Here is a 288,358-nt window from a genome sequence, read left to right as displayed (position 1 = left end):
GAAACACATCACTACAAGCTCTTCTTCCCTTGAGGGTTTGCACTGAGAAGACTGCTGTGATTTTGGTGGGCTTTCTTTTGTATGTGATTTGTTTCTTTTCTCTAACTACTTGTAGGATTTTGTTCTTCTGTTGGGTTTCTGGGATTTTAATTATATTCTTATTTGTAGATTTTTTTTTTTGATCAAGACTAGTTGGAGTCCTATATCACTCACTTATCTGTATGTCAAATTCTTTTCCCCTGCTTGGAAAGTTTTCTGCCATCACTTCTGTAAACAGTTTTTTAATGTCATCTGCACTCTCTCCTGTTTCTTCATCGACTCTAATCAGTCTTATGTTATTTTTCTTTGCATCATCTAGCAACTGCTGGATTGATTTCTCGTGATCCCTTACAATTTTAAAGAACTTTTTTTCCTGGTCACTAACTGCAATCTTGTCTTCTACGTCTGAAATTCTGTCTTCACATTGGCTCATTCTGCTGTATAGACTTTCAATGGAGCTTTTAATCTCCTGGAAATCTCTTTGCATGTTTTATGGATTCAATTTGTTTCCTATGTTGGTATTCCATCATGTTCCTCAGCTCCTCTATTTTTTTATCTGTATCCTCTCTAGATTTTTTAATCATGTCTTGCACTATGGGCACAATCTTTGCTGTTATGTGAGAAATTACTTCTGATTTCATTTTTTTCCAGATCCTCTTTTGTTGCTAGTTCAGGGAGTCCAGGTGGTTGACCATCAGAGTGTTACATCTCATTTCCCTTTGGGGTTGCTGTAGGTGATCTGGAAGTCTGGTTCTGTGGCTTGTTTACCTGTCTTCTCATTTTGACATGTGTATGTGTGGGGGGCGTAGGGTCCGTGTGTGTTCCTGGCACCTGCAATGCTCACCTCCTGTGTGCTGGGAGCCACAGCACGCCTACCCAGAAGCCTCTTCTTGCCTCCAAGCCATGGCACACTGATCTGGCAGTCTGCTTTGGGCTCTTAGCCATGGCATGCCTACCTGGAAGCTTCATCTACACTGGGAGCCACAACACGACTACCCAGAAGCCTTCTCCTGCCTGGGAGTCATGGTGAGCCAATCGGGAGGTCTCCTATGGGCTTGGAGCAGTGGCATACCTACCTGGATGCTTCCTCTACACTGGGAGCCACAGCATGCCTACCTGGAAGCGTCCTCCTGGCTGGGAGCCATGGCATGCTGATCTTAATGCAGTGTTTTCTAATGTTCATTTTGTGGAATATTTTATAGGATTTTAAGAGTTATTGTGAGAAAAAAAGCATTCTGTTGACAAATTAATCTGTTTTTTAAAGGGTTAAACTCGGGCTGGGGATTTAGCTCAGTGGTTCCACTGCCTGTTTTGAAAGTGCAAGGTCCCAAGTTGGATCCCCAGTACCAAAAAAAAAAAAAAAAAAAAAACAGTAAAGGATTAAACTAAAGTAAACAGGATGGAGAACTTCTCAGAATGTTTCATAAATTAATATACTAAAGGGGCTGAGGATTTAGCTCAGTGGTTTTACCACCTGCTGCACAAGCACAAGGACCCGAGTTCAATCCCTGGTACAAAAAAAAAAAATTAATATAGTACGTAACATTTCAAACAAGTTGTGGAATTTAATTAAGGAATGCTAGTCTTCCTACTTGTTTCCCCCACAAAAATTAAGGGCTTCAAAGCTGTATATTGGGGAAATCTTGTTTGAGACATTCTATGTTAATATATATATGAATCATTCTTGGTATTTACAGGAAGATTTAGCTAATGGACTTTTGTAGTGTTTTTGTTTTACTTCAACTTACCTGTAATGCTACTTCATTTCCCAGAAATTTCCCTTCCTATATGGTCCTGGGATAATATTGGCAGCAGCATTATTTAGCACAAAATTTAGAAAATGAAAGTGAAAGAGAAGTGTGTTAGCCACTTTCCCATCACTGGGACAAAATACCTAACACTGGAACTTAAAAGAGGACAAGTTTAACCTGGCATCTGATTTCAGTCCATGGTCAGCTGTCTCCAAGGGATAAACAGGATGGCAGAGGGGCATGGCAGAGGAAAAGGTGCTCAACCTATGGCAGCCAAGAAGCAGCAATCAAAGAGGGGAGACAGGGACAAAAATATATTCTTCCAGGTCATGCCCAAAGTATCCGACTTCCAACTAGGTTCCACCTCCTAACAGTATATTCAGCTACTTAACTCATCAATGGATGAACCACTGATGAATATGGCACCCCTATGATCTAATAATCTTTCTAGTACCTGAGACTTTTGTCAACTTCTCCAGCAGGTCACTCACAACATTGAAGTTGGAGTTGGTGAGAGACAGGAATGCCTCTGGTTTTCATGTGGATTTCAGTATATCCCTGTGGGTTTCAGTTTGCATGTGCTCATCCACATGTAGATTTCTTTCCAAACTGGTAGATTGGCTCTCTTGTAGTAACTTTGAGCTTAAAACTTGATGCAGAATATCAGCCTTCTTAGACTGCTCCATTAAGACCCACAATTGAATGAAGTCTAATCCTATAATAAACCTCTTAGTTTAGATCAGAGCAGAGCAGTTCTGGTGCTGAATGGATATAGAAGTTAATTAGTCACAGTAGTTCCAGAGGATCAGAACCTCAGGAAAGTGGGGGTGGGACATCTCTCAAATGGTTCAGGGCTATCTGAAATTGAGTCCTTGATCTGATTATATTTATATTCAAAACTAACCTTTACAACTGGTTAAGTCATCCATGGCACACTTGGCAAATGATTACTTAAGTTATCACCTGTTTCCTCTAGTAATCAAGCACCTGTAGAAAGAAGGTAAATCATTGGATAATCACATATTCTTTGCCATGAAATATTTTTACTCTGAGTAAAGAGTATAATAAGCTTGACTGATTGCTTCCATGTTCATTCACTAGCGAACTTGACACTTTTTAGAAAGAAAACAATGATCTCAGAGACTTAAATTCCTAACTCAGGTGCAGACTAGTCACCAGAAATCTATGATTTTTGTAAAAGTAATCCTTGTCTTGTGTTGTCACAGCTTTCTGAAAACTGGATCCAGAATCTAATTCGGGGCAAAACTGAATCACAATTCAACTGTAGACGTCCAGGAATGATAGCATGACTGGTGACCAGAGTGGGCTTTTTTATGTCATACACAACCTCTCCAAAGAAAAAAATCATGATTTTTACTGATATATTTAGTGAGACACCATTTGTAAAATTCCTATGTGATTTATTTTTCTTTTTGAGATAGGATATTGCGTAGGTTGGCCTTGATGTCCTGGGCTCAAGTGATCTTCCTGCCTGAACCTCTAGGGTAGCTGGAACCATGTCTGGCTCCTATGTATTTTTTAACCTTTATATTTAAAAACAAGATTTGGAGGGCATTTTAGCTGCAATAAAGCTTGAAAACATTTACATCTTTAAATCACTAGAAGGACAAATTCTGAGGTCAAAGAGAAAATGTATGCCACCAACAGACATTAAGCAGAAGGACAAACAGCTCAGTTTGCTAAATTGATATAGCCAACACAGGGTAGCCACAGACACAAAACTCAAAAACATAAGTGACAAACCAAATCAGTTTAACAAGTGAGCTTTGATGATAAAGTTCAATCTAAGGCCTATGTAGAAGACATTTAATGGTTCTAAGTGGTATTAAAAAATAAGCAAGATAAGGGGGTACTGAATTATAATGGAAAAGAGATGGGAAATATTGGAGCCAGACTGGCCTTATTTTGGGTCTTGGCTCCAACATTCATTAGCTGTGTAATCTTGACAAGGCACTTAGTTCTTTCATTGTAGAAATGGTAATAAACTTACCTTGCATGGCTTTTCATTGAAGATAAATGAGGTAAAATTTAAGTGCACACAAGATAGATGCCATAAACTTTTCTGTTCTAAAACTCTTGCTCACTTTTCTTCCAAGGTATTATTTTGGACAATTAGGGGAGAAGTTTACATTTTTAGGCCAATCAAGTAAATCAGTGCTTCTTGAAACTTAATATGCATTTGATTTACCTGGGATCTCATTAAAAAGTAGGTTTATTAGCGGAAGGGCCTGAGTTCGATCCCCAGTACCAAAAAAAAAAAAAAAAAAAGTAGGTTTGGCTTTAGGATATCTGAGGTGGGATCTGGAATATGGCATTTCTAATCCACCCCCAGGTGATGCTGAGGTTCCATTCCACAGACATCCCTTTAGTAGTAAGAAGCCAAATCATGGTAACTGTTCTTGTCACCCAGATGCACTATGATTGGTTAAGGACCCGATGCTACAGAAATGTACTGGCTTTGAGGTCCATGGATTGGCTTGGAGGTTAATTTAGATCTCCTCAATTGTTTATTATCCTATGTTTGGGTGAAATGATGAGTGTCTTGACTAAGCGTGCCAGAAATTCACCCAAAATCTGGACAGGCTTTCATGTGTAAACCCAATCTTTCATTTTACAAAAATGAAATAAAGAGACTTAAATGTATGATATTCTCTTCTCTTATCCGCTCTTTCATCTGACCTAAAAGAGGAAATTTTTGTTTGTTTTTGTAAAGACTCATATATGTTTCAAGGGTAGAGTTCCTTTGCTTGCTTGTTTTTTGATGGTTTTGTTTTGCTCTTTGACAGAGCTGGTGATGCAATTAAAGTCTTTAGAAAGCACAAAAGCCCACTTTAGTTGAGACTTTTTTCAGCCATTTTGTATTGTAACCTTTTTAGTTTTTTTTCATGTCCTGAGTTGCAGAACATTGGTAATACCAACTAATTTCATGGTTCATGATTGAACATAAGGTTTTTATTTAATTGTGGACATTTAAAAGATATTTTAAAAAGCAACCACTGTGCAAATTCTTAACATTCAGCCAGAAATGAGGCATTGTTATTTATAATACTGAAGAAAAGATTTACAATCACCCAGTCATTACGTTTTTAAAAAATCCATTACACTGGAGGACGGGTCTTAATCTATGCAATGTAGGAAGAAAAAGATTACCATGAATTGAATCTTAGAGGGCAGAGATTACTGGGAGGAAACCTCTAACTTTGCTGTGAAATAATCATCTTAGAAGTACTAGAGGTGTACAAATTCTATAAATATGAACAGATTGATGATTTCATGAATCTTCCTGATTTTATTTATAATCTTTTGAGCTTTCATCTTGTAGCTAAATTCTAGCTAGCTTCATTTTATTTCTAGAAGAAAAGAATTAAACCAAAAAATGGTATTATAGAAAGATGGCAAAGGACAACTTTCCAAAAGTATTCAGGAAAAGAAAGATATTAATCAGTAAACTTCCTAGCTCTGGGCTTTTGGCTGGCCAACAAGCATACACATATTCTAAGCACATGGGTTTTCTGCCATGTACTTGACATCAAACATACAGGTGGAAGTAGAAATGCTACATCACTCACCTTTTTCTAAAAAGTAGATGTAAAGCTTCTTATAGGTAATAAACTTGGTAGACCAAATAATTTTTAGTACTGTTTTGGAGATTATAATGTCCACTTAACTTTCCTATTGAAGGCCTTAAAGGATTCTGGCTTTAAATAGAGAAGCATTGTTAAAGATTTTGGCATTAAAAAGGAGGCTTCAAATAGCCTGCCACCAAAAAGATGTTTGGACTTTTGTAATTAAAAAGTTAAGGCTGACAAAAGTGGAGATTTAATCTTTTTATTAATAACATATTACAGATTAGATGATTCCAGTTTTGAATTTCTAATGCAGTTTTTCATTCTGTACTGTACTGTACAAGAGCAGCAAGGCATGCAGTCCATGCAGTACCTAGCCTTTCTGTCAGGGAAAGGGTGAACTGTATGTCTAGTATCTGGCTCCAGTCCTATTTCTATCAGTAATTGGTTATATAACCATGAGGATGTCATTCTATCTCCCTGGCCCCTATCTTCCTTCTGTGTGAAACAATAACATTGAAAATTTAAAAAGTTGTTGTTATTGAGCTCTTATATGCTAAATTTTAAAGTGTCACTTAATCCTTACAACCACTCTGGAAAGGAGCTTCAACTACAATCCTCCCTTGCAGATAATAAAACTAAGCATATTGAAGTTAAATAGGTGGACCAAAACCACATATAACTTGCCAGTGGCAAAGTAGTAAGAAACCAGTAGCCAGAAGTGAAAGCAATTCGAGAACTCTGTCTTAGACTTCAACTTTGTGGCTTTCCTACTATACTCTCATGACAGCTATGCGATTGGCTAATATAAGCATCTCTACAATGATACCCTTATTTTTATTTTTTCCTTAAGGCAAATGTCTACCCAAACTATTAAGCAAGATGGTTTTTATCTTATTTTTTAATATTTCTAGGGATAACATTTTAAAAATAAATTAGAGAATGTTTTTTATAAAGTCACAACTATGATAAAAATATTTCTTTCTGTTATTTAAGTATATTCATTGGATAAAATTCTAACACATTTCTTTAAGTGTGCCTATTTATAATTGTGATAATGCCTTAAATGTGTGAAAATGAGTTATTCTACATCCTGTTGTTCCTAGGATAAGTTTTATCAATTTTTGCCTTCACTTCCTAAAAAATCTTTCTTTTCTCATTGCTTTATTGCTTCCCCATCCCTTTTTCTTATTTCCCCTAATTCTTCTTCATCTGTTCAAAGCACACACAATCATTTATTCAACACACATTTAAGTGCTACTATTTGTCAGGCACTGTCTTAGATGCTAGAGATAGCAAAGTGCTAACTCCCCACCAAATTTATAGGCTAGTATATTGGTCAAGTTTTTATTCCTGGAAAAACATATTTTAAACCTGCAACTTAAAGAGTGAGGGGTTTACTTTGGCCTACAGTTACAGAGGTTTCAGTCCATGGTTGGCTGGCTCCAAGGAAGAAACATCATGGTAGAAAGGCCTGGTGAACAAAAGATACTCAACTAATGACATCCAGAAAGCACAGAGCAGAAGAATACCAGAGAGAAAGGGGCCAAGGAAAAGACATAGTTTCCAAACATCACACCCCCATGACACTTCTTTCAACTAGGTCCACCTCCAAATAGCTCAGTAAGCTGTGAACTCATCAATCCCTTTGATGATGGTAGTGCCCTCACAATTCAATCATCTCTCAAGGAATGCCTTAATCCCATCAAGTTGACAATCAAGATTGACTAGTACAACTACTAATCAAGATGCATAAGTGACTACACTATATTCAGTGTGATAGTTTTGTATGTTACACAAGTAACAAAATAAAGTACAGTGAAACCTTAGATTGCAAGTAACTTGCTCTGCAACTGTTCCACAAGATGAGCAATTATTTCTACTACATTTTAACTTTACAATCAAGTGAAGTCTTGCAATAAGAGTATTACATGATGCCAAATGTCACATGGTCACAACTGAGCCAATGGTTCCCCTTCTCTGCTATTTCTCTCTCTGATTGTGGGTGATTATCTCCCAACAACAAGAGGTTATAGAGATCTTATTGGGAGAGGAGGTGAAGAAAAAGGCAGAGGAATCCCTCCCCTCAAATGAGATTAGTGATATGTGTAAAATGTGGGAAACAGTGCAAAATTTTGCCCAGCCCAACCTACAGTGAAGTCTTCTACCAATGATTTCAATTGTCCAACTCAATGGGATGTCACTGGGAAAGAGTTGTGAGATGATTGATAGAAGTCAGCTTTCTAAGACTAATTAGGTCAGGAGAGGATAGACAGTTAACCTGGAGAGGAAGTCAGAAAATATCTAGCAGAGTATAACTGAATATTACACGTGACCAATTTGCTCTTCAATTTTCTCCAATGTGGCTTTATCCTCTCACTCCAGGGTCTCAGCTCTTACCAAGGTGAACAACACACTCAAGTTACTGGATGTAAAGAATGCACCTCTACTTTTGTCTTATACTCTCAAGAGTAATTGGCATAGCTACCATCCTTGTTGAAACAGTTTCTTCCTTTGGCTGTTGAGAGAAACCTGTCTCAGATTGTTCCTCTCTCTGTGTTTAACATCTAAATGCTCAAGGCTTCATATAAAACCACTTTTGTCTGGATCCAGAATTTGCGAGGCCTGAAGCTTTTAGAAGGTAGAGTGCATTCTTAAGTGAAAGAACACAAAATTATAACTAAAAAATACAAAAGTAAATATTTATTCAGAGAGGAAAAGAAACTACACTAAAATTTGAAAAGTTTATAAAATCATAAACATGACAGGCCATTCAGCAGCCAGGGCCACTGGGCCTGCTTGACATTCAGCAGTGGGGCTGCTCACAAGAGGGATAGCAAGATCCAGACAGTTGCAGAGAGCAGAAAGACCATTGTTTTGATCTTGGGAAATTGTTTGGAGTTGTGAGCAGCAGAAAGAGGGCCTCTCTGAGGCTTGTAGCTGAGAATTGAAGCCTCCTGGGAGAGTGAAGATAGCCACTGTAATAAAGATGCAGTGGATTACAGCAGTTGGTGGGTGGTTGGGATCAGTACTTCCTACTGGAACCCAGACTTGTGCGGAGGAGCAGCTCAAACCTGCAGCAGAACTGTGCAGAGTTCAAACTTACAGGAGGTCGGGGAGCTCAAGTTTGGTCCTGAAACCAGAAACCAGCCTGAACCTTAATGGACAGCAGCTGGCTCACTGAGACTATGTGACTCAGATCTGCATGCTGCTTCCTACATTGTCTACTGGCAACAGCAAATACAAGCCTTGAAGAGGACTTTTTTCTTTCTCACATCTTTTCTTCTCCTTTCTTCATTTATCTGTTTTATTGTTCCTATTTTTTCCATGTGCTATTTTTTCTTGATTGTTCTTATTTCTCTAAGAGCATGAATACAGTTTCTAGTTCTCCTGTTGCCACTAGTTTGTTCTTTCTTGCTTTTGTTCCTTCTTTTTCTGTTTTCCTCCTGTCTTCACCTGTTTCACAAAGTTTACATGATCTTCTTGTGCCCTTTGACCCTACTTCTAACCTTCCCCTCTCCTTCTATTTCTCTATGCCCCTCAACTCCTTCTAAATCTTCTTCCCAGAAAGTTAAATTCACTATACTGAAGGGCTTATTTATTCCAAACATATTTCTAGTTGGTCCTAGACTTTGGTGTATAACCACAAGTCTAGTTCATGTGGTTGACAGTAGCAGATAGTTACCACAATTGTCATTTTATAAGCTGTGTTTGATGCTATTGTTGTTGCTCATTGTATTACTTTGGCCAAGGTGACATGATTGTTCTAGTCAGTTGTACTTCCTAGTATACTGAGACTGAGATTGCTTAATCATCGTTACAGACTCAAAACCCAAAGACCAGCTATACTTGGAAGACACCTCTGAGAAGTAGTCATTCCCTAAGGATACTAAATACTGGCAATAAAGATACTCACAATAAACAATATACAAGCACCAAGCCATGAATTAAACAAAAACCATTAACAATGACAAAGAAATAGAAATGAGAAGACACCTAAACAAGAAACAAACACAGGCTTTCAGATCACCAAAGGAAAATCTATGGGGTAATGAGATGGAACAATCCAAAAGCCAACAACCTGGAGTTGCTGAACTGGTAACAAGGGAGGTTACAAAACAGATGAAAGAGACTTGGGAAAAAATAAAATCAGAAATAATTTCTCAGATAACAACAGAGATGGTGACCATAATGAACAATATGATTAATAACTCTAGAGCACATACAGATTAAAAAAAATAGGGGACTATAGGAAAATGATGGAAACTGATATAGGAAATGATTAGAAAACATAAAATACATCCAAGCAGATATCCAAGAAATTAAAAATTCCACTGAAAGTTTGCATAGCAGAATAAACGAATGTGAGGACAGAATTTCAAATATAGAAGACAGGATGGCTGTTAGAGAACATAAATAGAAAGATTTCTTTAAAATAGCAAGAAACCATGATAAATCAATCCAAAAGGTACTAGATGATGCAAAAAAGAATAACTTAAGATTTATTGGAGTCAATGAAGGAGTAGGAGATAGCAGAAAATATATAAATAAATTTTTCTCAGAATTAATCAGAAAACTTCCCAAACAGAGGAAAAGAATTTGACATAAAGATAAGTGAGGCATATTGAACTACAACTAGCCATGATAAAAAATTTAAACCTAGGCATATAATAGTCAAAGTTCCAGAAATCAAACACAAGAACAAAATATTAAAAGCAGTTAGAGAAAAGAAACAAATCACATACAAAGGAAAGTCCATTAGAATCACAGCAGATTTCTCAACACAAACCTTCAAGTCAAGGAGAGACTGGAGTGAAATATTTCAAGCCTAAAACAAACAATCTTCAACCCAGATTGATGTATCCTGCAAAACCATCTTTCAAAATTGATGGATAAATAAGACACTTTCACGACAAAAAACACCTAAGGAAATTCATGAATACTGAGTCAGCATTCCAAAAAATTCTAAACAATATCCTAGGACAAGACAATGAGGGTTACAACTCCCTGAAGACCAACAGAATGAATCTTTCAGGCAAGACAAGAAATTAAATGAAAAAGGGTAAAAAAAAAAAAAAAAAAATCCAAGAACAGGAAAACATCAGGACAAGGATAAGTCAATTCATATCAATTAAAACCTCAATGTTAATGGTCTCAATTCACCAATCAAAAGAAATAGACTCCCAAAATGGATCAAGAAGCAAGGTTCAACAATATGCTGCATATAAGAAACATGCTGAATTAAAAAAGAAATTCATAGACTGAAAGTCAAAGGATAGAAAACAATACTCTATGTGACAGGAGCCCGAAAAAAAGCAAGGGTAGCTACACTATGTGCCAACAAAGTGGATTTCAAATCAAGACTGATTGAGAGACAAAGGTCATTACATCCTTGTAAAGGGAATAATCCAAGAGAAAGAGATGAAAATCATAAATATATATACATTAAATGGTAGTGCACCCAACTGTATAAAACAAATATTAACAGATATGAAAAATCAAATAAGCACTAATACAGTAGTAATGGTGGACATCAATACCGCACTCTCACAAATAGATGGATCAACTAGACAAAAAGGCAACAAAGAAATAGTAGGACCCAACCAAACTCCTGAACAAACGGACTTAACAGATGTTTACAGAGTGTTCCACCATACAAAATCAGAATACACATTCTTCTCAGCTGCACATGAATCATCCTCCAAAGTAGACCACATGCTTGCTTATAAAACACAATGAAGTAAATGCAAAGGAATTGAAGATACCCCTTGTATATTATCAGGTCAATTTTGATGAAATTGTAGAGCAATTGTAAAAGAAATCATAAGAACTTCATAAACACATGGAAAGTGAATAACACACATCTCAATAAAAATAGGTCACAGAGGAAATTAAAGAAGAAATTAGGCAGTTTCTACAATTACATGGCAATGCCAATACCACATTCCAGAATTTATGGGACACATGGAAAGGAGTCATGAGGGAAATTTATAGCAGTGAGCACTGATAGGAAAATAGAGCATGTTCAAATAAAAAATTTAATGGTAAACTTTAAGCTTCTAGAAAAAGAAGAGCAAGACAAACCCAAAACTCATAGAAGGGAGGAAATTATAAAGATCAGAGCAGAAATCAGTGCGATGGAAACTAAGAGAATGATTCAAAAAATCAATGAAGAGTTGATTCATCAAAAGAATAAACAAAATTGACAAACCTTTAGCCAACCTTATCAAAAAAAAAAAAGAAAATCTCAAATCCATGCAATTAGGAATAAAAAAAGGTAAAATTACAACAGACCCAGCAGAAATCCAGAGGATCATTAATACCTACTTTGAGAACCTATATGCCAATAAGATGGAAAACACAGAAGAAATTGACTGATTTCTAGATACATATGAATTACCAAAGTTGAATGAAGAAGACCTAAAAATTCTAAACAACCCAAAATCAATCAATGAAATTGAAAATGTAATTAAAAGTGTACCAACAAAGAAAAGCCCAGGTCTTGATGTCTTCACGGATGAATTCTACAAAACATTTAGAGAAGAGATATTGCCACTACTGCTTAAACTCTCCAATGAAATTGAAAGGGAAGCAAATTCATTTCTGGAACCAAGTATCACCTTGATCCCCAAAGCAGAGAAAGACCCAACCAAAAAAGAGAAGTATAGGCCAATCTCACTAATAAACATGGATACAAAAGTCCTCAATAAGATACTGGTAAACAGAATACAGAAGATCATTAAGAAGATTATATACCCTGCCCAAGTAGGATTCATCCTAGAGATGCAGGGATGGTTCAACATATTCAAATCAATAAATGTCAGGCATTATATTAACAGAGCCAAGGACAATACTATATAGTCACCTCAATAGATGCAGAAAAAGCATTTGACAAAATCCAACACCCACTCATGATAAAAACCCTACAGAAAACTGGAATACATGCTCTTTATCTCAAGCTGATAAAAGCTATCTATAAAAAACCAACAGCCAATACAATACTAAATGGTCAAAAACTGAAATCCTTCACGCTAAAATCAGGAATCAGACAAGGATGTCCACTATCATCGCTTCTGTTCAATATAATTCAGGAAAAAATTAGTCAAAGCTATTAGACAAGAGAAAGAAATAAAAGGAATATAGATAGGAAATGAAGAAGTTAAATTGTCATTAGTTGCAGATGACATGATACTCCATATAGAAGACCCCCAAAACTCCACCGTAAGTCTTCTAGACTTAATAACCATATTCAATAGAATAGCTGAATAAAAGTCAACACTCAAAATCAGTAACCTTCCTGTACACTAACAACAGATTCATTGAGATAGGACCTAGAGTGACATTTTCTTTCACAGTAGCATCCCCCACCCCTAAAAAAGAAATACCTTGAAATCAATCTAATGAAGAAGTGAAAGACCTCTATTCTGAAAACTACAGCTCTCAAAAAAATGAGTTTGAAGAGGATAACAATAGGCACAGTCAACTACCAATTGAGAATTTTACTTAGATGTTGAATATTGGCCTCACATTTAATATTTCAAAAAATGAAGCCTTTGATGAACACCATCTCCTCAGCCAAACTCTACACCTCCAATAGTCCCTGCCGAAAGTGGCTCCTTCTTCAGCCTTCCTCTTCTCTGAATATGATACCACATTCACTTAATTGCTTACAGGCCCAAATGTAGGAATTTTCTTCCATTCCTTCCCTTTCCTTTTCCTTTCCAATAGCAAGTCTTTCATGTGATCTTTAGTATACATTAAATTATTACTCTTCTTTACATCTCCAGCCCACTACTTTGGACCAGGCTGCCATCTTATCTTAGTTCTTAGTCTTCCACTCTTGGTACTCTCTGGTCTTTTGTTCACACAGTAGATATCAATTGAACTGTGGCTCTTTTCTGCATAGGACTCTTCTCTAGGCTTCTCCTTCCTTCAAATATTAAAGCCTAAACTATTTACTGTGACTTTCAAGGTCCTGCTCATTCACCTGATCTTATTCCACTCTTCAATTTACTCAGAAACAGCACATCGAGTTTTTCATGTTCCTTAAACATATCAGGTCCTTTCTTCCTTTGGGATTTTGTGTTCATCTTTGAGCTCTAATGATTTTTGGTACTTCATTTTTATTTTTTTAAATCTCAAAGCAAAGGTCACCTCTACAAAAGGCCTTCTCTTAGCCACTATCTAAAGTGGTTTCACTTGTGGTACACTGTTTCATCACCTTGCCTATTTCCCTCACAACACTCAAATTATAATTATTTGATTAATTATTTCACATTTATTGACTTTACTCCATACAAATGTACATTCTATGAGACTAGATTCTTGTACTGAATTGGTCACTCTTGAATCCTTAGGGCCCATTTTAGTGCTTATTTTGGGCACTTAATATTTATGGCTTAATTGCATGTCTGGACCTTATTTTTTTCCCTGTAACATTCCTCAGTTCAGAGAAAGGTAAAAATTAATAAATCAGCATTTAAATTAAAATTAAGAGCTATTTTCTTTTTATGACTAAATTTGTACTCTTATGTTCTCATTTCCCTTCAGGGTGTTCCTCTAATTATTCATTCCTGTGACTGCACCTCTTACCATGTCTTCACCATCTACATCTTATCCTAATTTTCACCTTCACCTAGATTTGAGTTTTCAATTTACACAGAATGAATAAGCCTTTCCTTCAGGTAAATCTGGTATTTCTTTTGTATGAATAGCATCAACATTTCTCCTAGACATTCAGAGCATCATTATCAACTCTTCTGTCTCCTTCCCAAACAAAGTGGCCAATAAACCTCTTGCTCTGCCTTCCAGAAGACTTTCACTTTTCCAGTCCTTTCCACTCCCTGGGCTTTCTCTGAAATTCAGGACCTCTCTAGCCAGGTCCTTCAACTTCATGGCTTTCTAACAGCCTTTCCACATCCATTATTTCCTCTGATCAAAGTCTTCCAATTTCTATCTGGGTCACATTTTCAAACACAGATCTAAATACTCCGTGCTTAGAAATCTTTGAAGCTCCCATTAGCTTCAGAGTAGAAACCAAACTTCTTAGCCAGTCCTTCAAAGCTCCCTAAAATGGTGTCTAAATCCATCTTTCCAATCTTCCTGTATATGATAAATTACCGTACCCCGTACTCAGCCATACTGGATACACTTCAAGGTTTCTAGTTTCTTGAATTAGCTCAAGCTTCATGACACAATTATCTTTCCAATTATAATATTATTTTAAAAGAACTATTTAAATACTATCTTTCTCTAAAGTCACCCCTACTTGGCTTTCATTGTTTTCTATCTTATTTTTGTATTAGTACATGTGTACAGTACATAACACACCTTAATTCCTTTTTTCATCCCCTTTCCCTCCCTTCCCTACTACTCCCTCCATCTGTTGATCCCAGGTTCTTATCACATTCTTTCTTATATCCTGTATGGATTTTTTTGTTTGTTTGCTCTTTTGTTTTTTTAAAATGACAGCAGAATACAAGTTCTTGTAGCATTCTAACAATTAAAGAAATGAACACAATTCTCCTCTTCCCCAGTCTCATTAATTTCCTAGGGACAGCCAGTGGCAAATGCTACTTCCACAACTTTCTCCGTTTGTATCTGTCTTAAGAACATTGCATAAATGATAACAGATACATGACCTTACAACTTGTCTTTTCACTTTAGAAATATTTATTAGGGATCTTTCTTTGACAATGTGTAGGTTTGCTTCCTCATTTTCAATGGCTCGACTATAGATATCACAGAGACTACTAATTGGAGACTATTGGAAGACAATTAGAATCCTTGAGTCTTAGCAAGACATATGAATGTTAAGAATAAAGGCTACAATTCCAGCCACCTTGTAGCTTTATATGACCATGTTGTAGCCAAAAGGATTCAGCAAAGGTGGGTTATGTGACATCTCGGTACTCCTTGAGAGAATAGATATGCCTTCTCCTTGCCCTTTCTTCTTTCCTGGTTGTGTGAATATAAAACTACAGAAGACATCCAAGTCTATGGTAATTATTGAAATAGAGGACATAAAAGAGCAACAGTGAAAGAGGAGCTGGGCCGCTGATTTTGTAGAACAACACCCCCACCTTAGACTTTTGTAGAACATCACTCCCACCTAATTCCATGTTTATATTGATAAAAAAACTTTCATCTTCTTTAAATCACTATTATTTTAGATTTCTTCACTTTTGCAGTTGAACCTAATCCATGGGACCCAGCCCCTTTCTGTTCCTCATTTGCTTCCTGGACATGAAGTAAACACTTCGCTGTGCCACACAACCCCTCCACCATCTGCTGCTTTGCCAAGGGCTCAAAAGCAATGGGACCACTCAAACATAGCCTGGAAGCTTTAGAACCAGGAACCAAAACAAATCTTTTCTCTTTATTATTATTTCAGGAATTTGTTGAAATGACTAACGTATTATTATAAGTGATTATGACTTTTGTATTTCATTAGTTATCTACAACTTTTTCTCTCTGTAAACTCTAGAGTCCTTGAAGGCTTCCCAGTGGTCTTATTCAAGTTTAAATTTTTAAATTTCTGTCTGTTATATATATCGCACAAGTACCTAGTACAATGTCTGGAACTTAGTCCAAGCTCAATTAGTATTTGTTATTCTAATTAAACTTGTTTAGTGCCAATCAGGGAATTTGCTCCTTCTTCAAATCATGTGAGCAGGGATGGAGGATTTGAAAAAGTATAATTCCTGAAGTGCAATAAATAAATGAATTTCCTTTATCTTGAATTGCACCTATAATTCTGGCATGAGCAAGCTGTTGAGTATGACAATATATGACTTTCATCTTTGCAACAATGCTGATGTTGAAAATTACAATGATTATCTTAGCGAAATCTAAAGAATTTTGCTTGGTTTGGTTTTTAAATCTCTGTGTACTACAACTTACTTACTCCAATAAATCTATTTCTTGTGAGTTTCTATGTCTTGATAACCTCTTCTGTAAAGTAATAGCATGCAGTAATTGTGTGGAAGTGGAGGTTTGGACCAGATCAGTGGTTCTTAGGTTTTTGTAGGTCAAAAGTAGGGAGATCATATAATTTATCAAGTAAACTGGTATACTTCTGAAAGTAAAATGGGGAATTATAGTAATTAAGCCATATAAACAGGCATAAATGGGCCAGGGATTTAGCTCAGTGGTTCCACCACCTGCCTCGCAAGCGCAATGTCCTGAGTTCAATCCCCAGTACCAAAAAAACCCAAAAACAAACAGGCATAAATGTGACAGTCCCACGCAAAATATAATACCTGCTCTGCTTGTCATAGACTTCCTTGAGAATATGAAAAAGCCCTGGGTTCTCTTATCAAATAACCATACACACACATATGCATGTAATCTAAGTTTGGCATATGATTTGAGGTGTCCACCACCCACTTTCATCTATCTGTGAATTTTTAGAGAATCTACTCTCCTTGACTAAGAGCTCCTGAACAAAACTGCCCTAAGTTCCTTCTTTATGAAGGTCCTATAATTCTATCAATTTAGAATGGCGATCAAGAGTTACAGGCTCAGCTACTTCTGGACAATTTTCTAAGCACTCAACTCTGGTTCACACATAGTACCTTGCATCCTTTTACACACAACCCTGTAGGTGTGACCTCCCTCTCCACCTACCCATGAGAAGGGACAGATGTGAGCAGTAACCTTACTTTAGTTACACAACAGCTAAATGCAAGGCCACTTGCTCCTGGCAACTCTGTGTACCTACACACTGGAGCTAGAGCTGCCTGGAGTCCCCTCACCAGGTGTTCCCCAGATCCACCAGTCCTGATTGCTACAAACCCCAAATCAGAGCTCTCTTGGCAACTCCAGACCAGTGGGACTCACAACACAGTAACTGTGAATGGTTCTTCCCTTTGCAGGTAGGATGTGATGATCAATCACAGTACTGGTTGCAAGGGAAATGCAAATGTAAATACAAATAGAAATGCAAATGTCTATCTTTCCATTGCATTTTTGGTGAACGTGACTTTCCATTTCAATAAAATAGGTAAGAAATACTGGAAGTTTGAAAAGTATTTAGAAAATGGAAATCAGGATGACAAAGGAAGGAATAATTAAATTCATAAAGGGAAAAAATAGAAAGCAGAGTATACCTGAATGAAATTCAATAAATAATGTGGAATGGAGATGGTTATCATTTTAAAAGGTTTGAGCCCACTTTTCTATTGCCAAGGAAACTATTACATTATCAAATTGCAAAATAAGGGGAAAAAAATCATCAGAGCACCAAAAGCCTAAACAAGAATGATTTGTGTACAGATACAAATTTAATAAACAAGATGAAAAGCTGCTTTGTTTAAAGATTCACTGGTAAGAAAAAGAGTTTTTTAGAAAAACTAATATTGCTTTCTATATTTTCATACCATATTAGAGAAAATACTCACATATCATTTAAGCTATGTATTAAATCCTGCTGAATTCATATAAGATTTAGTTGGTCCTTTTTCTCAAAGATGTAGGGGTTTCATAAATAGTGGTATAAAATATTTATTTAAAGGTCTCAGTATAATAAATCTTTTATTAAGATATTTCTTTCCTCTAGAAGTTTGAATTTTAATTAAAACACATTGCTAGATTGAACAACTTTTCTTTTTTCTTTTCTCTTTTTTACTGATGATAGGAGGCCCTTTATCAAAGAGATTGTACTAAGGATTCAAGATAAACATTGCATAAAAGTATTGACTGGATAATTTCATAAGGAATACGGTAAAATGCAAATGGGAGGTTAAAGGGTAATGGTCATTTACCTAGTTTTTACTGAAAGCTAAATAGAAGCCAAATATATGTATTCATGCAAAATTCACATCAAGCTTTGAAGAAACACAAATGTTTCCCCAGCTATTATCTAAAACTCTTAGTTTTTTCACTCTTTGCTTTTTATTCATTCCAACCTTGATCCTCAACTATAGCATGCACACACACACACACACACACACACACTCACACACTCACACTTCCAAGAAGAGGTAATAGAGGGTAAATTTACTAACAATGAAAATCTTGTAATTTCCTATTTTTGGATCATTGCCAGGGGCTACCCAATGTCTTTATCCTTTTTTATGGCAGCCTTCCCATTGCAAGTCCAAAACTGTCTTATGTAGCCTCTTTACTCTCATGCCCAAGAGATTTTAGCATTTGATTGCAAAGAAGAAAACTCTAAGAAGAGGCAATTTTCCCTTGGGATGACTCATAATCCCTAGTGATGGGAATATTGCATTAGCCATACCTGAATGGCCAGGCAAGATGTAGAGGATTAAAACAATACCTTGAGGACAGAAATTTCTCAGACAAAGAAGTAAAAACAGCAAATAAATATTTGAAAAAATGTTCAACATCACTGGTCATTCGAGAGATGCAGATGAAAACAACACTGAGATTCCACCTCACCCCACAAAGAATGGATGCTATCAAGAAATCAACCAATAACAAATGCTGGCAGGGGTGTGGAGAGAAAGAAACCCTCCATTGCTGGTGGGAGTGCAGACTGGTGCAACAACTGTGGAAATCCATATGGAGATACCTAAAAGAACTAGGACTAGAGGTTCCATTTGACCCAGATATTCCCCTACTGGGTATCTTCCCCAAAGAATTAAAAGAATCATACCACAGTGATATATGTGCACCTATGTTTGTAGCGGCACAGTTAGTAATAGCTAAGGTTTGGAAACAGCCCAAGCGCCTAATCAACTGGAAACTGGATAAAAAGATGTGTTTTTTTTTTTTATAAAATGGAGTACTACTCAGCCAGAAAGAACAAGAAACTAGAGTCATTTATAGCTAAATGGATGCATATTGAGGCCATACTCTTAAGTGAAATAAATAGGACACACATGCATAAATACCGAATAGTATCTCTAGTGTGAGAAACTGAAAGTGTAAATAAGGATGAAAATGATTAAAATGAATAATTGATAATTTGACATAGGAAAAGGTCCAAAGGTCAAGGGTTGGCGGGAGGGGAAGGGGAAAGGGAAGAAAGGAAAGAAAAAATTATGTGAAAGAAAAATAAAATCAAAACAAAGTCTATGTAAATAGGGAAGGGTGGTGGGGGTGAAGGGCGCACAGGTAATGGGGAAAAAAATAAAAGCTAAGATACATCATGTTCAGGTACAAGCACCCAATGATAAATGTAAATGTATTGTATACCTAAAATGTACCAATTAATATATAAATAAAAAAACAATACCTTGAGGAATGCTGTTGTTTCTTTGACTAGACTAGGAAAATCCAGTTGAGATCAGAAAAAAATTGTCAGTGCCACCTGCACCTGCTTTCCCTATGCTTCGAGGACTCCCTTTGTTCCAGCCCGTTTCTCACCTAGACACTGGGAAACTTCTTACCCTGGCATCATTTGGTTATTAGAATCATTTCTATAAAGCACCCTCCTGATCTCATCTTGTTTCACAAAAAGGTCAGCATAGGAAAATCCTCTGATCTGACATTGAATACATTCTTTCTCTTTTGAAATGTTGCTGAATTGTTTCATTGAAGCCCACCAAGGACTGTTATATATATCTGAAGACCAATTGGAAAGTCTCCCCACTTCTGAAACCCTTACCCTAATAGAATGCATGAGAGACATCATCTCAGCTCTTTTTATTTGATGAACTTAGACTCCTTTCTTTGATGCTTGCTAAAATAAAAGGGAAGGTAAATTATTTTCTTGCTGCAAATTTATGAATAAACAGACTTTGTAATTTTGTCTCAGACTTTGTTTTGCCTTTGACATCTCCAGTTCTCCAACTTTCATTAATGTCTGTTTTCATTTTGGCTTTGTGCAGATTCCACCATGGAATGGCCTTCTGTGCCTTACCTTGAGCATATATGAGGAGAGTCATTGTACTTCTTTTGAGGATTGGCTGATGGATATCAGAATCACTCTGGCTCAGTGTTGAAATAGTGTTACAGCCATAAGAATTCAGGGCCCACATTTATTGATGAGGCTGCAACTGAGGAGACCTGGGCCTGGGAGGTCATTTTCTTTCTGTCCTTTATTGGCATTTTCATGATGGTTCTTTCCTGTGCAAGAAAGGGATACTTTTTAAAAAATCTATGTATCTTCTGGATCTGGTTTTCTGATCTTTCTGATCCTGTAAGCTTTGTTGTGTGCTTTGATTAAATCTCTCTGCCTACATTAGCTTGAGTTGGATTGTTTCACTTGCCAAAAACCTTCCCATAGATACAAAGTCTCTCTGCAATGAAAAAGTACTTAATGTTCACTTCTGTGACCTCACTGAGCAAACTGCTTCCTGAAAGTGCTGACCTCATTCCTTAGGGAGATAGATAAGCATTTATTCATATGATAGGATTTCAAGAGGCTGAAGGCAGAGCACTGTCAAGGTGAGAGTGGAGCACAGCAGGGCATCCAGGGCATCCAGGAGCTTCAGAGACTTCCCTTAAATCCTGTCCTGCTTCCAAGAAATGCAATCAGAGGAAGCAGAATGACATGGAGGAGCCTAAAAGCTCATTATTGCATTAAGTGACTTTCCCATATGTGAGTTATTTATTTCTCAGAAATAACTCTATCTGAATGCTGTATTGATCTTCTTGCCAGGCTGGCCCAAATCCCAGGGAGAGGATTTATCACTGAGGATAGCTTTAGGTCATTGACTTCATAATGATATACATGTTTAGAGGCTCTAGAATTTTGAAAATGTTCATATAGAATTAGTGGTTTCTGAATCACTACAGCAGTGAGCTATTCTACTTTAGCTTTTGGAAAGAGAAATGTAGTTAATTAACGCCTTTCCTTAAGGTTGAGAACAAGAATGTTTTAACACCCGAGGCTGTATTCAACTTCAGATTAAAATGTATTACACTCAGTGATACATAAAATTGCTCTAAAAATGTGCACAACCAAATCCTGTTTATGACTGCTTTGTGATCTGTGAAATAGATAGAATGTAGAAGAAAAAGGCAACAAAGATAAATGACCCAATTTTATTATTCTGCATTTGTTACCAATTTAATTACTTTTCTTCAGGTATGCACTTGTAATACCAGTCGGTTGATATCCATTTTCTTTATCCTGTTTTTGGAGAAAATCTTGATTTTTGATAGGAAGAAGCTGAAGGAAATAATATTGAAAAGCTTAATGTTAGTGAAATTGTACCATCTAGTCTTCAAAGGATTATTTTTTAAGACAGACTTAGTGAGATAAGAATTTCTCATCTCCCTTCTGTTTGAATTTTAGGTTGTTGGATTTTGTCATAAAACTGTTGAAAGGCATACTCTACAAGCCAGCTCCTTTAATTTCTTGATATTGAATAATCAAATTGTGCTTTTATCTTTTTAATGAAAACTTGATGTTAAAAACATTGAAAGAAGAGAGCTGGAAAACAGGAAGTACCAGGCCTCTTTTTGGAAACAATAATTGTATCTTTCCTCACTGTTCTCTTTTCCCCATAAAGATTTTTAAGTCACTTAATAAATGCAATGCCATGCATTAAACAGCATAGGAATTAAGCAGGGTTTATTTTTTAAAAATTCCTTTCTTGGTACAATTTAGGTATATAATACATTTACATTTCTCATTGGGTGCTTGTACCTGTACATGATGTATCTTGGTTCTTATTTTTTCCCCATTACCTGTGCTCCCTTCACACCCTACACACTTCCCTATTTACATAGATTTTGTTTCCATTGCTTTTCTTTTCTCATAATTTTTCCTTTCCCTTCTTTCCTTTTGCTTCCCCTCCCACCACCCCTACACCTTTGGACATTTTCCTATTTCAAATTATCAATTATTCATTTTAATCATTTTAACACTTATTTACACTTTCAGTTTCTCAAGCTAGAGAAACTATTCGGTATTTAAACATGTGTGTCCTATTTATTTCACTTAAGAGTATGGCCTCAATATGCATCCATTTAGCTATAAACGTCTCTAGTTTCTCATTCTTTATGGCTGAATAGTACTCCATTTTATAAAAAAACCCCACATCTTCTTTATCCAGTTTCCAGTTGATGGGCACTTGGGCTGTTTCCAAGTTGCCGCTATAAACATGGGTGCACATATACCTCTGTGATATGATTCTTTTAATGCTTTTGGGAAGATAATCAGCAGGGGAATAGCTGGGTCAAATGGGACCTCTAGTCCTAGTTCTTTGAGGTATCTCCATACTGATTTTCACAGTGGTTGCACCAGTCTGCACTCCCACCAATAATGGAGAAGGGTTCCTTTTCCCCCACAATACAGGCAACATTTGTTAGTGGTTGATTTTTTTTTTTTTTTTTTTTGCGGGAGGTACCTGGGATCAAACTCCGGTCCTTGTGCCTGCGCAGCAGGTGGCGAAACCACTGAACTAAATCCCCAGTCCATTGGTTGATTTTTTGACAGCAGCCGTTCTTGCTGGGGTGAGGTGGAGTCTCAGTGTTGTTTTCATCTGCATCTCTCGAATGACCAGTGATGGTGAACATTTTTTCATATATTTATTTACTGCTTTCACTTTGCTGAGAAAGGTGTATTCATTTCAAATGCCCGTTTTTTGAATAGGGTCTTTGAATTTGGGGGTCTGACTTTTTCATTTCTTTATATATTCTAGATAGTAGACCTTTGTCTGAGATACAGCTGCTAAAATTTTTTTCCCACATTGTAGGTTGTCTATTAACTCTGTTGGTGTTTTCTCTTGCAGTGAAGAAGATTTTTAATAAGATGAGATCCTAGGTGTCGATTCTTTCTGCTAGTTCCCATGCTACTTAGGTTTTGTCCTTAAAGTTTTTTCCTATGCCAATGTCTTCAAGAATTCTACCTAACTTATCTTTCAGCAAGTTTAGTGTTTCTGTCTTAATATTTAGATCTTTAATCTGCTTTTATCTTAGTTTAGTGCATGGTGATAGATAATGGGTCTAGTTTTAATCTTTGGCAGGTTGGAATCCAGTTTTTCTAACACCATTTATTGAATAGGCTATCTTTTCTCCAATGAGGGTGGTTGGCTCCTTTGTCAAAGATGAGGTGGCTGAGGATGTCTGGCTTTGTGTCTGCATCTTCTAATCTAATTGACTGATCCTTGGGTCTGTTTCTTTGCTAATACCATGCTGTTTTTATCACAGTAGCTTTGTAGTACAGTTTCAAGTTGGGGATTGTGATACTCCCTGACATGTCCCTGTTGCCTAACATTGCTTTTGCTATTCTTGGTTTCTTCTGGTTCCAAATGAATTTTTGGATTGTTTTCTCTAGTTCTGTGAAGTATATTTTTGGAATTTCAATTGCCATTGTATTAAATCTATATAGTAGTTTTGGAGGTATGGCTATTTTCACTATATTGATCCTTCCTATCTAGGAACAAGGGATGCCTTTCCATTTTGTTATATCCTCTTTGATCTCTTTTTTTCAGAGTGCTGTAGTTCTCAGTGTAGAGATCTTTTGCTTCCGTTGTTAGATTGATTCCTAGATATTTCATTTTTTTTGGATGCTATTGTAAAAGGAACTGTTTCACTATTTTCTCTCTCAGTGCATCTGTTATTTGTGTAGAAGAAAACTATTATTTTTTGAGTGTTGACCTTGTATCCAGCTACTCTACTGAATCTGTCAATTAGGTCTAGAAGTCTTTGGCCTAGTGTTTTGGGGTGTTGTATGTAAAGTATCATATCATCAGCAAATAATGACAGTTTAACTTCTTCCTTTCCTATCTTTATTCATTTTGTTTCTTTCTCTTTTCTAATTGCTATGGCTAATGTTTCCAGAACTATATTGAACAAGAGTGGTGATAGTGGTCATCCTTGTCTTCTTCCTGATTTTGGCATGAAAGTTTTCAATTGTTGACCATTTAGTATGATGTTTGCTATTGGTTTTTCACAAACAGCCTTAATCAGGTTGAGATAAATACCTTCTATTCCAATTTTCTGTAGCATTTTTATCATGAATGCGTGTTGGATTTTGTCTAATGCTTTTTCTGCATCTATTGAGATGATCATATGTTTTTTGTCCTTGATTCTGTTGATATAGTGTATTATATTTATTGATTTATGAATGTTGAACCATCCTTGCATCCCTGGGATAAATCTGACTTGGTCAGAGTGTATTATCTTTTTGATGACCCTCTGTATTCTGTTTGCCACTATCTTGTTGAGGATTTTTGCCTCTACATTCATTTGGGAGATTAGTCTGTAATTGTCTTTTAGGGTTGGGTCTTTCCCTGGTTTTGGAATCAAAGTAACACTTGCTTCCAGGAATGAATTTGGAAGCCTTGATTCCCTTTCAATTTTCTTGATGAATTTAAAGAGTAATGATGATAGTTCTTCTCTAAATGTCTTGTAGAATTCAGCAGTGAAGCCATCAGGAACTGGGCTTTTCTTCATTGGTAAATTTTTTATTACATTTTCAATTTCACTCATTGTAGTTGGGATGTTTAGATTTTCTATATCATCTTCATTTAACTTTGGCAATTTGTATGTATCTAGAAATCTGTCCATTTCTTCTGTGTTTTCCATTTTATTAGAGTACAGATTCTTGCACCAGGTATTGATGATCCTCTGGATTTTCACTGGGTCTGTTTTGACTTCACTTTTTTGTTCTTAATTGATCTGAGCCTTTTCTGTCCTTTTTTTGATAAGGTTGGCTAAAGGTTTATTGATTTTATTTATTTTTTTGAAAAAACAACTCCTTGATTCATTAATTTTCTGTATTGTTCTCTTTTTCTCCATTTCATTGATTTCTGTTCTAATCTTTATAATTTCCTTTCTTGTACAAGCTTTGGGTTTGTTATGTTCTTCCTTTTCTAGGAACTTGAGGTTCTGCATTAGGTTATTTATTTGAGTTCTCTCTGTTTTCCTAATATGGGCATTCACTGCTATGAATTTCCCTTGTAGAACTGTTTCATTGTGTCCCATAGATTCCTGTATGTTATACTGGCATTATCATTTACTTGTAGAAACTAATTTCTTCTTTAATTTCCTCTGTGACCCACTGGTTGTTCAGTAGGGTATTAAATGTCCATGTGTTTTGGGGAGTTTTGCAGTTTCTTATGCTATTGACCTCCAATTTTATTGCACTATGGTCGGATAATATACAGGGGGTAACTTCAATTCTTTTACATTTACTTAGACATGTCCTATGAGCTAGCATGTGGTCTCTTCTGCAGAATGACCCACGTGCAGCCAAAAAGAATGTGTATTCTGATTTTGTGGGGTGGAACACTCTGTAAACATCTATTAAGTCCATTTGTTCAATAGCTTGGTTCAGTTCTAGAATTTCCTTGTTAATTTTTTGTCTAGACGATCTGTCTGTTTGTGATAGTTGGGTATTGAGTTCACCTACTACAATTGTGTTAGTGCTTTTTTGGCTTTTCATGTCCATCAATATTTGTTTTGTATAGTTGTTGGCATTCGTATTTGGTGCATATATATTTAGGTTTGTCATCTCTTCCTCTTGGATTGTTCCCTTCACAAGGGTATAGTGACCATCTTTGTCTCTCTTAATTAGTTTTGGTTTGAAATCTACTTTGTCTCCAAATAAGATTGCTATGCCTGCTTTTTTCTGGGTTCCTGTTACATGGAGAACTGTTTTCCATCCTTTTACTTTCAGTCTATGAGTTTCTTTTTGAGTTAGGAGTGTTTCTTTTTTCTTTTTCTTTTTCTTTTTTTTTCCATACTGGGGATCAAACTCTGGTCCTTGAACTTGCACAGCAGGCAGCAAAAACCACTGAGCTAAATCCCCAGCCCAGGTGTGTTTCCTTATACAGCATATTGCTGGATTTTGCTTCTTAATCCATTCTGTCAGTCTGTTTGTTTTGATTGGTGAATTGAGGCCATTAACATTGAAAGTTATGATTGATAGATAGTGAGTCATTCTTTTCATGATGTTTTGCTGTTATTGGCTCTTTTATTTCTTATTTGTCCCCCCTTTCACTTTAGTTTCTTGCCTTGCCTGGTGGCTTCCCTCTGTTGGGCCTCATGGAATTGTGACTTTCATCGTCTTTTTCTAGGATATTGTTTAGAATTGTTTGGAGTGCTGGTTTGGTATTCATGAAATTTCTCAGGTGTTCTTTGTCATGGAAGTATCTAATTTCCCCATTGATTTGAAATATAATTTTGCGGGATACAACAGTCTAGGTTGGAAGTTATTTTCTGTTAGGGCTTGAAATGCTTCACTCCAGGCTCTCCTTAACTTGAGGGTTTGTGTTGAGAAGTCTGCTGTGATTCTGATGGGCTTTCCTTTATAGGTGATTAGTTTCTTTTCTCTAACTGCTGGTAGGATTTTGTTCTTCTGTTGAGTTTCTGGGATATTGACTATTACATGTCTAGGTGTAGATTATTTTTGATCATGGCTGGTTGGAGTTCTATATGCCTCACTTATCTGTATGTCCAATTCTCCACCTCTGTCTGGGAAGTTTTCTACTATTACTTCTGTGAACAATTTTTTTATGTCAATTGTACTTTCTCCTGTTTTATTATGGACTCCTATCAGTCTTATGTTATTCTTCTTTGTATCATCTAGCAGCTGCTGGATTGTTTTTTTGAGGTTCCTTACTATTTTAAAGAGACCTCTGTTTTCATGGTTCTTAACCACAATCCTGTCTTCTATATCTGATATTCTATGTTCAGATTCCTTTAATCTTCTCTGCATGCTTTCAGTGGAGTTTTTAATCTCCTGAATATTTGTTTGAATCTGTTTCATGGATTCCACTTCTTTCTTATGTAGGGCAATCATGGTTTCTGTTTCTTTCTTATGCTGGGCATTCATGACTTCCAGCATGTTTCTGAGCTCATCTATTTGTTTTTACCTGTTTCTGTTCTAGAGCCTCTAATCATGTCTATCACTCTGCTCACCATCTCTGTAGTTATCTGGGAAATTATTTCTGTTTTGATTTTTTTCTAGAACTTCATTCATTTGTTTTGTTATTTCCTGTGCTATCAGTTCAGGGTGTCCAGGTGGTTGATTATCAGATGTTTCCACCTTATTTCCCCCAGAATTTGCCTTTTGTGGGGTGGAAGTCTGAGTTTGTGCCTTACTTAAGTGTCTTCTCATTTTTGTTTTTTGTACTGTCCTTGGTTTAGTTCCAGCATTGATACTTTGAAGTTGCTAATTGTAAATATCTTTGTTGATGTAGTTAGAACACTTATTACTTATTACTTATTACTTCTCAGAGATGTCTTCCAGATATAGCTGGTCTTTAGGTTTTGAGTCTCTAATGGCTCTGAGGCTGTCTCATTTTCAGTATACCAGGAAGGACAACTGGTTAGATCAATCACAACACCTTAGCCCAAGTGATACAATCAGCAGCACAATAGCATCAAGTACCCCTTAGAAAATGACAATTTGTGGTAGTTATTAATCTATCACCTTTAACTGTGTGAATTAGATGAAAATCAAGGACCAACCCAACATATGTTTATAGTGAATAAATTCTTCAATATAGCAACTTTACTTTTCGGAATGGGGAGTTAGAAGTATTTCAGGAGGTAGGAATAGGTAAGTAGATGGATAGGGGAAGGTTAGCAGTGAGGCCAGGGGGCACAGGCAAGAGAAGGAAAGAGGATAAAAGAAAGATAAAGAATATAAATTAGAGGCAGAACAGGAACACAAAGGGTGATGAAGGACAATGTGCAACAGCAATGGAGTAGGGCAGTGAGAGAGAGGGAAAGAAAAGAGAAAATAAGGAAAAAAGAGAAAAATAAAAAACTTTAAAAGAGTAGAAAAAGAAGAAAAAAATAAAAATAAGAGCAAAAATAGTGATAATTTTGAAAATAACACATAAAAGATAAAAATGAAGGGCCTCCTTCAGGGTAGGTCTCTGCTGTCACGATAGACATCATGGGCAGCAGTGTGTAGTTATAAGTCAATGAGTCTCAGTAAGCCAGACACAGACCCATGAGAGTCTGGCACATTTCTAGCTGCAAGTCTCAAGTTGAGCTCCCTGTCCTCCTGCTAGGTTGAACTCGGCAAGGTTCTACTGCAGGTTTCAGCTGCCTTTCCCCTGAAGATAGTCCAGGTTCAGATTGGAGGTGATCATGCCTCCAACTTACCAAGCACAGTGGTCTGTTGTGCCTTTATTGCAGAGATTCTCTTCACTTTTCCAGTGGGCTTCAGTTTTCATCAGAGAGGCCCCCTGTCTCTTGTTCACTTCTGCAGCTCAGGACATTGGCCTTTATGTTCCCCTGTGCCTCTGTAGTGTGGATCCAAGTAACTGTATAGACAAGAGGCCAGGGGTCGGGGGACTGTTACAAGCACCCACACAGCCAAGCTGGAGGCTGGAGGACATGCCCGGGGGTCCTCATTGGCTTAATCTCCAGCTTGGTCTCCTGGCAGGATCAGGATTCATACATGAACGGGGTTGTCTGAATCTAAACTCCTTAGCAATGCAGCACAGCCTCTATGAGATAGTTCAGCCCCTTCATCAGCCTCTCATCTGGGGAGGTCTCCCAGTCATAGCTTCTTTCAGTTCTGGGACAACCTAAGCAGGGTTTATTGTTAACTTTGTGTGAAATCATGGACAATGATTTTAATTTAATGTATTTTTCAAGGATAGTGGCTAGATTGTATTTATCTCTGTATTTCAGGCACCTGACTAGCATAGTCTCTGGTCTACAGTTTGTACTCAGCAAATATTTAGATAAATGAATAAATGAAATGAGGATTTCAGAGGATATGTGGTGTAGGAAAGTGTTTCACCCCCTTTTAGTAATTCATTCAGTGATGTGGTTTGATGGAATACTTTAAACTAGGGTCCTCATAGATAGTGTTGAATCAATAGGACTCCCAGTCTTTTGGGGTCTTATTTGGTAAAAGATGCTGAAAACAGATGATGAGCAATGGAAGAGATAGACAGTTTTGTGTTTTTCATTAAAATGGTGCTGTACTGATCAGGTTTTGTCTGAAATGTTGGAAGGATGTACTATCTCTGGGGGTATCGGTTCTGTTTGCTTGGGTATCCAGGTAATCAGAAAGCTGATTCATTTTACTTTGAGAAATTTTTAAACAAGGTTACCAAGAAAAACAGGGCAATGAAATGAAAAAAGAAAAGTACTATGAACCATAGATTAAGTTGGAAGAGATGCTGATTAACTCGCACTCAGTTCCTGCTCTGTGAAGCTAGAGCATATTTTCTTGATTGCAGTCTCTTGAAAGAGTGTGAGTGCTCTTCTTATACAGATTTTACTAATTAATAATAAGGCATGTTACCAAGACCCCTTGTTTAGATTTGTTTATTTTAATTGACTAGTAAGGACCATGTAGGTCAGAGAACAAAAGTAGACCTTGACAAAGAAAAAGAAAACAGCATCTGGCATCATTGTTTATGATGAACAGAACTGTTCTAATTTAATTGTGAACATCTGAAAACTGTCTATCAAGCATAACATATTGATTTGATGTAAAGTACATAATAATTATTAAATGAAACAGTGTGATTTATTATTAGCATTATCTTTTAAAACCTTTCTTTGTGTTTTCTCTAATTTGAAAGCAAATTTTCTTTTGATTTGTTTTGCCTGATTTTTATTTCTTTTCAATATGTCAAAGTTTTTAAATTTGAATCTCTAATTTATCATTTTTTCCCTTTGCCCCATCTTCATACCATGTTATTTCCTTAATTCCCTAGTCCTTCAAAGATCCATAATCTTCTACCTAGTTTAGGATTAAAAGTCATTTGGAAAACTTAAATTCCTCACATATAAGCAGATCCCAAAAACTCCATATTGTATATCCAAATTACTTTTGCCCTGGCCACTTCTTTCCTTTCACATTTCCATAGTACCACAGTGTTCATTTCCACTTGCCTTGACTACTACAAAATGCTAATCAGTTTGTAGCAACTTCTTTCTCAATTCCATTTTGCATAGTAAAGCTGTATTAATCAGTGTAAACCAAAGATGTGTTTTTCTGCTTTAAACTATGTATGTTACTTTTCTATAACACAAATTCCATAGATCAGTATCCAGATTTCTACATTCTAGTTTTATCTCTGTTCTTAGACTTATTTCTAGAAGTTCCTGAAATGAAACTTTCTATGTTCCACCAAACTGGATTTCTCATTGCTATGGAATGGCTCTGGCCAGTGCTGCAACCACTACTTATTAATGATGACAGTATCACTATATAAAGAAAGAATGAATAGCCTGCCCCTATCCCATCATTAATGGTGAACAGGTCCCAGGGAGAAGCCATTGTGGACCAGAGCAGTGTGGCTGCAGGCAGGTCCAGTCAGGGCCCATCCCAATCCCAGCTGCTTAGGCCCACAGGCCCCAGCCAAAGACTCACCTGAAAAAGAGCTGCACAGCTACACAAGCAACAGCCAGAGGCCTTCCCCAACACCATCCATAAGTTCATGCAGACCATAGCCAGAAGCCTGCCCAGACTCAGTGACTGGGGTGCACAGCCCCCAGTCAAAGGTCCTTCTAGACAGCAGCTACATAGGATGGCAGTACCTAGCTAGAGACACTCCTAGACACCATCCCAATTGTGCACAAGCCCAAGTCAAAACCCTGTCCAACAACAGGACAGCACAGGGATCCAGAAGGCCACCACTCTGAACACAGGAATTGGTGCAATGGTGAGCAGCAGAGAAAAGGCCGCTTGGTGGCTTGCTGAAAATTGAAGATCACTGGGTGAGCAAAAAGTCACCTCAACAAAGGTGCATATTACAGGTTTCATCCATTGAAATAAGAAGACACATAAGCAAGTTTCAAAACCAGACTTCTAGATCACCTAAGGCAACCTCAAAGGGCAACAAATGGAACAATCTGATACTCAACCACCTGGACTCTCTGAACTGGCAATGAAAGGAGATCTGGAAAAAATGAAACCAGAAATAATTTCTCAGATAACAACAGAGATAGTTGTGTCCATAGTGCAGGACATGATTAATAAATCCAGAGCAGACATAGATAAAAAAATAGAGGAGCTGAGGAACATGATGGAATCCCAACATAGGAATCAAATGGAATCCATAAAACAGATTCAAACAGATATCCAAGAGATTAAAAACTCCATTGAAAGTTTATGCACCAGAATGAGCAAGTGGGAGAACAGAATTTCAAACATAGAAGACAGGGTTGTAATTAGTGACCAGGAAAAGAAAAATTTCTTAAAAATAGCAAGGAACCATGATAAATGAATCCAGCAGCTGCTAGATGATGTAAAGAAGAATAGCATAAGGCTGATAGGAGTCAATGAAGAAACAGGTAAGAGTGCAAATGACATTAAAAATGGTTCACAGAAGTAATGACAGAAAAGTTACCAAGCAGTGGGAAAGAACTTGACATACAGATAAGTTAGGCATATAGAGACTCCAACTGGCTATGATAAAAAAAATCTATACCTAGGCATATAATAGTTAGGACTCCAGAAATGCAAAAGAAGAACAAAATTCTACAAGCAGTTAGAGAAAAGAAACATATCACATAAAAAGGAAAGTCCATCAGAATCACAGCAGACTTCTCAACACAAACTTTCAAAGAAAGAAGAGTGTGGAGTGACATATTTCAAGCCCTAAAGGAAAACAACCTCCTACCCAGATTAATGTACCCCGTGAAACTATCTTTCCAAATCAATGGAGAAATAAGATAATTTAATGACAAAGAGTACTTGAGAAACTTCATGAATACCAAATCAGCACTCCAAAAACTTTTAAACAATATCCTGGGAAAAGACAATGAGGATCACAACTCCAGGAAGCCCAGCAAAATGAGTCCATCAGGCATGAAAAGAAATTAAATGCAAAGGGGGAGAATCCAACAAAAAGAAAAAGTCATGACAAGGATAAATTAATAATATCAGTCATAACAATCAATGTTAATGGTCTCAATTCACAATCAAAAGAAATAGACTGGCAGAATGGGTCAAGAAGCAAGATCCAAAAATATGCTGCATACAAGAAACACACTTAATTCAAAAGGAAACTCATAGACTGAAAGTTAAAGTGTAGAAAACAATACTCCATGTGACAGGAACCTGAAAAAAAATAGAAGTTACTGTCCTATTTGCAGATAAAATGGATTTCAAACCAACACTGATTAGGAAGGACAAAGAAGGACACTACATCCTTGGAAAGGGAACAATCCAAGAGGAAGCGATGACAATCATAAATATATATGTGCCAAACACTAGTGCACCCAACTATATAAAACAAATATTAACAGACACAAAAAATTAAATAAGCACGAACACAATAGTAGTTAGGGACCTCAGTACCCCACTGTCACAAACTGCTTATCAACTAGACAAAAAATAAACAATGGAATACTAGAATTCAAACAAACTCTTGAACAAATGGAATCAACATGTTTATAGAGTGTTCCACCCTACAAAATCAGAATGCACATTCTTTTCAGCTGCTCATGGGTCATTTTCTAAAATAGACCACATGCTTGTTCATAGAACATGTTTAAGTAAGGGCAAAGTAATTGAAGTTATCCTCTGTATATTATAAGACCGTAGTGTGATGAAATTGGGGGTCAATACCAAAAGAAACCACAAGAATTTCATAAACACATGGAAATTGAACAACACACTTCTGAATAACCAATGAGTCACAGAGGAAATTAAAGAAGAAATTAGACAGTTTCTATAATTAAATGACAGTGCCAGTACAACATACTGGAATCTATGGGATACAATGAAAGCAGTTCTATGAGGGAAATACATAGCAGTGAATCTCATATTAAGAAAATAGAGTGAGTTCAAATAAACAAACTGATGCTGAACCTCAAGCTTCTAGAAAAAGAAGGGTGGGACAAATCCAAAACTCATACAAGGGAGGAAAGTGTAAAAATCAGAGCAGAAATCCATGCAAAGAAGACTAAGAGAAGGATACAAAAAGTCAATCAAGAGAAGAGTTGGTTCTTCAAAAGAATAAACAAAATTGACAAACCCTTAGCCAACCTATCAAAAAGGAAAGAAAAGGTCAAATCACCCTGCTCCAGACAGGCAGGTCTCCCCATGCCCTAATGAGGTCCTGAGTCATGCGGAACATGCTGAATCAGCTCGTGACCTGTCAACAATCCACTTGACACCCACCTGATCCTCTGTACAGCCACCTGGCTCCACACTACAAAGACACAGAGGACACCAGACCACCAGACCATGGTACTGAGACCTGCTGCTCCTGGCCCAGAGGTAGGGGCTTCTGAGCTGCCATCCCACTGCTCCTGGTCCAGAGGAAGGGGCTTCCTGGCCACCATCCCTCCTGCTTCTCCCAGCCCACAGGAAAGGGCTTTTGGGCCACCATCCCTACTGCAGCTCCTGGCCCCCGTCGCACCTCTACCAGCTCAGAGGAGATAATCTGTGCAGGAGCTAACAGCCCCCCACCCTTTTCAAAATGAGAAAACACATAAATAAGTATCAAAGCCAGACTTCCAGATCACCTACAGCAACCCCAAAGGGAAATGAGATGGAACACTCTGGTACTCAACCACCTGGACCCACTGAACTGGCAACAAAAGGGGATCTGGATAAAATGAAATCAGAAATAATTTCTCAGATAACAGGAGAAATTGTGCCCCTAGTGCAAGACATGATTAATAAATCTAGAGAGGAGCTCAGGAACATGATGGAATCCCAACATAGGAAACAAATGGAATCCATAAAACAGATGCAAATAGATTTCCAGGACATGAAAAACTCCATTGAAAGTCTACACAGCAGAATGAGACAATGTGAGGACAGAATTTCAGATATAGAAGATAAGATTGCAATTAATGACCAGGAAAAGAAAAATTGCTTCAAAATTACAAGGGAACATGAGAAATCAATCCAGTAGCTGCTAGATGATGCAAAGAAGAATAACATAAGACTGATTGGAGTCAATGAAGAAACAGGAGAGAGTGCAGAGATGACATAAAAATATCTCTTCACAGAAATAATGGCAGAAAACATCCCAAGCAGGGGAAAAGAGATTGACATACAGATAAGTGAGGCATATAGGACTCCAAATAGCCTTGATCAAAAAAAATTTACACATAGGCATATAATTGTTATGACTCCAGAAACTCAACAGAAGAACAAAGCTCTACAAGGAGTTAGAGAAAAGAAACAAATCACATACAAAGGAAAGCCTATCAGAATGACAGCAGACTTCTCAACACAAACCATCAAGGTAAGAAGAGCTTGGAGAGATGTATTCCAAGCCCTAAAAGAAAACAGCCTAAAATCCAGATTGATGTACCCTGCAAAACTATCTTTCAAAATTGATGGAGAAAAAAGATACTTTCGTGACAAAGAGCACCTTAGGAACTTCGTGAATACAAAACCAGCACTCCAAAGAATTTTGCACAATGTCCTAGGAACAGACATTGAGAATCACAGCGCCAGGAAGCAAAGCAGAATGAACCCATCTGGCATGACAAGAAATTAAATGTAAAGGGAGAGAATCCAATAAAAAAGAAAAAATCATGGAAATGACAAGTCAATACGTTTCTGTTATAATGATCAATGTTAATGGTCTCAATTCACCAATCAAAAGAAATAGACTGGCAAAATGGGTTAAGAAGCAAAATCCAACAATATGCTACATACAAGAAACACACTTCATTCAAAAGGAAACTCATAGAATGAAAGTTAAAGGGTGGAAAACAATGCTCCATGAGACAGGAACCCAAAAAAAAGCAGGAGGAGCTATCCTCTTTGCAGATCAAGTAGATTTCAAACCAACACTGATTAAGAGAGACGAAGAAGGACACTACATCCTTGTAAAGGGAAGAATCCAAGAGGAAGAGATGACAATCATAAATATCTATGAACCAAACACTAGTGTGCCCAACTATATAAAACAAATACTAACAGATATGAAAAGTCATATATGCAGAATACAATTGTAGTGGGGGACCTCAACACCCCACTGTCACAAATAGATAGATCAACTAGACAAAAAATAAGTAATGAAATACTAGAACTCAATCGAACTCTTGAACATATGAACTTAACTGATGTTTACAGAGTCTTCCACCCCACAAAATCAGAATACACATTCTTCTCAGCTGCATATGGGCCATTCTCCAAAATAGACCACATACTCACACATAGAACATGGTTAAGTAAGTGCAAAGAAATTGAAGTTATCCCCTGTATATTATCAGACCATAGTGCGATGAAATTGGAGATCCATAGCAAAAGAAACTTGAAAAATTTCATAAACACGTGGAAATTGAACAACACACTTCTGAATAACCAATGGGTCACAGAGGAAATTAAAGAAGAAATCAGACAGTTCCTTCAGTTAAATGACAATGACAATACAATGTATCAGAATCTATGGGACACAATGAAAGCAGTCTTATGAGGAAAATTCATAACAGTGAATACGCATATTAGGAAAACAGAACAAGCCCAATTAAACAACCTGATGCTGAACCTCAAGCTTCTAGAAAAAGAAGAGCAGGACAACCCCAAAGCTCATACAAGGGAGGAAATTATAAAGATCAGAGGAGAAGTCAAGGCAATGGAGACTAAGAGAACGATACAAAAAAATCAATGAAGCCAAGAGTTGGTTCTTTGAAAGAATCATCAAAATTGACAAACCCTTAGCCAACCTTGTCAGAAAAAAGAAAGAAAAGGCCCAAATCCATGCAATCAGGAATGAAAAGGGTGAAATGACAACAGACCCAGCAGAAATCCAGAGGATCATTAATACCTACTTCCAGAATCTATATGCCAATAAGATGGACAACACAGAAGAAATGGACAGATTCCTAGATACATATGAATTGCCATAGTTGAACGAAGAAGACCTAAAAATTCTGAACAAGCCAATATCAACCAATGAAATTGAAAATGTAATTAAAAACTTATCAACTAAGAAAAGCCCAGGCCCTGATGGCTTTACTGCTGAATTCTACAAGACATTTAGAGAGGAACTGCTGCCACTACTGTTTAAACTCTTCAATGAAATTGAAAGGGAAGCAGTACTCCCAAATTCATTCCTGGAAGCAAGCATCACCTTGATCCCCAAAGCAGAGAAAGACCCAACCGAAAAGGAGAACTATAGGCCAATCTCACTAATGAACATAGATGCAAAAATCCTTAATAAGATAATGGCAAACAGAATGCAGAAGATCATCAAGAAGATCATACACACTGATCAAGTGGGATTCATCCCAGGGATGCAGGGATGGTTCAATACACGCAAATCAATCAATGTAATACACTATATCAACAGAGTAAAGGACAAAAACCATATGATTATCTCCATAGATGCAGAAAAAGCATTTGACAAAATCCAACATGCATTTATGATAAAAACCCTTCAAAAAATTGGAATAGATGGTCTCTACCTCAAACTGATAGAAGCCATCTATAAAAAACCAACAGCCAATATCATATTAAATGTTCAAAAACTGAAATCCTTCATACTAAAATCAGGAACAAGACAAGGATGTCCACTATCACTACTCTTGTTCAATATAGTTCTAGAAACATTAGCCATGGCAATTAGACAAGAGAAAGAAATAAAAGGAATAAAGATAGGAAATGAAGAAGTCAAATTGTCATTATTTGCAGATGACATGGTACTCTATATAGAAGACCCCAAGAACTCCACCAAATGTTTTCTAGACTTAAGAACCAAATTCAGTCAAGTAGTTGGTTACAAGGTCAATGCACAAAAATCAATAGCTTTCCTCTACACCAATGACAGACTCACTGAGAGAGAAATAGGGTAAATAATTCCTTTCACAATAGCATCCAAAAAACTGAAATACCTAGGAATCAACCTAGTGAAAGAAATCAAAGACCTCTTCTCTGAAAACTATGGCACTCTGAAAAGAGAGATTGAAGATGATATCAGAAAATGGACAGACATCCCCTGCTCCTGGGTAGGAAGGATTCATATAGTGAAAATGGCCATACTTCCAAAACTGCTATATAGATTTAATGCAGTTCCAATTGAGATCCCAGCAGCATACTTAACAAACCTCTAGAAAACAATCCAAAAATTCATTTGGAACAAGAAGAGACCCAGAATAACAAAAGCAATTCTAGGTAACAGAGACATGGCAGGGAGTATCACAATCCCCAACCTGCAACTCTACTACAAGGCTACTGTGATAAAAACAGCATGGTACTGGAAAAGAAATAGACCTGAGCACGAGTGGAACAGATTAGAAGATGCAGAAACAACACCAGACACACTCAGTCATCTCATCTTCGATAAAGGAGCCAAGCACCCTCACTGGAGGAAAGATAGCCTCTTTAATAAATGGTGCTGGAAAAAATTGGGCTTCAACTTGCCAAAGATTAAAACTAGACCTATATCTCTCACCATGCACTCAACTAAAATCAAAATAGATTAAAGATCTAAATATTAAAATAGAAATTCTGAACCAGTTGGAACAGAGGTTAGGTAGAACCCTTGAAGACATCGGTGTAGGAAAAGATTTTATGAACAAAACCTCAGTTGCCCATGAACTAGCACAAACAATCAACAAGTGGGATCTCTTCTTATTAAAAGGCTTCTGCACAGCAAGAGAAACCACCAGTGGTGTGAAGAGACAACCCACAATGTGGGAAAAAATCTTCACCTGATCTTCCTCAGACAAAGGTTTATTATCTCAAATCTATAAAGAACTTAAAAAGATCAGACCTCCCAAATTTTAAGACCCAATCCAAAAATGGGCATCTGAAATGAACACACATTTCTCAGACAAAGAAGCAGAAATAGCAAATAAATACATGAAAAAATGCTCAACATCACTGGTCATTCAAGAGATGCAAATGAAAACAACGGTGAGATTCCACTTCACTCCAGAAAGAATGGCTGCTATCATGAAATCAACCAATAACAAATGCTGGTGGGGCTGTGAGGAAAGAGGATCCCTGCTCCACTGCTGGTGGGAGTGTAGACTGGTGCAAGCACTGTGGAAATCAGTATGGAGATACCTCAAAGAACTAGGACTGGAAGCCCCATTTGACTTCGCTATTCCACTGCTGGGGATCTTCCCCAAAGAATTAAAAGAATCATACCACAGTGATATATGTGCATCCATATTCATAGCAGCACAGTTTGTAATAGCCAAAACTTAGAAACAGCCCAAATGCCCATCAACTGGAGACTGGATAAGTGGTTTTTTAATAAAATGGAGTACCAGTCAGCCATAGAAAATGAGAAATTAGAAACATTTATACCTAAGTGGATGCACATTGAGGCAATACTCTTAAGTGAAATAAACAGGACACACATATATAAATACTGAATAGTTTCTCTGGTGTGAGAAACTGAAAGTGTAAAAAAGGACTAAATGTATAATAGGTCATGTGAAATAGGAAGAAAAGAGGCAAAAGGTAAGGAAGTGGGAGGGCTCAGGGAAAGGATAGAAGGGAATGGGATTAATATGAGAAAATGGAAAAATAGGAACAAAATCTTTGTAAATAGGGAGGGCTGGAGGGGTTGAAGGGAGGGCCAGCAAGGGTGAAAAATAAGAACCAAGAGAGACTGTAAAGGTGCAAATTTTCAATGATGAATGTCATTGTATTGTATACCTAAAATGTACCAATGATTAGAATGAATAATCGATAATGTAAAATAGGAAGAAAAGGTCCAAAGGGGTAGGGGTAGTGGGAGGAGCAGGGGAAAGGAAAGAAGGGAAAGGAAAAATTCTGAGAAATGGAAAAAATGGAAATAAAGTCTTTGTAAATAGGGAAGGGTGGAGGGCGTGAAGGGAGGGCTAGGAATGGGGAAAAAATAAGAACCAAGATGCATTATGGAAAGGCACAATTTCCAATGAGAAATGTAATTGTGTTGTATACCTAAAATGTACCAATAAAAGAATTTAATAAAATTATAAAAAAAAAAAGGAAAGAAAAGGGCCAGGGATTTAGCTCAGTGATTTTACCGCCTGCTGTGCAAAGCACAAGGACCCGATTTCAATCCCTGGTACCAAAAAAAAAAAGGAATGAAAAGGCCCAAATTCACACAATTAGGAATGAAAAGGGTGGAATTACAATGGACCCAGCAGAAATCCAAAGGATCATCAATACCTACTTTGAGAACCTATACACCAATAAGATGGAAAACATAAAAGAAATAGGCAGATTTCTAGATATATATGAATTATCAAAGTTGAACAAAGAAGACCTAAAAATTCCCAAGAACCCAATATCAATCAATGAAATTGAAAATGTAATTAAAAACTTATCAACTAAGAGAAACCTGGTCCTGATGGCTTCACTGCTGAATTCTACAAGACATTTTGAGAGGAGCTATTGCAACTACTGTTTAAACTCTTCAATGAAATTGAAAGGGAAGCAATACTCCCAAATTCATTCCTGGAAGCAAGCATCACCTTGATCCCCAAAGCAGAGAATGACCAACCAAAAAAATAGAAATGTAGACCAATATAACTAATGAACATAAATGCAAAAACTCTTAATAAGATACTGGCAAACAGAATGCAGAAGTTCATCATAAAGATCATACACCCTGAACAAGTAGGATTCATCTCAGGGATGCAGGTATGGTTCAACCTATGAAAATCAATAAATGTAATACACTATATTAACACAGCCAAGAACAAAAACTATATGATCATCTCAGTAGACACAGAAAAAGTATTTGACAAATTCCAACAAGCATTCATTATAAAATCCATACAAAAAATTAGAGTAGGCAATCTCTACCTCCACCTGATAAAAGCCATGTATTAAAAACCAACAGCCAGTATCATACTTAATGATTAAAAACTGAAATCCATTCCACTAAAATCAGGAACAAGACAAGGATGTCCACTATCACCACTCCTGTTCAATATGGTTTTGGAAACATTAGCCACAGCCATTAGACAAGAGAAAAAAGTAAAAGGAATAAAGATAGGAAATGAAGAAATTAAATTGTCATTATTTGAAGATGACATGATACTCTATATGGAAGACCCAAAGAACTCCACCAAAAATGTAATAACCAAATTCAATAGAGTAGCTGGATACAAGATCAACACACACAAATCAATACCTTTCCTGTGCAGGAACAACAGATTCACTAAAGAGGAACTGGAGAAATAACTCTCTGCACAATAGCATTGAAAAACAAAATAAAATACCTAGGAATCAAGCTAATGAAATAAATCAAAACCTCTACTCTGAAAACTGTAGCTCTCTGTAAAAAGAGATTGAAGAGGATATCAGAAAATGGAAAGACATCCCTTGCTCCTGGGTAGGAAGAACCAATATAGTAAAAATGGCCATACTTCCAAAATTGCTATATAGATTCAATGCAATCCCAATTGAAATTCCAATAACATACTTCACAGATCTTGAGAAAACAATCCAAAAATTCATTTGGAACCAGAAGAGACCTACAATATCAAAAGCAATTGTAGGCACTAATGACAAAGTAGGTGGTATCACAATCCCCCCTTGAAACTATACTGCAAAATTACTGTTATAAAAACAGCATGGTACTGGCAAAGAAACAGAAGAACAGATTAGAGAACCAGTAGAACAGATTAGACAATGCAGAAACAACTCCAGACACCCTCAGCGTCCTCATCTTCAATGAAGGAGCCAAATATCCTCACTGGAGATAGCCTCTTCAATAAATGGTCCTCAAAAATTGGGTTTCAACTTGCCAAAGATTAAAACTAGACATATATCTCTCACCATGCACTAAACTAAAATTGAAAATGGATTATTAAATATTAAAACAGAAACACTACAGTGGCTGGAAGAGAGGTTACGTAGAACTCTTGAAGACATTGGCATAGGAAAAGTTTCAGGAACAAATCCTCAGTTGCATGCTAACTAGCACAAACAGTCAGCAAGTGGGATCTCTTCTTATTAAAAGCTTATGCACAGGAAGAGAAACCACCAACAGTGTGAAGAAACAACACACAAAGTGGGAAAAAATTTTTACCAGCTGTTTCTCAGAAAAAGGTCTATTATCTAGAATCTATAAGAAATTTTAAAAAATCAGACCTCCTAAATTTAAAGACCCAATCCAAAAATGGGCATATGAAGTGAATAGACATTTCTCAAAGAAGGAGAAATAGCAAATAAGCATATGAAAAAAAGTCCAACTCCAGTGGTCCTTCGAGAGATGCAAATGAAAACAACGCTGAGATTCCATCTCACCCCAGAAAGAATGGCCGCTATCAAGAAATCAACCAATAACAAATGCTGGCGGGGCTGTGGGGACAAAGGAATGCTTCTCCACTGTTGATGGGAATATACACTGGTGCAACCACTTTGGAAATAAGTATGGAGATACCTCCAAGAACTAGGATTTGATGTTGCATTTGACCCAGCTATTGCCCTGCTGGCTATCTTCCCAAAAGAATTAAAAGAATCATACCACAAAAAAATAAAAGAAAGAAAAAAGAATCATACCACAGCTATATGTGTGCACGCATGTTCATAGCAGCACAGTTTGTAATAGCTAAAACTTGGAAACAGCCCAATTGCCCATCAACTGAAGACTAGTTAAAGAAAATGTAGTTTTTTATATAATGGAGTACTACTCAGCCATAAGGAATGAGAAATTAGACACATTTATAGCTAAGTGGATGCACATTGAGGCCATACTCTGAAGTGAAACAAATAGGGCACACATGTGTAAATACTGAATAGTTTCTCTGATTTGAGAAACTGAAAGTGCAAATAAGGATCAAAAGGTATATTAGATAATGTAAAATAGGAAGAAAAGGTGCAAAGGGGAAGGAGAACTTGGCATGGTAGGTGTAAGGAAAGACAGGAATGGAATTAATATGAGAAAATGAAAAAATAGAAAGAAAGTCTTTATAAATAGGGACGTGTGGAGGGGTTGAAGGGAGGGCAGGGGAATGGGGAGAAAATAAGAACCAAAATATATTATGCAAAGTTATAAATTTCCAATGATGAATTTCATTATATTATATACCTAAAATGTACCAATAAAATAAAAAAGGAAAGATAATATGAAAAAAGAATGAATTAGATTCAGTATGAAAATAAAACCCTTACCCACAATATTCTAGCAACATGCCCAGAAAAACAACTCATTATCTACAGTAACCAGCTCAGGAAGCCAGCCTATTATGTATAAGTCAGATTTGCAGAAAGTTAGACTGCTATCTCTAGCAACAATCCAGAAAGCCAAGCAATAATCCCTTTAACAATTAGTCTAAAATAACCAGGACTTGATTCATAACTGATAGCTTCTCTAATTTTTTTTCCCTGTTTCCAACATTGGGCTAATCAGCAGAAGCCAAATATGCCCCAGTAACTAACCAAGTAAGATGCTGGAACTTGGGTAGCCCACATTGGACATACCTGAATATTTCTCTGCTTTCTTCTCTAATGTTTCCCCACTCCTCTGACTACCTGTGACCTTCTGCCCAAGTGGATGGTGGTGGCTGATGTTCTGTGACAGCAAGCTCTCAGTAAATAGCCTCAGCTTGTTCCCATTTGTTTGGTCTTTGTTTATTTCTTCAGTGATGATTTAAATTTAAGTTAATTAAAATCATGATATTAAAAGTTAAGTTCTTCAGTTGCTCTAGCAACATTTCAAGTGCTCAACATCCTCATGAAGCCAGTAGCTACCATATTAAACAATATAGATATAGTACATTTCTATCCTGCTAGAAAGTTTTATTGAATAATTCTATGCATGGTTAGGATTTTTCCACCTTATGCTACTCCTTCTGCTTGAATTACTGTTTTTCTACATTTTTTACCTGCCAAACTCCTATGCAGCCTTCACAGCCTCACTTACTACCTTCATCAGGAAGTCTGCGCTGATTCTTGTACTTGGACATTGCTCCTTATTGCTTCGTTTGTACTTTGCATATAGCTCTATGATTTCTTCTGCTTGCTGTATTATAGACTACTGATTTCCAGGAATAAGATGTGATTACCTTACCCCATAAGATCCTGTGCCTGGTATACAGTAGGCCTGAATAACTTCTACAAAGAAAAACATTACATGTGATTTGGGGAAAATAAACATAATTTTGAATTACTCACTTTAAGAAGTCTTGGGATGACAGATGGGAATTGATTTCATGTTTTTCATTTGGGACATAGAATGTACAAATAGTGTCACACATGGCTTTGGTCTTCCCTTCCTGTCTCTGCATCTGTTATGCTCTAGACAGCTTCATTTAACACTGGAAGAATGCTTATAAAGTTAGCTGGTGATCATTTCAAAGCCTCCCACTGCTTTTTCTCAAGAGTTGTGCAACTTCAGAAATCATCATGGAAGAGGCACTGGGGAGGAGACTGCAGCTCTAACATTTTCAAAATACTTACAGAATGGCTGGCTTTTTAAATAATCTCTTTACCATTACAGACTGATTTCTACCTCTGTGTCCTGTTCATAATTTTCTCTTTGCCTGGAATATGATCCCAGGCATGTCCACCCTTCTAGCACCTCTGTCCTTGGTAAATGTTCCAAAAGCAGGTCAAATTGTACGTTGTCTATTAAGTCATCTCCATCTCACTCAATGGAATCACAGTTTTCTCTGAATGTCTAGCAATAGCTCTGTGTGCATCTCTTTACTCTCACAGTGGGAAGAGATGAATTTAAATGCTAATTCTTAAAGTAATGCTACTAGGAAGCATGTGGACATCCAGTGGAAAAAATGAATGTTTATGTTTTGGAGGTTATTGTTACTGTTATTTTTGAATACTTTAGAATAAGTCACTAAAGTTCAGAGAGACCCCACCCCCCACCCCCAATCCAAAGGTTGATAGCTCATTATTCTTTCAGATAGAGCTAGAAAACCCTCTCCTTTCTTTGTAGATCAGCATAAATTCATCTGGCAGAAAGCAATTGCTATTCAGTGCCTGAATTTGGAAAATTTATAAGAAGCAGACACTGATCTGAGTACTGAGACTTAATTATTTGCTAGATGGTATGAGATGTCTTAAGCTGGAGAGATACTGTGATGCTAGATCATCAGCTGAAGATGAGACTTAAAAGAAGACAGCAGGGAGAAGTGAAGCTAGGAAGAAATGAAATACCCATGCAGAACACCTTTGAAGGAACTAACAGAGGAGTCTCTTCCTCTTGAAGGTGAAGAGAGAGAGGAGGCCAGTGGCACAGTCACTGAGTCTATCCATTACCATCACCCTCCTAATCCACCAGGTTTTAGAACAATTTCTTGAACACCTTAACAGAGCTCTTAAACATTCATTATTTTCAGTGGCATTTGAGTAAAGAAGTTGTTGGAATGGATATGGGTACACTGGTGCGATGCTCATCTAACCTTAGTCTACCAGTGGTCCATGGGTTGAACATGTCTGATTTAGCCAGGCTCTGTTGAGTGAAGAGAAATTGTCTTGGGCTGCATATAAAAGAAATAATATAATTAAGGTATATAAGTAACAAAACAATCTTTCATTCTTTTGTTTTTATAGTAGAGCACGTCTGTAATAAAGAACAGCAACGTTCATTTTGGGACCCTGGATCTTGTGTACAGCATACCTTGATTACTTTCAATCTCCCTATCTTCCCCCTACCCCAACCCTTTGACCCATTTCCAAGAGTCTATCTTCTTGTTCCTTATCATTTCTTCTTTATTTTATTCATTTGTTTATTTATATTTCTGATTTATCATATAAGAAAAAATGATTTATTTTTCTATTTTTAGTGTTTTGATGAATATATATATATATATTTGCTTAAATTCTTTTATTGGTACATTTTAGGTATACAATACTTTTACATTTATCCTTGGGTGCTTGTACCTGTACATGATGTATCTTGGGTCTTATTTTTTCCCCATTTCCTGTGCGACCTTCACCCACTCCACCCTTCCCTATTTACATAGACTTTGTTTTCATTTTTTTCTTTCCTCATAATTTTTCCTTTCCCTTTTTTCCTTTCCCCATCCCCTCCAACTTCCCCTATCCCTTTGGACATTTTCTTCCTATTTCAAATTATCAATTATTCATTTTAATCCTTATTTACACTTGCAGTTTCTCACACTAGAGAAACTACTCAGTATTTACCATGTGTCCTATTTATTTTACTTAAGAGTATGGTTTCAATATGCATCCATTTAGCTATAAATGTCTCTAGTTTCTCATTCTTAAGGGCTGAGTAGTACTCCATTTTATAAAAAAAAATCTTCTTCATTCAGTTTCCAGTTGATGGGCACTTGGGCTGTTTCCAAGCTTTAGCTATTACAAACTGTGCCACTATAAACATGGGTGCACATATACCGCTGTGATATGATTCTTTTAATTCTTTTGGGAAGATAACCAGCAGGGAAATAGCTGGGTCAAATGGGACCTATAGCCCTAGTTCTATAAGGTATCTCCATATTGATTTCCACAGTGGTTGCATCACTCTGCACTCCCACCAACAATGGAGAAGGGTTTCTTTCTCCCCACAATCCTGCCAGCATTTGTTATTGGTTGATTTCTTGATAGCAGCCATTTTTTAAAGTTCTTTATATATTCTAGATAGTAGTCCTTTGTCTGAGGTACAGCTGATAAAAATGTTTCCCCACATTGTAGGTTGTCTCTTAGCTCTGTTGGTGGTATCTCTTGCAGTGCAGAAGATTTTTAATAAGATGAGATCCCAGTTGTTGATTTTTTCTGCTAGTTCCCATGCTACTTAGGTTTGGTTCCTAAAGTCTTTTCCTATGCCAATGTCTTCAAGAGTTCTACCTTACTTATCTTCCAGCAAGTTTAGTGTTTCTGTTTTAATATTTAGATCTTTAATCCACTTCAATCTTAGTTTAGTACATGGTGATAGATATGGGTCTAGTTTTAATCTTTGGCAGGTTGAAGTCCAGTTTTTCCAACAAGATTTATTAAATAGGCTATAACTGTCATTATTTGCTGATGATATGATACTCTACATAGACGATCCAAAAAAATCTACCAAAAGACTTCTAGACTTAACTGACAGATTCAGGAGAGTAGCTGGATACAAGGTCAACACTCAAAAAACAATAGCCTTCTTATACACAAATAACAGAATCCTTGAAAGAGAAATTAGGGAAACAATTACTTTTACAGTGGCTTCCAAAATAAAGAAATATCTAGAAATCAATCTAATAAAGGAAGCAAAAGACCCCTGCATTGAAAACTACAGCACTCTGAAAAAAGAGATTGAAGAGGATATAAGAAAATTGAAAGACATCCCTTGTCCCTGGGTAGGGAGAACCAATATAGTGAAAATGGCCATACTTCCAAAACTGCTGTATAGATTTAATGCAATGCCAATTGAAATCCCAACAATATGTTTCAGAGAACTAGAGAAAACAATCCAAAAATTCATTTGGAACCAGAAGAGAACTAGAATAGCAAATGCAATTCTAGGCAACAGAGACATGGCAGGGGGTATCAAAATCCCCAACTTGAAACTATACTCCAAAGTTACTAAGATAAAAACAGCATGGTGCTGGTAAAGAAATAGACCCAAGGATCAGTGGAATAGATCAGACAATGCAGAAACAACTCCAGACATACTCAGCCATCTCATTTTTGACAAAGGAGCCAACCACCTTCATTGGAGGAAGCATGATTTTTAACTTTCTGAGCCTGGCTTCTTTTGCTTAGTATGATGGTCATAAGTTCTATTTTCCTGTTAATAACATGATTTTATCTTTTTTCATGGGTGAATAATATTCTATTGTGTATACACACCTCACTTTCTTTATCCATTCATCTGTTGACCAGAATGTAGGCTGTTTCCATAGTTAGCTATTTTGAATTGTTACAATAAACACCCATGAGCATGTATCATTATCTTATGATAATTTTAACTCTTTCAGAAATATACCCAGGAGAGGTATAGCTCAGTGAAATGGTATTTCTATTTTTAGATTTTGTGGAATCTCCATACTAATTTCCACAATTGTTGTACTAGTTTATAATCCCACCAACCATGTATAAGGGCCCCTCTTTCCCCATGTCCTCATCAGCATTTTTTTGTTTTGTTTTGTTTTTTGTGTGTCCTTGATGATTGCTCTTTTGACTGAAATAAGATAGAATCCCAGAGTTCTTTGATTTGCATTTCCCTAATGACTGAAAATGTTGAAGAATTTTTCATATACTTATTGGTCATTTGTCCTTCTTTTGAGAAGGTTCTATTCAATTCCTTTGCCCATTTTTTGACTGGGTCATGTATTTTTCAGTGGTTAATATTTTTGAGTTTTTTTTTATATTCTTTAGTCCTCTATCAAAAGAGGAGCTAGTAAAATTCCCCTCCTATTCTATTTTCCCTTTACTCCATTGATAGTTTCCTGGCTGTGCAGAAGCTTTTTAATTTGATGCAATCTCATTTGTTGATTCTTGGTATTATTTTCCATGTTATTGGAGTCTTTGACGATGTGCATAGTTTCAAGTGTTTTCATAAGTTATATTCCAGTAGTTTCATAGTTTGTTTTTATTTCTATGTCTTTGATCCATTTTTATTTGATTTTAGAAAGGGTTCAAGATAGAAATATAGTTTTAAACTTTTGCAAGCAAATATCCAGTTTTCTTGGTACTATTTATTTAAAAAGATAGCTTTTCTCCAAGGCATGTTTTTAGCTCCTTTGTCAAAAATCAGTTGCCTGCAGGGGCATGGGGTTTTTTCCATGTCTTCTACTTTATTCTATTCCATTTTTCTGTTTTGTGCCTGTTGTTTTTGTTATTATAGCTTTATAGTATAACATGAAACCTGGCATTGTGATGTCTCCAGCATTGCTTTTTTTGCTCAGGACTGTTTGGGTTATTCTTGGTCTTTTTGGATCCAATATGAACTTTAGAATTGTTTTTTCTAAATGTTGTTGGTATTTTAATAGGTATTGAATTAAATCTCTAGATCACTTTTGGTAATATTGCCATTTTCATGATACAGTGTTAGTTCTTCCAATCTAAAAACAAGAAATATCTTTCTAATGTCTAATATCCTCTTCAATTTCTTTCTTCAAAGTGCTGTTATTTTTAATATAGAGGTATTTCACCTTTTTGAAAGGTGGTTAGATTGGTTGGTTCTTTTTGGTTAGGTTGATTCTTAGGTATTTAATTTTTCTCAAAGCTATTGCGAATGGAATTATTTCTTGATTTCTTTTTCAGTGGGTTCATAGTTGGTGTACAGGAATGCTAATGATTTTTGCATGTTGATTTTGTACTTGCCTTTATTTTAAATTTTTTTATATAACACAGGCATCCCCAGCCTGAAGACTGCAGATTGAATGTGCCTGGTATAAAACCCTCACCATGGGCTAATGGGTGGCAGGGCACAGACACACAGCTGGAGAAACGGTTGGAACATGTGCTCCTATGTCTCCACTATTGTAAGATGTGGACAATGGAGGTGGATTTTCTCCTCATGTTAATGATTGTAGAGTTGCAGTAATAATTTATTTCTTTATTCAACAAAGTTTTGAAATAGATTTTGAAAAAAATTTTGACTTGATTTATTGTAACTTGAAGGTCGATCCCATATCTTTCTGTATATTACCAAATGGAACCACAGTTTTTGATTCATGGTGAGTACTTTAAAAAATGCTTATAATGAATTACTGGATTTGTTGATATAAGAGGCTCAGTAAGTGGGGTTGTGTAAATGCATCATCCATTCTTTGGAAGTTAATGGAAGAATTTTATGTCCAATTCATATACTTTCTTTTTAGACTAGAGGAAGACTGGAGGAAGAGATATGGATTTAAAATGAAAAGCTATGGCCAAAATCCTCATGGGAACACAATCACAGAATTTATAAGGTCCCTGAGCAGAGAGAATCTCAGAATTCACTTATGCCTGTCCTTTTGTTCTGTGGCTGACGATACCAAAATTCAAATAGTTACCATACAGCTTTTAAAATATGAAAATATTCTTTGTAAGCCTTGCCAGCTTCCAGGTTAATTTAAAAGTTTGGGCTTGTAGTTCAAGTTCCCACTTAATTTCCCAAAGCTCATGAACCCTTCCTACTCAGATACAGATTTGGGTGTGGTGCTCATTGTTCTGCATCCTTTTATCCTGCCTTTTGTAGCCCACATACTGAGAAGCCAGCTCACTCCCACTTTGTGCCTCCTCCTGTTCTGCTGATTGTGGAGGCAATAGACACTCAGCCCCTATGTTTTTTCTAATTTTTCCATCCACCTCTGCTTCCCATACCTTTGAGATTCCCCCAAAATGGAGGGAACTTTGGGGAAGAGACCATTATTTAATTATGAATACACATAGGTTTTACTTTGTTCATATCTGAACATTTTCTTTCATAATAGGAATAATTATAGGAAGGAGCTTTTGGGAACCATAATGATAATTTATAAATGTTTTTGTTCATTTTGCCAGATAAATCTAGAATTTCCATGGGTTGCTCATTCAAGGTAAAAGTGGAAGAAGCTGATTTACATTAGTGTTTGGAATAGAATAAAAGAATTTATAATATACCGATCTGATCAGATATTGTTTTCTTTTGTGATACCTTTGGGAGTTCAAATGTCACAACTCTAACTTTTCCTGTTACACTCAAGTCTTCGTGGTTGCTCTGACAAGTTAGGTTTTGCTATAAGGGCTTTTTCCCAGGAAGGCATCCTACCTAGAGCTTCTAGAGAAGAAGAGGTAGCCACTGGTTTCTGGCCCCAACTTATTTTGTGTCCTGAATATACCACAGTGATATATGTGCACCCATGTTCATAGCAGCACAATTTGTAATAGCTAAAACTTGGAAGCAGCCCAAATGCCCATCAACTGGAGACTGGATAAAGAAAATGTGATTTTTAAAATAAAATGGAGTACTACTCAGCCATAAAAATGAGAAATTAGAGACATTTATAGATAAATGGATGCACATTGAGGCAATACTCTTAAGTGAAATAAACAGGACACACTTGTAAATACTGAATAGTTTCTCTAGTGTGAGAAACTGAAAGTGTAAATAAGGACTGAAAGGTATAATAGATAATGTGAAATAGGAAGAAAAGGGGCAAAGGGGAAGTGGGAGGGGGAGCAGAAAAGAAAGAAGGGAATGGAATTAATATGAGAAAATGAAAAAATGGAAACAAAGTCTTTGTAAATAGGGAGAGATGGAGGGGTTGAAGGGAGTGCAGGGGAAGGGGGAAAAATAAGAGCCAAGAGAGATTATGTAAAGGTGCAAATTTCCAATGATGAAAGTCATTATATTGTATACCTAAAATATAACAATAAAATTAATTTAAAAAATAAATAAAATGATCCAAAAGGAGAGAGAGAAGGGAAAAAGAAATAAAAAGATTTAAGATACTTCATGTACATATACCAAATACCCACAACAAAAGTAAACATTATAAGTCATAAATATTAACTGAAAATAATATTAATGATAATGAAGATGGGGAAAGGGGATCTAGAGATGGAAGGTGGGAGCAGGTGGGGATGGGAAAGGGAATAAAAGAAGAATCAAGATATTTTATGTACATGCACCTACTCCCTAAGATGAATGTAAACTTCAAGTATTGCAAACATGTACTAAGACAATAATTTTTTAAAGGGCTAAGCTGAGTGAATTAATTAGCTTTACTTTCTGGTTTAAGTTGCAGAAAACCTAACCAACAGTAGCTTAATCAAATTAGGGTGTTTTTATGATAAGAATCCTGGAAATGAGTGGTTAGTTCATTGGCTTGGTGATATTGGAGGTCTTGGACGCAAATGTTTCCTTTCCCAATTTAGGTCTGAAAGATCAGGGCCTGTAAATTAATTGACAATAAAAAAATTAATAGGAAAATTTATTATGCACTGAGGGATACCAGAATATGCCACTTTAAACATGCCTTTTTGGCATAAGCATTACTTTGAGCTAAGGGTCATTGAGAACCAGCAGATGGAAGCCCAACAAATAATGTAGTGGACAGAAAGGCAAGCTAAACTGTCAGGGCATGGAACCAGACAAATAGGAAAGCAATAGCTCTACCTGGGAGGGAAAGGATCATAACCAGTGAAGAATTAGAAGGAAATTCATGACAGTCATAATCCAAAGAAGTAATTTTGTCTCTGGGAAGTAGGATCCTGACACGGTGAGGAACTGGCTCCTCACTATCCCATTTTTTGTAGCTGTGATGAAAGAATTTAGTCAAATTCTAGCAGCATAGGCTGCTGTGTGAAAGAATAGTTAGAATTTAATGTTAAATATATAGAGAGATTTACTCCTGTACGCAAGAAGTCAGGCAGTGCATGTAGACATCAACGTGAATGTGATTTGATATGAAAAATGTCTTTCTTCTTTTCAGATGATCAGAGTTCTCTCAGGGGCTTTAATCATGTAAGAAATTTACAAAGTAAATTTATGAAAGAAAAAATTCTCATATAGGAGGATTGTTAAAGAATGTTTCCCTTTCTGGTATCATTGGGTCATAGGGTTTAGCAATGAGAAATGTTTTTTTCTAGGAACAGAAGCCCTGTGTCTTTGGCTCTGAGACCTAATAAATAATTATAAATGTATTGCACACTGGAGTCTTTGTTTCTCTATTTAACTATACCTGGAAAAGAAGGCTATTTGGAACCCCCTTTGTCCCATAAGCCCACTAATAGCTAACTACCTGACTAATAATTCTAACAAACAATTTTCTGCTGTTAATCTAAATCTGGAAAGAAAAGGATAGAAACCTTTACTATTTTCATTCCATCGGACTCTGTATACAGAAGCCCAAACCCCCTTTCCTTTAAGGAGATGCTAAGTAAACTTAAGTTCTAAACACTTTTTGAGTTACTCATCTCTGAGTTCTCCCATGGGATATATGTACAGGGCATATATTAACAATCTTTGATGGTTTTTCTCTTGTTAAACTGTCTTTGACTACTCTATTTTATAAGGCTCCATTTGGAGAACCTAAGATGAGTGGAGGAAGAGATTTTACTTCTCCCTTGCATGCATACAGGGCCCTCTGAGGAGTGGCTCCCCAAACAGCCAGCAAGGATTTGCACATCAGTCTAACAAGGGGTAATGAGGCTTCCGTGGGAAAGCATAAAAGGTTCTGAGAAGGCTTGCTCACACAGTTCCTCATCTGTGGTCCTGATCATTCTGCTTTCTAGGTGGAAGCTCCCCAGAGGGGTTTTATGACAGCTGAATTGTTATATCTAGGTTCTAGGGTTAGTCTTTTCCCTAACTGGTGGCTGAATTCTCAGAAAGATTTTTTTAAAACAAGGAAAGTTTAGAAAAGGCTCCTTTCTCGGCTGCTATGTTCAGATATATTTGGGGTCAGATACATGTCTTTGTGCCATTCTGGTTGGTTGTTCATCCATTCAGTGTCTGTGTCTGTCAAGTTCATGGGGAAGGAGGGTGGGAGCTACTGAGCTTTCAAAGAAGGAAGGGATGCTTTCTCTATGACACTTTTTGGTTTGGTGCTGGCCATTGTTCCTGGAAAGTAGTCATCAGAATCCCCTAGGGGATTTTAGAGGGTTATAGATTCTTAGGAGCTTGTTCTGAAAACCAGATTTTGTGGATTTGGAGTATATGTGTATTGACAGAGTTAGCAGAAAGGTCTGAGATTTGCTGTTATAAAAGCATCAGCAGAACTGGGCTTCATTTCAGAAGGGAAAAAGCAATGTGTCTTTGAGTAAACTTTGCATGCAGTTACTAGATATCATTTGCAGTATGGCAGCTCCCTGAGTAGTAGGACAGTATGGAATCTGCCCAACCATATTACAAAATGAGTTTTTGTCCCTAAACTGTAGCCAGTTTTCTCAAAACTTGTATGTACTGCTTACATGTACTTGGGCTTGTATGTGAACTCTTAGCTGGTTGGTCTTCATGGTTGAAAATAAGATTCTAAAATTACTTCTATCAGCAGTGGGGTCTTATAGCCTTAAGATGACAATTTAGGATGCAAAGGACATTTTACATGTGGTTTAAAGTGACATTTTAATGTGATTTATAGAGACTCTTTGAGCAAACATGCATTTGTGGGTTTTGAGAGAAAAAGGATGATTGAAAGTACCAAGTCACAGACAGTGAGAATACTGAGCAGCCAACACATGCATGTGGTTACGAGGATGCTGATCTGGAAAAAACTCTTGTCCAGGAGAAGAGGCTTGTTTCCAACATGAGGAATACGTGCACAGTGCTGTAGGCTTAAGCTGTGTTACCATGGCCTGCTCAGGCTCTGAGCCTCAATTTTCTCATCTGTAAAATGGTAATTATACAGTACTCTTTCCATTTAAAGAGATAATGTGTGCAAATTTGCTGACCAAGTGAAGAAAAGCAATTTTTCAGAATTCCCAAATATATGGTGTATAGAAAGGGGGGTCAAGCGAATTATTCTGAGTGGTCCAGCCCTTGAACAGGTGCCTCACTGATGTGGTGCTGCATGTATAGTGAAGTTGGACCCTCATTAGGAGGCAATTTCCAATTATATTTCATGACTTTCTCAGAGATGGGACATTGTTTTATATTATTTCATGCACCTATCTGCTAAGGGTAATATTTCCTGCCATCATTCTTTGCAAAATGTGCATGGATAGTGAGATAAATTTTAATAAATATTTCCAGGGAGAAATATACTTCAGACTATTTGTTCCTTATGCTTAGTAAAGTTGATAAAGGAACTGGGTGAGAGAAATACATTACTAATCTATTCTTTGGACAGTAAAAGACTGTAAGAAAGAACATGGAGATGTCTATTCATGTCTGCCTTGGGAAAACATATATCAAGATGGAGTGGTTAAATGTGAATTGCTTCATCTGAAAATGACACAGCCATTTTAGAATAATATTGCCTGGTATCTTTGTCTTAGAAGCCTGAGTTTAAGACTATTTACAACTCAGTGGCTCTGGAGTCTTGAGGGATTTTCCTTTCCTCCTTTTCCACGGTTGTTGGTTTTTCTAACATTGATTTCTGTCGCTGTTCTCAGCTTTACTCAGCAGAGGTGGAATGTGGTTTCACAAATGTTAGAAGGACAATATGTTTCTAGTTTTTATTTTATTTGTGTTTTCATGAGGAGCTTCCAGCAATTCTCAGCCTAGCAAAATAGCTCAATTTCCTGAGATCTATTGAAAATATTGATATCAGAGGCAATTAAAAAAAATATGTTCTTTGGTTTGTTCACTTATATTCCACTTCTCACCTTTTCCAGTGAAGGCTATGGAGGACCTGAAAATCTACAGCTCAGTGGGAAAAGCAGAGGGAAGGGCAGCATTTCCACTGTGAGGCACTTTCCTCTTGGCCTGTTCTATGGTTAGAATGTGCCCTCTGAAGTTCAGGTGTTGGAAATTTCATTCCCAGTGCAATAGTTTGCAGGGTGAGGCCTAATAAGACATGATTAGGTCATGAGGGCTCCACCTACATGAATAGATTAATGTCATTATCCTGGGAATATGTTAGGTATTGCAGGAGTGGACTTACATAAAAGTGACTTTGGTCTTTCCTTGCTCTCTCATGCTCTCTTGACCTCTGCCTTCTTCCATGTTATGATTCAGCACAAAGAACCTCAGTAAATACTGGTGCTATGCTGTGGAACTTCCCAGCCAAAACAATTGTGAGCCAAATACATCTCTGTTTATTATAAATGACCCAGTCTGAGCATTCGGTTAGGGGAGTCCAGAATGGATGAGGACACATTACCATTTTATACTAACAAATCCTCATGTTCAAAGAATCTCAAGGGGATAACTTTTCACATAGCACAAATTAATAGTTCTTACTGTATGTGGAAGCAGGCAAAGTCTGCCAACTTTATTTGTTATTTCATCCCATAAGTAAATTTACTTTCAAATTGCTGTGTTTGTTTGTAATTCCAAAATTAATCACATGCTGCAATCTCTTCTAATTCCTTAGCTGCTTTTGGCTTTAAACCATGCTGATATTGGGAATTGAGAATTTTCTGACATGTGTTTACCTTCTATTTTGGAATCTCAAATACATCAGGGAAGCTCTCCTAGCAAACATTTGAGTCTCAGGGGAACACTTCTTTTGAAAGGAGCCCCCTCTCAATAATTTTTTGGAATGTGAAAACTGAAAAATGTCTCAATGTCAGGAGCAAGGCAAACAGCCTTATTCTTTATGTATTCTGTCTGCCTAAGTGATATTAAATCAGAGAGCACAGACTTCAAAGCCATTGGGCATGACTGCTAAAGAGACTTTAGCTCCCTCAAATTTCTGGGCATTTATGGCTTGCATGGAGGCCAGTCAGCATAATCCTTCCGCATCTCCTAATTATAGGTTCAGGGGAGGAAAGGGAATCTATTAAGAAGTTCTTTTCCAGGCATAGTTATTTTTACAAGCATATTTTAGGTGACAATAATTCTATTCAAGGATGTCTATTATGTTTAATGGTGACCTCAGGGATAGTGAGTATGTCAGTTATTTCCCATAGCATAGCTGGCCTCAAGCTGATACAGTTTGACTTTCTCACCTGGCTCCCTTGTTATCAGCAAAATGCCAAGGGACAAAGTCACACTCACAAGCCCTGAGAATGAATCCAATCCATGACCTTAGCTTCATTAGCAGCCTAACGCAACCAATCAGAGTGAAGCCCACCTTTGATTCTTGTGACAGAGACAGTGATGGCTTCCTTGGAGTGGCTCTAAGATGAAGCCCTGGTTCTCTTTGAAATTACTTGTCAGTGCTGACATACCAACTTTAGATGTCTTTCTGCCTCTCTCCCTCTTTAATTGGAATGCCAGAATGCTCAAGTTACCCACTGATTTCAAGGAAATCCCAAAAACTCTGCAATCTTTATTTCCTCTTCCTCCCTGAAATGCATTAAATGCTCACAAATATGTACTGAAATCCAGTATCTTTGGAATTTTTTTATAAAAAATTAACTTTTCATTTGAAATAATTCTACAGTGAAGAGAAAACAATAAAAATACAAAGAAGTCTACCATGCCCTTTACCCAGCTTCCCCAAGTGTGTGTTAACATTTTACATGATCTTCTTTTAAGGACCAAAACCGGGCAATTAACATGATATGATACTATTAGTTAATCAATGGACATTATTCAAATTTTTTCAGTTGTCCCACCAATGTCCTCTTTCTTATCCAGGATCCAACCCAGGATCATATATTGCATTTATTTGCCCAAACCTCTTAGTCTCTTCCAACCTGGAATAATTTCTCAGTCATTCTATAATTATTCATGGCACTTATATTTTGAAAAGTACTGTTTCAAAAAGCTATGTTGTAAAATGTTCTTCAACTTGGGTTTGTCTACATTTTCTTCATGGTCAAATTCAGGTTAAGTATTTTTGTCATGACTATCATGATACTGATCCTGTGCTCATTTCCATATCTCATTTCAGGGGTGTGTGATGTCAATTTGTCTCACTACTACTGAGATGAACTTTGACCACAGTTAAGGTGGTGTCCGCCATGTGAAGGTCCTGATTTCCTCTTTGCACTTAACAAGTATATTGCAGAGGGCTATGACAAGACTATACAAGCCTGCTGTTTCTCACCATGCTTATTTGGAGTTTTGGATTTTTGCAATTGAATAATCTTTTTTTAAAAAAAAAATTCTTTTATTGGTATATTTTAGGTATACAACACATTGACATTTCTCACTGGGAACTTGTACCTTTACATGATGCATCTTGGTTCTTATTTTTTCCACATTTCTGGTCTTCCCTTCAACCCCTCCACCCTCCCCTATTTAAAAAGACTTTTTTCCATTTTTTCCATTTCTCATCATTTTTCCTTTCCCTTCTTTCCTTTCCCCTGCCCTTCTCACTACCTCTACCCTTTTGGACCTTTTCTTTTTATTTTGCATTATTAATTATTCATTCTAATCATTGGTACATTTTAGGTATACAATATGATGACATTCCTCATTGGAAATTTGCACCTTTACATAGTCTCTCTTGGTTTCTTATTTGTCACCCTTCCCCTGCCCTCCCTTCAACTCCTCCATCCCTCCCTAGTTACAAAGACTTTGTTTTTATTTTTCCAATTTTTCATATTAATTCCATTTCCTTCTTTCCTTTCCCCTACCCCTCCCACATCCCCTTCCCCTTCCCCTTTGCCTCTTTTCTTCCTATTTCACATTATCTATTATACATTTTAGTCCTTATTTACACTTTTAGTTTCTCACACTGGAGAAACTATTCAATATTTATACATACGTGTCCTATTTATTTCACTTAAGAGTATCACATCAATGTGCATCCATTTAGCTATAAATGTCTCTAATTTCTCATTTTTGATGGCTGAGTAGTACTCCATTTTATTAAAAAAAATCCGCATTTTCTTTATCCAGTCTCCAGTTGATGGACATTTGGGCTGCTTCCAAATTTTAGCTATTACAAATTGTGATGCTATGAACATGGGTGCACATATATCACTGTAGTCTGATTCCTTTAATTCTTTGGGGAAGATACCCAGCAGGGCAATAGCTGGGTCAAATGGGACTTCCAGTCCTAGTTCTTTGAGGTATCTCCATACTGAATTCAACAGTGGTTGCACCAGTCTACACTGCCGCAGCAGTGGAGCAGGGTTCCTCTTTCCCCACAGCCCCGCCAGCATTTGTTATTGGTTGATTTCATGATAGCAGCCATTCTTTCTGGAGTGAAGTGGAATCTCAGTGTTGTTTTCATCTGCATCTCTTGAATAACCAGTGATGTTGAATAGTTTTTCATGCATTTATTTGCTGCTTTTACTTCTGTGTGTGAGAAATATCTGTTCATTTCAGATGCCCATTTTTGGATTGGGTCTTTAAATTTGGAAGGTCTCATCTTTTTAAGGTCTTTATAGATTCTAGATAGTAGACCTTTGTGTCAGGAAGAGCAGGTGAAGATTTTTTCCCACATTGGGGGTTGTCTCTTCACACCACTGGTGGTTTCTCTTGCTGTGTAGAAGCTTTTTAATAGAAGAGATCCCACTTGTTGATTGTTTGTGCTAGTTCACGGGCAACTGAGATTTTGTTCATAAAGTCTTTTCCTGCACCAATATGTTGAAGAGTTCTACCTATCCTCTATTCCAGCTGGTTCAGCGTTTCTGTTTTGATATTTAGATTTTTAAACCATTTTGATATTTAGATTAGTGCATGGTGAGAGATATAGGTCTAGTTTTAGTCTTTGGCAAGTGGAAACCCAATTTCTCCAGCACCATTTATTAAAGAGTCTATCTTTCCTCCAGTGAGAGAGTTTGGCTCCTTTGTCAAAGATGAAGTGATTGAGTGTGTCTGGAGTTGTTTCTGCATCTTCTAATCTGTTCCACTGGTCCTCAGGTCTGTTTCTTTGCCAGCACCATGCTGTTTTTGTCACAGTAGCTTTGTAGTAGAGTTGCAGGTTGGGGATTGTGATACGCCCTGCCATGTCTCTGTTACCTAGAATTGCTTTTGCTATTCTGGGTCTTTTCTTGTTCCAAATGAATTTTTGGATTATTTTCTCAAGGTCCATGTAGTATGCTGCTGGGATCTCAATTGGAATTGCATTAAATCTATATGGCAGTTTTGGAAGTATGGCCATTTTCACTATATTAATCCTTCCTACCCAGGAGGAGGAGATGTCTGTCCATTTTCTGATATCATCTTCAATCTCTCTTTTCAGAGTGCCATAGTTTTCAGAGAAGAGGTCTTTGATTTCTTTCGTTAGGTTGATTCCTAGATATTTCAGTTTTTTGGATGCTATTGTGAAAGGAATTATTTGTCCTATTTCTCTCTCAGTGACAGAGAAATTTCTCTCTGTCATTTCTCTCTGTCATTGGTGTAGAGGAAAGCTATTGATTTTTGTGTGTTGACCTTGTAACCAGCTACTTGACTGAATTTGGTTATTAAGTCTAGAAGACTTTTGGTGGAGTTCTTGGGGTCTTCTATATAGAGTATCATGTCATCTGCAAATAATGACAATTTGACTTCTTCATTTCCTATCTTTATTCCTTTTATTTCTTTTTCTTGTTTAGTTGCCATGGCTAATGTTTCCAAAACTATATTGAACAAGAGTGGTGATAGTGGACATCTTGTCTTGTTCCTGATTTTAGTGTGAAGGATTTCAGGTTTTGACCATGTAGTATGATACTGGCTGTTGGTTTTTCATAGACGGCTTTTATCAGTTTGAGGTAGAAACCATCTATTCCAATTTTTTGTAGAGGTTTTATCATAAATGCATGTTGGATTTTGTCAAATGCTTTTTCTGCATCTATGGAGATAATCATATGGTTTATGTCCTTGGCTCCATTGATATAGTGTATTACATTGATTAATTTGCATATGTTGAACCATCCTTGCATCCCTGGGATGGATCCCACTTGGTCAGGGTGTATGATCTTCTTGATGATCTTTTGCATTCTATTTGCCAGTATCTTATTAAGGATTTTTGCATCTATGTTCATTAGTGAGGTTGGCCTATAGTTCTCTTTTTTGGTTGGGTCTTTCTCTGCTTTGGGGATCAAAGTGATGCTTGCTTCCAGGAATGAATTTGGGAGTATTACTTCCCTTTCAATTTCATTGAAGAGTTTAAACAGTAATGGCAGTAGTTCTGCTCTAAATGTCTGTCAAATTCAGCAGTGAAGCCATCAGAACCTGATCACTTCTTAGTTGATAAATTTTTTATTACGTTTTCAATTTCATTGGTTGATACTGGATTGTTTAACATTTTTAGTTCTTTTTCGTTCAACTTTGGTAATTCATATGTATCTAGGAATCTGTCCATTTCTTCTGTGTTGTCCATCTTATTGGCAAATAGGTTCTGGAAGTAATTGGAAGGTTCTCGAAGGTCTGTTGTAATTTCACCTTTTCATTCCTAATTGCATGGACTTGGGCCTTTTCTTTCCTTTTTCTGATAAGGTTGGCTAAGGGTATGTCATTTTTGTTTATTCTTTCAAAGAATGAACTCTTGGCTTCATTGATTTTTTGTATCATTCTCTTAGTCTCCTGTGCATTGATTTCTCCTCTGACCTTTATAATTTCCTAGCTGGTATGAGCTTTGGGTTCGTCCTGCTCTTCTTTTTCTAGAAGCTTGAGGTTCAGAATCAGGTTAATTGGGCTCATTCTGCTTTCCTAATATGTATTCACTGCTATGAATTTCCCTCATAAGACTGGTTTCATTGTGTCCCATAGATTCCAATATGTTGTATTGTAATTGCCATTTAATTGAAGGAACTGTCTGATTTCTTCTTTAATTTCCTCTGTGACCCGTTGGTTATTCAGAAATGTGTTGTTTATTTTCCACCTGTTTATGAAATTTTTGCAGTTTCTTTTGCTATTGATCTCCAATTTCATCACACTATGGTCTGATAATATACAGAGGATACCTTCAGTTCTTTTGCACTTACTTAAACATATTCTATGTGTGAGTATGTGGTCTATTTTGGAGAATGACCCGTGTGCAGCTGAGAAGAATGTGTATTCTAATTTTGTGGGTTGGAACACTCTGTAAACATCTATTAAGTTCATTTGTTCAAGAGTTCAATTGAGTTCTAGAATTTCATTACTTATATTTTGTCTAGTTGATCTATCTATTTGTGACAGTGGGGTACTGAGGTCCCCACTACAATTGCATTAGTTCATATATGACTTTTCATGTCCATTAGTATTTGTTTTATATAGTTGGGCACACTAGTGTTTGGTGCATAGATATTTCTGATTCTCATCTCTTCCTGTTGGAATGTTCCCTTTACAAAGATGTAGTGTCCTTCTTCGTCTCTCTTAATCAGTGTTGGTTTGAAAGCTACTTGATCTGCAAAGAGGATAGCTATTCCTGCTTTTTTTCAGGTTCCCGTCGCATGAAATACTGTTTTCCACCCTTTAACTTTCAGTGTATGAGTTTCATTTTGAATTAAGTGTGTTTCTTGCATGCAACATATTGTTGGATTTTGCTTTTTGACTCATTCTCCCAGTCTATTTCTTTTGATTGGTGAATTGAGACCATTAACATTGATGGTTAAAACTGAAACGTATTGACTTACCATTGTCATGACTTTTTCTTTTTGTTTGATCCTCTCCCTTCGCTTTTAATTTCTTGCCATGCCTGGTGGATTCATTCTGCTTTGCTTCCTGGGGTTGTGATCCTCAATGTCTGTTCCTAGGATGTTGTCTAAAATTTTTTGCAGTGCTCTTCTGGTATTCATGAAGTTCCAAAGGTGCTCTTTGTCATGAAAGTATCTTATTTCTCCATCAATTTTGAAAGATAGTTTTGCAGGGTACATCAATCTGCATTGGAGGCTGTTTTGCTTTTGGGCTTGCAATAGGTCAATCCAAACTCTTCTTTGCTGGGGATTTCACTCATTGGTTCTGGTGCCTGCATCACAAGTGCAAGGTTCCGAGTTCGATTCCTGGTACCCCCCAAAAAAATCCCACAATCCAAGCTCTTCTTTCCTTGATGGTTTGTGTTGAGAAGTCTGCTGTGATTCTGATGGGCTTTGCTTTGTATGTGATTTGTTTCTTTTCTCTAACTGCTTGTAGAACTTTGTTCTGTTGAGTTTCTGGAATCTTAACAATTATATGCCTATGTGTAGATTTTTTTGATCAAGGCTATTTGGAGTCCTATATGCCTCACTTATCTGTATGTCAAGTTCTTTTCCCCTGCTTAGGAAGTTTTCTGCCGTTACCTCTGTGAACAGTTTTCTTTTTTTTTTTTTTATGTCATCTGCACTCTCTCCTGTTTCTTTTTTGACTCCAATCAGTCTTATGTTATTCTTCTTTGCCTCGTCTACCAGCTGCTGGATTGATTTCTGGTGGTCCCTTACAATTTTGAAGCAATTTTTCTTTTCCTGGTCACTAATTGCAATCTTATCTTCTATATCTGAATTTCTGTCCTCACATTGGCTCATTCTGCTGTGTAGACTTTCAATGGTGTTTTTGATCTCCTGCAAATCTGTATGCATCTTTTTTATGCATCTCATTTGTTTCCTATGTTGAGATTCCATCACGTTCCTCAGCTCCTCTCTAGATTTATTAATCATGTCTTGCACTACGAGCACAATCTCTGGTGTTATCTGAGAAATTATTTCTGATTTCATTTTTTCCAGATCCTCTTTTGTTGCCAGTTCAGGGAGTCCAGGTGATTGAGTATCAGAGTGTTCCATCTCATTTCCCTTTGGGGTTGCTGTAGGTGATCTGAAAGTCTGATTTTGAGACGTGTCTTCTCATTTCGACCCGACAGGGGGTGCTATTGGCTCCCGCGTTGCTCACCTCCTCTGAGTTGGGAGCTATGGGACAGCAGCTCAAGAGGGGTGGGAGGGATGGTGGTGGCCCAGAAGCCCCTACCTCTGGGCCAGGTGGAGCGGGACCCAATTGAATAATCTTAGTGGGACTATGAAGACTATGTCCTATTATTTTAAAGACATGCCACAGTGGATTTGACTGTTCTGGATACTTCATCTAAATGGCGTAAGACCACATGGGAAAAAATTCACAAAAAGACATGCTGCATAAAAAGAATATTGGGATGAGAATAGTTTTAGAGTCTAAATTCTCCTTTTTCACCATTACTATTGACTTTTATTTTACTAATATCAATATTGTAGTTTGTGATCTTTGCTATTTTCTTAGCTTCTTGAGTGAAAAGCAAATCTGATATATGATACATAAGCAAAGATGCTGTTACAAAAATTCACTGAATGAAGTTCACATAAACTTATTCTATTTGTCTAAACAGTCCTTTCCCTTCTTCTTGCTTTCATTCCCTCCCCTGTGTTAAAGCATTCACTGAGGCCTAGTTTATGCCAATCACAGGCATAAAATGGTGAGAAAGACACCCCCAGAAATTCTATGGTACTAGGGTGACGCATGCTTAGCCTAGGTGTTGGTTGGCTTGGTTTAACAGTAGAATGAAACTACAAAGTTAAAATTAAGGTACAGTGTTACAAAGGATTAAGTTCAGGATAAAGTTTGTAATTGAAACAAGCAATGTTATAAAATACATATGTACAAGGTCTGCCCAAAATATATACACTGGGAAAAGAAAAACTTGTATAAATATTTTTTCATTAAATTTATTGGTACATTTTAGGCATACAATACAGTTGTATTCATCATTGGGGACTTGTACCTTTACATGCTGCATCTTGGTTCTTATTTTTTCCCCATTCCTCTGCACTTCCTTCAACCCCTCCACCCCTCCCAATTTACAAAGACTTAGTTTCCATTTTTTCCTTTTCTCATATTTTTTCCTTTCCCTTATTTCCTTTCCCCTGATCCTCCCACTTCCCCTATCCCTTTAGACATTTTCTTCCTATTTCATATTATCAATTACACATTTTGATCCTTATTTATAGTTTTAGTTTAAATATTTTAACTAAATTTATCATGATGTCATGAGATTAATACAAGTTACCTTTGGCCTCTACAGTTACAAGATGTAATATAAAGTCTACCTATATTGACTTTGTGACTTTTGGTGCTGAATAGCTGAATGGTTTCCACTGAGATATTGTATCTATAAAAAAAGAAGAAAAATAGGAAAAGTGAAACCAGATCCACTGAACATGAATATGATTGGGTGGGTGTCCTCTCAGAGATACTAAAAAATCCACAGTATGGCTGCTTGCTGGGAACCAGTGAAGAGAGAAAAGAAGCCCTGCAAAGAAGTACAAAAATAAATAAATAAAAAGCAAGGGGATCAAGAGATGGGTGGATAGGGATGGAGGAAAGGGAAAGGGGATGAAAAGAGCAATAAAGATGTGTTACAAACATGTACCAACTTCCCACCAAGAATGTAAACTTCATGTACTACACACATGTACTAATGAACTAAAATTTTCACAGAAGATGCCCCTCTTTGAGCTCTTCATTCCCTGGTTAGAGACTGACTCTTCTGCTTAGTCCTAAGTCTGTGGGGAAAGGGTAACCTTGAACATATTTTATGTCATTAAAGAAGTCAATGATAGGATCTCATAACCTATAAACCTTGATGCAGTATTAAAGCATGCCAACTTTTAACTAGAAAATGATGCATCTCTATCTTATGCAAATGATTCCTCAAAATCTCTGATTTCTCATAATTTTGAAAAAACATTCATCTCTATTTCATGCATCTCTTTATTCATTTTCAGGACATCAATTTATTTTGATTTTTTTATTATGGAGAAATATACAATCATATCATTTTTATGAAGCTAAAGAGGTCATCTCATCCTGTAAGGAGTAAATAAGGAGTGATGAAATGTTCCTTTCATTCCAGCGATATCTCACAGCAATAACTAGAAGCAGTGTCCCCAAAAAAGAACTTTTAGTGGAGAAAAACCTGCAGAAGGAGTATATGTATAAATAATGTGATGGAACAATAATTACTTGTTTTAAAATTGAAGATGCTATGCCATTTCCTGGATTTCTTCTGACCAAATGAGAAAATAGAAAAAGAAATATGTTATTCATTTTACTCAACTGAGCTATGCATCTGTCATGCATTTATTGGGATAATAGTGTGCATTCATAAGCATTACCTCTGTCTGCCTTTTTGTTTTGCTTTGGTCACCCACTCTATCTGTTTTCATTAGAATATTGAATAGTGTTTCTCACTTTTTAAATAAATCTCATCATTTGCTTTTAAAATAAGAGCAAGTCAATCTATTGCAACCCTTCATTTTGATTAAAATAATCCATTTAAAAAAAAATTTTTTTTTTTAAAGCAGATTGAGAGGTTAAGGGCTGAGGCAGGAGGATCACTGTGAGTTCAAGGCCAGGCTGGGCTAGACAGTGAATTTAAGACCAGTCTGGAGTACATAGTGAGACCCTGTCTCAAAAAACTGAAAAGAAAAAAAAAAAAAGGCAGAAATTACTTCCAAGTTGCTGCAGAGGATGAGCTTTCATTCTCTGCCGGAGCTGGGAGAACCATCATCATCCGGGACCACGCTGGACTTGGGGACAGTTGATTGAGTTTCACAGTGCTCCAGGGTCCATGGTTTGCTCCTGTGTCCCCAGGGCTGCCCACTCCTGCTGAGTCACCAGCCACATCATCTTCAGAGCCATGTCTCCTTGGTCAGCGGCAACCATGTGACCTGTGCCGAGAATCCAGAAGAAAGGTTCTTGTAGGACTTGATGAAAGTGGACATTTCCAAGGACTTTGGGCTGCTGTGCAAGGCCTTCCACTTCAGCTAACTGAATTTGGGCAGCTCTGGCCACTTCAGCTTCCGTAGCCAGGCCTCCTGACCCATGGTGTCCACGATGAGATCCAGTTGTCCATTGTATACGGTCGTGTTGACCCCAGCTTCCAGCAACTCGTCCACAGTGCTGATGACCGGCTTCATGAAGTCTTCTTCCATGCTTATAAAGAAGTAAGAAGACTGGGTTCCCCAGGAGATATCCTCAGGAATAATTTTGAGCTTCTTTCTGATGGGGCCATTCATGAGCTGACTGAAGGCATCCTGGTGCAGGCTTCTCACGTGGCGCAGAGAAAGACGAATCAGGTGTTTTGGCATGAACTCTAGTCTGGATTCCATGGCTAAATTGGGATTGCTTTTGGTTAAGCTGTTATAGAAGTTCACCCCGTCTGCTTTCTTTTCAATGATCACTTCAGCCTCCCCTCTAGCTGAGTGGCTTCCTTGTTCTTTCCACTATTTACAGCGGCCAGGACCTTTTCTGCAACAGTAGACATCTCTGCCCAACCTGTGTCGTCTAGAAGAGACATGCTGTACAGGTAAGGTCCCCAGGACAGCACCGAATCAACAGGAGAAATCCAGAAATCACCCAAAGCCACCCCAGAAAAGTTGCACTTCATGGTTCCTTTCTGAACAGCCTTATAAAGTTCCAGGCCAATGACAGAGTCCTCCATAGGACTCTGAGAAAATGTAGAACGGAACCGTCTGGAACTCTTTGTGGTAATTGAAGAAGGCCTTCAGGAGGACCAGCATGTCTGAAGCCATTGTAGCTAGGTCCTTGGCATACACATCACTCGTGTTCACATAACTGAAGCCAGTGCCCACGGGTTTATCCACGAAGAGGAGACTGGCAGCCTGGAGCCAGACCACCAAGACTTATGAATAGAGCTCTAACTTTGGTGATCCCAGCTCTTCACCCCCTGGAATTAATTGCCTTTGGGAAGCAGGTTTTGCTTGGCAAGTCATTTTGAGTACCCCATTTGCTGCTAGGGGGAATAATGGTTGTTGGATGAAGAAAAGGAGGCTTTTTGCTAGTGTTCTCACTGGGCTACTTAGAATCCTATGTGAAAGAAACATGCTACCTAGTTATCATACTTTGTGACTTTAGTTCCTTCCATGTCTCTGGTAGATAATCAGATTTTTATGGTTTGATAATCTGATAGTCTTCCTCAGTGTTTATTAATTATTATTAAACATTATTAAGTCTGGACTATGGGCAATCTTAATTGCTCAAAAAGAGCAAAAGGCTCTTCATAGCATGTTTAATACAAACCAACATGTATAGAAAGATTAGTTGCACTTAAACTCTGTTAATAAAATATCAAACCCTACTTACAAATACTATATTGAACATCAAATGAAATCTACCTAATTCCCTCTGCCTCATCTCTTCTCATCTGTTTTTCCCTTTTAATGTCCTTTTTGAATGTTATTTACAATCATGCATGGCAGACATGTACTAATAAAAGTAAAAATTGAAAAAAACATCATATTACTAGTTGGGCTGATTCTAAAAATATTAGATGTCCCCAACTTGTTTCCTTCAGCTGCTATATAAAGATTTATCACTTATGAAATAGGATTAAACAAGGTAAGTGCTAGTGTTTTACCATCTAGTAAGTAGCAAAACTAGAAAAAAAATAGCTCAGCTGGAAATGTGAATGTGCTTACCAATTCATATATCACCATAATCTCACAATGTTATTTGTGAGCCAAGGGAGTATGTGTGGCTGGCTAAGCACATCCATGCTCTTATGTGAAGAAGAGCTGAAGGAGGAAAGGAAAGGCATATTTTTGGTAGTAGCCATGAACTTTCCTCAGGACCATGTAAGGATATGTTTTTTGTGGCCAGTGGGTGGGATTCTGGGGGTTCCCTGTGGTACCCAAAGCAATTGAGGAGCAGAGGCTCCTCCAGCCTCAAAATGAGAACATTAGCCATGGAAGCATTTAGCCAGTGGCAGTGACCTTGACCTTGACCTCTTATTGGCGGCCTTCAGAAGCTATGTCCTGTTGTTCATCAGCTGCATTCACATTGTTTTAACACACATCAGTCTTTTCCCTGCGGAAGAACTGGATTTGCATGCTTTTATCTAGTGAAATTTACTTACCAGCTAGATATCGTGAGGATTTCCTATTTATTCTAGAGGTTGGATTGGATAAGAAGCACAGAAAGATTAATAAAACTTTTAAAATATTCTTGGCATGTAAACAGATGAACAAAGAAAGGGAAGAACTGCTGTAAAGAATGGCCCCATAGAATTATCTAACATTTTAAGATAAACGTGCAAAATGAAAAAAATCTGCAAAATTATAATATACTATATTCAGGACTCCAAAAAATAAACAAAAATTTGTACATATTACTAAGACTAGAAAGAAATACAGTATAATGTTAAAAATCTTATTTCTGCATGGTGGGTATATGAATGAGTTTTGTCTTCTTTTCATTTTTCATTTCTCACACTTTCTATCGTAAGAATTAGTATCTTTTCATAGTGAAGCGCAATGAATGAACTAAGAAGCATACAACTACACAGATGTACACATGCTGAAAATATATTATAAAAAATAATTTTAAGCAACAAAAAGTCCTAACTATCGGATTTATGGGGAGACTGAAAATCTCATTATAGTCTCATTTTTGGTAGAAAGTCTTGTGTTCTGGAAAATGTCATTTTAAAATATAAAATACTACAGAGTAGTGTGAACATCAATACATGAACACCATATGAAAATTGTACCTGATTTTGCAGATTATAAGGAGCATAAACTTAAGTATATGGGGGAGGCATAGAGAGGTTTTTTTTTCAGTGCCGAGGATCAAATCCAGTCTTGAGCAAGCTATGCAAGCACACTACCTTCAAGCTACACCTCCAGCCCAAGATTTTTTTTTGACAGAGATCTTGCTGTTTATCAGGATGGTCTCAAATTCCTGGCTCAAGTTATTCTCCTGACTCAGCTACCACAGCACATAGGACTATAGGCACACACCACAGCTCCCCACAGCCTTTTGATAGCCAATTTCAGGTGCAGAGTAGTAAAATGCTCTTTATTTTTATGCCAGATGGGGGGCACCTTGTTCTCAAGAATTTCCATGAGACTGTCCACAGAAAGGTCACATAATACCTAGAATCTCATTGCAGACTTCTCTGAAGGTGCCACCTGAGTTCTTATTTGGTAAGAATTAGGACTTCCACAGTTACATAGGAAGTGATTTCTAAGTCACTTATTCAGGGAACCAGCTGGAGACAGTTTAACATGAAGCATAAGTTGTAAGCAGGGCTCAAACAACCAGCTCTGGAACTCAGTTTGTAAAGAAAAGCAAACCTCTCTGTTTACAGCAGTCAAATCCAACTATCTACTAGGGATCAAATTAACCGAAAATAAGCTCTGGGGAAGTCTGACAGATTTAATTGTCATTTAATAGACCCAGTTCCTAAACCCCCTAATATCTTGTGTTGATTGTGATCGCCAAGGGTCCCATGAGTAAATCTAATTTAAATTGATGCTCAATTTGGCTAGGATTGAAGAACTAGTGGGTGGCAATTGTGGAATAAAATAGGGTAAAATTGCTTTCATCTTTTTGGTAGTTAAAGCAGTTGAACTTTAATACTTAAAAGAGTCCATCTGGATTCCTTAAATGAAAAGCTTTAACTTTCACAGAAAGGATTTGAAGGTCTCTTTGTCTTCCACTGAAGGTTTTAAAAGGCAGTCAGCAATTAATAAATGAGATCATTGCTGAAATAAAATTCTTTTTTAAACTGAATTTTAATGGGTTCATATTTCACCCTGAGCTTGCTTGTGTATTGGATGAAAGGATGCTGGTTATTTGTATGACCTCTGGGGGACCTATAATGATTGAGGGGAAGAAATTATAATCCTTCAGCATTCATGCTTGGAAGATTACTTTTAATAGGCACATTAAATTATCCATGTCATGCTTTTCTTTTGGGGAGTATTCAGGAATCACCAGAAAGTACATAATGGATCAATATTTTTTGTACCAGTTGTCTTTTAAAAAATATTTCATTCCTCCTTATTTCCCCAGTTATCTATTACAGTTATCCCTGAAAGTTACAAAAGTCTGGATCTATCTTATTCACACAAGGAATACCTCTGCTTTTCTGGAGCTATCTGCTGTCACAGATGTTGACACATTTTACACTGCATGTGGCTCTCATCAAACCTTCTCCTAAGATTGAAGTCTGCTACATAAATCAGTGAAGCTCTTCTGAGACCCATTTAAGGATTATGTCCTTTTTATTGCTGCAATACAAAATTAGGTTCATTGCAAATACAAGTCAGACCAGGGACACTACCATACAGTACACTTCCACCAATAACCATAAGGTGACTTACCCAGCCTTTAATAAAATGATGTACTTTGGCCATACCACAGGATGAAAATGATATCCCTAAACCCTCAACATACATCAAAATCCTTAGATAGGCCAGATACATTGAAAAAGCCACTGTGAAACAGAAAAATCCTTTGAAGGTTGATATGAATTATTATAGTCCCCCAAATCATCAAGGGTTATAGGTGGAATGGGAGGGAGAAGAGGGAAAGGGGATGAACAAAGGAATGGGGATGTTGTGTACAGGTACCCACTTCCTATAAGGAATGTAAACATTATGTCCTACACACATGTGCCAATAAACTAACATAATAATGAAGAGAACAAAGTGGTAGGAGAAAGAAGAATCAATAGTATCTAATATGGATAATAAAATGAGTATCTGGAGGGAACGGTATTGGTGGTCTCTCTAGAGGGAGACCCGAGACCCCGGAAAGCACGGACTTTTAAAGAAAGAAAAGGAGTCAGCATGGGGGACGAACAGCAGTTTAATTCCTCTGGCATTATTTGACAATCACAAAGGAAAGAAGCAAGGCTTTTATACATGTAGGAAAGCAGCTTAGTTATTCTGGCTATCGTCTTTCTGATTTTCACCTCTGATGATAACCAGGGACTTTAAGTGACTCATAAAAGCTACAGGTGAATTCACAAGTCCCCGGTTTCCGTTCACCAATCCCGTACATCAAAGAGCACACCGCAGCCCTCTTCTTACCAGATGGTACCAGGAGAGCAGGATGATCTCAGCCAAAATCAAGCCCACCGGCCCACCACATACATCACAGATGTGCTTAGTGAGTCCTATCTCTCTCACCACTCGGAGAGTCATTGGGTCGCGGTTCTCTGATCCCAGGAAATGGTAAATAAGAAAACTAGGAAAACCTGTTTTTCTCCCATGAAACTTGCACAACATCTCTTAAAGTTTTCTGGGATTCTTTTAACAAACAGACTTGTGGAATTTCCCAGAAACGACTTAATTTTCTCAGTTAACAAACTTGTGATCAGTTCTTACAACTAGATACTTGAATTCTACAATTTCCCACAGAACAGAAGAAATATGAGAAAAGAAAAAAATGGAAATGAAATCTATGCAAATAGGGAAGGCTGGAGGGGGTGAAGGGAGCACAGGTAATGGGAAAAAAATAAGAACCAAGATACATCGTGTAGTTACAAGCACCCAATGATAAATGTAAACATATTGTACACCTAAAATGTACCAATAAAAGAATAAAAAAATATTGTAAGAAATTCAGCTTCCATCACTTTTGAAAGTAAATTGTTGATCCTGGAAGAAAGGATTGAACAAACAATATCATTTTTGAAATTAAATATTATTAGACTTAAAAAATGAGTATCTGGCTGGTAGTTCTCTTTTTTTGGTACATGTGTAATTTTTTTAAAGCTCTTAATGGAGTTTAGTACAATCTCCTTCACAAAGCAGCACTTGTGATTTACATATAAAACCATCAGAATTTGCTATGATGAAATTTCCTGCCTTCATATTTGCTGATTGAATAAAAGGCTAATAAAAGAACACATTTTCTTTTTACTTATGTAAATAGAAAATGCACTGCATAATAATGTGAATCTGAAATAATGGAACATTTTTTAAATCCTTAAAAATCCCTTTATATATCCCTATGGTTGAGACAGATATCTCAGTTTTGTTTTTTTTTTTTCCGAGTTGCAAAATGAGGACTATGAGCTAGAGCTGTTTGCTCATTTGAAGTAAATTACTTTGACAGTGCATAAGAAGAAGAGCTCTGAGATAATTGGGTTCAAAACAAGTGTTTGCAGAAAGAAGACAGGAAGGTTTTTGTACAGATTAAAAGGTATATAAATGAATGATTTGGTTAAAGGTTTTAGCTGGGAAAAGATACAAATAGGGATTGTATTTCAGTTAGATAATAAAGGGGAGAGAATATTTGAATATTAATTCAATAAGCACAACTACCTACTGTATATACAGCTGAGTATTTGGGGGGTTTAGTTACAAGTTATTGTAGACACTATGGTGGGACCCCGACATAGATCCCCCAGGCCTCTCTGAAAGTCACTTGCAGCCTCATCCGTAATTCCCAATTGCACCAAGGACTCTTCTCCCTCAAGCTTCTGGGTGCTTTTACCGGCAGATACTCTCTGGTCACAAGAGTGTTCCCTACCCAAGCAACACGCAAGCAGGCATGAAACTTTGGGAAATCAAGAAAAGTCTAGGTTGTAACTCTCAAACAATGAAGGATACTGAACCAGATTGAACCACTTACAAAGGATAAAGATTTATTGAGTTCACAGTTCTGAAGGCTGGGATGTCCAGAGTTGAGCAGCTTCACCTAGTGAAATTCTTCTTGCTGGTGAGACTCTGCAGGATCTTGAAGCAGTGCATCGTATGCCAAGACAACATTCTAGCTCAGGTCTTTCTTCTTATGAAGCCACAGTCCTGTTGGGTTAGTTCCCTATCAGTATGGCTACATTTAACCTCATCACCTCCTAAAGGTCACACCTCCAAATACCAGTCAGATTTTAAATTTCCACCCTCTTAACACTTCAAAATGGAAATTTTATTTCAACATGTGTTTGGGTGGGGATACTCACGCCATAGGAGTGAGCCAATATGCCTTGGTGGGACAATTCTGGGCTGTGAAATACATCTTGGCACAGTTGCTCAAGTAGTAACTCTCTCATTAACACACTTTTATTTGCCTTCCTCCCTTCACTGCTTGGCTTCCCAGAGATGCATTGTGCCTGCTGGGACCACTTCCCAAAGACAATTTGTACTCAGATTCTTTCTCAGGGTCTGCTTTGGAGGGAATCCAAAGAAACAGGCTAAATGGGTGTTTGACAGAGAAAAACTGAAAGATGTTTTATTTTAAAATATTGATCTTGTCTGATTTGCATCCAGAAGAACAGAGCTTAATAGAAAATGAGAATATTTTATGGAAGGGAGTAATAATAAGTCATGAAGAGGAATGTTTGAGGAAGGTAGCAAGATTTCCTCCCAGACTTGTTGTGATGTATATTTGATCAAGAGGTTGAAATACAACTTGGTTCTAAATTTGAGGATGATAATACAGCTTGCATCATTGATAATGATTACAATGGGAATAGCAGAAAAAATATTTTAGGGAAAACTCAAGTAATAAGTAACTGTGTATAACATGTGCAGTCCTTAGAATTTCAAGTCACATCCCCCAAATTCCCATATCATCATGTACTTTCTGATGTGATTGCTGAAAATATTCACAAAAACGTCTATAGTTACAGTTTTCTTTCTCCTTAAAAGAAGACTGAAAGCAAGAAAAGGAAACAAAGAGATCACAATGTTTCAAGAGGACTATGGTGTACGGTGTATATCTGTTTTATGTCTTCTTCAAATGTCTTCAAAAGATAATATCAAAATCCTTATTACAGAATAACACCTGCTGTATACTTTGTGACAAGGACATGTTAGAGGACATATTTTGACAAGGACATGTTTTTTTCTGGTAAGTATCTTACCTGGATCCTCTTGGCATTGATTTTCTCATTAAGCTAGTTAATTTTTGAAGATGATGATAGTTTATATCTTATATCATATTTTTATTTTTTTAAATTTTTTAAAATTTATATAGATATATTTATTGGTACATTTTAGGTATAAAATACATTTACATTTATCATTGGGTGTTTGTACCAGAACATGATGTATCTTGGTTCTTATTTTTTCTTCCATTCCCTATGCACCCTTCACTCCCTCCACCCTTCCCTATATACACAGAATTTGATTCCATTTTTTTTTCTTTTTCATAATTTTTCCTTTCCCTTCTTCCCTTTCCCCTTCCCCTCCCACCATCCCCAAACACTTGGACCTTTCCTTATTTCAAATTATCAATTATTCATTCTAATCTTTTTCATCCTTATTTACACTTTCAATTTCTCACACTAGAGAAACTATTTGTTATTTACACATGTGTGTCCTATTTATTTCACTTAAGAGTATGGCCTCAATATGCTTCCATTTAGCTATAAATGTCTCTAGTTTCTCATTCTTTATGGCTGAGTAGTACTCCATTTTATTAAAAAAAACACATCTTTATCCAGTTTCCAGTCGATGGGCACTTGGGCTGTTTCCAAGTTTTAGCTATTACAAACTGTGTCACTATAAACATAGGTGCACATATATCTCTGTGGTATGGTTCTTTGAATTCTTTGGGGAAGATTTCCAGTGGGGGAATAGCTGGGTCATATGGGACCTGTAGTCCTAGTTCTTTGAGGCATTTCCATACTGATTTCCACAGTGGTTGCACCAATCTACATTCCCACCAACAATGGAGAAGGGTTCCTTTCTCTCCACACCCCTGCCAGGATTTGTTATTGGTTGATTTCTTGATAGCAGCCATTCTTTGTGGGGTGAGGTGGAATCTCAGTGTTGTTTTCATCTGCATCTCTCAAATGACCAGTGATGTTGAACATTTTTTCATATATTTATTTACTGTTTTTACTTCTTTGTCTGAGAAATGTCTGTTCATTTCAGATGCCCATTTTTTAATTGAGTCTTTGAATTTGGGAGGTCTGATTTTTTTCAGTTCTTTGTATATTCTCAATAGTAGACCTTTTTCTGAGGTAGAGCTGCTAAATATTTCTTCCCACATTGTAGGCTGTCTCTTATCTCTGTTGGTAGTTCCTCTTGTAGTGCAGAAGCTTTTTAATATGATGAGATCCCAGTTGTTGATTCTTTGTGCTAGCTCCCGTGCTACTGAAGATTTGTTCATAAAGTCTTTTCCTATGCCAATGTCATCAAGAGTTCTACCTAACTTATCTTCCAGCAAGTTTAGTTTTTCTGACTTAATATTTAGATCTTTAATCCATTTTGGTCTTAGTTTAGTGCGTGGTGATAGGTATAGGTCTAGTTTTAATCTCTGACAGGTAGAAATCCAGTTTTTCCAACACCATTTATTAAATAGGCTATCTTTCCTCCAATGAGGATGGTTGGCTCCTTTGTCAAAGATGAGGTGGCTGAGGATGTCTGGAGTTGTTTCTGCATCTTCTAATCTATTCCACTGATCTTCAGGTCTGTTTCTTTGCCAGTACCATGCTGTTTTTATCACAATAGCTTTGTAGTATAGTTTGAAGTTGGGGATTGTGATACCCCCAGCCATGTCTCTGTTGCCTAGAATTTCTTTTGCTATTCTAGGTTTCTTCTGCTTCCAAATGAATTTTTGAATTGTTTTCTCTAGTTCTGTGAAGCATATTGTTGGAATTTCAATTGGCATTGCATTGAATCTATATAGTAGTTTTGGAAGTATGGCCATTTTCACTATATTGGTTCTTCCTACTCAGGAACAAGGGATATCTTTCCATTTTCTTATATACTCTTTGATCTCCTTCAGAGCGCTGTAGTTTTCAATGTCTTTTGCTTCCTTTATGTTGATTCCTAGATATTTCATTTTTTTAGATGCTGTTGTAAAAGGAGTTATTTCCTGAATTTCTCTCTCAATGGGTCTGCTATTTGTGTATAAGAAGGCTATTGTTTTTTGAGTGTTGACCTTATATGCAGCTACTCTACTGAATCTGTCAGTTAGGTCTAGAAGACTTTTGACTGAGTGTTTTGGGTCTTCTATGTAAAGTATCATATCATCAGCAAATAATGACAGTTTCACTTCTTCCTTTCTTATTTTTATTCCTTTTATTTCTTTCTCTTTTCTAATTGCTATGGCTAATGTTTCCAGAATGATACTGAACAGGAGTGGTGATAGTGGGCATCCTTGCCTTGTTCCTTATTTTAGTGTGAAAGTTTTAAGGTTTTGACCATTTAGTATGATGTTGGTTGTTGGTTTTTCATACATAGCCTTAATCTGGTTGAGATAAAGCCCTTCTATTCCAATTTTCAGTAGCGTTCTTATCATGAATGAGTGTTGGATTTTGTCAAATGCTTTTCCTGCATCTATTGAGATGATCATGTGGATTTTGTCCTTGATTCTGTTAAAATAGTGTATTACATTTATTGATTTATGGATGTTGAACCATCCTTGCATCCCTCGGATAAATCTGACTTGGTCAGGGTGATCTTCTTGATGACCCTCTGTACTCTGTTTGCCAGTATCTTGTTGAGGATTTTTGCTTCTATGTTCATTAGGGAGATTGGTCTGTAGTTCTCTTGTTGGGTTGTGTCTTTCCCTGATTTTGGAATCAAAGTAACACTTGCTTCCAGGAATGAATTTGGAAGTCTTGCTTCCCTTTCAATTTCCTTGATGAGTTTAAAGAGTAATGGCTTTAGTTCTTCTTTAAATGTCTTGTAGAATTCAGTAGTGAAGCCATCAGGACCTGGGCTTTTCTTTGTTGGTAACTTTTTTATTACATTTTCTATTTCACTCATTTTTAATGGGGTGTTTAGAATTTCTATATCTTCATTTAATTTTTGCAATTCATATGTACCAAGAAATCTGTCCATTTCTTCTGTGTTTTCCATTTTATTAGAGTACAGGTTCTCAAAGTAGATATTGACAATTCTCTGAATTTCTGCTGGATTTGTTGTGGCTTCCCCTTTTTCATTCTTAATTGCATGGATTTGAGCCATTTCTTTCCTTTTTTTGATTAGGTTGGCTAAAAGTTTATCAATTTTATTTATTCTTTCATAAAACCAACTCTTTGATTCATTGATTTTTTGTATCATTCTCTTAGTCTCCATCGCATTGATTTCTGCTCAGATCTTTATAATTTCCTTTCTTGTATGAGCTTTGGGTTTGTTATGCTCTTCATTTTCTAGGAGCTTGAGGTTCTGCATTAGGTTATTTAACTGACTTTTCTCTGTTGTCCTAATATGGGTATTCACTGCTATGAATTTTCCACATAGAACTACTTTCATTGTATCCCACAGGTTCCTGTATGTTGTACTGGCATTATCATTTACTTGTAGAAACTGTCTAATTTTTTCTTTAATTTCCTCTGTCACCCATTGGTTGTTCAGGAGGGTGTTGGTGAATTTCCATGTGTTTGTGGGAGTTTTGTGGTTTCTTATGTTATTGATCTCCAATTGTATTGCACTATGGTCTGATAATATACAGTTATAACTTTGATTCTTGTACCTTTAGTCCTATGAGCTAGGCTGTGATCTCTTTTTGCGAATGACCCATGTACAGCTGAAAAGAATGTGTGTTCTGATTTTGCGGGGTGGAACACTCTGTAAACATCTATTAAGTCCATTTGTTCAATAGCTTCTCTCAGTTCTAGAATTTCACTGTTAATTTTTTTTCTAGTTGATCTGTCTGTTTGTGATAGAGGGGTATTGAGGTCTCCCACTACAATTGTATTAGTGCTTATTTGGTTTTCCATGTCCATTAATATTTGTTTTGTATAGTTGGGGGCATTCATATTTGGTGCATATATATTTAGGATTGTCTTCTCTTCCTCTTGGCTTGTTCCTTTCACAAGGAAGTAGTGACCATCTTTGTCTCACTTAATTAGTTTTGGTTTGAAATCTACTTTGTCTGCAAATAAGATTGCTGTGCCTATTTTTTCTGGGTTCATGTCACATGGAGAACTGTTTTCCATCCTTTTACTTTCAGTCTATGGATTTCCTTTTGAGTTAGGTGTGTTTCTTGTATACAGCATATTGCTGGGTTTTGCTTCTTAATCCATTCTGTCAGTCTGTTTCTTTTGATTGATGAATTGAGGCCATTAACATTGAGAGCTATAATTGAGAGCTATTGACTCATCCTTGTCATGATGTTTTACAGTTGTTGGCTCTTTTATTTCTTATTTTCCCCCCTTTTGCTTTAGTGTCTTACCTTATGTGGTGCCTTCTCTCTGCTGGGCCTCATAGATTTGTAACCTTCATTGTATTTTTCTAGGATTTTGCTTAAAATTGTTTGGAGGGCCGGTTTAGTGTTCATGAAATTTTTCAGGTGTTCTTTGTCATGGATGTATCCAATTTCCCCATTGATTTTGAAAGATAATTTTGCCAGACACAACAGTCTAGGTTGGAAGTTATTTTCTTTTAGGGCTTGAAATACTTCACTCCAGGCTCTCCTTCATTTGAGGGTTTGTGTTGAAAAAATCTGTCATGATTCTGATGGGCTTTCCTTTGTAGGTGATTTGTTTCTTTTCTCTAACTGCTTGTAGAATTTTGTTCCTCTGTTGGGTTTCTGGGATCTTGACTATTATATGTCTAGGTGTAGATTTTTTTTGGTCATGGTTGGTTGGAGTTCTATATGCCTCACTTCTCTGTATGTCCAATTCTCTACCTCTGTCTGGGAAGTTTTCTACTATTACTTCTGTGAACAATTTTTTTATGTCAGTTGCTCTTTCTCCTGTTTTTTCATGGACTCCTATGAGTCTTATGTTATTCTTCTTTCATCGTCTAGCAGCTGTTGGATTGATTTCTCATGGTCCCTTACTATCTTTAAGAAATCTCTGTTTTCATGGTCCTTAACCACTATCCTGTCTTCTATATCTGATATTCTGTCTTCAGATTCTCTTATTCTGCTCTGCATGCTTTCAATGGAGTTTTAAAGCTCCTGGATATCTGTTTGAATCTGTTTTATAGATTCCATTTCTTTCTTATGTTGAGTGATCATATTTTCCATTGCTTTCTTATGCTGGGCATTCATGGCTTCCAGCAAGTTTCTGTTCTCATCTATTTTCTTATCTGTTTCTGCTCTAGAGCTTCTAATCATATTTTCACTCTGCTCACCATGTCTGTATTTATCTGGGAGATTATTTCTGTTTTGAAATTTTCTAGAGCCTCATGCATCTGCTTTGTTATTTCCTGTGCTATCAGTTCAGGGTGTCCAAGTTGTTGCTTTTCAGACTTTTCTACCTCATTTCCCCCAGAATTTCCTTTTCTTGGCATGGAAGCCTGAGTTTGTGCCTTGCTTAAGTGTCTTCTCAGTTTTGTTTTTTGTACTGTCCTTGGTTTAATTCCTGGGTTGATATTTCACAATTGCTTAATGTAGGTACCTTTGTTGCTTGTGTTTGAAACCCTTGTGGAATGATTGTCTTCCAGATATAGCTTGTGTATGGGTTTTGAGACTCTAATGACTCTGAAGCTATTTTATTTTTCTTATACCAGGAAGGAAAACTAATTAGATCGATTACAATATGTTAGCCCAAATGACATAGTCAGCAATACCACAGCATCAAGCACAGCTTAGAAAATGACAATTTGTGGTAGTTATTAATCTATCACTTTTAACTATGTGAGTTAAATTAAAAATGAGGACCAACCTAACATAAGTTTATAATAAATAAACTCTTCAATGTAGCATCTTTCTCCTTCAGGGTGGAGACTTAAAAGGAGTTGGGGAGGGAGGGACAGGTAGAAAGATCAGGTAAGATTAGCGGTGAGGCCAGAAGAGACAGAAATATCACACAAACTCTAAGAAGTTGTTAAAGCCAAGAGAAAAAGGCAGAATGAAAGAAAAAAAGATGTGAATAGAATCATCTAACAGCAACAGGGAGGCTAGATACCGAATTTACTTTCCTTTAAACCTAATGATAATCAAGAGAAGGAAAAAGAGAAGAAAAAAAAATACAGGAGAAATCCAAATTCAGTCCTGAAAGGAACAAATGGGGAGATGAGGAACAGTGTGGGACAGCAAGAGAATGAGTGAGAGAGAAAGAAAGAAAAGATAACAGAAGGAAAAGAAAGAAAAGCAAAGCTTTGCAGGGTAGAAAAAAAGTAAAAATTAAGAATTAAAAATAAGAGAAAAAAATTCTTTTTTTCTTTTTTGCAAATAGCAATAGAAATTATGGGGCTCCTTCAGGGTATGTCTCTGCTGTCACAGTAGGCAACGTAGGAATCCCTGTGCATATACCAGTCAATGAGTCTCAGCAAGCCAGCAGCAGACCAAGTACAGTGGTCTGATGTGCCTTTATTGTACGGAGATTCTCTTTACTTTTCTGCTGAGCTTCAGTTTTCATCGAGGAGCCTGAGAGGTCCTCTTTCTGTTGCTAACTTCTGCTCTATCTTGTGGTGCTCAGGACAGGGGTCTTTATAATCTCCTGTGCCTCTGTAGTGTGGGACCAGGTAGCAGAAAAGCCAGAAGGTAGGCGGGGCACGGGGGAGGGGGGACGGGACTGGCTTTTGGAGGGGCCAGCATGGTTAAGCGGACCTCACCGTGCCGTGGGCGCGGCCCGGGACAGCCGCGGAGCTTCAAGGTGCTTGTCTCTCCTTGCTGGTCGCAGCTTAGAGCTATATCATATTTTTAAACTCTTTCTCTACTTAAACTTCTTACAAAGCAGGTACTGTGCCACTGAGCTAAATCCCTGGCCCACAACTTTATTTTTTATTAGTAAGGGTTTGTGATACATAATGAATACATTCATCATGGGGAATTGATATATATATATATAATATATCTTAATCCTTTTTACTTCCCCCTCCCATCCACTCTATTAGTTCTATTTTGGATTAGACAGATGATTACCTTCTGGAGCCATCATAGTAAGTGTATAACCAAGAACATTTAGGTCTGAGTTCAAAGTAATAAGTTGAGCTAGGTGAGGACAGGATGACAACAGAGAAATGGAAGTGATTTTTTCCAACCAACCCCTCTCGCCATCTGACATGCAGAATTCTATCCAGCTTTCACAGCTGAGGCATTGCTAATTGTTGAATTTACATTAAGATTGTAAGCTCTGACAAGCCTGAAATTCATGTTGGTTCATTTCCTCTGCCTTATTCCACAAATAGTATCTCTAGTCCCAAATACTAAGGCCAAGGAGAGGAGTTCTCTGAATGAGGCAGAACTATGGCCTTTTTCTTAGTAGCAAAAGATATTTTTGAGAGGAGTAAAAACAATTCTAGAAGTCAGAAAATATTCCCAATGGCAATACGTTTTCTGTGTCATTGTAGACCAAATCACTTCACATCCTGCATAGGAGCAACTAAATTTTTTCATATCAGGGCAATTTGGACAGAGAAAGAGCACATTCTTTGGGGGAAATTTTGAGCATTTCCTTCTAGTTTCTTTCTGTTCTAGCTACCACTCAGAGATAGTGACTATGTGGAAGGTCAGTCTATGTTTAAATCTACCGTGATTTGATGCAATAGTCAAGCCTTTGTTCACAATTCATCATGTGATAATAGAAAAAAACAGTTCCAAGAATAAATGAATATTTTTTGAGAGTAAGTTTTTATGGTTCACTTTTTATAGTGAATATCATTCCAAGCTAATCTTTAGATAGTTAACTGATGGTTGAATATTAACAGAAATAAATCTCTTTCTGAGACAGTGTCACAGACTTTAAAAAAATTAATAGGCAGTATTTAGAATAGTTTTAGTTTAACACAGAAATTCAACAGATAGTGCAGAAAGTTTGATATTCCCTTGTCTCACCCTTAGTTTCCTTTTACAATAACATGTTACATTAGTGTGGTACATTTATCATAATAAGGGAACCAGTATTGATATATTGCTATTAACTGATCATTAATTAAAAGTTCATTTTGTATTGAACAGTTCTGTAGATTTTGAAAATATATACTGTCTTTACTGGGGTTCGCTACAGCAACAAATTTTATATACTATTATATATGCATATGTATATAATATTATATAGATAGATAGATGGATTTACAAGGTAGGCTTACAGTGGTTGCCTGAAGAGTGAGGTGTGGAAGAATGCAAAAGAGATGTCTTCACACTGGAGATCCAAAGGTTCCAGTCAATAGTTGAAGGCCTGGAGCTCTCTGCAGAGTCCTGTGCAAGTTCATATCAGAGTGCTGAAGAGCGCTGTGTTGGGAGGCTGAAGAGTCTGCACTGGAAGCCTGGAGACAGATATCCAAAGGTGGTGTTGAAGACTGGAGCTCCTACAGTGAGACTTCCTTCCTCTTTCCCCCTCTTATTCTATTCAGGCTAAAATCTATTAATTGGTGCCACCCATACCCAGGGCAGGTCTTCTCTCTTCAGGAGATCAATCCTCCACACACATGAAGAATTATGCTAAACCAATCTGTTAGGCACTTTTATTCAAGTTGATAGTGTAGTTAAGTATCACAACCCTTCCCTTGTCAATTTGACAACCAGACACACACTTAGTCTCCAGATACAATAGCAAGTTCAGGGCCCGGTATTTGCCTCAGTGGTTCCACTGCCTGCCTTGCAAGTGCAAGGTCCCGAGTTCAATCTCGATACCAAAAAAAACCCACCAAAAAACACTACCCTACATACTAATGGAAGCACGCTGATTCCCTCTCCAGAATAGAAGGAAAAGTTTCTATTGGTGATGCTCACTTGTAACATTTCATAACTTAAAAATTATAATATAGATTTAACAATATTTAAAAACCAATACACACACACACACACACACACACACACACACATATATATATATATTGGTACTAGGGATCAAACTCAGGACCTTGTGCTTACAGGGCAGGCAGCAGAACCACTGAGCTAAATCCCCAGCCCCATTTAAAGACCAATATTAAGTTTATCAATATTATGTTACAAAGGAGGGAAATAAAGATACATGCTTAATATATGTGTATATATACACATGCATATTAACAAACTAGGAGAGAACATTTACAATCCTTGTGTCTGTAACTGGTCACATGTTCTTAGCTGGTATTATAACTACCTTTTTCTACTACCTATTTTGTTTACTCTTGCCCTTCAGCAAATGCATCAGCAAGTCTTGGTTCTTTTGTTGGTGGGGTGACCCATACTTTCATTCCTAAAGGTTTTAGGCCACTTATCTTCCTGTCTGGATTGGGGTGTTATAGTTTTCCACTCACCTGAATAAGAATATATAGTAATAGTAAATGGTGCCGTAAGGGATCTCCTGTACTCTAAGTGTATTCTTCCTTTCCTTCATTGTGGAGTAATAGCCCAATTTCCCCCAATAGTCTAAATCAATCACCCCTGCCAATACTATAACTCCCTTTTTATCTTGTTTACTCAGAGGCTTGAGGAACCTAAAATTGATCAGGGGAAAGTCTTAGTTTCCAGTTCAATGTAATCATTTTTGTGTTTCCCAGTACAAGCTAGCCTGCCTCTAGAACTAAGATTTCTAGGGCAACAGTGGATAAGGTCTTGGAAATAGGAAGCAAAAACTTTGCTAGTGGATCACTAGGTGTAATGGTGAGTGGTACCATTTCCACTTCCACTTCTTGATTCCTGCACCCATTAGTCCTGCCTATGAGAGACACAGTAAATACTGGTAAACACTGACTCAAAGCATATGCATACTTTTGAAGAAACTTGACCCAGCCCTACAAGGTATTGTCACCTAGTGGGCACTATAACTTCATCTTTAAAAAGGCCATTCCATCTCTCTACCTAACCAACTTTTTGGATGGTGAGGAACATGTTAAGATCAGTGAATTGCATGAGCACGAGCCCATTGGGTCACATCTTTAGCTGTGAAATGTGCTCCTTTTTCAGAAGCAATGCTATGAAATGTGTGGAATACCATGACAGTGGATAGGGCATTCTGCAACTCCTTGGATGGTAGTTTTGGCAGAAGTATTATGTGCAAGGAAGGCAAAGTCATAGCCAGTGTAAGTATCTATACGGTAAGGGCAAAACACTGCCCTTTTCATTATGGAAGTAGTCTACTATAATCAACCTGGCACCAGGAGGCAGGGAATGGTCCCATGTTGGGGACTCAGTGTTGGTCTCTGCTGCTTGCATATTGGGCATTGAGCAGTGGCTATATTCAGATCAGGCTTGGTGAGTAAAAATCCATTTTGCTAAGCCCACCCACAACCACTATTCCTGCCACCATGGCCACTTCATCATTAACCACCAAAGAGTGGAGTGTGCCATATAATTAGATGACAGAGGAATAGAAGACTAGGACTGGATTTGTAGACAGCTCTGCACGTTATGCAGTGCCGTTTGAAAGTGGACATCTGCAACGCTATAGCCCATTCCCAGGACATCCCTGAAGGTCAGTGAAAGAAAATTTTCATAGTGGAGAGAACTTTGGGCAGTACACCTGGTCATATATTTTCCCTGGAAGAAAAATTGGCTAGATATACAACTATATACTGATTCACGGGCTGTGGTCAATGGTCTTGTCAGATGTTCAGGGATTTGGAAGAAACTTGATTAGAAAATTGGTGACAAAGATATTTAGCGAAGAGGTATGTGGACAGGCCTTTCCATATGGACAAATGATGTAAAGATATTTGTATCCATGTATCCTCACCAAGTGACCTCAAGAGGGGAGAACTTTAACAATCAAGTGGATAGGACAACCCATTCTGTGGTTAGCAGTAATCTTTTACTTTAGCTACCTCTGCATTTACCCAATAGGATCATGAAAAGCAGCCATTAAAATAGATGAGCTGAGAAACATGCTGGAAGCCATGAATGCCCAGCATAAGAAAGAAATGGAAACCATGATGGCCCAACATAAGAAAGAAATGGAATCCATGAAACAGATTCAAACAGATATCTAGGAGATTAAAAAGTCCATTGAAAGCATGCACACCAGATTAAGGGAATGTGAAGATAGAATATCAGATATAGAAGACAGGATTGTGATTAATGACCATGAAAACAGAGATTTCTTTTGTTTTATAAAATATTCTTTTATTGGTACATTTTAGGTGTACAATATAATGACATTCATCATTGGAGATAGGGACATTTACATACTCTCTTGGTTCTTATTTTTCCCCATTGTCCTGCCCTCCCTTCAACCCCTCCATCCCTCCTTATTCACAAAGACTTTGTTTCCATTTTTACATTTTCTCATATTAATTCCACTCCCTTCTTTCCTTTCCCCTGCCCCTCCCACTTCTGCCTCCCATTTTCCCCTTTTCTTCCTATTTCACATTATCTATTGTATCTTTTAGACCTTATTCACACTTTCAGTTTCTCACACTAGGGAACCTATTTGGTATTTACATATGTGTGACCTGTTTATTTCACTTAAGAGTATTGCCTCAATGTGCATCCATTTAGCACTAAATGTCTCTAAGTTCTCATTTTTGATGGCTGAGTAGTACTCCATTTTATTAAAAAAAAACACATTTTCTTGATCCAGTCTCCAGTTGATGGGCATTTGGGCTCTTTCCAAGTTTACCTATTACAAACTGTGCTGTTATGAACATGGGTGCACATGTATCACTGTGGTATGATTCTTTTAATTCTTTGAGGAAGATACCCAGCAGGGGAATAGCTGACTCAAATGGGACTTCTAACCCTAGTTCTTTGAGGTATCTCCATACTGATTTCCACAGTGGTTGCACCAATCAACACTTCCACCAGCAGTGGAGCAGGCTTCCTCTTTCCCCACACCCCCACCAGCATTTGTTGTTGGTTGATTTCATGATAGCAGCCATTCTTTCTGGAGTAAGTTGGAATCTCAGCGTTGTTTTCATTTGCATCTCTTCAATGACCAGTGATGTTGAACATTTTTTCATATGTGTATTTGCTATGTCACTTCTTTGTGTGAGAAATGTCTGTTCATTTCAGATGCCCATTTTTGGATTGGGTCTTTAAATTTGGGAGGTATGATTTCTTTAAGTTCTTTATGGATTTGAGATAATAGATCTTTGTCTGAGGGACCGCTGGTGACAATTTTTTCCCACATTGTGGGTTGTCTCATCACACTGCTGGTGGTTTCCCTTGCTGTGCAGAAGCTTTTTAGTAAAAAGAGATCCCACTTGTTGATTGTTTGTGCTAGTTCACAGGCAACTGAGGTTTTGTTCATAAAATCTTTTCCTACCCCAATGTCTTGAAGAGTTCTACCTAACCTCTGTTCCAGCTGGTTCAACATTTCTGTTTTTATATTTAGATCTTTAATCCATTTTGATTTTAAGTTAGTGCATGGTGAGAGATATAGGTCTAGTTTTAGTCTTTGGCAAGTTGAAACCCAATTTCTCCCGTACCATTTATTAAAGAGACTATCTTTCCTCCAGCAGGGGAGTTTGGCTCCTTTGTCAAAGATGAGGTGGCTGAGTGTGTCTGGAGTTGTTTCTGCATCTTCAAATCTGTTCCACTGGTCTTCAGGTCTGTTTCTTTGCCAGAACCAAGCTGTTTTTATCACAGTATCTTTGTAGTATAGTTTCAAGGAGGGGGTTGTAATAGCCACTGCCATGTCTCTGTTACCTAGAATTGGATTTGCTATTCTGGGTCTCTTCTTGTTCCAAATGAATTTTTGGATTGTATTCTCAAGGTTCTTGAAGTATGCTGCTGGGATTTCAATTGTGATTGCATTGAATCTATATAGCAATTTTGGATGTTTAGCCAGTTTCACTAAGTTGATCCTTCCTACCCGGGAGCAAGGGATGTCTTTCCATTTTCTGATATCCCCTTCAATATCTTTTTTCAAAGAGGTATAATTTTCAGAGAAGAGGTCTTTGATTTCTTTTGTTAGGGTGACTCCTAGGTATTTCAGTTTTTTGGACTCTATTTTGAAAGGAATTGTTTGCCCTATTGCTGCCTCAGTGACTGTTGTTCATGTAGAGGAAAGCTATTGATTTTTGTGTATTGATCTTGTATCCAGCTACTTTACTGAATTTGGTTAATAAGTCTAGAAGACTTTTGGTGGAGTTCTTGGGGTCCTCTATGTAGAGTATCATGTCATCTGCAAATAATGAAATTTGATTTCTTCATTTCCTATCTTTATAACGTTTATTTCTTTCTATTGTCTAATTGCTGTGGCTAATGTTTCCAAAACAATATTGAACAAGAGTGGTAATAGTGGACATCCTTGTCTTGTTCCTGATTTTAGTGTGAAGGATTTCAGGTTTTGACCATTTAGTATGATATTGGCTGTTGGTTTTTCATAGATGGCTTTTATCAGATTGAGGTAGAGACCATCTATTCCAATTTTTTGTAGGGTTTTTATCATAAATGCATGTTGGATTTTGTCAAATGCCTTTTCTGCATCTATTGAGATGATCATATGATTTTGCTCCTTGGCTCCCTTGATATAGTGTATTACATTGATTGATTTGCATATGATGAACCATCCCTGCATCCCTGGGATGAATCCCACTTGGTCAGGGTATATGATCTTCTTGATGAACTTTTGCATTCTGTTTGCCAGAATTTTATTCAGGATTTTTCGCATCTATGTTCATTAGTGAGATTGGCCTATAGTTTTCTTTTTCAGTTGGGTTTTTCTCTGCTTTGGGGATCAAGGTGATATTTGCTTCCAGGAATGAATTTGGGAGTATTGCTTCCCTTTCAATTTCATTGAAGTGTTTAAACAGTAGTGGCAGTAGTTCCTCTCTAAATGTCTTGTAGAATTGAGCAGTGAAGCATCAGGGCCCGGGCTTTTCTTAGTTGATAAGTTTTTAATTACATTTTCAATTTCATTGATTGATATTGGGTTGTTTAGAATTTTTAGGTCTTCTTTGTTCAACTTTGGTAATTCATATGTATCTAGGAATCTGTCCATTTCTTCTGTGTTTTCCATCTCATTGATGTATAGGTTCTGGAAGTAGGTATTGATGATCCTCTGGGTTTCTGCTGGGTTTGTTGTGATTTCACCCTTTTCATTCCTAATTGCATGGATTTGGGCTTTTTCTTTCCTTTTTCTGATAAGGTTGCCTAAGGGTTTGTCAATTTTGTTGATTCTTTCCAAGAACCAACTCTTGGCTTCATTGATTTTTTTGTATTGTTTTCTTAGTCTCCATTGCATTGATTTCTGCCCTGATCTTTATAATTTCCTCCCTTATATGAGCTTTAGGTTTTTCCTGCTCTTTTCATTCTAGAAGCTTGAGGTTCAGCGTCAGCTTATTTAATTGGGCATGCTATGTTTTCCTAATATGATTATTCACTGCTATGAATTTCCCTCGTAAGACTGCTTTCAGTGTGTCCCATAGATTTCAATATGTTGTATTGTCATTTTCATTTATTTGAAGAAACTGTTTGATTTCTTCTTTAATTTCCTCTGTGACCCATTGGTTATTCAGAAGTGTGTTGTTCAATTTCTATGTGTTTATGAAATTTTTGCAATTTCTTTTGCTGTTGATCTCCAATTTCATTGCACTATGGTCTGATAATATACAGGCAATAACTTCATTTCCTTTGCATTTACCTAAATATTTTCCATGAGTGAATATGTGGTCTATTTTGGAGACTGAACCATGTACAGCCAAAAAGAATGTGTATTCTGATTTTGTGGGGTGAAACACTCTGTAAACATCTATTAGGTTCATAAGTTCAATAGTTTGATTGAGTTCTAATATTTCATTGCTTGTTTTTTGTCTAGTCGATCTATCTATTTGTGACAATGGGGTATTGAGGTCCCCCACTACTATTGTATTAGTGCTTATATGGTCTTTCATGTCCATTAGTATTTGTTTTATATAGTTGGGTGCACTAGTGCTTGGTGCATAGATATTTATGATTGTCATGTCTTCCACTGAGATTGTTCCCTTTACAAGGATGTAGTGTCCTTCTTTGTCTCTCTTAATCAGTGTGGGTTTGAAATCCACTTGTTCTGCATAGAGGATAGCTACTCCTGCTTTTTTCGCGGTTCCTGTCACATGGAGTATTGTTTTTCACCCTTTAACTTTCAGTCTATGAGTTTCTTTTTGAATTAAGTGTGTTCCCTGTATCTAAGATATTGTTGGATCTTGCTTCTTGACCTGTTCTGCCATTCCATTTCTTTTGATGTGTGAGTTGAGACCATTAACATTGATGGTTATAACTGAAATGTATTGACTTATCATTGCCATGACTTTTTCTTTTTGTTGGGTTTTCCCTCTTTACATTTAATTTCTTGTAGTGTCCAGTGGATTCATTGTGCTGGGGTTCCTGGGGTTGTGATCCTCATTGTCTTTTCCTAGGATTTTGTCTAAAATTTTTTGGAGTGCTGGTTTGGTATTCATGAAGTTCCTAAGGTGCTCTTTGTCATGAAAGTATCTCATTTCACCACCAATTTTGAAAGATAGTTTTGCAGGGTACATCAATATGGGTTGGAGGCTGTTTTCCTTTAGGGTTTGAAACACATCACTCCAAGCTCTTCTTGCCTTGAGGATTTGCACTGAGAAGTCTGCTGTGATTCTGATGGGCTTTCCTTTGTATATGATTTGTTCCTTTTCTCTAATTACTTGTAGAATTTTGTTCTTCTGTTTGGTTTCTGGAATCTTAACAATTTTATGCCTATGTGTAGTTTTTTTATCAAGGCTAGCTGGAGTCCTATATGCATCGCGTATCTGTATGTGAAATTCTTTTCCCTGCTTGGGAAGTTTTCTACCATCACTTCTGTAAACAGTTTTTTTTAATGTCATGTGCACTCAATCCTGTTTCTTCATTGACTCCAATCAGTCTTATGTTGTTTTTCTTTGCATCATCTAGCAGCTGCTGGATTGATTTCTGGTGGTCCCTTACAATTTTAAAGAATTTTTTCTTTTCCTGGTCATTAATTGCAATCTTATCTTCTATATCAGAAATTTTGTCTTCACATTGGCTCATTCTGCTGCATAGACTTTCAATGGAGTTTTTAATCTCTTGGAAATCTGTTTGGATCTGTTTTATGGATTCAATTTGTTTCCTATGTTGGCATTCCATCATATTCTTCAGCTTCTCTATTTTTTTTATCTGTATCCTCTTTAGATTTATTAATCATGTCTTGCACTCTGGGCACAATCCATGCTGTTATGAGAGAAATTATTTCTGATTTCATTTTTTCCAGACCCTCTTTCATTGCTAGTTCAGGGAGTCCAGGTGGTTGACTATCAGAGTGTTCCATCTCATTTCCCTTTGGGGTTGGTGTAGGTGATCTGCAAGTCTGTTTCTGTTGCTTGTTTTCCTGTTTTCTCATTTTGACGTGTGTGTGTAGGGGTAGGGTTCATGTGTGTTCCTGGCGCCCATGCGACTCACCTCTTCTGGGCTCAGAGCCATGACACAAATACCTGGAAGCTTCCTCTATGCTGGGAGCTGCAGCATGCATACCCGGAAGCCTCCTCCTGCCTGGGAGCTGTGGCATGCTGAAAACAGAGCTTTTTCAAAAATAGTAAAGGAACAAGGAAATCAATCCAGAGGGTGCTAGATGATGCAGAGAAGAATAACGTAAGACTGATAGAAGTCCACAAAAAAGCAGGAGAAAGTACAATTGACATAAAAAAAGCTATTCCCAGAAGTAATAGTAGAAAACTTCCCAGACAGAGGTGGAGAATTGGACATACAGATAAGTGAGGCATATAGAACTCCAAGTGGCCATGATCAAAAAAAATCTACACCTAGACACATAATAGTCAAGATCCCAGAAACCCAACAGAAGAACAAAATCCTACAAGAAGTTAGAGAAAAGAAACAAATTACCTACAAAGGAAAGTCCATCAGAATCACAGCAAACTTCTCAACACAAACCCTCAAATTAAGGAGATCCTGGACAAGTATTTTAAGCCCTCAAAGAAAATACATTCCAACCCAGAGTGTTGTATCCTGCAAAATTGCCTTTCAAGATAGATGGGGAAATTAGATACTTCCATGACAATGAAGACCTGAGAAATTTCATGAATACCAAACCAGCACTCCGAACAATTCTAAGCAATATCCTAGAAAAAGACAATGAAAGTCACAACTCCATGAGGCCCAACAGAGAAAAGCCACCAGGCAAAGGAAGAAACAAAAGGGAAAGGGGAAAAAATAAAAAATAGAAGAGCCAACAACTGTAAAACATCATGACAAGGATGAGTCAATATCTATCAAATATAACCATCAATGTGAGTGGCCTAAATTCACCAATCAAAAGAAACAGACTGGCAGAATGGATTAAGAAGCAAAATCCAACAATATGCTATATACAAGAAACATACCTAATTCAAAAAGAAATTCATAGACTGAAAGTAAAAGGATGGAAAACAGTTCTCCATGTAACGGGAACCTGGAAAAAAGCAGGGGTAGCAAATTTACTCACAGACAAAATAGATTTCAAACCAAAATTAATTAAGAGAGACAAAGATGGTCATTATATCCTTGTGAAGGGAACAATCCAAGAGGAAAAGATGACAATCCTAAATATATATGCACCAAATACGAATGCCCCCAACTATACAAAACAAATATTAATGGACATGAAAAACCAAATCAGCACTAATACAGTTGTAGTGGGGGACCACAATACCCCACTGCTGTAAATAGACAGACAATCTAGACAAAAAATCAACTACAAAGTTCTAGAACTGAACCAAGCTTTTGAACAAATGGACATCATAGATGTTTACAGAGTGTTCCACCCCACAAAATCAGAATATAGATTCTTTTCAGCTGCACACAGGTCATTCTCCAAAATAAACCACATCCTAGCTCATAGGGCATGTTTAAGTAAATGCAAAAAAATTGAAGTTACCCCCTGTATATTATCAGACCATCATGCAATAAAATTGGAAATCAATAGCATAAGAAACTGCAAAACCCCCACAAACACATGGAAAGTGAATTACACCCTCCTGAAAAACCAATGGGTCACAGAGGAAATTAAAGAAGAAATTAGACAGTTTCTACAAGTAAGTGATAATGCCCATACAACATACAGGAACCTATGGGAAACATTGAAAGCCATTCTACAAGGGAAATTCATAGCAGTGAATGCCAATATTAAGAAAACAGAGTGAACTCAAATTAACAACCCCATGTGGAAGCTCAAGCTCCTAGAAAAAGAAGAGCACAACAAACCCAAAGCTCATACAAGAGAGGAAATTATAAAGATCAGAGCAGAAATAAATGCAATGGAGACTAAGAGAATGATACAGAAATGAATGAATCAAAGAGTTGGTTTTTCAGAAGAATAAATAAAACTGATAAACCTTTAGCCAACCGTATCAGAAAAAGGAAAGAAAAGGTTCAAATCCATGCAATTAAGAACAAAAAAGGTGAAGTTACAACAGATTCCGCGGATAGCCATAGGATCATCAATACCTACTTCAAGAACCTGTACTTTAATAAAACGGAAAACAGAAGAAAAGGACAGACTTCTTGATACAAACCAATTGCCAAAGTTAAATGAAGAAGATATAGAAATGTAAATACCTCAATTATAATGAGTGAAATTCAAAATGTAATAAAAAATTTACCAACAAAGAAAAGCCCAGGTCCTGATGGCTTCACTGCTGAATTCTATAAGACATTTAAAGAAGAATTTTCACAATTACTCTTTAAACTCACCAAGGAAATTGAAAGGGAAGCAAGGCTTCCAAATTCATTCCTGGAAGCAAGTGTTACTTTGTTTCCAAAATCAAGGAAAACCCAATCTAAAAAGAGAACTATAGGCCAATCTCCCTAATGAACATAGATGGAAAAATCCTCAACAAGATACTGGCAAACAGAATACAGAGGGTCATCAAGAAGATTATACACCCTGACCAAGTCACATTTATCCCAGGGATGCAAGGATGGTTCAACATATATAAATCAATAAATGTAATACACTATATTAACAGAGGCAAGGACAAGAACCTGATGATCATCTCAATAGATGCAGAAAAAGCATTAGAGAAAATCCAACACCCATTCATGATAAAAACCCTACAGAAAATTGGAATAGAAAGTTTTTGTCTCAACATGATTAAGACTATCTATGAAAAACCAACAGCCTACATCAAACTAAATGGTCAAAAATTGAAAACTTTCACACTACAATCAGGAATAAGACAAGGATGCCCACTATCACCACTCCTGTTCAATACAGTTCTGGAAACATTAGCCATAGCAATTAGAAAAGAGAAAGAAATAAAAGGAATGAAGATAAGAATGGAAGAAGTTAAATTGTCATTATTTGCTGATGATATGAAACTTTACATAGAAGACCCAAAAAACTCTGCCAAAAGACTTCTAGACTTAATTGACAGATTCAGTAGAGTAGCTGGATACAAGGTCAACACTCAAAAAACAATAGCCTTCTTATACACAAGTAACAGACTCACTGAGAGAGAAAATAGTGAAACAATTCCTTTTACAATAGCATCCAAAAAAATGAAATATCTAGGAATCAGTCTAACAAAGGAAGCAAAAGACCTCTACACTGAAAACTACAGCACTCTGAAAAAAGAGATCAAAGAGGATATAAGAAAATGGAAAAGCATCCCTTGTTCCCGGGTAGGAAGAACAAATATAGTGAAAATGGCCATATTTCCAAAACTACTATATAGATTTAATGCAATGCTGATTGAAATTCAAACAATATGTTTCAGACAACTAGAGAAAGTAATCCACGAATTCATTTGGAACCAGAAGAGACCTAGAATGGCAAAAGCAATTCTAGGCAACAGGGACATGGCAAAGGCTATCACAATCCCCAACTTGAAACTGTACTACAAAGCTGCTGTGATAAAAACAGCATGGTACTAGCAAAGAAACAGACCTGAGGATCAGTGGAATAGATTTGAAGATGCAGACACAACTCCAGACATATTCAGCCACCTCATCTTTGATAAAGGAGCCAACCACCCCCACTGGAAGAAAGATAGCCTATTTAATAAATGGTGTTGGAAAAACTGGATTTCAACCTGCCAAAGATTAAAACTAGACCTATAACCATGTACTAAACTAAGATCAAAGTGGATGAAAAATCTAAATATTAAAACAGAACACTGAACTTGCTGGGAGATAAGTTAGGTAGAACTCTTTAAGACATTAGCATAAGAAAAGACTTTATGAAAAAGCTTCAGTAGCATGGGAACTAGCAGAAAGAATCAACAACTGGGATCTCATCTTAATAAAAAGCTCCTGCACTGCAAGAGAAACAACCAACAGAGCTAAGAAACAACCTACAATCTGGGAAAAAAATTTTAGCAGCTATACCTCAGACAAAGGACTACTATCTAGAATATATAAAGAACTGAAAAAAAATCAGACCCCTCAAATTTAAAGATGCAATTCAAAAATGGGCATCTGAAATGAACAGGCATTTCTCAGACAAAGAAGTAAAAGCAGCAAATAAACATATGAAAAAATGTTGAACCTCAGTGGTCATTGGAGAGATACAGATGAAAACAACACTGAGATTCAACCTCATCCCAGAAAGAATGGCTGCTATCAAGAAATAACCAATAACAATGCTGGCAGGGTTGTGGGGAGAAAGGAACCCTTCTCCATTGTTGGTGGAAGTGCAAACTGGTGCAAGCACTGTGGAAATCAGTATGGAGATACCTCAAAAAGTAGGACTAGAGGTCCCATTTGACCCAGCTATTCCCCTGCTGGGTATCTTCCCAAAAGAATTAAAAGAAGCATACCACAGCAATATATGTACCCATGTTTATAGCAGCACAGTTTGTAATAGCTAAATCTTGGAAACAGTCCAAGTGCCCATCAACTGAAAACTGAATGAAGAAGATGTGGTTTTTTTATAAAATGGAGTACTACTCAGCCATAAAGAATGACAAACTAGATACATTTATAGCTAAATGGAAGCATATTGAGGCCATACTCTTAAGTGAAATTAATAGGACACACGTGTAAATACCAAATAGTTCCTCTAGTGTGAGAAACTGAAAGTGTAAATAAGGATTAAAATGATTAAAATGAAACATTGATAGTTTGAAATAGGAAGAAAAAGTCCAAAGGTGTAGGGGAAGTGGGAGGGGAAGGGGAAAGGAAAGAAGGGGAAGGAAAAATTATGAGAAAAGGAAAAAATAGAAACAAAGTCTTTGTAAATAGAGAAGGGTGGAGGGGGTGAAGGGAGCACAGGGAATGGGGAAAAAATAAGAACCAAGATATGTCACGTACAGGTACAAGCATCCAATGATAAATGTGAACATATTGTATACCTAAAATGTATCAATAAAAGAATTTAAGCAAATAAAAAAATGCTATGAACCTAAAAGTGCTGTTAAATATATATTTTTTCTTTCCTTTCTTCTTCTTTTTTTTTTTTTTTGAGACAGGATCTTGCTCCATAGCCTAGGCTGGCTCAAACTCATGGTCCCCCTGCTTCAGACTCCTGAATGTTGGGAGTATAGTGTGTGATGCCCTACTTGGCTCAAAAAATAAATTCTTAAAACACACATATGCACACAAAACAATATGATATGCCTCTGTGAGCGCTACCCTCCCCATTTGGCTTGGGATACTCATCCATATATTGTCACTTCTGCCCCTTTCTCTTTTGATTCTAATCTGCTTTGTCTTACCTTCACTTTCTGAGCTATGAATTCATGGATCCAAATACAAAATTTGCTACTCCTAGGTCCTCCTGGATTTGTGCCCTTTGTAAACTTGGCATGACATCTTAGTATGGTTTCTGATTTAGCCACCTTTTCTCTAAGCATTTTGTGTTAGTTCTTGCTGTCTTAATCTCCTTTCCCAAAGAATCTCATCCTTCTTCTGTACCATTAAGTTGGTCTCTGCTGCCCCAGTCAGTGACATAGGAGACTCAGGGAAAGTTGGAGGACAAAACAGACCTAATCAGGGCTGGGGAAATGGTTTTCAGCACATGCATTTTGCATCAACTGCATTTTTGAAAAGTCGGTGAAGAGAAAAATTTTTTTAAAAAGTCAAAAGTTCGGTTTGCATATAAAAAGTTATAGCTATAAAAATCTTAAGGATTATCTTGCCCAGCTCACGTTTTATAGGTGAGAGAACTGAGGCCCCAGAGAGATAAACTGATTTCCTCATTAATGTGATTCCAGGCAGTTCTCTTGACTTCAGTGTATATGCCTAGAAAAACTTTTGTATGCACTAAACATAAAACCACTAACAAGACACTTTCACTTTATTTGTTTTAGAAGAATCTGCCACTATGCATTCAAATACTTTAGTTATTATTTTCCCACGAAATAGAATTTTGGTATTTAAAACACAAAGGCCATTTACGTACCTTGGAGTGATGGGGACAGATGCTTTCCTGTTGGGCTGATTCTACAAGGGACTCAGGAATATCACTGCATCTTTAAGCCCTTCACTGATAAGTCTTTCCTTATAGTCCCAGATTGCTCCATTTACTCTCAGATGTATACCTGAGATTTGACAGAGATCAGTTAGGATCAACATTGGTTACACATCCTTACTCTAGTGCTGTATTAAGACAAACTTGCTTCTGAGCTGCAGCTAAAATTTGAGAACTCTTGGAAAATTAAGCTTTGGTGAAATTGTCCAAATGCAGCCCCAATATCAAGTGCAACTAGTGAAAGTTAAGGTAGAAGACGAGGCTGCTGGAGAATCCTAGAGAAATATCCTATTCCTCTTCCAGGCTTTCCAAAGTAGAGACGCATAAAAGAGGGCCAAATAGAGGCACACACCTATAACCCCAGCTACTTAGGAGACTGAGGCAAGAAGATTGCAAATTTGAGGGTAAGCTGCTGGCCAATTTAGTGAGACCCTGTCTCAAAATAAAACTTTAAAAAGTGTAGGGATATAGTTCAGTGGTAGAGCTCTTGCCTAGCTTGTGTAAGGCCCTGGCTTCGATCCTCAGTACTGCTAAAAATAAAATATAATATAAATGAAAAGTTACAAAATAAAAAGTTGGCCAGATGAGTCCACAGTAATACCTTATTTCTTTTGCTCAGGAGATTTAATGAGATGATGTATGGCATGTAAATGTTAAACAGGTTAACGCAAATGAGTTATTGGAGTAGCAGCAAATGGTTGTAATGGATGGAGCATGGTGTCCCAGGCATCCAGTCCTAGCTACCTTACCTGGTGGCTGGGTGAGCTGGGTCAGTTTTCTATTTTTTGAGTTTATGGTCCCTGATCTATAAAATGAGATGATACTCAGGCTGAACTGCGTACCACCCAAATTCATATGTTGAAGTTCTAACCCATTGTACCTTAGCATGTGCTTGGTATTAGGAGACAGGATCTGAATATATAATTAAGGTAAAATGAGATAATAGGGGTAAGTTCTAACTCGGTATAGTGGTGTCCTTATAAGAAGAGGCGATTAGGACCCAGACACCACATAAGGGAGCTGGCAGAAGATGGCCATCTACAAGCCAAGAAGGGAAGTTTTAGAAGAAATCTGTGCTAACGTTTTTATCTGGGACACTGGGTTTCCAGAGTTGTGAGAAAATAAATTTATTCGGTACTTTGTTATGGAAATATTTTTAAAAATTAAAATCACCTTATAAATATAAAATAATTAATAAATGACATTAGTAGCTATTGCCCCTAATCATTTTGAGACTAAAGATTTTTTGAGATTTATACAATTGGGCAGATTCAAAAAGTCTCTAGCACTTCAGTAATTATTGGGATGTTTCTTAAATTGGGTTCATTTAATAGCAAGATCTGATGGAAGCTGAGCATTTCCTAGGTATGGCCAGGCTATGTTAAATGCACACAGAAAATAAAAGGAAGTTTTTTGTTTTCTGTGTTTATGCTAATAGCTGTCTATCAGTCCAGAAAGGGGATCTAGTTCTCTCCTTGTCCCTCGGAATTCCTTCTTTAGCTGGATCAGCAGCAAATTTCTAAAAAAAAAATTTGAGCCAGGGAATGAAAGTGTGTTTGTTATTTAAGAAAAGAGAATTACCTCAGGTTTTGTAAAAGGCAGAATAGAAGCACTGAATTCTAGATGCATATTTTTATTTGTGTTGAGTAGGAGTGAATTTTTGAGCCTATGCTTTTCAATTCAGTGTTTATTTAATCAAGCCTTTGGAGAACTGGGCACTGCCCTGACAAAACATTGTGGGTGGATTGAATGCACAGAGAGCCAGCCCTTTCTTTGCAGTCGATACAACATAATTTGTGTTAGGCTGTCAGCAGCCAGGCAATCATGTATCAAGCAAGTCTGCAAGGTACAAAAGATATGTAAGGTTAAGTGGCAAGAAAAATTTCTGTACTTTTTTCATTTGGTCTGAGAAGGAGTCTTCTTAAGTCTGTAGCAAAGTAGTCATTTTCTGTTGAAAAGACTTGGAATCCATATTCAAGTTTTCACAGTACACTTTAATTTAGTAACCTCCTCTTCTTCTTTCTCTTCTTCCCCTTTTCCTAAGCCATGCTTTTCCTTTGCACAAGTTTTGTTGAGCTCTGCTTCCATCATGGGAATTGTAATGAGAACCCTGGCAAAGGGATTACCAACTTTGAGGCAAATATGAAAATAATAAATTCTTAAGTTGCTTTTGGATGCCAGTGTGATTTGTAGTTCAGTTTTTAAAAAACCCAAAAGGTTTAAAGTGCTTAGTTTGATACAATGCAAAAATTATATCACATCAGAACAAGTTATCGGTGGAGTGCTTTGATCAATCTAAGATGAAGCAATCAGATAATTTTAACTTTAATCAGATAAATTGTGTTGCTATTTTGGGGGAGGTGAAAGGTAGGTATGAAATTTAGGCTAGGTAATGATGGTAAACACTACCAAAGGAACAATTATTCTGAAGGATTATCAGGGCATTTCATTTCTATCACTTTACAGAAACAATCGTTTCGTTAGGAATTTTATCAGTAATTTGATTTTATAACTATGAATACTTCAGAAAAAATGAGTTAAAAGTGCATTCATAGAAGAAGAAACAGAACTAACATGGCTTATACAATGAGTTTCCAAGTTGTAGGTTAGGCCCAAGTGGAATATGTAGATAATAAGTAAGACTATATGTAGATAAGAGAGAGTAGCTATTGTCAATGCATGGGAGAGAGTTAAGATGGACTTTCCAGGGCCTAGACTGGGGACTTATTGTATCTGAAACCAATATTTCTGTACTTAGAAAATGTCAATCATGATTTCCTTCTTCTCCTTCCTTCAGTATCTCCTCCCATAACATCAGGAAGAACAGTCTGGTAATGTACATTTGTGGCTTTAGATGATGCACTGAACTCTGTAGACTATGTACACAATTCTTGAACCTGTTTCTGATCTTCTGGAGTTTGAAGGGGCTTTAATGATGACCAAGCTTGAAATGATAATTTAGGAAGAGCAAGCTCTGGGTCTGCTTGACAGGGTTTAGGTGTTACAAGATGGAAAGGTCAGTATCAACGATCTCTTTCTCTCTCTCTCTCTCTGTTTCTCTCTCTGTTCTCTCTCTCTCTCTCTCTCTCTCTCTCTCTCTCTCTCTCTCTCTCTCTCTCTCTCTCATGTGTGTTTGTGTGTAATGCTGCAGATGGAACCTAGGGCCTCACACTGAACTACATTCCTATCCCACTAATTCCTTTTTCATCTTTTCTTTTTGTGGTAAGAAAGTTCTGGAGATGGAATCCAGGGCCTCATGCACATTAAGCACATGCTGTACCACTGAGCTACAGCCCTAGTCCAACAGCCCCACTGTTTTTATTTCTTTTGGATTCCTGTTGACAGTGAGGTCCATTTCACTTTTGGTTGTGCACAAAGGGTATTTAGAGTTGAGTTATCTCAGATCAGTCACTACATCAATATAGAGATGCTTTGCTGAAGACTTGCTTGTGTCTTGCTAGTATATTGCCTCTTAACATACCTTCTGGTGAGCAATATGTAAAGATGCAGAGTGTGTCCATTCATTTACAAGTAACTCCAATTAACACTTGGACATAATTTTCCTATAGGAGCCCAGGGGGTTGATGTTGTTAAAGGGGAAACACTGATGAGTTTGAGATCCAATCTAGAAGATCTAGGAGGTAGATAAACAAAAAGAAGTTAATAAGAATGTACTGGAATCTTTCCACCTGAAGATATTCACCATTAACATGCTAGTGTCTCTTTATAGTCTCTTTTGTATGCATATACATTTAGATACATATACCAGCACATGCACAAGTTTACCAAAGTGTGATAATTTTAACTATTTGTCATTTTTAATGGTTGCATAATAGTCCTTTTTAAAGATGTTACCATTATTTATTTAAATACTATTCTATTGTTGGAATATCAGTTGTTTCTGGATTTCTCTTAGGGTAAACCATGTTCTGCACATTTCTATAAATAATTATGTGCTTAAATCCATTCCTACTTACTCAGGATATATTCTTAAGGAATACTGAGAACTTCTGAAATGTATTAGCTACATGTTACCTTTAAAAGTTCATCCATTCAACACATGTTTATTAATTGAGCATTTAGTTTATGCCCAGGACTGTGCTATGAAATGGAGACAAAAAGCAGTAAATGAGTCAACACAAACCATGTCCTTATAGAGACAACCATTAAATATATAAGTACAGTTAGCTGATTTGTCTATGAGTTCTATACACATATATTCAACCAACTGTGGGTCCAAAACATTAGAGAAAAATGTTGAGTAGGACTTGGTGTCACACTCCTATAATCTCAGCACTTAGGATGGTAAGGCAGGAAGATCACTGAGAGTCTGAGACCAGCCTGGGATACACAGTGAGTTCAAGACCAGCTTGGAATACCTAGTGAGAAACTGTCTCAAAAAATAAAATAAAAGTGTTGAGTTTTTACTGAACATGTACAGACTTTTTTCTTGTCATTATTGTTTAAATAATACAGTATAACAACTTTTTATATAGTGTTTACATTACGTTGTTATCTGGAGATGATTTAAAGTCTCCAAGAGGAGGTGTGAATGTTCTATGTAAACACGACACCATTTTCCATAATGGATTTAATCATAATCGGGCCTCCTGCAACTAATCCCTTGGGCTTCTTTGGGAGGACTGCATAGCTGTGTTGAATGTCACAAAAGGGTGTTCACAGGGTACTGGAGCTTCTAGGAGGAGAACCGCAGCAAAGTCTGTCAGTAAGTGTCACTGTGTCCCTGAGTCTTTGTCAATACATTCTAAAATCATTTCACTTGTTTCTCATATTGAAGCAACCAAAAACAAAGACTATGCCTTTGTTTAGACTTTTGACTAGACCTTTGGAACTCTGTACAATCCAAACTTGAGGCAAAATGTAACCTTTTATGATCCCAGTCCCACTGCACACTCAGGCTTATGAGATGCAATGTTTAGAGATTTAAATTTAATAACATGAGCAATTTGGTAAGGAATAGCTTCATCGACTCCAGTGCTAATGCCTAGATCTCTCCACACTGTGCAGGGAACCTGGCCTCCTGCCTGTCAGAATTAGTAACTTGCCCATCTTTGAGAAGACCTTTTTGGGAACTTAATTAATTCACTGTGTTTACTTTCTTCTCTTTTTCTTTTTGTTTTATACTGTTATCAGTTTGTTCAGCTTTTTTTTCCCTAGACAGTAAACAGTCCAATGGAGGATGTGCTATACTCAAATTACTGGAGACAATAAAAGCTCAGTAGACTGTAGACTAATTAGCTGAGCGAATGAATGCTGCCACTGGACTGTTTTTCTGCTACCTGTAGCATTATTAAGACTCTGGATTTATACAGGGAAAGAAAAAAATTGCCACAATTTAGTTTAAAGATTTTAGTTGAAATTATTTTTTATGCTAAAATTTGATAGCCCATCGTTCTATAAAGTAGAATAAGTGCTCAATGAACTGAGGAGAAGAGATTGGTTGAATAGGGAAGGGCTAAAGCAAGAAAGCAGAAACAAAACAGTAACAAGAAGAATTGGTCATTTCAAAGTTACTTTTCCTATAAGGCAGAGATAGATCAATAGGATAGTAAGTGCTAGTTAACATCAAGTTATTTCAGGTTTTTTGTGTATGAGTTGAAGCAGAGGAAACTTCATTACCATGCTATTGAAGCTGGCCTACTTGGAAGATTTGATTGTTCTTTTTCTAATTCTGATGTTTCAGAAGGTCAGGTAATCAGCTTAGTTTTAGGCGGGTGCCGCAAAACTCTAGCATAAGTGACCCTATTTTGATTTTTGGCCAAGTTTGTTAGGCTTAGTTCAAAAGCTTAGCCTGAAATAATGGCCTATTATAATTCTTATTGGACAACATTATTGAACTCAAACTTGCTTACAAAGGCTATTGGTTAGGTTTTCATTGCTGTGACAATATACCTAAGGAAACAAATTTAACAGGATGAAGATTTGTTTTGGCTCCCAATTTCAAAGATTTCAGTCTATGATTGTTGGCCCTATTCCTTTGGGTCTGTGGTAAAGCAGTTCATCATTCTAGAGGATGTGGCAAAGGAAGCTGCCCACTTCAAGACATCCAGGCAGTGGAGAGCAAAAGAGGACGGACTTAGGTCCTGACATCTCCCTCCAAGGACAACCCCCATGGTCTAGCATACTTCAAAAGGCCCAGCTCCTCAAGGTTCTACCAGTTCTCAATAGCAGCACAGCTGGGGACCACACCTTCACACACAGGTATTCGGGAAACATTTCAGAGTCCATTCATAACAAGGAATATTAAGCCTATCTATTTAAAATTTTCTTTCAATTCCTTTTTTCCTTTTAAAGGCTTGCTTTATTGTTTCAGGATAAGAGGAAGTGATTGTCACCACTTTACTGATCTAACAAGTTTGAAAGTTTATCCTTAGGGTTTCACAATGAAGCAGTTTTAGGGTTTTATGTGAGGGAGGCCTCAGGTGCAAAGGAATAACTGCTTTGTCCTGACTTAGGTTGATAGTGGAAAGAAAGAGAACAGGGTGTCCAGAGAGGGGAGCTACCATCCATTTAGGTGTGTTGAGAGAGTTGAGGGAAGTGCTGAGGATGCATCTTTCCTACTCAGTGTTTGAGGGGGCTTTAGGAGCTAGAGGGAGACTCCCTGGTCCAGGAGGCCTCAGGAACAGTGTGGCCAAGCCTCAGTGCATTCTGTAGGCTGCAAGAGGAGGCCTTGACAGTGTAGGGTGGGGCATACTAAGGTGCAAACAGTGAGAGGTTATTTCATGGATTATAACCTGCACGGTCTGCAGGTAGGAATATTTTAGGATAAGCAGTAATCAGGTGGACCAAACACAAGAGGCCAGAGGGCTATGGAGTCCCAAGGACATCTATGCTGCACAGACACAGGCCATGCAAGCTCTTTGCTCAGTTCAACCCCAAGTCCACTATGGGATAGGTTTGCAGATATAGTCAAGATTAAGCAATTATTTCAGATTAGAAAAAAATCAAGTATCTTTTCTCCTCCCTAAGATATCACACAAAATCTCTATTTTCTTTCCATTTGAGTTGTAGTGTGATCAATATCACAACTGTTAGAATACATACATAAAGGGTAATTTATTGGTTTACATATTCTAAAAGGTTATAGAGGAGACAAACACAGTAAAAGAAGTGTACCACTGGAGGCAGGAGCTTAGCTTTTTGTCTTCTCTCTTAATCTCAGCTTTGTTCTCTGTATCTGCTTTCTTCTTTCCCATTACTGATCAACTCCTCCAAATAGAGAACCCAAGGAACTCCACACAGTGTTCCTGATGGTGGCCTGGCATTTGAGGGACATTTTCTTCCAGGAGAAAGGAAGAATAAGAATGTTACAACAAATCCAGGCTGCAATTACAGAATAACATAGATTGGGTGTTTTAAACATTAGATATTTATTTATCACAGTTCTAGAGGGTGGAAAGTCTGAGATGAGGATGTCAGCGTGTGGGTTCTTGTGAGGGCCCTACCTGGTTTGTAGATGGCTGCCTCCATCTTCTTTCTGTGTTCTCATGTGGTAGGAGAGAGAGAGAGAGAGAGAGAGAGAGAGAGAGAGAGAGAGAGAGAGAGAGAGAGAGATTTCTTCTTTCACTTTCTGAATGCATTAATCCCATAATGTATCAACCTCTGTGACCTATTCACCTTCCAAACACATCATTCCCAAATATCATGACGTTATGGATCAACATATAAATCTTGACAGGACACAAACATGCAGCCCATGGTATTGAGTGATGTGGAAAATTCCAATGATGTACAATATGACATCAGCCTTCTGCAGGATGTTTACAACTTCCCCTGACATGCTGGTTTCTTGGGAACAATGGACTATCTAGCAGCTCACTCAGGGGAGTCCATAGTAAATCCCACCAGCCTACAAGATGACCTCAGTGATTCTTTACACATGTGGTCTTCCTCCATGCTGAATTCAGGCCTGTGTGACCAATAGAGCACAGTGCAGCTGACAAGGTATAGCTTCCAAGGTAGTAATTACATGGCACTAAGGCTCCCACATGCTATCTTGGGTCACTTGCTGTGGTTGCAAGGACATTCGAGGAGCCCTGTGAAAATCTCACATGGGAAGGAACTGAGGCCTCTTTCTGACACCCAGAGCTATCTTAGCAGTCATGTAATGGGGCCATATTGAAGCAGGTCTGGTGCCTTTATCACGTTTTTAGCTAATTGCAGTTTTGGCTGATATCAGACTACAATTTTATGAAAGATGTCTCCAAGCCAAATTACCCAACTAAGTTGCTCCCAAATTCCTGACCCAGAAAAAATGTCAGAGATAATAAACATTCATTGTTGTTTTAAGGTACTAAGTTTGGGGGTAATTAATTGTGTGTGGCAAATTAACCTGTGTATATTGCCAAAACAGGTGAGTCAGGGTTAACTTTTCCGGCCTAATGTAGTCATATATAATACTTATTAAGTATGATTCAAATAGAGAGGACATGACTAGAGAAATCTGTATCATTTTCTGTGGTTTCTACAGGTATTAATTCTGTTGAAAGGAAAATGAAAAATAAATACAGAAAACAAAGATCTGTGATATATACTTTTCCTGGTTTGCTAATATCCATGGAGTACTGGGAATGGAAATGTCATAGTGTAACACAGAAGGTGAAAAAACTGAAAATTTATTCAGAATATTGGAATTTTCATCCCAAATCTCAGTTAAGTCATCATTAAGACTTTTCTGCTTCCATCTCCCTCAGTTGATTGGAGATCACATGAGATAATGAATGTGAAAGCTCTCTAAAATTATTAACACCTTGCAATATCATGTGTCATTGTTACAATCACAAGGACAAAGGGTGTGAATATGGGTTAGAATTAGAAACTGGGAGAAAGAGTGGGAAAAAAGAGAAAAATAACTTATTTTTTCTCGCTAAGAAAATAACTTTCCTAATAATAAGAACATTATAAAAAATCAATTTTGAATATTACTATAATGCTGTTTGGGAATTATTTCCGCATGCAAAGAAGGTATCCAATCACAATTCCATGAACCCCATGAATTAGCTGATAGTGAGTCAGTTTCTAATAATTCTGTTTTCGAGCTCTCTCCTCAAATCCCCTAGCAGATCACAGTTGCAGCTAGGTAGAGGTCTCAGTGGCTCTACTCATCCCTGATACCTTTGAAACTGTTGTTTGTGTCAGTCTTCCCACAGAGACTCCACACTTCAGTGGGTATGTTTTATGAGTGAAGGTGTAACTGATGAGTCTTTTTAATTTTATGGTCTGATATAGGATGATAGAATTCTAGGTTCATAGATATTGTTTCATTGTGTACAACACTCACGTTTCTTATGCCCATCTGGTGGAAAAAAGGAAATTTGTTCTCCCTTTTAAGTGTGGTGCTGTTCAGTGTATGTTGTTTAAGATCTTGAGGAGTTGAAGCATAGTTCTCCACCAACATGAAAGATTTGATGCTGTGGGCAATACTTTAATGCAAGTAGGGCTTATTCAAAAGCATTTTATGCTATTGCAGTTTTTTTTTGAAGGGGAAGATATATCTTTATGTCCTTGTTTATTAGCAACACCCATTCTCATATTAAGAAGAACTGTTTAGATACGCAACAGTTGCCTGTCAATTCTTCCTCAAATTTTATGCTATTTAAGTGTGCCAACTGCCTCATTGTCAGGGTGTATCAGAAATTCTGCCTAAGATGTGTACCCATGATTGCATTCTTATCAGGTGGCTTTCCTTTGGGCATGCAAATGACCTCTTACAGATTTTAAGGACCTGAAAATACAAGTTATTTTTCCTGAAACCAGAACCCAAATACCCTCTTGCATCAGACAGGGATTGCCCTGTTTCTCCAAATCCCTCAGAAATTTGCCTCATGTTTACTTTCATATTTAGCATGCGCTTGTTGAGGTGTCATTTCTCTCATGGGAGAACAATTAGGCATTCATCTCATTGCAATAGAGGAGATACACAAAAATAAAAGAGTCACCAAAGAGGTGAGGGAGGAGAAACACAAGGAAAAGAATGTGTCTGTGTTATTCAAAACCATGACAGTCACATAATATTGGTCTTTTATAACACCTCAGGGGGATTAAAAAGGAAGAGGAGGCAGTGCAAAATGAATTTGTGAAAGAAACTTATTATGAAATAATGATCACTATCCCAAGGTGAATCTTCTTTTAATGAGAGACAAACAAATATTTAAAGAAGGAAAAACTTGACTGCTCATTTTTAACAAACCACTAATAAGTCCTTTTTATATGAAAGCATATATATGTGGGTATGATAAATAACATGCTTACCATAGAAAGAGATTTAACAGCATGTTTTTCTAATTATCAGACATAATCAAATCTTTATTTAAATATTATTACTGTAAAAGACACATTGCCATTAATCTCCCTAAAAATACTCCTCTTCCTTCATTTTTACCTTTTTGAAACAATTCTGGAAGTTCTCTTTGGTTGAGTGTCTCTACATGGCTGCCTCAATATCCTGAATCAATTAAAAATATTTTTGGCCACTTCTGTCAAATAAAAACATCATGGTGTGTCCGCACTCACCTCATTCACCAGATCTGGCACCATGTGATTTTTGGGTCTTCCCTAAAGTCAAAATGACCATTTCTGAAAGGTAAATGTTTTGAATTGATTCAGGACTTTGAGTCAGCCACAACAGTACAACTAAAGACACTCACAAGTGACAAGAATGATGAAATAAGTATGTTCAAAGTGAGAGCGAATAATTTGAAGAGGATTAATGGATGGCAATGTCTTTTACTGTAATTAAAAAATTAAATATTCACTGTATTGATCATATCTCATATGTTAAGAACCTGATTTCCCTGAATACTATGTATGTTGCATTACCTTTAATCAAAAATATTTACCTAGTCTTTGCAAGCAGCTTTTGAAAGATCTCAAAAGGATGTTCAGAACGTAAAAACCAATGTGTAGTAATGAATTATATAGAATGGAGAATTATAATAATTAAGGCTGGAAATTATTCAGCACTTGTTTTGTCAGGTGTGGTATATTTATGTATTACCTCATTTAATACAAAAGATATAATTTCATCAGACTCCTAAGGTTTCTATCTGACAGAAAGACAGAGATGATTAAAAAGACTGATGGATAAAATAAGGAAATAAACTGGTGAAATGACAGCGATCTGTGAGATAGAGTAGATTACAGGGTTACAGAAGGCTGTTACAGGGAGATGATTTTGGGAGAGTGACCATGAGGAGATCAGCACAAATGAGACTGTGCTGCACAAATGATTATGCAGCCTGATTTTCTCCAGGCAGTGGAGTCTTTCATTGAAATCAGCAATACTGTGTATGATTTTGTTGGATGGATAATATTCTATTTTATAGTTGTATCATGACTTCTTATTTATTTATTTATTTATTTAGTACCAGGGATCGAACACAGGACCTTGCACTTGTGAGGCAGGTGGCAGCACCACTGAGCTAAATCCCTGGCTGAAAGACTTCTTATTTTTAAACAATTATTCCATTTTCTCACTACTATAAACAAGGCTACGGGAAACAATATTGTCCGCACTTACTGATTGTTTCCCTCCAATACACCCCTGGAAGAGGGGTTTTGTAGGCATTTCACACTTTGTGTCTGTGTGACTTGTGGTAGCAGTGGACTCAAACCAAGGTTCTCCCCTCGAGGAACCTTTCTTGGAGTCCATTGGGAACCCCTCCACGAGGACTTTTTTTAAATGATTAAACATTTGTCAACCTAGAAATTGAGAATTTCACAAATACTCTCTTTGGGCTCATTATCTACCTCATCAACTAGAAAGAAAATAAATTTCCTGGTTCTTTTTTTTGTGTTCTTGCTTTACTGTCATCACCATTTACCAGGTGCTGGAGGCTGGGAACCTCACTGAATCCTCCACTCCTGTTTACCAGTCACATCCCATCAACCATTTCACTTGCCCATTCATCCTCCTCTTTTTGAAATGCATCCTTCTTTTCCAGCTCCTCTACTACTGACTTATTGTAGGTTCCCTTCATCATTCATTTATTCTACATTTAATTTATCTTGGAGTCTAACAACATCGTTGACCTCCCCAATGCTTCTGAATGATTGTTGGAATAGATTATGTACAGAAAAATCCAACTTAAGTCCTTTGGTTGTTTCCCATGGCCCCTGACCCTAAGCATCATTGCAAACTTGAACCTGGTGTTCTGGTTGTCTACCATCTGGGCTCTGGCTTCCTCTTTCTCTCAGAGCTTGCCTTTCTATCTTAAATCACTCCCTAAAGTCAAACCCTGCAGCATTTTCAGTCCCCAGAAGGTGGGTCTTGCTTTTGTCTTTTCTGCTTTTGCTCTGCCTGGTTGAGCCACCTTGTCACCTCCTTGCCACCTTGCCACTATGCACCACCTTGGTGGGCCTCCTCAGTCTTTGGCACCCCCTCCTTCATGCCATCTGGGCACCTGGTGCACACTGCCATCAGAGTAATAGGAGAGAGATTTCCTTTCCTGGAGGTAAGACAACAAATCTTAGTCTGAGCAGTAGATGGAAGAAATAAAGTAGAATTCTTCTAATGAATTTCTTAGGTGGAGAAAACACAAGTGCCTGAAGCAGGAGGTGGCTGTGTGATAACATGTGCAAAGCTCTTGAATCCATGTCTGGCTCACCATAGGCACCCAGAACATGTTAATATTGCTGTTGTTCATTCAAGAGGATTTCTGGTCTAATGGATATTGTAGTAAGGACAGAACACTTTCACAATGTGCTAATAAGTTAGTATAACAAAGATGTAGAATAAGGGAGGGCTATTTCTATCACAAATGTGATCAAAAAACCTTCTGAGCTTTAATATGGAAAATGTCTTTAGTTGTTTGAGTTAATGGAGGAATAATAATCATCCCTATTGTAACAACAACAATAGTAAGCTTATTAGGTATTCAATGATTTGTCTGTATCAGACTTTATCAGGTTGAGTGCTTGCTATGCATTTTTTTCATTTAATTTTCACAAAATCCTCTTAAAGTAAGCATTTTTATCCTTCTATGACAGACAGAAATCTCTGAAACATAGGAAGGTCAGTTTTCTTGTCCAAACTGCTGCTGTTGGCAAATTGTGGGGTCATGGCTTGAGCAAGGTGTAAGTCACTGTGATTTCACCAAGATCTGCATGTTCCTGCCTGTGACCTTTGATTTCTCTGTTAGAACTTCAGCCTCAGCTTACATGTGAAGAAGTCCTTCTCTTTGAAGATGGCTGTAAGATAACCTCAACTTACAAACCCTCCTAGTCACAGAGAATTAGTAATAATAATCACCTCCAGGGTGATCATCCAGGTGTATTTTGGAAAATGCTTTTGAAAGTTACAGGGACAAATACATTTTTCTGAATTTGAATTCAAAGTTCAGAAATTTAAAGGCCACTGTGGCCTTTAAAATTCCTTTGTAGTTGGACTTCTGCATCTGCTTCTGAGTGGACATGTGTAGGGAATAGGAGGGGGAGGAGGAAGAGGGAGAGACAGACAGACAGAGAGACAGAGAGAAGGAGGGAAGGAGAGAGAGATTTTTTCAGCTTCTGTATACAGTGGGTATTGATTGAGCAAAGTTAAAGAAAGGAGAGAAACTTCTATTTGAGAGATGTTATTCAGTGGCATAAAATCCTCCTAACTCTTAATAATGTATCTATGCATTAAATTTTATTTCCAAAATACTATAGGATAGGAAATAGTCTAAACTGAATAAAAAGAAAAAAAAATCTCACATATTACAATTCAAATTTGTATTATTCCTTATATTCATTAGCTTTTTATTCTTATTAACTGACTGGGTAATTTATAATGCAGCTCTTATAATTTGCATACTTCTTTTAGAAGAAATGCTTGGGAAATACATCTGTGCTTCATTGTGTAATTATCATTGGAAAGCCAAGTTTCCTGGATAAACTGCTCTCAGATACATGTTTAGTTTTTAGAGATGTGGAATCCTGTCTCTCCTCCAATTTCACTAGAATATTTCCACTCTAGGTTACCATAGAAAGGCATAACTGGCCAGAGAGAATATATGTTTCTAAAGGACATTTTTTTGTCCTTGAAAGTCAAAATAATGTCATTTGACTTAGAAAACTTAGATCTCTTTATTTACTGAAGAATCCCTAGATAATTTGAGATCAATATTTAATAGAGTAGGGAGCAGTAGCATGGAGGAGTTGGTGGGAACAGATGCATGAACAACTATCTACTTTAGCAAAGTGAGTAAATGCTCTTGAAAATGTTTGGATGAAGTTCTGAACATTTATTTTTATTATTTAGCATTATTACAAACATCATTACAAATAATGCTGCTGTAAACATTCTTCACATGCCTTTTCTTGCATATTTTGTCAGCAATATATCTAGAAAGAATCACATGATCTGCTTGATACCTACTGCAGTCTTCTGTTTTCTGAGGTATTAATTTTGAGTTGTTTAAGAACACTGACACCGATACCAAGAGGAAGTCAGAATTAGGAATCTGGACCTCAGAGGTTAGGGCATTGTTAATACATAATGAAGAAGTGATAAGAATGCCTGAGATTCTTAGGTAAAGGATGCAGAATAAAAAAAAATAGAAGCCAGAATATATAAAGCTCAGGTGAAAGTGAACTGATGGTTCTATGATAAGGAATACTTACTGTTCTTCCAAGAGTCCTTTTACCTCAGTGAGTACATATTACTTTATGTTTGCATACCCTTATCACTTTTTTAATCCTAATCTTGCAAACTAAGTTGATCTCCATGTGTACATATATATACATATATATACATACACATATATATTCAACTACTCAAAACCAAATAACAGATATTTAAATATTTTGCAAATATATATTTATTTCCATTCATGTGTGTGTGTATAAAGTAGGAGCATCCTGATCCTGTGGCCTTTGCTAATGATTACTTAGTGATAGAATGATGATGATGATTGTTTAATACAAATGGTACTTTAGCTAAATGAAGCCATTCTGTCTTCCTACAAAGGCCAAATTCTGATCTCTTTTTGCCTATCACACACCCTTGCTGATAGCTCATGTATCTTAAACTATCATCGGTTTGACATTCTAGCACTGCTACATGCCATTAACATTCTGTCCCGTGGCACTCTCAGAGAGTCTTCACTGCCCTGTGAATTGACCCAGCAATTATGCCAAATGCTCTAGGAATGCTCTAGGAATGCTCTAGTATATTATAAGCACATCAGTGAGCATGTTGATGTGATAACAATGACATTACTCTTTCTCACATTCAGTAGTTTCCAGAAATTTACTCACAAGGGAGTGCTTCCTTTATGAAAGCAAAGGCTGAGACTGGGAATTGGAGGGATTGGATCCTAGGGGGATAATGGTCTTTGTTTTGGTCTTAGATTCTGCCAAATCCTTCTGAAATAATGTTAGAATTCACTAAAATACTTCCACCTATTGAATGTAGATTAAATTATTAACATCGGTCAATTCCTTTTCTGAGGATAACGCTTTTTTTCCCCCTTAAATTCTTTTATTGGTACATTTTAGGTATACAATACATTTACATTTATCATTAGGTGCTTGTACCTGTACATGATGTATCTCGGTTTTCATTTTTTCCCCATTACCTGTGCACCACTTACCCCCTCCACCCTTCCCTATTTACATAGACTTCTTCTCCATTTTTTTTCTTTTCTCATAATTTTTCCTTTCCCTTCTTTCCTTTCTCCATCCCCTCCAACCAGCCCTACCCCTTTGGACCTTTTCCTATTTCAAAGTATTGATTATTCATTATTAATCCTTTTAATTAGGATAAGGCTTCTTGCTGGAAATTTTGGGTGAGGGATTGTGGAATTAAAGCATAATAATGCAGAAATAAAGAGAAGTACGGTCAAACCCCTGTTTCTACTTTCCATTCCCAGGAACCACCATTAAAATGATATTCCCAGCACCTGCAAATTGAGTCTCATCTCTGCTCTAATGACATCAATAGCATTGAAGCACTGTCAAAAGTTGAGTTTGATTGTGTCCATGAGCCTGAGTGTGTATTAGGAGTTTGGAAAAGAAGAGGTAAGATCCAAAAGAAATAACGAAGTTGCAAGAGATAGATAAATTTTTCAGAAGTCTTTAGTCTTTATGTACAGTTTTAAAGTATAATTAGGACTATTGTTTTCTTTATTCTTTATACTACTTGTGGCCCCTTCCCATAACATACTTATTCTTGTCACTTGTGAAATCATTTTATCTTTCCTAATATTAAACACTTTCATGGATCCAACAAGTATCACTGAATTCTGTTTTTGGCTTTGATAATGTTATCTAGGGCAATACTGTATCTCTCTGGACTGTAGTTTTTTTCTTCTGTAAAACAAAGAGTGAAAAAAATGAGAGACAGAAAAATTCTTACTATCTTCTTTTATATAATCATTCATGAAACATTTAAAGAGTGGGCAGAGTTATATGAATAAAATAAAGTTCAGCCCACCAAAAATTTCATAGTAAAATAGGAAAGAAGAGACTCATGAGCAATGAACTTTCACATAGTATGGAAAATTTTGTAGTAGACTTACAACAATATGCTAGAGGGTCAACATTCAGGAACAAGTTCTCCTCAGGTAGACATTTATAAGGGTTCTCTCAAAAGAGAAATCAGTTTGATCTGGTCAAACTTGAACAATGAATGCAGTTTGAACTGGTGATATCTTGAGGAAGCAAAAAGAAAGGAATAAGTAAAGGTTTGTGCATGTTTAAAGGATTATAGCATTTAGATTTTATTAGCTAGAATATATAGATGACAAATTGTGGCAATAGATGTTATGCAGAAGTATATGACAGGAGATTGTTAAAGACACGAAAGGCTTGCTAAAGCACTTGAGACAGTGGAAAATAAGATAATATTTTCCCTTTCCAAGTCTGAGAACAATATGACAAGCACAGATAATATAAACCAAGATAATTTCTTAGGAACAAGAAGAAATTCTTGGTTGGTTGATCTAATGAAAAATAAGTAAGGAATTGGTATCACATTGTCTATCTGCAGCACACTGTGGCATCCTAGAATAAGCATCCTTATTCAAGTGTTTACCTCATCTGTCAAGGTTTACCTTGGTGAATTGTGTTTGGATTGGCTCTTGAACTATCCTGGCATTGCTTCATCTTTCCAGACAGCTGCTCTTTTGAAGCATCATTGAAAGAGATACTGCTCTACTTATCTAGACAAGCATACTCTTGTCAATCAAAATATAAATAGCACCCAATCCACCTGCATGTCCAGAAGCCAGAGGAGAGACAGGACTGTTTTCCCACTGAAGATCTGCCAAGTTTAGAATGATGAGTTTCTTTGTGAACCTTCTGGAATTGTAGCCAGAAACCCCAGCATGAAAACCTCTGCTATTGCTGTTGGTCTTTTATTTGCGTCCTTTATTGTTCTAATAAGAAGTCCTTCAAGGATTTTCCAAGACTACAAAATTATTATACTACAGTATTTTACCTGCTTCGGGGACAACTGAATATGTTTTTCTACTGCCTCGTTTTCTCTCTAGGTAGTAACATTAGCTTTTTTTGCCTTTCCCCAAGTACTTTACACCCATAAAATCTTGGTTTGCATAATTCAAATCATTAAATCCCTTTCTCTAACGATCTACAACAATGAAGTCTTCTTGGGGTGTGAGGGATGATCCCTGAGGACAATCAATGGATGATGCTTATTCACAGGGTCTGAATTAGAGCTGTCCTGCATGCCAAGGGAGGATTGATGCCCGTTCATGCAAAGTTTAAATAGGGTTTTTGGTGGTCCAGTCACATTTCTTAGGATGCTCCAGAGGTTGGAAGTATGACTCTTTCTGTGTTTCATCCTCTGAATCTCTTTTCAGAGTCACTGGCTTGCAAACAGAAAGATTTGGCAAAGCCAGGGACACAGAGCATCACCGAGACCAAAGAGATCCTGGTTTGTATTTGTTTCCCTGTCAGATGTTGCTGGGAGATCCATTCCTTTCACACCACTTCCAAGTATGCAAACTCCAGTACTGTAATTTGGTTGGGCAAAGAAATCACTGGCAAATAGCAAACTGTGGGCTAATAGCTAAAGCCGGAGATGACTCTGTTTAGAGACCCAGCACAGCCTATTGTCAGCTGGGTGAGGAGTCTCTGCAAACCCTGAGAAGCCAGACCTGCAGCAAGGGGGGCAGAGAGTCCAGGAAAACCACAGAAGACAGAGGATTTGTTTCCACCGCTAACAGTTATTTGTCCTTTGGAAAGAACAGACAGGCTTTCATAGGAAACAATGATAAGATTAGACATTCAGAAACACTAGTGCTTTAAAAAATGGCAGAGAAAAAAAAATGACAGACTGTGTGGCAGCATCTGCCCTTAGAATTTCACAGACCTTCTTCATCTTTTTTTTTGGAAAGAAGAAAAGATGCCATAATAATTTAAATGTGTCATTCCTTGGCTCTATCTCACAGAAATGAGATGAAGTAGGAGTTAGATGTTGATAATGTCAGTTCTTATGACACATTGCTGTCACTGCCTAACCAATTCTGCAGACATTTTTTCATGTTCCTTTTCATGTATAAGTGTCTTATATTCAAGTGCCATGTCCTTACACTTGTATGCGTGTAAGTGTGTATATATATTCATATAGATTAGAAGTATCTGAATTCTGCTGAATGTATACACACAGAAAAAACATTCATTCCTATATGTCAGAGAAATTCCTCAGCTGTTACCAATTTATTCATTCTATCAGTTAATGTTTAGTAAATGCTTACTAGATGTCCATTACTGTGGTAGGTCTCAGGCACTTGAACACCCCGGGTTCTGCAACCAATCTTCTATAGATACTGAGGAGGGTGCCACGATATTAAATACACACTGCGATACTGGGACTAAGTGTTAAGGAGGAAAATAAAGCAGAACAAAGGGTTAGAGTGTTGCAATTTAAATACAATGGTCAGGGAAGACCTGAACGGTCAAGATCCATTTGTGCATAGACTTTAGGTAAGTAAGACAGTAAGTTGTTTCCAGAAAGAGCATTCTCGGAGGAGGAAAGCACAGGTACAAAGACTTTGAGTCTGGTGGATAGCTGGCATATTCAAGCAAGAGCCAGTAGGTCTGCTTGGCTGAAGTGACAAGACAAGACAGTTGCATCTTCAGATGCTATCAGAAGGCTCCTCTGGCAGTGGTGAGCCAATTCTGGGACATGGTGTAGAACTTTGTAGGTTTTCATAGCTAGACTTTGGCTTTTGTGCTAAGGGATGGGACCCTATGGAGGACAAGGCCTAATTTGTTTTAAAAGGTCATTCAGGCTGCAGGGTGCAAAGGCAGAATAAGAAGGTCAAATTACAAGAATCTAGCTGAGGGATGCTGGAGACATGGTAGAAACACTGAATATGGGAAGATAAGGTTGGATTCTGGAGGTATTTTGAATATGGATCCATGAATATCGGAGTAGAAAAGGCTGAGGATAATTCTAATCCAGGAAAATGAGTGCCTTGATCCTCAAGGGGGAATCTGGCCATGGCATCCATTACATCAATTTCCACACCTTCCCATGAGATACAGTTACAATTGGTATTCCCACTTTGCAGACAGGAAAACTGAAGTTTAAGGAGATTGAGCAGTTTTATTCAAATTTCTGCCGTTGCAAGTGATCCAGGTCACAAATAGGTATTCTGCTGCCATGTTTTGCCAATGGTCTTTCCTCAGTCACAAAACCCACTGTTTACCTCCTGCCCCAGGAGTCTACATGGCTAAGCCAGGACCAGATTCCACCTGCCGTGTTAAAGTGCCTGTTCTTAAAGTGAGCCAAGGTGACTAAAGGCCATGCTCTCATGTTGTGGATATTTGGCCATGAACATGGCACAGGCTGACATACATCTGCAGGTGTGATGGGACATGTGCGTGGTCTTCTCTTCAGTTACTTCTTCCCTCCATTTCTCATTTTTTTCTTCTTTTCCTCCCTTAGCCAGTTTGTAATAAGTGCATTTTGTGCCTAGCAAAGTGCTAAATGCTTTTAATGCAACCTCCTATTTCCTTATTTTAAAAAAGCATAAATTTTAAAAAGCTAATAATGTGAGAACTTGAGTATAAAGACATGGAAGAAGAGAAAGGTTTGAGATGAAGGAGATTCCTTTTTGAATATGTTCTTTTGGAGATGCCTGAGGAACATTTTGGTTGAAAGACACCAGGTTCCAGCTTAGAAAAGTCTAAAGATTCCAAATATTATAAATTCTTTTCCCAAGCCTCTGACTTGTAACTGAGTATCTGAGTTACTCAGTTTTCTTCTTAACCTTATCAACCCTGTTGTTTGTACATGCACATGAAAATGATGGGAGAGTTGTGCAAGCAAGACAGAGCTAAAAGAGGCAAACCTTCATTTTGCCTCTCACTATCCTTTTTTCAGTGGCGTTTTTGTTCTTCAGATGTGGGATGAAAATTATGGCAGATTCCAGAGACTTTTCTGTTTATTCATAGAAAGTGCACATATTTATGGTGATTTGGAGTTACAAGAAAACTTTCTATTTCAAATATTTAATATCCAGGGAAAGATATTATTGATAAAGTCTGACTTGGTTGAACATCAAAACATTAACTGTTCCCCAGTGCAGATGTGGGTCATCTTGGAGGCAGGAGAAGAGGGGCAGGCAGGAATGTCCCATCTCACTAGCTCCAGTTTCCTGTTACAGGAGAAGGGAGAAGGAAAGAGATGGGATAATTCTTATTTTTTTGGGTGACTTCACACCCAGGCCTGGCAGATGTCTGGTTCTTTTTGTGAAGGATATTTTGGGCTCTTTGTCACTTCCAAGTTGGAATCTCTCACTTGAAATTACTATGAAAAAAGATGAGTATTTTGCGTTGCCAGTTGTGGCCCCTTGTGGCCCCATCTGTGGCCTAGTCCAGAGACACTGGCAGGAACCCTCCCTGGGACTCTACCCAGACTCCTGGAATCATCTCTTTGCCCCTTCAGACAGCTCTACTGGCCAGAACAGGACCTGGGTACTCACTGTCTTTCCCTCTGCCTGCATGGCCCACACTTGGCCTGGCATGGGCCTGTGCATCATGATGCCTCAGTCACAATGGAAGTGCTTTCCTTATGCACAGCCCCATTCAGCTTCTTCAGATAAGAACAGGGTGCAAGTTCCTACATTTAGAAATTGCATAGAATATAAGGCAAGCTCTCTAAAGTTAAGGGAGAAGCTGTGTTCTCATGGGGAATTCTTTTCCTCTCCTTTTGTGCTCTTATTTGATAAAAGAATGATAGGCAGCCACCTTCCTTCCACTGTATTTCTTCCCTGTTCCTCACAGTCATGGGTAAAAATACTTTGAGATGGGAAATCACAAGTGACATTGGTGGGTCGCTTATGCATCAAGCTTGAGGGAGGTTATAAAGCCTCTAGAGGAAGAACAGTTGTGATATTCCAAATGAAGGGGCCCTGAAAGTAGGGAGTGATAGAGCACATGTCAGGATGTTCTCTGTCATGTATCAGTTTACCTCAAATAACCTTGGATGCGGATTTAGTGGCACTGGTTTCCTGCCTTTTTATATGCTATGATATTCCTTAGGTTGTGAAGTATCCATGCACCAAAGGAGTAGCCAGCTGTGAGGAAAAAGTTGTAGGGTTGGGTTGAGGTCATGACTCTTAACAGGTTCTTTTCATGCCTGTAACTCTTGCTCTCTCATAGAAATAGAAGTAAGTCATTTTGTGGGTGGGAGAATCAGTCCAATTATATAAAAAATGTTTATATGATTCCAAGAATTTCAGCTTGTAAGTCAGACATTTCACACCCCACATGAAATTGGCGAGAAGCCTAGAATTCGCCATTTTCACTTTAGGTACTAAAATTCTCACATGGATTTGCTTAAAGAGTATCCAGGGTATTAAAATGTCCTATGGGTATAAGACTTATTTGCATATGATTCATTGGCATGATTATTCACTTACCACATGAATTATGAGTTTTTTTTTTATTTTGAAACTCCAGAAATCACATATTCATTTATTTCTGAGATCAGGTAGCACTGACATTCTCATAAAGATGTGACCTGTTGGCATACTTTCATATCTTACATTTTCTTCATAGGAATAAAATATAGTGTTTTCCTTTAGTGCACTAGATGCACTAGGATCTTGTTAAGTGGTTAACTCAGTGGAATAAAAACATCTTAGAAGGCTTAATCCTCTCCAATTGGATATGCTAATTTAATATATTAGCATGCTCCAATAGAATGTTGTAAATTTCAGAAGCTATGAAGAAAGATTGTAGTTGGTTCCCCAACATCTAGTATGTATGTATGCAATTCAGAGATTCATGTTCATGTAGGCAATAGCCTTTGTAAAAATATAGCCAATTGTGATTATATGAAATGTGGATTCTGCATTTGTGAATTTTCCTACTCATTAAAATTTATTTGTAACTCCAAAGGCAATGTTCTCTGCACTGGGTAAGCATTTATTGACATGTGCAGAGTGATTAAAAAAATTTGAGTCATTCAAGATGTAGATTTCCAGCTGAGGTCAAAGAAGATGATACTGCTTTTTTGTTTCAGTTCTCATCCTGTAGACAAGTATCCTTTTCACAGTAGTTAGTGCCTTGTTTTGTTGCATTCAGGTGATTTTTGTTTTATTTTGCTGTTTAAAGCAGCCTCCAAATGTAGTACTTCAGTGTTACCTAGTGTTTCCAAGAACAAGGAAATGCTAGTGTGCCTAATGGAGAAAATATTCATGTTAGAAGAAGTTTCCATTCAGGACTGAGTTAGAGTTGGCTGTGACTTCAATGTTAATGAATCTGAAAAACATATTAAATAATGTGTCTTAAACACACATAAAACAAGGTATGTATTGATTGGTTGATGATAAAAGTGTGTGACTAAAGGCTTGTGAGAATATAAGCCTATATTTTTCTTAGGATCAATGACTCAGTATTCACTAGTTCAGTGTTTATGTGACTTTATATAACATAAATATTGCCAATAACAATAATGCGGAGTCACATTCTATTTCATGCTCTTATCCTCTCTGCCCACTTGCAAGGTTATTGAATACTCACTTTTCTAAGAACCTGGGTATGTGTTTTAGTCACTTTTCTTTTGTTGCTGGGACAAAATACCAGACACCTGTAACTTAAAGGAGGAGAGGTTTATTTTGGCTTACCTTTTGTCCTGGACTGGTAGACCGGCTCAAGGCAGGATTGCATGGCGCAAGGACATGACTGAGGAATAACTCCTGTCACGGCAGTCTAGAAGCAGAGAGAGTCAAAGGAGGCACTGTGAAGGGAGATGTACCTTCAGGGTCATGCCCACAGGGACCTGCCTCTTCTGATCAGGTCCCACTTCCTAACCTCAAGTCAGCAATAATGCCCTTCTTATTGAATTACCTTTCAAAGGACCCACCTATGATGGCATAAGGCTTTGGGTGAGGGGACATCTAGACAGAAACCACAACAGTATGTTATTGATAGATCTGAAGCAAAAATGTGTTGAGATCTTTGTTTTTAAATGATCACTCTTGCTGCAGATGAGGGTAGATGGGGGGAAGTAAGGAGTCCCTGAAGTAGACTCTCACACTGTCCCCACACAAGGTGACAGTGTCCCTGCATAGGATGATGGTGGCAAGGCAAACTGGTCAGAGAGATAAGCAGCAGGTATACTGTGAACTGTGGAACAAGGAACTCTGCTGCCACTTGTCACACTTACTGAGACTGGATGGCATCAGGTGCTGGAGACTAACCAGATGCTTAGCTAAGTGAGTCCTGACATAGCAGAGTGTGACAAAATGTCATGTTTTCCTGCTCCTATTTTGGGGACAAGTGTGAGGCTCAAAAGGGAAAATCACATGAGCAGCTTTAAAGCTCAGTTTCCACACATGCATGTGATTTCCCTCCAGAGGTGCTTTTTTTGAGTATATGGTTACTTTTTTTTTGAGAATATTCTTTGAAAAAAACACACATAGCTATACTAATGCACAGTTTTTCATATTTACCACACCATACAGACACAGATAACAGAATACAGGTTTAGAAAATTTAATGGCTATTATGAATTATTATGTGAAGGAAAATGATAACACTGATATTTATATCTTACTTCATGTCATAGCACCTTTGTATATTACTCTCTGATGAACTCATAGGATATAAATCACATTGTTCTGGTTTTTGAAGATTGTTCTTCATGATGATAAAAAAATTTTAAAAAGCACTTAATATTCTGAAAAGTGCTTTCCTATTGGTTTGATGAAAGCATGAAAATAATTCATTTCTTAAAAATTTGAACATTAATAGAGCTATAGTGTTTGGTATCCTATTGATACTATTTGTTTTATCCTCTGTTCTTTAGGCTGAATAAATATGTATTCAGTGGATTCAATTTGGCCAAATACGCCTTTCCCTTTTGAGTAACAAAATATCTAAACAGGAGTCTTTATTAACATAGAATCTATAGTTGACCATTAGATGAGTGAGCTTACAAAGTGGGAACATTGCTCAAGATCTGAGGTTTCCTAATTCACTTTCTTTTATCACTTTATTAAACACTCAGTTAAAGAAACTTTTGAACTCACAAGTTTTGGTATCTACAAAGATGAATGAACATAGTCTGGTAAGTGAAATGGTCAAGTAAACTAAATAAACATAGTAAGCTCTCAAAAGAGTTTTCATAAGCTCTCATGAGAGCACAGAGAAAAATACATTAGGAAAGTTTTCCATAAAAAGGGTGATTGAAGTCTTGAAGTAACTGCTGGGATTGGCCAGGCAGATGAAACAACACATGCCAAAGTAGACAGATATCAAACACACAATGTATTTGCAGAATTGCAAGAATTTGGAACTCTATCATAAATTAGGAGGATGTGTGAAAAATCTCACAACAAAAGTCTCTATGAGAACCCAGAAGGAAGCTCCCCCGCCGCCATCCCAAGCTCCTAGGACAGAGAAGATGAGCCACATGGAAGCCAGAAGCACACCCTCCCCACCCCGGAAATGAGAAGATATATAAACAAGCCTCAAAAACAGGCTTCTGGATCACCTACAGAAACTCCAAAGGGAAACAAGATGGAACAATCTGATAGTCAACCAACTGGACTCTCTGAACTGGCAACAAAAGAGGATCTGGGAAAAATGAAATCAGAAATAATTACTCAGATAACAGCAAAGATTGTGCTCATGGTGCAAGACATGATTAATAAATCTAGAGAGGACACAGATCAAAAAAGAGAGGAGCTCAGGAACATGATGGAATCCCAACATAGGAAACAAATGGAATCCATAAAACAGATACAAACAGATCTCCAGGAGATTAAAAATGCCATCAAAAGTCTGTGCAGCAGAATGAACCAGTGTGAGGATAGAATTTCACATATAGAAGATAAGATTGAAATTAGTGAGGAGGAAAAGAAAAATTGCTTTAAAATTGTAAAGGAACACGAGAAATTAATCCAGCAGCTGCTAGACAATGGAAAGAAGAGTAACATAAGACTGACTGGAGTCAATGAAGAAACAGGAGAGAGTGCAGATGACATTAAAAAAAGCTTCACAGAGGTGATGGCAGAAAACTTCCCAAGGAGGGGAAAAGAACTTGACATACAGACAAGTGAGGCATATAGGACTCCAGCTTGCCTTAATCAAAAAAATTCTACACATAGGCATATAATAGTTAGGATTCCAGAAATCCAACAGAAGAACAAAATTCTACAAGCAGTGAGAGAAAAGAAACAAATCACATACAAAGGAAAGCCCATCAGAATCACAGCAGACTTCTCAATGCAAACCCTCAAGGCAAGAAGAGCTTAGAGGGATGTATTTCAAGCCCTAAAGGAAAACAGCCTCCAACCCAGATTGATGTACCCTGCAAAACTATCTTTCAAAATTGATGGAGAAATAAGATACTTTCATGATAAAGAGCACCTAAGGAACTTTATGAATATCAAACTGGCACTCCAAAAAATTTTAGACAATACCCTAGGAAAAGACAATAAGGATCACAACCCCAAGATACTCAGCAAAATGAATCCATTGGGCCTGACAAATTAAACGCAAGGGGGGAGAATCCAACAAAAAGAAAAAGTCATGACAAGGGTTTTAAAACTTTTAACTTCATCTCCCTAATGAGTGTATAATTCAGTCTTGTTATTGTATTGATTAGTATTTTTCTGATTCTAGAGTTGCACTCCTTCCCTTGTGCTGTACTGGCTATTTATCATCTTCTTATGTCTACTTTTTAATTGGGTTGTCTATTAATGAGTTCTAAGAATTCTTTATATATTCTGCTCATAGGTTATATGCATTGTAAATATGGTGTGTTTAAAGACTGCTTTTCATTTTAATGATGTCATTTAAAGTTCTAAATTTTGATGGAATCTCATTTATCATTTTTTTTCTTTTATACATCATGTCTTTTGTATACTAGGTAGTCCTTGCCTACCCTGAATTCATAAACATTTTCCCTTATAATTTCTTCTTAAAGTTTTATACTTTTAGGCTTTCTTATTTAGGTTCACAGATCCCTTCAAGTTATTTTCATGTATGGAAATAAAGGGTTGAGGTTAATTTTTTATATATGGATACCAGGTGTTCTAGTGCCGTTTGCTGAAAACACTATCTCTTCCTTGGCTCTTGAATCGAGTTTATATTCTATAAAATGCTAATGTTAAATAATCTTTCAAAACTCAGTGGGCCATATATGTATGGTTCTATTTCTAGATTCTCTGTTTTATTCAAATGATCTATATGTCTTTCCTTACACCAACACTGCTTTGATTACTGTAGCTTTAGAAGAAGTCTTAAAATTAGGTACTAAACATCTTTCAACACTGTTTTTGTTTTTGTTTTTAACTTTTCTAGATCCTTTGTACTCCTACATAACTTTTAAATTTCAATATCCAATTCTTCATTTATAGCAAGTATACACAGACCTGAATTTTTATATATACCTTGTGTTTTCTAATCCTGCTAAATTCAAATACAAGTTCTAGGGCTCCTAGAGATTTCTTAGTATTTTCTCTGTAGATGATCATTCCATCTACATACAAAGATTTTGCTTCTACCTTACCAATCCTATCCTAATTGTGTCATTTTATTGCCAGACTATTTTGGTGGGGCCTATGTTTCAAAGCTTAATGGACAGATAAAGAGTAAGCATATCTGCCCTTGTTCCCCACCTTAAGGAGAAAGCATTGTATCTTCTCCATTCATGTAAGGCATTTTTGCTGGAAGTATGGAGTACATGTCTTTAATCTGTTGAGAAGTTTCTGTTCTACTTCTAGTCTCCTGATAGCTTTTACCATGAACAGCTGTAGAATTTGGTTCGATACTTTTTCTCCAACTAGTGAGAGGATCATATGGCTTTTTCCTTTCCTCTGTTAAAATGATGACTTTTGGGGGTGGATCTTCCAATGCTGAACCAACACTGCCATCCCTATAACAAAACCACTTTCTACATCCTGCCAGATCTGACTTCTAATAGTTTTTTTTGTTAAACAAATTTCTATCTATGTATCGCTTTTTGGCCTTTTGGCTAAGATCAAGTGCAAATTTCTATCTATGTTCATAATTTTTTCTTCTATTATCTGTATCCAATTTTAGGATTAGCACAATGTTGAGTTCCTAAAATGAGGGGAGAAGTGTTCCTTCTTTTTTTCTGCTTTAATTGTTTGATATAATTTATCAGTTAAAATGTATATGAGCCTGCTGCTGTCATATAGGTAGGTTTTCAAGCTAGGAATATACTTTCTTTAATAGGTGCTATTCAAATTTTATATTTCCTCCAGAGTTAGTTTCATTAGTTTGTCTTCCAAGGTACTTCTTAGAAGTTGTCAAATTTATTTCAAAAAAGATTTTTGAAATATGCTTTCTATATGCTTTTAAATTCTGTAAAATCTGTGGTAATGTCTCCTAGATCTTGATATTGTAATTTAAAAAATGTAAAATTGATATTGTGTGACAGGAAGAAAAGGTCTGAAGGTGCAGGGGAAGTGGGAAGGGTAGGGGAAAGGAAAAAAGGGAAAAGAAAAAATATGAGAAAAGGAAAAAAATGGAAACAAAGTCTTTGTAAATAGGGAAGGGTGGAGGGGGTGAAGGGAGGGCAGGGGAAGGGGGGAAAAATAACCAAGATACTCATGTAATGGTACAAGAGCCCAATGATCAATGTAACTGTATTTTATACTGAAAATGTACCAATAAACATAATGGGAAAAAAAAAATGTCTCCGTGATTTCCTGGAGTTCACATTTTGGTATGAAAAATCTTATTGGCTTTGTAAACAGAGATGATATAAATGAAATATTTGATATTATTTCCTTTAATATAAATTAATCAGATGATTATTCAGATAAAGAATAAAGTAAACAATAGAAAAATGAATGTGGATATTTTATAATTGATTTTGAAGTTGATACTGACATGCAGATGAAACTGTAAGGGTCTGAATTTATTTCAATGGTATTAGGAATTGAACCCAGGTCCTTCACATTGAGCTACATCTCAGCTTGCTTTTTTCCTTTCTTTTTCTGAGACAAGGTCTTTCTAACTCACTAATTTGATGAGGCTGGTCTCAAATTTCTAATCCTTCTGCTTTACCTTTTCATTTCTTGATATACAGGTATTGTTTTCAGGTATTTGAATAAACTGAAGCATGATCTGTAAGCACAACTATTCTTTTATTTTCTTTCTCATTTCTTCCTTTCTTCTCCAAGTGTAAGCATAAAAAAGAATATTTCTCATCATCAGTTTTAAAGATAAGACTGTTGGGTTTGACAGGTGGTAGAAAACCATGTTTAAATAGTTAAATTCCTATTCAGGTTAATTTTAATGCATTTTTACACTGAGAATTAAAAGTTTCTCTCAAGTCATATTTTTCACCATTTTTAAAACATAAGTGATTAGAATTTCTTTTAGATATATTCTTCATTTCAGAACTATTTTTAGAATGTTATTTGTCTACAAGATTTCTGAAATCAAGATTTAACAAAGAATGTGTAAGAAACTTAAACAGAATATTCCACAGAAACAAATGCTGAGTATTAACTAAACATTAAAATAAGCATCAATTTTGCTGATAAAATTTTTAAAGATTGCAAAGTTGATGTCATATAAAGCCTAGGTTTTCTTATATTAAGAAAGCGACATGCTGTTATTGCCAAATTTATTACCCTAAAAGGCTTTAGGTTTTCTTTTCCAAATTGGAATAAGATCAAACACCTAAATAAATGAAACATCTTTTTCTTCTTCTTTAAGCCATTCTGACGCTGAAGGCTTTAGTTTCCTTGGATTGGAGCTGTTTCAACATCTTGCAATGAAACGACTAATTAAAGTGTTTTTGTTTTTGGCTTGGAGTCTTTTTCTCTGGCTGGAGTTCTGTCTTGTTTAGTTGAAGCCAGTACAGCATATTCCCATTTCTAAATTTTGATGTGGAAAATACCACTGATTGGGGACCAAAAAACTATGAATGAAACATTTGACAATTGATTATCTACCTTGCTGTGCCTAATACCAAGTAGGATATGTGTCAGGAATCCATTATCACTTTCCCAAATCAGGTTCTGTAATAATATATTTTTTTAAGTGATGATTGACTTCCTGTAGTATTTTCTATCTTATGTTTACAAGCACTTATTGATTTTACAAAACATAGCTTATTTTTATTAGCATTTTTGAGAGAACATATTTGCCATATTTTGAGGATATAATACACTTTGATATTGTTTCTTATTTATTATCTTTCTTTCCCACTAAACTGTCATCTTCTTTAGGGAGAGTCTATGACCTTCTTGTTCACTGTCGAATCCTTCCCTGGGTCACAGTTTCTGGCTCATAGTAAAGTTCTAAAGAAATATTAACTGATTTCATAAAGGGAGGAGCTGGACAAGCATAGTCCCTGCATTCAAAAGCAACAGACACAAATGGGGAAAGAGAAGTTAGTATTATATACATAGCCATAATCCACTGATTGACGAACCAAGAGAGACCACTTTAAAAAACAATAGAGAACCAATGGTGGACAGGTTTCTGTTTGTTTAGGAGGAATGGGACAGGAGAAGATGAAGAGGAGATGCTGTCAGGTACAGTATCTTAGGAAGAAGAAAGAATTCTCTAGAAGATCTGGAAAAGATGCAAGTAGAATTTAGGTCCAAGGGAAACCATAGTGACAAGCCATGGGTACTTTTTGGTCATGCTCAATTTCAAGTCTTTTGGAGAAATAAGGAAGGAGATTCCCCGTGGGTTTGGAGCTCAAGATAAAGTCTTATTGTGTATTTTTTCTCATTTTCCAAATATAATTTTGGGACTCTTTGAACATTGAATAAATAATTGACAATATGTAGACTAAGATTTAGTGTAAAAATGTCTATAAATAATTTAATAGAATAACTTTAAACTACACATTTGACAGGGTACAGTGAAATTAAGTCAAAAGTCTTCAAATAGCAGTTATAATCTCAACCCAAAAGACAATTGGAAAAGATTGCGGTTGTAGATTGACCTACATATAGGAAGCACCATTACTGCAACAATGCATTTTTTTCTGGGCCATGACATATGTTAACAGAGAGAATTTTGGGGAGAATTACTATCTCTATTCTCCAAGTATTACAATATAATATGTATTTTTCATTTTAACCTTAAAGGGACATAAAATATGTAAAGAAAAAGCATTGAAAACAGGTTTTGATAATAGGCTTCACAATTTTAAGAATGAATAGAATAGAATCATTTTAAGAATGAATAGAGAAAGCTTAGATACTTCTGAGTCCAATCCTGACTGATTACCAGAAGTACAATTGCTTTGTGCATCTTCCTAATCCATAAAAACACCATGCAAACTTGTTTGCCAAGAAGATGGGTTGGAGAGATGTGAATGCATCTGCTGAGTTTGAAAAAGTGGAAAGGCAAGGACTGGATGCTTAGCTGAGTATGAAAGGCAGACTAGGATACAGTGGTAGCCAAAAGAAGCTAAGTAATCTGAGATCTTGAAGGAAAAATATTTAAAGCACACAGAAGAGGATCTAGACATTTGTTTTAGTTCAAAGAGAGCTATAAATATTTAGTAAATATCTCCTTTTGCCATAAAAGAATGCTGTTTTGGTAAAAATGTCATGAATTTATTCAGGTAAGCTTTTCAGGCTATAAATACATCTATATAATCAAGTTCTGACTTTGAGATGTCATTATTTTAAAATATTTTACTCTGGCAAGGTCATTCTGTATTATGTCATGTCAGTGTCTACTTCAAAATTCCCCTCCATGTCTATTGTACTGAGCAGATATATTTATGTCTCAACATGAGCATTCTGAAATCTCTTTATGTGGGAGCTTGAAAATCAGCCTCCCCTGATTTTTTTTAACCAGTGAATTCAGGAAGTGTGGGAATGGAGAATCCTGTTCCAGTGACCTGTAGAATGTGTTATGTTTGTTTTCTCTGCTGAGAAAGTCATCAATTCTGTGTACTCTAAATGCAGGCTAATCTTTCTTTTAGAGGAAGGTTCAAGGATGTCAGGAATCTACCTCTGTGTTCTAACTTATTAAAGAAAATAAAGGAATCCCTGGAGTAAATGAAAAAAGAAGATATTTCACAAAGCATGCTAAAAATAAAAATATAGGGCCGGGGATTTAGCTCAGTGGTTCCACTGCCTACCTCACAAGTGCAAGGTCCTGAGTTCAATTCCCAGTACCAAAAAAAAAAAAAACTCTAAAGAGGTAAATGGAAGTATTGGGGAAATCAGAAACAGTGGTAAGAGGTTCAGGAGTAAATGAATGTAACATTGAGAAAAAGACAAGGGAAAATTACTACCGGTATAGCACTATGATATAAAAACTTGCTTGAAGAGAAAACAATGTGCTATTTTTCTGAAAACACAAGAAATTGTTTCTAAGAATTAGTAAATAAGCAAAATAGTGCTCTAATCCCCATGGAAGTATCTTCTCTCAACCTCTGTCACCCTCTTGCCAACAGCAATGGGCGACAGTGGGTGACAAAAAGAGAATATGTAATTCATAATATGCAAATGGAAGGAAACCCAGCAACACCCAATGACCCTCCTATTCTTAACTACCCAATACATTTGAATTCTGTGTGCCCACTTGAGAATACCTGTTGATACAAAAAGGAATTTGGGACATATTTTTAGTGATTTGGAAGATCTGAGTAGGAAACTGATTGATTAAGTGACATAATAAATGATATTTCTGGACTAGGGGTTTAGCTCAGTCGTTCCACCACCTGCCTCGCAAGTGCAGGGTCCCGAGTTCAATCCCTGGTACAAAAAAAAAAAGAAAGAAAGAAAAAGAAATGATATTTCTTCTTCCAAACACATGAGTTTGCAAGGAATATATGGGAAGAAATGAGATAGTAAGGTATAAGTGTCTATAGAATGTCGTATAGTGTTTTAAATACAGTGGGATCTTAAAATTTTAAAAAAGACAGAAGAAAATGTTAAGCAAAAGAAGTAATGAATCATAATTCTATAAATTATAATAAATATGAGCCAAAAAGCCCCAAAACAACAAAAAAAGCAAAATTCAAGAGGTGCCCACTTATTCTCATGAAAATAATAGGGAAACTGGTCAAGAACTATAACATATGGGACTGAGGTTGTAGTTTAGTGATAGAGCTCTTGTTCAGTTGGGTTCAATCCTTGACACTTAAAAAAACCCCAGTAACTATGGAAAACCCCAGCAACTATGGAATGATTTGTATTCAGGTAAGTGTAGAAAAGTATAGAACAATGGAGAATAAGCAAAATGATCTTGAAATGTGAAAATACAAAAGCAGAAGTTATCTCATAGATATCATTACATTTCAGTGAAGCAAAACAATAGAAGACTACATATTGTTCCATAGAAATCAATTATGATGTGAGCTTAGGGTAAGCAGAGTCTAGCAAGAAAATAATTACATCAAACTGATTGTGTGCCTATGCAGGGGATATGAAAATGACTGAGATATAATATTTGATTAAAAGCCCTCACAATTAAAGTGGAGGTTTATATGCAAACATTTCACTAGAGTAAAAAGTGATACAAACTATAAATGATATGTCCAAAGGGCCATGAATATTTCTCTGAGCTCCCATAATAAAGCACTGCAGGCTGGATGGCTTAACCAATGTATTGTCTCCCCATTATGGAGGCTGGAAGTTTGAGAACAAGGAATTTGCCTGGTTGGTTTCTTCTGAGGCTATAAGGGAAAATCTATTCCAGTCCCCTCTTCTAGCTTCTGATAATTTTCTGGCAATCTTTGTCATTTCTTGTCTAGTAGCTACATTGCACGGTTGCCATCTTCATCTTTGCAGGACATTCTTCCTGAGGGGGGATCTGTGTCCAAATTTCCTCTTTTAATAAGGATTGTACTGGATTAGGGCCCACCCAAATGACCTCATTTTAAATTGATCACCTGCAAAGACCCTAATTCCAAATAAGGCCACAGTCATAGTGACTGAGAATGGCAACGTATCTTTTGAGAGGCTTGGGAGTGACAGTTCAAACCATAGCAGGCTATAAGGATCCTACATAACATGTAACACAGCATGCATAGCTTGATGGAAGAAAATAACATTTTAAAATAGAAACATGGCACAAAAGTGAGAAATAAAATGTTTGCAGAAAGAGGCATGACTGTTCAAATAAAAATATAACTCAATTTATTAAATTAATAAACTGATCATTGAACATCTACTATGGGTCAGATGCTGTGTAAGATACCAGACATACAAAATGAGTAAACTAGTTACAATCTCCAGAGTGCCTAATAAATACTTTTTTTGTTTTTGTTTTGGCTGGGAAAAAAAATCATCTCTCAGAGTGTAAAGAGAGTAGGCAACTTTAAACTGGGAATTAATTCCAATTACCTAGTCAGAACTTATTTCTGTTCACATAAATTACTGAAATTTTAGAACAAAGTGACCACATCACTGAGAGGTTGTTATAATGAGGGAATGATTGTTAGACATAATCAGACAAATATCTGGGTTTTAAGAAAACAAATTTTATAAGGCTTAGGGGGAAAAAGTTATAGTTTTGTGACCAAGGAGGGGTACAGAGTGCTAGAGTCTGTAACACTAAAAGCTTCACCCCCATGAGCTTCCCCAGGCTTGGGAAGTGCCTGCTAGATCATTTCCCTCACAAGGTTAAGACACTGTGTTTTACGCCCAGCATGTGTAGCACTGAACTCAAATCCTTGGTGAGTGATTATAACTGCAAATCATCTGTTATGAGAGAAGAGTAGATAACAGGAAAAAACAAAAAAAGTATTTGCAATAGAAGTCTCTGTTTAAATCAGGTTTTGAGAATACACAATCACATTTTCATATAAAATTTTGACAGTGAAATCAGTTTTGACATATAAAATTTTAAAACATGGACACTGAGTAACTTTTCAGGTTTGTATGATTAGAAGCAGTGCTAATGTAACTATGCATATGGGTTTTGAATATTGCCTATTTCTGTGTATTATGCAATATCCTTTGACCATATCTAATCTTATGTTAAGACTTTCTTCCATGCTGAGCAGTGATCCTGGCCTCCTGCAAGCCAGTATGACGTCCGCAAGACAGGAAAGTGGGAATTAAAAGCACACAGAGACTTGAGAGAAACAATCTTGGACTGACCTAAGCCGCTCTGGGCAACAAAGACAAAGAGCCCAAGGATACCCAGTGTTTTATTTTTTATAAGTGTGGGAAGGGGGGGAAACTGGGCAGGCCTTGGGACACCTGCTGATAACAAGTATCAAGTGGGCAGGACTGTAGAATGAGGGCACAAGCATATCTTTGCTGAAGAGAACAAACAGTTAATTCAGAGGGGAAGAATTTAGTTGAAGAGTCAGTTGACCTTGACTGGGAGTGAACCCAGCCAAGCTCTGCTACTTTTAACATAACACAGTCGAATTATGGAGGGGCAAGAAGCTTGCGCCACTATAGCCTGCTAATATTGGGCAGAGGTGTCTGCTATGTGGATCTGTAAGTCTCTTCTTGGGGTTCTTTAGGATGTCTCTATTGGCTACAGACTAAATGTTTACAATGCTTTCCACAATAAGTCCCAGCCCCCACGCCTGTACCTCCTCTGTGATCATTTTCCACAAATGCAGAATCTTATTTCACAACTTTGCTTATGCTTCCTACCTTTCTTTATCTAACACAATCTTACTTTTCATGATCCCAAAGCTTCCCTGAGTTTCTGGGGTGGGTGAAGTGCCCTTCCTCTGAAACACAACATCTTGTATACAACCCTATCATAGCAAAGACTCAAAATGACCTCTTGACTCCCAACGCCCAGTAGGATTTAAGCTACTTGAAGACAGAAACATGATTTTGCACCTGGATAACCACGTACCACTGAGAGTAGAGACTGACCTGTCACATGCCAGATTTAATATATATTGGATTTTAATATTTATAACAATGACAAATAAGCTATCTGTGTTAACTATCTTTCACACCACCAGCCAATGACCTACAAAGAATCTCCTAGAGTACTCTGACCCCGTGTAAGTGCTCCCTAAATATTTGTTGAAACTGAATGAAATTCAATCATTTATTTATTCATTAGTTCAAAAATCTTTTCTTCAAAAATTGGTGTGTACCTGTACTGGTGCCGGACAAACCAGGTGATTTGGTTTGAGTTGGATATGTAAATGAAGTGTAACTGTGCAATATAATGAGTGTTATGATAATCATCTACTTACTGTGGAATAAGGGTACAAAGAGGAAGAGGCTGTCGGAAGGCACAAGAGAAGATATCAGGGCCATTTGTTTTTCTCTCAAATGTATTCTCTGCCATTCTCTTCTATGCAGAATCTCTTGTCTCCTGGATTCTATGGGGGCCAGTGATGGGCACAATGATAAATCGAAGGGCCTGGTGAGAGAATAAATTACACTCTGTCTTTCTGACCTCTCTACTTGGAGCAGTGTTTGCACGAGAACCTGCTGCATCTCCTCTAGGACTCCAGTTCTTGCTGAGCTAGCTTCTGCGGTTGCCTGTTCCTTGGTTGTGGTAACATGGCTTTTCCCTTTATTCCTTTATGAGTGATGGCATCATCTTGCCTTTTTCTAGTCTTTTGTTTCTTTCCCTAATAAATTCCTTGGCTGTTCCATCACCTGTTAAATCCATACCCAATGGCAAATTCATGAAAATACTGAGACTGCTAACTTTCTTTTCTTTTTTTTCATTAAGTATAGTGGTACATTTTAGATATACAATACAGTTACACTCATCTTTGGGATCTTGTACCTTTACATGATGCATCTTGATTCTTATTTTTTCCCCATTCCCCTGCCCTCCCTTCACCCCCTCCACCCTTCCGTATTTACAAAGACTTTGTTTCCATTTTTTTCCTTTTCTCGTATTTTTTCTTTTCCCTTCTTTTCTTTCCCCTACCCCCCCACCCACTTCCCCTACTCAGACCCCCCAAATATAAAGACCCAATTCAAAAATGAGCATCTGAAATGAACAGACATTTCTCAGACAAAGAAGTAAAAGCAGCAAATAAACATATGAAAAAATGTTCAACATCACTGGTCATTTGAGAGATGTAGATGAAAACAACGCTGAGATTCCACCTTACCCCAGAAAGAATGGCTGCTATCAAGATATCAATCAATAACAAATGCTGGCGGGGGTGTGGGGAGAAAGGAACCCTTTTCTTTTCTTTCATTTTTTTGAGGTACCAGGGATCAAACTCAGGACCTTGGGCTTGCAAGGCAGGCAGCAGAACCACTAGAGCTAAATCTCTGCCCCCGCCCCTGGATTTAAAGTTTAAATTAAACTTTTCTGGTTCTGAAGCTCCACAGTGAAAAGCTACAATAGCGATTTCATTTCTTATCATCCCTATTATTTTGTTAGTGCCTTATTTAGTGGCTCTGGACAAAGTTTTAATTTATTCTGGACTTAACGTTTCTTACCTAAGAAAATAGAAAAATTTAATGTGTTTGGTTATCTTAGAATTCAACTAGAGGTGCCATGCCAGCCTTGAAGATGCAGCCAAGATCAAGACAGATTTGCTCCATAAAGCATCATAGACCAATGGATGAAAGATGTCAGGCTCATTCACTTAGGAGATGGTAGCTTTGGTAGCTGTGCCATTAACACTCATAGTTTCTTTAAAGTGTCTGTTATGTTTTCTAAATCAGTATTAGTAAATGACCATATGATTATCTTTTGAAGATCATAAAGCTTGGAGAAATCTCCCATTAAAAGCAGATGGAGACCACTGATTTTAAAGTCTAAACAGCTTCATAAATGGAATGAATCATAAAATCTGCAGTCTTGAATAACTTCACACTGATGTGCGGTAGCCTTCCTAACAAACAGGCCTGTAATTAGGGAACACATGTGCCCTCTTTGTGATTCATTCTCCAAATGAAATATGTTTGGCAAGAATTTCTTTCAGAAAATTGCTTTTGTTCAGGAAATCTGCTAAGACAGGGTCCTTTCCATCATAGAATGAATGATTGCCTTGAAGGGACGAGGGATGAATGTAATCAATCCTTTATTCTGTGGGTGGAAACATATCAAATTTAGTGCATTTTGATCAAGTAAAATCTTTTTTAAAAAAACATACTTTCACACTATAAATTTTAATATCCTTCAGAAACATTTCAATCTCAAGAAGTTTTTCCTCATCTTATCTAAATCTCCCAGGCTGTTCTTAGCAGTAATAAAGGACAATTGGCTATAATTCTCTGTAGTATAGACCAACACTCTAACTATATATTTATTCATTCTTTCATTCAACTAGTTTTTATTGATCACCTACTACTAAGAGCCAGGTCTGCTGATAAAATACTGAGTAAAATGAGATGAAGATGCAGTCCATTCATGGTCATAAAAGTCTTTGCTTTTATTTCTCTTTTTAGATCAATTTTCCAACCCTTTACTTCTTTTACTCCCTGTCCCATTTGCTATACAGTATTGAGCAAGTGAATAATATTAGGTAAATTAAGTGTTCTTAATCTATAAAGTGAGGATAATTTTAATAGGACAAGAGTTGTTTTTAAGTTTGAATTAACTAATGAATGCTCAACAAATGTTAGCTCTTACTATGGTCATTATTATTTCAGTAGAGTCTCTACAGCTGTTCTCTTCAACAGTAAAGCCAGTAGTCCCATGTAGCTATTTATATTTAAATTAGTTAAAATTAAGTTAATGCAGAAATTAGAGGAATTGACCACATTTCAACTGTTCAATAGTAACAGGTGGCTAAAGGCTACTATTTTGGATAGTGCAGCAGATACAGAACATTTTCAATATTGCAGAAATTTCTATTGAACAACCTCAGTCTCTAGGGCTCTCAAATATTGGGGAAGATAGAAAGAGAGATGGAGACAGAGGGAGAGACAAGGTTACATAATCCTGAAGGATGGAGGAAAAGATACCCCTCCCCAAATACTGACTATTGCACAGTGTCAGTAAAACAGACCTAGGCTTATTTCTAACAGGTTTGCTGTGAGTTGCATCTATAAGCCAGTTGTTTCTCTATTGAGCACTTTGTGAGGAGCACTATAACACAATGTTTAAGAACATATTCTCTGGAGTTAAAATGCTTGTGTTTGAATCCTAGATCTACTACTTACTGGTTATGTGATTTAGGACAAGTTTCCTAACCTTTTGCTCCTGCATTTCCTCCTATGTAAAATGGGGGCTAGCAAATTCCCACACAGCACTGTGTACACTCCCGGAGAATATGAAACACTTAATGAAACAAGATAATGGGGCTCTTGGCTAGACCCCTGTGGCCTGCATGTACACAGTTTTGCCCGAACACTGAACATTGCCAGCTTTGTTTGGCTATTTTTTGGATGGTTCCTCCAGTTACTTAAATTTTCTGAGCTCAGTTTATTTATATTTTAAATTGAGATAATTTATATTTCTCAAGATTGGAATGAAGTAAGATAATGTATGTGAAAGAAAAAACATGTTATAGTCATAATAATAAAATCTATTTCCTTCCATCCTTTCTGTTTCTTTATTAGACCCACTGAAATGCACAAGTTATCTTGGATATTGTGGTTGGTTATCCTTTGGGATTATGTAACCTTGTATGTGAACAAAAAATAGAGAACCCTGTAAGATAACACACAGATTTTGTGAAGCAGATAATGCATTTTCTTTCCTAACATTCTGATTACCATTTTCTATGCTCTTAAGGCAACTCAGATCACTGTACATTTTCAATTACTTAACCAATGGAAGGAAGAAATGGTGAGAATAATCTAATGTGACAGATAACCCAAACCATGGATGGGTTCAAAGATCATTAATATTCATTTATTTAAAAATGTTTGCTGATTCAGTCCACATTTATCAAAGTCCTCCAGGCAAAGCTATATGTTAGACAGCACTTAACCTTCAGAATGATTTTGGCAGCAAATTTATCCTAGCAATTATTTAGTTTGGACTCATATTTAAATGGTTTACATTTCCTAAACATAGAGAGACCGATTTTAGAAGATGAGGGAGGTAGGGGTAGGGCTGCATCAAGAAGGAGTGGAGCTGAGATTAGAAATTCCCTCCATCAACAGTCTGTGTGTAATTCCATTTGCAAAATGAGAACTTCTGAGGAAGAAAGGAAAGTTTCTTATAAGTATGCATTTCTAGTTTTCTAGAAGCAGTACTTTCTGCTAGCCTCAGAGAGCCTGAAGGGCTATTCCATGTGACAGAGTACTGCCCTGTTCATACTGGCTGCAATAATCACCTTCAATTAGGTGAGCCCCACAGGCCAGTGCAAACACACAGGTAGCTTTTGCTGCTGTAAGGGCAATACAAAGCCTGAGCCACATCACCTTCTTTGCATGATTCTCTTTTGGAATACAGGATGGCATAACCAGCAGGTTGTACAAAGGGAAGACCAACTAGTAAGCAACAATGCCTTTCTTTAATGGTTGGATTAAGTGCGCCTTTAGCTTACTGGACTTCAATTTATGTTTTATTTGCAAGTGTCCTAAGGAAATTTGGGAAATGAAGGTCCACAAAGCCATAACACACTCTGAACTCAGAAGGACAGGGTTTGAAGTCTGCTAATGTGATTTCAGATGTCAGAGTGCTTTAGGAGTTTAGTAGGCAAATTTCACTTCTCTCTTTAGTTCACCCATGAAGACTTGAGGCATATCTAGTCAAGACCACACCATTTACTTTGGATGCTCTAGTAGTCAAGATGGGGAGAGTTCCTGGTGAATGGAGTAGGAAGCAAAGTGATAGAATGTGGAGTTTTAGGGAGGGAAAATTGGCTTAACATTTCTACACCTGTGGTTGAGGTGGGCTTAATTTACATTTTGGCATAATTATTGACAAAGTTAAAGATGAATGGAAGCATACTTTGACATGGTATTTAAGAAACTCTATCATTAGGATATTTGAAAACATGTGGTTTAAAATATTTTTTTAACTTATGAAGTACATGAGGAAGAACACTAAGTGTGCCAGCAGCCTTCTAAGATGGATAGAAAACAAGGGAGTATTTGTGGTTTTATGTCTCATGCCAGCTAATCAAAATGTGTCTTTTCTTTTCTGCTCAAAACTAATCAATGTATCAGGAAATACACTTCTCTGAATGATCTATCTGGAATAAAAATAGGATAAAGTGAAATAAGTACCCCCATAGTCCTGGCTGAAAAATCTTTTTTACTCCACCATGAAGAAATAAATGTCTACCAAAGGAAAATGAAGAGGATTTGAGAGGAGACTCTAATTGCCCACTTCAGTCACTTCCACACGAAATGTCTTGCTAAAGGATGGGCAGCCAGAGCAGTAGTGTTTTGGCAAAAATTTGAAATAAAAAGAAAGGGAAAAAATTGTTCCAACAAGAGTTCTGTAGAAAAATGGAGACAGCTGCTGCATTTTTTCCAGCCCGTTATCTCTTGCCACCAGACCCAAAGGCAATCCAGCTCTTGGCTAATTGATCACTTGCTGTTTTTGAGAGTAGAAGAAAATGGCGCTTACTTACTGTGTTTTTATCCAAAGTGCAAAAATTTCCCAGAGAGGGGCAAAATGCATGTCAGTTGAGGAAAAATACCATTTCCAAAGAAGTCACCAGAATATGACTTCGTTCTTAGTGATTTTTGTCCCCAAGGCTTCTGCTGTCATTGTAAGGTACATTTGCACAAAGCCCTATTCTCAATCTGTTCTGACCTCTAAGCACCCACATAAATTCAAATCCAGAGCAATAAAGCTGTCTCAAAGCTATATACTAATCTATCTTTAAAATTCCAAGATTTCATTCAAATAGTCCCATAGCTTAAGTATGTTTTGCCTCAATCAAAAACCATATTGAAATTTAATTCTCAATATATTCATGTGCAGAGATAGTTGGTACTTTAAGAGGTGATTATTGTTGCACCCAGCGAGAAAGAACCAACCAGAGACCGATATTAAATCCACACAGGAGTTTATTACCGCCCGGGACCCGAGCCGAGCATCGGACTCGAGTCCCGAGTGAGTCCCGAGTCCCGGCTGGGGGAGCTTAACATATTTTATACACCTTTGAGGCCAGCAGTTTCTAGGCCCCCCATGGGATAGAACTAGCAAAGCAAGCAAAAGGTACAGAAGAGGAACGCCCTGTCTTTAGAACATTTGTAAAACAATAGTTGATTAATTGTTGCTTCTAAGAGACTCTCTAAGGGGAGGAGGTTTCTAAGCTTCCTCCTTCTGAGTTCATCTAAAGGGCAGGCAGGTGGGTCAAGCAGCAATATGGAGTCTGTCTTGCTAACTAGGGTCCTTCAATTATATCATCAAGAGAGATTAATACTTTTCTCCTTTTCACAGGGCTGGATAGTTACTACAATAGTGGGATGTTATAACACAAGCTTGGCACCTCTCTTCCGTCTTGGGCACATGTATTCCTGTTCTACAGGCACTCATTTATTTTCCACTTTCTGCTCTGAGTAGAGCCACCATGAAATCCTCACCAGAAGCTGAGCAGATGCTGGCTCTATGTTCTTAGGCTCTCCACCTCCAGAACTGTGGTCAAAAATAAACCTCTTCCCCTTATAAACTACTCAGCCTCAGGTATTTTGTTTGTACCAGGGATTGAACTTGGGACCTTATGTTTGCAAGGCAGGCAGCGGAACCACTGAGCTAAATCTCCTACCTCAGGTATTTTGTTACAGAAACAGAAAGAAGACTAAAACAAAGAGTTCATATGATTCTCTCCCCCCACCAGACTGTCACTGATAAAATAACACTTGTATAATATTTGAGCTGTGCCTTAATTGTAAATCTCCTCTAGTCAGAATGAACTGTGTCCTAAGAAGAATCCCAGGGCCTCATCTAGATCAGTCCTGATCAGGTGCAAGCACGGGGATGACAGCCAGTCGTCAACTTGAAGGCTGTGCTTAGGACACAAGACTGGGACCAAGAACCCTAGGATGTACAGTGAAATGAGGAACCATGTTTAATGCTGTTTACAGAGAACCAGATCAGGATATTGACCTGAAGCCATTTATACCTCTTGTGAGCTATTCTTGAGGGTCACAGGTGTTATTGTGGAGTGAGATATTGGGGCCCCGTAACATTCTTGAGCCATTTTCCTTACACAAGGTGCTAATGTATTTTATTTTTTCTTATGCAACCCTAATAGAACCACAAGTTTCTATTTTTTCATGGAAGTCAAGGTGCAGAAGCTCAGTTGGGTCTCAAAATAAAAATAAAATGGAAATCCAATTTTTACTTTTGTCTTTTAAAGAACTTTCAAGGGGATCCTATGCCATATTTGCCTCTCCCTGTCTATTCCCAGACCCTGTAGACTTTCCCATAACAAACTCCTAAGCTTCCTCACTGCTCAGCCTAATTGTTCTTTTCATCTTTCCAACCCTGCCTGAGCCCTTTGCTATATACATAGTGTGAAACTTCTGTAGGTTCTTTCTTTAAAAAAAAAAAAAATCTATTTTAATTCATTAAGTTTACTGGCACATTTTAGGTCTTCAATATGATGACATCCATCATTAGGAATTTGTACCTTTACCTGATATATATCTTGGTTCTTATTTTTCCCCATTCCTCTGCCCTCCCTTCCACCCCTCCACCCCTCCCTATTTACAAAGACTTTGTTTCCATTTCTCATAGTTATTCCTTTTCTTTCCCCTACCTCTCCCACTTCCCCTTTCCCTTTGGGCCTTATCTTCCTATTTTGCAGGTTCTTTCTTAATCTCCCACTCTGTGCCTCTTAGTCTAAACTCCAGATTCCACACTAGAAAGACCTAGAACTTGGTCCAGGACAGCCTTGTAGCCAGCCAGAGGTTGAAGGAGGAGACTGCAGACAGTGGCTCATTCATAAATCTTGGCTCCATCTCAGGTTTCTTCTTTTATGTTCCCCCACAATGATCTTCTAGTTTTTAATGAACCCTACTTTCTGACCCCATAAACTAGTTTATCCCTTCAGTTTTATCCCTGCATACTTAAATTCCCAGAAGATAAAAATCTAACAGGTTAGTCACTTTTGAATCATTGATAGTTTGATGCAAATAAGCTCTTAATATTCAGAATGTTGATGGAAAAGATTACATATATATGACCTAAAGAACAGTTGAAATAAAGGGTTGAGTTTCACGGGGAGGTGTCCAGGTAAATGAGGAGTATCCTGTGGGATAAAAAGACTAAGTAAGTCTATTCAGCTTCTTCATGATATTTTCAAAATATCATGTTTGTATTGAGTACATATGTAAGAGAATGTTGTTAGAGAAACATACTTCTGAAGAAAATAGGGGCCAGGTAAGGGGATATTAAAAGTAGATAATGCTAGGCTCTATTATCGGTGCTTGATTGTTCTCATAATAACCTTAATTTATAGTTATTTATTCCCATTTTGCAATTGCAGAAATTGAACTTCATTTTGGAGGATTTGTCTAAGGTTGCACAGTGAATAAATGGTACAACATTAAGTTAAACTCCATACATCCTTCACCGTTTAATTATGGTATGCAAATCCATATACACATACACAACATATATGCTCATGTGTCTGTGTATACTAGATATATACAGGATGAAGATCTAGTGTACAGCATCTACAGCTAAGCATCCATACAGATTTAGATCTGTATGTTAAACTAAAACAAAATTATGAGAGAAAAAAGGGAGGCTCTGGTTAGAATTGTGACCAGCAGGATCAAACTTTACCAGGAACAAAATTCAGCCTTTAAGGAATATTTCTGAAGGACAGAATCCTCAATCCTTTTTGTTTTATCATATCATTTTTCTCATTAATGTTGCTAATTTTTTAAAATGTAGTATAAATTTAAGGAAATATATTCTCATTTTACTTAATATCCATGGAACCTATAACTTAATTTTTAAAATAGGGAGGGTAAAAAATAAAAGCAGAGGTTGGAATATGGGCACTGGAGTGATAAGAAAGCCCATGTCTTCCTTCACTCATATATCAATTACAACAGCCTCTTTCACACAATACAAAGCAGACCTATTACTGAAGAGGGTACAAAGCCTCTATCCTTGAGAGCTCACTGTCTGGTACATGCATAATAAATAAGATGCAATCTGTGATCAGGATTCTCAGGCCAGGAGAACGCAAAGGAGAAAGCAACATGTTTTATAGATACTGTATAAGAAACAATTGGAAAGGAAGAAAGTTTTCTGTTGTCTGGAAGAATGGATTGGCATTTTGAGATTAAGAACAAGGGATACTCAGCCATAAACAACAAGAAACTAGAGTCATTTATAGCTAAATGGATGCATATTGAGGCCATACTCTTAAGTGAAATAAATAAGACACACATGTGAAAATACCAAATAGTTTCTCTAGTGTGAGGAAACTGAGAGTGTAAATAAGGACTAAAAGGATTAATAACTAATAATTGATACTTTGAAATAGGAAAAGGTCCAAAGGGGTAGGGGTGTTGGGAGGAGATGGGGAAAGGAAAGAATGGAAAGGAAAAATTATGAGAAAAGAAAAAATAAATGGAAATGAAGTATATAAATAGGGAAGGGTGGAGGGGTGAAGGGCGCACAGGTAATGGGGAAAAATTAAGAACTAAGATACATCACATACAGGTACAAGCACCCAATGATAAATGTAAATGTATTGTATACCTAAAATATACCAGTAAAAGAATTTAAGAAAAAAAAAAAAAAAAGAACAAGGGATAGAGAAGTTTTGGTGGTCATTGTGGAAGAACAAACTAGGGGGTATAATTGGATAGTTTTAGACTTCAAGTTGAGAAAAGTAATGGATAGAAGGAAAGCACATGGAATTAAGATTGCTCAGGGCCTTGTTGGAAATAAATGTATGCATTATTTTATGTTCTTAAGGAAACATCACAGAGATCTCTCCTTTGAATCAAGACTGGCAAAACAGGAGTATTTTCTTCTCTTTAATAATTGGGCCCTCTCTAGGCTAATTGAAAGAGGAGCTGAGTATGATGTCCTTATGGATGCTGAGACAAATTACAAAACAAGAGAAATTTATTCTTCCTACAGATCTGGAGGCCAGAAGTTCTAAGTGAGTTTTAGAGGCTACAATTAAGATATTAGAATAGGTAGTTCATTGTAGAGGCTCCAGGGAATAATCTGATCTTTATATTTCCGGTTCCTATTGGCTATGGGATTCCTTGCTTTAAACCATTGTCTCTCCATTTTCTGTACCTGTCATCAGATTACCTTATCATCAGCTGTACTCAAATCTGTTTCTTCTCTTATTACAAAGACACTTGTGACTGAGCTCAGGGGGCTACTCCAGGATAATCTCTCATCTCCAGATTTTTAATCTAATCATATCTTCAAAGTCTTTTTTACCACATAGAATACTCACAAATTCCAGGGATTAGAACATGGGTGGATATCTTGGGAACTGGCATTATTCATCCTGTTGTTTCTCTGTTCCTTCCCAGCTGGGCTGTTAATTCTCCAAATACTGCTGGATATTTTTGGCCTTCTGGAATGTGAATTGCTCTAATAGTCAACTCTACAGCAAACTCGAGGTTTATGTCCTGTGTGTGGGAGGCATCTGGTTGGAGGAACATTGGGCATTATGGTTTGAGGTAAATAACAATAATCGGGAATAGCAGCTGCAGATGTTAACTCTGACAGCCAAGAAATGTTTGCAACTGAAAGATCAGCATGTATGGAAGTGAGTTTTTGGACATTTCAAAAAATTTAAGTGATTGCTGTTAGTACAACAATACAAGTAGCGGAGAAGGGCCAGGGATTTAGCTCAGTGGTTCCAGCACCTGCCTCACCAGAGCAAGGTCCCAAGTTTGATCCCCAGTATCAAAAAAAGAAAAAAGAAAAAAAAAAAAACAAGTAGCAGAGAAAGGACAGCTCTGTAAACATGTTGCTGCAGACACCAATGTCCCTCTTTCCAGCTCTGCCTTAGAGCCATCTTTTTGTTGTTTTTCCACACCCACAACCAATCTGTCATGTTAGCCTACTAATTCTGCCTAACATCCCTGTGTCTGTTCTTTCTCCTTCCCTTTTTTCTTGCTACCAGGGATCAAACATAGGACCTTGAGCTTGTGAGGCAGGTGGCAGAACCACTGAGCTAAATCCTCGGCCCTTTTTCCATTTTATTAATAATTACATCCATGCTTAGGCTATGATTTCCTCCACCTGGAAACCTCAATCCTCATCTCTGGCATTCATGCTTCCTCAACAATTGCACCAGCAATATTTATAACTTCAGTTGATGCCTTGTTGGTCTCTTCTCTGGTTCATCCAAATAATTTATGTTCACTATTTTCTCTGTCAAACTTCTTTCCTACCCTTGTCTCAAAGCATAGTTGAGTTCCTAGCTCTCCTTAGATTGTCCTATTTTATAATCTCTTTCTTTCTTTCTCTCTCTCTCTCTCATTTCAGTCAAAGAAAGTTCATGGATTACAGTCTGGTTCTTCTTCCTACATCCTGGTGCCTTGCATACTATCTTCCTTAAAGTGTATACTGGTCAAAATACACTGTCACCAACAAGTCTGTGGTTAAATGAAAAACCAATGTGATTCCACCTTACAGCCTCATGAATGGATTATAAGGCAATAAATACTTTCATTCTCTACCTCATGGGAGAAGAGTGAAGATGGACTTAGAATAATGTTGAGATGTAGGAAGCACTCAGTAAAACTTAGAACTCATTAGTATCATCATTATTATTTTAGTTTTAAGTTTTGCGTTATTTTGTAGAACAATTCTTTCTTCTTTGTTCCAGTGGCCTTTTCTATAGCTAATGGATGTTTGTGTAGATTTTTGAATTTGAGTTCTGCAGTTCAGTGACTAATATGTTTTGATTAGTGTCTGGCACAGAACTAAGCCTTGAAGGACATTTGTAAAATGTCATTCAAAGATGATAATTCTTTAATAAGAAACTACCGATGCTTCACATACCTCCATCTCATACTAAAAGAGTGATTTTATCTTGAGTCATCAGCATATTGAGTGTGGAATGACAATTTATTAGTAGGACATCTACAATTAGGTGAGATCAAAAGTGTTCTCAATTGATTCCTTATCCTCTTCACCTACAGAAGCTGTCAGAGGTAAAAGTATTGTTCATATGATCAACTTGAATTTGAAAAGTTGTCTCACTCTGGTTCAGTATGTGAGTTCATCAGCTGCTAAGGGAAAAGAAAAATTTTTTAATACTAAACCAGGGATGGGAGTCCTTTAGGGTTAAACTGAGACTTTTCATGCCCCAGATTTATCAATGTATATGCTTCTTTTGCTTTATTTGTGCTCAATGCATGCGAGAGTACTGCAGTCCAAAAAAGACACATTTCAATGTCTATTGGATTGGTTTAGGCATTTTCAAAATGAAGAAAGCCAGAGGGAAAAAGACCATGCCCACCTTGCTCTAGATTGTGGCATAGTAAACAACATGAGGGGCACATTGAATGCATATCATTGAATAAACGAATGAGTAAATGAACTCAAGAATCCAGCAATAGTGGAGATGTGACCTTTCTTTCTTTGAATGTGAAAACATGGGTCTTTCTTTTTAGATTTCCACTGAGGCCAGTTATTTTAAGCACATTTCCAGAGTGTTCACCAGTATCTTCTCTATGGACGTGTGCTGTAAGTCTTAAAGCTTTCTAAGAGTAAAGACAGAGCAGGGACTCTCACTGCTGCCATCTTCTCTCTGCTCAAGCTCCACGGAGACCAACTTATCATACATTAGCTCATTAAAACCTTTATTCGAAGGCAGTTATCTTGCCTTTATTTTCATCCTAATGTGTAAAATATGACAATTGCTCAGAATTTGGAAATTGGCCTTTTTACTCTTCCAAAAAGTTTCCAATTACATTTTTTGCAGCATTATTCAGAAATCCATTTGGGGCATTAGAAAGAAAAAAGAACAAGCATTCTTGCTCACACATTTTTTGCAACAATACTTTTTGCATAAAAAAGTATTATCTAAAAGTGCAGCTTTTAGGCATTAACTGTGTTGAAAGTGGTACCTGTAGTGGACATGTTTTGGAACTAGCTGCCTATCATCTATCTACATTTCCTATGTGGGAAGAATACCAAAGAAGATGAAGGGATGAAGATACAGTATTTCCTTTTCCAGCTCAGCTGTTAGTTAAGTAAATGATCTTACCTCACTCATTAAATGTCCTCTCCAGGATATTCAGTCCAAAACCTGTAAAGATGATGGCCTTGACGACGGCCACGGTGGTGGCTTCGGTAACCTGCATTAATTTGCAGGTGCAATGGTAGCAGCATTTGGTATTCAGTATTGAACACAGTATCAGTGGCAGTTTTGATGATAAGCAGTGACTGGCACCAATGACAACAGCAGCTTCCTCACCAGACTCCTTAAAATTGGGCTCTACTTATGGCTATCTGGACTTTCATAGTTCTTGACTTTTTCAAACCTGTTTCTACAGTCTCCTAGTTAATACTAGAAGGGCATAGTTGGCAAAAATTTTAGTGCAACTCAAATGGCATTAATCAAAATTAAACACAAAAGTGTCTTCCATGGACTTTGATTACATTTAAACATTTCTTTTTTAAAAAATTCATTACGTCGGGCAGGGAATTTAGCTCAGTGGTTCTGCTGCCTGCTTTACAAGCATAAGGTCCCAAGTTCAATCCCCAGTACGAAAAAAATGAAACAACAACAACAAAAAACCCCTAAATTTTGGGCCGGGGATTTAGCTCAGTGGTTTCTCCACCTGCTGCACAAGTGCAAGGACCTCAGTTCGATTCCCAGTACCAAAAAAAAAATTCATTAAGTTTATTGATATATTGTAGGTATACAATATGATGACTGGGAATTTGTACCTATACATGATATATCTTGCTTCTTATTTTTTCCCATTCCCCTGCCCTCTCTTCAATCCTTCCATCCTTCCCTATTTACAAAGACTTTGTTTCTGTTGTTTTCTTTTCTCATATTTATTCTTTTCCCTTCTTTCCTTCCTCTACCCCTTCCATTTCCTCTTCCCCTTCCCCTTTGGAAATTTTCTTCCTATTTCACATTACCTATTATACATTTTGATCCTCATTTACATTTTCAGTTTCTCACACCAGAGAAACTATTCAGTATTTACACATGTTGGCCTTGCTCTTCTTTTTCTAGAAGATTGAGGTTCTACATTTATTCAAGCTCTCTCTGTTTTCCTAATATGAGTATTCTCTGCTATGAATTTCCCTCCTGAGACTATGTTCATTGTGTCCCATAAATTCCAATACGTTGTAGTGTCATTTTCATTTAATGGTAGAAACTATCTAATTTCTTCTTTAATTTCCTCTATGACCTATTTTTGTTAAGAAGGGTGTTATTCAATTTCCATGTTTTTATGAGGTTCTTGTTGTTTCTTTTGCTATTGATCTCCAATCTCATTGCATTATGATCTGATTATATACAGGAGATAACTTCAGTTCCTTTGTATTTACTTAAACATGTTCTATGAGCAAGTATGTGGTCTATTTTGGAGAATGACCCATGTGCAGCTGAGAAGAATGTGTATTCTGATTTTGTGGGGTGGAACATTCTGTAAACATCTGTTAAGTTCATTTGTTTGGTTGAGTTCTAATATTTCTCTTCCCCCCCCTTCCCTTGCCCTCCCTTCACCTCCTCCACCCTTCCCTATTTGCAAAGAACTTATTTCCATTTTTCTCCTGTCCTCATATTTTTTCCTTTCCCTTTTTTCCCTTCCCCTACCCCTCCCAATTCCCCTGCTCTTTTAGATCTTTTCTTCCTGTTGCACAATATCAGTTATACATTTTTTAAACTACAATATTAAAATCTAGGAGATATTACCACAGCTTTACAGAATTTAAAAGGATATAGAAAGCATATTTCAAAAATCTTTTTTGAAATAAATTTGACAACTTCTAAGAAGTAACTTAGAAGACAAATTAATGAAACTAACTCTGGAGGAAATATAAAATTTGAATAGCACCTATTAAAGAAAATATATTCCTAGCTTGAAAACCTACCTATATGACAACAGCAGGCTCATAAACATTTTAAGTGATAAATTATATCAAACAATTAAAGCAGAAAAAAGAAGGAACACTTCTCCTCTCATTTTAGGAACTCAACATTGTGCTAATCCTAAAACTGGATAAAGATAATAGAAGAAAAAAGTATGAACATAGATAGAAATTTGTTTAACAAAACAATTAGAAGTCAGATCTGGCAGGATGTAGAAAGTGGTTTTGTTATAGGGATGGCAGTGTTGGTTCAGCATTGGAAGATCCACTCCCAAAAGTCATCATTTAAACACAGGAAAGGAAAAAGCCATATGATCGTGCCACTAGTTGGAAAAAAAGTATTGGACTAAATTCTACAGCTGTTCATGGTAAAAGCTATCAGGAGACTAGAAGTAGAACAGAAACTTCTCAACAGATTAAAGATATGTACTACTTCCAGCGAGAATGCCTTGTATGAATGGGGAAGATGCAATGCTTTCTCCTTAAGGTGGGGAACAAGGGCAGATATGCTTACTCTTCATCTGTCCATTAAACTTTGAAACCTAGGCCACACCAAATTAGTCTGGCAACAAAATGACACAACTAGGATAGGATTGTCATGGCAGAAGCAAAATCTTTATATGTAGATGAAATGATCATTTACAGAGAAAATACTAAGAAATCTCTAGGAGCCCCTAGAACTTGTACTTGAATTTAGCAGGATTAGAAAACACAAGGTATATATAAAAATTCAGGCCTGTGTATACTTGCTATAAATGAAGAATTGGATATTGAAATTTAAAAGTTATGTAGGAGTACAAAGGACCTGGAAAAATTAAAAACAAAAGCAGTGTTGGAAGACTTTTAGTACCTAATTTTAAGACTTCTTCTAAAGCTACAGTAATCAAGGCAGTGTTGGTGTAAGGAAAGGCATACAGATCATTTGAATAAAACAGAGAATCTAGAAATAGAACCACACATATATGGTCCACTGAGTTTTGAAAGATTATTTAACATTAGCATTTTATAGAATATAAAGTTGATTCAAGAGCCGAGGAAGAGATAGTGTCTTCAGCAAATGGCACTAGAACACCTGGTATCCATATATAAAAAATTAACCTCAACCTTTTTTTCAATACATGAAAATAACTTGAAGGGATCTATGAACCTAAATAAGAAAGCCTAAAAGTATAAACCTGAACTGGCAACAAAAGAGGATCTGGGAAAAATGAAATCAGAAATAATTACTCAGTTAACAGCAAAGATTTTGCTCTTGGTGCAGGACATGATTAATAAATCTAGAGAAGACACAGATTAAAAAAAATAGAGGATCTGAGGAACATGATGGAATCTCAACATAGGAAACAAATGGAATCCATAAAACAGATACAAACAGATTTCCAAGAGATTAAAAACTCCATCGAAAGTCTGAGCAGCAGAATGAACCAATGTGAGGACAGAATTTCAGATATAGAAGATAAGATTGCAATTAGTGAGGAGGAAAAGAAAAATTGCTTTAAAATTGTAAGGGAACATGGAAATCAATCCAGCAACTGCTAGACAATGCAAAGAAGAATAACATAAGACTGACTGGAGTCAATGAAGAAAGAGGAGAGAGTCCAGATGACATAAAAATACTGTTCACAGAAGTGATGTCAGAAAACTTCCCAAGGAGGGGAAAGGAACTTGACATACAGATAAGTGAGGTATATAGGACTCCAGCTATCCTTAATCAAAAAAAATCTACACATAGGCATATAATAGTTAGGATTCCAGAAATCCAACAGAAGAATAAAATTCTACAAGCAGTGAGAGAAAAGAAACAAGTCACATACAAAGGAAAGCCCATCAGAATCACAGCAGACATCTCAGTGCAAACCCTCAAGACAAGAAGAGCTTGGAGTGATGTATTTCAAGCCCTAAAGGAAAACAACCTCCAACCCAGATTGATGTACCCTGCAAAACTGTCTTTCAGAATTGATGGAGAAATAAGATACTTTCAGGATAAAGAGCACCTCAGGAACTTCATGAATACCAAAGTGGTACTCCAAAAAATTTTAGACAATGAGGAAAAGACAATGAGGATCACAACCCCAGGAAATCCAGCAGAATGAATCCATTGGGCGTGACAAATTAAACACAAAGGGGGAGAATCCTACAAAAAGAAAAAGTCATGACAAGGCTTTTAAAACTTGTGACTTCATCTCCCTAATGAGTGTATAATTCAATCTTATTATTGTACTGATTAGTATTTTTCTGATTCTAGAATTGCATACCATTCCTTGTGCTATACTGGCTATTTATCAACTTTTTATGTCTACATTTTAATTGGGTTGTCTATTAATGAGCTCTAAGAATTCTTTATATATTCTACTCATAGATTATATGCATTGTAAATATGGTCTGTTTAAGGACTACTTTTCATTTTAATGATGTCATTTAAAGTTCTAAATTTTGATGGAATCTCATTTATCAATTTTTTTCTTTTATACATCATGTTTTTTGTATCCTAGGTAGTTCTCGCCTACCCTGAATTCATAAATATTTTCCCTTATAATTTCTTCTTAGAGTTCTAGTATTCCATTGTTTATTTTTTGTCTAGTTGATCTATCTGTCACAGTGGGGTATTAAGGTCCTCCACTACTATTGTATTAGTGCTTATTTGATTTTTCATATCTGTTAATATTTGTTTTATATAGTTGGGTGCATATATATTTATGATTGTCATCTCTTCCTCTTGAATTGTTCCCTTTACAAGGATGTAGTTTCCTTCTTTGCCTCTCTTAATCAGTGTTGGTTTGAAATACATTTGATTTGCAAAAAGGATAGCTACTTCTGCTTTTTTCATGTTCCTGTTGTATGGAGTATTGTTTCCACCCTTTAACTTTCAGTCTATGAGTTTCTTTTTGAATTAAGTGTGTTTCTTATATGCAGCATATTGTTAGATCTTACTTCTTCACCCATTCTGCCAGTCTGTTTCTTTTGATTGGTGTATTGAGACCATTAACATTTATAGTTATAACTGACACATACTGACTTATCCTTGTCAGGACTTTTTCTTTTCGTTGGATTCTCCCCTTTGAATTTAATTTCTTGTGTTCCCTAATGTATTCATTCTGTTTGACTTCATGTGTTGAGACTCTCACTGTCTTTTCCTACAATATTGTTTAAAATTTTTTGGAGTGCTTGTTTTGTATTCCTGATATTCCTCAGGTGTTCTCTGTTATGAAAATATCTTATTTCTCCATTGATTTTGAAAGATAGTTTTGCAGAGTACATCAATCTGGGTTGGAGGTTGTTTTTTTTTTAGGGGCTGAAATACTTCACTCCAGGCTCTCCTTGCCTTCAGGGTTTGTCTTGTGAAGTCTGCTGTGATTCTGATGGGCTTTCCTTTTTATGTGATATATTTCTTTTCCCTAACTGCTTATAGCATTTTGTTCTTCTGTTGTATTTCTGAAATCTTGACTATTATATACTTAGGTGTAAATTGTTTTTTAATCATGGCTAGTTGAAATCCTATATGCCTCACTTATTTGTATGTCAAATTCTTTTCCTCTGCTTGGGAAGTTTTCTGGCATTACTTCTGTGAACAGCACTGTTGTGTCATTTGCATTATCATCCTTTTTTTCATTGACTCTGATCAGTCATATGTTATTCTTCTTTGCATCATCTAGCAACTGCTGGATTGATTTCTAGTGGACCCTTGCTATTTTTAAGAAATTTTTCTTTTCCTGGTCACTAAATGCAATCTTGTCTTCTATATCTGATATTCTGTCCTCACATTGGCGCATTCTGCTGAGTAAACATTCAATGGAATTTTTAATCTCCTGAAAGTCTGTTTGAATCTGTTTTATGTATTCCACGTCTTTCCCATGCTGGGATTCCATCATGTTCCTGAGCTCCTCTATTTTTTATCTACATCTGCTCTGGAGTTACTAATTCTGTCCTTCACTATGAACACCATCTCTGTTGCTATATGAGAAATTATTTCTGATTTTATTTTTCTAGATCCTCTTTCATTGCCAGTTCAGGGAGTCCAGGTGTTCAAGTTTCAGATTTCTCCATCTTGTTGCCCCTTGGAATTGCCTTTGGTTATTTGGAAGTTTGGTTTTGAGTTTTGTTTAGGTGTCTTCCCATTTCTATTTGTTGTTGTTATTGATGGTTTTGCTTTAATTCCTAGGTTGCTGCTTATAGAATGATTATTGCAGGTATCTGTATTGCTAGTATTTACCACTCTTAGGAAATGGCTACTTGTTGGATTGTCTTCCAGGTTTAGTTGGCTTCTGGATTTTGAGTCTGTAATGGCCCTTAGGTAATCTCAGTCTTGGTATACTAGGAAGGACAACTGACTAGAATAATCGCATCACTGTGGCTAAAGTAATACAATCATCATCAACAATTGCATCAAACACAGCCGAGAAAATGACAAATTGTGCTAACTATTAATCTAATACCTTTGACAGCATGAACCAGACTTGTGGTTATATAGCAAAATCTAGGACCAACCAGAAATATATTTGCAGTAGATAAGCCCTTCAATATAGCGAATTTGCCCTCTGGAGAGATTTACAAGGAATTAGGGGGGTAGAGAAATAGAAGGAGATGGAAGGGTTAGAAGTAAGCTTAGAGGGCATAGGAAGATCATGGGAACTTTGGGAAACTGGTAAAGATGAAGGAAAAAAAAGAAAGGAGGAACAAAAACAAGAACAAAACAAACTGACAGCAATAGAAAAACCAGAAATTGTACTCTGTCTCCTATAAAAATAAGAACAATCAAGAAAAACCAGGAGAAGAACAGGAACAAGAAAAGCAAAGAATGAAGAAGTAGGAGAAAAGAAGAAAAAGATTTTTGCCCTTCAAGGCATCTCTGTTGTTCCTGGCAGACAATGTGGGTAGCTTACAGATCTCTGTCAACTGATCTCAGCAAGCCAGCTGCAGTCCACTGAAGGTCAGCCTGGTTTCTGGCAGTGAGGCTGGAATTGAGCTCCTTGACCTCCTTTGGGTTTGAACTCTGTGCAGTTCTACTGCAGGTTAGAGCTGTCCTTCCCCTGTAACAAGTCTGGTTCCAGGAGGAGGTGTTGACCACAACAGCTCAACAACTCCGGCAGTCTGTTTTGCCTTTATTGAGGTGACTCTTTGCTCTCCCAGTGGGCTTCAAATCTCAACAAGCCTCAGAGAGGCCTTCTCTATATTGCTCACCATTGCACCAATTCCTGGCTCAGAATGATGGCCTTCTGGATCCCTGGACTGTGTTGCTGTCCTGATGGACCACTGTCTGAGGTCTATGCACCCTTAATTATGGTGTCCAGGAGGGCCTATGGCTGGGCCCTGCATACACTTACAGATGGTGTTTGGATGGGCCTCTGGCCGGGCCTATGTGGCCAAGCAGCTATTGTCTGGGTGGGCTTCTGGTTGAGGCCTTTGTGTATTTACAGATGGCATATGGGAAGGCCTCTGGCTGGGCCCTGCACACTTGTGCAGCTGGTGTCTGCATGGGCCTTTGGCTGGGGCCTGAGCACACTTACCCATTTAAACATCTCTTTGAACAACCTTGATTGCGTGAATTCTGAATAAAGGAAGGAATAGATAATAAGTTAAATAACTATTGCTATAAAAATAAACTGTAAAAGAATGCATGTAGGGCTGTCATGACTGTTTTTGTTTGTATCAAAATCTATGTTTCTAGGGAACATGAGTAGCTCTAAATTGTGGAGCCTTCAAGCTTTTTTAGTTTCTGATTCTATGTCTTTCTGTCAAACAGCTGCTCCTTATTCCTTCTTTTGGGTGGATCCCCAAGGTCTGAACCTGTCTTATTCTGCTTAAAGTCATTTTGCATTTTCTAAGCATAATGGAGAGAAGCTGGTGGTAGTGAAGATTGCAGTCAATTTTAGAAGCATCACCTTTCTTGATTTGGCTTCATACTGTGTGCATTTTGTTTTTCTTTGAGAAACATTTACTGGTGATATTTCACTGTAATCAAGGAACCAAAAATAACTCCAAAATGAGCTGAGCATTTTTACTCCAGGTGTGGATTCTTTTTGTCTTCAGGCCATGTTGTAAGAGTCCACCTGGTTGATTAGATTTCTGCTGCATGTCAGATGGCTTTATGCATTCCATCCTTGCACTTACTTCATTGGCTTTTATTTTCTGGACTTTTCTCACTTCTCTGATGCAGTATTTTTCCAAATTAAATTTCTAGAAACACTGGAGAAAAGGGAAAGAGTGGCTCTGATTTTCTACTGTAGGCTTTTAATATGTAATGTGCACCATCAATCTATGAGAGGTAGATACTGGTAGTACACAATGTTCCCCAAGGTGATTCGATCAAGAAACCCTTCTCCAGGATGATTTTAGAGTTCTAATGTTCCATGGAACCCAATTTGGTGCATACTTTTCCAAACTCATTAGGACACTTCCTCTTGAGCACTGCAGCCTAGCCAAATGGAGATCATTGAAGATCCCAGAAGTAATGCTCTTCCTCACCTATGTGCCTTGCACAAGCTTCCCATTTGCCTAGACTCAGTGATGATGAATCTTTAGAGCTTTCAGTGCTAACAAACAAACCCTTGCCCTAGGTTTACTACCACTGGTGGAGTATCTTACCCTGGTTTTTAAAAAAATCTAAGTATCTCCTATATTTTCAGGGTGAGTTTCATAGCACTTATCTTGCTATCCCTCCCTTCTGGGTCTGCTCTTGAATTTCCTCCTCTGTGTGTACATTAAACTTGGTTGTAACTCACATGCTGTATTCTAGTCTGACTCTGTAATAGTCAGAATCTTGTTCTTCTTGTCTTTATGTCTCTAGCATGTAGTATATGGCCATACACAAAGCAGATGCTCAATACCTGCTAAATTCACAACACATGAATAGGTTGAATTAAAGAGGATGAAAATCTAACCCAAAGGACAATACACAGAATTCTTATAGAAAAGTTTGTGTGTTCTTGTGTGCAAGAACTAGTTATGCACATCTACTGGGATTTAAAGTAGTGGATGGAGGCCTAGAGGAGCCACAGAGAAAGAAAAGAAGGAGATGGATTGTCACATGGCTTCCCCAAAAATATAGAATATAGGTAATTTAATAGAATTAGATTTTTAAAATGATTTTTCTGATAAATCTACACATGCTATATATGTTATATAGAAAGGTTAGAAACCACAGAAAAAAGAATTTCCTCATCAAAAATAAATCTTTGTTAAGATTTAAGGTGTACCATCAGCTCAAACTCAACAAAATTGAATTATAATGTAATAGAAATTTTGACGTTTTCCCTTATTTAATAATACACTATAATCATCTCTCCAAGTCATTTTATAGTCTTACATAATGTGGTATGTTGAATAACTGCAGTGAATTCTATTGTGTGCCACCTCAAAATTTGTTTACTCATTATTTATTATTGGATGTTAGGCTGTTAAAAAATTTCACTGCTTTAAATAACATTGTGATGGATATCTTTGTATATTAAAAATTCCTGAACAAAAGATTTAGTATGTTCTGATGATTTTGATTTACCATACAAATTTGTCCCCTAGAAAGCTGATATCAATTTATAGCCTAATCAACAGGAGGGAATGATCATTTTCACTCACTCTCATCAGTTAGATTCTTTAAAAAATTCCTGAGTTATTTTGGTAGATGAAAAATGGTATCTACTTTAATTTTAATTTTGTCATTAGTGACGTTGGAAATTTTCTCATTTAGTTTTGACCATTTGTATGTATTCCTATATAAACTGCCTTTGCTTGTTTGTACTGCTATAGATACTTGATTTAATTTGATAAGGTGAGAGATGGTTTAACTCATGAATTACCTTCTGCAACACTAATGTTAGTGCTATAAAGATAGTTAATGATAAAAGTTATGAGTGTTCTAAATATCAAACATTAGATATGAATAAATACTTAGTACTAGATGACAGGGATTTAAGAACATTGTCAGTTTCAGGAATGAAATTGTAGAGCTTTTCACCAGTTCATTGCTACTTCCTTTTCTGTTTTTTCAGTGTATAATTTAAATAATTCTACATGCACTTATTCCTATTGTGTTGTGAGCAATAATATCTCTTGTTGAATCTTAACAAAAGATTATATAGGCTTTGGATTTTTTTTAAAAAGCTTGGTTAGAATTCTCATTGTACTTTACTAGTTTTGTGAATTTGGAATTTAAACTTTCAGGGTCTTCAGTTTTGTCTTCTTTCCTGTAATACTGGGCTAATGATATCTATGACTTTGAGTTATTGTTTAAATTGAGATAACATAGAAGGAAAGAGTCTGGGACAATATTTAGAACATAGTGAATGTGTTGTAATGAACATAACAATTGGTAGTATTTCCTGACTGTCTGCTATATATGATTGGACAAAAAATTGCATAAGCTTTTACAAAAATCTACCTCATCCACCCTGAGAGTCTGCCTTGCCGAATTTGTTCCAGCCACGGACACACATGGTGAGTCCATGGGAAGGATCAGAATGGGAGAAAGGACAGACTCTTCCATTCATTTATCACTTTGTTAGGCTTTTGGAATGTTGGTCAGTATCTCTCTTTATTGGTTCTCATTTCCACTCCCCAGTTTAGGCCTGCCTCAGTTTTGCACTGGATAAATATAGCTTCCTTTCAGGAGGTGGTTGTTTAGTTGCACCAACTCCAGCCTTGAAGGCTGAATGGAAGAGACTAAAATAAAGACGAAAGTGATGTCACTCAGAGAAACTAGGTTATTTGGAAGGGAATGAAGTCTAGAAAATGTATATTATTACCCATCATATATATATATATCAATCTGAGTTCTCTTATGTTTTTAAAGCCTTCTGCTTCATACTCACATGCATCTGGTTGTGATTCTGCATACACTCTAACCGTTCCTTTTGGCTTTGCACAGTACAAAAAAATGCTTATTTTTGATGTCTATGGTAGAATTTCTTCTTTCTATGCTTCTTTCTGCTTCTAGCATCCCGTCAAACTCCTGACCTCACTTTAGGGTTTAGCTGGAGGTATTGCTCCCTAATTCCTTTTCAGATTCAAGTTTATCTCTTCTTGGAATTTCTGTTCCCAGATTGATGATAGGTAGGGTAAATGGATTCATGTGTGTTGGATTTTTCACTACAGACTCACTGTGAAAGTGCTGTAGAAAGTACTCACCCATGTAAGTCTATAGCCTTCCCAGTGTCTAGCCTGGATCTGGCCAAGCAAGACTCTTGATAGTTTCTGCTAATCACCTGTACCTGGTACATGACTGTCACGAGACTATCACACCACTGAAGTCAAGATCCTCCCTGCCTCACAGCCCTCTTCCAGTCTTCTTCCTGAATGTGTTTTCTACCTCAACTATTCTGTACAATCCTAATGATCTTCCTTTCAAACAGTAGCTCTTTTTTACCCTCCCACAAAGATTTTCCCATTGTGTAACCTTGCCTTCCCTTTTCACATGGCTCAAATTGCCAACATTATTCTTTTTGATGTGCAGTCACATGTCATTAGGTATTTCTTTCATAGTCCTGCATAGTGGTGAACCTTTAGAATGTCCTATTTTGAGAACTCTGAGGTCTGTTTACAAGCTCAGATGGAGTAGATTTCTCTCAATGTGCTTCTCATTCTAAAAACATTCAAAAGGAATTCCAATAGGCTCTGAACAAGGACAGACTGATTAAAATTTGTATAACTCTTCCCCAGGAGACCATTTTGATTGACAAGTCCATGTTAGGTTGAACTTTTTAGAAACAGACTTTGAGATGTAAAGTTACTTGCAGAGAATTACTCTTGGGAGATGTACTATAAGAAAATGAGAACAACAAACTTGGAAAGTGGGGGCGAGGCTGACCCTCAGTGTAATTGTTACATGAATATAAGGATTTAGGATTTATGAAAAGCTGTAAAAAAATCTTCTCTATTACTATAAGCTTTGGATATCATCCAAGTTATACAAAAAGTTCAGGCAATTTGTTAAGGAAGATATGTCATGGATGCATTATAAATTGATAATCTTTCAGTAAATTTCTTATTTGATTTTGTAGGCACACTACTAGAAATTGAATTATGCCATCTAATAAAATCTCCAATGAAAGGTAGCCAAATAGCAAATCTCAGGATAATTTAACATTCATAAATTATAATTTTAACACAAACATAAGAATTATTTTTTAATTTCTCTATTTAAGTTGATCCAACTTCATTGTTTGAAATATATTTTGATTGACATTGAATCTATATTAGGACATTTAAGTAGACAAAAAAGAAAAGAACCAATGCTAATCAATTTAATAGAACTGAGTCCCTGAAAATCAAGGGCATATGAATTCCTGACTTGGCAGCAGTATTTGAACAGAGTGTTTACCCTTGACCCAGGTTTGCAACTTCCCCCATCCAAACAGGAGCTGAATTAATAATGAATAAATGGATGAATGTGTGTTCTTTTGATAGCTTCAACTCACTCTCAGATAAAAACATCATTATGGAAGGTCAATATGTACTTTAAGGCTGAATAAGTGAGATGCTCAGTTAGGAATGGTCTGATTAAATGAACATAGAGGATGCTTAATTCCTAAATCTTATGAATCGGGATTCCACCTGGATTGCAGAGCATTTTACTGTCTCCTATAAATTATTGATCACATACACTTTCAGCTAGGTCTCCTGTGCTTCCACAAGCCTGCCCATATCTTTCTCGGAGCATTTAGGTATCAGCATCCTTATTTGTCTTCCCACTTGATTCTAAGTTATTCAGTGGAAGCTATTGTTTTTACCAGCTCTAATTAGATGATAAAGGTTGGTAACTTCAATTTATAGATAAGATGACACTAGAAATTGCTCAGTTACCCACCTCTTCAGAGATGGAACCAGGATTCAAACAAAATGAAGGGCTATGTCTGAATCATGTCTGATCTCCAGTGAACAGAGCACCTGACAGATAATAGACCTATAAATGATAGTTTTTAGCTGTTGAAATAATTAAAAGTATTCTATAAAAGACAAAGCTACCTCAAAGCACCTAATCGGCTATAAACTACACAGAATTTCTGTCCAACTAGAAGTCAATCCAGAAATATGCTCTGTTTTTGTTGTTCTAACTCATAAAGGCTACTACTGACTATCAGAAAGTGCCCTTTTGACCTATAGCATGAGACCTTCTCTTCCCCTAAAGTTAAAAATCCAAATGGAGAGACCTCCTTTTGGAAAAGGGAGAAGACAAAAAATGTAACTATTCATTTGAGACCTAAATTTCACTAGCCTTTATCTTACTTTTCTCTTTGCTGAGTCAAAATACCCAGGACCCAAAATTAAAGGAGGAAAGGTTTATTGTAGTTGAGTTTGTAGGGGTTTCAGTCCATAGTCAGCTGGATCCAAGGCAGGGTAGCATGGCACAGGGGCATCATAGAGGAGAAAAAACAGTTTATTGGTAGAAGGTTTGAGGCAGTAAAAGCACCAAGGAGCAAATGAAGACAATAGCTCTTTTTCACTCCCTTAAATTCTATCCAGGGTACCTGCCCTAAGGATGAATAGCATTCAAACACAGGTTGAACCTTTCTATTATCCACACCCAGAATTATGACAAGCCAGTCAGTGGAGTAATTTAGTAATTACACATCCTTGATCCCAGCATCACACACTGCAGATGCAGCCACCTCTGAAAAGTCCCACCTATGACCACATGAGGTTTTTTAGAGGACATCTAGACACAAGCCATAACAGCCTCTCGGTTTACTTTTCTTTTGACTCCTGCCTTTATGGAGAACTCACCAGTGGCCATCATGCTAAGAATAGTGTCTGCATTTTCCTGGGAGAAAACATGAATAAAGAGTATTGCCATTATTCCTCTAGCATAAAATTTCCTGTCATGATCAGCTGATGAGTAAATAGGCAGATTGAATAAACCCAAGATGAATACAAGAACAAGTGTTTTGCAGAATAGTTTCTTATCTAAACTAATGGTACCCCCCCACCATACATACTCTCTCTGTATCTGTCAGGGTGATGACACAGAATAGAATCCTTTAGGAATTGATAGACTTACCTACATTGAGTAGGCAACTGGTCTACCAAGCTATAGATACTGTTCCAAGATAAAGAGTTTGCAGCAAATTTGATTTCTCAATGGAACAAAGATCACTGGACTGAAGATCACATTGGTACACTGTTTTTCCTACCAATCCTCTAAAGGGCATGATGAACTTCTTAGTTTTCTATTTTATTATACTCATGTTTCATGCTGCTTAAACAGAATTTGTGGCAGCTTCCTGGTTGGCTCCATAAGCCTGATGAAAATCTCTGGCTATCTGTTGGTTTCTCTGGCATAGGCTCCACATAACCTTGTACAACCCCAGCCTTCTCCAGAGTTAGTACATCTCCACATTCCTTTACCCTGCATTGCATCTGCTAGAACACTCGAATCCTTTGCCTAGTAAACTGATGTATGGAGGTGGGAAATGGAAAGTTGTAAAGCAATGAAAAATGTGACCCAGAAATATAGGAATTAGGATTCACCTCTTCTTGAATGACCATTTCAAACTAAGACTTTAAATTATTATTATTATTTCTTGGTATGTCCTTTTATTGGTACATTTTAGGTGTACAATATAATGACATTCATCATTGGAGATATGCACCTTTACATACTCTCTTGGTTCTTACTTTTTCCCTCTTCCCCTGCCATCCCTTCAACCCCTCCATCCCTCCCTATTTACAAAGACTTTGTTTCCTTTCTCTCATTTTTTTATATTAATTCCATTCCCTTCTTTCCTTTCCCCTACCCCTCCCACTTCCCCTTCCCCTTTGCCCCTTTTCTTCCTATTTCACGTTATCTATTATACCTTTTAGTCCTTATTTACACTTTTAGCTTCTCACACTAGAGAAACTATTTGGTATTTTATTATTAGCTTTGCAAGTTGAAGAAAATTTCCTGATGTATAAGAGCATATTCTGACAACAACTTACAAATATTTTCTGTATTTATGATGCAAAATGTTGCGATAGAAGAGATCATTCCATGCAGGAAAAAATGTTCATGCAGATTGAGAAGAGCATTAGAAACAAAAATGAACAAAGATACTATTAGCTTTCTGTGGATGTTGTAACAAATTACCACAAAAATTAATTGTTTAAAACAACAAAAAGTTATTTTCCTACAATTCTGGGAGTCACAGTACTAACATGGGTCTTATAAGGTTAAAGTGGAGAACGAGTAAACCTATGTTCTTTCTGGAGGCTTTAGAGGACAATCTGTTCCTTGCCTTTTTCTCCTCCTTCAAGTCGTGGCCCATGTTCCTTGGCTCATGGCTACATCCTCTAATCTTCATTTCCATTGTCATATCTTCTCCTCTAGCTTTGTTTCTTCCATTTCCCTGGTGATTCCATGGGGGTTATGCAACAATCTAAGGTGATCTCCATCTTATGATCTTTAACTATCCACATTGGCAAAGTTCCTTTTTTTGCTTTTCTCTTTTTATTTATTTATTTTTTTGCTGTGTAAGGTGGCATATTTATAGGTTCCAGGCTTGGGACATGAATGTCTTTAAGGGGCCAGTATTCTGACTACTATAGATGGCATTGCTCCTGATGTTAAAGGGAATGTTTATTTGAGTACATAAGAAATATGACATTGTTCATTCTTCAGTGACAATATATATAGATCATAGGAAAGCACTCAGTCACCTCCTTCCTTTCTATTGCCTGTTGCCCTTCTGCTTCAGGTACAGATGTGATATGGACATGACATTCATACACTTCTTTATTCTTCTCCCTTTTCTTAGCCATGGACAATACTTGAGCACATAACACTGTAATTATACGTATATCAACACAAAATCCCACAAACCCCATCAGCATTAATACATAATTACTAAGGCGAAAATGAACTCTCTCCTAAGCACTGGATCAGTCACACCTCTGCTAGTTGAGGCCTTCTCTCTCTCTCACCTTGAAATTTCTCTAGCCTTAGACAATGGTTAGGCATGAAACAGTTTCTCAAGATCTCATAAGAGGATTGTCAAACAAGATTAAAATTTTCTGACTATATAGTACTACAGTGGGCCTTTCATTCCTAGAACAGCTAATTATGTCTGCATTTGTCCCTTTATTTCACAGCTCTGGGCAGAAAAAAACCTGGCTGAGATCAGAAAAGATTTACTTTTTAATAAAACAAAGTGTAAAGCTCTAGTTACATCGATGCCACAAAAATGCAAAAGCCACCACACAAAATACACATCTATACATAAGAATTCTCTGTTTATTTAACTAGTAACTGTGCACTTAAGTAAGACTGAATGATTCATGGAGATCTTCAGAAAGCAGCAGAGTCTTTAATCTTCTACAAGAACCTTATGCTTTCCTTTAAGGGAGAACAGTAAGTTTACTTTGGCTAAATAGTCTTTAATTTCCTTTTTATTTGAGATTTTACAGGAGTTAAATAATTTGCAGTTTTCAAGAACCTACTATTTATTCTGAATGGAAGTGGTATAGTGGTGCCATATAATATTTTAATTAAGTAAAGCTAATCATCTTTTTGTTTTAGCAACCAAACTATTGACTACCAAAGTAGTTCCCCATTCATAACCATAGTTTTAGGCTATTATGATGAGATTATTCACAAAATTAGTTTCCAAAAGACTAAATATTAATTTTATGGTTTTTTTAGTCATTAGAGTTCTCTGAATACTTATGGTATACATGATCCTGAGACATAATCCTGTGCAGCATTGTACATTCTTTATTATAGTTTTTCCATAAGTAAAGATTTCAGGGACTTTTTTATTTTATAAGTTGCTTGGGGTTAATCTTTGGTTTTCTCTCTTATAAATCCAAGGACTGTGTGTGTGTGTGTGTGTGTGTGTGTGTGTGTGTGTGTGTGTGATTTGGTGAGATTCATGAACAGAAAATTATTACCATTGTTGCAACATGTTTTAGAAAAATGTAATATTAATTAGAATATGGATTTTTTTGTGCTCACAGATCTATTGAAAATTAAGAGACAGACCAGGTATGGTTGAGAATAGAATATGATTCACCTGTACACTGTGTAGCATGGTCTGTAGCTCATGCTCTGATGGAGATAAGGACTAAATGCTTAGGTAGTATAGAGACAGAAATGCTTCATTTTACCTGATACAGTTAAGGAATCCATTGCAGAAATGGTATTTGAAATGTCTTTGGGTCTTTGTGCTTTCTCAGATAGGGATATCACTTAGGGAAGCATGCTTGAACTTGGCCAGCCAGAGGGGATCAATGGGCTTTTTTGCCACATAGATAATAAAACCTCTACGGGTATGATAAAGAATTGATATAGGACTTCAAATAAATAGACGTATTTTGAGAATCTCATTCTGTTAAAAGCGGAGTAGTGATAAGCTTGGCTGGTCTTGCTAGCAGATTCATCATTTATAGACAGTCATGAAGGAAAAAAATGTTAGTAAAGTAGCTTGTCTGATTTGAAAAGTTTTCTGACTTTGTAAAAGAAATGTATCAGATGTTTTGAAAACCATGATTTTGCTCAGTGACAAACCACAGGCTCAAATATCAAGTGAAACTGGATTCAAATCTAAGACCCTCCATTTACTTGCAGAATATCGTTGAACAACTGGGTCATGAAACATTCATTTGGATAGTGAGGAAACTATTCAATAATAGTTGATGCACTTTGGATCTGGAATGTCTTTCAAAGGCAAATGCGTTAGTCCCCAGGTTGACCTTGGGATGATGCAAACAGTAGGAGGTAGGGCCAAGTGAGAGGTCTTCCAGTCTTGGGAGGGTGCCTTTGAAAGACATAATGGGAACTCTGTCCCTTCCTCTTTCTTACTTCTGTCTCTTCCAGCCATGAGGTGAGAAACTTTGCCCCACCGTGTGTGCCTGGCTGTAATGGGCTGGCTTCCTATAAGCCTAAAGCAATTATGGACTGGAACCTCTGAAATCATGAACCAAAATAAACTTTTTTTCTTATGAGTTGTTTATAACATATTTGTTTCAGTAACATAAAACTCACAGAAAATTGAAACCAAAAAGTATCTGACACAATGTACGGAGAAGCTTCTGGAACTGGATTATAAGAGGAATTTGGAAAAGTTTTGAGAAAGATAGAGAAAGCCTAGAATCTCATAAGTGGAGTTTAACTGGTGATTACGGTGAGGGCTCAAAAGACCAGAATGCTGATAGGAATGTAGACAGTGAGGTTATGCTCCTGAGGAAACCAGAATCCTATGGAAAACCAAATGTGTTACACTATGGCAACGAAGTTGAGTGAATTTCTTTCATTTACTAAGAGTTTGTAGAATGCTGAACTTGAAAGTGATGGATTAGTTAATCTGGCAATGGAAATTTCCAGGTGGCACAGCACTGAGGCTTCAGCATGGGTTTTATGGACTACTTTTAGCCAATTTACCATGAGAATTCAGAGGAAAGGAATACGGAACAGCAAGATTTGGAAAACTTGCATTTTGGTCAGAAAAAAAGTAGATATAAGTAGGCAGCCAAAAAGAGTACAGCTGCTACACAGACTAGCATGTTAAAACATTAAGTTCAATGGTTTGCACCTGGATAATAGGAATGAGGTCTTGAGGGTATTTGAAAAACCACATACATAGAAGGCTCAGAGATAAAGAGCTATCAATTCATTTCAAAACCTTTCCAAGACTTTTTTTTTTTAATTTGCACCTTTACATAATCTCTCTTGGTTCTTATGTTTTTCCCATTTCCCTGCCCTCCCTTCAACCCCTCCATCCCTCCATATTTACAAAGACTTTGTTTCAATTTTTTTATTTTCTCATATTAATTCCATTCCCTTCTTTCCTTTCCCCTACCCCTCCCACTTACCCTTCACCTTTGCCCCTTTTCTTCCTATTTCACTTTATCTATTATATCTTTTAGTCCTTATTTACACCTTTAGTTTCTCACTAGAGAAATGATTTGGTATTTACACATGTGTGTCCTGTTTATTTCACTTAAGAGTATGGCCTCTCAATGTGCATCCACTTAGCTATAAATGTCTCTAATTTCTCATTTTTTATGGCTGAGTAGTACTCCATTTTATTTTTTAAAAACCACACATTTTATTTATCCAGTCTCCAGTTGATGGGCACTTGGGCTGCTTCCAAGTTTTAGCCTTCACGTATTGTGCTGCTATGAACATGGGTGCACATATATAGCTGTGGTATGAGTCTTTTAATTCTTTGGGGAAGAAACCCAGCAGGGGAATAGCTGGGTCAAATGGGACTTCCATGACAAGTTTTCTGAGAAGAGAGCTTCTGGAATGTCTAGCTTTGCCTTGGCTGGCAAAGCTGTCAGAGGCCACTATAGCTATGGCAAACCAATCTTGGATATTGCTTGTTCCACCAATAGACTTTGGTGTTGACCACATGATGCTGGTTTTGCAGGAATGTATGATGCAAGAGTTATGGGGTCATGGAGGTATCCACAGAGATTTCAATGGAAAACCTGGCAAAATCAGAATCTTTATAAGAAATGTTGACAGGGTGATGAATGGAGCTGTGAGAGTGAAGCTGAAGCTGCAATAGAGACCTCAGAAAGTTAGATATGCCAGGAAAATGGAGTGTCTGCCAAAGGAGGCTGCAGACAGTATGCAGAGCCAGCTCAAAGACAAGGTCATATAGGCTACAACTTGGAAAGCCATAGAGGTGAGAATTCCTAAATCCATGGGAGCCCATACCCTAATGACAGTATGCACCAAATGCCTAGCATGGAGTTGTACAATTTAATGTTTGACTTATTGGGTTTTGATCTTGCCTTGGGTTAATCCCTTGCTATTTTCATGTTTCTCCCTTTTCAAAAGGGAATGTATACCTTTTGCCAATGCCACCATTGTATTTTGGGAATACTGTGTGTAACTTCTGTTTTGATTATCTCAGGTAATTTTTACAGTAAGAGAAAGCTGAGTAACACGGTACTATATGGGATTGCTGTCAAGTTTAAAAAAGACAGTGCATATAAAGTGCTTGGTAGATAGTGGGTACTCAAATGCTTCTTATTATTATTAAGGTTAAAAATCACTTTCAAGAAGAATAAAATGAATGAGGCCTATATAAATGTTCTTGGTATGCTTTATTCTTCACTAACATCACATTGTTTTACTATCTAAATGACTGGCATGAAAAAAAAAGAAATGTCTTGGAGGAGTTAGAATCAATTATGTGCTAACAAGACTAACGTGTATTTAAATTTTAACCCTTCTGCTATTAATTAATCTAGGAGCTATATAATAAAATTTAAGATTTTTCTTCTCAAAATTAGCTGTGGACTGCATCTAAATTTACATTAAGTAAGCAATCAAAATCTTCTGCTTTTATTACAAAAGACTTGTGTAGTAGAGAGAGACAGTTTAAATGCATAAGGAATGAGATGAAATAATGATTTGGTGGATATATTCTGATAATTACTATTCCTTTCTTTTATCTACCCTGTAATAAATGTACTGTCTCTTTAAACTTCATTAACAAGAGATTACAAATTTTAATGTGGTACAATAATTCTACCTTAATTTTACAGCAATGTATTCCAGGTATCTGCTTTATTTTTAGTTATAACATCCTTAATGATTCTCAAAAGATTTTTAAGGATTAAAATAAAATACAGTGTTGGTACCAGATGCATTTTTATCTTGATTTTCATGTCCAAGATTATTAAACCTTTACTATTCCAAGTGAAACAGCAAGCAATTGGGTTCTTAGGGGAAAACCAAATTTTTTATCATTTTAAAATTTTAATAGGAATAATAGTTTATTTAGCAGTACTGTGGCTTAGTGGATAATGCACTAAGAAAATTGGACAGCTAGTGCTTAACCAGATCTAAGTGCCTAAGTTGACTGGGCTGTAAGTCAAGAAAGTATTTGGACTATTTTAACATTTTATGAAAAATTAAATCAACGATAAACAGGCCTTCACATTGAAGATGGGAATTGTTCAAATCAGGGACCGCTGTAGAACTAATCTTGGCCTTTTGTTTACTGGGTTGGCATCTAGTCTTTACAAGTTTTTTTTCCCCTTTCCACAATATGTTTCATATCCAACAATGTTTCTAAACCTGTGAATTTGAGGAATGATAATCTATTGAACCAATTAAGTAAATGAAATATACAATTTTATGCAAAGTTCATTGCCAAAGTTCAAGAAAGAACCAAAAAACTTTTGGTCTTGGATTTAGAACAAACTTCTGAGTAGAAAACAGAAATTTTCTCCCAAGAGAAATTGTCCTTTAAAACTGTCAAGAATAAACAAACAACAATAATTATTCTCTGGTTCTCGCTTCCCGAAACACTTAATAGTTTTCCATATTGGTCCTTGGGGATAGGAGAAGCCTCTGCATTTTCTCTAAGTAAGAAGTTTTGGATTTAACTTCATACTCCTAAGATTTTTTTTCTTTATCGTCACATTATCAGTTATGCCCTGAGCCATCTTTCAGCTTCTGTTTTAATTGATTTCCATCCTGTTGTGTATTGACTGTCATTGTTCATCAATTCCTTCAGTTTAATTTGAATTTTTTTTTCTAGGGAAGGGGAAATGAGTAATAGAAGATACATTTTAACATATTTTGTTATAAGTCCTGACTTTAATTTTACTTTATATTTAGCTGATTGAAGAGTTAAAGTTGTGATATTTCCATTTATGTGTGTGTGACCAAAAAGAAACCCAAGGGAAAAGACAAAATTTTTAAAAATTTTTAACAAATTAGCACATTTATTTGTTTCCTTGTCAGCTAATTCACTGGACCCTAGGGAATTGTAGCTGTAGGAGAAATTGAGAGGCAAACGCTCTTGAGTAATCCTGCCAGAGTCAGAAATTGCTTTTTCCACTCGCTTCCCTCCCACCCAGCCTAATAGCCCCTAGTCTCTTGACTTCATGGGCATCTGTTCTTTGAAACCATTTTGGGGCCTCTGCCGTGAAGTACAATCCAGAACAGGCTCTGAGGTAATACAGTTGAAAGAGCAGAAGATTTGAAGTCACCTAGGTTGAAATTTCCTTAATCTTCAACAGGTTAATATGAATGTGGATGAGGAAAATCTTTTCCTGTACCTTCTCATGCAAATTAAACTAATGAATTTCAGATTTATAGGAGAAAAGGCAATTTTTCAATAATTCACATACATGGAGTTCATAGAAAAGAATTGACACTCCCAAGAATCCATTAGGCGGAAGGGGCTTAAATGTCCTTTTAACAAAGGAAAAGGGGTTTGAGTTCCAAAGGATATAAATTATGAGAGAAATAACTAGGAAATTTGTAGGTGAACTAGTGGAAGTTAAAGACTACTTTAATAAGAAATGCAAACTCCTCTTGGTGTACGTTCCCTGACTGAGATAACAGTGCTGTCCTCTAGCGTTCGGATCATTTTCATCGAAGGGATATTTACGTCCTATGCTTCAGTCAGTCAGCTTTCTGTTTTTGTAACAAAATGTCTGAGTTAACCAACTTAAGAGGAGGAAAAATTTACCTTAGCTCATGGTTTCAGAGGTTTCAGTCCACGGTTATTTAGTCCTGTTGTTTTGGGCCTGCCCCAGGAGCATATGGTAGAGGAAGCTTGCTCATCTTATGGTGGCTGAGAAGCAAAAAAAGAAAGAATAGGATGGGGTCCCAATGTTCCCTTTCAAGGGCAACATTCCAGTCACCTAATTTTCTCCCAAGAAGTAGGCTCTGCCTCTTAAAGGCTCTATCATTCCAGTAGTACTGTAACTGGCAACCTAGCCTTTAACACATGGGTTTTGGGGAGATATTTGTCCAAGCCATAACAACCTGATTCTAGGCAGATAAGAGAAGGGTGGAGAACTCCTGCATCTGCTGATGGTCAGTTGTCTCCAGTTCAAAATAATCCTTATGTCAAAGGGACATATTTTGGAGAAGCATTCTTATTTCCATAATGAGAATAATAGCAGGTAACTCTTCAATAAAAGTAAAATTCTTTCAATCTAAACATCTTTCCAGTTCCATTCATATTCTGCCTGCCTCTCATCACCCTTGGCCCAGATAAGTTGTTTCCAGTGTTCATTGCTGGCTTCTTCATTTCTGTGACGTCCCACCTACTGGATCCTATCCTTCCTTCCAGCTATGGCTTGGATAGGGTTTGAGTGTACTGCTTAGAGCTTCATGTGCTGGAAATTTGATCCTCGGTATAGTGACATTGAGATGGTAGAATCTTTAAAAGGTGGGCCTAGTCCAGTGGAATTATGTCCTGGGACCCTTCGCTTGGACAGGATTAATGCTAGCAATGTGAAGTAAGACTGAGTCAGTTCCAATGAAAATGTATTGTTATAAAGCAAGGCCAACCCACGCCTATGGCCCCTTCTGCATATGATTGTTTCTCTTTTCATTTCTCAATACATTATAGCCAGGGACCCTCACTAGAATGCCAGTACTATGTTGTGTGGATTCTCAAACTGCCAAAATCAGGAGCCAGATAAGCCTCTATTTTATAAAATACACAGAATCAGATATTTTGTTATTGGAACAGAAAATGAACTAAGGCACTAGCTAACCTTCATCCATGAATAAATTTGATTTTCTTTTCCTTATCTGGGTTGCATGGACTTGGTACATGATCTCAGACACTTCCGTCCTACTGGACTCACAGGCCTTACCCAAACAGCGGTCCCCACCTCTGCCTGCCATTCAATATAGATTGCAAAGTCAAGATCTTCAGGACGCATTCTGTCAATACCTCTTCATCTATGACCACATTATGATTTACTGAGAACTTTCATAAAAGTTCAGAAACACAAAAGAAATCTCTTATACTGCATCCAGATACTTTTGAAATCATGTTGCATATAAAGTATTATTAATTTCTTCACCAGTATCAGATTTTTCTTCCTACGCAAGTAGCATTCAACTTTCAAAATCAAGTTCAGTTCTTTCTTCCCCAAAGCTAGTTGTAAACAAGCCCTCTGAAATTTTCTTCTGAATATTTCTTTATTGCAAACGTATTTTTATTGTGGTAAGGATTAACATGAGATCTACACTCTTAAGTGAATTTTAAATGTACAATGTAGTATTGTTAACTGTAGGGACAATGCATACAGCAGATCTCTAGAGTTTATTCATCTTTCATAACTGAACTTAATACCCACTGATGGCTTCCCATTTCTTTCCCTCCCAGCTGCTGGTAGCCAGCATTTTACTTTCTACTTCTATGAACTTGACAGTTTCAGATTTCATATATTAGTGAGATCATGTAGCATTTGTCTTTCTGTGCTTGGCTTATTTCTCTTAGCATAATGTCCTTCAAGTTCATCCATGTTGTTTCAGATGTCAAGATTTTCTTCTTTTTCAAAGCTGAATAGTACTCCACTCTATGTATATGCAACACTTTCTTCTTTTATCCACTTATGGACATTTAGGTTGTTGCCACATCTTGGTTATTATGAATAATGTTTCAATAAACATGTGGTGCTTCTTACATTAGACTTTTTCTCATCTTTTCTCGACCATCTCCATTATAGTTTTGGGTTTTGCTATTCCAATTAAGCACTACTAGTGGTTCCTCATATAATAAGAGATAAACTTATTAACTTGATATTTAAGAACTCTTTATCAAGGGCTGATGAGACCTTTTAAACTACAGTTCACAACAGTATCTTGTGGAGCTTGATCTTTAATCTATGGCTCTTTTCTTATGACCATTTGGCTTCTTAGCTCCAGTCTCCCTTCAAAGATTTCCAAGGCTTGCTGATCATCATCTTGGGTTTGTTTGGCACATTCATAGTTCAGAGCTGGAATCTCAGTATGCTCACTCAGAATGCACCCTTTTTCATTGCAAAGAATTGCAGCACGGAGGAGAAATGATACAATCGTGTTACTTATGAATCTTTCATTTCCAACCTAAACTAAATGACTATATCTCTCCTTCGAAATTCTTTAGGAATCTTCTGTCTATAGCACTTCTTTAGCACATGGAACATGCTGATAATAATATGTCTTCAGTTCCAAGTGCCTTAATATATTACCTTTATAATGTGTTAAATTTGTTTTTTCAGACAAAAAAAAACAAGGAAAGTTTTAAATCACTCCTCCATAATTTCAAAGATAGCAGTCACAGAACTTTCACTTCAACTTAGAGCTATCTGTCTCCCACACCAGTGCTTGATCAGGAAATTTAGTTATCAGTTCATCCATTTTATGGGTACTGTTTCAGCTTTTAATGTTGAAAATTTACCAACCTAGGAAACCTCTGTCTCTCATGAATGAAACCTTGTTCACTGTACCATAACATCCTCAAGGCCTCAGGGGCCTTGAACATACAATAGATATTCCCACATGCCCTTTAGCTGTATTATAAATAAGCTCTTACTGTGAGGATTCTAGACTTTCCCTCAACTGAATTCTCAGAGTCCAGCACAGTGCGCCCAGAATGTCAAAGTTATTTCTCCCCCATGAGCATGTTTAATGAATATTTTGCTTATATAGTCAAATAAAAATTATCTTTGAGAAAGAAATTAGGCCTCCCCCTCTTGCCTTCTGTGCTTTCTAGTACCACCGTGACCTAGAGAGGACCCACAAATGTTTAGGTGACTGAGAAGTTGTGAGGCCTTTGTCTGAACATAGGGCTTCAGTGGCAGCCTGCTAGTTAAATTCTGTTCCGGTTTTGTAAAAGAAATCCCTTCACTGAACCACTTTTGATCTCCTCAGAAATATCTTTTAGCAAACAGGGAACTGCACCTTGGCAGAGGCACCAAGGATGCAGATTTTCTCGTGAATATTGGCCCTTTCCTCATATCTTTAGTGTAACTCCCCATAATAATTGTTTTCCTCAGCCTCCTGGTATTTCACCCAAAAGAATCACCTTCTAGATTTTATTCTAACCAAAACAGATATAAGAATTAAAGGAGAGGGACAATTACCTTATAGGCTTAAATAGTAAAATTTAAGGCGAGTTTATAGGCATACTTAATTTACATTCATTTTTTGAAAGCCAAAATATCCAAAATCCAAAAGAAATGTTGTAATGGCACATGTTTCCTATGCTAAGTTTGAAGCCTCCTTCATAATGAATCATTTTCTTCTAGAATGACACAGGTCAGTTAGCTCAGTTACCTCCTTTTTCCCCCCAAGTCAAATTCAGGGACAAGTGGGTTACCAGGCTTTCAAAATCCTCAGGCCCAGCTGGGCATGGTGGAGCCTGCCTGTAATCCCAGTACTGGAGATGCTGAGGCAGGAGAATTGCCACAAGTTCAAGGCCAGCCTGAGGTACACAGTGAGTTTAAGGATATCCTGAACTATACAGCAAGATCCTGTCTCAAAACAAGCAAACAAACCTTTAGGCCCAGGCTTCCGGTAGTTTCTAGTGGATGAATATAGTTTCTAGTGGATGAACATACGATTTTCTTTTTTACTATGTTATATTTCATAATTGAAGTTTTTGAATCAATCTAAGGTGGAGGAATATGAGGGGCTGTGTGGGTCAATATTCTCAGGATTTTTTTTTCTTCTTAATTTCATTCCTGGAATTTTCATTACAAGAGTTGTGGATTTATAGAACTAATTCACCTACATTTCATCAAAAATTACTGATTTCGAAGATTGGTGAAGAATATAACCATGTTGGTAAAAAAAAGTGAAACACACAAATGACATATATATATATACATATCCATATATAGTAGGCTAATTTAAAAAAACATTGCTGAGAATGTGCAGTCAGCAATTGTCTTATTATTCAAACTCTATGTGCAATAATTCTTTTGTTCCCTTCCTATGGAGGTGGACAGAGCTATTAACTTTCTATTGTCCTTATGTCTCTTCTCCTATCCTTTTAAAATTTTTATTAGACTTTTTAATGTGTGGGTTGAATCAATAGAGGACAAGCTATTAAAAATTATTGGTCAGCCCACTATTTCACTGCTGGGGATCTTCTCTAAAGAATTAAAAGAATCATACCATAGTGATATATGTGTGCCCATGTTCATAGCAGTGCAGTTTGTCATAGCTAAAACTTGGAAGCAGCTCAAATGCCCATCAACTGGAGACTGGATAAAGAAAATGTGGTTTTTTTTATAAAATGGAGTACTACTCAGCCATAAAAAATGAGAAATTACAGACATTTATAACTAAGTGGATGCACATTGAGGCAATACTCTTAAGTGAAATAAATAGGACACACGTGTAAATACCAAATAGTTTCTCTCATGTGAGAAACTGAAAGTGTAAATAAGGACTAAATGTATAATAGGTAATGTGAAATAGGAAGAAAAGAGGCAAAGGGGAAGGAAGTGGGAGGGCTAGGGGAAAGGATAGAAGGGAATGGGATTAATATGAGAAAATGGAAAAATAGGTACAAAATCTTTGTAAATAGGGAGGGCTGGAGGGGTTGAAGGGAGGGCCAGCAAGGGTGAAAAATAAGAACCAAGAGAGACTATGTAAAGGTGCAAATTTCCAATGATGAATGTCATTATATTGTATCCCTAAAATGTACCAATGATTAGAATGAATAATCTATAATGTAAAATAGGAAGAAAAGGTCCAAATGGGTAGGGGTAGTGGGAGGGGCAGGGGAAAGGAAAGAAGGGAAAGGAAAAATGATGAGAATTGGAATAAATGGAAATAAAGTCTTTGTAAATAGGGAAGGGTGGAGGGCATGAAGGGAGGGCTAGGAATGGGGAAAAAATAAGAACCAAGATGCATTATGTAAAGGTACAATTCCCAATGAGAAATGTAATTGTGTTGTATACCTACAATGTACCAATAAAAGAATTTAATACAAAAAAAATTATTGGTCAGCTATGGCTGTTCACTAAATATTAAAGCAGATTGGCAAATTAGCACATAGCTCTAAGCAGTAGGCCTGAGAGAAATAACAGTCTGGGAAAATAGATACCATAATCCAAATAGAAAATACAGCTAGTGTGCTGATTTGGGTTTCTTCTGCCTGCTCTTGTTCATTGTTAATATTAGTTGGCTTTTTGCATTTATTAGTGCAAGGAGACAGGATGAAGAACATTAAGTGTTGGGCTAGGGATTTAGCTCAGTGGTTTCGCTGCCTGCTGTGCAAGCTCAAGGACCCGAGTTTGATCCCCAGTACCAAAAAAAAAACAACAACATTAAATGTTGGAAGGTTGTTTTTTTTTTTTTTTTAAGGATGCATTGTATCAAAAGCTAGGCATCAGAGCAACTTGGGAGAAGTAGGAAACAGGTGTAGAAACCCATGTAATATCGCTTTTTATTATGTAGGATAAAGTGCCTGGAAGAAATGAACAATCTTCCCCAATGCTATGTGCCTTGTATTCTAGCAGCACTTGTGGACAACATTTTAATAGAAATAATGTGAAGATTGACACCTGGGAATGAAGAAAGAAAAGGCACAGAATGAGGCTGATTCTGTGGGTACATACTTACAGCTAGGAGATTCACAAAGAAAATTAGTTCTAAGGCAATGGTGAGGTCATCAACAAAATTGAGAAACCCTCCAAACTCAGAAGAAATTGTATTTCAATAAAACTAGTTTTATACATCTGTTTTAGACAGCTTTTCTGTTGCTGGCAAAATACCTTAAAGAAATTCAGGTTTATTTGGTTATTTCAGAGGATCCAGTTCATGTTTGGGTGGCTCCAAGGCAGGAACATCAAGGTAGAAGGGCTTAGTGAAACAGAACTGCTCAGTTCATGGTGGCTGGGAAGCAGAGCAGAAAACAGCACCAGAGAAGAAGGTTAGGCCTTCATGACCCAGCCAGACAGGCCCTGAAGTGTGCTTTACTATTCCCCTAGGCAGGTCCCAAGGCAATCAAGGTGACAATCCAGTTTTATGTTTCATCCCTTATCAACTTGACATCTAAACACATGCCTGCAAGCCACACTTAATCTTCATATAAACAAATTCATAATTCCACCTAACATGATACAATTTTCCTGAGTACAACAAAAAATCACAATAATTTCTTCACCAAAATCTCAACAGTGGTGAGGCAGAAGTTTGGCCCCAATCTGGGCAACTTAGTGACTTGGTGAGATACTGCCTCAAAATAAAAATAAAAATTTAAAAAATTTAGGTTGGGAACGTATCCCAGTGTGAATACCTAGGGTTTAATCCTTAATACCACACACAGACACACACACACACACACACACACACACACACACAAAGTCTAAGTGAAAGTCTCTTCTGAAACTCAAGACAAACTCTTAGTTGTGAACCCCTGTAAGAATTAAAAACAAGTTAAATAATCCTGTATGCAGTGAATGGCAGATGGTAAACATGCTGATTCCAAAAAGGAAGAATAGAGAAATAGAAAAGAATGAGACTAAAGTAAGACTAAAACATAGTAGAGCAAACATGGTCACATGGTGATAAGATATAAATTCCAGATATGAACAGATTGTGGACCATATGGCTTCTCTCTTGGCTGCTCCATTTATGGCTTGCAGCTTTCCTTGGCAGATGTTCCACATCTCTGGCATCTCTGACCTCCTGTGGTCTCTACCAGACTTTCAGATTCATTCTATAGCTTCATGGACTTATCTTTCAGAACATAATATCTGGCTTCCAGTCTTTCCTTTGAAATCTGAGTGGAAGCCTCCATGACCCTACAACTCTTATATTCTACATACCTGAACGATCTGTATCACATAGACCAGTGGTGGCAAACCTATGGCATGTGTGTCATTGTGTTTTTCCTTTAAGACTAAAGATGTCAGTGTATAAGTTGCTTTTTCTAAAATAAAACCTCAGTAGTCAGGTTTAATTGCAGTGTTGGTACTTTGTGATAAATGAGAGGCTTTTGGGTTGAAGTTTGGCACTTGATCTCTAAAAGGTTCACCATTAATGACATAAATGATGCCAAGGTTTATTCTCAGCACACGTCCTCTTAGATCACGGCTACAGCAGCCTCTAAAATGCTTGGATGTTTCAGTATGGTAAAACAAATCCTGGGGAAACAATTCCCTAAGTAACACTTCTCAAAAAGTGGGCTCAGGGTTTTCTTCTTAAATGAAAGATTTATACATTTGCATCATTGACCCTGTAATAAATATGGTACTGCTGATTCCTGAGATGTCCTTAAGGTATCTTACTTCTTATATTAGTTCAAAGTATGTTGTTTCTTTTTAATAGTGCTAATCTCTTCAGCAACCACACCTCCCCTTTGCCCCCAATTTTGCATATGGTTCCTTTTGGGCCAAAATTTATTTTTTTTCTATTTTTCTGCTCTATTTTTTGTTCTCAGTTCTTATTATAAATTTGGCTGACAGCAGCCCATAGTACCTATGCCACAACCTGAATGTTGGGCTTCCTTGAAATTTCCTCTACTAAATCAGTCAGTCCATGGCTCTTAAATTCAGCCTCCCACAAAGTCTCAAGATATGAGCAAAATGTAGATACTTTTGTTTTTTTGCCAGAGTGTAACATGCCTGGTCTGTAATCCCATCTCCGCTTATAGCCTCTTTCCCAACTGAAACCTTGAGAGCCTGGTCTTCACTGTCTGCATTCCTGCAAGAATTCTGGTCTTCTGAGCTCTGTCCAGAATTGTTCATCAAGCTTTGCTTACAATATTCTAACACTTTTCTAGTTTGCATCTCCAGGAATCTTCAAATTCCTCCTGCAAACCAGTTACAAAAGCTTCTAAAACTGGTATAGTCATTGGTATAGCAATGATCCTCTTCTCAGTACCAATTTTTTTGTATTGGTCAGCTTTTCCCATTGGTGATCAAAATACCTAACACCTGTAATTTAAATGGGGCAAGTTTATTTGGATCAAAACATCAGAGTACTAAGTCCATGGTTGGTTGACTCCAAAGCAGAAACATCATGGTGAAAGTACAGGGAGGAACAAAGCTGCTTAATTCATGGTGGTCCAGAACCAAGGCAAGGGAACAGCATCAGACAGAGAGAAAGGGTCCAGAGATGAGACATAAACTCCAAGGGGATGTTTCCATGACCCAGCCAGACACACTCAGAAGCATGCTTTACTGATCTCTTGGGTAGCTCCCAAGGCAATCAAATTGACAATTCAACTTAACTGCCACAACACCATTTCCATTCTTAGTAAGTTTCAAGTTATGTAACAAATTAGTGTTTCCAATCTTATTACTAATGAACAAAAGAAATAAATAAAACTCAACAGTTTTATATTTTTCTACTATAAAAAGTCAAGAACAAAATAGTATCTTTTGGATTCCTTTGTATAAAATGATGAATTTATATATTTATATTTATATGCTTGTCATTTTTTTCTTCACATCAGCAGGTCATTAGTGTTTACTATCTGTCTTAGTTAATTTTCTCTCATTGCTGAGACAAAATACCTGACACCCAAAATTAAGGGAGGAAAGGTTTATTTAGCTTACAGTTCATACAAATTTCATTTCATAATTGGTTGGCTCCAAGGCAGGGTGGCACATGGCAGAAGGCAACAGTTCACCATGGAATGAATGTAGCAAATCAACAAAGGAAACTTAACAGTGTCTTTCTGCCTCTTTTATTTTTTCCAGACTACCAGGATTAGGGTGGTGCCAAGCCAATCAGTGCACTGATTTATTAATCCCAGGCTCTTAGCTCCAGCATCACACACTTTAGATTCAGCCACCTCTGAAAAAGCCACTTATGACTGCATGAGGCTTTGCAGGAACATCTAGACCCAAATGATAACATTATCCTAATCTGGGTTTGAAAAACCAATCAACGGATTTTGTACCATGCATTTTTAAGAAGATTTTTTATATTTATATTTTTGCACAATCTATGTCCATATTTACAAAAGTTATTGAGATTTAATTCCGTTTAACAACTGTGATAGTTTAAAAGACATTCCCCATTTTGAAGTTCTTAATGCTTGTTCATTTTTTTGGTCAAATGAATTATATTAATGTTTTCTTAGAAAGTTATATGACAGAAGCTATCCTTATTTTCTTTTCCACATGTACAACAATTTGGGTAAGCAAACTGGCCCATGAAATTTTTTTTTATGGTTTCATATGTGCTGTTCTGATATCAGCTAACATTTCAAAGGCAGAGGAGAGATCTGAGGCAAATCTAACTTTTTCCTATTTGAAAACTTTTTTTGAGATGTATAGGATTTTAATTTTATCTCTTAAGCAAAACTTTCCTATAGAGTGTATATGACTGTTTTCTCTTATAGTATAAATAACAAAGAATGGGTGCCAAGTAGTTCTAGAAAAATATGAGAACTATATGATGAAAAGAAAGCAAGCTAAAAGATGATTGTCATACATATAACCAGGCCCAGTGCTAAATTGTATGATGATCATCTAACCAAATATCTCAAGAAGAAAGCTGAACAGTCAGAATCATTCCTCTATTTTCTGGAAGATAAATCTTTTGTATATTCTATTGATTATGATGAGAAGGTAATGACACACAATAACAAATAATGATACACAATAATGTAATTTAAAAAACTAAGGTCAGACATCCAATAACAAAGAGGATGTAATCATTTGAGGAGAATAAGGATGTGCTACCAATGGAGTGTGGATAAGAAAGGTGCAGTAGTTTTTTAGTACATTAGAGAGATTCTGTACCTTGTCATTAAGCCTCTTTCTGATCAATCAAGAGACAAGAACTCTTCAGTGGAAATTGTTTCTTCTGTGTTGAATAGTTATTAGGTAAGAAGATGCACTACTTATGGATTGCCCGAAAAGTACTCTTTCTGTAAGATTTGGAGGTCTTTTAGATTTGAGGTCTTTTAAATTCCTCATTGGCCATGTACTGGCTTCTGAGGGGGCCAGAAACTCCTCCTAGAGATTCTTTCTAGTATTTTCTTGGCCTGAACAAAAGAATTGAGAAAGGTAGTGAGGTTTTACATAAAGATAGGGGGAAAAAAGTGCTCTGAAGAGCAAGTGTGGGCAAATTAGAAGGAAAGAAGTACACTGTACTGGAGGATAGTGGCACACTGTAAAAGAGAGAGCACAGTTGCCACAAGGAAAATTGCTGCCATCTTTTATATTCCCCGTTCAAGCTGATGTCACATCCAGGCCATCCTATCAAAAACCTGCTTGAGTTCTCAAGAGAAGAACTGAAGATAGCACTTTCTGGTTGGTTCCACTTTCAGGGCTTGCGTGTATGTCTTCTGGATCTCCATGACTGGCAGATCACACTCACTTGCCTAGCCAGCTAGCCACACCCCTCTTGCCTCAGGAGCCAAAACACAATTTGATCATCATCTCAAGGTAGTTGTCTTTTATTCTTTAGTTTAGAATGTTTTCAGGTAAATTCACATGCCATTAGTCAGCAATTTCTTTGAATCTGACAATTTATTTCAACAGAAAAATTTTCTTCAGTTGTATCTTTGAGTATTAGTTCGGTTCACTTTTTTATTTAATCTTTGAGTACTATCCATTTTCTCTCTCATTGTTCTCATTTTTATCATTTCTCTGTGTTATAGGAAGGTGTCTTGAATTTCATTGCTAATGTTTGATTTTAATATTACCAAAATCCTTTTTTAAAAAAACTTGCATCCTGCTGGGCATGGAGGCACATGCCTGTAATTCCAGTACTTGGGAAGCTGAAGCAGGAGGATTTCAGCAAGTTCAAGGCTATCTTGGACTACATAGTGAGTTTGAGGCCAGCCTGTCTCAAAAGCAATCAAGCAAAACCCAAAAAATCCTCAAACTTACTTCCTATTTTTCTCATTACTTGAAGTTTCAAGTAAAGAGTTGTAGGTGGACAGAACAGTTTGCAGGGTGGTATAAAGAGGACAGTGGAGACAGATGCTAAGGTGTAAAGGAAAAGGAGAATGTAATTTTCTTGAAATAAAATCACCTAAGCCTTGCCTTGGAGGTTGACACGGACTTAATTGTGTCCTTTCCAAATCCACATGTTGATTCTAGCCCTCAGTGTGAATATATTGAAGATAGAGACTTTAGGAGGTAATGGTGATTAAATGAGGTCATAAGCATGGAGATTTAAATTGCTAGATCTGGTATCTTCATAAGAAGAGAAAGAGATCTCTGTCTCTGATTCTATCAGACTCTTGTTCTTTCTCCTATCTCTGCATGTGCTCAGAGGAGGCCATGTGAGAGCTCCAATGAGAAGGCAGGTTCTCTGGCAACTCAGAGAGCTTTCTCAAGGAAAACCCTGCAGAACCTTTCTCTTGGGCTTCCCGGTGAACCTCTAGAACTGTGAGAAAGAGATTTTTGTCATTTAAGTCACCTAGTCAGTGTGTAGTATTTTTTATGGCAGCACAAAAAACTAAACTTGTTTTGCCTTCTTCTTAAACCCAGAAAATCTGAGTTTGGCCTTTGTTGAGGGGCCAGGCTGAACACTGGGTTATTTGTGATTCGGTGACCCTGACTTCTTCTAAATTCAACTACAGGATTGGGCCCACACACTCAAGGTCAAGTCCAGTCCACTCCAGCCTCTCTGACACAGCAAAGTGGTTGTTGTTCTCCTTCCACGAGCTGGGGCTAGAGGGAGGGACTTCCTGAGTGAACTGTGCCTTAAATTCAAGATGAAAAAAGAATAAGAAGACCATTCCTTGTTATAAATAAAGGACAGGAGATTTTTAAGGTACCTGTGCAGGTGAACTCACACTTCATCAGGAGAATTGTGAACATGGTTACAGATGATGAAGAACATAAAAACTTTCTTAGTTCCTTTTTTCTCGGTGGTGATGCAAAATGCCCAACACCCAAAGTTAAAGGAGGAGAGGTGTATTTTGACTCGGTTCATAGAGGTTTCAGTGCATAGTCAACTGACTCCAAGGCAGGGTGGAATGGCAGAGGGGCATCATAGAGGAGAAAAAAGTTCATGGTGTGGAAAGCAGGAAGCAACAAAAGCAGCAAGAGACAAGTGACCATAACAGCCTCTTTCTGTCCCTTATATTCTCACACCCAGGGAGGGCCTTCCCATTATCCACTCTCAGAACTATGGCAAAGCAATCAGTGAACTAATTTAGTAATCACACACCTTTGATCCCAGCATTACACACTTAATCCCAGCATCACACACTCTAGATGCAGCCACCTCAGAAAAGTCCCACCTATGACCTCATGAGGCTTGGAGGGACATCTAGACACAAGCCATAACAGAAACTAAGAAGAGAAAATTGCTGGAAGTTTTATTTGATTATACAAAAATAGTGCTGAGACCAGTTAATTATGTGGTTACTTAGCATTCATTCTTTTTTACCATGTATCAAGATAAATATTATGCATTTGATTAAATTGAATTAACTGTGTAAACTGCCTTCAATTAAACATCATAGTGTCTCACAGTTAACAATTTTTAAAAATTGCTGCAAACATTGATACACATCACTTCTTTGTCCATGACTCAGTAGTCTTACAAATTTTTCACATACAGTTGTTACTTTGTCTTCCCAGATATTTGAGAAGCAAACTAAAATTTTCATACTTATTTTTGATTCTGTGCTAATAGCTAACATCTACCAGATTCTCAATAGACATATATTTAATAAACAAAATATTTATAACAAACGTAATTTTTTGTGCTTAGTTTTAAAATATTTTAAATCCATCTTTAAATGTCAAAATAGAATTTTAACAATGTGTTTTGAATCAAAGTATCAAAAAGGACTTCAAAAGTTGTTTGATTCAGTCTCTCATTTCTGGTTGGAATTGTGCTTTTGAGCCAATTAGCTAGCTAAACTGAAAGGAAAACAATTTAGAAATATTATTTTCAGGTCTCTTAATGTCTTGCCAGAATAACAGATTTGCAATTCTCAATACATCATTCACTACAGGCTTTGAATATTAAATACATTATGTATTGTTTTAAAAATACCTTTGTCAGTTCTTTTGGAATAAATCACTATATTCTGATATTTCCAAGAAAATTTGTTTATGCTTCATTTGTGGCCATTATGTCTTGTCTTTAATATCTGTTTTATATATAATAAATAAAAATTTGAACTCCTGTAAGACAAAGTTTTTATTAGCTTTTATACATTGACAAATATTTGCTGATTTCTGGGAATTCACTCTTTAAAAAAATTTATTCAATTAATTCTTTAAAATCACACAAAAAGTATATGTATTTATGGTATATAACTTGAGATCTATTGGCTTAGGCCAATTAACAGGTATCATCTCACTTTTTTTTTTTGGTACTGGGGATGGAATTTGTGTTTGCAAAGCAGGTGGCGGAACCACTGAGCTAAATCCCCAGCCCCTCACATGTTTTTTGTAGTGAGAATACTTAAAATTTACTGTAATCAATTTTTTTAATGCATGAGTTCTCTTGAACTTATCCATCTGACTGAAATTTGTATCCTTTGGCTATCATCTCCCTAATCTGGCACAGGGTAGCACATCTAAGGTGTGAGGTATTTTAACTTACTAACTAGTCTCACTTCATTTTCATGAAATCTTTAAACTAAAAAAGCTAAGGAAAGTGAATTATGAAATAGATTTATTTTAATGGAAAAAATGCATATTTTTGGTAAAATGTGTTTTATTCTGATAGGTTCTATATAACTTCTTACAAGTCTATATTTTAGTGATATTTAAAGTCCAAGTTTTAGTTCTATTTTAGTTATTTTATTTCTTGTAACCTTTAACAAATGTGTCTGTCATTGACATCCAAGAACAAAGATCATCTCCTCAGCAAGACCAGTCCTGACCTCTCATCCTAAAAAAAAAGAAGTGAAATCAGAACCTCTCATCCTTATTCCAGTCACTGTATGTCATAGCTGTGTGGTGCTTTCTTTTTTTTTCCTTTGTACTGGGGATCGAACTCGGGTCCTTGAGCTTACGCAGCAGGTGGCAAAACCACTGAGCTAAATCCCTGGCCCCGTGCTTTCTTTATTGAAGAAAACATAGGAAATTACCTTTCAATTATTCATAGTGAACTACAGTTTGAAAATACAAAATAGAAAATTCTAGAAATAAACATTTCATATATTTTATTTATTTGTTTGTTTATATGTTTATTTGCTTGTTTTTTTTTTCAGTGCTGGAGTTGGAACCCAGGGCTTTCCACATGCCAGGCAACAGCCCTATCACTGAGCATATCCCCAGCCCCAAGTTGTACACTGAAATTGCGTGGTGTTCCAAATTGCATGGTAAAATCCCACGCCACCATGCTCTGTTCTGCCTGGGGCATGAATCATCCCTTTGCTCATTGTGTCCACTTTGTACTGTATCCATATACAGGAAAAAAACAAAACGAAACAATGTACATAGGATCAGTGCTATCTGCAGTTTCGGGAATCCTCTGCAGATAAGGGGGCCTGACTACTGTGGGTCTCCTTCCCCCACCTCCACTGTCCCTTCCCCTGTAAACCCACACACTAAAATGTAGTGCTCTAGGGAGCTACCAAGCCAGTCATTGTCTTTCTGGTTTAGAGGCTGAATCTTAGAGCCTGGAATACTGCCGGCCACATAACGAGCCTCAGTAAGTGTTTGTTGAATGGAGTATGAAATCACATGCTCAAATGTCAGTGAATCTGAAGGGATGTATTTGAATTTACGGTGAAGAATGGGTTATCAGAAGTGATAAACCAACCCAGGACAAGGGCAAGTCTTCACTAAAATCCTATTAAAATAAATGAAGGCCTCAGGGCTTCTGTGGGATGGCAGCTGCTCTCATTTCAGAATGGGTCTAGATTCTCATTCAGCAAAAACACTCTAGACACAATCTCTCTCCCATAGCTTATTCCTTCTATAATCCTTTTTGACAGAGTTCCCAGTGACATTTCTTTCATGGCTAGGCTGACTGGCAATGGCCCAGATATAGGTGGAAGCTCCAAGGGAATATTCTGTTCTGAGATACCTTTCGCCTTCCAGCTTCTTGAAGTTGTGTTATCTTCCTGAGGAGAATTTGTTTTTGTCATGGAGATAAGAAGCATTTAGGAGTTCTCATAGCTTATCTAAGATGCAGTGAGGGAGGATCCAGTCTTCCTGTGATCCCAGAAATGGTAAAGCTTCCCTGATTGTACCATTCATCCTTCAGCTACTCAGTGACAATGTTTTATTATTCACACCTGAATTTCTTTTCAAAGCCAGGAATGACTGCTGGGATTTTCAGAGTAATAAGGACACAATGATAATTTTTTTCAAACTTTCACTTAGGTATCTCAGTAAAGCAGCAGTCAGAGGCAACAAATTTCTCTGATTTCAGCAAAGCTGAAATAAAAGTCATTTATTGTCATCCAATTGGAATAACATTAAAGCTCTACTGTGAGTATGTAAGAATTGTAAATGGTGAAACGCTACACTGTGATTTCTCCAAATGACCAGGTTAGTTTAAGAAAGGTTTTTTTTCTGGGGGCCTCTCCCAGCATCCCTCCTACCCCTACTTCCAGCATGAGATTGGAGGGAAGCAAGGGAATGGTGGGTGGGGAAGAGGGAAGATACTGAGGACATATGAACTTGGCCTCTGATGTATGAAGAGCATCTTCAATGTTGAGTCATTAAATTTAGTGATTCAACCTCTCTTCATCTTTATGATAGTTTAGAAGCAAATGTTTTAAAGGAAATGAACTCCAAGCTTTGAAGATTCTGTTTTTTTAGGGACTAGGAAGCAAACCTAAGTACCTTTTTCCCGAATTATTTTTCAGTTTTGGTCATTTTATGATTCCAGACTTTCCTATGGGCTGTTTCATACATTTACATTTTAGTCAAGCTTCCTGACATTCTCAAGATACTATTCTGGAGGGAATAAAAAGCTAATTTGAGTTTTCTGCTATTCAGGGCACTTTTCCCCCTTGCAGAATTACCTTGTATCTCCTCTTTTCACAAAATGCTAGCAATCCAGATATTATTGCGATCTTTTTTAGAGAACTGACCTTTTTAGGTTGTTAAATGCTTTCAGCTCCTGGAAAAAATAGATTACTTTAGATGAGGGCTAAAGGGCTGATAGAAGTCTTAAACCTATTACAATTCCCACAACTAATGATTGTTACAGACGTCTTTCTCTGGCTTCATTGTTTGAATGAATAACTAAGGGAAGGAAGAAGAGGCTCACTTGGCTGTTTGTCCTCATGGATATTAATTCATAGGACTAAAGACCTGAAGGGAACAGTCAGATAAAAACCTTCCAAACCCCTGGCTTCAGGGAAGAATTCATAGGGAAAACTCATGACAGAAAGTCAACTACACTGAACAGTCCTTGTAAGGAACTCTGGCAGTGTCCTTCCTAATGGCACCTGTGCCTTTTTTTAATCCTTGCAGACAGAAAATTCTTCATAAACTCTAACTTAAGTAATTCCAAAACCAAGGAAAAAAATGTTCCTGTTTTTATTTAGCCATGTATCCAAGATTTTTTGAGGGACCAATTGGCATCTAATAGGTGTCAACTTTTGAATAAATGAATATACAATTGAATAAATAAATAAAATTAATTTATACAAAAGAGAAAGTAGCAATCACTTAAATTACCCAGAATCATTTGAGAACTTATTTTGTACATACTACCATTTAGGCAGTATATGAAATATAAAGATTTTAAAAAGGAAAAGAGTCAGGTAGGACCAGATTTCCACAGATTATAAAAAATATAATCCAAAGCATGAAAGAAAGACATACATATGTATTAGAGTGATAACAAGGTCCTTAAGATGAGATTAAAAGGCTTTGAATTACTGGAAGGACCAGGAGTTGAAGGACTTTCTAGGTGGAGATGACACCCTAAATGACATGTGAGGCAGAAAATGCAATCAGAACCAAAGCCATTAGTGTCTTGAGAGCTGTGCGTGTCTGGTGGTGGCAGTGATGAAATCGGCAAGAATAGGTGGGGAAAGCCCTGGGAAGATTTGCAAGAGTCCCTAAAGACTGCTGCCAGAGAGTTTAGAGTAGGGGAAAAAATTACTCATGTTACATAATACCATGTTTTTTAAGTGCAATGAAATTTGCAATTTTTGTTCATTTTATTTATTATTATATCTGTGACCCCACAATGGTTCCAGGAACATAGTTGGCACTGGGTAAATATTTGTTCAGTGAATTTGAAGTATTATTACACCGAGGATGGCAAATATAGGTCATGATTTTGTGGAAGTGTTCAACTCCTATTTTGTTTACATTTTCTCTGCCAAAGAGTCAAACTAAACTTGGAAAACATAGAACAGTTGTCAATAAAGGATTTTGAAGGCAAAAACAATAAAACAAAGTTTATTTTATTACAGTAATTTCAATATTTTGTATTTTTGAGAGAGGGTCTAAATGTGTAGTCCAGGCTGGCATTGAACTCACAGCAATCCTCTTTCCTCAGCCTCCTGAATGCTGGAATCACAAGCATGCACCACTATACCTGGAAATAATTTCAATATTTTGAGCTACCAAAAAGTAATATATTTGAGTATTGAAATAATTTCATATACAGTTTCACACTACTATCAAAAATTTTTGAGACTACTTAGGAAATAATAAAGACATGCAAATGTATTGATCAATATATTGGCTCAATTTTTAAAAGAAAATCCTACAAATAATATACAAAACTTTAGCTGAATATTAGAATTCTAAATTATTACAAGGTGGGTTATTTGTAAGTGTTTGGGATGCTAGTTTTAGTAGGCAGCTTGCATCACCTCTAACTGAAAGACGACTGGGAAAAGAAGATGTGAGTGAGAAAGGATCATAGATATAAGTGTGACTTTTAAGATGAAACATAACAGCAATAAAACCAACACAATACATAGTCATTGGGAATGGTGTAAGCCTTCTAGACAAATGGTTATTGCTTGATCAGTGTTATGGCTTGTATCTAACTATCCCCCCAAAGCCTCATGAGTCAATTGGTGGAAATTTTGGGAGTGACTGGATCATGAATGTGTGATATTGGATTAGTCCACTAATTGGTTTAGCATAGTTCAGGGTGAGGATGATGGATTAATGAAGAGCAAAGACCCAGTTTGGCTGTGGGTGGCACAACCAATAGGCTTGTAGCCTGGGTAGAATAAAAAGGAAAGAAGAAGGAAGGCTTGTTACTTTCTGCCTGCCATGCCATGAACTATTTCTCCACTGCCATGTCCCTCTGCCATGCTGCCCTACCTTTGATCTAGCAGACTATGCACTGAAACCTCTATAAACTGTGAGATAAAATAAAACTTTCCTCCTTTAACTTGTGGGTGTCAGATATTTTGTCCCAGCAATGAGAAAGTCACTAAGACAATCAGTAAGGCAGTACTTAGGCTGTACACAAGCTAAATTCTACAAACATAGACCATAGCTGTGAAAACAAGGGAATGACTTGCTGGAAATTACATCTGAAACAATAGCTGGGCAAATAGATGTACACAAAGTACCAAATAATAGAAGATATAGTCAGATTAATTTAAACTAGTTCCTAATAATCGTTTCACTTATATAAGCCAGGCTTATCTACAAAAGTCTCATCTTACAGGATTATTGTGAAGTTCAAATACCTTAGTGCCTACAAGGCTCTGAGAACCATAGATGACATACTATAAGGATTTAATTGTTGTCATCTACTATTAATAGTACATAAAAACTAAGCATGTTTCATAATATCTTTATAAAAATTCCATTTGTTATTAGAAAATGGGAGGCATCTTACTTTTCATTAATTAAAATGTGAAATTGAGCAATGATAAAAGTTCGTTGATTTCATTCATACATCCAGGCAACATACATTTAGAGAGGACATCCTATCTGCTAGCATTGGCCTAGATGCTGGACACAGCAAAACAACACCTTTTTCTCAGGAATGTTGTACTAGTGTGGGAGCTGATTATTACATCATCTGAACCCTTCAAAAACTTTAATGCACAAGGGCTGAGGATTTAGCTCAATGGTTCTTCCGCCTGGCTTGCAGGCACAAGGACCCAAGTTTGATCTCTGGTACCAAAAAACAAAACAAGCAAACAAACAAACATAAAAACAACATTAATGCACATATTTCACTCAGAATTGTATTTGTTAGACTATAAGCTCCTTGAGAACTAAACAGCTTCATTCTCATTTTTACCTTTGAAAACTAGGAAAAAGTATGCCACATTTAGTCAATATATGAGTAGTGATTCCTGATCACATCAAAATGAACTCTGGCTATTGTCTATTGCCCTTCAAATGCAGAATGTGATGTAACAAACATTCTTTTAAATGCATATTAAGCTTTCCAGTAAGAAGTGAAATTCTCTGGTTGCAAAGACTGAAGATGAATTGGGGAACCAGATCTGTAAGCTCAGGGATGATGCCACAATGACTCTGGCTAGTGGTGCAGGTCTCAGCAGAGAAGGGCAACAGTCTTAATGTCATAAGGCCCCAGGGTGAACAACTACATAATGGACTTTATAAAGAAGAAAATCAAGGACAGGTGTGATGGTGCACACATATAATTACAGCACTCTGGGAGGCTGAGGCAGAAGGATAGCAAGCTTGAGTCCAGCCTGTGCAACTTAGAAAGTAATCAAGATTCTATCTCAAAAAAGAGGAAGAAGAAGAACGAGAAGAAGGAGAAGAAACTTAGAGCAGTGATTACTAGACAAGAGACAAATTGTGAGCATTGACTGTCTAAAATATTATTTATAAAGATTATCTGAAGGAAAAAGAAACAATATGAATTAAAGTATGATAGTAGTATGTAAGGGAGAAAAATCTTAAAAAACGATGATGATCAAATGTAGACTTTGTTATGACAAGAAACAAACTAAAATTTTAAATAACTTACAATAAATATATAACATAATTTTTAAGCCAATAGAGAATCAAAAAGAGAGAAACAAATAAAATTCAAAAGTCAAAAGAAGGCAGAAAGTGGGGCAGAGAAGCTCAGCCGGTCCCAGCACCCGGAAGGAAGCTCCCCCACTGCCATCCCAAGATCCTAGGGCAGAGAAGGTGAGCTGCATAGGCACCAGAAGCTTCCCCCCCAACACACCATGGAAATGAGAAGACACATAAACAAACCTCAAAAACAGACTTCTGGATCACCTGCAGCAACCCTAAAGGGAAACGAGATGGAACGCTCTGATACTGAACCACCTGGACTCTCTGAACTGGCAACAAAAGAGGATCTGAGAAAAATGAAATCAGAAATAATTACTCAGTTAACAGCAAAGATTTTGCTTATGGTGCAAGACATGATTAATAAATCTAGAGAGGACACAAATAAAAAAATAGAGGATCTGAGGAATATGATGGAATCCCAACATAGGAAACAAATGGAATCCATAAAACAGATACAAACAGATTTCCAAGAGATTAAAAACTCCATCGAAAGTCTGAGCAGCAGAATGAACCAATGTGAGGACAGAATTTCAGATATAGAAGATAAGATTGCAATTAGTGAGGAGGAAAAGAAAAATTGCTTTAAAATTGTAAGGGAACATGAGAAATTAATCCAGTAGCTGCTAGACGATGCAAAGAAGAATAACATAAGACTGATTAGAGTCAATGAAGAAAGAGGAGAGAGTGCAGATGACATAAAAAACTATTCACAGAAGTGATGGCAGAAAACTTCCCAAGGAGGGGAAAAGAACTTGACATACAGATAAGTGAGGCATATAGGACTCCAGCTTGCCTTAATCAAAAAAAAAAAAAAATCTACACTTAGGCATATAATAGTTAGGATTCCAGAAATCCAACAGAAGAATAAAATTCTACAAGCAGTGAGAGAAAAGAAACAAATCACATACAAAAGAAAGGCCATCAGAATCACAGCAGACTTCTCAATGCAAACCCTCAAGGCAAGAGGAGCTTGGAGTGATGTATTTCAAGCCCTAAAGGAAAACAGCCTCCAACCCAGATTGATGTACCCTGCAAAACTATCTTTCAAAATTGATGGAGAAATAAGATACTTTCAGGATAAAGAGCACCTCAGGAACTTCATGAATACCAAACCGGTACTCCAAAAAATTTTAGACAATACCCTAGGAAAAGACAATGAGGATCACAACCCCAGGAAACCCAGCAGAATGAATCCATTGGGCATGACAAATTAAACACAAAGGGGGAGAATCCAACAAAAAGAAAAAGTCATGACAAGGTTTTTAAAACTTTGAACTTCATCTCCCTAATGAGTGAATAATTCAATCTTATTATTGTACTGATTAGTATTTTTCTGATTCTAGAGTTGCACACCATTCCTTGTGATATACTGGCTATTTATCGTCTTCTTACGTCTACATTTTAATTGGGTTGTCTATTAATGAGCTCTAAGAATCTTTATATATTCTGCTCATAGATTATATGCATTGTAAATATAGTCTGTTTAAGGACTACTTTTCATTTTAATGATGTCATTTAAAGCTCTAAATTTTGATGGAATCTCATTTATCAATTTTTTTCTTTTATACATCATGTTTTTTGTATCCTACGTAGCTCTTGCCTACCCTGAATTCATAAACATTTTCCCTCATAATTTCTTCTTAAAGTTTTATACTTTTAGGCTTTCTTATTTAGGTTCATAGATCCCTTCAAGTTATTTTCATGTATGGAAATAAAGCGTTGAGGTTAATTTTTTATATACAAGTACCAGATGTTCTAGTGCTGTTTGCTGAAAACACTGTCTCTTCCTCGGCTTTTGAATCAAGTTTATATTCTATAAAATGCTAATGTTAAATAATCTTTCAAAACTCAGTGGACCATATATGTGTGGTTCTATTTCTAGATTCTCTGTTTTATTCAAATGATCTATATGTCTTTCCTTACACCAACACTGCCTTGATTACTGTAGCTTTAAAAGAAGTCTTAAAATTGGGTGCTAAATGTCTTCCAACACTGTTTTAGTTTTTGTTTTTGTCTTTTCTGGGTCCTTTGTACTCCTACATAACTTTTAAATTTCAATATCCAGTTCTTCATTTATAGCAAGTATACACAGACCTGAATTTTTATATATACCTTGTGTTTTCTAATCCTGCTAAATTCAAGTACAAGTTCTAGGGGCTCCTAGAGATTTCTTAGTATTTTCTCTGTAGATGATCATTTCATCTACATATAAAGATTTTGCTTCTGCCATGCCAATCCTCTCCTAATTGTGTCATTTTATTGCCAGACTATTTTGGTGGGGCCTAGGTTTCAAAGTTTAATGGACAGATAAAGAGTAAGCATATCTGCCCTTGTTCCCCACCTTAAGGAGAAAGCATTGTATCTTCCCCATTCATAGAAGGTGTTCTAGCTGGAAGTATGGAGTACATGTCTTTAATCTGTTGAGAAGTTTCTGTTCTACTTCTAGGCTCCTGATAGCTTTTACCATGAACAGCTGTAGAATTTGGTTCAATACTTTTTCTCCAACTAGTGACAGGATCATATGGCTTTTTCCTTTCCTGTGTTAAAATGATGACTTTTGGGGGTGGATCTTCCAGTGCTGAACCAACACTGCCATTCCTATAACAAAACCACTTCCTACATCCTGCCAGATCTGACTTCTAATAGTTTTTTTGTTAAACAAATTTCTATCTATGTTCATATTTTTTTCTTCTATTATCTTAAAAAAAAAAAGAAGGTAGAAAAAGGGAGTAATGCAAAAAAAAGTATGGTAACTTGAAAATAGTAAATGAGATGGTAGAAATAAATCTAAATCATAATTTTTGAATAAAATTAGTACAGATGGCTTAAATTTGCAATTAAAAACAGAAAAATTTTTGGTTGGGATTTCAAAAAGCTAGGATATGTTATTTAAAGACACATAGTCATAAAAAAGAACTCAGATAAATTGGAAAAACATGAACAAAGATACCAAGCACATGCTAAATCAAAAGCAAGTTGGCACACACACACACACACACACACACACACACAAATCTCAGAAAAAATACACCCAGAGACTTTAGTGTATATAAAATGTTACAAGGCTAATTAAATCATAAGCCCTATGTAAGTAATAATTACAATGCAAGTATACCTCACACTGTGGGAGCTAATTGTTTTTCAGAGAAAATAGCTTAGATTTTTACATGATTTAGACTGAGAACAAAAATATGGTCAAAAGTGCTAATACCAATAACAATAGTAAACAGACAATAATATCTTATTGGCCAACTACTGTATGTTAGATATAAATTTTAAACAATTCTTTGAGATAGTCACTCTTACCAGACCCCATTTTAGAGACAAACAAAATGAGGCTGATGAAATTAAAGAATTTGCTCAATGATAGGAGCCAAAGTGGGACTCATCTATGTTTGTCTGCCTACTAATTCCTGTAACCATGTATTCCTGAGGCCTTGGCTGGCACAAATGCTTCTTGATATAAAAACCTTGGGGATAGATAAAGGCAGTAGAAAGTGGCTGTGAAGATCTCAAGCACTGGTGATTTGAATAAATGTCCACCTACAAGTTATCCAAGCAGTGCAGAGGGATCAGGGCGATGAGGACCTTGTCACTCTCAGAGCCCATTATTGAGGTTAGAGAACTCACACAGCTGGGGCCTTAGACATGTGGCTGTCTCTGAAAAGAAAATCACCAGAGCCCACAATAAACTGATTCTGTTCTGAAACAACCCTGCTACTCCTGAGACCCCAACTCATAATTGCCCTCTGTGCAAAGGTGACTGGCAAGGGACCAAGCAAGCACTGGGGCACAGAAGGAAAGGTTGCCTTTTTCGAATTCCCCACATGAGGCTTAAATGGGTTAGTGGCATTTCTGGCTGTTCTTTTTAACCCTGGAAGCCAAAACATCAGAGAGCTCTGTGCATTCTAGTCTTCCCAGGCATAGATCTTTTAGGGGTTCTACAAAGGCTATTAGGAAGACTTGTCTCAGTGGGATGCTTAGGTAAATCTGCTTCAGTTGCAATATCTTAAAAATGAATGTCTTCTGAGTGGCATGAATTCATTCAGGCCCTTTTGGATTTCCCAGTGCAAATGTCTAACATGCTTGAAATTGTGGTTGCCTTGGATGGCAGCAAGAGCTGCTGAAAGCATCTTTACCATCAATCATTGAACTGGGGACGGATTTTTAAATGCCTCATACAGCTGGCTTCCTCTCCTGTCCCCATTTTTCAGACAGGGATTAAAATGAGCCATACTACTAACACATGGAGATCATTCAGCATTTCAATTTCTAATTCTAAGCTTGTCTATTTTCATACTGAACCCAAGCTCAACACTTGTCTGTCATTTCACTTCACTTGATACAAAGCTTGTTTTACTTGTACATATTTTGTCCTCATGATTTATTTGACTTGTTAGGAAAGAAAGGATACCTTCATTCACTTATTCAGCAAAAACTTCCTAGGAACATATCACATAACTGGCCTGCCTCTAGTATCTGGGGATACAATGGCCAACCTAGTGATCAGGCTTTCACTGAGTTTCACTTCCAGTGGGTAGACAACAAGCAGGTAAACAAATAAGTATGTTCTATATAAGCTGGTGACAAATGTTCTGTAGGTAAATAAAGTAGATAGGTAGCTGCAGGGTGGAGATTGCTAATTTATATTGGGTATTAGGGAAAGTCTTCCTGGAATTTGGGAGACAGGTAGGGAGCAGTGAGACAGGGAAGAGAGGGAGGGTGTATGTAAAATCTGGGGAAAAAAACATTCCAAGCAGAGACAAAAAGAATTACCAATGTGCTAAGGCAGGAGCCTGCCTGGCATTTTTAAGAAAGGTTAGGAAGGCTGGTGAGGCTGAAAAATAATAAGGGATGGTAGAGGAGAGAATGAAGTCTCAGTGAGCCAAATCATGCAGGTCTTGTAAGCCAGGAGAAGATGCCTGGTGCAAGGGAGCCATTTCAACATTTTAATTTCTAACTTTAACATTATTTCCAAGGTCAATTTCTATAAACTTCAGTTTCTTCATCTTTGATTTTCACCCTTTAATGAGATGCAAAACCGATGGAATATTTGAACAGAGGAATGACAAGACCTGACTTAGCTAGAAAAGATCCCCCTGGCAATAGCTCAGCAATGATTATATTCTCCACAGGATGAAACAAACTATTTTACATGGAGTAGATTTATTGAATACACTAAGTTAAGAGGAAAGTCTAATTTTCTAAGATCATTTCTGTCCTCCTTTACTATGGATTTACCAGCAACATTTGTACTGATAAATGCTCCAAGTGACCCCAAGTACTAACTATTGACAAAAAGCAAGTAGTTAAATATCTAAACCAAAATAATGGAATATGATTCATCCACTTTTGGGTTCTCTGTTTCTTATTTGTGATGTCATCAAATTGTCCTGGAAGAGAGGGAAATACATTTGAGCTGAGTAATAGGTATGGTATCAAATTATGAAGGCTGTATTCAGTTATTTTTTAAAATAGGCTGTTAAAATTTAGGTTGAATCATAACTAAGTCAAAAGGTGAAGCTAGAACTTCAACAAATACCTGGAAATAAAATCTTAACTATCAATGCTCATCAGTTTGGGAAATAACTGATATTTGTAGTTGACTTCAGTTTGAGCTCTGAATACAAAATGATTTCTTCTCTTTTTGCTTGATTCAAGATGTGATTTCAAAATATTGAAAGCATTTGTTTTATGAAATTTTGAGAATATTTTATTCCTGTATACTTAGGAAGTTTACTAAAACGGAAAGTAAAATATGTGTGGCCCCAAAATGTTAATAGATTGTGACAATGTTTTCATTGAATTCCAGTCTAAAGAAATAACCTTTTGGTGGCTGAGCATTTATTCCACGTTATTTTTTTCTCAAAATGTTTTCTTTTAATTAATTTCATTCTACACATATTGATTTTTACATTTTGAATTTTGACTATTTTATACGATGTCATGAATGCAAGTAGATTGATGAAAAGACTAGTGTTGGAAAGATCCAGCTGTCTAGTGTTCCTCAGAAAAAGAAATTTTAAAACAAGAAACATTTAGTTAGGTTTCAAGGTGGCGTGTCAAAAAAGCATGCTGCCAATAAACTATGGAAGTGCAAACAACATACTGTTAGAACCCAAGGAGAGAGATAAAGTTGGCAAAATCGCTGACTATGTCAAAAAGAGCCCAAGAGATTAAAGGGAGTAAAAGCTTTTTCAAGCATATTGGGAAAAGAGATACAACAGAAAGTAGGACTGCAAATGAATTAGGAGGGAGAAATCCATGTTAGCTAAAGTGGCTCAAGACTGAACTGCTTTTCAAAAGTCTGTGTCTGACAAAGTGAACACACTTTGGGCAATTGGCATGTAATGAAGACCTGGTTTATTAGAAAATGATTTAGGCAGCTGATGGCATTTCTGCATACTAATGGGCTGAACTTAGAATCCTCAAACATGCTTGCTGCTACCTGCACTAAAGTGTCCATAAAGTAATTTGCCATCTAAGCTACTACTTTTATCCAAGAATGAAACCTGATTCTGCCTTCAGCTCCTGAACACCTCCATGAAATTAAAAAATCAAACAGAATGTGTAAAACCTCTAAGGACTGATAAAAATACCAGCCTATCAAGGCTGTGAATTTTAACCCTGATATTTACCCTGCTTCTTCACCCTGCTTCTTCAATGCCATTGTTACCTCTGAACATATTTGTTTTCTGATTCATCATAAAGGTAATTGTATTTATCTACCAACAATATGTGGTTCCAGTGAGTTTAGCATTATCATTTAATAAACATAAAGCATTTGTGAAATATAGAATTAAGAATGATAAAGGATTTAGTTCATAAGAATTAAGTTACTGAGATCAATAATCCACAGAGACAATGTGGACTAAATGGCTAAGTACATAGTCTGTCTAGACAAACTGCCTTCATTTGAACTTTTGTCTTATTTGCTGGCTATGTGACCCAAGGTTAATTATACTTAATTGTTCTGGATGTTCTTTTCCTCATTTTAAAAGTTAGAGTCATCTATTATAAGGATCACATAAGATAAGACATGTAGCACTCAATAATGCCAGTTGTTATTGTCAGAACAAATTCTGCTTAGAGAATGTCAGAATTCCAACACTACATTTGTGTAAGTGAAAAGAAAATGAGCTTACAGGAGTTGGGCTTAAAATATAGTTAAGAATATATTAGCTGTGAATAGAATTTGAATGGATGTTCTTGAAACAATCTATAACCCTCAAAGGTAAGATTAAGCGCTGAACTTTGCCTCAAGATTCAGAAGGATAACTGGAAAGAGTGAAGAACTGCAATCATATACGGCATCCTTAAGATGGACCACAAACTCATATAGCTAATGAAGGTCTTGAGGAGTCATATAATAATAATACAATGCAATCCATATTGAAAGCATTATGGATATGTATTTGTTTTCCCCACACTTGCGCACTTGAGAAGACAATACAAGATGCCTTCCACAAAGAACAATTTTTTATTCTCTGTCACCTATGATTTAGGGTAGACCAGGGCTCTCAACTCAGGTCCCCAGCTCTCTGTTAGTCATGGCTCTTACATTCTACAGTTGATGAACCCCTCAGAAGATGCTGTTAAGATGAGTTCTGTATGATTCACATGATTCAGTGATGGCCCCAGAGCCCTAGGGACTTCCCTGAGACCTTTGTTGATCAGTAAAACAAGCAAAATACAGTGGTCTAATTTATATAAATTAGATCGATTATTCAGCTTTTAACCAAGTGTCATACCATGAGCAAGGTCCAAGGAATATGAAGGAGAATAAGAACATTTCTGTTCCATGACATCTTAATGTCTGGAATACTTTCATTTCAGCATTGGGACTAGGAACAGTTATTCATCTACTCAACATATATTTATTGACAATTTGCTACATGCAAGCCATTGTCCTTGGCACTTTACAAGGAACAAAGCAGAAATACATCTTTGCTTTTATGGAGTTTGCTTTCCATTAATAAAGGTATGGCAACCACTAAGTGGTAAATAGTAACATAATTATCTCAACTGTACTTGGAGGATTTTACCCTATTTTAGTTGATGACAGTGACTGAGTGATCACAAGAGGAAGATGTGGGCCATGCCATTGTAAGTCCACATCAGGAAATATTAGTGTCCATCAGATGGCAGAAAGGGGACACGATACCTGACACCCAAAGTTAAAGGAGGAAAGGCTTATTTAGGCTCACGGTTTGTAGAGGTTTCAATCCCAAGTTAGCTGGCTCCAAGGCATGGAGGTATGACAGAGGGGCATGTCAGCAGAGAAACTGTTCACGGAAGAGCAGGCAGGAGGTAGGAAGCAGCAAGCCTCCCTTTCCCTTTTATCTCATCCAGGCTAAAACCTTTTGGGTGGTGCCACCTACATCCAGGGTGGGCTTCCCATCATCCACACCAGAACTATGCTAAACCAATTAGTGGACTAATTTAGTTATCACATCCTTAATCCATATTCAAATCCCCTTAAACACAATCATGCACCTTAGATCCAGCCACCTCCAAAAATTCCCATCTATGAGTTCATGAGGTTTTGGGGGATATCTAGACATAAGAGACACTAGATCACAACTTTTAGTGTTTTCTGTGGGAAAGACAAGGTAGGGCATGATCTCAGACTGGTTTAATATTGGTTAATTTGAATAATTCTGGCAAGCTTTGAGGCAAAGGATTTGTTTCTGCTTGTCTGGTACCTAGACTTGGATGGTGGGTGGTTGCAAGGTTTGATAAATGAGATTGTTGGGGATATGAATTGGCTGGCTTGTATATGAAAGGCATGGTCTAGAAGAGGCCTTTGCTATCTCTAAAAATTTGTTAGTCCTGGTAGTCACAGTGTCTCCCAAGTCAGGGCGCCAAAAATGTGATAGCACCAAGAACAGAAAATAAAAATTACAATTAATATAATTGTCCCTGTGATGAATGGATGCCAAATGGACAAATATGAAATCTAAAAAAAACAATAATAGAACAATGATAAATAAGTAATTACCTGGAGTTTTAAAAAGTAATAAAATGAAACAATAGAGTTGAATGTGAGTCTTCGAGAGTACTTGGTGGGGGGAGTATATAGACTTGTAATTTCAAACAATATGGTCAGGGTAGATCTCATTTAGAAGGCAAGTGTCAAAGAAGGATTTGCCTCCACATAGAGATTTTAATATTTTAGGATTCTAGCAAGTCACAGAAACTTAGCACATTAGTAACATAACATATTCGTTCATTCATTCATTCATTCAATCATTCATTCAGGTGATTGGCTGATCCATCAGACAGTTAGATGTTAAATAAATATTTACTGAGTATCTATTAGCGTAGGTGTCAAGTAGATACTGGGAATACAATACTGAACTAAAAGGACAGACTCTGAAGCCACATAGCTTGTCGTCTAGCTAAAGACCCAAATTCTGACCTGATGAACACACAAATTCACATTCAATTGTGGCTGGAAATTAGCTATATAGTGTCAAGAGAGCCAGAAATAAAGGGATTTTATCTAGCAGTCAAGAAAAGCTTCATTGAAATCTAAAGGATAATTAGGAATAGAGCAAAGAGGAAAGAGAAAACTATTCAAGTAGAAAAGACATCTTGTGCCAAACCCTGAGATGGAAAAAAAAAAGTGGGAGACAAATGGAGAGAGAGAGGTGGGCTCTTGGCAGATGAAGCTGAGTGTGGAGAAAGTGGCAGGAAAGTGGGACCTTTTAGGTTTCATAAAATAGCTGTGTATTTTCCAGGAAGCAATGAACAGTGAAGGAAAGACTTCATTGGAAGTGTCACAAGACCTGCTTGGACTTTGAGAGCTGATGGACATGCAACAGTGAGAAGTCTGGAGTTCAGGTGAAAGATCATGACTGCTTGAATCATATGGTCTGTGGCACACAGAAAGATGAATGGGTTATTGAGAGACTGCCTTTATTGTAAAAGTGAGATCTGTCTGGCATGCTTCCTCTGCCTTGCCATGTGATAACCTCTACAATGCTATACTGTATCAGAAATCCCTCGCCAAATTCTGCCAAGCAGATGCCAGTACCATGCTCCTGAATTTTGTAGCCTTGGGAACCATGAGACTGATAAGTCTCTGTTCTTCATAGATTACCCAGTCTGTGTTATTCTGTTACAGTAACAAGAGTATATCTACAACTATGTATAGATGTAATGTGTGTCTGTCCCTGGATCAGATTCCCATGGGGAAAACAGAGTGAGAAGCACTATTTGAAGCCTGGAGTACCTCACACTTCATATGAGCAGAGAAAGACAAATCTGTAAAAGAAAGAGATATCCAATATCACAGAGCCTTTTTACTTGGTTTGCAAACTTCACATTCAGCCCAAAAGAAAGTATAAGTATGTAAAGAGTGTCTGTTCTCTAATGAAACTGATTAAATTTGATTAAAGCTCTTTTGCTAGAACCCTATACTGAGCCTACCACCAACATCCAGGAAACCCCACTAAACAGAAGGTTTTATGTCCACTGCCTAAAATATTCCATTGTTTATACCCTCAGCCATTTAAAATATCCTTCTTACCTATGTAGACAGGAACTCAGCCTCAGTTCTCTTGAGTCAACTCTCATTTGACTTATTTGAAGGCCAGCTTCCAGGTGAAAGGAATAAGGACTGTCTTCTTTCCCCAACTGTGAAGTAATAGTATGCCCCTTCTCAGCTTCTCAGCTCATTAGTGCTCATTGCCTGCCTCTTTGCCTCCTACTGAGGTATTGTATAAGTTACTGTTCTAACAAAACATAGGCACTGTGAAAGGTAGACAAGACTTGGTTCAAATCTCAGGGCTGCAATGAATTTAAAAACTCAAAGCTTTAATTTTTTCTTCAATATGATGTAAGTGATTATACTTACCTAATAGTTTTGTTTTGAAGAGTAAAGAAAAATAATACAAGAAAAATGCTTTAGCATGAAAGTACTAAAACGTGGCATGAAGCATGTATTTAGTAAATAAAAAGTCATGACTTTATTCTTAGTCATGCATTCTTTTTTTGGTGCCATGTTCATCCAATCTGAAAACCATTGTAGAATTAAAAAGATGATGTAAAGCAGTTAATATTCTCTTGAGTCTGAATACTATATGAAAAAAGAAGGAGAAAGCACTCTTGATGATTTTTCATTCCAGCAGTCTTACATACATCTACATCTATAGGTATACATAGATGCACCCTCCCACATCAGAAGTTCACAGGACAGTGATCCATCTGAAGAGGCCAGCTCTGACACAGGTCTCTATGGAGAACCTTAATCTTCACTAGGATCTTCTAATTTCCAAGCCCTAGCTTTTTTTTGTTTTTTTGTGGTACTGGGTATTGACCTTGGGGACTTCACATAGAACTACATCCCTATTTCTTTTTACTTTTTCTTTATAAATTTTGAAACAGGGTCTGGATAAATCACTAAATTCCCCAAGCAGGGCTTGACCTTGTGATTCTCTTGGCCTAGACCACTGATGTGTTAGGATTACATGCTTGTACCACCACTGCCTAGATTTTTGTAATGCCTTTTTTATGAGACTTAAGAAACTTTCTCAGATCTTTCTATTTAACTATTTTAATTTTTTGATGATAATTTTAACCAAAGGACTTCCAGTAGTATCAGAACTAGTTCAATCTTATATGACTATTAACCAGTGCTCTGCCAATTCTGGAATACATGGATCCCAGAATCAGTTGCTCTAGCCCTTGACCAAGGTGGTTCCACTGTTTGTCATTCATTCCTTCCTAGCCAGATTTCAATTTCAGGAATCCATATGCTAAGTCATGTTTTCTGTGATAAACCATTCATCAGATCTATTTATAATCTTTCATGATTGATTATTAGTATGGGTACAGCTATTAAATCATTATTCTCTAATCACTATTAATAATCAATAATGTATTTTACAAGGGTAGTTGTTATTCTTAAATGATTTATCATCTATCACAACTATCATTGCTCTTAAGAAGTTAATATTATAATGGTCCCTGTAATAATGTCCTCTAAACAATGTTCACAGTAACATTCAATTATTTCTTTTTTAAACCAGTTTTATTTGTAGAAGTGATAACTACTTGGGTATAATCTTTGCTAGTGGAAAGCATATTTCATTGATCCATATCTCAGTTTAAGCCTCAACAAGCCCTTCTTTCCCATATCTACTGACTGATTATAAAATAGCTATTTTATTTCATTTTCTCACATTTGCACATTCTTCATTAAGCAGCCTCAAGTAGTGACACTGTCTTGAGGTGGGACCACAAAGACATAGTCATTCTCTAAAGTCTATAGGTCCTGGTTCTGGGATCAGATCTCCCTAGGGTAGAACTTGCACAAGCCATTTAACCACTGTAGGGCTCATCAATGAATAGGAACAAGAGCAATATTCTTTCAACTTTTGAGACTGATGGAAAGTATTCATTGTGAAAATGTGAACTTTGCAAACTGTGAAGAATTTAAATTACAAATATACTCACAAATTACTCTAATCTTCATGTACATCCCTCCTCTATTCATTGCCTTCAATTGCTTCTGGTGCAGATGCAAATACATTGGCAGAACCCAAGGATTTGGGGGGGTATATATACATGAATTCTTGTCAGCACACTTCCCATTAAAGCTTAACTATAGAGCAATTCAGTGGAGAAATTAAACCATAATATCCCATATGTCTAGTTTAGATTTCTGGTTACCCTATTGATTTATGCTGTCTTTTCCTTTCATCTTCATTTCTGGAGGCTTGAGCCTACAGATTCAAATTTTCCCTCACTACTATTTTTCTAAATGCAATCACTTTTCTACTATGATATGAATCAAGAACAAAAAAAAATGCTCAACATCAGTAATTTTTTTTATTTCTTCTTTCATTCAGCATCCTTCATGGACTTTATTTATTCCTCTCTTCTTTTTTTTTTTGTTAAATTCTTTTATTGGTACATTGTAGGTATACAACACAATTACATTTCTCATTGGGAATTATACCTTTACATAATGTATCTTGGTTCTTATTTTTTCCCCATTCCTAGCCCTCCCTTCACCCCCTCCACCCTTCCCTGTTTACAAAGGTGCAAATTTCCAATGATGAATGTCATTATATTTTATACCTAAAATGTATCCATGATTAGAATGAATAATCGATAATGCAAAATAGGAAGAAAAGGTCCAAAGGCGTAGGGGTAGTGGGAGGGGCAGGGGAAAGGAAAGAAGGGAAAGGAAAAATGATGAGAAATGGAAAAAATGGATATACCTCTCTTCTTAATAGTGTCTTATATTTGATAATCTTAACATGCCATATCTGCTGTTACTATTATAGAGAGCTAAATTAGATAGAAATATAGGCAGTCATACAGGGCTAGGCAGTAAAGGGAATCAGTGAAGAGGATGAGAACACATTACAACTGTGGTTGAAGTCTAAGTGTTGAAAGCTAAGCCTTAAAAAGACAGAATAACTAAGCCTACATACCTCCCCAAGGGATAAGATAATTGGTATTACTTGGTCCAATAAAGTCTAGATAGACATCAGTCACCCAGGGGAGTGACCAGGACCTCCTGATCTATTTCTTCCTAAAACGGTCCTTGTTCTTTCCATGTACATTTGCTACCTGACCTGCTTCCCCATTGGATCAATATTACATAAGTGGCTATACCTGTAATCTTATTGGTTGATTATAGTTTTGACCTATGCTGTATCTACCTCATGATTTTGCTCTATAAAACTTCCTTTGAGAAGTAGGGTCAATCCACTTTCAGGTTTCCTCCTATCTCTTAGGAGTTATCTTTCTCAATAAATTTTTCCTACTTTTAACCTCCATTGTTCCTTAGAATTCATTCTTTAATTTGGGGAACAGGAACTTGGTGTATCTGACATCAGGAAGGTTGGGAGTTACATTATTTCCCCTATATCATTACCACATGATGAACTCACCAGGTATAATCCAGACTCTTGTATATGACCAGAAAAGAATTGCAAAGCATACACCTGGTGGTAAGTGGCAAGTAGCCACATTTATTCAAGATCATGGGAGTAGTGCTTAGGGCAAGTCCATGCCACAAAAGACATGGCATGAAGAGAAAAGTGGTGCTGGGGTGACAGGAAAGCAAAAGCACCACACATAGATCGCAGCACACAGTTCACAGCAGCAGCCCCCAGATAAATCAGGCTTTTGAAATTTAAATGATGTACACCTGAGCCCAGGTGCCTCTTCTGAATTTGTAGGTATGATCAATAGGGTGTTGAGTCATCTCAGGGGCTCTCAACATGCATGTTTTTCCCAGAATCCACTATGACTTTAATTACATGCATGATATATAGTGTTTATTCATAAACTGTTAATAAGGTTGTTATAGGGTGAAGGTGACTGAAGGTCAGGCTAGGAGATCCAACATGCATGTGCTTTCACCTAGAGCATCAAAGATTTACTTGGTTTTTATGATGTAATTCTCTACCTCTCATATTACAGTGGAAGGGGTCATGGCTCCTAGGTTGCTGTTTAAAATTAAATGGGTGGAAAGGAGTGATTTCCTCAGCTCCATTGTTTCTAACTGTACTAGTGGGACAGAGTACAATTGAACTGGAATTTCCAAACAATCTAATGTGATATGTAAACAAGGAATGGCTTTTATTTACTTTGGTGAATAAAAACGCAGTTTTGCTTCTTTGTCAGGTTCTAGCAGAACGGGGGTCTAGAATTATCTTAGTTGACCTCAGTATGTTTTTAAGTGGGTATAACTTTGGGCAAGATACTTCATTTCTTTTTCACTTTTCTTATTTACAACAACAATAGGATAAAGTTGATGATTTTGAAGATTCTTTTAGTGCTGTTATCTTTAAAATTGGGTTTTATTTACTGGGTCCCTATGTGCAGTACTTCTACTTCTAGAGATATAAAGCATTATAAAGGACCTTGCCTGTCTTCAAATGGCTTATAATCCAGGAGGAGGACAGTAGATACTAATGAGAAGATAAATGAAGATTCAAGTTCTAATTTTCTAAATCCTACTTACTAACACACAAAAATGTGTGTTAGTTCCCTTCTCTCTGTTGGAGAGAAGGGAAGGTTATTATTTCTCCAAATTATTGGTAAGTAGATTGACATCTAGATATTGAAGTTTTAAAGTAAAGGAAAAGTCCTTGGCTTAATATTGGCTATTAAGAGAGAGAAGTAAAAAAAATGTGTCTGTTGATAAAACGAGAAAGTTCAGTTATAAAAAGTTGGTAACAAGGGAAAATATACTTTTAGTCTGGCAGGACTAGTGCTAATTCAATTTAAAAGCTAGCATAAAATGAATCATGGTAAACATTTCATGAAAGACCTCAACTTTCACTTGTTCCAGAGTTCTGACCTCCTTGAGCACTAGAATGAAAATAAAAATCAAAGCCTGAAGAAAACAGAGATATGCAGCCAGATAGATAATTTGTCTGGGGGAACAGCTTTTATGGCTGAAATTTCTCTGTGTGTATTTGTGCTGTGTTTAATGTGTTTAAAAATGACGCTCTGTGAGTTTCCATGACAACCTGTTGAAATCATTTTTAGAGGCCTAAAGGTACAGATTTCAGCTCCAAGAATTTTGTTTACGTAATTTTAGAAAACTCTGTTGATACACTGTAACTGGACTGAACAAAACATGAAACACTTGATGCTATTACGATCTATTTCTTTAAAATATTGTTAGAACGGCCAAAGCTACTTCTACAGTTTTGAAGGACAGTCTCCTTTTCATTTTGTTATTACCTTTAAACTCTGAAGCATTATTTTTAGCTCATTATTGAACTTCTCTCAAAACAAGGCAAAAAAAAAAAAAAAAGACCAAAGTTCATTTCCTGTTTCCAAGGAACTTTTAAAAGAGAGGGGAAAAAATCAAGAATTGCTGGCCACACTGTAATTTTTGAATTTTTCTTTGCCTTCAGGCTGTACTTTCTCAGGATAGTATCATTAGTAGTAAAGCTGGACAAAAGACTGACAGATAATTTGCAGTTGGGAAGAGAAGACTGGAAGGCATAGATGAAGTAAACGGTCCCCAGAGTCTGACTGTTTTCTGTCCTAGTTGTAATGAAGGTGAGTGCCTGGGGCAGTGACTCTAGCAGCTGCTAAACAGTCACCTATATATAGCCATTCAAATTGGCAAATTTCCTAGATGGAGTAATCATTCTGGTGATGTCTCATTAAGTGTATTTATGCTAATTAAACAATGATATGGGAAATCGAGATTCTTTGTTGAGTAATTGAAGACAAATATCTTCAACTAGTTCAGGCATATATGAAACATTAAATTGATACTATTTTAAAAGGCATTCATAATGTTAATTTCTCAGTATGATTGCCATGCAGACAATCCAAAATTCAGACTGAGGAACTGACAGGGTAGAGTGACAGGAATTTGAGTTTTTACAAGTCTCATCGTGTACTCCAACTCTGACTTATGAGACATGTCTTCACATTTGCAAAGGCAGACTTGGAGTTTGAGTTTCACACAAGCATCTGAGCCTTGCCAGACCAGCAACACTATAGGGCTGTCATTGCCATGAAGATTGAACTACATAAACTTTGAGTACCCAATAGGTGTCATTTGTAAGAATAATTTTAAATATATATTGCATAATAATAGCTCTGCAAAAATTTAATGAGAATAGGTGAATGGCCATATTATGATATGATTAATGAGAGGAAAACATCCTGTTAGGTTTTTGACTAACGTGACTGTTGAAGTAACTGAGCCAACTTACTGGGCTTTGCTGTTTTCTCAGCATAAATCCATGTTCACAAAATTTAATGGTAATTTTTTTTTTTTACTTATGAGAATTCACTTAAGAAGTGGTTTTTCAAGAACAAATTCCCTTCATGAGGTACAGTAAGATTGTATTCATAAAAATCACTCACAGTGAAGGAAGTGAAGGAAGATTTAAAAGTCCATATTCCATTTCAAAAATTATTGTTACTAAAAAAATACAAACATTGAAAAATGTAGAAGACTATATTTGAAATAATTTCCAAAGTTCAGCCTAGTGAAATTTAAGATACAAAGATATCATGAGGCAGAGTCGGTATCAGGCAATATGAAACTAACAACATGGAATCGTGTCTCTCTCTTTTAATTATTCCTGTTTCTCTAATGATATTTCAAAACATCTATGTGATATAATAGACTTATTTTATGTAAGTGCCCTAACCTAACAGTTGGAGAAAAAGATATGGAGTGAGGTATTGACAATGAAAGTTTTTAATTCATTCAGTCAGTATTTAACTCTGAATTCTAATAGGAAACATGATGTTTACCTCTATTCATGAGAGATATCACTTCCAATCACAGTGTAGCAGCAACACATTATCATTGGCAAACTGAATACACTAAGTTCTCAACTTACAAACACTAGAGTTAAGAACTTTCACAGTTATGAACAGGCCTTGGGTTAGTAACATTCTTAGATTTGAACAAATTGTGGCAGTAGCTCATGTGTCTGCCGGGCATTGTCACAGTTGCGCTGCTGTGTGTTTACTGTACAGTGTTATCTTATACTAACGGTACAGTATAGTTAGTATTACTCTATTTGTGTGTGTGTGTGTGTGTGTGTGTGTGTGTTTGGTTTGTCTATGCTTTACATTGTATATTTGTGCAAAAGGTGTATAAGACTCACTGTCAGACTTACAAACGAATCTGACTTAGGAACATTCTCCTAGAACAGAACTCTGTAAGTTGGGGATTTACTGTAGTTTTATTTTTGCAAGTATGTTAGTGGATTAATAAATGTCATTGGCATGAAAAAGGAATGAATTTGGAGTTCATGGATAAGAGTAGGAGCACTAGTTTGGAAAAAGCTTGCTATTTTTTTTCTCCTAATAAAAAATATATATGTATTGAACACTTATTGTTTACCTCTCTCGGTCTTGACAACAGCTTGAAATTATTGGATCTCTGTCTTTTTCAACTTTCAGTCAACTTGGCCTAGATGAAGTTTCACAAATAAGAGGACATAACACTTTACTAGAGTGGATTAGTGATTAGCATTTCCCTGCTTTGTGATTGGCTAACTTTGAACACATGACTCAAGGCAGATCAATCAAAATGGATCTCAGTTTTCTGTTCATGCATATTTCAACCTGGAAATATATAGTAGCCCTTAGAACTGTGACTTCCAATGGAAGACTTTTGTGGGAGTCAACAGAGGAAGTGCAATTTAGGAAAAGAACAATAGGATTGTGATAAATACTTTTGATTCCTGTATTTAGCCACTCTGGAGGCAATGTCTAACCCAGAAATTGGGATATGAAAGCCAACACAATTCATCCCTTTCTTATGTTAGCAGAGCTGCAGCCAGATATATATTACTAGGTAAATTGCTCACTAGGGGAAACCTGTAAAACAAAAGTACAAAAGTTATAATCACATTTGATTTAATTTTGATGTATTTTGTCTTTTCCTGTTTATATAAAAGAGGTAGCTTTAATGGCAAGTGTGCTATTTTCTATTATGTTTCTTGTCTATATGAATACACAAAAATATCAACTTTTTATCAATTTAGAATTATTTTTACATATATAAGTATGTATGTTAGTTACTTTTCTCTCATTGTGAGACAAAATACCCATCACCAAAAGCTAAAGGGGGAGGGGTTTATTTGGCTTACAGTTTGTAGAGGTTTCAGTCCATAATCAACTGGCTCCAAGTCTGGGATGGCAAACAACCACTGCAGAGGAAAAACAATATGGCGCACCCAAGGCAGCAAAGGTTACAAGGAAGTTTAACAACATCTTTCTGCTCCTTTTATCTTATTCAGACTACCAGGATTAGGGCAGTGCCAAACTAATCACTCACATGTAGTGATTTAGTAATCATATGCCCTTAACCCCAGCATCACACATTCCAGATTCAACTACCTCTGAAAAAGAAAGTCCCATCTCATAGGCATGAGGCTTTGGGGGGACATCTTGACACTGACCATAACAGTATGCATACTTACAAAAAAACTAGAATCAGATTATATTAGTAATTTTTAATATTTCTTTTCATCTAACTGTGGTATAATTATTTTCACATTTTATTCACACAATTTTTAATAGTGGAATGATATTCCATAGGATTTGGCAAACTATAATTAGTTTAACTTTTCCATTCTAGTTGTATATTTAGGCTGTTTACATATTTTGACATAGCTGTTTAAGTTATTGGTAAATAAATTTTTGTCCAAATTTTATTCCTTTATATTTGTTTCCTAGCGAAAGATTTATGAGGCTAAATTGGATACATTTTTAAGCTCTCTTTATATGTATATTGAACTGCTTTACAAAAAATTTGTACTAATTTTACATTCACAACAAATGTATCAAACTCAATCATCATTATTTCTTACCACAGATACTAACTTAGTAGCAAAAAGATATCATGTTATAGTATTAGAATGTATTTATTTTATTACTGAAAGATTGAATATTTTTTCATATGTTTATCTCATTTACATTTCTCCTATGAATTATTATCCATGTTAATTTTCCATTTTCCTATTGGCATTTTCTGCTTTTTAAAATTGATTTTAGGCTTTTCTTTTTCAGACTCAGTGATTATACTAAGTGAGACTGCAGTGATAGCTACTTCAGCACCCACTGGTGCATCACAAATCAAGTGCTGGGTCTGTTGACTCTTCTAGCTCCACATTTACCATGCAATAAATTTTTCTTTTCTAAAAGTAGCAACTGAATTGGCTTCAACCAAAACTCAAGTCAACACTTTGTGTAAAATTGGGGGTCAGGGGAGGTAAATTTGGTAATAAAAGCAAAAGCATACGACTTCAAAATTGCCTGTTATTATTGATTTAACTGTAAGAAAAAAACTGGTGTACTGTTCATTACATGACATTGTATCTCACAGATGTGATTTTTATTTAAGGCATTTATTCAGTGTAAAATCCTGCTGGAGGGTTTAAAACAACTCTTTTTTCCTATAAACTGTCATCCATTGCCTGTAAAATTATTTACCAGAAAGAACACATTTTGTTTTCTGGGAATAGTGTTGATTTTTTTCCAGAATCACAGTATAACACCTTGTCAAAAGGTTGTTTCCTTATATTTGGATTCTAGATCATTTCCCAGAGATGAAAGATGGGGAACAACTTCTAAGTTCAAATCTACAAAATTTCTACTTTTTTTTTATTATTATTAATTTTTTTTGGTACCTGGGATCGAACTCGGGTCCCTGTGCTTTTGAGGCAAGCGTCGGAACCACTGAGCTCAATCCCCGGCCCAAAATTTCTACTTTAAAAACCTACTTTTATTGACCAAGTAAATAAAGTTGTTAGTGTATTTTATTGTTCTATAGTAAAGAAATATCTATCTAAAGGAGAAAAAAAGAAAAAAAAGAGCTTGCTCAGTTAAAATCTGTATAAAACACCAGAAAAACCCTTCTCGGTACTCTTTTTGTTCCAATGATGAAATGCCAGTGACCATCAAAGACTTGCTAACTTTGTGGGGATAACATGTCATATGGAATATGTAATTTCCTAATAAAATATTTCTCTTTTATAACTTTCTTGACCTTACCTAATAATTACTAGTCCAAAGTGGTAGAAAAAGTGACCTAGAGTCATTTCAGCATAATATTTAGTACTCTTACCTCATATTTAAACACATTAATGGTGTTGTAATACTTTACTTAGTGCTAATCACGAAACCTGAATAGTCTTCATTATATTTTTCTCACCATTTATTTTATGTCTTTGATCTCTCTTGGTTATATTTATCATAATACCTGCTGAAAGCTCCTTTTTGAAAAATTGAGGGACATGTAAAAGAGAGTTCAAAATCTGTCTTTCTCGTAGCCTAATCATGGTACAATTAAGGTTCTGTATATTTTATAATAAAATTATTTTCTTTCTTACAATTAATTTTAGGATAAAATGTCAGTTTCTTGGCATGATATACCTGTCTTTCATGATATGGTTTCCAGCTCATTTTTCCAGCTTGTCATTTGTCACTTGGTGCAGATGGTTAATGCCTCGTACTTCCTTGTCTTCTGGGACTCAGTTCAACCTTCATCATCTTTCCTGAGAAACTTTCTTGGACCCAATTTTACCTCCCTCTTCTGTTACCCTTATCTTGGTAGGGTGTGCATCCTCCTTTGTATCGTAACACCTTCAGAACACTTTCATATATTACATTGAATTCAAAATTTTAAAACTAAATTTTGCCATTAGGTTGCAAGCTACTCAAGGATAGAGATATTGCTTTTTATCTCTGTTGTTCTACTGTTTATGCCTTGAAAGTGCTTAATATGCATTTGATATCTGAATAATGATGGTGAATGTGGAGAAGAATGACATTATCTAGTTTGAGTTAAACAAATCATTGTATCTTTTAATGGGAAGAATAATAACAATTGCCTCAGGGTTTATTACAAAATGTTGTGACATAATATTTGCAAATCTTATAAAACACACTAATGACTGGCACATAGTAACTGACCAGTAAATAGTAGATGTTTTTATGCATTTTAATTTTCAAATGGCCCTTGAAATTTTAAAAATAGAATTGCCATGTCTTTTTCATAATAAGCATTGCTACTGGGAAAGATAGGGAAGAAAAATGAAAAGAAATAGCAGAAAGACATCAGACCCTCCAGATTTCCAGCACCCCTGAGGTTTGGCATCAGTGTTGGTAAGGGATGTGCACGCTTGATGAGAGAAAGAGAGCGGTGGTGTGAGAAGGCTTCTATTCCAGCCAACCTTTCAGGATAGGACTGTGGTCCAATGACCCTGCCCCCATCCCCCCAGCATGGCAGCCCTCATGACACTCAACATCTCCCAGAGATGGCTCCTGCCTTGGGTGGAGGCAAGACCTTCCTTATGAGCGTGATTGTGGAGACAAATTGCCTTTAAACTGCTTAAAAGTGTGCACAGAAACCTAGGCCCCTGTCCGACTCACATGACCCAACCATTTCAGGCAAGTAACTGGTAGTTTCCATTTGATGGTTCTTTACTCTGTTGTTCAGCAGTTTCTTAGGTCTAAGAATATGCTCAGGATTGTATTTACACTCAGAATACTCCTGAATTTGCCAAGTTTATTCTCCAGAATATACAACTATCTAAAATATGCTATACACGAAACATATTGTATTAGTCATTTTCTTATTACTGTGACAAAATACTGACACAACTTAAGAGAAGTTTATAATTTTTGTGGGTTCAGTCCGTAGTTTGCTGGCTCCAGGGCAGAAACAGTATCAGGCAAGGTAGAAGGGCATAGCAGGGAAGTGCTGCTCAATCCATGGCAGGCAGGCAAGAAGCAGAGAGAAAAAGTGGAGCTGGGGACAAGAATTCACCCTTCCAGGTCACACTCCAGTGAACCACCTCCAACCAGGCCGCATTTCCTAACAGCGCATTCAGCCATGAGCTCATTAGTGGATTAATCCACTGATGAACATAACAGCCCCATGATCCAATCACTTTTCTTTTTTTTTTTTTCCATTAAGTTTATTGGTACACTTTAGGTATACAATACAGTTATATTTGTCATTGAGACTTTGTACCTTTATATGACGTATCTTGGTTCTTATTTTTCTCTCATTCCCCTGCCCTCCCTTCATCCTCTCTACTCTTCCTTATTTTCAAAGACTTTGTTTCCATTTTTTCCTTTTCTCATATTTTTTCTCTTCCCTTCTTTCTTTTCCCCACCCCTCCCACTTCTCCTACTCCTTTAAAACTTTTCTTCCTATTATATAATATCAATTATACATTTTGATCCTTATTTACATTTTTAGTTTTTCATACCAGAGAGACTATTTGGTATTTTCACATGTGTGTACTATTATTTCACTTAAGAGTATGGCCTCAGTGTGCATCCACTTAGCTATGAATGCCTCTAGTTTCTCACTCTTTATGGCTGAGTAGTACTCCATTTTATTAAAAAACCCACATCTTCTTTATCTAGTCTCCAGTTGATGAGCAATTGGGCTGTTTGCAAGCGTTAGCTATTACAAACTGGGGTGCTATAAACATAATCATAATATAATATAATGTAATATAATATGATATAATCACTTTTCAAAAGCTCCATCTCTCAGTGCACAGCATTTTGGGGGACATGTTAGATCAAAACCATAACAAATATCAAAGAACATTTTAAAAATTTGCATGATGATTTAATTTACTGTCCTTTTTGTCTTCCCAGGTAGAGGTTAAAGAAAGTGTGTGGTTATATTCAAACACATTTTGTGTAGGTCAAAGTATATTTATTTGATCTAAGAAAAATATGGGAAATTCTTGGAAGAAGATTGTTATGGACTGGATATACTTTGAATGTTTTCCCCAAGGCTTTGTATCCTGACAGCTTCATTCCATTGTAAGGATGTGTGCCACTGTGACTTGCTCATGTATTTTGCTCTAGAAACACATAATGGACCAAAACAAAGATCTTGCAAGAAGGGACAACTTTTCTTAAAAGAAGAATATGCTGGAAGGAGAGGAATATTCAGGGAACTCAAGTATAAGAGTAGAGAGATGGAATAAACCTGGTTTTCAAACTTTGGTCATAAAATGGAACCAAAATCAATAGCCTGAGATCAAAGAAGGTAAACATTTTGTACAATTCTGTAGCCCTATTAATTTCTCAGTGATTGCTTTTCCAAAGTAATTACAAGTCTGAAAACAAAAAGTGTCATGTACTTAGCTTTGATACTGCAAAAAGAAGGAAGCTGCAGAGACTTAAACCTTTTGCATAGCCTGTCAACATGTGTGTGTGTATGCACACACATGGGGGGGGTCTCAATGTTGGTTAAAAAATGAAAAGAAGGGAAGATGGAGTCCTGCAGCCATGACAGGGGGAAAGAAAGTGGCTTTAGGGCTTAACTATAAAAGGAGAGACTTGTGTGGTTTCTGGGGTGAGACCTGATGGTTTGCTTGAATGCAGAACACATCTCTGAAAGAAGGTAGGGATATTCCCATGGCCATTTATTAAACTTCTGCCACTTAGTCTTTCATAGTTTGCCCCATAAGCTGTGATTGGAAAAAAATGTGACTGTCTTTTCTCATAACTTCCCATGCACACTTTTTATGGTGGCAAAAGGCACAATTCACTTGGGCTTTCTCCTAGCAGGACACCCTTAGGAGGTGGTAAGGTTCTGAGGTCCCCTGAGCAGTCAATCAAAGGTTGTTGGGAGTAGCAGAAGAAGCAATCCTTTTTCTCTGCAGGGTGTGTAAAAGATGGGGTTGAAAAGAAAATGAAACATGACACAGAAATTTAAACAAGTCATGTTCAGGAGCCATTCAGGAGGAGGATGTTCAGCCTGGGGCAGGGAGCACAGGGCCTGTACTGATCCAGCCCCCACACCTATTCCACTCTGACAACTGTCACCTCCATTCAACCTGAGACAATGGAGGGCATTATATGCTTCATTATATTATCCAGGCCATTGTTCCCCTCTATTAGCAAGGACATTGACCATAGTTACATCATGTGCTGTATCTATTATGATTTAGATTCTGTCTACAGGACTATAGAAAAATTGGGTCAGACTGTAATTTCATAAATCCTACAAACAAGGCTTTGAAACCATCATATGTGTTAAAGGTAAGTAAATCAGTCAGTGAAATCTGAAACAATGCCTAATTTTTTGATATTCACCCATTATTTGAATAAATACCTCGTACAATTGCATTTTATGACTATGACTCTATTCAGTACTTATTTGAAAATTTCAGATGCATATTGAAACATTCATTTTAACACTCCAGTACAAAGTCAAGCACACACATATATTTGTAAAATAGAACAAAAACCAGGATCTAATATTAAGACAATTTTTATTGTTGTTACTCGTGTAATAAATAAGCTTTTTTTTTTCTTAAAATGTAGTGTTCCCTTTAACATTATAACACATAGAGAAAATTCGATTTCCTAAAAAGTATGTTTTTATATGCTTATTTTTACATTTTTTGTTTATAGTCCTAGAGTAAGAAGAGATCTTTATTCTGATATGTAAGATATGATGGTGATGAATCTTCATCATTTAGTATTCATGAGAGGTAAGATGAAAAGCGCTGAGTCAGAGATTTCTTGCTCTCTGTGGTCATTCCTGAAAAATAAATAGATTGCATCCCAGACATCCCAAACAATTAAATGAACAGATTAAAAAGTTAAATGTGTATTGAAATGTAATTTTAAATCACCTGAGATAGAGAAAGGAAGCACTATTTTGTGACATCACATTTTATTCTGGATTTCTAATACTTAATTTGTAACTTAAAAATTACATAAGATATTCAAAAGTATTCAATACAGAAATTTCCACAACTTTGACTTTAGGAAGTTGTATCTGATCAAGAAATGACAAATGCAAAGAGAATTTAACTATATCCTATCTTTATTTTTAAAAACTCAGTATGTTACAGGAAGTAAATCCCAACCTGTTAGATATGTGGAGTTTGTGTCTCAGGACACTGAATAAAGGAATCAAAGACAAAGAGGTGAAGAGTAGGAAAGTTTTATTAAGAGAAAGCTCCTTAGAGACAGGAGGGGTCCTGAAATTGGGTTGCCACTGAGGCTTTTTGTTTAAGGTGTTCTTGCACACTAAGATCACATTGCAGGTTACCTTTGGGTCAAAGTACAGTCAGCCTATAGGATTACAAGTACAGTTACTTAGCTAATATTGATCTAATAAGGGAGCAAGTTACCCTGCAAGGTTAAATAGCATGGAGAAGAACAAAAGCATTTCTGGAAGGGGTAGGAAGTTAGAGTTAGAGTGTTTTGGTCATCTATTTACATTTCTACATGTTTGTTATACTGTTAAGGACTACAGGACCAGATAGTGCTAGTTACAGTAAGAGTTTGGACTGTTGATTTTCTGTGAGGAGGCTTGTAGGCTTAGTCATCATGTCTACATGTTGGGACCTAGTTTCTTTCAACTCAGCCCTTAACCACAGGCCTGTTTTGGTTCATGTCTGTTCTGACTCTATCTTGGGTCCAGTTCATTTGTAATGCCTATCAATTTCTACCTAACTTAGGTACCTGTAAAAAGTAGAAATCAGCCTAACTCAGAAGGTAAACAACAGATTGTGAAAATATTTCCATATGTAGAAAAAACTATATCTGGTATATTTTCTTTTCAGCATTCAAGAGCTATTTTTAAATGGAAGCAGTCACTCTTTGGATGAGAACCTTCACTAACTCACCATTTTGCAGGCATCATTATTATGATATAGGAGACCCAGAATAATCTGGTGGGCAGCTTACTTCCTAACTTCATCTTCCTCTGTCTATCCTTGCCTATATTCACTTGGCCTACCATACCAATATTGCTGTTCCATCAATATACCATGCCTATGATAGGTGGAATAGATTAGAAGAGTAAGACACAACTGCAGACATACTCAGCCACCTCAACTTTGGCAAAGGAGAAAACCATCCTCACTGGAGGAAAGATAGCCTATTTAATAAATGGTGTTGGAAAAATTGGATTTGAATCTGCCACAGAATAAAACTAGATCCATATCTTTCACCATGTACTAAACTAAAAACAAAGTGGATCAAAGATATAAATATTAAAACAGAAACACTAAACTTGCTGGAAGATAGTTTAGGTAGAACTCTTGAAGACATTTGCATAGGAAAAGACTTTATGAACAAAACCTCAGTAGCACAGGAACTGGCACAAAGAATCAACAACTGGGATCTCATCTTATTAAAAAGCTTCTGCACTGCAAGAAAAACCACCAACAGAGAGCTAAGAGACAACCTACAATGTGGGAAAACATTTTTAGCAGCTGTTTTGCAGACAAAGGACTACTGTCTAGAATATATAAAGAACTTAAAAAAGTCAAATCTCCCGAATTTAAAGACCCAATTAAAAAATGGGCATCTGAAATGAGCAGACATTTCTCAGACAAAGAAGTAAAAGCAGCAAATAAACATATGCAAAAATGTTCAACATCACTGGTCATTCAAGAGATGCAAATGAAAACAACACTGAGATTCCCCAGAAAGAATGGCTGCTGTCAATAAATCAATCCACAACAAATGCTGGCATGGTTGTGGGGAGAAAGGAACCCTTTTTTATTGTTGGTGGGAGTACAGACTGGAACCACTATGGAAATCAATATGGAGATACCTCAAAAAACTAGGACTAGAAGTCCCATTTGACCCAGCTATTCCCCTGCTGGGTGTCTTCCCAAAAGAATCATACCACAGTGATATATGCACACCCATGTTTATAGTGGCACAGTTTATAACAGCTAAAACTTGGAAACAGCCCAGTTGCCCATCAACTGAAATGGTTGCACCAGTCTGCACTCCCACCAACAATGGAGAAGGGTACCATTCTCCCCACAACCCCACCAGCATTTGTTATTGGATGATTTCTTGATAGCAGCCATTCTTTCTGGGGTGATGTGGAATCTCAGTGTTATTTTCATCTGCATCTCTTGAATGACCGGTGATGTTAAACATTTTTTCTTATGTTTATTTGCTGCTTTTACTTCTTTGTCTGAGAAATGCCTGTTCATTTCAGATGCCTATTTTTGAATTGGGTCTTTCAATTTGGGGAGTCTGATTTTTTTAAGTTCTTTATATATTCTAGATAGTAGTCCTTGTCTGAGGTTCAGCTGCTAAAAATTTTTTCCCACATTGTAGGTTGTCTCTTAGCTCTCTATTGGTGGTTTCTCTTGCAGTGTAGAAGCTCTTTAATAAGATGAGATCCCAGTTGTTGATTCTTTCTGCTAGTTCCCATGCTACTGAGGTTTTGTTCATAAAGACTTTTCCTTTGCCAATGTCTTCAAGAGTTCTACCTAACCTATCTTCCAGCAAGTTTAGTGTTTCTGTTTTAATATTTAGATCTTTAATCCACTTTGATCCTAGTTTAGTGCATGGTGATGTGTATGGGTCTAGTTTTAATCTTTGGCAGGTTGAAATCCAGTTTTTCCAACACCATTTATTAAATAGGCTATCTTTCCTCCAATGAGGGTGGTTGGCTCCTTTGTCAAAGATGAGGTGGCTGAATATGTCTGGAGTTGTTTCTGCATCTTCTAATCTATTCCACTGTTCCTCGGGTCTGTTTCTTTCCTGGTACCATGCTGTTTTTATCACAGTAGCTTTGTAGTATAGTTTGAAGTTGGGACTTGTGATACCCCCAGCCATGTCTCTGTTGCCTAGAATTACTTTTGCTATTCTAGGTTTCTTCTGGTTCCAAATGAATTTTTGGATTGTTTTCTCTAGTTCTGTGAAGTATATTGTTGGAATTTCAATTGACATTGCATTACATCTATATAGTAGTTTTGGAAGTATGGCCATTTTCACTATATTGGTTCTGCCTACCCAGGAATAAGGAATGTCTTTCCATTTTCTTATATCTTCCTCAGGAGCCATGCTCTTCAATGAAATAAATAGGACACATGTGAAAGTACTGAATAGTTTCATTGGTGTGTGAAACTGAAAGTTTAAATGAGGATCAAAATGTGTAATAATGTGAAACAGGAAGAAAAGATCTAAAGGGGAGGAGGAAGTAGGAGGAGTAGGGGAAAGGAAAGAAGCGAAAGAAAAAAATATGATAAAAGGAAAAAATGGAAGCAAAGTCTTTTAAATAGGAAGGGTTGGAAGGGTCGAAGAGAGGGCAGGGGAATGGGGAAAAAGTAAGAACCAAGATATATCATGTACAGGTACAAATTCCCAGTGATGAATGTCATCATATTGTATACCTAAAACGTACCATTAAACTTAATGAATAAAAAAAAATATACCATGCCTGTGGCCATCTTAGAGCCCTCACTGAGCCCTCCTCTTGGGATCCTGTTTCTGCAGATCTGCACTAGGTTTACCCTGATAATCTGTGCTTGTGATTATCAGTGAGGCTTATGCTGTACAACTAAGTAGAAGAGTAGCTATCCTCTCTGGGCTCTTTGTTTTCACTACTTTATTTCCTCCTTTGTGCTATGACATATTTCTCTTAGATTCATAAATTTCGTATAGTCAGGGATTCTGTCCTCTACTTTATCTCTCACCCACAGAAGTGACTGCAATATGGTAGATGCTTGATAATGCTTTAATTGACAAGTCAAGACATACAAAGAGTTTCTAGAAATGAATGAAAATAGGTTACAATCCAATGAAAGAAACAGTTACAAAATTCATTAAAATATCTAAACAGTCAGTAGACATATGGTGAATGCTTAAACTTCCAGGAGTAAAGAAAGCATACATACTAAATATTCACATATTTATAGGAGGGCTCTGGATTTTCTGAAGCTCCAATCTTAAATTTTATTTATTTTAAACTTTTATTCATTCTTCTTGAAGAACAACAGTTCAAAATCACAGTTGCAAAATACCTTTAGGATTGTCCGAAGTAGCTGCACAACCTTGGCTTGAAAGCTGAAGTTTTATTAGTCACCCGCTGCATTACGCAAACTCTTTGACTGGCAGCACCTCTTTGGGAATGGATAGCATAGAAATAGCCAAATGCATAAGGCATTTGCATAAGGCAAATGCAAAAGCGTATTTCCTGGAGCATCACTAATAAAAAAATAAGAATTTGTAATAATCTTAGTGTCAGTCAAGAATGAGTAGGTCAAATAAATGTGACATATCCATTCTATAGATTAATATTCAGCTGTTAAAAACAATCTTTATGCAATGTTATAGGAGACTTCATTTCCTTTTTTTTTCTTTTCTTATAATAGGGAAGGGTGGAGGGGATGAAGGACCCACAGTTAATGGGGAAAAAAATAACAACCAAGATACATCATGTATAGGTACAAGCACCCAATGATAAATGTAAATATATTGTATACCTAAAATGTACCAATAAAAGAATTTAAGGCAAAAAATATTATAGGAGAAATCTCTAGACTAATGAGAATAGTATAATCCATTTTGATAACAGAAAGAGACTAAGCGAGAACAAAAATAAAAGTAGTACTATATCACTGCAGAAGGTATGTAGATTGATGTAGCCTATTTTATCCTATTTTCATATCTCTATGCAGTGGATACTCTTATGATGCCCCTATTATAAATATGACAATTAGTTTGAAGTTTATGTAACTAGAAAGTGGAGGCCCAAGGACTGGAGCCCAGGCCCATCCATTCTTAAGTACTTGCCAGTACAAACTCGTAGGGTTAGAGATTTCAAATGTATAATTTTGTTGGAAAAAGGGGACTCCTTCTGGTTTATCATTTGTCTAGGGGGTCTGATGAATTCCATAGCACAGGGTATAAAATAGGAAGTAGCTTTTATGGAATAAGGGAGGACTTAGACAAGCTGAGAGTCCGTGAAAGATGAGAAGGATCCTCTCATGTAGTCACAAAAATGTATGCTGGGTGTGGGAGACCTGGGACTACAGTGGCAGTCTACATGCACCTGGAGAGATGGCACTAGAGTTCTGTTAATATAGGATGAGCGTGTGGAGGCAGCTGTACCCATTTTGGGGGCCATCAGAAATGCAGATGTAAGTGCTATGACAAAGGAAGGCACTGGGTCCTTGGGGTACAGAAGAAAAGAATGTACTCAATTTTATGCAATTCTAGGAAGGTTTTCTAATGGAAGTCTTTTGCAAAGTGATTCTAGACTGAATCTATCTGAAGTCTTGGATTGGACCTGATAACTTTGTTAGTCCTTTCACAGTTTCTGTGATATAGAGCAGGGTGAGTGAATCTTATGAAAAGGAAGACTCAAACCCAACTGCTAGGCTTCTCTGCCAAAGATAAGAAAATAAAATGGTTTCAAAAAGTCATGGGCTAGATTTAGGTAATTGACAATTCCTCAGGGCTTATGGGGGACTTTGAGTTTTAAAACCCAAAATTAGCCAGTGCTGATAAATGTATTATCTGTAGGAATAACTCATTAGTAGAGTCTATGGAATCTCCATCATGGTCAGATCTTCTAGAACTGAGAAGACTGTACCCAGGCTTGAAGTCGCTCCTGATCTACAGAAGGGTACAGAGAATGAGGCCCTCAATATTGGTGTAGTGGTCACCTCAGCAGTCCTAACTACTGGAGAGGCTGACGTGGAAAGATCACTTGAGCACAGCAGTTCAAGAGCAAGTTCAAGTTTGACAATAAGACTGCCAAAAGAGGGAAAATGAGGCTCTCCTGCACTTCTCTCTGGACTGCTGTTTTTCTATTCCACTTGACACCAGTTTCTGTCTAGAGAATGGAAAAATGAACAGATTTCTGGACTACCAACATCAGCTCAATGCTGTTGCAAAGGCATGGGCCATGAAAATGAAATTATTTCCACATCCTTTCTCTGAAGTTGCCTTCAAATTTGCCGATTAAAAACGAAGAAAATCATGACATAAATGAATACAAGAGGAAGATGGGGTATAGAACAGATGCTATTTATGACTGAATGAGATTTTCAGTCTTACCAGTGAAAACGATGAACTTGGGATCCCTGGAAATGGAAATTGTTGACTTAACAGATGGTAGGCAGTTCTTGTCAGAGAAGACTTTTCTGAGCATGAGCCTAATTGAGTAGTTCATATCTGTATAAATTAACATTTTTTAAAGCTATATTATTCTCAGGGGACTTTTGAAGGTAAATATTTGAAGTGTTCCAGTGGAAAATTTATCACTGGACAAAGGTTGATTTTTACCTGTTCAGAAATTGTACATTCCAAATTCAAATGGATGTTGATCTGGCTTTAAAAATGATGCAAACATTTGATAGCTGAAGATGTACTCTTTTTCTGGCTCTCATGATGTTTTTCTGTAAGTTCTGTCTGAACAGCTCCTTGGGGCAAACATCTGCCTACTTCAAATCTTATTAGGGAAATATCTTCATTTAAATCTTTCTGCATAGCCCTCTCATGAAAATTTCAGTATACAATCAACCAGGTTAGAGGCAAGTGAAATAATTAGGTATGTTTAAACTAACATATTTAAATTTTTAGGTATAATCTATAGTAATGTTTATATCCAAATACATGTGTAACATTGAATATCAGTCAGTTTCTTCCTTAGGTCCTTTAAAATTGCTTCAATAGTATTTAAAGCTCAAGTGATGCTGCATTGGGCCCAGTCGTTTCTGAGAACTGTAAAACTAGAAACTGCTAATTAAACTGACATCGGTAAACCCACATGTAGGGCTCACACAGTAGAAAAGAAACATTTTTTTTTTTATTTCTTGGAGAAGAAAAACATATAAAGGAAGGGAATGAGAAAATCAGCTAGGCCAGGCCATAAATATGAGAAGAAAGATTAATTCATAGTGGACTTGTGATGCCTGTAATTATCTTTTTTCTTTGGTACTGGGGATCGAACTTGGGTCCTTGCGCTTGTGCAGCAGGAGGTGAAACCACTGAGCTAAATTCCTGGCTGTAATTATCTTAAGAATTGGGGCCAACAGATAAATTATTAGCAGTGTTTGTCACCTGGGCACTGAAGGAAAATTCAAATGTTCTCTGCTATAAATTTCAATATAAATAGTTATTCATGTTTTAAAACATTCAAGCAGAAGGCTGCAAATTAAAATTTTAAAACCTCTTTCCCTAATCCATATAGTTCCCTACTCGATCCAAGTTTTACTTTCCAGAAGGCACTATTTTTATTCTTTTCTGTTTTGTTTTTTTCCAAGTGGTTAGCTCCATAAATCTAGATCATGTGATTGCAGCAATATTTCTTGTGTACTTTAAAAAATGTAAATGGATCTAGTAAGCTCCCATTATGAAAGATGAGGAATTCAGTTTATTTCCACTTCATTTCCCATTTCTCACATTTTGTTAGTTATATTGCAAATTTTGGATCTTGTTCTGGCTACCTTTGTACTCTAAATAATGTGCTCGAACCTCTCTTAATCCATCACCTCTGGGCAGTATCTCCAGACACCCATTAGAATTGATAATATGGCTCTATCCATTCCTCCTGATCCATTATGTTACACCGTCAAAGTTTTTGGTGATTCTGTTCTAGTCCATTCAAAAGCTGAGATTCTTAATAATCAACTGCTAGTACTCAAAGCCCTCCCTTCATGGATTATAACATTTTAGAAAGCAGTTTCCCAGTTTAGCCTGCAGGTAAAAATCTACTGTTGGTAAAGCCTTGAGAACAGAGTTTGGTGAGAGTGGGGATGGCTGGCTGACTTACTGACAGTTATTTCATAGATAAACCTTCTACTACCACTAGCTTTTTCCATGATTTTCTACTCTCATTCTCCTCTCTTTCCAATTTGGAGTTTTTAATATCTTCTGAAAGTTCACCACTTCTGATGTGGAATGGGGACTTTCTGCGTTCTTTTTTATCCACTAATGTGGTCTTATCCATTTTCCATCTTTTTCAGAAAGTTACCCAATCCCTGGGTGGATGATAGACTCCCTTTCATTCTCAGCATTATTTTAGATCTGTCAAGTTTGTACTTTGTTACTCTCATTTTAGTGTGATATTTGAGAGAGGGGAAGATAGCACATATAGTTTTGAACATCTGTGCTAAAGGGACTTGTTCATTCATTCTAATGCTTGCTCTTTAGTTACTGCATCTGACTCTGTTTCGTCTATGTTAAAGTTGGAATGAATGCAGTAATTAGTTGTTCAAAAATGTGGGATATGTCTAAGAAATTTTCAGCCCTTCCTAGTTTCTTAGGTCCTGTGTGACTCAACATCCACAGTGGAACTACAGCCTGGCTTCCCAACACGTCTTCATGAACACTCTGGTCCAAACAGAATGCTTCATTGCTGAAAATAACTTTAATTATCCATGTTTGTACTTTTGTTTTCCTGTTCTTTTCTCTATGGAATGCTTCCCAACACCTTACCGGCTATTTCAAATGCTCTGTAGCCTGTAGAAGTGTAGGTTAATGATTGGCTGCTTTGAAAATCTTTCTCTGATCTCAGCTAGAGGTTTTGACTTGCTCCTTGCATTTATTTCTCTCTACAGGATTTATTATATTCACTCAGAATTGTAGGTATCTGTGCATTATCATATCTTCTTTTATCCATAGTCTCATAGAAGATGGGCTATATGTCTTCAGCATATTTGTCTTCTCTTCAATTCCTGGAACACTGGGTATTGGGTATTGACTAAGCCCTTGCAGAGTTCTTGCTGGAGCAAAATATGTTCCTTACTGGTCCTATACATGTGCTAGACATGTTTCTTAGAATTTGTACTTTACCAAAGGCATTGTTTCCTCAATCATTTGTCTTACATTTTCTTAGTATCAATTCCTATGTGCTCTTGAAAATGTTCCGGGTAAATATTCTACACAATCATAGGACAGATGGAGAGTTTAGTGTGCTATGAGCTGGAGTGATGAGAAGTGACTGAGAAATAAAACAACTTGTGAAGATACTACATTATTTAAGCATAATGGCGTTCTCAAGATTCAGAATCACTCAAATTAATGCAATCAGAAATATAACAAATGCTTTTAGAGGTAGATGTGTGCCAGTTAATCTTGATTATCAAATTAAAGGGATTAAGAGACTCCTAGAGAGGAGAATAGGTAGTGAGAGGACTAATCTCATCAATCCATTATCTTCTTCTTCTCTGATCTTCTCCTGCTCACTGCTTCCAAGATGGCATGAATTAAGCAGCTTTCCTCTGCTTCATTTTCTACAATGATGTTTCTGCCTTGGAGCCAGCCAACCATAGACTAAAACTTCCAAAACCATGAGCCAAATTGAACATTTCCTTAAATTGTGGGTGTTAGGTATTTTGTCCCAGCAATGGGAAAGTTGACCAATAAAAGGTAGGAACATACAAAGCTAAAAGCTTTGTCACTTCAGATTACCTTAATCCTAGAAGCTCCATGTCCTAAAACAAACTTTATTTGACTGTAGCTATCAACAACTCTTGGTTTCTTACAACACAGAGTTGATTTTAACTCATTTTAAATGTACGGTGCAGGTCAAACATGCACCTTTTCTATGTATCTTCTTCATTCTGGGATGTAGGCTGAAGAATCACCTTGTCTGGGATATGCTGGCCTTAAGGCAGCAGGAAAGGAGTAAAGGCAATACTTTAGCATGACTTTATATACTTCTGTGCTAAAGGAACATGCTCTGAAGGGAGGGAGAAGAATAACTAAGAAAAATAATATAAACTCAATTCAGAAAATGCATCATTTGCCATAATAATAATAAAAATTATAATGGAATAACTAAAGATGAGACCCCCCAAATATAAAGACCCAATCCAAAAATGGGCATCTGAAATGAACAGATATTTCTCACACACAGAAGTAAAAGCAGCAAATAAATGCATGAAAAACTGTTCAACATCACTGGTTATTCAAGAGATGCAGATGAAAACAACACTGAGATTCCACTTCACTCCAGAAAGAATGGCTGCTATCATGAAATCAACCAATAACAAATGCTGGCGGGACTGTGGGGAAAGAGGAACCCTGCTCCATTGCTGGTGGGAGTGTAGACTGGTGCAAGCACTGTGAAAATCAGTATGGAGATACCTCAAAGAACTAGGACTGGAAGTCCTATTTGACCCAGCTATTCCTCTGCTGGGCATCTTCCCCAAAGAATTAAAAGCATCATACCACAGCGATACATGCACACCCATGTTTATAGCTGCACAGTTTGTAATAGCTAAAACTTGGAAACAGCCCAATTGCCCATCAACTGGAGACTGGATAAAGAAGATGTGTTTTTTTGTTTTTTTGTTTGGTTTTTTTTTTTTTTGGTACTGGGGATCGAACTTGGGTCCTTGTGCTTGCGCAGCAGGCGGCGATACCACTGAGCTAAATCCCCAGCCCTGTTTTTTTTTTTAATGGAGTACTACTCAGCCATAAAGAATGAGAAACTAGAGACATTTATAACTAAGTGGATGCACATTGAGGCCATACTCTTAAGTGAAATAAATAGGACACACATGTGTAAATACCAAATAGTTTCTCTGGTGTGAAAAACTAAAAGTGTAAATAAAGATCAAAATGTATAACTGATATTGTGTAATAGGAAGAAAAGGTCTAAAGGAGTAGGGAAAGTGGGAGGGGTAGGGGAAAGGAAAGAAGGGAAAAGAAAAAGACATGAGAAAAGGAAAAAATGGAAACAAACTCTGTAAATAGGGAAGGGTGGAGGGGGTGAAGGGAGGGAAGGGGAATGGGGAAAAAAAATAAGAACCAAGATACATCATGTAAAGGCACACATTCCCAATGATGAATGTAACAGTATTATATACCTAAAATATACCAATAAACTTAATTTAAAAATCCATGGGCCACACACTTAGCACATTGTACTTTATCCTTAAGTAAGCTCTGCTAAGGTAGTCAAAGAAATATACTCAGAGGTTAATTTATTAGTCTAAGAGCACTTAACTAAGCTAGGTGAAAAATTGATACTCTAAATGAGGGGCCAATTTGCATCCAATAAAAAGGAAATAAATTCCTTTCTTTTTTCAAGGTAATGTCTTCAAGACCACACAAGTAATTACACCAGCAACATCTAAGAATGTGTTTTTAAAGCACTGCATCATTCATAAATTTGGTTTCGATCCTTTATCTGAAGCTTTCTTGGCAGTACCCGGCATTCCAGATTCTGACTCACTACCTTCATTTACTCATCACATCTGAGGTTCAACATCATTTACTTGGCATCATCTTTGGGGAAGGGTCTTTTTCCAGGTTTCCTATCTTCCCTTCTTCTGAGTAAACTCTCCAGGGAATAACCAGACATCCTAAAAATCTCCCTCCAATGCACCATGCTGGTACAAGAAGAACCAAAAACTACCAAACCTTTAGGTGGCTCATTTTAAAACAGATTTAGTAAAGCTGTTATGTTCTTTATGATCCTTTATAAATATTCATAGCAAGAACTTTTATGATTATTTATCACGAATATAAATTTTCCCTTTTGTTTCAAGTTGTCATCTGTTAGGCAGTTCCAGTATTTTGTTTTAATGTATAAAAGATCACTTAGTGTTATACACTGATAATTTTTGAAATCTTGTCACCTATCACAGGAGAATAATATTTGCCATCCTCCAACACTTCCTGGAGGTAAAGTATAATGAGTAGGAAGGCAAATAGTCAAAGTAAAAGGGGCTGTTTTCCAGCAAACAACACTGAACCATACATTGCAAAATGTCAATATTAGCAGCCTGTTTATCAACTTATCTCCATCATGGGCATGCAGAGGTGAATTGAGAAGGAAAAGCCTCACTTGTCTTCATGAGTTAAATTGCCTGTATAATTCATGAGCAAAAAGCAAAGCAAGGACCAGAGCTGAGAAAAGGGTTGCTAATATAGGTCACCTCTATTAAATGTTTTCTTTCTCCCACCCTTTGATCTTTCTGTTTGTCAGGCAAACAGACTCAATTTGCTTAAAGTTCACTGTAATTCTGATTTTTCCATCAAAGGAAAGGAGAGAAGGCCCACGTGTGTGAAGGGATTTGAGGAACTGCAGTGCAGGCTGTGTAGGGCCCCCTGGTCGGGTCTTGATAGCCATCTACAAAGGGTGGGAACAGAGTCAGGCTGTCAAGGATCTGAGGGACCTTAAGCATGCTATTCAAAGCCTACTTTTCACACTTGTAAAACAAGAATACTAATGCTTCCTTCATAAGACTAGTGTGAAAATTAAAGGAGGAAATGGTGTAAAGTTTTCAGCATTTGATAATTGTAGCTATTATTATCTCTTGGTCCATAAACTATGAGCCTGGACGTAGCTGTGGCCCACAGATGGTTCCTGCCTTACCACGGACCCTCATCAAACTTTTATTCAAATAATGAAATTTTCAAAATGAGAGTAATAAATGAAGAAAAAATGAGGAGGTTGAATGAAAACAGTGTGTTGAAAAGATTTATTTCTGAGAGGAAACAGAACTTTCTGGTTAGGTGCAAGAAATGTGTATGTGATGACATAAACTTTAGAGCAGGGCAAGTCTTTTTCAAATCTTAGAGGATTAGCAGAAATAGGGTCTTGAAATACAGTAAAATTTCTGTATTGCCTCAGGAAGTGGCTCCTAATATTGCATCTTACTAGATTATAGAGTTATGTCCCACAGTGAAGGTAAGGAACCATTATCACCAGGGAACTGTGGAAGTTAGAGACACAAGTTGAAAGGCAATAATGCACTGTGCCAGCTATGTTGGAGACAAATTGACTGTGCCATGTTGCTTTGTTTTCCGACTTCAGTTTTCTAACAATCTATAGGCAGAAAATATGGTAGAGCCCCTCAAGATCAGCAGAGAGGTGGGATCTCAGGTAAATTCTTCATCCCTCCACCTAAACAGTATTATTTGAAAGCATGACATGGACAAGTCTCATTCTGTTGAGTTTGTACAGTGATAGTTGGCTGCTATTGGGAAAATATCCAAGATTTTTGCCCTTGGCTCTATACTCTGACAATTTAAAGTTCCCTGAACATTAAGCCTTTATTATTTTACTGCTCTAGGATTTTTGAATAATGAATTAGGTTTAGATTATGGTAACAGTTAACTCAAAACCAACCTAACATAAAGTTATAACATTTTAAGTTACTCCAAGCAAAATACAAGATATAAAAAGCATTGTTGAAAGTACACACTATAACTTTGAACAGAGCTCTAGGATACAAGTTTTCACAAAGTTGAGATTCCAAAAAGGGGATTAATATGTGATTATGGTAAAGGTCAAAGTGATGTTATACTCTAGTATGTCTTCAGTCTACTTTTGATGAGGTACATATAATATTACTTAGTGCACATTAAATATTAGGTTATATAGAGCTTGAGGCAAAGCAAAGTGAAATTACTTGCATTTTGTTGAAAAATGAATCACTAAAAGCTCCAGAAATTGAAGTCTAGACAGGATGAGTGAATAAATCAGGCAACAGCAGAGCCTGTTATTGCAATTGATCCCGACAGTTGGACTATATCAATCTGTGCTGTTGGGGAGGCCATCTAAAGGGTAATGTCGGAAGGGTGGGCTCCCTTCCTTCTCCAAGTGAGTCCTCAGGCTCTTCCATCTGCAGTAAAACCACCAAAGAAGTAAATGGTCCATAAAGCACTGAGCAACACTTCAAATGGCAATGCTGCTGGGAGCCAGGAGTGAGGTGCAGAAATTTTGATTGATGTCTTTGTAGGGGAATTGATATTCCCATGGACCAACTGGCAATAATTCATTTTATAGTTACTCCAAATTCACTGAAAATCTCATAGTTTCTCTTTTATAGTTTTGAATTTGAACTCCTCTCCTGAACAAGTTATAAAGAATTGCACAGGAAAGACAAAGTTTAAACTTAGAATTATAGTATTCTCTTATAAGGGCCAACAGGAGAGAACCCCCTGCCCCTGAATTCCTATCAAGTAGGAGGCATCTTCCTTACAGTCAGGGGACAGAATCTGTGTCTACTTTTGTTCGACTTGTGCTCCTGCTTCGTTCAAAGCCCTGCATATAACAAGTACTCAGGAATGTTTGTTGAGTTGATCATGTTGAAATTCTTGGAATAAGTAATACTCAGTCTCTCCAACAGCTTTTCTTTGCAGAAGGTGATTCTTAAATGTAGGTGCATTTTGTTTAAAATTACTTTATCAGGTCATTCTTTAGGAGTAGATGCCAAATTCTGCTTTTCCTGAGACTTTATAAACAACACCTCAGTAGCATGGGAACTAGCACAAAGATTCAACATCTGGGATCTCATCTTATTGCAAAGCTTATGCACTGCAAGAGAAGCCACCAACAGAGCTGAGACAACCTACAACGTGGGAAAAAATTTTTATCAGCTGTTCCTCAGACAAAGGACTACTATCTAGAATCTATAAAGAACTGAAAAAAATCAGACCCCCCAAATTTAAAGACCCAATCCAAAAATGGGCATCTGAAATGAACAGATATTTCTCATATAAAGAAAAAAAAGCAGCAACAAACATATGAAAAAAATGTTCAACATCACTGGTCATTCAAGAGCTGCAAATGAGAACAACACTGAGATTCCACCTCACCCCAGTAAGAATGGCTGCTATCAAGAAATCAACCAAGAACAGATGTTGGCAGAGTTGTGGGGAGAAAGGAACCCTTCTCCATTGTTGGGTGGAGTGAAGACTGTTGCAACCACTGTGGAAATCAGTATGGAGATACCTCAAAGAACTAAGATTAGAAGTCCCATTTGATCCAGGTATTCCTCTGCTGGGTATCTTCCTAAAAGAATTAAAAGCATCATATCACAGCGATACGTGCATACCCATTTTTATAGCTGCACAGTTTGTAATAGCTAAAACTTGGAAACAGCCCAATTGCCCATTGACTTGAGGCTGGAGGAGTTGAAGGGAGGGCAGGGGAATGGGGAAAAAATAAGAACCAAAACACATCATGTAAAGGTACAAGTTCCCAATGGTGAATATAAATGTATTGTATACCTAAAATGTACCAATAAAAAAATTTAAGAGGAAAAAAAATTCTGCTTTTTCTGGCTTAAGCTTATAATGTTTGGGTTCTTTCCAAGTAAGGTTCCTCATTGATTCTTATCAGTGAATAATAACAAGATGTTAATATCATTCATCCTACTCTTTTGATTGTGTATCAAAAACTCAGGGAGGCAAAGAAAGAAAGAGAGCCAGAAAAGAATAGAACAGGAAAGGAAAGACATTTGTAATTTCAGAAATACAGAAACTATGGAGAGCAGAATCATCTCTAGGAAGTTGATACAGAGTTCAGAATCCTAGAAAACCAATCTGTTCTGAATGGCCTAATATTTGATAAAGAATAAGAAACCAATGTGACTAATATGATTGATCTCTGTTTCTTGGTGTTCTGAACTCTCTACATCATTATGAAATGAACCCCCATATGGCCTGATCTGAAGGTGCTAGTCATTCCAGTTGTTAGGTCTTGGTATATTTCCTTAGGTTATCTGTATGTCATCTCTTATATTAACAACTGTTTTTATAAAACCAACCCATTTATCCAAGAGTAAGCTTCTGGAAGGATGATAGTATATGATTGGTGAGGCCAACATATGAATGAGAGCATTGTGCCCATCTGAGCATCAAAAACCTCATGGCCCCAGAGAGAGGGGGAGAAGCCCTGATAGACCTGGGCCTGGTATGATGTGGAGAAATGAGTGGGCTTCCTGTGGATGAGGTCGTCTGGAAGATTATTACAAGACAAGAAGGAGTTGAAGAAGGGAAAGTGAGATGAGGGTAAACTCAAATGTGTCCTTTCAAAAGATGTTCATAATGGCTCTGGGCAGGAAAACCAGAGCCCCAGATATAGGATTTAAGGACATTATGGGTGAAACAGGCATTGAGCAATTGGCTTGGGGACTTAATCACCACATGGGATATTACTTCCACAGCAAATGTGTTCTAACTTCCAAACAACTGCCTCAGAGAGGTCAGTGTTCAAAGTAGCTGATTGCTTGCTCTTATGCTGACTACAGAAACTTGGAAGTAAATATGAAGTACTAAAATTATGTGAGTTTATGACTGGGATCATGCCTGGAATTCTAACCTCATTAAGCAAATTTTTGACCTCTTCTAATTTTGTGGCATTGTCTAAATGTGCTGTTTCTACTCAAATTTATCAGTTGGCTTTTGAGAAAAGTTTTGTGATTTACCAGCATCATAAATTGTCTATTTTGAAAAATATATTTGAATCGTATAACTGAAGAAGTTCAGCATGTGAATTAACTTCATTAGGTCTTGAAATAGACTTAAGCTAAATTACTGTCAATGAAATCTGTTGTGAGGAGCACACAATACTTAACTGAACAATGAGTTCTTAACCTTCTGTAACTGCATTGACTGAAACTATCACCATGTCTATTGTATTCTTAGGTTATATTAGGAGTTTTTTATTGTTAAAATACTCTTAGGACATGTAGGATGAGGTAATGAATTCACTCTTTCATGTAACTCAACAAACAGCACCCATCCTCCTAACTCAGCATGAAATGAAATAACGTATACCAACAAGTGTTGTATATTCTAAGGTACATTTAAAGCTCACATATCAGTGGGGATCAAATAATTAAACAGCAAAATCAAGTGCTTAAGGAAAATTTCTTTTTATATGATGTGGGAATGAGAATGATAATAACTTCTAGGCAATAGAATAATTTTTGTTTTGTTTTTGTCATGTCTTCACTTTTATTTTGTTTTGCTTTTATTGTAGTTCTCTGCTTGAAAGTTACTCTATTTTCCCTAATAGCTAAAACTTTGGTCTGATTCTTTAGAAAATCAAAGTAAAAAATAAAGCTTTTGTACCAACCTGACTTTGAAGAGTGAATCTCAAGGAAGAGAACTGAGAAAGAAGTAAAGTGAGGCAGCAGAGAAGCATGAGCAAATAGAGTTCCTGAGATGACTATTCTATGGCCAGCTGATTAGTGTCACCGGAAGTTTTAGAGAGATCACCTGATACTACTCTATCTGTCAACCATCTCTCATTGGGGAAAAAGGGAGAATTTTTTCATTGGCTTCCGTCTCCTAATGATCAAAAAATTTCTACATATTCTGTTAATGGCCTTCACTTCTCCGCTAAGGTGGTGGCAAGTCTCACAGTGTAGATCTAAAATGTTGCCTGAAAGGTTCATGTGTTCAGAGATACAGCTTTCAGCAGGGCTCTAACTGCATCAGTGGATTAATCTGCTGATGATGTCATAATTTGATATTTGATAATCATTAGGAGACAATGGAAACGTAAGCAGTGGGGCCTGGTTGAAGGGAGTAAGTCATAGGGGCAGCCCTTGGGGTTATATCTTGTCCTCAGCCCCCTCCTCTTTCCTCTCTGCCTGCATGACCCCCCACTCTGATGATTCTGCCTTGCCGTAGACCTAAAAGCAATAGAGCAGGCTGATCAGGGACTGAAATCTCTGAAATTGTGAAGCAAAATAAATTTTCTTTCTTTAAGTTATTTTTCTCAGCTATTTGTCACAGCAACGGAAAGCTACCTAATACAGCAGGGCTTGGAAACAAGAAGAGGCAGTTAAGTCACAAAAGGGAAATGGATCAGGCACCTGGGTCTGTAGCAGCAGCCAACTTGTATGACACCAAACAACACCGAAATAGGTGCATAGATCTTAGATGTGGCATAAATACTAAAGGACAAGATAGGGCCTAGAAGGAAGCCACACTATTATAGATAGCTAAGTTAGATAGAAATATAGTAGGCAGCCAGACAGGGCTGAGTCAAGGCAAAAGGTGAAAACACACTACAACTGTAGGCAGAGACACAACAGTTAGGAGGCAAGCCTTAAGATGACAACAAAAGGACCAGGCCTACATACTTCCTCAGGGTATGAGATAAGTGATAATACCTGATCTGGTAAAGTCTAGGTAGGTAACAGTCACCTCAGTGGATGACCGAGACTCCCTGATCCATTACCTACCTGAGAAGTTCTTTGTTCTTTCCATTTACTCTTGCTACATGACTTGCTTCCCCATTGGATCACTATTACCTAAGCCACTATACTTGTAAGCTTATTGGTCAATCAATGTAACTAACAATGTTACAATGTAGCCTACATTATAACCACGTTGATTTTACTCTGTAAAACCTCCCAGCAAAGTGGGGTCCCCGGCTACCCATTCAGGACTCCAGTCCTTCTCAGACAGAAGCTATCTTTCAAAAAATTTGTCCTACTTTTAACCTCTGTTGTTCCTAGAATTCACTCTTAGATTTTTTTATAAAACACAAATTCAGGGTATTAGACATCTAACAGCTTGGAAGATATAATTTTTTCATATTTCACCTTTGTATATCAACACTAGACAATTTCTGTTGCCATTTGTGCAGAGTGCACTTTTGAGGAGTGAGGATATTTTTACTTGTAGTATTGCAGAAATCTGTACAGGAAGCCAATAATGATGAAGATAATTAGAGGTACAGAGTTGGTCAAAATTTGACTGATAATGAACACTGTCAGTAGTTTCATATATAGAGAGGAAGATTTCTGTAAATTAATATTTCAGGTACAATAGAAGGAACCAAACTGATATAGATCAGTGTCATGGAGACAAGAATGCAACAAAGTCAGGCGTGGTGGCATGCAGTTGTAATCATACCATTCTGGGAGGTTGAGGCAGGACAATAGCAAGTTTAAGTCTAGCCTGGATTATTTAGCTACTTAAAATAAAAAAAAAATAAGAAATAAATTTTACAAAGAGCTAGAGATGTAGCTCAGTGTGAAGGTTCTGGATTTAATCCCCAGTACTGAAAAAAAGAGATGCCACAAAAAAAGATGAGTTGATGATGCAGAGAAAGAAAGGTCCCCAAGAGTCAAGGTGGACAGTTCCAGTGCTGACTAACTTCATCAAGTCTCAGAATCACAACTGACCAAAATGTCTGTATTTTGATTGTTTTTGGTTTAATGTACATATTAATTTTCTGCAACAGATGTTTATTGAGGGTCTTCTAAAACCAAGGTTCTGTTCTAGGCTCTGGTCACATGACAGTTTTTGCTCACACAGCCCTAGGGTTCTAAAACATGAAAGGTAGACAATAGCATTTCAGATGTCAGGGAGTGATAGAAGCATGGAGAATAATGACACAATGACTCACTACGAAGGAGACAGAGGTTTGTGGTGGAGGGGCAGGATTGGTATTGGATAAAGGACAGCCAAAGAAAGTCTCTGCAATAGGCAACATCAGAGCACAGACTGAAGAAGTGGAAGGAAGTTGCAGATATCTGGGAAGAGCGCTTCAAGCAGAAGGAGCAGAGAAAGCTTACTTGGGATTGCTAAATATGTCATGTAATGAGTACACAGAGGCCCATATTTCTAAAAGTAAAAAATTAAAGTACACATTCCATTTAATATTTTTGTCTAGATATTCTTATTTTTACTGTCATCATAACTGTAATGACTGTAGACAACTCTTTATGCTACTATTCAAAAAAAGATAAGTAAAATGTTAGAACACTGGGCAAGTACAGTTAAGATCTTGCTTCCCTGTCTCACTGAGTGACAAAGCAAATATGTTCTATTTGGGAAAGTAGAAAGGACTTATGCCTAGGTTGGTGTGACAACAGCTCATTGCAGAGGGTAAAGGGTCCTGGGGAATACCACCAGGCAGGTATAAATTAAAGTTAAGTTGGGAAGGAAGAAAATAAATCTCTACTGTAACCAGTATTGCAAAATGGAACTTTAAAAGTAAGATTTCTTATTTTAGAGATAAGCAGCTTTTCCAAACTTCCTCTGGCTGAGCACATAACCAACACCTCCTCCTCTCTTTAGGCCAAAAGAAGTGACAGAATATACAATGTGATACAGCAAGTGCAGAGATCTTCAGTATCCCTCTGTGTTCCCCTCCCCTGCTCCTTACTATAAAAGATGCTTACCCACCTGTGCACAGTGTAATGGTGATTTGAGATCAGTGAAACCCTCCATCTCCTCAGAGCTGGTTTTGAATAAATCCTTTTTTCCTTTTTACCAAAATATAAGGCCTCATTTGATTTGGTCATCAGTGAGCAAACAGACCTAAGCATAGGTAGCCAGTACCACTACCAATGCTTGACAACTTTAGGGTTGAGGAATTTTTTGAGGACAATTTTGGTAAAAATAACTTAGAAAGTGTTCAATATTGAAAGGAAAAGGAAGGGAAAACCAAGTTAGAATCCTTTTTATGACAGGTGCTTGTTGTTACAGCTAGCTGTAATGGAACCAAATTCTCTTGACGCACCAGTGTGGTGGAGGGAGTAGCAGGGCAAGATCACAGATGAAGAGGGTGTAAAGGACTATCACCTAGACTTGAGTAGATCACTGTAAAGTGTGACCACAATAATGCAGAGAAAGGTTCTGACATAATAGTTCTAGTGCTAAGCTTCATCAATCCTTAGAACAACAATTGACCAAAAGGTCTACTGGGGATTTTTAACTCAAGCTCTCTTAATGTACCCTCTTCCTCTGAGGTAGTAAAGCGTTATTCATTTCCTATTGTCTGGAATTACAAGTGTGTCTGCTATGGCTCTTAGGAAGGCACAGGGGAATGCTTACTGAAGTTGGGGAGCCTGAGGACTAATGGAAGCAGGGGAAAGTTAAGGATCAATTGACACTTTTGAATCATGCTAAACCTGGCTCTCTCCACATAAAAATAAATATTAAACATATAGAAATAGGCTAAAATGCACATAATACACACAGGATGAATCAGGATGGTGGTGGTAGTAGCAGGGCAAGACACAGAGGACCATCTTAGAAGAGGGCAGCATGGAAGAACCTCTATCATGCATCTTTATTGGCTCAGAGGTCTAGGTTATTTTTCAAGGTTTATAACTTGGCTGTAAAAGTGCATTTGTGACACTTTAAGTCCAACTCTGAAAGCAAATTTTCATTTTTAAGTTCAAACTAAAAAAATAAAAATAAAAAAAATAAATTCAAACTTATCATTCCAAAACTCATTCTGGCACTCTTTTAGGGCTTGATGAATTGTTTCAAAGATGTTTATTGCTTTTAAGTCTCTATTTTATTGCCAAGATTGTAAACTGTAAACTGCTTTGAATTTTGTTAAGATGGTGGGTGATTAGGCAGTGACATGATTTTAAAACAGAAAACAGCAAAGGGATTTAAGTGGATTAAGAGAGAATAGTACATTTCATGTAGTTAGGGTATTTCTAAGAATTAAAATATTCTGGCTCTGGATATGTTTTTCCATCACGTAATATAATAAGGGAGCACCAAAAATATCACTATGTTCTTTAGAAGAAGAGATAACAATTTGTTCTGTGTCAGCTGCAATACTGTGTTTCAAATACTTTTCAGCTGGGATCTCTAAATTTTAAAGAAATACTCAAATCACTTAATGTCAAATAGAGGTTGCCATGGCTCATCATTGATTACAGCAGTAGGTTGAGAGAAACTCTTGAAGTTAGCTCTGTTTCTTAAGATCCAGTGTCAAGTGGCTCAAAACATCTGGCTACTTCTCAGGCCAAGAGTCTCTTTAAACTGCCAAGCTCCTTGTCAAGTATCTGACTGCTTTCAAAAAGCACAGCTGTACAACTGACACATTCTAGGTTTTAGGGATTCTGATTACAAGTTACAGGAATCTTCTAAGGTAAATAAAGTAAATGGAGGCAATTTTTTATAAAGTACCTGAGATCTCATAGAACATAAAGATAGGAATGCAGCAAGACCTCAGGAAGGACTGGAATGGGGAACTACAAGTCACAGGGACCCTAGAGAATATTCTCACTCAAATTCTTCTCTTTGACTCTACTCCTCATACCTGTTGTTAATCATTTTCTTTCCCTTAATACTCTTTTCTTTGCTCCATCTACATCATCTGATGAGGTCATTCTCAATTACAATGTTTGTATGTTTTGATTGTTGCCTTCCACGATTCATCACTGTATTCCTCTGTATTAGTAATCAATTACTTCATAACAAATTATACCAAAAGAATAGCTAGTGCCTTAAACCAAAACACTTTTATTATTTCACATTTTCCTTGGGGGCGGGAATCCAAGTGTAACCTAGATGAGTGCCTGTTCCTCAAAGTCTCCCTCATGATTGTAATGGAGGTCTTGAATAGGGTTGCAGTGTCATCTGAAGGCTTCACTGTGGGAGGATGTGCTCCCAACCCACTTGCATGAGCATTGGCAGGATTTAGTTCCTTGCAGGTGGCTGGACTAATTGGGCATTGACTTCTCTCAATTCTTTGCAATATTAGCTTCTCCGCAGAGCCACTCAGAGCACGGTCACTTGTTCCTTCATTTTGAGCAAGTGATACAGAGACAGAAAGCAAGAGTTTCTGTCTTTTTGAAACAATAGTCTTGGAATCGACATCTTTTTACTTTTTGTTCCTTCTATTTGTCAGGAGTGAGATTCCAGGTTCAGACTCCACTTGTGGGTATAAATTCCAGTAATGGAGGTCATGGGGAGGTTTTCCAGAGGCTTCCTGTCCTATATTCTCTGTCTTTTTTCTTTCTCTTTGTCGTTTTGTCTGTCTCTGAATTCCAAATCCATTGGCATGGGCCTCTGATTGACCCAACATAGGTCAGGTGCTTATTGTCATTCCAGTTAATTATCATGGGGGCCCAGATCACAGTATACATTGTATACATGGTGGTGATAGTACTACGGAAAGACAAAAGGGCTCTATTCTATCGTGTAAGGCATTCAAAGAATGTGAACTAGAGTAAAAGACTCCCAAATGTGACCATACCACATTTACTCAACCTCTCTTATGGGGGCAGAATTTCCCAGCAGAACATTCACTTCTCCAAATGTCTGGTTTTATCCATACCAACTTTCTGTATAATTAAAATCTTTGCTGTCCTCAGTCCTAAATACATACATGGCTATGTTAGTTAACTTTCTGTCACTAGAACAAAACTCCTGAGATAATTAACTTTTAAGGAGAAAAAGTTTATTTTTGCCATAGTCCATGGGTGGTTGGCCCATTATTTATGGGGCTGTGGTAAGATAATACATCAAGACAAGTGAATATAGCAGTAGGGGGTTTATACATCTCATGGAAACTTAGAGGCAAAGAGAAAGAAAAGAGGCAGGGATTCCAATATCTCCTTCAGGGGCACTGTCCCCAATGGCCTAACTTCCTTTGACTAGATCTCAACTTTTAAAGGTTCCACCACCTCCCAGCAGTAGCACTGCATAGAGACCAAACCTGTAACCCCTAGGACTCTGGGGGACAATTCAGATCCAAACCACAGCAATGACTAATGGTAAAGTGATTTTTTGCAAATTCATTTTATGTACCACTATTCTTTTAAAATGTTTTTAAAAGTGTGGATATCTATCTGTCTATCTATCTATCTATAACTGTTATAATAATTTTAAATGCCCAGTTCAATGGCACTAATTATATTTGCATTGCTGTTAAATCATCATCAACATCCATTTTCAGGCCTATTTTTTATCTTTCAAAACTTGAAATTCTGTACCCATTCAATAATAACCTGTCATTCCATTAGCTTTCAGCCCCTAAAACCTATAATTCTACTATGTCTCTACAAATTTGACAACTTTAGGCACCTCATGTAAGCAGAGGAGTCACGATAATTATCCTTTTGTGACTAACACATTTCATTTAACTTAATGTCTTTAGGGTCCATTCATTTGTAGCACATGTCAGAATTGTGCTATAATAGACTCAAATAATATTCCATTGCATGTATATTCCACATTTTATTGCTTCATTCATCTGTGAATGGACATAGATTTTATCCATTTTTTGGCTCTTTTGAATAATGCTGCCATAAACATGGCAATAGCTATTAATTCTTTTGATTGTATACCCATATCTGAGATTACTGGATCACATACTAATTCTATATTTAATTTTTGAGCATCTGCTACACTGTATTTCATAGTGACTATATAATTTTTACATTACTACCAGCATTGCACAAGGATTCTAGTTTCTTGGGATTCTTGCCAATACTTATCTTCTAGTTTGTACATGTTTATGTGGTGTGTGTGGGTGTGTGTGTGTGTGTGTGTGTGAGAGAGAGAGAGAGAGAGAGAGACAGAGAGAGACAGAGACAGAGAAACTAATCTAATATGTATAAATCGATATCTCATTATGCTTTTGATATGCATTTCCCTATTAGTGATACTGTATAGAATATCTTTTCATGTGCTTATTGGCCCTTTGTGTATCCTTTGAGAAATGTATTTGAATCCTTTATTCATTCAAAATTTTTGTTATTGTTGAGTTTTAGGAATTTTCCACATTTCCTCTGGTTATTTGTCCCTGAACAGATAAATGATATAAAAACATTTTCTTCTATTCTGTGAATCAACTTTCCACTGTGTTAGTAGTGTCATTTGATCCACATATGCATTTCACTTTGATGTAAATTAATTCATCTTTTTTGCTTAAATTCCCTGGTTATTTTTGTAATATCTCAGAAATCACTGCCAAATATAGAATGAGAATGCTCCCCTTAATTTTTTATCCTAAGAGTTTTATCTTTTGTAAAGAATAACCTAAGGATTACATTAAATGTGGCTGACTTTACTTTTTGTGGTTAAATAAGTATTTACTGATAATATTCTAGGCATAAAAAAGAGAAGGCACTGTCCACACATATCCTCACTAAGTTATATGAGAACCCCAAACATTAAAAAACTTAAAAAAATTTGATTCTCCAATTATCTCCCAAGGTGCCTCACAGTGTATAAAGGATCATTATGGTATTGTAGAAAATCCAAACTCTGATGCAGTCTAGTATTTTTAAAAGCTTTTGAAAAGGCTTATTAAGATAAATATTGTTTAAAAAGATAAGGATTATTTATGAGATATGATTCCTTGGTTGTTTGTGATATTTTAAGCATATTTAATGGGTTCAATTTAGCATCATGGTTAGTTATTCTTTATGACATCCAGTAGGTATCCAAAATCTTTGGATCATCCTCCACTCCACATCCCTTCCTTTTGATAACTCTAGGTTTGTATTCAGATGAAAATAGACTCATGTGTATTATAGGTGTTTATCACACACCTAAATAGAAACTATCTGATTTTTTTCTTTGCTCCAGACATTTATTATACAATATGTTGAATAGACTTAAGAACAGTGTAATTTAACACAGCATTCAGTTTGAAGTGTACTCACTACAAAACATGAACGGCCTGTAAAATAATCTGTCTGCCTGATCAATTTTACTATTTGATAATGTATAAGTTTCAACTATTTCAAGGCATCAGACATTAAATTATAAATGAATTCAATTTCCATTTTTCAACTGAAAAGTACTCAAATATTTAAAAAATATAACAAATGTAATATAAACATAAAAAACAGAATACATAGAAAGTTATGCCAAAAGTACCCTAGTCTAGCACTGATTCTACAAAACCTACTGAAGTTATATTAATTTGACATCATTCAATCATTACCTTAAAAATAAAAGATTTTTCAGCATCAAATACTAATGATATAGATGGTAGTTTTCCAATAAAAACTAACATTTTTTCATATGTATTTCAAAAAAGTTCTTTAAATGAAATGAAGGAAAACACGAAACTGATCCACAACTATTTCTGAAGATTTCAAAGTACCTCTGTCAGTATTTTATAGCTCAAGAAATCCATAATTATATAGTCAAAGTCAACAACATCACCCCCCAGGTGGATTAATTAAATATTGTATAATACTTCACTCAATAACTGCAGAGTTCACAGACTTCTCAAACTCACAAGAAATATTCACCAGAAAAGATCATGTTCTGAGCAATAATGAAGTCCTCAACACATGCAAAGGAAGACAAATTATATAAACTGAGCTCTCAAGCCATATTGAAATGAAACTAGAAACAAACAGCAGAAACATACTTAGACAGCTCCTAAGAATAAGAGATTAAATAGCAAATTTTTAAATGACAAATATGTCAAATGAAAGGCTTGATGAAATAAAGTATTTCATAATGTATGAAAATGAACATACATCTTTTTATCATTTCTAGGGCTGCTTCAGAAGTAATTTAAAACAATGAAGGCATGTATCAGAAAAAAAACAAAGACCTCAACTCAATATTTAAATATCCACTTCAGAAAATCAGAGAAACAAGAGTAATATAATTGTGCAAATTATTCTACAGATAATAGCAAATTCCACTGCTCAATGTTCACTAAGGATTATAAACCACAATGAGAAGAAATTATTAAAAGTATGTAAATTGGATTGTTACATAATTAATCATCCGTTACAATATAAACCTAAAGAATAAAAATTTTAAGTTTATATCAATGGATGAGGAGACAACACAAGGAAGAAAGAAAAATTAACATCCTTGAGAGTAAAGTGGAACATGTAAAACTGTCTTCACTTACATATGATGTTATGTTACATGTTGGGAAAATTAAAGGATCAACAAATAACTACTATAAGTAATAAGATAGTGTAGCATGGTAGACATCACTAGCTTCATATACAAATATTGTCATTTAATTACATATCAACTGTAAACAACTGGATTAGACACTGTAAACATTATTCCATATCCAACATAGAGTGAGAAAAATAATCTCACATAAGTTAAAAGCTCACATATGATAAATTCTCAACACCAGATCTAATCAACAAACACAAGACAAAATTGTAAAGAAGTGGTGTTTAACATTAGATGGACAAATATAAATAATTAGATTATTCCAAGTGTTGGTAAATCATACAATAACAAAACACATATCTATAAAATAACAGATGAAAATCAATAAATCAAAATTTTCTATATATTTTGAAATATTTCATGATCTGCACACAAATGAAATTTTTCTTATTCTTTCAAATTCATCATCACTTACAGCAAATTCAGCAATAACATTTTTTTACATCAAAAACACTCAACAACAACTAGAAACAACTCTAATCCAGCAAGAGAGGAAGGAGTGAGTGAAACTCACTGAAATCAGCCTGCCCTAAGACCTTATGGACTATAGATTGAGGCAAAGAAATCTTTTCAGCATAATAATAATAGTATGTGAATCTCAATTATTAGCTCATTGAACATTCCAAAGAGTTTAAACGCAGTAAGAGTCTCCTAGTAATGAGATAGTAAAACTAAAAGCAATGTCCAAAACTTCCATCCTGTGGCCATCCTTGGGAGTAGTTGGATGCAATGAGAAAGATGGACTGGACAAAACCATAGTGGACTTTTTCTTCTGCGTCATTGTTTTATGGATGCTTATACATATTTAAGTTAAATGTAAAACAAGTAATTTACTTTTAGGTTATTCTTTGCTTCTTCATATCTAATCATTCTCTTGACTCAGTTTCCAAGAAAATCACAATCTTATGGCTAAATCATGAAAAAAAAATCCTTGAGGTAATACCATTTTATACAAATGTCTTGATACTCACCTTACCATGGACTCATTAGAATGTAATTCCAAAAGAAATTGACCTGCTTAGCTTGTCCCAGTCTTATGCAGTAAAAAGGATATGGCACATAGTACAGCCATCAGGCAGTGGTCCTTATGGATCATGACAAAAAAGGGCATTGTATAAATTTATGTCATTGTGTGGCTTCAGGGTATCCCAGGGTCATTCCCACAAAACTCACATCTAGAAGAAGTCATAGAGCAAGGCAGTCTAGCTGCTTTAGGCATATCTCAGTGGTGAGCTCAGGATTTGAACTTTGGCTCCAGAACCACATCTGACCTTTATTTTCTCAGCAATGTGGAAAGAAAAACATCGTTTTGATAAAACAAAGTGCTTGCTGCAGAGGTTAATTAGGGCAGTTCCCAGTGAAGTCCCAGTGGTTAAGCATCCCTCTCTAAGCACCTGTAGTTCTGTTGCTGCAGGAGTCAATTGAAAGCATGTAAGGAAGTGAGTGGATCAGTTGTAAAATTGTTTGATTTTATGATATAGTTGAGGCACTGAGAAGTCCTAGTTCATTCTAAACCATTTGAGACTATTTCACTTCAGTTAATAATTGGAAAAAAGCCCAGAACAGATTTAGGGTTCCAGTACCCTAGGAATTCACCCAAAGCCACAGAAATTTGGGGTACTATAGGCCATCCAAGATGATTCCCTAAGCTTGTTTGAGGCTAGGAGGGGATAAAGTGTACTGTATGTTTTAGATAGGGTCAGCTTACTGGCTGTGAAAATGTAACACCTCAACATGAGAGAAATTTTCTCTTTCTTTCAATCCCAGATATATCTTAAATAAAAATATCTCCTGTCTTCTCGAATATTTTCATGAAAACCTAGAGGTGTCTTCATATAGATATGGAATTAGTACAAGCAAATGATTTAGAAATAAGCCATAATTATTTCTTTGTCCAGGGATAAAGATTTGGGCCTAGGCATGAAAACTGAAGTCAGCAGTGTCCATTGGAAAGAAAATGTCACCTAATATTCCAGTCAGTTTTTTCCAGTTTCCTATTATATTTATAGCTATAAATTCATTTGCATAAATACCCATTATGGAAATGTAAATACTTATGCCTTTCAGCCTAAATAGTTCATTAGTATTTCAGGTTCTGACAGTTTCCTAAACAACAAATTATTTCTGATGATTTCACTCTGTAGTGTGCAGGTTCATTGTGATGCTGTTTGTGAGGGCAGTGAACTGTCAAAGTTAGGTGGGATCATCCATTATGAGTATCTGTTTCAGCTGATTATTATTCATCTCCCCCAAATACGTAAATCTCTTTCTTTCTATTGTTTGATATCATACTCAAAATTATTCTTTAGGAAAACTGTACTTGGCTTTGTTCCATTATTATTTCCCTTAAGAGTGGAGAGCTGGTAGAAACAAGTTCAAATAGGACAAATGTGGAATCTTAGGAGATTTAAACATGGATTTGAATTCATCAAATAGCCTGAAATACAGGTCACTGAGAAGTTCTTCTAAAGCCTACTATTCAGTTCATACTGCCAGTGTCCTGGTTCCAGAGGCAGTGAGAACAGGCAGATTCTATGCATTTGCATATAACACAGGATTGAGAGGCGGTTTTAGTTTTTGGTTTTTATTGACTGCTGAGCAACCATTTCCAACTCTCCAGTCCCAGGACTAATAGCTTTGAGTGGACTTGAGCAGATCTCTGAATGTAAGTCTCTTGCCTGGTACATAAAATAATCCTGTCTGTCTCAGTTATTACAAGGTTTAGATAAAATAGCTCTATATAAGCCTTCACACAAAATCCAGACTACACCAAGCACCTAATAAATGATAATTTGTTCATTATTATCATTATTTGAATCTATATCGATAAGTTTGGATATCTGGATGGACGTACTATCAACAGATATTAAGTAGATGTGAAAATCAAATTAATTAAAAGAAAAAACAAATCACACACAAAATTTTAAAAATGGTCTTAATCTCACCACTAAATATCATTTATGGAAGAGGTGGATTAATGTCTTGATAAAACAAGTGACTGTCTAGAAGATCCCACCTGATTCCCCATTATCATTTATGTTATCTTGACACAGACCCTGAGAACTCTGTTGTAGCTCTTAGTAGGCTGTAGATAGGAAGGCACCATTTGAAACCAAGAAGTCTATTTTGGGAAGAACGAAAGGAGAAAGACTGATCCACTGAAAAACCCAAGGATTTTCTGGATCTTGAAAGTTCTGGGTTTCTTAGAAGAGGAATGTTGGCAGTGATGCTACATAAAAGGTGGAGCATGTAGATCATAGGTTTTGATTTCTGCCTTATGATTTCAGCCTTGCTATTAAAAAGAATAGCTTCTTCCCAGCCAGAAACCACCCTAGATACCATAAGTATGAGCTCACAGACACAAGCCAGAAGCCTGCCTGACAAGAATGGTGTGAGTGTGCATGTCCACTCCAGGATCCTGCCCAGACACCAGCAGCATGGGCACACAGGCCCCAGCTAAAGGCCCACCTGGACCTACCCAGGCATGTAGGCCCCAACCAGAGGCCTGTCCTGGTACTATCACTAAGCGGACACTGGCCACAGCCAGAACACCACCCAGGCAAAAGCACAGTGTAGGGATCCAGAAGGCCATCATTCTGAACACAGGAATTGGCCCAGTGGTGAGCAGCAGAGAAAAGGTCTCTCTGAGGCTTTCTGAGAATTGAAGCTCACTGGGTGAGCAAAATGTTGCCTCCACAAAGGCACAACAGGCTGCATCTTTTGAAATGAGAAGACACATAAACGAGTCTCAAAACCAGACTTCCATATCACCAACCCCAACAGGCAATGAGACAAAACAATCTGATACTCAACCATCTGGACTCCCTGAACTAGGAACAAAAGAAGTAGACTGGCAGAATGGATCAAGAAGCAAGATCCAACAATATGCTGCACACAAGAAAGAGACCTAATTCAAAAAGAAATGCATAGACTGAAAATTAAAGAGTGGAACAAAAAGCTGGAGTAGCTAACATCTTTGCAGGTCAAATGGATTTCAGACCAACATTAATTAAGAGAGACAAAGAAACCCACTACACCCTTGTAAAGGATCCTTGTAAGGATCTCTTCCAAGAGAAAGAGATGACAATCATAAATATATATGCACCAAATACTAGTGCACCTAACTATACAAAACACATATTAACACTTCCTCCTCCCTTTTAGTTAGAGGAGGAGGGGAAAGGAAAGAAGGGAAAGGAAAAAATATGAGAAAAGGAAAGAAAATGGAAACAAAGTCTTTGTAAATAGGGAGGGGTAGAAGGGTTGAAGGAAGGGCAGGGGAATGCAGAAAATTCCCAGTGATGAATGTGATGATATTGTGCACCTAAAATGTACCAATAAACTTAATGAAAAAAAAGTTTAAAACTCAAATATTAACAGACCTGAAAAATCAAATAAGCACTAATACAATAGTATTGGGGGACCTCAATATCCTACTGTCACAAATAGATAGGTTAACTAGACAAAAAATAAACAAAGAAATACTAGAACTCAATCAAACTCTTGAACAAATGAACTTTACAGACTTTACAGAGTGTTCCATTGCACAAAGTCAGAATACACATTCTTTTCAGCTGCACACAGGTCATTCTCCAAAGTAGATCACATACTTGTTCATAGAACATGTTTGAGTAAATGCAAAGGAATTGAAGTTATCCCCCATATATTATCAGACCATAGTGCGATGAAATTGGAGATCCATAGTAAAAGAAACTAGAAGAATTTCATAAACACATGGAAATTGAACAATACACTCCCGAACAACAAATGGGTCACAGAGGAAATTAAAGAAGAAATTAGACAGTTTCTACAATTAAATGACAATGCCAATGCAACATATTGGAATTTATTGGACACAATGAAAGCAGTCTTACAGGGGAAATTCACAGCATTAAATACTCATATTAGGAAAACAGTGAGCTCAAATAAAAAAATGAATGCTGAACCTCAAACTTCTAGAAAAAGAAGATCATGACAAACCCAAAGCTCATACATAGGAGAAAATTATAAAGATCAGAGCAGAAATCAATGCAATGGACACTAAGAGAATGATACAAAAAATTAATGAATCAAAGAGTTGGTTTTTTTAAAGAATAAATAAAATCAATAAAGCTTTAGCCAACTTTATCAAAAAAAGGAAAGAAAAGACTCAAATCCATGCAATTAAGAATGAAAAAGGGGAAGTCACAACAGAACCAGCAGAAATCCAGAGGATCATCAATACCTACTTTGAGAACATATACACCAATAAGATAGAAAACACAGAAGAAATGGACAGATTACTAGATACATATGAATTACCAATGCTGAACAAAGAAGACCTAAAAATTCTAAACAACTCAATATAAATCAATAAAATTGAAAACATAATTAAAAACTTATCAACTAAGAAAAGCTCAGATCCTGATGGCTTTAGTGTTGAATTCTACAAGACATTTAGAGAAGAACTCTTGCCAGTACAGTTTAAACACTTCAATGAAATTGAAAGGGAAGTAATATTTCCAAATTCATTCCTGGAAGCAAGCATCACCTTGATCCCAAAAGTAGAGAAATACCCAACCAAAAAAAGAGAACTATAGGGCAATCTCACTAATGAACATAGACGCAAAAATCCTCAATAAGATACTGGGAAACAGAATGCAGAAGACTATCAAAACCATTATACACCCTGACCAAGTGGGATTCATCCCAAGGATGCAGGGATGGTTCAACATACACAAATCAATAAATGTAATACACTATATTAATAGAGCCAAGGAAAAAAACCATATGATCATCTCAATACATGGAGAAAAAGCATTCAACAAAATCCAACATTCATTCATGATAAAAACCCTACAGAAAATTGGAATAGATGGTCTCTACCACAATCTGATAAAAGCCATCTATGAAAAACCAATAGCCAACATCATACTAAATGGTCAAAAACTGATATCCTTTACACTAAAATCAGGAACAAGACAAGGATGTCCACTATCATCATTCCTGTTCAATGTAGTTTTGGAAATATTAGCCACAGCAATTAGACAAGAGAAATAAATAGGAATAAAGATAGGAAAGGAAGAAGTCAAACTGTCATTATTTGCATATGACATGATACTCTATATAGAAGACCCCAAGTACTCCACCAAAAATCTCCTAGACTTAATGACCAAACTCAGTACAGTAGCTGGATAGAAGGTCAACACAAAAGTCAATAGTTTTCCTGTACACAAACAACAGACTCACTGAGAGAAGCACTGGACAAATAACTCCCTTCACAATATCATCAAAAAAAAAAAAAGGAAAACAAAGGAAAAAGAAATACATAGGAAGCAACCTAACAAAAGAAATTAAAGACCTCTTCTCTGGAAAGTACAGCCCTCTAAAAAAACAGACGGAAGAAGATATGAGAAAATGAAAAGATATCCCTTTCTCTTGGATAGGAAGAACCAATATAGTGAAGATGGCCATACTTCCAAAACTGCTATATAGATTCAATGCAATCCCAATTGAAATGCCAACAGCATACTTTACAGAACTTGAGAAAACAATCCAAAACTTCATTTGGAACAAGAAGAAACCTAGACCAGCAAAAGCAATTCTAGGCAACAAAGACAAGGTAGGGGGTATCACAATCCCCAATTTTAAACAATACTAGAAAGCTACTGTGATAAAAACAGCATGGTACTGGCAAAGAAATAGACTGGAGGCCCAGTGGGACAGATTAGAAGATGCAGAAACAACTCCAGAACCCTCAGTCTCCTCATCTTTGACAAAGGAGCCAAACACCCTCACTGGAGGAAAGGTAGCCTCTTTAATAAATGATGCTGGAAAAATTGGGTTTCAACTTGCCAAAGATTAAAACTAGACTTGTATCTCTCACCATGCACTAAACTAAAATTGGAATGGATCAAAGATCTTAAAAATTAAAACAGAAATGTTAACCCATCTGGAAGCGAGGTTAGGTTGAACTCTTGAAGACATTGGCTTAATAAATTATTTCATGACCAAAACTTCAGTCATACATGAACTAGCACAAAGAATCAACAACTGTAATCTCATCTTACTAAAAAGCTTATGCACAGCAAGAGAAATCCCCAACAGCACAAAGAGATATCCCACAATATGGGGATTTTTTTTACCAGCTGTTCCTCAGACAAAGGTCTATTATCTAGAATATATAAAGAACTTTAAAAAATCAGACCTTCCAAATTTAAAGACCCAATCCAAAAATTGGCATCTGAAATGAAAAGACATTTCTCAGACAAAGAAGTAGAAATAGTAAACAAACATGAAAATATGTTCAACATCACCGGTCATTCGAGAGATGCAGATGAAAACAACACTGAAATTCTACCTCACCCCAGAAAGAATGGCTGCTATCAAGAAATCAACCAATAGCAAATGTTGACTGGGTTGTGGGGAGGAAGGTACCCTTCTCCGTTGTTGGTGGGCATACAGACTGGTGCAACCACTGTGGAAATCAATATGGAGATACCTCAAAAAATTCAGATTAGAGGTCCCATTTGATCCAGCTATTCCCTTCCTGGGTATCTTCCCAAAGAATTAATAGAATCATACCACAGTGATACATGGGCAACCATGATTTTTGTAGCACAGTTTGTAATAGCTAAAACAATTGCTAAAGGGTAAAACTTGGAAACACCCCCATTGCCCATCAGCTGGAGACTGGAAAAAGAAAATGTGTTTTTTTTATAAAATAGAGTACTACTCAGCCATTAAGAAGGAGAAACTAGAGACATTTATAACCAAATGGATGCACTTTGAGGCCATACTCTTAAGTGAAATAAATAGGACACACATGTAAATATTGAATAGTTTCTCTGGTGTGAGAAACTGAACGTGTAAATAAGGATCAAAATGTATAATAAATAATATGAAATAGGAAGAAAAGCTCCAAAAGGTAAGTGGATTGAGAGGGGTAGTGGAAAGGAAAGAAGGGAAAGGAAAAATATGAGAAAAGAAATGGAAACAAAGTCTTTGTAAATACAGAGGGGTGGATGGGTTGATGGGAGGGCAAGGGAATGGGGAACAAAATAAGAACCAAGACATATAATGTAAAGGTACAGATTTCCAATGATGAATGTCATCATATTGTGTACCTAAAATGTACCAATAAAATTAATGAAAAAAAAGACTACCTTCTTTTAGGGGATGATGTACAATTGATAGCAGGACTGTGGTGCTTGCCCTGACCTGTTTTGTTTGTGATGCTTTCTCAAAGCCTGCCTTGCATATTAGTCAATAGTCTGATATCTGGCAATGAACTTTGTCATCCTTGTTCTCCAATTGATAGTTATTTTCATCAATGCTCATCAATGAACAAGACCAGCCTAGGCCATCCCCTAGTCAAGCCAGTCCACATCAGAACAGCCCAGACAATCCTCAGACTCATGAAGAATAGCAAATTGACACTACATTAAGCTGCTAAATTTTGGTTTGCTCCACAATGAAAGATCATAGATATAGACTTTCTTACCACCAAGGGGTGGGGTGAACTATTTGCCCCCTCATCTCTCTCTCTTTCATTAGAGATAAGTCTATCCCCCTTGTTTGTGTAAGGAAAGAGAAGACAAATGCCAAAGTTAGGACTTAAATTTTCAACAGCTGGCTTTTGTCAGGGCTGCTACTTGAAACCACAATAAAAAAATGGGGAGAGACATAGAGAGAATTGAAAATCCCTCTTAGACAGGGTCTTAAAGAAAGATAAATGAATCATATCAGTGCCTAAATTTAATCTAGCAGAATTGTCCATTGGGCAGGGTGGACATTGGGCCACAAGTAAAGCCTAAAAGTTATGGATTTAGGGATGTTGAGAACAAAGAAAGCCAGTTTAGCTTTGTGAATGGAGAAGTATTGTTAAGCAAAAACCAAGAAATCAAAAAAATCAGGGGGCAAAAGATTTATGAAGAGCATAGCATCATTGGAGAAAGGAATACTGAGATGATCAAAAGCCTCTAGGGTGCAGGTTCCTTGAGGAAAAAATTGGTATCTTACCCAGTGTCTCTAATTTCTTCACCTCAAGTTGAACTGAGATTAACAAAATATCAAATGGAACAAAGAGAACAAGGGAAAAGGATGATCTCAGAAGGTAAGGGGAAAGAAGAGTCCCAGTACTCAAAATAACAACTAACATTTATTAAATATCTCTCATGGCTTGATACTGTGCTAAGCTCTTATTAAGAATTATCCTGGGCCAGGGATTTAGCTCAGTGGTTCTGCTGCCTGCCTCACAAACGCAAGGTCCCAAGTTCGATCCCTGGTACCAAAAAAAAAAAAAGAAGAATTGTCTTAGTTCATACCCATAATGACCATATGAAGTAGACATTATTCTTACTCTTCTTTATAAATGAGGAGACTGAGACATGGGGAGTTCAAGGGAATTCCCACCATAAGTGTGGTATAAGTGTGGCATAAGTGTTTCTCACCACAAGTGTGGTAGTGTATTTGGGTAGTTTACTTGATAATTTCGATTCTGGAGTTCATTGTTCAACCTACCATGTTGGAAATGGCCAATAACATAAAAATCAGCAGGTAATTCTAGGAGAAAGAGAATATGAAAGAGATAATAGTCTGATTAGAAAACATTAATTTTTATTGGCTATAAAATAGGAGAAGCATGAGTGGTGGAACTTCACATCCTGGGGAATTAGTAATCAGGAAACGTAGGTAGCAAGTTGAAACTATGAGTTTAGAAAGTCAGATTATGGAAAAAAAAGGATAGAATTTAAATGTAAATTGGACAGAGTTGGTGACCTTCAAACAAAGTAGTGGGCTTTGTTTTGGTTTTTGCTTTTTAATTTTTAATTTTTTGGTTGAGGCAATTTGATTATATCTGTTAAAAATGGAGCTTAATGGTGAAGGCAGCAGAAGAGAGAGAAAGTAAACTGGTGTCATAGTGGAAGGACAGGAAAGTCTGGAAATGCTGTTGCAAGTAGTGTGGTTGGGAACTGATGAATATAATAAAACAGAATTATCTGGTGAAGGTTAGCATCAAATCATGACCTCAAAGCACAAATATCTCAGAAGTCAAGCCTGGTTTGTTGTGTACTTGTACCTTAAATGCAGGTTGCTGCATATTTAGGAAAAAGAAGAGATGGCATAAAAGTGATCAGTCATGTCTATTCTACTCTAGCACACTGATCGCCTTCCTAGTCTTCAAACAGTAAGCACACTCCTGCCTCATGGATTTACATATTTGATTCCCTGTATTCTAACTGCATTGGACTCTCCTCAGAGTTCACCCTAGCTTGTCTCATTTAATTTAAATGTTTGTTCAAATGTCATCTCCTCCTAAGAGGTTTTACTAGCCACCATACTTAAAAGCCACACCCCCTTTTCAAGGTCTTATTTTTTCCCAAATACTTATCACCTTCTATCACATATTTACTTATGTATTTTGTAATCATTTGTCTAGTCACCCAGGAAAGTACTTTCCATGTTCCTAGCGGTATTTAGAAAAGACAGTAATTGGAAGGACTGCTCATGACTGGGCTTACCTGGCCCCTCATCTGAGTCCAGAATTATTTCCTGAGAGCTGAACATTGTCAAGAATTCCCCAACTTTGTCTTGCAGGTGGAGTCACCCATGGATTCACTCCATATCCATGTTGGGTGCCAATTATAAGGAAAGGGAAAGGGGATGTTACCAAAGACCCCTGCAGTGGTCCTGGCCTCCTGCAAGCCAGTAAGACATCATGAGATAGGAAAGTGGGAAATAGAAAAAACAGAGAGACTTGAGAGAAACTGAGTCTTGGGGTGATCTAAGCTGCTCTGGGTAGCAAAGATAAAGACCCCAAGGATATCCAGTTTTTAATTTTTATAAGCATGGGAAGGGGGGAAACTGGGCAGGCTTGGGACACCCACTGATAACAAATATCAAGCAGCCAGGACAGTAGAATGAGGGCACAAGAATACCTTTGCAGAAAAGAACAAATGGTTAATTTAGAGGGGAAGAATTTAGTTGGAGTCAGTTGACTTTGACTGGGAGTGAACTCAGCCAAGCTCTGGTACTTCCAATGTAACACAGCTGAATTATTATGGAGGGGCAAGAAGCTTGTGCTACTGTAATCTGATAATGGGCAGAGGTGTCTGGTACAATGAGACAGTGAAGAAAGGGAGTTAGAAGTGGGTGGCTGCCTTGTCTGTGCAGTGTATGAAAGCTCTCTCAAGGGTACAGTAATAGACAAAATTAACATGGAGAGTTTAAAAATATTTACAGATAGAAATATTATTCTGAAAATTCAGACTAGAAATGTGGTTTTTAAATAATAATTTAGAAATATTTTCTTTATTTTCCCATCAAGTTGTATAAAAACCTGGCCATTATGAAATAAAAGCACATGGTTACAAGTAAATAGCTAGATGAGATGAAATGATTGATATTTAAACTGCCATCCAACCCAGACAAGTTAAATTTGAGGCATCAGATGTTGGAAGATGTTCCTGGATGCCAGGTAAGAGTTGAAGAATAGGATTGGATTTTCAGCCACAGAGTCTGAATTAATGGAGATATAAGAAAAGCTAATAAATCTGTCCCAAAAAGTTGACCTGGAGCAGCTGGGCAAAAGGGCTGGCAAAAGACAATGGAGAAGCAAGAGCTAAGCCAATGAATGAGCGTGCCTCTCCAGGAACTTCAGTGTGAGGCTGTGGGGCTAAATGGCCATACCATCAGTCTGTATGAATCTATCTGCAAGGCTCTGGACTGGCTAAGATGTAAAGTGAGACAAAAAGGCAAGAACAAAAGGAATTTTTAAAAGTATAATCATAGAACTAGAACTCAATCCACATACAGCAAAAAGTCAAGTCTTAGCTTGGCCATTTACTCTGGCTTTAGTTTCCTTGCTGCAAAATGGAGCTCAGACTCCAGTAGAAGACCTCATGACTGACACAATTAGGGATAATAGTTTGTAAAATTACTCCAATCATCAGTTCAAGTGGGGAGTCTTAAGGAATAACATGTATTATACCTGAAGAGGTGCAATGATGGTAGGGTGTGAAGTTGGTGCCTTTGACAGTTCCCACTGCCTGTGACAGAACTTTATTGGTGTAGCAGTCAAGCTCTGGAACTTTGGGTGAGTCCTCACATCCTTCTCTGTTCATAGTATTCTCCAAGTTTGGTTTACTGTATTCAGTCTGTGTTCTCCCAAATCCTGCCAAGCCCATCATAGTTTCTATGCTTTCAGAAAATTTTATTCAGCCAGAAATCCCCAAAGACCCCAAAAGACATGTGACAAGAAGCTGTTTTTCCAGAAATCCTCAGTGAAGGTTGTGATGTGTGTGGGTTTATCTCTCGGGCCTTGATGATGTCTCCTGGGACCAGGCATAAGGCAGGTTGACATCAGGCCCTTACTCTGAACAACTCAGAATACCAACCACCGGCAAATGACCACTTTGGTTTTAATGGATGGTAAAAAAGGATCATCAAGGACCATTGTCATTCCTCATTGAAAAGATGAGAGCCCAGAACTTGCTCTTCAGGAGGCTTTGTCACATGTACTCCACAGAAACTGTCAGTTGTGTTTTTGGGAAGTGGTAAAATAGCTGTGCAGTACAGACCCACTGAAGAGACACAGATGCCAGAAGTGAAGAACTTCAGGATTTAAAATTCAAGTCATCTGCTTTTCTTGGAAGCTTCACAGCCAAGGGAAAGATCAATATCTCTGTGAAATTAGACTGGAGAAAGAAGAGCTCAAGCTGCTAGAGTGGGTTAGTACTCGTGAGTATCCTGAGTCCCAGCCCTGTTATTTCCATGGGAAGCTCTGTCACACCACACCTGAAGGGCTGGTGGAGTTCTGATGCCCATATACTGTCTTGGTATGGGAAGGCAGCCTTGTGGGTGGTTGCTGCTGTCACCTCTGCTGGGGAAGGGAGTTGGGCCTTGTCACTGTGGGAAAAGGCTTACTGGGGCCATACTAAGCCCATCTGGGCCAGACCCTAATAAAGCTTTCTTATACAAAGGTGTCATAAAGAGTGGGGCAGAGCAGAATGTCTAAGGTTGTCACAGTGCTTGCCAGAAGTGGTCATCAAAAGAGTCCTGCACGTATAGCATGGGGACCCTTCTGGCCTAGGTTTCTGAGACTCAGCCTTATTCCATCATGTGCATGCTGCACTTCTGGCTCCAGAGCCCCTTGTGTGGCCACAGTTGTGGCTCCTGGTACTGGTGGCCCCACTTCTGGAATGGGCCTGATACCCAGTCCAGCTGAGCTTTGAGCCCCTGGGTCCAAATGAATCATCTTCTTACCACAAGTCTAATCTACCAGCAGAACCACTCCATGCCCTTACTCCCCCAGAAGAGCTGAGAACTTTGATTATCTGGGGTCCTTTGTCTCCAACATGATGTTACTTCAACCTCAGAAGCTGACTGGAGAGTAGTTGCCAGAATTAGACAAGATTATTGTTGGCAATCAGGATCTGCATAACAAGCTTCCCAGGAAAGAGATAGTCCCAGAAGTGGTTTCAATTCTAGGTGAGGATCAGAATCAAGCTCTAACTCTGTCTCCTTAACTCAAACAGAAAATAGAGACTTCCACTCCACATCAGTCTATAAACTACCAGTCACTTGAAATGCTTCTTCTGACTTATTAGAATGACTCTAATAAGTCAGAGTTAAAAGCATCACAGTTTGTTTGGCCCCAGAAACTGAAGAAGGATGTAGCTCAGCATTGGCAACTTCTTAAAGTGGTTGTTGGCAAAACCTAGGCTTCAAAAACAAACCTCATAGAATGATAATGTAGATCCTAGCATGAATATAGCTGACTATAATAGCTTATGTGTGGAATATCAGGAGAACCTAGATGAGCCTCCAGAGCCCCTGAGCACATTGAATCATCTCCCTTCAAGCTGGAGACTTAAACTCAAATCCAACAACTCCCCAAATCTAATTCTCTACCCCTCAACACAAAGCACCATATCAACACTTGCAGGTCCCCAAGGAAGTTAAACCTTCTTTAACACAGAAGAAGGCCCCAGTTCAGCATAAACTTTCTACTAAGGAGGGTGTAGTTTAGCTGTCAGGGCTTCCTGAGGTAAGTGTTCCATCCCTAAGTAGGAGTGAAACTCACCACTCACATGTGCCAGATGTCACATTGTTGGCCCACGAATATGGGGCTTGTGATAACTACAGAGACAGGTAAGGAGGTTCAACCCGCTGTCAGCCAGCAGCAGTCCCCAGAGCAGTGACTATAGAATCATGAGGAGGTGGACCTTCTCCAACTTAGCAGGAAGCCCCAGCTCAACCTCAATGCTGTCCTGTGAAGACAGAAACTTTTCCCAGGCTATTGAGGAGATTGATCCTTCAAAGAGCCAGCCTGAAGCCACATATCAGTCTGCAAATCCCTCTGATGAAGTCAAACCTCAAGTTCAGGAAGAGGCTCCATCTCCAGAGTACCCTCTGCGAAGTACTGTATAGGTAAAAGTCCACCAAGAAATGAGATGACATTTTGATCTCCAGGCCAGGATCAAGGTCGCCACTATAACTTGCTTAATGTTACAGTTAAGCCCACAGATGTGGAAGTTAACCTAACTCCAGTGTCCATCAAAAAGACTGAATCTTCTTTGTCCAACCAAAAGAACCCAGCCCACCCTCTAGGCCCTCCTCTAGAAGCTGAACCTTCTACCAGTCAGCTGAAGGAGGTTCTGAATTTCCCGAGAAGGCTGAACCTTTCTAGAGCTAGCTGGAAGCCTCAACTCAGACTGCAGTGTATGCTGGGGACTTGGAACCATCTTCATCCAGCAGGAGACCCCATTCCCACATCCATACCTTCCTGTCAAGTTTGAACCTCATCCCTGTGATCAAGAGCAGCCATGTCCATTTTTTGAGGCCACTTAAAAAGGTGAACCTTTGGGGTAGCATGAAGCCACAGCTCAACCTATAAATTCCCATGATGAAGTCAAACCTTCACTCCAGGAAGAGGTTCACTCCAGAGTCCCCTCTGTTGGGTATGGCTAAAACACTACCACATTATGAGGTGATATTTTGACCTCCAGGTCACCAGTATAACTTTCCCACAGTTATAGTTAAGCCTGGAGATTTGGAACTTCCTGTAACTCCTTAGCCTACCAAGAAGGTTGAATCTCCAGAGCAAGAGTGTGCTGAAGAGGTGGAATCTTCTCCACATTGACAACAGACTCCAGCTCAACCCCCACACTCTTCTGTGGAGAATAAATCTCCACTACAGAGAAGCTGCAGGATCAACCTTCTGAATCCCTTGGGGTTTTTTAATTTTCTGGAAGCTGGTGGTCAGAGCATACTGAGAAAGTGAACCTTTTTCCAATCCAGTAGGAATAATCAGTTCAGTTTTTAGAGAATGATGAAATGAGAGTTTCACCTTCAGGATACCATCAAACTCATCTTTCAAATATGCCCTACATGACACTTAAATTCCGAGTTCTGTAGCTTACCAAAATGCCAGAACCCACTGGTGTTGGTTCTTGTAGATGCTGCAGCTCAACCATCATTTCAAATGAATGTAACCCAGCTTGAGGATCCAACTCTGCTCCAGAGCCTACCAAAGAAGTTGAACCTTTACAAGTTCAACAAGAGACCAGTGCAATCTTCATTATCTCTTCATGATGAAAAACCCTCTCCAATCCATCTGGCTACCCACTGTGAGAATATTCAGGCTTCTGAGGAGGTTTGAACCTTCTTCAACACAGTGAGATGCTTTAGCTGAGCATCTGCAAACCACTGAAGAGGCTGAACTTTCCTTGATGAAGCAGGAGGCTGCAGATCAGCCTCTGGAGCTGCCTAAGGAGGTTATAGCTTATTAGAGCTATAACATCATGAGCATCATGAAGTAACAAGTTTTCTTCTAGGTTATGATCCAGTTCAATTTCCAACATTGCATAATGTCTCTGGTAAACTTCTAGAGAAGACAAACAGGGTTGAAATAGAAACTTCAACACATCAGAATGTCTCAGCTCAATTTATTGTCCCCCAAGCAGTTTTAAGGTTGGAAAGATTAGCAAGAAGTTACAGCTCACAAGCCAAACCTTCTTGTAATCAATGAACATTCTTCACTTGATCAAGGCATCCCAATTCAGCTTGAAGAGTTTTTTGAGAAACATTCTCTAAGTCAGCAGAGGAGTTCAATTCTGTCCTCAAAGCCCACTGTGGGTGTTGTACATTCACCAGTCCAGCACAGCTTCCAGCCCAGCCTCCAAAACCCTCAGAGGAGAGTAGTAGAAATTTTCCATTGACAGCATGACATTTTCATTTCTGGATCTGGGAACAAAATTCAGAAATTAGTATTCAATGTTGTCTAAAACCACAGTTAAACATATACACCTGGAACTTATCATGACTCCAAAGCCCTCCCTATAGGTAGAAACTTCTCCCTTCCAGAAGAAATAGCCTGCTTATTCTACAGTTCCTACTGAACAAATTAAATTTTATACAGTCCAGACTGATCATCCTTCCCATCCTCCAGAGTTCTCTCAAGAGTTTAAATCTTTTCCAGCCCAGAAAGAAGTCATAGCTCAGAACCCAGATCCCTCAAAAGAAGTACACCCTTCAAGTCAGCAGAAGGCTCCAGACCTGCCACTAGAGCCCCACGGCAAGTCCAAAAATCCTTGGAGAAGAGCTTAGTGGTAGAGTGCTTGCTTAGTATGTGCAAAATCCTGAGTTCTAACCCTAGGACTTCCACCCCCCAAAGCCCAAAACAAAACCACATGAAATGGCAAGATTCAGGAACCAGATTGACTGAGTTTGAACCCAGTGTTTCACTTATTAGCTTTGTAACCTTGGGTAAGCGCCATGACTCAGAGTCTTCACATGTAAAATGGAGACTATGAGAGTTACTATTTCTTAAAATTGTGAGACTGAGAAGAGTGAGTACCCGTGGTACCTACATTAGCACCTAGTTTATATATGATTATTAGCTGTTGCTGTTATTATTATTTAGTCCCTGACTTACTTGCAGAACTCATCTTTGTCTTGTACTTTCTATATATAGCATCCAGTTTATGCCCAACCCAGGAAGGCTAAGTATATTGGGAGTCTCAGAGGATAACATTTAGTACTAAATTTTTTAAAAAATGAAACAATATACAGATCTGAAATCTTTTCTTATCAACACAAAAATACCTGTATTATGCAATAGTTTTACACAAGGATAAGGTCTTTTATTGGAATGTGGGCCCATAGGCTTAAGCCCTTCATCATTTTTTGCAAAAACAGAATCCAAGGTGATTGCTAATGATTTTTTTCTCCATTAACTTTATTGGTACCTTCTAGGTGTAAAATACAGTTACATTCATCATTGGGATCTTGTACCATGACATGAGTCTCTTGGTTCTTATTTTTTTCCCTTCCCTTGCCCTCCCTTCACCCCCTCCACCCTTCCCTATTTGCAAAGAACTTTTTTCCATTTTTTTCCTCTTGTAATATTATTTCCTTTCCCTTTTTTCCTTCCCCTACCACTCCCAATTCCCCTGCTCTTTTAGACCTTTTCTTCCTGTTACACAATATCAGTTATACATTTTTAAAATTACAATATTAAGATCTAGGAGATGTTACCACAGATTTTACAGAATATAAAAGGATATAGAAAGCATATTACAAAAATCTTTTTTGAAATAAATTTGACAACTTCTAAGAAGTAACTTAGAAGACAAATTAATGAAACTAACTCTGGAGGAAATATAAAATTTGAATAGCACCTATTAAAGAAAGTATGTTCCTAGCTTGAAAACCTACCTATATGACAACAGAAGACTCATAAACATTTTAACTGATAAATTATATCAAGCAGTTAAAGCAGAAAAAAGAAGGAACACATCGCCCCTCATTTTAGGAACTCAACATTGTGCTAATCCTAAAATTGGATACAGATAATAGAAGAAAAAAGTATGAACATAGATAGAAATTTGTTTGACAAAACAAACTATTAGAAGTCGGATCTGGCAGTATGTAGAAAGTGGTTTTGTTATAGAGATGGCAGTATTGGTTCAGCATTGGAAGATCCACCCCCAAAAGTCATCATTTTAACAGAGGAAGGGAAAAAGCCATATGATCCTATCACTAGTTGAAGAAAAAGTATTGAACCAAATTCTACAGCTGTTCATGGTAAAAAAGCCTAGAAGTAGAACAGAAATTTCTCAACAGATTAAAGACATGTACTCCATACTTGCAGGGAGTATGCCTTGTATGAATGGGGAAGATGCAATGCTTTCTCCTTAAGATGGGGAACAAGGGCAGATATGCTTACTTTTCATCTGTCCATTAAACTTTGAAACCTAGGCCCCACCAAAATAGTCTGGCAATAAAATGACACAATTAGGAGAGGATTGGCATGGCAGAAGCAAAATCTTTATATGTAGATGAAATGATCATCTACAGAGAAAATACTAAGAAATCTCTAGGAGCCCTAGAACTTGTACTTGAATTTAGCAGGATTAGAAAATACAAGGTATATATAAAAATTCAAGTCTGTGTATACTTGCTATAAATGAAGAATTGGATATTGAAGTTTAAAAGTTATGTAGGAGTACAAAGGACCCAGAAAAGACAAAAACAAAAACTAAAACAGTGTTGGAAGATGTTTAGCACCCAATTTTAAGACTTCTTCTAAAGCTACAGTAATCAAGGCAGTGTTGGTGTAAGGAAAGACATATAGATCATTTGAATAAAACAGAGAATCTAGAAATAGAACCACACATATATGGTCCACTGAGTTTTGAAAGATTATTTAACATTAGCATTTTATAGAATATAAACTCAATTCAAGAGCCGAGGAAGAGATAGTGTCTTCAGCAAATGGCACTAGAACACATGGTATCCGTATATAAAAAATTAACCTCAACCCTTTTTTTCCATACATGAAAATAACTTGAAGGGATCTATGAACCTAAATAAGAAAGCCTAAAAGTATAAAACTTTAAGAAGAAATTATAAGGGAAAATATTTATGAATTCAGGGTAGGCAAGAGCTACTTAGGATACAAAAAACATGATGTATAAAAGAAAAAAATTGATAAATGAGATTCCATCAAAATTTAGAACTTTAAATGACATCATTAAAATGAAAAGTAGTCCTTAAACAGACCATATTTACAATACATATAACCTATGAGCAGAATATATAAAGAATTCTTAGAGCTCATTAATAGACAACCCAATTAAAATGTAGACATAAGAAGATGATAAATAGCCAGTATAGCACAAGGAATGGTGTGCAACTCTAGAATCAGAAAAATACTAATTAGTATAATAATAAGATTGAATTATGCACTCATTAGGGAGATGAAGTTCAAAGTTTTAAAAGCCTTGTCATGACTTTTTCTTTTTGTTTGATTCTCCCCCTTTGCGTTTAATTTGGCACACCCAATGGATTCATTCTGCTGGGTTTCCTGGGGTTGTGATCCTCATTGTCTTTTCCTAGGGTATTGTCTAAAATTTTTTGGAGTAACGGTTTGGTATTCATGAAGTTCCTGAGGTGCTCTTTATCCTGAAAGTATCTTATTTCTCCATCAATTTTGAAAGATAGTTTTGCAGGGTACATCAATCTGGGTTGGAGGCTGTTTTCCTTTAGGGCTTGAAGTACATCACCCCAAGCTCTTCTTGCCTTGAGGGTTTGCACTGAGAAGTCTGCTGTGATTCTGATGGGCTTTCCTTTGTATATGATTTGTTTCTTTTCTCTCACTGCTTGTAGAATTTTATTCTTCTGTTGGATTTCTGGAATCCTAACTATTATATGCCTATGTGTAGAATTTTTTTGATTAAGGCAAGCTGGAGTCCTATATGCCTCACTTATCTGTATGTCAAGTTCTTTTCCCCTCCTTGGGAAGTTTTCTGCCATCACCTCTGTGAAGTTTTTTATAATGTCATCTGCACTCTCTCCTCTTTCTTCATTGACTCCATTCAGTCTTATGTTATTCTTCTTTGCATCGTCTAGCAGCTGCTGGATTGATTTCTTGTGTTCCCTTACAATTTTAAAGCAATTTTTCTTTTCCTGGTCACTAATTGCAACCTTATCTTCTATATCTGAAATTCTATCCTCACATTGGTTCATTCTGCTGTGCAGACGTTTGATGGAGTTTTTAATCTCTTGGAAATCTGTTTGTATCTGATTTATGGATTCCATTTGTTTCCTATGTTGGGATTCCATCATGTTCCTCAGATCCTCTATTTTTTAATCTGTGTTCTGTCTAGATTTATTAATCGTGTCTTACACCATGAGCACAATCTTTGCTGTTATCTGAGTAATTATTTCTGATTTGATTTTTCCCAGATCCTCTTTTGTTGCCAGTTCAGAGAGTCCAGGTGGTTGAGTATCAGATTGTTCCATCTCGTTTCCCTTTGGAGTTGCTGTAGGTGATCCAGAAGTCTGTTTTTGAGGCTTGTTTATGTGTCTTCTCATTTCCACGGGGCGGGGGGTGCTTCTGGTGCCCACGCGGCTCACCTTCTCTGTCCTAGGAGCTTGAGATGGCAGCGGGGTAGCTTCCTTCCGGGTGCTGGGACCGGCTCAGCTTCACTGCCCTAGGAGCCTGGGATGGAGGCATGGAGCTTCCTTCTGGGTGCTGATGCTAATGATTTTTTATCTTTGTTTCTGTTGTTGTCGTTTTTTTGGTACCAGGATCGAACTCCAGTCCTTGCACTTGCACAGCAGGTGGTGAAACCACTGAGCTAAATCCCAGGCCGTTTTACCTTTGTTTTTAAATGAACTAACGTAAGTATAAGTACAGGGTCCTGTTAGATCTTTATTCCCTTTCCCATCATTACCACTCCTACTCTCTTAAAGTAGTCTAACTGTAAGAAAACATAACTGATTATTTTAGAAACTTGCCTTCAAAATGAGCCTTTGTAGGTCATTCAACTTAGTTTTCAGTTTTTCTGTATTTCATTGATATATTAATTACTTTCCCATTAAATTACTTAATTAAGTTGCAACTTGTTTATGAACAAATGCATGGTAAGTCAAGAACTCAAATGAGGAGAGCAGAAGCCAGTGAACACACAGAAGTCTTCCAGCTGGCTATGGACATCTGACTGTAGAGAGAACAGAGAACACTACCATTTAGTAAGTCTAATCACATGCATCTGTGTTGAGAATATTTGTAGTGAACCTCATAAAATGTTCACAGGAATTACGAGAGAAGGAAAAACCGAAGGCTTGTCAGATGACTTGTGCCTGGCAGAAGTCAGTTTCCTTCCTTTCCTGCAGAAGCTTTCCAACCCAACAGCGTGCCTTACAGTACAATGAGCCCTATACAAGAAGGTCATCTGGATAATTAGGAACTCTCAACTCTGTGGTTTAAAATTTCAATTCCTTTGTGCCTCCTACCTTATTGCTTCAAGAGCAATCCTTTCCATATCAATCTCTTTCACAGATCTGAACAGTAGGTATTTCTTCCTTGTGCTCCAGGGTCATCTTAGTCAAACTTGAAACTCATGACCTTCACATTGCACAACTTTCTCTATAGGCTAAACTGGAGGAGTACTAACATAAGACATCCAGTGCAAATTGATAGGTTGTTCTTTAGAAGCTGACAATGTTTGGAACTCCTTTTGATATTGTTTCCGATCTATGAGGACATTCATAGCTGATATTAATGTTCTATGATATTTTACAGTAGAATTTCCAAAATATCAAATAGGATACAGCAGTGATGGTGAATCTTTCAGAGACCAAGTTCTGAACCTGTTAAATAACCACAGTTCTCCTTGGATAAGAATCAGAGGAAAATATCTGTGTTCTGAAGATCTTCTTATATGAACTTAAAGTTATACAGAAATCTCCAGTCTAATTTTTAAGAAATTATAGCCAGCATGAAATATTTAAAATAATTTTGAATGATCTGAAATTATAGGACAGTTAATACCTTTGTTCTAAACCTATTACCCTAAAATAGAAATTATTTTATTTTAAAGGATTGTTTTTAAATTTGTCTTTGGAATTGTGAAATTTGGTTTTTCAGTTTGTAGTTTTCAAGTAATAACCACTCTTTCATTTTTTAAAGATACTTTTCTTGTAATAAAACAAGATGTATCCAGGGGGCAGCTGATACCTTGTTATCATCTTCTAATAATAAAAAAGCCTTAATCATATCAATAGCTTTTAAAAAATTATGTATTAAACTTAAAAAGCTTCTTTGGTATCTTTCTTATTAAATTTGTTATAACAACCTTAAATATAAAGTAACCAGGTATCTTATAATCATTGTTTAAAGTCTATTGCTCTCATGTCCTGTTTACCATTAATTATGAATTTATAATTTTTGAATAAGGCATTATAACTTATAGTTGTGTTAAAATAAACTCTGATGTATTTGACAGCCTCTCACTTTACCTTTCCAGTTAGTGTCATCTTTTGTTGTGTGAGAGTCATGTACAGTAAACACAGTTCTCACTTTAAGATATGACCAAATGTATAAACAAGATTTGTGATACTCTCATTTCCCAGCTTTTCCTACATGTACCCAAACTATCTCCTCCATTTTACTGACAGTGATCAGAGTACTCACTGATAAAGTGAAATGTCCTTAGACATTGGTAATTACTTAGGTGGTGGTTGGAGAAGCAAGCTGTGCCATGACTGCTTAATGCCTTGTTAAAATGCACCCAAACCACTAGACTATCAGTTGGTAGAGCCAGTTAAAGTCAGCTGGAAACATGGGAAATTGTAAGTTAGACACACATGAAAATATCTGAGAAATAGAGGTCGAGAAGTCCTGTAGCAGAGTGCATTGGCAGCCATATAAAAACTCTTGCTGCAGTGATTTTACTCGTAATTTTAAGGTATAATTTTATGCTATAATTGCTTCTTACTATTTAGCAATTTCTTTTGATGCCCAAGTAAACTCTTGACAATGAAAAGCTACAGGAAAAATGAAAGTGCTATTTAGTTAAAATTAAATGCTGATTTTTTATTTCCCAAGAATATTGATAATAAATGTGTGACTTGTACAGAATACTTATCCATTGTGGTTATCATAACAATATCACTAACCGCATGAAAACTATAAGATTCAAATTTACTAAAGGTTATGGTTTATATCTGGATTGCCCCCTTAAACCCTCATGTGCTCATACGTGGGGCTTTTGGGAGCTGACTGGATCCCAAAAGCTGATGAGATACTCATCAGTGGATTAGTCCACTGATGAGTTTATAACTAAATGTGATTGGGAGGTGAAGCCTGTTTGGCAGAAGTAAGTCACTGGGGCAGTGGCCTGGAGCATCTATCTCCCATCCTCCTCTCTTGATCCTTCTCTCTGGTTCCCTCTGCTATACCATGAGGAATTTCTCTCTGCTATGCCCCTTCACCATGCTGCCCTGCCTTGAAGCCAGCTGACTATGGATGGAAACCTCTACAAACTGTGAATCAAAAGAAACCTTTGTTCCTCTACATGGTGGGTGTCAGGTATTGTGTCTCAGTGATGAGAAAATAACTAAGACACTTCAGATAGAACAAAATGTAATTTTTTTTGAGTCAGGGTCTTGCTTCATAGTGCAGGCTGGCCTTTAACTATGTAGCCCAGGCTAGCCTCAAAATTGCAGTGAGCCTCCTGCCTCAGCCTTCTGAGTGTTAAGACTACAGGCATATGCCACCAGGCCTGGCATCAATATGTAATTTAAAAATAAATGTATTAAAAATGCTCAAGGATGCAATTTAATATGAGCAGCATCAGAAAGTGTATATAATTTTCACCATATGATTTCTTTATATTAAATGATTGTTCATCTAAACTTATTTTACTCATTTTAGAGTCTGTCTTCCTGTGTTATCATGAAAAATTAAAGATAACTGTCAGAAAGTTGGCCTTACAATTAGAAGAACTTAGCAGACAACTGAAGCATACTGGTGTCATTAGAGGATTCAAACCGAAAACCAGTCAAATCATCTCACAGAACTCAATATTATCAACCAATTTATGCAATCAAAATAAAGCTTTGAAAATATAACATTTGCCATTACTGTAAATACTTTGGGAAGCTTAAAAAAATTGTATGCTGAAGTAAAATGTATTAGAATAAATTTTGGTGGAGTATAATGTGATAGTAAAATAATTCTGACTAAATTAAGAGAGCTATAGAGCTGAATTATATTTTGGTTGTAATTCACACATACCTCACAGATGCAAGCCCAAACATCTATTGGTACTCTACTGATGGACATAGAAATTGACTCAAGAATAATCTTAGTTGTGAGCCTGCATCAGTCAGTGCTTACTAGAGAAACAAATTTAATGCAAGATATACAAATACATAATAATTTACAAGATTGGCTTGCAATGGCCACCCACAAAGTCAGGTGTGGAAGAGTGCAAAAGGTCTGCCTGTGTGCTGGAGATCCAAAGGATCCAGTTGAAGGCCTGGAGCTCACTAGTGTGTTCCATGGGGTGTGTGTGTGTGTGTGTGTGTGTCTATATCAGGAGGCTGAAAAGTCTGCATTGGAAGCCAAGAGATGACAACCAAGGTAAAAGTGAAGACTGGAGCTCTTCTGAAGAAACAGAAGTGACCTTTCATTCTTTGTTTTCTTTTATACCTTTCTGTCTACAACCCTCCTTAGGGTGGGTCTTCCACATCCAGAACTATTCTGATCCAACTTAGTTGGGTGTTTCTTACTCAAGTTGACATAATCAGTTAAGTATCACAGAGGACCTATAAAAATAAAAAAGAAAGTTCCACACTTTCAGTATGCAAATAACACAGGATAAACAACCCCATTCCAAAACAGAGAAATGAGGTGGGGACCAAAGCAAGACTGAAACCTAACAGAACAAACATTAAATCCTATATTTCTATATTGAATACCTGGGTCAGTTTGTGGTGAATTATGAAATCCAAAGGACTGCCAGTCGAAGCCCTTGTAGCTTCTTTCAGGATGGCTTTGCTCATGGCCTGCTGCTTCCCTCAGCAGTTGTTGCATGTTCTTGGAATCTATGCTGCAATTTCACCTTTACCTTCACTGCTTTATGCATTCCCCTTTCAAGGTCACACTGCCTGGCCTCATAGGCCTTCTTCTGAACTTCAAGTGGAAGCCTCCCTGATTCCAGAACTCTTGCATTCTGGATGCCTGAAAAATAAGCACCACATGGATCATGTCAGCATCTATCCCTTGCTTGAGAAGTAGCTGTGTCTCTTTGGATCATGGCTGAAGAGGCCTCTGAGTATCTGGATGGTTGAATGCTGTAAATCAAATCCCAGCTTCTTAGGTAGTTCTTCTTAAGCAGGAGACCCAGGGTCTCTCTTCTTAATCAAAACCTTTTACTATTGTACTTTTGAACCTGCAAAGAGTGAGGTTCTGTTAACTCCTGAGAGGCACTTAAGTCATCTCTCCTATTGTCTGCATGCAATATACTTGGATTCCTCCTACTTGTAAACTTTTCAGTAAATATTTTCTTCTTTGCTCCAACTTTGCAGGTGCTTCATTTCTGGCTAAACTGAAAACTTTTTAAATGGGTTTTTGCTCCTGATTATCACTATAAATGTGACTGAAAGCTGTCAGCAGTGCCCATGTCACAGCCTGAATGTTGGGCTCCCTTGAAATTTCTTTCACCAGGTTAATTAGTCCATCACTCAGAATCTAATCCTTCCCCAAAGTCTAAGAACATGGGCAAATGTAGACAAATTTTCTGCCAGAGCATAATATACATGATCTCAAGACCAATTGGCAATGAAGTTCTTGTTCTCAACTGAAACCTCCTGAGTCTGAATTTTAACATTTACATTTCTTTCAACATTCTGGTCCTCTGGGTTCTAATCAATATTTCCCATCAAGATTGGCTTACAGCATTCTAGGACTTCTGGAGTTGGTATCTTCAGACCTTTTAAAATTTCTCACATGAATCATATCCAAAGGCTTCTGTATCACAAGGTCAAATAGTCATGACAACAACCCCACTTCTTTGATAACAAAATTTGTCTTAGTCATTTTTCTCATCACTAGGAAAAAAATACCTGATACAATTTAAAGGAGGAGAGATTTATTTTGCTTCACAGTTTTAGAAGTTTCAGTCCCTGGTTGACAGGCTCAAACACAGAAATGTCATGGTACAGGAGTCTGCAGTGAAGAAAAGCTGTTCAAATCATTGCAGCCAGGAAGCAGAGAGAGAGGAGGGGAGCCACAGAGGAGATATGTCCTTCCAGGTCACTGCTCTGTGACCAGCCTCTTGGAACCAGGGCCTACCTCATAACAGCTGCTATACTCCCATGATCAAATTACTTTCCAAAAGTCCCACCTGTGAATATATGAAGCCTTTGGGGGAACTTTCTAGATTTAAACCATAACAGTGTGTTTTCCTGAATATTTTTCCCGAATATTTTCCCTATATATCTCTTCCACATGACTATTCATTTATAATAAAAAGGCAAAAGTAAGTAAAGTATTTCCTTGATTTCTGCAAATCTTTCTAGCATATAATCAAATTCTATGAGGAGGTTGTGGGAAACTCTGATTTATAGTGTGCCAGTCACAAGCATAAGAAAACACCCCGAGAGTTTCAAATGGCATCTAAAGTGGGGTCGGCCTTGTATGCGTGAGTCCTCAAACTGTTGGGTTTGCATGAATCCTAGTTAGTGTTTGAATTGAATTGAATTATAAGACACTCAGCTAGTGTTACAGAATTTATTATTGTGGGGAATGAAAGCCCTACACATCTGGTCATAGACTGTTGTACTGTGTTGAGTCTAGAAGACAAAAGCAGTTTCTTTTTCCTTGCATTATAGATAGTATACTTAAAGTCAGTTTTTAAGAAAAACACATAGATCTAATTTAGTATTACGATTATTCACTTTTAAGTTGTATAATGTATCATCTCTTTTTATCCCTTATCTTTTTTTATCTTTTATCTATTTCAGGCTTGAGTAGATCCTTCTTTTACTATGTGTAGTAGTAGATTGAATTATGTGCCTCGAAAATCTTTTCTAAGTACTAGTTCCTAGTACCTGAAAATGTGATCTTATTTGAAAATGGAGTCATTGCAGATATGATCAAGTTCAGTTCATACTGGATCAGTGTGAATCCTAAATGCAATGGTTGACATCTTTACACATGGGAGAGGAAGATTTGGATACAGCAACAGGTAACACAAAGGAAGAATATTGTGTGAAGAATGAGGCAGAGATTAGAATAATGCATTTACAAACCAAACACTGCTAAAGGTTTCTAAGAGTTATCAGAAAATAGGACAAGACAAAGAATTTTCCTTGGGGCTTTCAGTAGGAGCATGCCAAGATTTTTTTATTTGTATATGTTTACAGTGAATATTCTTTACATTCCTTGTATGGAGCTGGCACATCTATATGGACTTAACATATCTTAAACCCTTTTTTTCCATCCCCTTTGGGTCTTCTCATTCCTCCTCCCTCTTGATTTTAAATTCTTATTTCCAGTAATTTGTATGAATATAATTTTGATGTTTTAAGCAACCCAATATGATTTGTTATGGATGGAGTTTTTAATAGTCCAGAGAATTTACAAGCCAGACACAGTTCTTGAATTTCAGCAAGTTTTCAGATAACAAATTCACTCTCAGATTTTGTTCATTTCACATTTCTCTATGGAGGGGAATTTTATTACCTGCTTAAATCTCATCAAAACACAGGATTGATTTGTATAAGACAAAGTTTTACCCCTCTCCTCACTGAATTTCTTTCACATTAATGTTTTTGTTTGTTAAATATTTTTTGTGGCTTTTGTTGATTTTTCTGGTACAGTTTTCAAAGGGAGTAGATAATTGTGAGCCCCTGGGCTAGAGTGTGAGCAGTGGTGGGGTGGGGATTGACTTGGGTATTTGATGGAGACATCTATCCTTAGCATCCAGCAAGGTGCCTTTCACAGAGTGGTTAAAAAAACAGTTGTTGAATTGAATTGAAAGTCAGTAGGATGTCGCTGTTCTCTTCAGAATGTACAGTACATGGCCATCCTTTTCTAGTTGTGTAGGGGTAATTTTCCTCCTTCAAATATCATTTTGCAATGAGAATTTGTGTTCTTTAAAATGTGTACCATTTACCCCTTAACATTGCTCCAACAGGATTAGATACAAGTTTGTTTTTGCTGCATTGTGGAATTAGCCATATAATCATCAATAATAATAGCAATAATAAAAATTTCAAAATAGCTTGAATAATTCTATAATTTATTAATATTTGTACACATATTATTTGCTCTTAAATAACCATGTGGGTTATTTATCTATTATTTAACTCACATTTATGCATGGAAACCAAGACTTAAAAAGATTTAAATATTGAACATAAGTCACCAAGCTCAAATTCAAGGTCCTGTACAATGCAATATTTCAACAAAGCATTGAGAACTACTACAGAGATGCCAAAAGAATCGTTTGCATCTTTTACCTCATTTCTGGTATATATCATGTACTGTTGTTAATGAAGTGAAGACTATTTTTCAAGCTTAAAGTCTGTCCTCCTAGTTTTGTGTTGCAGAAAGGAATGTGAGGACAGTGGACTGAGAGAACTCAAAGGGGTGATAAGTGGAGAATTTTTTGCAGAAATTGAAAAGTAATCTGCCCAAATTTCTCTGGCAGGGCAGCCAAAATTAGACAGTCATTTTGTCAGTGATGGATGAATGAAACTTAACTGAGGTCTCATTGTTAGTGACATTCTTGATAATTTAGATGAGCTGCTTTTGTAACTTGAAGGAAATGAGTTGGGAAACCAGAGTTGGAAGAAATGCCCAGTTAGCCCTTATGTCGGAAAATATTTTCCAGAAAAAAATGCTCACATCACTACCTCAAAAAAGCCATTCATTGAACACTAACCGAATTTGAAGTATTTTACTACATCTTAGAAAATTATGCAATCAAAAGCTTATTTCTATGTGAACTGTTTATATTGAAATATTTTTATACTTTATTTTTAAAAGTTCTGTTTTAATAATTTATTTATGCTAAGAATTGCACTTAAACACTTGTGACTTTTTTTTGCCCTTAGTGATGACCGATTAGGTGAGAAAAACAACAAAAGTGATACTGATATACCATTAACTGATGCAATAAATATGCACATGATTAAAAAATGAGGGGAAGATCAAATAATATTTTACTTGTTGTAGTTTTAATCAACCTGGTATTCCTGGATCTCAGGATTTATGCACTGGATTATTTTCTATTTTTGTCTATTTTGTACAACTTTACACACCTCTAAATTTTCATTATATGCCTTATAGAATAATTTCAGTAAAACAGAGCTTACTAAAAATTACAATGGCATTTCCTGAAGACATATGTATTTGGAACTGTGAAAGTTCAACTGACCTTTTCCTCTTAGGCACATTGCCAAATCATATTTGTATAGTGTTGAAATACTGGCCAGAATTATTATTTTGAAAATTTCCAGAATTCTAGTGCAAAGAAAAAACAAACTCATACCTGGGATTCCTTTATATTGCACTGGTGACTACATTGAAGAAAATTCATGCCATGAAAATCTAAACTCAGGTCTTATGATAGATTCTAAAAAGATCAGTATTAAATTATTATACTATAACATCAGACATATTAATTTACTACTTATAAGTTTGAAAGTAAAATGTAATAGAAAGAGTTTTATGTAAAAAGATATTCACATCACTGATAAACTCAATACAAGTATAAACTAAATGTTTATTTTTAATCAATAATTTGTCAGAGTAAAAGCATTATTCTGATTAAAAATATTTGATTTTTTCATTTAGCTGTTTTAATTAGTCACAAGTCTAATTTATTGATTATGTTCATTTTATTTGCATACATTCCACTTTAAACTTAGAAAATAGAACCATATTTTGTAGTCAGCCCTATTTGAATTACTTGCAAATCACTGAAGAAAATACAAATTAAAGTATTCTCACATCTTCATGGTTCAATATATAAGCATCATGAATTGGCAATAAAAAGGCCACTTGGGTATGAATTAGTAAATACAGAAGATTCTTGTTCATGAAATCAATGTCTGCCTAAAATTGGTAAAAACTTTCATCACCTTAAAAATAATAGAAATATTTAAGGAATAATATTCATAGGTAAATATTCAAAGGGAATTTTAAAAGAAATTTCTTTGTAAATAGCACTTTATTTTCAATAATTTGGTATTTTATAGACTTAATTTGCACAATAAATATACATTATGTAAATAATTTAGTAAAGACCATAATGTTTTCACTGTAACTTATGTGAAAATATGTTCCAAATATTTTCTTTACTTTTCTCAATTATACTCTCCTAACCATTCCCAGAACTTGAGTCCTGGCCCTATGTTAGCTTTGGAGACACCTGGATTCTGTGTGCTGCTATGTCACATTCACCACTTTGGCAAGAGGACAGAGGAGAGGTGAACCACAATCTCTGCAAACACCCAGGGCCACAGAGAGGTCTGGAAAGGCCTCACTGCAGTACCTTTTGTGTCCTTATTAAAGTTGAATGAAAGAGAAAATTAGTCAGAGTGAATAACAGAGTCTACAAAGTGCTCTTCTCCCCTTGGTGTTAGAAGTGACATTTAATTTCAAGGAAGAGCAATATAATAACATAGTGGTTAAAACCTTGAGCTTTGAAATGAGATAGCTCAAAGTGCAGATCTGACACTTACAACTCTTTGACTTTGCTGAGCCTGAAGATGGTCTTTCACCTAATCCCTACTCCCTTTCTCCTCTGTAGACTAGATAGTCAAACAGACACAGTTTGCTCGACTAAGATTGTAGACCCTGGATGCCACAGCCCCAGGAGATAGCTATGTTGTGTATCCTTCCCTGTTCCCTTCCTGTGTTTGTCTCATCACACAACAATCATGCTACGTTCTACCTAGGCCACGTAGGCCACTTAGCACTATTTGCTCTGCCTTCTCTTCCTGTTTGACTTCCACTATAAATAAAGAGTGCATGGTGCTCCAGGCAGCCATTAGCTCCCAACAAGCTATGGTTGCACCTGGTCCAAAATTTAAAGAATACTCATAGTTTCTTTGTTTCTTCTTCATCTCCCACTGCTCTCCCCAGGTTTGGACCTTACACCGTGTGGGTTGCTGCATAACCTTTCTTTAGCCTTCATTTCTTATTTGTAATAGAGCCCATAGATAACATCTATATCCCAGGATTGTTTGAGAATTAATGACATAATACACAGAACCACTGAAAATATCCGGCACTACAATGTAAGAACTGAGTAAATAGTGTTGAATTGTTGCTTTGTTATTATCACTTGTTTTTATTACTTTTTCTCTTGGTGAGACAAAATACCTGACACCCAAAGTAAAAGGAAGAAGGGTTTATTGTAGCTCATAGTTTGTAGAGTTTCAAATCATAGTTGGCTTGCTCCCAGGGAGGGTAGCATGGCAGAGGATAAACAGTTCATGGTGGGCAAAAAGGCAGCAAGCAGTGAAGTAATGAAGCAGCAAGCAACAAGCTACCACAGCATCCCTCTTTCTGTCCCTTTTCTTTTGTCCAGGCTACTTGCCCTTAGGGCAAACAGCACTCACAACTAGGGTGTCCTTTCCTATTATCCACACCCGAACTAAATTAGTGGGCTAATTTAGTAATCTCATAGACTTAATCCCAACATCACACACTTAATCCCAGCACTGTAAACTCTAGATCCAGCCATCTCTGAAAAGCCCCACCAATAAATGCATGAGCTGTGTGGGGACATCTGGACATAAGCCATAACATTAAACATGGAAAAATATAAGAGAAGCTTTAGGAAAATATAGGAGAAACAGAATTCTTAACCTTTTATGATCAGAAACATATTATCATTGGCACAAAGTGTATTTGATTAGTATAGATCATACTAGTCAAAATAAGGTAATACAATGTGTACCTTTTTCCATAGTAAAAGCCCTCGATATTCCAGTGCATCTTTTCATATAATTCATATTGTGCAGTAAGACACAATTTTAATTCAAGTATTGGCTATTGGCTTCTGAACAGTCAATGTCTTGAGCACTTTGTTGTCTTAGATTTCTATATGGTAAGTATTCTCTAAGGACATACTGTTATCACTTAGGTCTCCCTTTAATCTTTGTTTCCAATGTATATGACTTATTAACAAAGGCAGCTCTTCATTTTATCTTAATTTTTTGTCCCATTTTAAAGAAATAATCTAGTTGAGGAAAACTAGAAGAAGTCTTAAAAATATGGTAGATATTCAGCATTTCTAATCATTCAAATTTCATTTCATATTATGATTTGAGTGTCCCTGCAGGAGGTCATTTTGGTTAATGATTTTATGCTCTTTGATTCATCATTTCTGGTCTGATAAGGTCATGAAATGCCTATGAAAAGATGCATAATTTTTGAAGAATAGAGAGATTTAGGTTGAAGTATCTCTTTTAAAATATGATTTTAAAAATGTAGCTCAGGCAAAAGTAGATCTGTTCTTTCTATTCAGCAATCTCAATTTCATTAAGAGAATAAGAAAGACTATTGGAAAGCACTCTACATGATATTGCATTTTTTGTATTACATGTACAGTCCTAACACATTATTACTAGGCAATTTATACTCCTTAGGAAAACTATCTGGCCTTGTCTAGTGTTCATTGATGAAACTGATTTAATGGAAAAGACCTGCATCCTTTCCTTTCCAGAATTCCTTTCCAGAATTATTCTTATAGAAATCATGTTCAGGACCACGGTTATCATGTTCATCATCATAGGATACAGAATGAGAATTAGAAGTATTAGCCTCTGAGATTAAATTGTTCAGCTCAATGAAAGGGTCTTACATATTTGGAAATCTGGCTGAAAACAAAATGCATGGTTTGAAGTATATCTGAAGAGATTCTCTAGGCCCATCATATCTATTACATACATCATTCAAACCTCACCGAAGGAGATCACTGATACATTTTTTCATAGCAACATCCTGATCGTGGTAGCAGTAACTTCAATTGATGACCTAATGATGAAAATAAATGACCTTAAAAATATATAAGTGATCACCAATATGTTCATATCTGGTATGTCTGATGAAAGCTTTAAATTTGTGCCATGGACTTTGAATAATCTAATAATGACAACACTACCAGACATATGTTATATGTATGTGTTTTCTATATCATATATATGTGAATTTTCCTTGCTTTTAAAACTATGAAAAACACATGATTACTTTTTACTTACTGCTCTATCTCTTGGATCAGTGGATCCACACTATCAATAAAAAATTTAAAGTAAACATCCTTTTGCTTCACATTTATAATTTATATTATAAATCATTTGAATTATATTTATTATATATAATGAAACATATAAAAGGATAGAAACGTAAAAAAGATTTTATTTAGTAACACTTCATAAAAACTCACTTTTTGCTCCTTGTGATTTGAAAATAGTTGAAAATATGAGTTTTATATTATGAGAAAATATTTTAAAGTTCTAGATCTTAGCTCATTTTGTTTTGATATTTGGCTTTACTGACTATTATATGGGATATAGTTCATGGTCTGCATTTAGTCTCTTTTTCTTCAAATCTTACATAGGTGTTTAGTAGCCTTAATTAAATATATTTAATTAACATACAAAAACTTAGCCTCAAGGCATCTGGGAAACATAATTTGAATTTACTAAGTTTCATAGTAAAATGAAATACGAGTGAGAGATGACTAGGAAGTAGGTTTGAGGACCCTGTGAGCCCACTATGAGAAGACAAAGGTCCAAATTACTTTTCATGTTTCCTGTTGGTTTCACTGAGGCCTACATTAAATGATATTGAGATATAGAAATTCTTCAGTAATACAGAAGAAGCATCTAAAGACTTAGGAGATATAATGTGTTAGTTGATTTTTCCTGTGAGACACTATCACCGTCACCTTTTCCATGTACCCAGAAGAGGCCTAAAATACACTCCTTTAAACAAGGGCTGAAAAACATATGGGCTGTGTAGCCACAAATGTTTTTAAAAAGTGATTTGGAACAAATATCATCTCTAATAGGCTGAAAATGAAGGCTGTGAAAAATCCTGGCTTTGAGACCATTTCCACAGTTTAGGATATAATGGAATCTCCAGTTGGGAGAATCTCACTGGCAGTAATCTCACTGGCAAGTCACCAGAAAAGGTGACTTGTTGCTGAAATAAATAGTGGTCTACAGTGATGATCATAAGTTTGACCGATAGTGATCTTTGTTGGTGGTTAATTGATCATGGGATCCCTAGGACTCTAATAAATGGGTAGGTATGAATGACTCAAGGATGTCTATTTTATTTCAAATGGAGGAACATATTTTTCAACATAGAAGACAAAAGTATGCAGGAGAATGATAGGAGACTGAAGTAAATGAATCAGGTAGTGCTTCAAATTATTTCCTTGGTTTCAGGGGATAGCCTGTATTCTAAAGGAAAGCACTTCTACTCTGCACCTGCCATGAACAAGTTACTCTTCTTAAAAAATGCTTTTTACAATTTTTGTAGCAAATATAGGATTCTGGAAGCAAGTTACTTTCACCTGAATGGCATAACAGTATACTTTTGCTATTTGACTTCAACATAATGACAACTCTCCTATGGGCTGTCAAAATTCAACCATGACTGTCTCATCATTCCACATCACTGTGGTCTTCTATATTAATGACATCATGTTATAGCATCTGTTCAGTAGGAATTAGTAGATGCCCTTAATACCTGGTTTGTTAGATTATATTTTCCCAAAATGGCCTTGGTAGCATCTCCAATCTAGATGTTTTTCTTGAAACGTGATTTTGACGTCCTTCCACTTAGCAGTGCTGATCTATATTTCCTTATCTAAAATTGCTTAAGCTTTTCTTGCTGCTTAAGCCAAAAGACCACATCAGAAGGCCCTTTGTGTGTTTATGTGTTCTGATGAGCTGAAATAACAAAAAAAGTGAAATTGATTCCTTTCTATACCATGGGATACTTGTTTAAGCCTTTGCAGTACATATAAACAGAAAACCTCTATTGCTGGAAGGAAATGGAAAGAACACACAGAATTTTGAGTCTTTATTAAGAGGAAGGTACCTGACTACTTCCAACTGCCTTTACCATTGTAGGTTCAAAATGAGTGAAGTTATGTGACAGATCTTGAATCATACCTGCTCAGCCAAGCCCTTCCCATTGGACTGACAAAATCCACAGGAGATATTAAAATGATTATTGTTCTTTTAAGTCACTAAGTTTTGGAGTGATCTGTTATAAAACAATAGATAATTCAAATATCTGCTGAGACATAAGCTATTGAGCATGAAATATAAACACAAGGACAATTTATGTGCCTACCATCTCAGAGAAGTTTCTGGTACTTTTACAGTTAAGGACATGTGAAGATATTACATCCAAAGTGAAAATATGTTTCTGTATTTTGAACAATGCCTAGCTTTTAGGAAAGGGACTTTGGCACTTTTGAAGGAAATAATTTATCCCACCTGGGAATAGCTAACCCAAGTTGCATTTTATTTTATTACTTTGCTTAAATTCTTTTATTGGTACATTTTAGGTATACAACATATTTACATTTATAATTGGGTACTTGTACCTATACATGATGTATCTTTGTTCTTATTTTTTTCCAATTACCTGTGTGCCCTTCACCCCCTCCACCCTTCCCTATTTACATAGACTTGGTTTCCTTTTTTTTTTTCTCATAATTTTTCCTTTCCCTTCTTCCTTTTCCCCTTCTCTTCCCACTTCCTCATGCCCTTTGGACCTTTTCTTCCTATTTCAAATTATCAATTATTCATTTTAATCATTTTAATCCTTATTTACACTTTCAGTTTCTGACACTGGAGAAACTTCAGTATTTACACATGTGTCCTATTTATTACACTTGAGAGTATGGCCTCAATATACATCCAGTAGGCTATAAATATCTCTAGTTTCTCATTCTTTATGGATGAGTGGTACTCCATTTTATTAAAAAAAAACCCACATCCTCTTTATCCAGTTTCCAGTTGTTGGGCACTTGCGTTGTCTCCAAGCTTTAGCTATTAGGAACTATGCAGCTATAACCATGGGTGCACATATATCACTGGGGTATGATTCTTTTGGAAAGATACCCAGCAGGGGAAGAGCTGGGTCAAATGGGACCTCTAGTCCTAATATCTCCATACTGATTTCCACAGTGGTTGCACCAGTCTGCACTCCCACCAACAATGGAGAAGGGTTCCTTTCTCCCCACACCCCTTCCAGCATTTGTTATTGGTTGATTTCTTGATAGCAGCCATTCTTTCTGGAGTGAGATGGAATTTCAGTGTTGTTTTCATCTGCATCTCTTGAATGACCAGTGATGTTGAACATTTTTTCATATATTTATTTGCTGCTTTTACTTCTTTGTCTGAGAAATGATGGTTTATATCAGATGCCCATTTTTGAATTGGGTCTTTGAATTTGGGGGCCTCATTTTTTTCAGTGTTTTATATATTTTAGATAGTAGCCCTTGTCTGAGGTACAACTGCTAAAAATGTTTTCTCACATTGTAGGTTATCTCTTAACACTGCTGGTGGTTTCTCTTGCAGTGTAGAAGGTTTTTAATAAGATGAAGTCCCAGTTGTTGATTCTTTGTGCTAGTTCCCATGCTACTGGGATTTTGTTTATAAAATCATTTCCTATGGCATTTTCTTTAAGAGTTTTACCTAAGTTATCTTCCAGCAAGTTTAGTGTTTCTGTTTTAATATTTAGATCTTTAATCGACTTCGATCTTAGTTTAGTGTGTGATGATAGATATGGGTCTAGTTTTAATCTTTGACAGGTTGAAATCCAGGTTTTCCAACACCATTTATTAAATAGGCTGTCTTTCCTCCAATGAGGGTAATTGGCTCCTTTGTCAAAGATGAGGCTGAGTATATCTAGAGTTGTTTCTGCATCTTCTAATTTATTCGACTGATTCTTGGGTCTGTTTCTTTCTCAATACCATGGTGTTTTTATCACAGTAGCTTTGTAGTATAGTTTCAAGTTGGGGATTGTGATACCCTCTGCCATGTCTCTGTTGCCCAGAATTGCTTTTGCTAGTCTAGGTCTCTTCTGGTTCCAAATGAATTTTTGGATTTTTTTTTCAGTTCTGTGAGGTATATTTTTGGAATTTCAATCAGCATTGCATTAAATCTATATAGTAGTTTTGGAAGTATGGCCATTTTCACTATATTGGTTCTTCCTACCCAGGATCAAGGGATGCCTTTCCATTTTCTTATATCCTCTTCAATCTCTTTTTTCAGAGTGCTATAGTTTTCAGTGTAGAGAACTTTTGCTTCCTTTGTTAGATTGATTCCTAGATATTTCTCTTTTTTTTTTTTTGGATGCTATTGTAAAAGGAATTCTTTCCTTAATTTCTCTCTCAGTGAGTCTGTTATTTGTGTATAAGAAGGCTACTGTTTCTTGAGTGTTTACCTTGCACCCAGCTACTCTACTGAATCTGCTAATTAAGTGTAGAAGTCTTTTTGCAAAGTTTTTGGATCTTCTATGTAAAGTATCATATCATCAGCAAATAATGAGAGTTTAACTTCTTCCTTTCCTATCTTTATTCCTTTTATTACTTTCTCTTTTCTAATTGCTATGGCTAATGTTTCCAGAACTATACTGAATAAGAGTGCTGACAGTGGGCATCCTAGTCTTGTTCCTGATTTTAGTGTGAAAGTTTTCAGTTTTTGACCATTTAATATGATGGTGACTGTTGGTTTTTCATAGATAGCCTTTATCAGGTTGAGATAAAGACCTTCTATTTCAATTTTCTGTAGGGTTTTTAATCATGAATGGATGTTGGATTTTGCCGAATGCTTTTTCTGCATCTATTAAGATGATCATATGGTTATTGTCCTTTTCATTTATTGATTTACATATGTTGAACCATCCTTGCATCCCTGGGATAAATCTGACTTGGTCAGGGTGTATGGTTTTCTTGATGACCATCTGTATTCTGTTTGCCAGTATCTTGTTGACGATTTTGCCATCTATGTTCATTAGGGAGATTGGCTTGTAGTTCTTTTTTTGGGTTGGGTCTTACCCTGGTTTTGGAATCAAACTAACACTTGCTTCCAGGAATGAATTTGTAAGCCTTGTTCCCTTTCAATTTCCTTGATGAGTTTAAAGAGTAATGGAGACAGTTCTTCAAATGCCTTGTAGAATTCAGCAGTGAAGCCATCAGGACCTGGGCTTTTCTTTGTTGTTAAGTGTTTTTTTTATTACATTTTCAATTTAACTCATTGTAATTGGGATGTTCAGAATTTCTATACCTTCTTCATTTAACTTTGGCAATCCGTATGTATCTAGGAATCTGTCCATTTCTTCTGTGTTTTCCATTTTATTAGAGTACAGGTTCTCAAAGTAAGTATTGATGATCCTCTGGATTTCTGCTGGGTCTGTTGTGACTTCACCTTTTGTGTTCTTAATCACATGGATGTGAGCTTTTTCTGATAAGGTTGGCTAAAGGTCTATGGATTTTATTTATTGTTTCAAAAAACCAACTCTTTGATTCATTGATTTTTTTGTATCGTTCTCTTAGTCTCCATTGCATTGATTTCTGTTCTGATCTTTATAATTTTCTCTCTTGTATGAACTTTGCATTTGTTATGCTCTTCATTTTCTAGGAGTTTGACATTTTTGCATTAGGCTCTTTACTTGAGTTCTCTCTGTTTTCCTAATATGGGCATTCACTGCTATGAATTTCCCATGTAGAACTGCTTTCATTGTGTCCCATAGAATCCTGTATGTTGTACTGGCATTACCATTTAATTGTAGAAACCATCTAACTTCTTTTTAATGTCCTCTGTGATCCATTGGTTGTTCAGGAGGATGTTATTCAATGTCTCTGTGTTTGTGGGGGTTTTGTGGTTCCATATGTTATTGATTTCTAATTTTATTGCACTGATAATATACAGGGGGTAACTTCAACTCTTTTACATTTACTTAGATATGTCCTATGAGCTAGTAGGTTGTCTCTTTTGGAGAATGACCTGTGTGCAGCTGAAAAGAATGTGTATTCTAATTGAATGGGTTGGAACACTTTGTAAAAACCTATTAAGTCCATTTGTTCAGTAGCTTGGTTCAGTTCTAAACTTTCACTGTTAATTTTCTGTCTGTATGATCTGTCTATTTGTGATAGTGGAGTATTGAGGTCCCCTGCTACAATTGTATTAGTGCTTATTTGGTTTTTCATGTCCATTGCTATTTGTTTTGTATAGTTGATGGCATTCATATTTGGTGTATATATATTTAGGATTGTCAACTCTTCCTCTTAGATTATTCACTTCACAAGGAAGTAGTGATCTTCTTTGTCTCTCTTAATTAGTTTTGTTTTGAAATCTACTTTGTCTGCAAATAAGATTTCTATGCCTGCTTTTTTCTGGGTTCCTGTTGCATGGAGAAATATTTTCCATCCTTTTCCTTTCAGCCTATGAATTTCCTTTTGAGTTAGGTATGTTTCTTGTATAAAGCATATTGTTGGATTTTGCTTATTCCATTCTTCCAGTCTATTTCTTTTGATTGGTGAATTGAGGCCATTAACATTGATGGTTATAATTCATAGATATTGACTCATCCTTTTCATGATGTTTTAGTGTTGTTGGCTTTTTTTTATTTATTTATTTTTCTCTTTCCCTTTAGTTTCTTACCTTTCCTGGTGGCTTCCCTCTGTTGGGCCTCATGGAGGTGTGACATTCATTGCCTTTTTCTAGGATATTGTTTAGAATTGTTTGGAGTGCTGATTTGGTGTTCATGAAATTTTCAGGTGTTCTTTGTCATGGAAGTATCTCCATCGATTTGGAAAGATTATTTTGCAGGATACAGCAGTGTAGGTTGTAAGTTATTTTCTTTTAGGGCTTGAAATACTGTACTCCAGGCTCTCCTTGACTTGAGGGTTTGTGTTGAGAAGTCTGCTGTGATTCTGATGGGCTTTCCTTTGTAGGTGATTTGTTTCTTTTCTCTAACTGCTTGTAGGATTTCTTTCTTCTGTTGGGTTTCTGGGATCTTGACTATTATATGTCTAGGTGTAGATTTTTTTTTATTGTGCCTGGTTGGAGTTTTATATGCCTCACTTATCTGTATGTCCAATTCTCTACCTCTGTCTGGGAAGTTTTTTACTATTATTTCTGTGACCAGGTTTTTTATGTCAATTGTACTTTCTTCTGGTTTTTTTTGGCTCCTATCAGTCTTATGTTATTGTTCTTTGCATCATCTAGCAGTCTCTTGATTAGTTTGTAGTAGTTCCTTACTATTTTTAAGAAATCTCTGCTTTCATGGTCATTAACTGCAATCCTGTCTTCTATATCTGATATTCTATCTTCACATTCCCTTAATCTGCTCTATATACTTTCAATGGAGTTTTTAATCTCCTGAATACCTGTTTGAATCTGTTTCAAGGATTCCATTTCTTTCTTATGTTGTGTGATCATGGTTTCCATTTCTTTCTTATACTGGGCATTCATGGCTTCCAGCATGTTTCTGAGCTCATCTTTTTTTTTTATCTGTTTCTGTTCTAGAGCCTCTAATCAAGTCTTTCACTCTGCTCATCATCTTTGTAGTTTTCTGGAAGATTATTTCTGCTTTGAATTTTTCTAGAGCCTCATTCATCTGTGTTGTTACTTCCTGTGACATCAGTTCAAGGTGTCCAGGTGGTTGATTATCAGACTTTTCCACCTCATTTCCCCCGAATTTGCCTTTTGTGGGGTGGAAGTCTGAGTTTGTGCCTTGTTTAAATGTCTTTTCATTTTTGTTTTTGGTATTGTCCTTTGTTTAATTCCTGGGTTGATACTTTGAAGTTGCTTTTTGTAAATATCTCTGTTGCTTATAGTTAGAACCCTTATGGAATGATTGCTTCTCAGAGGTGTCTTCCAGATATAGTTGGTCTTTAGGTTTTGAGTCTCTAATGGCTCCGAGACTATCTCATTTTTTTTTTTTTTCTGCACCAGGGATAGAACTTGGGTCCTTGTGCTTGCGCAGCAGGCGATGAAACCACTGAGCTAAATCCCCAGCCCAGAATGTCTATTACTTTTCTTTTTTTGGTACTGGGGATCGAACTTGGGTCCTTGCCCTTGCACAGCAGGTGGCAGAACCACTGAGCTAAATCCCCAACCCATATCTCATTTTCATTATACCAGGAAGGGCAACTGATTAGTCACAACACCTTCACCCAAGTGATACAATGAGCAACACCATGGGATGAACTACATTTTAGAAAATGACAATTTATGGTTGTTATTAATCTATCACCTTTAACTGTGTGAATTAAATCAAAATCGAGGATCAACCCAACATATGTTTATAGTGAATAAACTCTTCAATATAGCAACTTTATCTTTTGGGATGGGGAGTTAGAAGGAGTTGGGGAGGGAGGGATTGGTAGGTAGAAGGATAGGGGAAGAAGGTTAGCAGTGAGGACAGAGGACACAGGTGAGAGAAGGAAAAAGAGAAGAAAAGCAAAATAAAGAAGAAATATGAATTAGGGCCAGAACAGGAACACAAAGGGAGATGAAGAACAATGTGGACAGCAAGGGAGTGAGTGAGAGAGAGAGAAAGAAAGGAGAAAAGAAAGAAAAGAGAGAAAAATAAACATTTGAAAAGAGTAGAAAAAAATTAAAAATAAAAGCAAAAAATACTAATAATAATTTTGAAAATAACAAAAGATTAAAATGAAGGGCCTCCTTCAGGTTATGTCTCTGCTGTCACAATAGACAACGTGGACAGCAGTATGTATCTTTAAGTCAGTGAGTCTCAGCAAGCCAGTCGCAGACCCATGAAATTCAGGCAGATTTCTGGCTGCAAGTCTCAAGTTGAGCTCCCTGTCCTCCTGCAGGGTTGAACTCTGCAAGGCTCTACTGCAAGTTCCAGTTGCTCTTCCCCTGAAGGTAGTCCAGGTTCTGATGGGAGGTGATGATCCCTCCAACTTACCAAGTACGGTGGTCTGGTGTGCCTTTATTGCAGAGATTCTCTTCACTTTTCCAGTGGGCTTCAGTTTTCATCAGGGTGCCTGAGAGAGGCCCTCTCTCTGTTGTTCACTTCTGTAGCTCAGGACAATGGCCTTTATGCCCCCACTTGCCTCTGTAGTGCGGAAACCAGATAGCGGCACAGCCAGGAGGCTAGAGGCACGGGGGGGGGGGGGCGGCACGGAGAGGGGGTTGTAGGCTCCTGTGCACCTGAGCTGCTTGCCAGTGTTGTGCCAAGAGTCCTCACTGCCTTGCTGGTTGCAGGTGGGCATGGTGAACTGGATGGAATGGGGCTTCAAAAGGCCAGGGAACTCTCAGCCTGCATGCCTCAGCTGCTTGACTGTCCCAAGTTGCACTTTAAATAGCTCTGTGTACTACTTGGAGATCAGCAAAATCCACTGTTCAAATTCTTTATGGTAGATTGCAATACTCTAGAGATTTTGTGGAAAGTCCTATTAGAATACTCATGGTGCAAGCCATTTGAGTTTGGAAACTGAGTTGTACCTTCTTTAGAAAATCTTTATTCTTTTTTTGGAAAGTAGCCCCTGCCTTGCTATTGAGAACCAGAAAAATGTAGTGGCCAGGCAGATTGAGTGTCTATCATAAGCTGGGTGTTCAGTAGCCACTGAACCATAAATTTGAATAGTAGAGCAATTATTACTCCCTTGCCCTGTAACTATGATCTAATGGAGACTGAGGAAAATATTTAAAAATTATTTACAGATAATTTTGACACAATATGGTGGAGTCAGTCTGAAGTGAAATAATACAAATTCAAACCTTACTTGGTAGATATCCCTGAACTGCAAAAAGGAAGCTAAATCCTCCCAGTGGTCAGAATTTCAAGTGATCCATCACATTGTTTACTTTGCTTAGAAAAAGAGATCACCAGAAGTGTGAGACTTTATAGACATTCATGAGAAGTTGTTAATGATTCTGAGGAATGGGCTGAAAATTGTAAGGAAAAGGACTGAATGATTGGTGGTAAGGAGATCTACAAAAGGAGTATATCAGTAAGTTTAAGTGACCCAGAACATGAGAATATATTCAATGTAAATTCTCTGCAAAGGATATTCTTGAGGGATTTTGGGACCACTGAAGATAGTCTATAAGGTCAAAAGTATTTTCACAATAATACCAAGATTTTCATTCACATCTCATGAGTATAGAGTCTTTTCCAGAGTCTATATGATATGTGATATTTCAATAAGCCAAGTATACTATTAGGTATGAGACTACAGTTTTCCTCTAGTAAGCCAGACTTTAAAGATATTTGCAAAACTATAAGATAATACCATCATTTCTAGCCACTATTTTATTTTTCATAAATGTATTCTGCTATTATAAAATGTAATTATTATTGTATTAAAATGAATTAACAAAATATATTTCAACATTTATTAATTTTAAGTTTAATACATTAAATATCAAAAGATATAATATATACAAATAAAGTACTTTGAAGTCCATGTGAGTTTTTAAGAAAATGAAGGGATATTGAGACCAAAAATATATGAAGCACTGTCATAATCTATCACTTATATATAAATGCTTTCTGGTCCTCTTTCTTAAGCTGATTACCATTAAATTGCATTCTATTATTCTAAGTACTTTTTCAACATGTCAAGGCCAGTTGAATCTGGACTTTGATGATTAAAGATTCACCATGTTTTTCTTTTATTTTGGCCACTGTACAAGTGAAAAGAGGTGCTCCTTATTTCCTCAGATTTCACCTTGGTGAAAATTCTTTATTACTCTTGGCTCAGATAAATAGTGGCTGGGAATCTACTGATAATTATTCATAACAGTCACCAAATGATGATTCATCCATCCTACAGTTACATGATCTAGGCCACATTTGTACTCTTTGGTACCAGTCAGGTGTTCTGGGGTACGATTGAAGGTCACAACAAAGTTATATTGGCTGTATTAGATTGCAGTCTTTAGTCATCCCAGGGTTCTCCATATAATCAACAAGGTTAGTGGCAGGACTCAAACTCTTAATTTTTTTTCTATTGTCCCAGCCAGTTACTAGAACCTCTGTTCAGTTCTTTTTGCCTTCCAGCTCTTACATTCTGCTGGACTCTGCAGTCTACTTTGGACAACTTCAGTTCAGGGTTTAGCCAAGAGTCTGAGAGTAGTTTATATGTAGATTTTGAATGGTTGCCTCCTATCCTTGTAGCTACCACCTTTGCAGAATTTCCCCCTTAGTTTCCAGCTACTTTGATATCTCCACCATTATCTGACACTCCAAGCTATTTGAAAATTGCTGAGCTCTAATCTGAGTTTCACAGGCAAAGGAGAGTCCTCAGGAGGGAAGTTGTATAAACGTGAATCTCACCAGTATTGTTCTTCTCTTTCACACTCCTATGTATGACTGCTTTTAGCTGATGTCAGCATCCTGAAAGAGATTAATTTTTTGAACAGAATTTGTACTAGTTATCTATGAGGAGCTCATTTCAGTAAAAGGTAAATCACTATTAGCACACTATTATTTAATTTTTAAAAAAAATTATATATCATCTCTGGACTAAAAAGCACCAGCAAATAAAAGGTATTTTATTGCCTTTAAAATTCATAATCAAATAAAAAGAATAACTTAGTATTATCATTAATCATTTATTTATGGATTTATGTTTTATTTTGATAACTCCCTTTCCCAATTATCACATTCTAATTAAAGAGAACTCTATGACTACGATTTTTTAAAAAAATATTATTTATATGTCATCTCTGGACTAAAAACCACCACGAATAAAAGATATTTCTTTAAAAATTGTAACCAAGGGGACAACAGATTTAGCTCAGTGGTTTCACTGCCTGCTGCACAAGTGCAAGGACCTGAGTTCAATCCCTGGCACAAAAAAAATTGTAACCAAATAGAAAAAGTATGTTAATATCTTATTAATCATTTTTTAAATTTATGTTTTATTTTGATAGTCCCTTTAAAAAACATACACACATATTCTTATTATTAAAGATAGAAATATGCTTCTATGGTGAAATGAATCATGGACAATGATACTTTTTTTTTTTCATAAAGTTTATTGTTACATGTTAGGTATAAAATACAGTTACATAGTTACATTTATCTTTAGGATCTTGTACCTTTATATGAGTATCTTGGTTCTTATTTTTTCCCCTTCCCCTGCCCTCCTTTCAATGCCTCCACCCATCCCTATTTGCAAAGACTTTCTTTCCATTTTTTTCCTTTTCTCATATTTTTTCCTTTCCCTTCTTTCCTTTCCCCTACCATCCCACTTCCCCTACTCCTTTAGAACTTTTCTTCCTATTACACAATATCAATTATACATTTTTAAAATTATAATATCAAGATCTAGAAGACATTACCACAGATTTTACAGAATTTAAAAGGATATAGAAAGCATATTATGAAAATCTTTTATGAAATAAAATTTGACAACTTCTAAGAAGTACCTTGGAAGACAAATTAATGAAACTGACTCTGGAGGAAATGTAAAATTTGAATAGCACCTATTAAAGAAAGTATATTCCAGCTTGGAAACATCCCTCTATGACAACAACAGGCTCATATACAATTTAACTGATAAATTATATCATACATTTAAAGCAGAAAAAAGAAGGAACACTTCTTCCCTGATTTCAGGAAATCAACAATGTGCTAATACTAAAACTGGATAAAGATAATAGAAGAAAAAAGTATGAACATAGATAAAAATTTGTTTAACAAAACAAACTATTAGAAGTCAGATCTGGCAGGATGTAGAAAGTTGTTTTACTACAGGGATGGTAGTGTTGGTTCAGCATTGGAAGATGCATCCCCAAAAGTCATCCTTTTAACAGAGGAAAGGAAAAAGCCATATGATCCTGTCAGTAGTTGGAGAAAAGTATTGGACTAAATCCTACAGCTGTTCATGGTAAAAACTATCAGGAGACTAGGAGTAGAACAGAACCTTCTCAACAGATAAGCCATATACTCCACACTTCCAGCAGAAACACCTTATATGAATAGAGAAGATACAATGCTTTCACCCTAAGTTGGGGAACAAGTGTAGATATGCCTACTCTTCATCTGTCTATTAAACTTTGAAACCTAGGCCCAAACCAAAATAGTCTGGCAATAAAATGACACAATTAGGAGAGGATTGGCAAGGTAGAAGTAAACTCTTTATAAGTAGATGGAATGATCATCTACAGAGAAAATACTAAGAAATCTCGAGGAGCCCCTAGAACTTGTATTTGAATTTAGCAGGATTAGAAAACACAAGGTATATATAAAAATTCAGGTCTGTGTATACTTGCTATAAATGAAGAATTGGATATTGAAATTTAAAAGTTATGTAGGAGTAAAAAGGACCTAGAAAAGTAAAAAGAAAAATAAAACTGTTGAAAGACATTTGTTACCTAATTTTAAGACTTCTTCTAAAGCTACAGTAATCGAGGCAGTGTTGGTGTAAGGAAAGTCACGTAGATCATTGGAATAAAACAGAGAATCTAGAAATAGAACCACACATATATGATCCACTGAGCTTTGAAAGATTATTTAACATTAACATTTTATAGAATGTAAACTCAATTTAAGAGCAGAGGAAAAGAGTGTTTTCAGGAAATGGTACCAGAACACCTGGTATCCATATGTAAAAAAATAACTTCAACCCTTTATTTCCATACATAAAAATAACTTAAAAGGATCTGTGAACCTAAATATGAAAGACTAAAACTATAAAACTTTAACAAGAAATTATAAGGGAAAATGTTTATGAATTTAGGGTAGGCAAGAATTTCCTAGGATATAAAATACATGACATACAGAAGAAAAAAAATTAATAAATAAGATTTCATCAAAATTTGGAACTTTAAATGACATCGTTAAGAAAATGAAAAGTAGTCTTTAAACAGACCATATTTATAATGTATATAACCTAAGACCGGAATATATAAATAATTCTTACAGCTCATTAATAGACAACCCAATTAAAAAGTAGACACAAGAAGATGATAAATAGCCAGTACAACACAAGGGAAGGGGTGCAACACTAGAATCAGAAATATACTAATCAGTACAATAACAAGATTGAATTAAACACTCTTTAGGGAAATGAAGTTAAAGTTTTAAAAGAACAAATGTCAGCTGAGGTGTGAACCAGTTAGAACTTACTAATACTGCTAATGTGAATGTAAAATGATAAAACTATTTTGCAAAACAATATAGAAATTCCTTGTGTCACTGTTAAGAACCAACATTTCTGTTCTTAAATTTTTAATGAAGAGGAATGAAAACACATGTTTACAATAGATTTGTACAAAAAAGTTACATTCCTTATCTGAAATTCTTGAGACCAGAGTGTTTCAGATTTTCATTTGAAATCTGCTTGATCAGCAAAGAGGATAGCTACTCCTGCATTTTTTTTGGGGGGGGGGGGTCCTGTCACATGGAGTATTGTTTTGCATCCTTTAACTTTCAGTCTAAGAGTTTCTTTTTGAATTAAATGTGTTTAATGTATGCAGGATATGGTTGGATCTTGCTTCTTGACCCATTCTGCCAGTCTATTTCTTTTCACTGGTGAATTGAGACCATTAACATTGATGGTTATTATGGCTGCCAGCCCAGAGGAGACATCCAGATTGGTGCACCATGGCTCCCAGGCAGGAGGAGGCTTCCAGGTAGGCATGCCATGGCTTGCACCATAGCGGAGGCTTCCAGTTAAGGGTGCCACAGCTCCCAGCACAGAAGAGGTGAGCTGTGTGGGTACCAAGAACACACCACACACACACACACACACACACACACACACAAACACACACACCATGTCAAAGTAAGAAGACAGGTAAACAAGCCACAGAACAAGACTTCCAGATCACCTACAGCAACCCCAAAGGGAAATGAGATGGAACATTCTGATAGTCAACCACCTGGACTCCCTGAACTAGCAATGAAAGAGGATCTGGAAAAAATGAAATCAGAAATAATTTCTCAGATAACAGCACAGATTGTGCCCAGAGTGCAAGACATGATTAATAAATCTAGAGAGGATACAGATAAAAAAATAGAGGATCTGAGAAACAGGATGGAATGCCAACATAGGAAACAAATTGAATACATAAAACAGATGCAAACAGATTCCCAGGAGAATAAAAACTCCACTGAAAGTCTATGCAGCAGAATGAGCCAATGTGAAGACAGAATTTCAGATATAGAAGATAAGATTAGAATTAGTGACCAGGAAAAGAAAAAATTCCTTAAAATTTTAAGGGACCACCAGAAATCAATCCAGCAGCTGCTAGATGATGCAAAGAAAAATAACATAAGACTGCTTGGCGTCAATGAAGAAACAGGAGAGAGTGCAGATGACATAAAAACATTGTTCACAGAAGTGATGGCAGAAAATTTCCCAAGCAGGGGAAAAGAATTTGGCATACAGATAAGTGAGGCATATAGGACTCCAACTAACCATGATCAAAAAAAAAAAAATCTACACATAGGCATGTAATTGTTAAGATTTCAGAAACCCAACAGAAGAACAAAATTCTACAAGTAGTAAGAGAAAAGAAACAAATCACATACAAAGGAAAGCCCATCAAAACCACAGCAGACTTCCCAGTGCAAACCCACAAGGTAAGAAGAGCTTGGAGTGATGTGTTTCAAGCCCTAAAGGAAAACAACCTCCAACCCAGATTGATGTACTCTGCAAAACTATCTTTCAAAATTGATGGTGAAATAAAATACTTTCATGACAAAGAGCACCTTAGGAACTTCATTAATATCAAACCAGCACTCAAAAAAATTTTAGATAGATTCCTAGGAAAAGACAACAAGGATCACAACCCCAGAAATCCCAACAGAATTAATCCACCAGGCACGACAAGAAATTAAAAGCAAAGGGGGAGGTTCAAACAAAAAGAAAAAGTCATGACAAGCATAACTCAATACATATCAGTTATAACCACCAATGTTAATGGTCTCAACTCACCAATCAAAAGAAATGGACTGGCAGAATGGGTCAAGAAGCAAGATCCAACAATATTTTAGATACAAGAAACACACTTAATTCAAAAAAAAATTCATAGACTGAAAGTTAAATGGTGGAAAACAATACTCTATGTGACAGGAACCCCCCCCAAAAAAGCAGGAGTAGCTATCCTCTTTGCAGAACAAGTGGATTGCAAACACACACTGATTAAGAGAGGCAAAGAAGGACATTGTATCCTTGTAAAGAGAACAATCCAAGACAAAGAGATGACAATCATAAATATCTATGCACCAAACACTAGTGCACCCAACTACATAAAACAAATACTAATGGACATGAAAAACCATATAAGCACTAATAGAATAGTAGTAGGAGACCTCAATACCACATTGTCACAAATAGATAGATCAACTAGACAAAACACAAGCAATGAAATACTACAACTCAATCAAACTCTTGAACATATGAACTTAACAGATGTTTACAGAGTGTTTTACCCCCACAAAATCACAATACACATTCTTTTTGGCTGCCCATGGGTCATTCACCAAAATAGACTACATACTCGCTCATAGAACATATTTAGGTAAATGCAAAGGAAGAGAAGTTATCCTCTTTATATTATCAGACCATAGTGCGGTGAAATTGGAGATCCATAGCAAAAGAAACTCAAAAAATTTAATAAACACGTGGAAATTGAACAACACACTTCTGAATAACCAATGGGTCACAGAGGAAATTGAAGAAAGCAGACAGTTCCTTCAATTAAATGACAATGACAATACAACATATTGAAATCTATGGGACACAATGAAAGTGGTCTTACGAGGGAAATTCATAGCAGTGAATAATCATATTAGGAAAACAGAGTGTGCCCAATAAAACAACCTGATGTTGAACCTCAAGCTTCTAGAATGAGAAGAGCAGGACAAATCCAAAGCTCATACAAGGGAGGAAATTATAGAGATCAGAGGAGAAATCAATGCAATGGAGACTAAGAGAATGATACAAAAAATCAATGAAGCCAAGAGTTGGTTCTTGGAAAGAATCAACAAAATTGACAAACTCTTAGCCAACCTTATCAGAAAAAGGAAAGAAAAGGCCCAAATCCATGCAATTAGGAATGAAAAGGGTGAAATTACAACAGACCCAGCAGAAATCCAGAGAATCATCAATACCTACTTCCAGAACCTATACGCCATTAAAATGAAAAACACAGAAGAAATGGACAGATTCCTAGACACGTATGAATTACCAAAGTTGAATGAAGAAGACCTAAATATTCTAAACAACCCAATATCAACCAAGGAAATTGAAAATGTAATTAAAAACTTACCAACCAAGAAAATCTCGGGTCCTCATGGCTTCACCACTGAATTCTACAAGACATTTAGAGAGGAACTACTGCCACTACTGTTTAAACTCTTCACATGAAATTGAAAGGGAAGCAATACTCCCCAAATCATTCCTGGAAGCATACATCATCTTGATCTCAAAGCAGAGAAAGACCCAACCAAAAAAGAGAACTATAGACCAATCTCATGAATGAACATGGATGCAAAAAATCCTCAATAAAATTCTGGCAAACAGAATGCAAAAGATCATCAAGAAGATCATACACCCTGACCAAGTAGGATTCATCCCAGGGATGCAGGGATGGTTCAACACACCCAAATCAATCAATGTAATACACTATATCAATAGAACCAGGGACAAAAACCATATGATCATCTCAATA

General features: G+C 36.8%; 1 pseudogene; it reads right to left on the bottom strand.

Moving 5' to 3' along the window:
- Positions 1 to 64,971: 64,971 nt before the first annotated feature.
- LOC101722106 (retinoid-inducible serine carboxypeptidase pseudogene) lies at positions 64,972 to 250,038 on the bottom strand (annotated as a pseudogene).
- Between the last annotated feature and the right edge of the window lie 38,320 nt (positions 250,039 to 288,358).

The sequence above is a fragment of the Heterocephalus glaber genome, unplaced genomic scaffold, assembly GCF_053883595.1.
Source record: "Heterocephalus glaber isolate CG9 unplaced genomic scaffold, H.glaber_assembly_v1.0 deba00001720, whole genome shotgun sequence".
NCBI classification, from domain to species: domain Eukaryota; kingdom Metazoa; phylum Chordata; class Mammalia; order Rodentia; family Bathyergidae; genus Heterocephalus; species Heterocephalus glaber.
The sequence above is the reverse complement of the archived record's forward strand: the minus strand, read 5'-3'. Positions and strand labels throughout refer to the sequence as shown.